Source organism: Schistocerca piceifrons, chromosome 1 (genome assembly GCF_021461385.2).
Source record: "Schistocerca piceifrons isolate TAMUIC-IGC-003096 chromosome 1, iqSchPice1.1, whole genome shotgun sequence".
In the NCBI taxonomy this organism is placed as follows: Eukaryota; Metazoa; Arthropoda; class Insecta; order Orthoptera; family Acrididae; genus Schistocerca; species Schistocerca piceifrons.
The window spans coordinates 726,827,058-727,115,415 of NC_060138.1; the positions used below are offsets into that span (position 1 = coordinate 726,827,058).

At 40.5% G+C, this 288,358-nt stretch overlaps 1 protein-coding gene across 2 annotated transcripts; it reads left to right on the plus strand.

Moving 5' to 3' along the window:
• The first annotated feature begins 16,364 nt into the window (after positions 1–16,364).
• LOC124711208 (serine/threonine-protein kinase Warts-like) lies at positions 16,365–226,515 on the plus strand. Of its 2 annotated transcripts, none has more exons than XM_047241157.1 (8): positions 16,365–16,687; positions 17,590–18,193; positions 140,815–140,932; positions 152,450–152,976; positions 165,705–167,434; positions 201,460–201,638; positions 218,049–218,332; positions 224,044–226,515. In XM_047241157.1, exons 2-8 carry the CDS (start codon positions 17,882–17,884, stop codon positions 224,470–224,472), a joined length of 3,579 nt encoding a protein of 1,192 aa, XP_047097113.1. In that variant the 5' UTR covers positions 16,365–16,687; positions 17,590–17,881; the 3' UTR covers positions 224,473–226,515. The 2 variants fall into 2 exon arrangements, with proteins under 2 accessions (XP_047097113.1, XP_047097122.1); XM_047241166.1 differs by lacking the exon at positions 16,365–16,687 and adding an exon at positions 16,886–17,056.
• The last annotated feature ends 61,843 nt before the right edge of the window (positions 226,516–288,358 follow it).

Sequence of the window (288,358 nt, forward strand, 5' to 3'; positions counted from 1 at the left end):
GCGTGAAGAGTTTGACAGAGCACTGAAAGACCTGAGTCGAAACAAGGCCCCCGGAGTAGACAATATTCCATTGGAACTACTGACGGCCGTGGGAGAGCCAGTCCTGACAAAACTCTACCATCTGGTGAGCAAGATGTATGAAACAGGCGAAATACCCTCAGACTTCAAGAAGAATATAATAATTCCAATCCCAAAGAAAGCAGGTGTTGACAGATGTGAAAATTACCGAACTATCAGCTTAATAAGTCACAGCTGCAAAATACTAACACGAATTCTTTACAGACGAATGGAAAAACTAGTAGAAGCCAACCTCGGGGAAGATCAGTTTGGATTCCGTAGAAACACTGGAACACGTGAGGCAATACTGACCTTACGACTTATCTTAGAAGAAAGATTAAGGAAAGGCAAACCTACGTTTCTAGCATTTGTAGACTTAGAGAAAGCTTTTGACAATGTTGACTGGAATACTCTCTTTCAAATTCTAAAGGTGGCAGGGGTAAAATACAGGGTGCGAAAGGCTATTTACAATTTGTACAGAAACCAGATGGCAGTTATAAGAGTCGAGGGACATGAAAGGGAAGCAGTGGTTGGGAAGGGAGTAAGACAGGGTTGTAGCCTGTCCCCGATGTTGTTCAATCTGTATATTGAGCAAGCAGTAAAGGAAACAAAAGAAAAATTCGGAGTGGGTATTAAAATTCAAGGAGAAGAAATAAAAACTTTGAGGTTCGCCGATGACATTGTAATTCTGTCAGAGACAGCAAAGGACTTGGAAGAGCAGTTGAATGGAATGGACAGTGTCTTGAAAGGAGGATATAAGATGAACATCAACAAAAGCAAAACAAGGATAATGGAATGTAGTCTAATTAAGTCGGGTGATGCTGAGGGAATTAGATTAGGAAATGAGGCACTTAAAGTAGTAAAGGAGTTTTGCTAGTTGGGGAGCAAAATAACTGATGATGGTCGAAGTAGAGAGGATATAAAATGTAGGCTGGCAATGGCGAGGAAAGCGTTTCTGAAGAAGAGAAATTTGTTAACATCCAGTATTGATTTAAGTGTGAGGAAGTCATTTCTGAAAGTATTCATATGGAGTGTAGCCATGTATGGAAGTGAAACATGGACGATAAATAGTTTGGACAAGAAGAGAATAGAAGCTTTCGAAATGTGGTGCTACAGAAGAATGCTGAAGATTAGATGGGTAGATCACATAACTAATGAGGAAATATTGAATAGGATTGGGGAGAAGAGAAGTTTGTGGCACAACTTGACCAGAAGAAGGGATCGGTTGGTAGGACATGTTCTGAGGCATCAAGGGATCACCAATTTAGTATTGGAGGGCAGCGTGGAGGGTAAAAATCGTAGGGGGAGACCAAGAGATGAATACACTAAGCAGATTCAGAAGGATGTAGGTTGCAGTAAGTACTGGGAGATGAAAAAGCTTGCACAGGATAGAGTAGCATGGAGAGCTGCATCAAACCAGTCTCAGGACTGAAGACCACAACAACAACAACAGCACGATGCCTCTCTACCTGCTGTCCAGCGAAGACCTCATGGCCGAGCGACTCACCATCACAGGCGCAGATAAAGGGTTGTCAGTGTTATATTGACGTCACAGGTCTATGTAACTAAGAGCCAAGTCCCCGCCCCCCCCCCCCCCCCACCCTCTGAACACGCAATACAAATATATTGCAATGCTTCCCAGAATAGCACAGGGTGCATTGTTCCTAGCAATCCTAATGTTACATGCAAGAAAATGGTTCAAATGGCTCTGAGCACTATGGGACTTATCATCTATCGTCATCAGTCCCCTAGAACTACTTAAACCTATCTAACCTAAGGACAGCACACAATACCCAGTCATCACGAAATGTTACATGCAAGACATGTCTAGCCATGCATGTGTTTACTGTGGCTGACGCATAGCTGCATGTCCAGCAGTGGTCTAATTGTCAAGCGAGAGATGCCTGCATAGCGGTTCACCCTCGCAGGTGCAGCTAAAAGGTTCTCAATGTTATATTGACGTCACATGGCTATCTCTCGGAAATAGTAAAGTGCCACAGAAACAGTTAACAGTCGCTTTTGTAGGAGCTTTCGGTATTTCCCAGCTTATCTGCGTGGAAATTCTTGTCCTAACATGACCTGTTTACGAAAATAGCCCAGAATAGCGACGAATGTATTCCTCCTGAAGGTCCTAACGTGGCACCCTGTCCATCACGTGTTACCCTTCCTGGAAATCGTTAAGCCCTGTTTTCAACAAACATCGCCGAAATGCCAACATTCTCACCACTATGTAGAGTCTCCTATATCCCAGCACAAAGGATGCCTTGCGAATGAATGGAGCATTCTGATCAGCTCTTACTGAATTTACCAACAAATTTCTCATGCTGCCGGTGTGGAAGCACTGTCCACCTTTTTCTTTATGCAGATGATACTTGCCGTGGCAAAGCTATTTTGTACAGATCGCCATATTACACTGACATTTAAACCCTGCAAAAGTGCCCTACAGATCTTCAAATATGTAAAGTCTTGCTCAGTTACACTGCTCTGCCACTGATGACAGAAACTTGAGTATTTCAGCATGAAACCGATCTCCACATGCCATACCGATGTAATAAACATGCAATTCATATTCTGCGCCATACAAAACCGCCCCTTTTGCATCGACTGCCAGACACTCGTACATATACCACGAAGACAGACAGCATAAGGACATGTACCGTATATACTCCTAGCAGCACTTGATATTTCCCATGGGGTTGGGTGGTCATCCACCACAGCCGATGGTCACAAGTCATCCCCTCCCTATGCTTGAACATAGCGCCCTCAGCGGACTGAAGTCACTCTCTAAACTGTTGTACAAAGGCATGCTCGTTTCCCCTTGGCACAAAGGCGTTACTGTTTCTGCTTGCTTGCTTGCTTTGTACACCCTGCAGACACAAGCCCATACACATACATACAGAAAACAGAGCAAACATACTGCAAATGTGGAATATGTGGGTGGAGGTGACTGGATGCAATCAAGTATAGTGTTATACTATGCCTCCCAATCAGAAAAACAGTGCATTTTTGCTAGTTGTTGACAGCCGTACTACATTTACAAGCGATTTTACAACACGAAACGAGAGGTTATCTCTTGCTTGGGTATAATCGACATAAAATCGACAGAACTGTGAAAAAGACGGAAAATATATATAAATTGAGAGAATATACACTGAAACGTGGGCAAATTGAGACAGTACTTGCATGTCTTCTGGTTGGTGCAGAACTATTTGTACATTGGAACAAGTATGCGACAGCAAGAGGAGTCCAAGAAAGCGTCGACATGGAAGCGAAGGGAACCAGGGAAGCAGTCACTTTTTTCTGTGAAGGCAGTATTCTATTCCACATCTATTGAGGTAACAGTGATACACGCAAGGAAAACAGAGAACCATCAGCCTCTAAATTAAATGCATCTGCGTTAAAGGATAACAGAGAGTGGATGGAATGATCGATTGAGATGTAGCTGCAAAGAGATAGGATTTAATGGCAGACTGATGATGCATTCTAGAGAGTGAGGGAGATTTTGCTGCAGGTGATTTTACCATTTTTCCGCTGTTTTGTCAGGATGCATCCGTCACATGACAAAGACTGTGTTCGACTCGTATACAACCACGTGTTCTGTATTTGACTTTGAGCACTGTCTACTTGTGATCGTTAACAGCAAACCTCTCGGTCATCAGAGGACTATCACCTCATGTGAGATGAAACGTGACCATCCTGTTTGGACACATTCCTCTAAACGAAGGAAGATTTATGCGATGTACTCCATTCCCTTGTCACATCTTGGATATAAAACCGAGACTTCAGCTTCATAACCAAGATGATTTTAAGTTAGCGATAGGTGTGTGTGAAGCACTGCAATCCCCATGTATACATATGCCTGACAGAAGTGCTGTTTACTGAGTTAGTGGCGGCACGACGTGTAATTTCACATGTCGGATGCCACTGCTATGTGTTTATCTGTTTCCTTGTAAGAGGTATTCTCCATTACTAACGATCATTTTATGTAGGACTGATTTGGGCATAGTATAATTTCTGAACCATGATCGGATGTGAGCAGTGGACGCTATATAACTATGGAAAGCTATAATGCGTATGTATCACACAGAGCCGCTGTTTTAAGGAAGTAGTTTTTTCATTTTACTGTTTGTTATCGTAGTTTATCTTAGAGAAACCTGCAAGAAGGATGTAAGTCATGTGCTAGAAATATATTTCTTACAGTGAGATATTAACAGCACTGCATTCCACACGACTGATAGGTCGGAAACTGAAGTGATCTAACATTATCGCCTGTTTTAAGTGCAGAACCGTGTAGCCTTAGCAGTGCGTGTGTTTATGTTCTCTCTTAACACTACGCTGCTGGTACTGATCCCACACACTAGAACAATACTTTAAAATTGATAGTGTAATTGATTTACATAAAATACTTCGAATTCCATCCATCTGGAGCTCCATCATGCATAAAAACGACCCGTTTCTTGTTCTTTTTATCTGTCTGCTAATACTTCACAACACTTTCAGATCTACTACTATACACCGATAAGGGGTGCTAACCTCCTCGACGTGGGCACATCTGGAGAAATCTTGTGCACTTGGTTGGGCAAGGACTTGGCAAGCTCCATTCATTCATGAGACTCATAATGTAGTGGTCTACTTCTGCTCAGCTGCAGATTAAATTGGTAATGGTGCTGCAGGGCGAGTTGGTCAAAGACAGTGTGAGGGGGACTTTCAGTCTCTAATTTTATACTGAGACTGCGAGAATGCCCTGTAACTCCCATCCACATAGAGATAGATCATAAATTATGCACTATGCTCGAGGTGCTAGAAATATGTAGAGTGCTATCTAGTATACATTGATGATGTATATGCTCAAGAATTAACAATGAATGGAGGTACTGCACGGTCATCTATATATATTCGCAATGATACTCGCAAAGCAGAGAGGGGGCGGTTTAGCGATGATACTGAAACTGGGAAACATGCTGTCACATCATTGATCAGTGTTGAAATTACTGTAAAATTGCTAAAATTGTTCGCACTATCAACTGCAATGCTTATTGCAGTACATCGACAGTGTGTTTTCCATCCCATCCGTCACTGGCACGCTGTTGGTTACCACATAATGATTGACTGACATCGCTTGTTTGAGTTGGAGAAAGAGTTTTGGTGGAGGGGCAGTTCCTTCTGGGGATGGCTAGCACCGAAACAGTGATCGCGTAAACGACTGCATATGAGGAATCAGTCGAAATGGAATGCAAAGCCAAAAGCTATTCAGTCACTGTGACAGATGAGTTTAAATGTAGAGGTCGCCAATCACCAGCAGTTTGGAAACGCACCACAATGCCGCCAAACTTTTCCAGTACCCTTTGTTGTAACTGTCTTTTATTTAAAATCATCCAGTGTGTTGGTGTGTTATGGTAGCAGCAGTAACAACATGATTTACATCATGTAATGTCTAGCTTTCTCTGAGAAGCAATGGGAAAAAAAGTATGGCAGTGAACAAAAGGTGTTACAGCAGAAAAAAAATGTTTCATGCAATGACTCAGTGTCACAGGGAGCGTCTCTCGCGACTTATCGTATAGTTTGTGGGATACGGTTATCCTCCTACAGTACAGGCAACGCAACTTCACACTGGTCGGTGCAATGGATCAATACCTGTATATTTAATAGGATCGCCACATGTGCTCGATGCCTGCATGCGGACAGTATTTGTTTTCGATATATGGGAGGAGAAAGTTACAGTAAAACTCTTATCGAGTTCTCTATCGAATGAAGTTAGTGGAGCCTTAATAGTTCGTAATTTTTCTCTGCTGGTTGGTACAGAGTAACGATGATAGCATGTTGGGGTGATAGACGTGAATGGGTCCTGAGGGATACGGATCTGCTTCGGACTGTTGCAGGAGCAGGCTTCGTTTGGTGCTGACCTTACACATCGTACATAGTTGGCGGAACTACGACAACATGCCCCCATTTCCACCAAATGGTCAAAACATGGTCCTGTCACAATAACTCATGTCTCTCTGTTCATACACGGCTTGCAGGAGGTGGTATCTATAGTTCTCTCCGACTTCTGCTCAGTTCTGGCTTACATTGGAACGATTACATGCGCAAAGCTAGAGAAACGGGAGCAGTTGCAAGAGGCATAGGAACTATCTAAAATTTTACTGTAGCAGATATGTTCGAAAAAGGTGACTCGTTTCGAAATATGAGAGTTCTAGAAATATGTCTCACTAGTAACTCTAATCATTAAAGGACTTCTCCATAGGATCCAACTCAGGCATGTGATTGAATGGGAAGACTTGATTCCAAATTTCAAACAGCATTTCTACTGGAGAGCATAGCACTAGAGATCTGAAAAATTAGTGTACTTTTCTTACAACCTCAGTCAGCACACCATCTAGTGTTTGTGATCCTTCTCAATCAACCTTCGCCTATAACCCATTGACTATATCACAGTACCTTTGACTTGGCATCGAGACAGAATATGTTACAAATACTGGTGAAATATCTAGCAGTGGCATGAGGGAGTTGCAAATATCATCTTCGTACTACGTTCCTTAGCCGAATCACTTCCTAAATTCGGTTATTCTATCACGAGGTTGCATCGTCGGCGCCGTGTAACAGCACTGTTGTTCTCATAATAAACACTCCGGCATTCACTGTCTATATTCAGTGTCGCGGTATTGGTCTGGAAAAAGCACTTCATTTCGAGGTAATGCAATACCTCGATTATAAACCCAGTATAGCTTTTAACATGGCAATTTGTGTGTATCTGTAGAACCAGGACCGATTGTGATAGTAATATGTGTTGTGGATTGGCAAGACAGCCAACCCACTATGAGAGGAAGCCGAAAGGCACGCGTTTTAGCTCACGCAAGCTGGCGTGAGGTCTGGATCAGGTCAAGGAAACGAGACTAGCAAAAAAAGGACGTAGCTGTGGAATACTTAACTTTAATCCATAAATGGTGAACATCGCTCTTGACGGTACATGTTTTACAGCATCAATAGTAACTGGTAATGGCGCCTTGCTAGGTCGTAGCAAATGACGTAGCTGAAGGCTATGCTAACTATCGTCTCGGCAAATGAGAGCGTATTTTGTCAGTGAACCATCGCTAGCAAAGTCGGCTGTACAACTGGGACGAGTGCTAGGAAGTCTCTCTAGACCTGCCGTGTGGCGGCGCTCGGTCTGCAATCACTGATAGTGGCGACACGCGGGTCCGACGTATACTAACGGACCGCGGCCGATTTAAAGGATACCACCTAGCAAGTGTGGTGTCTGGCGGTGACACCACAATATGATCGTGTTTTTAACATCTGGCGGTTTTCAAGACGATTAGGCATCTCCTTCTAAGGCACAGTGGTACCACTCGCAAGAAAAACTTATGAGATACGTCCACCCATCGCTGATTTTCGCTCAGTATTATTTCGTATCGCTGGCAATCAGTTATTGGCGGTATATGTACGAGTGTCTGGCGGTGTACAGCTATATGCATGGTGCAAAACGGGCGCCTTTCTATGGCGCAGGATATGAATTGTATGTTTACTACATCGATATGGTATGTGGAGATAGATTTCACGCTAAAATATTCAAGTTTCCGTCCTCTGTGGAAGAGCAGTGTAATTAAGCAAGACCCTTCCCGTATTTGACGATCTGTAGACCACTTCTGCAGGGTTTAACTGTCAGTGTAATATGGTGATCTGTACAAAATAGTTTTACCACTGCAGAAAGAAAAAGGCGAATAGTGCTTCCACACTGGCAGCGTAAGTAATTTGGCGGGTAAATTCAGTAAGAGCTGATCAGAATGCTCCATTCATTCGCAAGGCCTCCTTTGTGCTGGGATATAGGAGACTCTAAATAACGGTGAGAACGTTTGCATTTCAGAGATGTTTGTTGAAAGGAGGGTAACATGTAATGGACAGGGTGCCACGTTAGGACTATCAGGAGGAATACATTCGACGTTCTTCTGGGCTATTTTCGTAAACAGGTCCTGTTAGGACAAGAATTTCCATGCAGATAAGCTGAGAAATAACGAAAGCTCCTACAAAAGCGACTGTTAACTGTTTCTGTGGCACTTTACTATTTCCGAGAGGTAGCCATGTGACGAAGTGTAACATTGAGAACTTTTTAGCTGCACCTGCGAGGGTGAGCCGCTATGCTGACATCTCTCACTTGGCTATTAGGCCTCTGCTGGACTTGTAGCTACGCATCAGCCACTGTAAACACGTGCGTGGCTAGACATACTTCACACGTCCTGTTAGGATCGCTAGGAACAATGCACTCTGTCCTATTCTGGGAAGTGTTGCAATACATTTCTATAGTGCATTCAGAGGGGGGACCTGGCTCTTAGCGACGTCAGTATAACACTGACAACCTTGCATCTGTTATACAATAGCGAGTCGCTCGGCCATTAGATCTTCGCTGGACAGCAGGTAGAGAGGCATCGCGCCAGCAACGGTAAACACGTGCGCATGGCCCAGACGTGTCTCGCTTGTGGGACTAGCATGGGCGCGCCGCCCAATGTGTGTGCCTTGGTGCTCTATTGGGAGGAGTTCGTTGATATGTTGCAGTTGACGATATTTCGACAGCGTTTTTTCCGTGCAATGAGAGTTTGTGCATTACATTATTTTCGGCTGCTTAAGCGTTATGAGCTTTATTGCATAGCGATACACATACATTATTTTTTGACAATTTGTGAGTAGTGGATGGTTGTGAACAAATGTGCAGGCTGTGCAATGAATAATTTCGACAGTTGACGATGAGCAAGCGTGTTTGCAGAGCTTTTTACATGCATTATTTTTACAATTTACGAGTTGTTTGCGTGTAGGTACGTCGGTGTACTGCATTATTTCGGTGATTTACGAGTAGTTTGCAGGTCTGTAGACTATTTACTATGGCCCCAAACACGCCAGGGTAAGTGCTTTGTATCAGTGTAATAAATAAACTACCTGAAATCCGTCCCTAAATAAACTGTATGCATTATTTCGACAGTTTGTAATTAGTGAGCATGTCTGGAGAGCATTTTAGATGTATTATTTTGACAATTTACGAGTTGTTTGCCTTTCTGCACATCAGTGAACTGCATCATTTTGGTGATTTACGAGTAGTTTGCAGTTCTGTTCAAATGGTACTAAGCACTATGGGACTTAACATCTGAGTCCCCTAGACTTAGAACTATTTGAACCTAACTAACCTAAGGACATCACACACATACATACCTGAGGCAGGATTTGATCCTGTGACCATAGCAGCAATGTGGTTCCAGACTGAAGCGCCTCGAACTGCTCGGCTACAGCGGCTGGCTCGCAGGTCTCTAGGCTATGTAATTGACTCCAAGCTCGCCAGGATGAGTATTATATCAGTGTAATAAATAAACTATGTGAAATCTGTCCCTAAATAAAGTGTTCCAAAATAAAAAGTACACTCCTTCCTCTCTCCAACAGCCCAGAACAGGCTGAGTCCTTTTCCAGCCATTTTCCTCCGAACTGCCGTCTTGGATTATGTCACAGAAGTGATGACAGCGCCCTCTGGTGGCAGTTCTGTGTACTAGGTCAGTTGGACTCTGGACCTCATGGTGTACACACTGGATGGAGGTCCTGTCTCAAATTGTTTAAATAAACACTGCATGCAAAATAAAGACTTATGTCCAACCTATCGAGGAGCCCAACGCGGGATGAGACCTTTGGTTGCCAGTTCCACGGAAGAAGTGTCGGTTGGATAATGTAGGATTGTAGAGGTGGTCCAAGTGACGTTTTTACCGCCAGTTTCTCAGGTTAGTGGAGGAAGCCGATTTTATCTTTTTTCCACCAAAATTTGAACTTCCCGCCATGTCGTCATTGCGATGTTGCCATCTTGCCATCTAGGATCCACCATCTTGAATAAATTTGACAACAATGCAGAGTGGCGCTATGTGCAGGTTGTTGTTCTACTCCCCACCTGTTCTACCAGCAGATGGTGGCTGCGAGGTGAGGTCCTTCATCAACTTGGCGCATGTATGTATCTCATTTCAGGCCCAGATAGTTTTCAGCGCCAACATCACAATCAAATCCGCCAGTGTCAGGCACACAGTGATCCTTCTGTATCTTTTCTCTCAGATGGATCCTGAGTACAGCGCTGCTCCAGCAGCCGCCAGAGGGTGTCACCACAACACCACAGGACAACCCCACGGGGGCAGGGTTTCCTGATGAATCTGGCCTCACCCACATGCCTGCATCTGAGGCCTTCTACATCTTGGTATGGGCCTCAGGAGGTGGACACATACCCATTGGACGTTTTCTGGGGGACATTTCCACCAGAACAAAGGCTGGATGTTTGGGTATGACTGGAAGTCTGACATCTGCTGCAGCCACTGCTTCCGATCCACCAGCACATCCACGCTCCACCCTTCCCCTCACCTTGCCCCTGTTGTCATGCTCCATATACAATGACAATCCATCTCTTTTGTGGGGGGCAGAGGAATGTTATGCCGTAAAGTCAGCACCGACTCGCCAGTTGGGAACGACAGAGAAAAGAAGGCTGTGGCAAGAGGTCAGCCAACCGCATGATGACCGACCTTCCTCCAGGACAACAGCGCGACAGCAATGACCCCTAAATGAAGGCGACATAAGCGCCAAGCCTGACAGTTGGCACCCACTTTGACAGCAGCTTCAATATTAGACACTTTGTTAGCCGATTCATTAGTAATCTCTACATAGCCCACTTAAAGATCGGCAGTCACTGCATTTTTAGTTGACAGACTTTTGTTAGAAGCGGTCACTAGGACCAGAAATGTTACTTGTGTTTGTCTATTCTGAAGACGAATGATTTTTTGTATGTCGCCCTTTGCTTGCGACACATCTGTGTAATTACACTTGGTGGATTGTCATATGTAAAGGACTTCAAGAATTCTCAGATCAGAGTTAAGTATTTGTAGTTGTGTTGTTGTAATCAAACTCTTTAATATGAGTTGTTTGACTGTCTGTCTGGCAAACCAAGTACACAGGATTCCTAGACACAACGTGTACCATATAGATTGCCCTTCACTACAGTTGCATAATGTGGGAATATTACCAGCCCACGTTAGTGGACTACTTTGGAGGGCAGGCTGTACATCAGAAGTAAGAAGTGTATATCCAGACTCTTGACAGGTAGGCTGCCCTGCAAGACATGTGTGTTGTGGGATTGGCATCACTTTGCTTTATCGACATGTTTTCTAGGGGCTACACGTGCAGATGGTCATGGTTGGAGGGAGGTTGAGGAGATGGATAGAGAAGGGGATGGTCAGAGTGAGGGTGCAGGAGAAGATGGGTGGAAAGTGGGGGAAGAGGAGATGAACAGACAGAGTTGGGAGGAGGAGATGGATGCGTGTGAAATAATGAGTTGGACAGAGAGATGGGAGAAAAAAAAGGTGAATGCAGAGAGGAGGGAGGAGGAGATGTGTGCAGTATATGTGGAAAGTGTATGCCAGCGATTCCATGAGGAAAAGGTTAGTAGCCAATACAATTGGAAAGGAGTCCAGTGCACATAGCTTAGTACGCTTCCCTCAAAGTATTAAATAGGGAAGCAGGCCATTCTATCCTGAAATGACGTGCAGGTTTGTTAAAGATCAGAAATTCCATGATGTTGTGGAAAATGGAATGCTCAGGAGTGATCGCCCAATGTCGACTAACGCTAAAACGCTATTGTGAAGGTTAGCTGCAATACTGGAAGATAGATGCTCACAATAAGAAGTTCTCAGAAAAGCGAAAAAATCTTACCAATATTAATTACTGTCAAAAGATAATTACAAACATCAAGATGTCTGTTGTGAGGAATATATTAAGAAAACTCAGAAACCAAAAACAAGAACTCATACCAGAACGAAATGATTGACAGCTTGATAACTTGCTTTTCCTTGTGCCTACAGTCCCACTATTGATACAGAAGGTATAGCATGTGTAGTATCGCACCATTTCCTGTGCTTTCCATTTCAACTTAAAGTTGAGATAGTGCTGAAGTCATTGATGAACTCTGCCTCTGGAATGGATTATGTTTACTATCCTATTCTCCACAGCCTTCCAGATTACTCATTGATGACACTTCTATGAACCCTGAACAACCTCTGGATGAAAGTGCCTCTAGTTCATGTCTGGACAATTCAAATAATTTTTCCAGTTCCCAGACCTAAACAACACCTGGAAGTCCAACATCATATAAGACCACTGTGTCGTTCATGTGCACTGGAAAAATATTTGAAAAGCTTATTAAGGCTCGTTTAGACTGATGGCTGAAATTTTATAATTTACATTCATAAGACCAGTTCAGTTTTCGACAGGGTAAAGGAATCCTAGGCAGTCGGTCTCTTCTGCTCTCTGAAATTCTTCAGCTTTCAACAACAGGCAACATCTTACAGCAGTATTTATTGGCGTTAAGACTGGGTATGATAATAGTCAGATTCCAATTCTAATAAAAAAATTAAGCTGTATGTGCATTACAAAAGATTTAGTATTTCGCTCTGAAACGTTCCTACCCTACAGAATTATATAGTACGAGTCCATAATTTACTCAGTCCTCATATAATTTCAATAGGACTGCCTGAAACTCACTTCTCAGCCCTGTTCTATTTTTAATATACTTATGAGATATGGATAACATAATTTCACAAGGCCTTAAAACTCTGCAGTATGCAAATGATTTATGCCATTTTTCTACACATCATCAGGATTTTGAATTTCTTTGTCTGACATCAGATGCTTATGCATTAATCCTCTGCTTGGTGGTGTTAATGGCCTAACAGTTCTACCTAAGAAATCTTCTGTAGTTCACCTGCAGAATGTATGATCGACCTGCTCAGTCATCTCCTTCCTGCAGGTGAATAAAGCAATTTTTTGCGTATGGTTTTTAATATGTGTTTCGCGTGGGCTGGTCATGTAGCTCATATAAACAAGAAAGTGGAAAACAGCATTAACAAAATTGGTGGGACAGAGAGCCTTACATTCACTTGACCATGTGCAAAGGGCTAAGATGCTCAGTCACCGATTAAGGATGCTTTTAATATCACAAGGCTCTGAAAAGTGGACTTGATAAACTAGACCTGGCACAATTCTGATGCCTTGGAGTAGTCCAATCAAGTCCAACAAATGCCTTAACAGTACAAACTGCTCAACCTCTATTGTGTGTGCGGCATGTGTCCTTGTTGAGAAAATTTGTTTACCACAGGAGTCAGCAGCCCAATAGTAGGTTAATTATTCTCCTAACAGGAATTGTAGTTAATCTTCCGCTCTTAAGGTATACACTAGAAATAAAGAACCTTGTCCTCTTATGGTGGCAGCATTAGACTCGGTGCATATTGTTGACACAGATTCACACATAATCCTACTTAGTAGACCATTCAGATATTAGTTGGAAAATGCAATATTCAGTAGATCTTATTATAGTTTAACAAAAAATTGATTTGGCACAATCAGCTCAAACTTATACGCTTAATCATTATTGGTCACACTGTGGTCATGTGTATACTGATGGCTCTCGACATGAAAAGACCACACCTGAAATATTCCAAGCAATTTCGGTTTTTACTGCATAAGTATAGCGATTCCGAAGACACTCAAATGTGGTCATCAAGTGGGGCTCCTGTACCTGCTGACAGTATCAGACTCAAAAATTCTTTTGCGGTCTATTGAAAACGCAGTGTGGAACAGTAAAATTAATATTCAAATACTGGAAATCACAGAAGAATCACTGCTAAATAAAAGAAGAAGTGTGAGAATTTCCCTTCTGTGGATCCCAGCGCTTGTAAAATTTGTCTACATTGTCGAGGTAAACAAAAAGAAAAAAGGATGTTATATATTTGAGGGAAATTTTGTTGAATAAGGAGTGGGAGAGAGGAGTACAGGAATTTTAACAAGTGTTAAAAATTATGAAACATGAAAATGGAACATCGTAGAGAAGTCAAGTACATGATACAACATGTCATATACACAAACATAAAAGTAATACTATGATTAACACATTTTCATAGGAATGAATCAGTACTACTATTCCTGTGTAAATGCCCAAGAGTGGGATTTTAACGAATAACATAAATTATGACACACGAAAGTAAAATGTTGCACGACTATCAAGTGCAGAGGAGCACATTGTGGAACTATTTTTATGTGGCAACGAATGTAAGCAATGACAGCAAATTGATATCTTATGTCAAATGTAAGATGCACCAAGTGGTTTGTCACATTATTACACAGGTGCTTAATTCAAAGGAATTTCATTACCGGTCTATTCAGTGTAAACAGTAAGGCATAGTGAGATGTTTGATTTGACAAACAGTACTTCTGATGAGCTATTTTGATAGATTTGTTCATGGTGTCTTTATATCTAGAAGTAGTTACTATAATAAATATTTCAAAAATTAGGAAAACAGGAGAAAATGCTCAATGTGAACAGAACTTCACTTTAATGAACAGATTTAACGTTTCTTCCTCTCTCTTCAATTTTCTGTCACTTGATCTTTCCCAAAGTCTGTTTAAGTTAGTTTGGTTAAACAATATGGTAGATCGAGGAAAATTCTTGGAATCATACCTTCACAAAATTTTGATTTATTTCATGAGTACTCCTGTTCATTTCTTTCAATTGCCCTTAATGTTCTCTTCTTCAAAATGCTTCTCGTAGACACTGAATCTCTTGGAAATTATCCAGCTTCTCTTCTGAACAGCACTGTGTGTATGTGTGTGTTGAGAACCAAAAGACTATGGTGCTGCTTGTATCAGCATTGTAACAATAACTGTTTGCAAATTCTAGGACTCAATGTTTGTCTGTCATCTGAAAAATGTTACTTAATTAATAATAGTAGACATTTGCTATAAATAACACAACAATTCTTGCTAACGTATGTCCTGCAGTTTCTTATGTGGCTTCACTTTCTTGCCCTACGTTTCAGTTTCGTATCTATAACACCAAATCAGTAGTAAAATTTGCCTTTACAGACCAATCAGCAGTTCTTTAAAGTCTAGGGAAACAGTTTACTATACATTGCACATCTCACAACAATCGAAACCCATACATTCACAATTTGTGGTAGCTGGCTGACCTGTCTAGTCAGTCACACGTCTTAACAAGAATATTTCCAGGATAATAAGGTACGCCGGCTCTGGGTCAGATTCGTCTGGCAGATTAACGACGGTGGCTTGGTGTGCCAGCCAACCTAGATGTGGTTTTTAGAAGGTTTTCCACATCTTCTAGATGAATACCAGGCTGGTTCCCATGTTTCACTTAAGATATACACTACACACACACATCTTTACCACTTTCTCACACTTAGTCACAAACTTTACTCTATATGCAGACAGACTGTGTACACTAATTCTGTCCTGGAGAAGAAGGGAGGTGAATAGGAGACTGATTACCTTTGCTGTTTGGTCTCCTTAAAACACTCAATCAGAATCAGTAGCTGCTCTTCACTGTATGGCCACTTATAACAGAGGCTATGGCCTTCTTCGACTTTGTAGGATCCAGTGCTCCAGCTTGTGCACTATGGCCCTGCTGCCTGACAGCACAAGTGTCAGCTATTTTCCCACCTGTGCCTGTGGGCTCGCTCTGGAACAGCCTGGTGTGGAGTTTAGTCCATAGCTTCTCACAAGATTATCATCTATCACTAATTACTTCTTTAACATTTGGAACTATAGGTTAAAGAAAAAATGACGAGCAGCACTGTGGTTAGAATCCATGTTAAACTTTAGATCTCCCTGCAACTTGGTGGGTAAATCAGTGAAAGAAAGGATAAAGGTAAAGACAGTAAGGATTATGTCTAGTAAAGCACTGTTGTGTTAGGACCAACCATCGGACTCGCATTCGGGAGGATGACAGTTCAAACTCGCCTCCGGCCATCCTGATTTAGGTTTTCCGTGATTTCCCTAAACCACTTCAGGCAAACGCCGGGATGGTTCCTTTGAAAGGGCAAGGTCGACTTCCTTTCTATCCTTCCCTAGTCCTATGGAACCGATGACCTCGCTGTTTGGTCGCCTCCCCTCAAATCAACCAACCAACCACCAGATTTACGACAAGCTTCACATTCCTAATGTAGATTATTTTTGTGTTCCAGCTGCAATTTTCATACAGGAAACAATCATTAACTGAAACGAAACTTCAGTATTTTGTTCAGTGGATGTCCATCACGTCCTCTGCTCGATCGAAAAAATTGATCGATTACATATTCACGAATTCATCAAACCTTTGCGTCGTTTTTATGTTTATGGTCGACTGAGGAATGTATTATTTTTCGCATTTGCACAGTTGAGTTTTGCTTTGCTACATGTCACGATCTGACATTAATGCAGCAAAAGAACTTCAAGATTAAATAAACTGGAGCTTTAATTCTGTTCCATAACCTTACGTACCTTCTATTTTGATTTACTCCTTGATATGGCTCTAAGACGCATAATACCGAATTTAGCAGCGGAGCCCAGTTATTTCGCTACCTTATTTATCAAATATCATATCAGCTGTTTGATATTAAGCATGAAATTGACAAGCTTAGAAACAGCATACCGAAAAAAGTATTTTGTGTATAGTGTATTTTCGAACGTAATCGTAATTTGACTTCAGTCATGTCATCTTGTTACTGCGGAATGTGGCACAAGATGGCTGCCAGTGGCTTGCCAACTTATATTTTCAGCATTCTTTCCTTTGTTACATTTTATTGTGAGTCGTAACAGTTTTTTAATTTATTCGTGTCTTTGGTTTGCTGCAATTGAAATCATTGTACTGTTTCTTTCTATGGTATGATGAGAAAATGGAACGACATGACAGCGGACCTACGAGTGTATATACAACGGGCTGTGTAAATGTTGTCTCCCAACAATTTTTTCTTGTTAACACACCTCGGTGTATTGTGAAACTCACTAAATTTTGCATTTAGTAAAAAACTACAAATTGTCGTTGGCGTAAGTAGAAGCGGTGGTTTGTTCCCCACAGTTACTGTGAAGGAAAAAAAAAATGTTAAGTTGGAGTGATGTCTGTAGCTCTGTCAAGCTCAGGTGTTTATTGTGACAGCACACATCCCTTCGTTTAGTACGTATTCTGTTAAGGGATGTAACATATATGAAATATCATAGAAATAAATTCGCTAACTTAGTTTGAAGTGTAATATTAGCGATTTTATTTCTCTTTTTATTTAACATATCGTATGTTAAACGTGGGGTCGACTGTGTATACCACTTCCCAATGTGTTGACTGTGTTTACCACTTCCCAATAGTATTATATGCGAAGACAGTTTTTTCTGTACAGGCAACATATTTGCAATACACGAATAACAATCCTAGAATGTTAAACAAACCAACCTGTTTTTAAAGGAATGTTGTGATTTACCCATTAGTGACCTCTCCCATCTTGCAGTTATTTTCTGTAGTGTGCAAAATGTTTGATGTTGACATCACTCTTTTTTGTTAAATTATTGTCCTGGTGTTTTGTTAGTCTTGATCTTTTTGATAAATAATATTAAGTAATGTTTTATTTGGTATTGTGTTTGATGTATATTACTACCTGAAGTCTTGCTAAACCTGTTGTCTTAATGATAAATGAAATGTGTATTTATTTGTTTCAGAGACAGCCTGCAAAGATGTTTCATCACGTGTTACCGTCCCATGAATATCCACTGCAAATGATGATTATATTTAGCAGGCTGTTTTTTAACTCATCAGACTGCAGCTAACACTTGTATCACTGTGTTTAGTACAAAGTGGTGTGTTGAAGGCGTGTGCTTTTCATGTGTTGTGCTACTTTTAAATATCCGGTGAATTATAGTGTTGTTAAGTGTCAACAAGTGTAGTAGTGGATGAAGGAGGAGCAACAGTGGCCCGCGGGCACGTGACTGTTGCCTGCCCGCGTGGCCTAGTATGGGCCAACAGTCCATCGTCACTATGAACCCTGCCACGTCGGGCAAGTCGTCCACCCGCTCTTCGGGATACCATCAAAAGGCTCTTCAGGAGATCCGTAATTCATTGCTGCCATTTGCAAACATTGGAGGAATTGGTGAAACTGTAGGATCAAGTGCAGCAAGTACCATCTCCACTCTCTCAACAACTAGTGGTGTTAGTTCAGCATCAGGACTTAGTGGACTGAGTGCAGCTTCTGGCAACAATAGTGAAAAAGACCTATCTGTTCTTCGCCAGGCAGTTTCGCAGCTTGTCACCATGGGATATACAGAGGTAAGTTTTAGGAGTAAATTACTATTAACAGAACACTGCAGTAAAGCTGTCACAGGTTACTTTGATACTAATTTTGTAGCTTACACCATGTAATTACTTGTGCATTACATCCATATGTTGTTCTGCTTAATTACTTCTTGGTGGTCACAGAAAGTGATATTAATGAGCTGGTCAGCTTATTGCATAATTGGATGACATGAAGTTATAGTTACCAAATATGTTTTCTTCTGCATAGGTATGAGATTCTTTTACTATTAAAATGAGAGAATGAAAGTTAACTGGTATCTGCCTGTTTCACCAAATTTCTTTCCATGGATCCCTCATTGTCTTTCACCTGTGTAGCCTAATTCTCTTTACCAGAGAAACACTCTAGTTTCGCCTAGGCCGCTTCCTGATATTTAAAATTAAGATTTATAATTTTTAATTATTTTTGTATTCATGGGTGTTTTGTTTATTACCACAACTGTCCAGTATGAACACACAATATTGTTACATGTTTGCAGAGAGCACTTGAGATTTTTATTTCAAATATTTATTTGGTCATATAATTTCAAATTGGGGGGGCCTGTGTTCAGAGTCATTGGTAGTTGCTTGTGCCATACTGCTTGACAGCGGCCTCTCCCACCTGTTTATTATGTAGGTGTGTTGTCCTGAATTTTTATTGGTATCTGCTGCTGCTGCTGCTGTTGATTGCCTCGAAAAGAAGATATTCTGCATATGCCATATTCTATTTGGAGCATACCACCTACATGAATGAGGCCATTTGCTTATGTGTGTAGTTTGGTTTTTTACCACAGTTCACCACATTGACAACATTACAGGTGTAGGATAAACCAGTTTACACTCCCATTTCACATGCTAGGCTTAGGACCAAGTAATGACAGAGATTTTATCAGTTACAATTTTGCAAAATAAGACTTTCATCGTAGCTGTTTATATATTAGATTTGTTGTTGTCAATGGGTCTAATTGAGAGGATATATTCTATACCTCTGACAAAGGGAATTGATTTGGCACAGTATATGAGAATGCCAAGTAAGCTTAATGTAGTTGATGTAATGAGCCATTGAAAAAGAATAATGAACCAGAGGCATTAGTTTTTTTTCCATAGAAGAGAAACTTTGAAAATGGCAATAATTCTAGTTTCATTTATCGGTATTCATGTACATATTCCTCATCTTAAAATGGAACAAATGTGTATTATGTTGTAGTCTTTCACGCACACATGTGACAGTGATCAGTCATAGTATAAAACACATCATGCTTGAGACAATATTGAATTTTTAATGGCAGGCTTGTGCCAACACCATTGTGTTATAAATTGAAACATATTAATTTGAGATGTAGAAAGGCTAACCTGAGTGACCAGTGCTCACTAAAGGCAGGAGTATGTTTTGCCTTCTAACACTACATGTGGTTTTATGTGTCATAAACATACAACACAGCACACACTTTTGCTATAAATAAAACATTTCAGTCCTATGTGGTAAATGTTAACTTGCTGAAATAGACACTAGCTTCCTTTTAAAGTGCTCTACATTTTTTTTAGTAAAATTATATAGCTTGCTTTTACTAACACATTTTTGATCATCAGGATATAGTTTGCAAGGCTCATCATGTGACAACGGAATGCTTATTGATCTTAAGTGCTTCCACTGGTAAAAAAATTAATGTACTGAACCAAGCTGACTGACATTTGTGTATCCAGAATGGGGAGCTGCAGTCTCTCTCTGTTCTTGCTTTAAATCATCTCCAACCTGTCAGATAATAATGTTCAGAATTTTTCTCTGACCGATGACCTCAGCAGTTAAGTCCCATAGTGCTCAGAGCCATTTGAGATGATTTTTCTCTGTTTAGAGAAATGGTAATAGACCACAGAATTTCTGCTTATTTTGTAACTTATCTTGTGCTGTAGGGGTCGACAGAAGCGTCCGATCCAACGCGTCGTCTTTGACCCGTGACGTAAGGGTGTTGTCGTGTGTGACGTCATGAGGGCGCGGAGTTTGGTTTGAGTGTGGCTGTCTCCAGTTCCGTTTTATCTTATTTTATTTATTTTTCTGATCTGTTCGTTCTATCTCGTGAGATTTTTTTAAAATTTAAAAACACTTATTACTTATTTTAATTATCTGTTTCCTCGAATTTCTGTTTTAGTTGATTATATTTATCTTTCTGATCTGTTCGTTCTATCCCGTGAGATTTTTTTTTTTAAAAGACAAAAAACACTAATCAGCTACTTAAGCATCTTTATCTTCTATGGGTTGCAGGGGTTACTACCCCTGGGGAGGTGGGTGGGTATTCATGCATGGCTGTCTTCACTTATACGCTGTAGCTACGCAAGGCGTCTAAATTTGTTTATATTTAGTTTGGCCCCCACCCAAAACACCCCATTTCCCGCGCTTGTCCCGTTAGTGTCATTAGGCTTCTTGTGGAAAGTATGTGTGTTTTTTTTTTTTTGTTTCCGCCATATTTGTGAAGTCATGGGTCAAAGCAGACGGGTGGGATCGGACGCTTCCGTATTTCCGTGCTGTAGTTTTTATTTCATGTGAAACTTTAAATAATTAAGGATCTACTTACTTCATTTCTTTCAAATTATGAATTCACTGTAAGGCATACTGCTACATTCACATTTGCCATCCACGAGTCTTCTGTCCAATGGTCAATACTCAAGTCATATATATTAATTGCCTCTCTCTTTTTTTTGTGTGGTTCATTGCATTGATTTGTCAGATAATGCCCAAAAATACCATTTCTTCTTGAACAAACACTAAGTGCATTTAGCTACCTGAATACTCAACTTTGTTTTTCACTCATAGTCTCATGCATTAATATTTGCGAGTATGAATCAAATATTAGCAATGTCAGCACCTATCAAAAGTGCTTATTGAAACAAATGGTCTACAAAGTTGACGTTTTACACCACATGTCAGCTGATATTAAAATTATTGTTGACATCGAGGTCATAAGTTGGTAACTTTGTTCCATTTTGTAAACATTCTGTTGATGTCCATCAAAGCACAGCTGATGTTTACTGTGTCCTTTCCCAAACATTGCTGAACCTATTTCTTGAAACTAGATCACATGCCATGTGAAGCATGAGTGTGTTTGCCATTTCAAAAACTTCTAACTTTAATTATTATTTATGTAAGTTAGTTAATGTCTGTCTTCAATATTACAGGGTTGCAGTGACAGGAAATATTTGGTAGTACACAAATTTTTGTTAACATGCTGACAATATAGAAAAGTTATCATCTTGTCCTCCAGATTCCATTTTTTGAAATTATATGAGTTCCAAAATGAGTTCTCTCAAAAAGTGTCAGCGATCTCTTCCCCCTCTTTCCACAGTGGAATTAATACTTCTCCTTAAGTCAGAGAGACAAAACTAAAAATCTTTTCTTTCTATTTGCAGTGCTGATCTTTTTCTTCATTGTGGCTGTACATAAGACATATTTATGAATCAGCATACATTTCCACAGTTAAGTGAACGTATGAACATTGGAGATTAGGCTCTTTTCTGGGATGTCAATATGAAATTATAATTTTACTCCAGCATGGGTAGAATTACCATGTAACTGTGGGAGTAACTCTGCTGTCAGTTTTCCAGAATGAAGTGTTAAAGGCTGCTTGGACGCAAAAGATGACTAAAAAGTGGCAACATTGTGGTGTTGCCGTAGAAACATAAGCAAAATAACATTGAGACTTTTTGTGGTAAGCATGCAGATCATCTGTGCAATGTCCACTTTAGTTCTCGGGAACGTCTTGTCATGTGGACTGTAGCTGTAGTGCAACGTAAGAGAAGCATTGGTATTAAGATGTAGCCGAGACACAGTTTACTTGATTTAATGAAACCAAGCGCAATATTGCAATGGTTAAGGCTTTCCATTCGGAAGGAGTGGTGCTCAGTTCCCATATATACTACCATTCAGCTTTCAGTTTGTCTTAGTTTATTAGGGCAAATAGCGAGATGGTTACTTTTTAAAAAGACAGTGCTGATTTTTGTACCTATTTCTGACCCGTCCGAGAAGTTAAACCCCATCTGTAATACCGTTGTCACGAATGGAACATCCACTTACCTACTTTTCTTGTTAGTAGTAGTAGTAATTTCCGGATCACTTTAAAAAGGAAATTTCACATGTATTATCACAACATAAGAAAATTATGCTGTTAATATATACAGGCCTTTGCACGCATACAGGTCTAATTTGATAAGGATGGACGACATTTGATAGTACCTCAGGAAGGGGAGAGGGATAGGTTGGGGAAGGTAGAGGGTAATGGCAATTCAGTTTAGGTTTTTGCAATTGCACTAAACTATTTTAGTTATGAGTTCTACAGATGAAATAAATTTTTGTGAATGTCAATATTCCTCTGCAGTGGATGCTGTAACCTGGATTGGAATATTCATTTTTGTTGTCTCTTTCACTGCTGCATAGTTTCAGCTGTGAGCCATTTTCAAGTGTGTGGTGTAACTTGTCAAATGGACATATTTGGTTGTCACTGAAAACTTAAGTTGGTCATACTTTGTTAACATTCAGTTAGATAGCTGGAATAGCTGTGATGGAGCCTACCAAATAGAAATAATATGCATTTTCTTTGTAAACCTACGGTGACAGGTGTAATTATTTAAAACTTTTCACGTCATCCCATGATTCATAAAACACCTATTCAGGCCATCGCACTGTTCAATTTTGTCATATCTGTTTTTCTTTTTGCATTAGGGATGACGTCATTATTTCTTACATTGGCAGCTAAATATTTCTACTCCTGTAGCTTAGTATTTATCACATCATTGTGGTCTCTGTATAATAACTATTCTGATGAGCCTATTTTTAAAGTACTGTTTCCACGATAAATAGTTTTCTGTGTCTGGGTTGATATTTTCTGTTGCATCAAAATTTTGTTATGTGCTGATATTTATAAAAAAATAGAATTACTCAACTCATTGCTATCACTTTCTAAATGCTGTTTGTGTAGCAATGCAGTGCTTAAACTTGTCAGTTATGATACATTGTAAGTAAAGGAAAGAAAAAAAAAAGTATCCTCTGTGCTGGCATGGTAGATGTTGGAATTTTTACTTTTGCGCCAAGTATCATGATAGTTCCTGCCATTGCATGTATTCTGTTTTCTTCGGAAGTAGCATATGTTTTGAAGCAAGGAATTTTTTACTTGGGAGGGGGGGGGGGGGGGTGCAGGAAGAAAGATGAGAATTTATGCCAACAGCAGATGAAGTGGCTGGCCAAAGATTGTGATACCACACATTGGCTTTGACCCGTGATGTCATCAAATTGGCGGACACACCTATCTCAATAGTAAACAACATGGCGACCATGATGCCAGTCACTACAGTAATGAAAAGACATAAGTAATATGCAAAATATTTAACTACATCAATACAGTGAAATTAACACGACAACCATGGAAATTAGGGGTTTTTGGGCAGGGACACACCAAAAAATACGACACTTCTAATAATAAAGACACACTAAAACCAGTATGAATGCAGTCCACAAAACCAAAATAAACAGAACGCAACACATAAACAAATTGATATCTGAAATTTCACTTTATCTGTGTTACTCAAACGAAGCCCATGTTACCTCAGACCTGTACACATCTCCAAAACCATCTACTGCAAATTTCAAATGAAGTCCGCAATACCATGAACCCACACCCAACTCCAAAACTCAGTACTGCAAAATGTAACACATACTATTGTATTGTATTGTACAGAACTGGGGACCTAGAAACAATGGAGAGGCTTTGTCCCCGCCGCAGCCCGCAGTGGTACACAACCCCACAACAGGCTACAGCAGTCCATGCACCCCACCGCCGCCTCGCACTGAAACCAGGATTATTGTATAGTCAGCCCCTAGTGGACAAACCCCCTCCACCCCCCCCCCCCCCCCCTCCCTCATCCTCACGGGAACATCTCAACCAGATGAGTGTAACCCCAATGTTTGCATGGTAGAGTAATAATGGTGTACGCATACATGGAGAAAGTGTTTGCACAGCAATCGCCGACGTAGTGTAACTGAGGCAGAATAAGGGGAACCGGCCCGCATTCGCCGAGGCAGATGGAAAACTGCCTTAAAAACCATCTACAGACTGGCTGGCACACTGGACCTCATTACTAAACCGTCGGGCAGATTCCCGCCCGGAAAGCAGTGCATTAGACTGCATTGCTAACTGGGCGGGCATACATACCGTAATAAAAATCAAATAAAACCATCAAAAAGGAACTTACTAACCAAGGTTGCTATCACATAAATCTAGCTGGCTAACTACACATACACCCCTCGCACACACAACCTAATAAACCTAATAAAATCCATGTATATTACCACTTGTATCTCTCAAACCTTCATCCCCTACAAACCCCATCAGCAATACTTGTACCCCATGCACCCCCAAAAAACTTCAAGTAACAACCCTAGGCATATCCATTTTCCCAATAGCCCTCAGTAAATACTGAAATGGGAAACATTTTCAAGCACACTCTTCCTCCAACAGTACTCATCTAATTGTGACTGGAAGGTGAAGGAGCACCTCTTTTCCCTCCCTATCAGAGATTTAATATCCTCCGCCCCCACTCCCTATGTTGTATTTGTACAAGCCACAGTACAGTTGTCTTTAAACTCTGTATTACGACTGACAACGAAATCGTCAAACAGCATGTCCCCGAAATCCCTATAAGAAGAAAATGCATCCAAAATTATTGTGGGACGCTCTTCAATAAACTCCGCAATCAAAGCCATTAATACCTGTTTTGTCTGTCCTCTCCACTACCCGATTACTAACGACTGAACACCCAGCTCTTGAATCAAGAGCCTGCACACCCATAGGCTAACCCTTGAATTATCCCTAACCGCATGTACTTTTCCAAATCAAGAAAATCTGTTTCCTCCAAAACTTCTGGCCCACCCAACATCTCTCTCTACTTAGTACTTTGTGAAAATGCTTACGTAAAAAATGAAAACCAATCCAAAACATGTTTACTAACACCCGCCTTGCGAGCACAAAACTCAGTGGATGACTGATGGCAAATATAGTAAGTCATTAAAACCATCTCATGAACAGCCAGTGTAGAATTCTCAAACCAGAAACTTCCTGAATAGACCAACATACATAATTCTGGTGAGAACGAGACATACATTGGTCCCTGGTCTGAGATACATCAACATTGGTCAACTTCTTTTCACCTCTACAAATATAGATCCCTCACATACTTGATAGTTAGTGCCTGTAACCGAAGGAACCTGATTGTAGTGAGCATGTCATCCCCCATAGCCAGATGAAGGGATCTAGTTGTGAACTTGTTTATGCTACCCATAACTAACTAAAAACAAAACAAGAAATTAAATCTCCATCAATGAACTAGACATGGCACTACTAATTCCAAACACAAGTGTGTGTACATTAGCCATAACTCCCAACATAAAAGTAACTCACAAGCAATCCAGCACAGACGCTTGCACTATCAATTACACTTACAAAATTCCCAAATATCAGATGACTCAGTTGCATACCTATCAAACAATTTCAAAGCATAACACGCAACACTGGGGGCCATCTGCAAACATGCTTTGATTCAAGTACTATTGCACCGTGATGTCACCCAACACAACATAGCTGTGTCACAGGTCAAAGTAAGATTTGTGGAACCATAAATTTTGATTGACCTGATGAAATTGTTAGAGAGAGAGAGAGAGAGAGAGAGAGAGAGAGCCTTAATCTCTTAAGGAACCATGAAATACCCAAATCAGGAGTGCTGTGCAGGTATTTTAATCCTGCTCATCAAATTCCCTGTTGGCCGCCGTGGCTGAGAGGTTCTAGGCGCTCAGTCCGGAACTGCACGACTGCTACGGTTGCAGGTTCGAATCCTGCCTTGGGCATGGATGTGTTTGATGTCCTTAGGTTAATTAGGTTTAAGCAGTTCTAAGTTCTCGGGGACTGATGACCACAGATATTAAGTCCCATAGTGCTCAGAGCCATTTCAAATTCCCAGGTGTGAATCCAGTATGTTAACCTTTGCACCAGTTGCTTGGTTTCATCTTTTGGGGACACAGGAAACATAAAACAAGATAATTTGGAACGAAATTGGTACTCAGGCACATGATGAAAGGCATTGACTCTCCAGTGGCCTTCATATATTGTTGTTTGTGAAGAAAGAGTCGGTTGATGAAGAACAGTGTATAAGGACAGTCATGTAACTAAATAAACCAATGTATAAGAGAATAGTGGGACAACTTGGTACTATTTTACTCTTAATTTGTCACATTTGCAGTTTTGGTTTCAAGAAAAGTGTGTTGTTGTTGTTGTTGTGTTCAGTCCAAAGACTGATTTGATACAGCATTCCACACTAGTTTATGCTGCACAAGACACTTCCTTTCTGAATAACTATTGAAGTTTGTTATATTGTGGGTGAGGCTCTAGCAGGGTTGAGAACTGTACATGGTTTCTTTTAATTAACAAAAGCATTTGTTTTTATGAACTGTACAATAATTTGCATAAGTTGTGAAGTTATAGGATCAGGGAAAAACTTAAGAATAGCTCATTTGCTATGTGAAAAGTAGGAAGCAGAAGGTTGTCCTCTGATGTCAGTAAATAGAGCAGAGATTTGTATCTGACTGGAGTCACGTAAAGTGGGGGCTGCCACAAGTTTCTGTTATGGGTCTGTTACTTCGTGTGATGTATGAATCATCTACTATTAAACATAACAAATAAATTCAGAAAGAGGCTCTTTGTGGCTGACACACATCCGTCATTGTGAAAGATGTGTGTTGTAATGTAAATAATCTAACTAACATGGTAGTCACTAAAGTCATCTTGTGGTTCCCAGAAAACATAATAACCATTAACTGCAACAAAGCGTAATGCGTACAGTTTATGACAAGAAACTCGGGTAACAGTGAAATTTTATTGTCTCAAGATGGTCAAACAAAAGGTGAATTCAACCATTTTAAATGCATGTGACTAAAGGTGGGTGACAAATGTACATGGTATTTTGCATCAGATTCAAGATATTGTGCAGAAACTGGATGTTATCTTTACATAAGGGTAATGTTGACTGTCTCTGACAAAGAAATGTGAAGGCATGTTTATCTTGCTTACTTTCGTCCTATTATCTCATATTATGTTGTATTTTGGAGCAATTGTGTGTTAGAATATTCTTAGTTCAGAAAAGCATTATGTCTGATCTATGGTGTCAGTTTGGGAACTTCATGTGCAGTGTTGTTCGGGTGTCTGGGAATTCTAATGTTGTCATTTTTGTGCATAAAACACCGTCAAGAGATTTTAACCAAATCTGATTCCATCAGAACAGTTGTGCGCAGTGACTGTAGTGTATTTTTGAAAAAAGGAGAAGGAATGTAGCACATTGGCATATCAGATCTGTACTTGTTTGCTGATCTAGATTTGAGCTATTTAGTAGCAGTGAAGGTAGCTGTTCAGTAGTTGAAATCAAAATCTTCAGTAAAAATACAGCTCTGAAGATAGCTATTCTGTACCCAGAATCTAGATCTGAAATAAAAATACAGATTGGTTAATTGTAACTGATTGCTGATTTCGTTTTCCTCTTTCGATCAAGGGATGTGTTGTCACAATATTGACTTATTCAGAGGTAATTGCAACATTCACTCAGCAAATGCTACATGGAAAAAACATTTTGCAGTTGGACCACATTTTTAGGAAAGCATTTCACTGAAGTCTTTAAATGTGAATGAAAATGTTTCCTTGTGGTACACTCTGTCTATTCTGCACAGTCTTTTCTTGTAGTAATTGAGTCCTTTTCTCTGTAATGTGTTATTTATTTGTGTATTGTCTCACATTTTTTTTTGCATTTTGTTAATTGTTTGGTTCTGTTGCTTATAAATTTTCTAATCAGCATTCTGTAAACTGATTTGTTCTGTACTGACTCATTCCATGTTCAAATGACTTTTCCTTGCATGGTCCCATAAATCCAAGATCAATGAGACACAGTGCAGGAAGGATATTGTAAGTAATAGTATATTACACTAAGAAGGCTAATCTAAATGGAGAATGCTAGTAATAATGTACTAAAAACATCAGGAGAACTTAACTTACCGGTAAAGTTACCATATGTTTTGTGTGTCGTTGGCTTGTCTTTGTGTCGTCGTCCCCCCCCCCCCCCCCCCCTCCTCCGGATGTAGTATTGTGGCATGTGCCAGTGCACATACACTGACCAGAAGACTGACAATATTTTTGTTGTATCTATATAATATTTATTGTAATACAGGTTGTGGCAACAGTTATTTGTCATATAACCTGAGGTACAGGTAAGACTGAAAAGCAGCAATTGGGTTGTGAGTTTGTGAAACCAACAAATGGAAATATGAAATCTTAGTTGTGGTGGTGTACTGTTTTGTAGTGTATGTCAAGTATTAGGTGAGATTGAAAAATGACAGTTCCATTATGAATTGGATCAGCAGTATCAGATGTTTTAGTCCAGTGATGAGCTTAAAGCTTCTAAGATATCCCAGTGTAGCTTAAAGCGTCTAAGAAATCTCATTATGCGCATTGGAATGAAAGACAAAGACATAAAAGACGGCAACAGCAGAGTGAATGAGCTGTAATTGACTGCTTGAAAAAATTTAAAAAATGTGCAAAGGGAAATAATGAATGAAGAATCTGACTGCATAATTAATTGGTTTCTGAATTTATAAACTCCTTCTTTGATGGTGCTTTAATTTTTTCTGATTATCTAATATTCTGGCATTAATATCATCTCAGTATTCACAAATCCTAGTTTAGTAGCCTATGTAAGTACTGTCATACCTACTGTTTGTGCTATGTGTAGCACTATATCTGTCAATAAAATGTTAGTGTATGTCTATAACACTATTTCCAGATACCTCTTATATCCAGTTAAAGAACTTACAGTGTTTGCATTGTGACCTCTGTGTGTATTTTAAAGGCTCATTAGCCAACTGATGTATTTTTATACTGAACGGAATATTGTATGAACAGTATAGAGTGCCCAGAATGAGATTTTCACTCTGCAGCAGAGTGTGTGCTGATATGAAACTTCCTGGCAGATTAAAACTGTGTGCCTGACCAAGACTCGAACTCGGGACCTTTGCCTTTCACAGGCAAGTAAGTGCTCTACCATCTGAGCTACCGAAGCACGACTCACGCCCGATCCTCACAGCTTTACTTCTGCCGGTATCTCGTCTCCTACCTTCCAAACTTTACAGAAGCTCTCCTGCAAACCTTGCAGAACCAGGAAGTTTCATATCAGCGCACACTCCGCTGCAGGGTGAAAATCTCATTCTGGAAACATCCCCCAGGCTGTGGCTAAGCCATGTCTTCGCAGTATCCTTTCTTTCAGGAGTGCTAGTTCTGCAAGGTCCCGAGTTCGAGTCTCGGTCGGGCACACAGTTTTAATCTGCCAGGAAGTTTCAGTATAGAGTGGATTAAAAAAACAGATTGCACACTTTTCCTCCCTCTTCCCCAACTCTCCCTCCCCTTCTCCACTCCCCTCTCCCTAATCATCTCTCTTTTTAATTTTTTAAAAACATTTATGCTGCTCTTATTCTGTGAGAGTGCACTAGCATAATGTGGGCTGCCCTTCATTTAATTTTTATCCCAACGTGCTACCACAACAGTAGACCTACATTTTTGATAGCAAAGTTTCTCTCATGTACATTTGCTTGAAGATCTTGAAAAGTACTCATAAATACAGCATTTTGCCTAAGAAATCAAATTAACATTAGTTTTATTTTTGTATAATTTTTTTTTACTATTGCTTGGGAATGACCAAACTTTTTTTTTCTTTTTGAAAATCTACATCTTTTGTGCTGCATATCTTCTGAAGTGAATTGGGAAATTTAACTCCAAGTGATACCAACTGAATGTAGCTTGCTCCTTGTGAAAAACTTTTTGTAGTTTTTACTTCTCAAATGTAGGTATGTATGCTGACACAGTGATCAGTTGAACTAAATGATTGTACCAGTCTCTGCTTGACTGTTAGGACTACCTCTCTTCATTAACAGTATATGAACATTCAGCATTGACTTGTAACTGACTTGAAAAAAACTCATCATGAACCTGAAAAAAATAAGACTATTGTTCCACATAAGGTGTGCCAAAAGGTGAACACAGAATGACACATGCAGTGCGAAAAGACAGGACATTCTCATTAAATGTTAAAATAGGTTCAGAAAGTTGCTAAAGTATACAGAAATTGATAGAATACTCAGTAAAAATATAGTCTGCTGAATAATAGTACATACATTGTTGTAGGATAAAAGTGAAACTAAACATTCTCTCTCTTTTTTTGTTCATCATATTCACATGATGTGGCTGATTATACATATCTTTTCGCACATTGATGCAGAAAGAGTGATATAATGATGCGTGGTTGCTCAGAAACATCTTATCAAGTAGGGGCTTCTGTACTACCTTGATGAAATGTAACATGTTCACAAAGGAAGGTATACTGATGCAGTGTTTGCATTTGAATCAGTTGTTGATCATAAGGATTTTTAATGATATCTAGTGGACCATTCCATGCTATGTGCTCTCATTAAAAAAAAAAAAAAAAAAAAAAGGTTGTTGTATGATCATCACAGATTTGAAATTTCATGTGCACATTTGCATGTGTTCCCAGTGAACACTGATAGTTTTACTTTCAACAATTTGATACTTGCAGGGTTGAAACCATTTGTTTGACGGATAGCGCAGCTTTCAACAGTGCATTCCTGTATTTTCAGCGAGACATAAATTCTCAAACAATATTTTATTGAAAGAAGCAGAACTAGACTATCTTGTTTAACTTTTTGAATTCTCTTAATTGAAATAATGACAAAAAAAGATGTCATGAGCAATTTTCATGTAGATAATATGATGTGAAGTCAGCCAAAAAATATACCCTTGAAAAAATGTGAAGTTAAGCTTTTTATATCTCCAGAAGTAAGTGTGCAATAAACCTGAAACTTTTCATGTGACAACTTGCCAATGCAGGGTCTTCGATTATACAATCATATTTCCCACTGTTTGTCAATAGTTGCAAATTGAGGGCAAAATTGACATTTATTGTAAAAATGCCAAAATCACTATTTTCACTTTTACAAAAAAAGAAAACAAAGTTGCAAACACTTTTCATTGGAAAAACCACATTCTAATCACCTACAAAAACTAGATTTAGTTTGGGAGTGCCAGCCTATAAGACCCAAAAATAATGGCAAACGCTGCAATGAAATTGCACTCATATTCCACTGGTACTCATATCAAATCTGACATTTTTATTAATTTTTACAGTTGCATAATAGTTTCTGGGGAAAGCAGTATTACAAATCCTGACAAGAAGAAGTGAACTTGAATCAGAAAACTGCAAAAAAATAGTTATGTGTGTTTTTAAAAATTTGTAAAAAGCATTTAGCTCTATAAAATTCTTTTTATAAAAAAAAATTAAAGGGCATGAAAAGTCATTAATAAGGATAGTGTTCTTTCTTTTTGTGTTTCTTATAGTTTGAGAGAATCATCTGAGCTCACTGTGGCAGTTTGCAGTCTGCAATTTCAAGAATGCATGCTACATTGCTGTGAAAGATGTGCTGGACCAGAAACTATAACATTTGCAGTTGCTAGCTATTTCATACAGCATGATCCACAGGAAACTATTGTATACAAACACTGGATTCATACCAAACTGGACACATTGAACAAAAAGCAGATGGCAGTGGATGAATTTGTTGAAGAGTCTTTTCTTGGTGTCATCATATAATCAAATATCGAAGTTTGCCTATCAAAGCCCTTAAATTTGATTTACAGGAGAATGAGCTTATTATTCTAATGGATTTTTCTGAAAACTATTCATTTATCATTCAGGATGCAGTGCAAGGTTTCCATGGGAAAAATAGTCAAGCATCATTCCGTCCTTTTATCAACAACTTCCCCAAAATCAGAACTTGTACCCTGTATATGAGTTTTTGTGTTGTCAGTGACTGTTACATGGCAGAGTTACTGTTCACATTTTTATAAAGGAGCTGGTCAAAGATGTAAATACACAGTTTGTTCAGATTTCCCACATCCGTTATTTCAGTGATGGCTCCAGCGCTCAATAACAAAAGCCAAAAATTTTCTCAGTGTGTGCTGTCATAAAAGAGATATTGGAATGATGACAGAGTGAATAACTTTTTTACTTGTCTTGGAAAGTAATACTATGATGGGATTGTAGGTACAACAAAGTGATTTGCAGCAAGAGCAAAATTGCAAGGGCCAGGTAATAGGCAGATTCCCATGCCTATAAACCCGTTTCTCTTCTGCACTGAAAGCAATAAGGGAATTAAATTGGCTTTCATCAGCAAAGAAGAAATTGAAGAAAATAAAGCATCACTAGAAGAGCACAAACATGAGCATACTCTGGTAGAAACTAGAGAAAATAATCATTTTTTGCCAACTGATGAAACAACTATTTGGATCATCAGATATTGAAGTGATACATCCTCTTTTGAGGCCGAAAATAGTGACAGTGATGTCAGTATACCAACATCAGACCTCCTGTCAGAACAATATGCTGCACGCATTTATGGAAGAAGAGTGGTGGATTGGAAACTTCTGAGAGACTTCCACTGAGCAGGATGACAGTTCAGTCAGCTTCATGCCCCCATGTGGCTCAGCGAATTCATTTTTCTTACGATCAATGAGTGAAAAGTGTTGGCTTCCAGGACAGCATGTTACTGCAATTATTCCAGCTCCAATAGTGACAGCGCCTGGTGGGTAGTGTAATTTTCCTTGTGATATTCAACAATAAATAATTAAACCTCTAAAAAATTCAAGTAGCCTGGAGTAAACATAAGCTTAAGATCGTGAAACAAACCTCCTCTGGCTATGGTCTGGAACACTTTAAAACACAAGTATCATCAGGCTCAAATCAATGGAAACAAATCATTGAGTCTTGGGGTCGTGTGGTGAAGAAACCCACCAATGGTTGCTGTTGCACAGCTTCGGGTGTTGGCACCATGGGGATGAAGATGCTGGTTTTCTCACTTTAAGTGAAACCAACAATTGGTAAGCCACCATGGACCATAGCAACACATGTATGCAATATTTTTTTATTAGTACACTTCTGTTCTACATAAATCACAGCTGTGGAAACGGGAAATGTACTATACTTTAGACCAGAATTGAGGTAGCACATCAATAGCATCTCAGAATAAAAAGACTCATTCAAAATTCTCAATAACAGGAACCTTTTTAAAAAAAAAATAAAAAAAATGGCAGGGAGACTGCTATTTACGCATTGAACAAAACTTGAAAGCACTTGGTAGAATTTTGTTGCAGCTATTATGCAACAGTTTTACTACTGTGATCTTCAGTGCCTTGGTAATGCACATTTAAATTTTGAAGTGCATAACTAGTTTGATTCTGTAGTTATTACAGCAGAATAACTGTTTGAAATGTGCCATAATGAGTTGCAACAAAAGACACTTTCTTCTCTGTACTTTTTCAAGTTCTTCTGATTTTAGCCCACTTCCTACTCATCAGAATTTTTAATATTAGCTTTCACAGAAGTGTTAAACAACTGTAAAAAAATCCAATTTAATTTGAGTATCATTGGAATATGATTGAATTTTCACTGCACCTTTCCCTGTCATTAATTTTAGGGCCTTATAATTGTGCATTGCATAACCAAATCTATTTTTTTGAATGGTTTAGAATATGGTCTTTCTAAGGAAAAAGTGTTGGAAGAGTTTGCAGAAAATATTTTTAAATTGGTTTAAAGATAGGGATTTTTGTGTTTTTACAGAAATTGTCAACTTAGTCCTCAATTTCAAAACTGGTAGGGTAACAAAGGTTTATATTTGGTGACCTAGCGTTGATAAGTTATTACCTGAAAAGTTTTAGGTTTATTGTGCACTTTCTTCTGTAATTATAAAAAGCTAACCTTAACATTTTTTCAAACTTCTAGGTTTTTGGCTGACTTTGCCTCAAATTATCTACATGAAAATTGCCCATGAAATATTTTTATGTCATTTCTCTTAAGAGAATGCAAAAATTTGTACAAGATGGTGTAGTTTTGTTTGTTTCAAGAAAATATCACCCAAGATATCTCAAAGTTGTTGAAAACTCAGAGGTACACTTTTGAAGTTGCACTGTGGGGCCAAGCAAATGACTATATTTCTGCAAATATTAAATTAGTCATCAGGAAACTTTACCAATGCTCATTGAGAACACGTGCAAATGTTCACACAAAATTTTATCAAAATATATGATGGTCGTGTGGGACACTCTAGATCAATTTGGTTTGTAACGACCCTTGTTTCAGTTAATTGTATTCATTTTCAGATCAGTCTTTGTTAATAAAATTGTAAGAAAATGTAAAACTTTCAACTAAGATGATAGAGAGAGAGGGGGGAGGGAGGCTGATTTAGTTGATGCTGGAGCCAACATTACAATGCAGTATGCTAACATTGCCCCAACTGCGTGGCTCAGATATAATGCTACAGGCAGTGAAGCAAAAGTATTGCCTAGCACCACATTTCGAAAGCTTCTTTTCTCTTCTTGTCTACACTGTTTATCATCCATCTTTCACTTTCATACATAGCTACATACAAATACTTTCAGAAAATACTTCCTAACACTCAAATCTATACTTGATGTTAACAAATTTCTCTTCTTCAGATACACTTTCCTTGCCATGGTGATTCTACATTTTATATTGTCCCAAATTCCATCCTCATCAGTTATTTTGCTCCCCAAATAGCAAAACTCATTTACTACTTAAACTGTCTCATTTCCCAATCTAATTCTGTCAGCATCACCTGATTTAATTTGACTACATTCCATTATCCTCATTTTGCTTTTGTTGATGTTCATCTTATATCCTCCTTAAAAGACTCTGTCAATTCCGTTCAGCTGCTCTTCCATGTCCTTTGCTGTCTCTGACAGAATTACAATGTCATCGGCAGACCTCAAAGTTTTTATTTCTTCTCCATGGATTTTAATTCTAACTCCAAATTTTTCTTTTGTTTCCTTTACTGCTTGCTCAGGGTACATATTGAATAACATCGGGTATAGGCTACAACCTTGTCTCACTCCCTTCTCAACCACTGCTTCCCTTTCATGCCCCTTGACTCTTATAACCACCATCTGTACAAATTGTAAGTAGCCTTTCACTCCCTGCATTTCACACCTGCCGCCTTCAGAATTTGAAAGAGAGTATTCCAGTCAACATTGTCAAAAGCTTTCTCTAAGTCTACAAATGCTAGAAATACAGGTTTGCCTTTCCTTAACCTATCTTCTAAGATAAATCATAGTGTCAGAATTGCCTCGTGTATTCCAACATTTTTACAGAATCCAAACTGATCTTACCCATGATCTGCTTCTACTAGTTTTTCCATTTGTTTGTAAAGAATAGTATTAGTATTTTGCAGTCATGACTTATTAAACTGATAGTTGGATAATTTTCACACCTGCCAACACCTGCTTTCTTAGGGATTTGAATTGTTATATTCTTCTAGAGTTTGGAAGGTATTTCACCATCCCATATATCCTGCTCATCAGATGGAAGAGTTTTGTCATGGCTGGCCCTCCCAAGGCTATCAGTAGCTCCGAGGGAATGTTCTCTACTTGCTTAAGTTTTTCGGTGTTCTGTCAAATTCTTCATGCAGTATCATATCTCCCATCTCATCTTCATCTACGTCCTCCTACATTTCCATAATATTGCCCTAAGTACATCTCTCTTGTATAGGTCTTTTATATACTCCTACCACTTTTATGCTTTCCTTCTTTTCTTAGGACTGGTTTTCCATATGAGCTCATAGTATTCATACAGGTGGTTCTCTTTTCTCCAAAAGTCTCTCTAATTTTCCCCCTTGTGATGCATGTTCCTACATGCTTACATTTGTCTTCTAGCCATTCATGCTTAGCAGTTTTGCATTTCATATTAATGTCATTTTTAGATGTTTGTATTCCCTTTCACTTGCTTCTTTTACTGCATTTTTATATTTTCTCTTTTCATCAATTAAATTCAATATCTCGAGTGTTACCCAAGTATTTCTACTATCCCTCATCTTTTTACCTACTTGATCGTCTGCTGCCTTCACTATTTCATCTCTCAAAGCTACCTATTCTTCTTCTACTGCACTTCTTTCCTCTGTTATTGTCAAATGTTCCCTAATTCTCTACTGAAACTCTCCACGATCTTCGGCTCTTTCAGTTTATCCAGGTGCCATCTCCTTAAGTTCCTACCTTTTTGCAGTTTCTTCAGTTTTAATCTACAGTTCATAACTAATAAATTGTGACCAGAGCCCACATCTGCCCCTGGAAATGTCTTACAATTTAAAACCTGGTCCCTGAATCTCTGTCTTACCATTATATAATATATCTGAAACCTTCCAGTGTCTCCAGCCCTCTTCCACATATACAACCTTCTTTCATGATTGTTAAACCAAGTGTTAGCTGTGATCAAGTTATGATCTGTGCAAAATTCTACCAGGTGGCTTCCTCTTTCATTCCGTACCCCCAATCCATATTCACCTACTACTTTTCCTTCTCTTCGTTGTCCTACTTTCAAATTCCAGTCCGCCTTGACTATAAATTTTCGTCTCCCTGAACTATCTGAATAATTTTTTTTATCGCATCATACATTTCTTCAATCTCTTCATCATCTGCGGAGCTAGCTGACATATAAACTTGTACTACAGTGGTAGGTGTGGGCTTTGTGTCTATCTTGGCTACAGTAACGCATTCGTTATGCTGTTCATAGTTGCTTATCCGTGTTCCTATATTTTTATTCATTATTAAACCTACTCTTGCATTAGCATTATTTGACTTTGTATTTATAACCCTGTGTTCACCTGATCAGAAGTCTTGTTTTTCCTGCCACCAAACTTCACTAATTTCTGCTATATTTAACTTTAACCTATCCATGGACATCATAATAATATAAAAATAAACATTTTAGTATAAACTACTATTTTCCTGCTACATGTCACATTTGAAAGTCCACTTTGTTACTTACATTCAGAAATACCCTCAAAACACCCTGTATTTCATATTATTGCCTTTCATTTCATTTTCGGGAGTCGGGTCGTCGTGGTCTAGCAGTGAATCCTGGTGGGACCTCAGGTTTTTCAGTTTGCATTTTAACTAGGCTTGATCTGTCAGTGATGTGAGGATTTACCAGAAATGTCATGTGGTTCAGATTCCATATTAAACTATAGGTCCTCCTCATTCATTGGTTGGATAACTCTGCTATGTTAGGGATATGCGAGTCGCCGAAGTGGTGTCCAGTTGAATGACTTGCACCAGGCCAGCGAGCCACACAAAATTATTATTATTATTATTATTATTATAATTATTGGGAAATAACTGTATGCAATTTTTCTACATCTGTTTTCCATTCACTTTTTTCCTGTTTCTGTTGTTCTTTCACTTTTTTCCTTTTTCTGTTTCTCATTCTTTCTTTCCTGGTTAGGGTTTTCATTTTCTGGAAAGTGTAAAACATCATTCATATGAGTTGCAGTTTCACAGTCCTTACTACTAAGACCTTCAGAGAGTCTGTCGTCAGAAGGTACTGCAATTATCTTCCATGAATGAGCTGTTGCTGTTGTCATCATGCTCTCCCAAAACTTATAAATACTGTGTGGTGGATAGAGCATGTTAAGGGAGTTCCTGAAACTAAGGATTTCTGAAATGTGTGCATGTTACAAGGCTAGAATCCCAACATTTTCTAAGAGATGAAATGAGAAACAGCAGAAAAGTATTTCGAGCAGGTCTCAAGGTGGGCTTGGGGCTCATCCCAGTGGTGAAACATGAGTCATTTGCATAATGGCATACACTAAACAAATATATTCGTTCTAATTATGACAGAATACCTAAGGCTTGGTTGTTGCAAATGACCCCCCCCCCCCTGCCCCAAACAAGGAAAAAACAGTGGGGGTGAGCTATTCATAGGTAACCCACAAGCAACCAACCAGATAATCCTCGTCCAGATAATTGTGAGTTTGCGGTAATAATTGTAACAGTGCTAGTGCTAAAGCTAAATGTGTGTTCTCTATATTGTACCCACCCATGAACAAAATGGGCCAAGAAGGTCCCACCAAAAATATCACACACCATTCCCACCTACTCTTACCCTGTGGGGAGTTTAATGCATGTCATCACATGCTATTAGGCTCCATACCACCTGCCCTTGAGTCTGTGTTGTTGAGGGTGTCTTCGTTATCAGAAGATTTGTGTGTTCAGAATATTGACACAGCACTCAGTACAGCACTGCTGTGGTGCATTTTTGCCACCACTCATAAATAGTAGTCTTCTGCCCTTGCACAAGCTCAGTGACACTGATTGGCAGCTGTTATTTGATTGAAAACTTTAAGTTTTTTATTACTTCACAGAAAAGAAAAACGGCTACACTAAAATATTCCCATAGCGTTATTAACCAAATTAAAAACGCTTATCTTTCTACCTCACATTGAAATCAGTACCACTTCCTTGTACTCACTGGGCACGGAAAATAATTGTTCAAGCAATATGAAGGACAGGCCCACAAGGATGTGACATGTTATATAAAGCAGTCAATGTTTTTCAGCAAGAGGTATATAAGTCGTACATTATATTACACTCAGTTTGTGCTAGCATTAGGTATCAGATCAGTTAAGAACTGTCAAGAAATTTAGAAGAATAATACACTGCTTCAGATTATTTCTTACACAACACTATTCTCTGGTTGGCAGTGCCACATTTACATCCAACAGTCATTTTGCTGTGGATTAATAGTAATTGTTGTGATTAAAAATACATTACCAATGTTTGAGATAAAAGAGGAGTGTATTCTTACTAATAACACAGGAATGTCTAGTCCAGGGACGATTGACACAAATTAAAAAATAATAAAGTTTCTTTGTTAGATTAAGATTATGAAATAGTAACAAAGTGTGAGGTGTCACAAGATTAATAGATAGTCAGAAGTAAGACTATTCTAGAGCACATAGCATATCAGAGTTTCATAATTTGAATTACGCTTAAAATTATGAGACTATGTTTCAGAAAAGTCTTTCCTTACCAAAAACTCTTGCCTCTGTAGCTAATTTCACTTTCACCATTTAGTTCACCATTTTGATGATGAATTAGGAAGTGGGGTGCTCTACTGTCCCCGATCACCAACATACTGCAATGAATTAAACCATTAAATCTTTCCAGTGTCTGTCCCACTGAGTGCATGAGACACTATTGATGATAGTTTCTCCATTAGATGGGAATGTTACACTTGGTGGTTCCTTTCATATTATTTGGCAAGATGTCATCCTCATCCATCTTTTCGTTACATGCTAATGTAATAACAAGAAAGCAACACATTAGTGCAGTGGACATTCATGCATCCCTGTCATCCACCTGTTCAACCACATTCTTGACACTTCATAATGTGTCTGAAGAACGAAATAGAAAGTATGTTCCTTAGGAATGAGTTAAGTTTCAATTTAAAAACAAAGAATCCTCCCTATGATCTTGTGGAGAACATCGTGGTTGGGTGACCATTTTGCTCACATGCCCACTTGTAGTAAGTAAAGGGTTTACTGTCATTGTAAGAAATCCAAACAAGATTATAAAATTTAGAATCATTTTCATGGAACTGAAGTGCTACAATAGATCTTTAGTAGAAATTGGTTTGAGATGGTGTGTTCTAACTGTCTGTGCCAGTGGTGGTTGACCTCTTTTTTTTTTTTTTATGGCGGGAGGGGGGATGACCACAGTTACTAAACGAGACAGTTCCAGTTATAGCTTTTCTGTGTGTTTAATAATCCTAGAAAAACATTAAGAGATTAAACCTTGGAGGGAGGTGAGTTATAAAAGAATTAACCAAACAATATTTTTAAAACTGAATCTCACTGTCCTGATTTCTTATCAGCAGTTTCCTGAAGCTGTTCCCTATGAGACAGTGCATTGTTAGGCCAGTCTTTTCTTCCAACACCGACACAGTATTCCGTTTATGACATATAGTTAACAGTAAGAAATTTGTGCTATTAAATGATGAAAATTAAGAAATGTGAAGTTTTGCTGAGTGCTCTTTACAGAGAAGGGGGCAATTGCATAAAACAGGTGATGAAACCTACTTCCTTGGTATGACATGTATCAGGTGTGAATAGCTCCTTTCATAATATATTCTGCTGTTGCACATTTGTTATCTTACATAATGATACTTAACTCTCGACAGCTTTGCATCCCATTTGGAAGTAGGCTACTTTATCAAAAGTCAGTATCTTTTCATTAATGGTTTGTCACACAGTGTCGCAGATATTGATTGCCAACCTCACAGTCTGTAATGTCCTCCTCGTCCTCTCCACCTTCTGAACCAACTTTTCCCACCGTTACATTTCTCTCTTCTCTCCTCATCCCTTCTGACATCCACTCTTCTATTAGTTCTCTACGTCCCTGTACCATCTCCAGATCAATATTCCCACGCCCTATCCTTTCACCCTATCTCTGATGTAATGCCACTATCTATCAGAAATATTACATCCTTGCCACATCTTCCTATTTGCTGTTCCTTCTTTCCTAACCATTTATTACATACTTCCTCCCAATTTGTTCCTCCCTCTTCTCTTCCTACATCCACCAATATACTACACAGGGTGTCCCATTTATCTTGACAACCCTAAATAACTGTTTGTCCAGATGCAAATTACAAAATGTTTCAGGCAAATGTTCTTTAGCCGTCAGGGGGGACATCAATCAGCATGATTGCCTTCATTGCAGCTTTGTTTTTTTTTTTTACAAAGATATGAACAGTGGACTTTTTTAAATGTCACCCAGTATTTTTTATTCAGTAATTGATCTCCTCTCCTAAAGACCTTTTCAAAAATGTATCACAGTGTACCATTCACTGAAACTCAACATTATTAATTACATAACACAACATTGACATTGACACTCCCAGCACTTAGGGCAGGTACTCGGGGTAATGGAACACATCCATGTGCTGTAGACAGAGGACAAATGTAAACATAAGTAGAATGCACACCCGTCATTGTGTCAACCATTGTTAGTAGTTGTGTGAGTAGAATGTACACCAACGAAGGGAAGGTAGAAATGCTACTCATTTATGGGGAATGTAAGTTAGCAGAACAGTAATTGCAATACTGTTTTCTTCTGTACTGGTAATTTAGTCCTTTTAAATACTGTTTTGTAGAGTAGGCATACAGCAAAGGCTGTCCTTCCTACAAATTACATCGAGATAACGTTTCTGTTGTTGTTGAAGGTAGGCGAAATACTACGCAGGCAGCGGAACTGTACAGAGAGCAATATCCTGACAAGAACCCACCTTCCCGACGCTTCAGGAAATGGGAAATTTCAACCCACGACGACGCAATCGTCATAGCACTTGCACAGACAAAGCTGCCAAAGTTACTGTTCTCACTTCCATTGCTATGAATCCACATGTGAGCACACGACAGCTTGAACACGAGATTGGCATTCCTAAAACCAGTGTACATTGTATTCTTACACGTCACTGGTTCCATCCTTACCATGTACACCTAAATCAAGAATTGCATGGGAATGATTTCCAGAATCTTGTACAGTTCTGTCAGTGGACACAGCGGCAAATCCTCGCCAACTCGAACTTCCTCTCCAATGTTCTGTTTACCGATGAACGTTTCTTCTCAAACAAAGGATAGGTAAATACAAGGAACGTGTGTTATTGGTCCAGTGACAACCCACAATGGCTTAGACAGGTTGAACATCAGCATCAGTGGAGAGTTCATGTGTGATGTGGGATGCTTGATACTACAATTATTGGTCCTTATTTCATCAATGGTAGTCTAAACGGCAGAGCGTATGCCAACTTCCTCAGACGAATTCTTCCTCCTCTTCTGGATGAAGTGCTGCTAAGAACCAGAATGCTTATGTGGTATCAACACGATGGTGTCCAGCACGTAATGCCTTGCATGTACGTTGTGTCCTGAATAGAAGGTATCGTGCCAGATGGATTGGCCGAGGAGGAACAGGTACTTGGTCTTCTAGGTCTCCTGATTTAAATCCTCTGGACTTTTTTCTTTGGGGATACATTAAAGGCATTGTGTATCACGATATTCCAACAACTCCAGAGGACATGCAAGAATGTATCGTGCTTGTTTGTAATTCTCTTGAGCAGGTAACACTGGAAGCAGCAAACAATTCTTTCATTCAATGAGTGCACCAGTGTATCGCTGTCCAGGGTCACCGCTTCGAGCACTTTTGAATGTTCTACTCCTAGGCAATGGTACAGGAGAGTCAAAGTCAATTTTGTGTTATGTTTTTACTTGATTTTCATTTGTTTTCTGACAACTCCAGCAAGTGGACGAGTTTGTGTGTTATGTAATTAATAACATTGTGTTTCAGTGAATGGTACACTGTGATACATTTTTGAAAAGGTCTTTAGGAGAGGAAATCAATTACCAAACAAAAAAAAAAAAAAAAATACAGGGTGCATTTAAAAAAGTCATACCGCTGTTCATATCTTTGTAAAAAAACAAAGCTACAACGAAGGCAATCATGCTGATTAATATCCCCCTGACGGCTAAAACAATCAATTTTACCTCTTTTCTCCTGTCCCCTCTCCCTTTCCATCTTCTCTTATTATTAGCCTTATCTTTCCTAACCTTAATCTCCCAACTTTTCTCACTACTGTAGTCTCATTCTATTATTCCTCCCATCTCTCATTCCCTCTCCCTCTGCCACATTCCCACACCTCCCTTCACCCCATATCCAGTCCCTCCCACCCTCCCCTCATCCACAAGTTTGATTAGTGCTGCAGATATGCCAAAGAAATAGTAATGGGAGATATTAAAAGATTACAAAATTCCAAGAGCTCAATTTCAGAAAGAGTCACAAAACATACTAATTCCTCCAACATATAAATTGTGTAATGACGATTGCAAGGGAGTGGGTTTGTACAATCAGCCACACAGGATGGCTTGCAGGATATAGGTTTTGATGTAGATATAGAAACAGTAGAATTTTGAAATGTAGTTATATTGATGAGAGACGTTTGGGGATTATTTAGGTATTGCATTGTATAGTTGCCATTTTTTAGATTTTTGTATGAATTGTCTGCTGTGGCCAGTTAAAAATAGTGAGTATAAAAACTTGCCATACTGTAGCACAATGGAACCATGCATAAAAATTTTGGTACAAATTGTGCAGAATGATGACGTTGATGCATTCAATTCTGTTAGATAAAGTGTAGGGAACAGAATCTGTGGGTAAAATGTGTGTACCGAAATATACAAATGCTTTTGGGTTGTAATATGATAATCCAAAAGAAGGTTTCATGGACTTTTCTATCGCTTTATAAAAGTAGTATGTATGTTGGGATTGCAGTGAAGTTTGCTTTGAAGGCGAATGAAGATAACTTGTTTGCGTCTTCCCAAAACAAGCCATCCGGTCGACCATTTTGGTTTAATTTCAATTTTTTTGTGGCGTGAAAGAAAACCAATAGTGATGTTAGGTGTGCAGTTCCACAATTTAACTTCGTATTCAAGACAATTTTCAAAAAATCCGTTACTTCAGAAAGAGTATTTGAGAAATTTTGTAAGTGAAGTGTTTGATGAGAAAAAAAATTAGTGGACGACGTCATTTAATTTCCTTTAGAATTATTTTTCATGGAGTTTTGCCGCTTGTGGACGGGGGTTTAATTTATGTCTCAAGTCACACTTCTCGCATGAGAAATCGCGACGAAGCGTTTCATGATGTTTCATAAATTTAATGCTGGAAAATATCTTTCCTGCCAAAGAGCGACCCCGAAGCATTATCCTGATTGACGAAAACATTCTTTAGATAAAGATTATCAGAGCGTAGTTTATCAAGTAGCGTAAGCATATTGGAATGCCTTGTGTAAGACGCTGTTGCTTGACGTGATTCTAAATTTGGGTATATTTTTTTCGTGTAGTAACATAAGTGTAGAGACTGTTTTAATTCTCATGTGAATGGGCATGGCTATGAAACGTGTGTAAACTCAGTTTTAACATATCGGCGGCCCTACAATCCCATGTTGTTAACGTATCGTTGGGCTTGCGTGAGGCGGGGCAATTGAGTAAGTGAAACGGTGATAGACAACATTTAGCTTACGTTACCATTTAGTATGATTAATTTAGATGCAATTTTGAGGATGATATGTAAGAAAGATCTTGGTTATTGTTGTTAAGTTTCATATAATTCAATAGTTTGCGAAAAAATACAATTCTGAGTACAATTACGAGTGCGAGGAAAATTAAGACCTTAATAAGATCACAGTAGGTTTGAATTTATAACAGTTTATTTTGTTCGCGGAAATAGATTAACAATCTCTTTAAGAATTTGGAAGTGCAGCTGTTTGCGGGTGACCCTTTGTAAGTCTCAGTTTCTGCCGCGAACTGTAAGCATAGGCGAGAATATTTGAGTGGAAATAAATAATGTGATGTTCAGAGTGTTCATTCGGCATTGCAGACTATTAATAAGTGTAGGCATACGACATGGAACCGTTTTACGATGCATGGGTTTGGGTGTATCCTAAAGTATAAATATTACATGTAAATGTTGTTGTTGGACTTGAAAATTGGTTTGATGCAGCTCTCCACTTTAGTCGATCCTGTGCAAGTTTCTTCACCTTTGCGTAACTACTGCAACCTGCGCCTGTTTCAACCTGATTACTGTTTTCAAGCCTTGCACCTCCACCGTCACACACAGAATTTCTCTCCGTTATCGAATTAATAATTCCTTTGTGTCTTAAGATGTGTCCTGTCAGCCGACATCTGTCTTTTAGTCAATATGTATCATAATATTTTTTTCCGCGGTTCGAGTCAGTACCTCCTTATTCATTATGCGCTTTACATAATTAATCTTCAGCATAGTTGGTAGCACAACATTTCAAAAGCTTCTATTCTCCTCTTGTCTGAACTGTTCTTCGTCCCTGCTTCCCTTGCGTACAAGGCTACACTCCAGACAAATGACTTAAGAAAAGACTTCATAACACTTAAATAAATTAAAACATTTTTGAAAAAAAAACCACTGAAGATCGAATATAAAAATGTATGTAATATATATGACTTCAAGTACGCAGCTTCAATTGACTTTCTATGTTGCAATAGACCTATTTGGCTACAATTGCCATTCCCAAGCTATCTGAGAATAGTACATAGAATAGTATCATTATTTGCTTTAATAGTTTGTATTTACATCATATGGGTATGTAGTGAGCGTATACGTTGGCACTTACGTCCAGTTATTCTTGACATCCATCAGGGGGATACACGCCAACGGCCATGTACGATGGAGCATAAACGTGATTCATCTGAAAAGCCCACTTGTCGCCACTCGGTGGACTTAAAAGTTTGCGGTATTGGCCTGCAAATCCCATACTTACGGCCTCGGCGAATAGATGTCAACATGGCTGCATGAACCAGGCTCCTGATGCGGAGGTCCGTACGCAGCAACGTTCGCTGAAAGATCGAGGAGACATTGTTTGTAGCTCCTTGGTTCATTTTGGCGGTCACTTGTTCAACTTTTACACATCTATCCGCCCGTACATTTTGCCGCAGGCGTGTTTCACCCAGATCATCTACGGACCATGGTGCACCACAGTTTCCTCGGCGACGGGTTTGAATAGGACCATTTTGCCGTGCACGGTTTCCTTTAACCACGTCGGCACGCGAACAGTTTACGAACTTGGCCGTTTCAGAAATGCTTCCACACTTGGCCCGAAAGCCTTCGATCCCCTTTTGGATGTCAGATACATCGCTCCGTTTCGGAAGTACGACAAAGGCTGCACCATTTTCCGCGTCCCTCCAACCCGCTTTATATATCCTCTACTGCTAATACTGCCACCTGCTGCCTTATGAGTGGTAATTGCGCGTTGACGTCGAACATAGCTGGTGGTTATGTTAATGTGACTGGGCCGCGTTTTTAAGAAGAAAGAATATATATGGGAGAAAAATTTTGTGTAATGGTTTAAATACCCTGCTGTGTTATTAAAACTTGACTACGGCAAAGAAAATGAAACCGCACATTTTCACAGCACAGCATTTTTCCCACAGTCGATTTGAACATAAAATTTGGACATTGTTGTTTAAAAAATATATTACCCAAGCCCATCGGAATGTTTAATAGAGTATCGTTAAAAATCTAAAGAAGTAAAGAACTTTCAGAGAGTTTTGGTAACGAAGTCAAACAAATAGCAAAACGTGTGTACTCATTTTTACGCCTCATTCTGTTACTATCAGAGACATACACTGAGGTGCAAAAGTCACGAGATAGTGATATGCATATGTACAGATATCGGAATTGTCGCGTACGTAAGGTATCGTATAAAAGGATAGTGCATTAGCGTAGCCTCATAGATTACCGTTGAGAGAGGCAGTCGCAGCCGACCCTCCAGTGAAGAAACATCGCCTTCATCCCAAATGAAAGAAGAGCGACACATCCAACAACAGTCGTCGCCGGCATAAGAGATGCTATGGTGTCGGTACTAGATGCAGCCTGCCTCAGACTGTAGCCCACCATCTTCCTGAGAGATGGAATGAAAGATTTTTTTAAAAAAAGGGGGAATGTGTGTGTGTGTGTGTGTGTGTGTGTGTGTGTGTGTGTGTGTGTGAGAGAGAGAGAGAGAGAGAGAGGGGGGGGGGGGGGTCGGAGCGACGCATTTGCGGAGCGTGTCGTCGCCTTCGTAACGTCGCCTTAGGGCCTCCCTTTGGATATTGATTATCAAAACTGTCTTGCTTCGGGATACGTGGAGCAAAACTGCCGTGGCTCACCTGACAGAGGCGCAGCGTTACCGTTTGTCGGTGTACTGACGAGAGCGGAGGCTGCGGCCGAGATTTGCGTAACTGGGGAGCTGTTTATCGGTGTCGCCTTTGCCGCGCCTCTTTCCTTTCTTGACCGCCACGGGTCGTCCTCCCTGCTCCTCCATAGGGTGTTAGGGAAATGGCAAGCCAGTGCCTGCTGCACTGCACAAATAACCGCTTAGTAACTGGCTCCGATGTGGATACTTGTCATTTAGTTATGGAAATGGAAACTAAGGATCAACCAGAGCTCCATGGTGGCACTACCAAAAATCTGACTGGCATTGCTTCGACAAATATATCGCGAGAATCATCGTCAACCCATTACGGCACTCGCAAGAGTACCCGCTGGAAGAGTAGAATCGCACAAACAACAGATCTCACTGGCAGGGCTAGATTGTCATTGGTGCAGGAGGACAGTTATGATGAGGAAAGGCTTGTCACTGATGAGTACGCGGAGGAGACGGAGAATGGGGAGGAGTTAAAAGTCCAGCATGTTATTGCTGAGGTGCAAACTGTGAACTCGTTTTCTTCCTTGAAAAACCAAGACGCAGAAGACGAGATGCAGTCAGGTGGAAAAAGTAGCGGGTATTGCAGACCATAGCCTACCTTACCTAGGGCAATTCAGCAGTACTCAAAAAACTACAGGGAGGGCTAAAAGGGAAACTGACGGCAGAGTACCACCCCACGACAAAGATTAAGGTGGAACTTAAGAACGAAAATGAGTTCCACAAATAGTCAGTAGATCCAAAACAGACACTGAGAGTCGTTATGGAATATTTTCCTCCAGACGCAGCGGAGGGAGATGTAAAGGAGCTGTTAGTTGCGGAAGGTTTTGTGGTGTCCTCTATGCACCTATGCTATAAATCGGCTCAGCCAGGTGAGATAGAACGAGGCTCCTCAAATGGTGCCTATAAAGTGATGCATGTACACCTGATTATCTATACAGCGGAATTAAAAGGGAGACTGTGTATTAAGGCATACAGATGTTTAAGCTCATATTGATGCGGATTTCCGAAGCGTTATGCAAAAATAACAAAATCCAAAATTCGACAAGCAGACTAATAGATATATTTTGGATATGCTGAAGGCCATAACAGATGTAAGGAAACGTGACATAGACGTCCACTTGCTATGGATAAAAGGACATCAAGGAATTTTACATAACAAAATAGTCGACCGCCTAGCAAAGGGGAGCATTACCGTAGGCGAATTACGTCAAAAGCCAATCGCTTATACTGACCTCAAGCCTATGTTCAAGAAAGCTGCTTACCGGGAATGGCAGCCTGAATGTCATGAATTTCAGCAATGTTAGGGCAGACACCAGCAGCCGTACATCCGGACACATCTCATCGACCATGGTTGAACCATGTGATTCTTAATAGACATCATGTGATCTCCACCATTCGAATGAGGCTGGGACACGAACATTACCATGCACATTTACATTGATTAAAAATTCTTGTTTCTGGACAGCGTTGATAGCGAAATAAATAAAATTAGCTGATGTACAGACTTGAACTATAAGTTGATGTGCCTCAAACAGCCCGTTTAGAAAAATGCGTTGTGTTTTATTCATGCGTATGTGTTTTATTAAGAACTTTTGTTTGTACATAAAACCTCAACTTATTGCCCCATTGTGAAATTTGGAATTTTTGTTAATTTTTTAAAGATGTAACTACTACTGGTTGCCTGGACAGTGTTACCTGAAGCCTAAATAAATATACTGTTAACATGTATAATAACTAATCGCTTTCTAATTTCATTAAACTTAGGCATTACAGTACTGTAATCAAACCTGAATATCTTTATGGAGCAGCAACTTTAATTTTAAATAGAAAGAGGGATATGGAAGACATTCAAAAGAAAGAAAAAAAGAAAGATTATTTGGAAAACATTAGGCCCCGAAATTACTGATGGAGAAACTTATAGGCTGAGAAGTAATAAGGAAATAAAATTCACAGACGCACATGGTGACATGAGAAAACGAAGACTCAAATTTTTTGGGGACATTAAAAGAATGGCATGCACTAGGTTGACTAAACAAATAGTAGCATTCTACGAAAACAGAAATGAGGCCAAAATGGATCGCTGCGATTAAGGAGGATCTTAAAGTAGTCGGATAACTCAGACAGACGTTACAGATAGAAAAACAGTCAGGCAGAAGGCATTTGCTTGGAAAGTTGGTCAGAGGGAAATTAGAAAACGGACTGGAACACCATGGTCTGAAGAAAGAAAGAGACTTCATTCTAAAAGGATGAAACAAATTTGGGCGCAAAGGAAGGCCAACCATCAAAAGTGCCATTGATGGAGTGTACCTGGCGTTGTCCTATTGGGCCTATACGTGATTAATAACAGTAATTAACAATCTTTGAGATAATGTAGTTCCTCTAGCATTAGGTCATGCACAGTTTCCCTGCGAATTGATAGCTCAAAAACAGTTTTATGTGTAGTGAGCCGTCATTTCTGACACTTGAGATAATACATTGTTAGAGTGAGAGCAGATTTCGAGGCATTGTGCGTGTCCCTAGTTATGTACGGTTTCACATCCCACTGACAGAACTGCAACATATTAGACACTTATTTACATCCAACACTCGCCTCCTACGATCAGGTTTGAATCTTGCTTGCTTTCAATGCAAAGAAACAGTATTAATGCTCTTTGCTCGGGTCTAGATGAGTTCATCATAATTCGGCCGCGCGGAACGACTTTCCAGAAATGATTCTGGATGTGTTTAACACACACGCCTCCTCCCCTCCCCCCCCCTCCACACACACACACACACACACACACACACACACACACACACACACTCGCTGCAGAAGTTCATCTGTGAAAAAACAGACGAATTTAACTCGTATCTTCCCTCAGAGCAGTTCAAGTAACAGTACTGTTTGTGATTTCCCATTGCAACCAATTACCTGTACAACACTTCTTGTGCATCTTTACATGTAGTGCATACTAGTGCGACATAATTCAACTTTGCCACGTCAGAATGATCCTCATCGCAATGTCCAGAAACAAGAATTTTTAATCGGTGTAAATGTGCATGGCAATATTCGTGTCCCAACCTCATTCGAAGGGTGGACATTACATGATGTCTGTTAAGAATCGTATGGTTCAACCATGGTCGATGAGATGTGTCCGGATGTACGGCTGCTGGTGTCTGCCCTAACGTTGTTGAGATACATGACATTCAGGCTTCCATTCCCGGTAAGCAGCTTTCTTAAACATAGGCTTGAGGTCAATATAAGCGATTGGTTAATTCGCCTACGGTAATGCTCCCCTTTGCTTCAGTTATGTTGAAGGAAAACGTACTGTCAACCATTTAAGCATGGAGTTTTTGCTAGTTCGGAATTACTGGAAATAATCTCGAATAGGGGTCCATTAGAAAAGTAATAACAATAATAATTACTATTATAATAACACTAAAACATTCAAGTAACCTTCTTAATCCAGTATCGCTGTTCGGTTGTGTGTTACAGCAACCCCTATTTAACTTTACAATGTTTTCTTAATCTTGAAACTGGATTTTACTCAAAACATACATTTATTATGTTGCCGTATTTGGTTGTTGCGTCCGCCCACCTCCTGATATATCAAGTTCTTGACATAATCTGACAAACAAAAAGTAGTTAGCTATTTCAAAAAAGGGCACTGATCACGGGAAGTTTAACCTGTTTTCCTTTCATCAGATGCTTCATTTTCTCCTGTATTTTTTACCTAAACATTGTCAAGTGGTGATCAGTATGGATAAATCATTGTAATAGCTATTTCATTTACACTTCTTTGCACAAATTATCAAACCTTTCACAATATGTGTATCAGCCATATGTTCATAATATCAAAGCTGTCATGTTTTTGAGTGCTGTCTTTTAGGCAGTATATTAGAAACTGAAGATCTTAGAAAGTTATCAACTCTGAGTTTCACATTGTTGCTCGAATGGTAGTTTGCTGTGGTAGCGTTAGTAGAATACTACGAAATTACGGTTCGATCACATCCTAACGTTGTGAAGATCTTTTGTGATTTGTACAGGTGTACTTGAAAATGAAATTTGAGATTCCGAAATTGGTCGTGCTATGAAATAGCAACAGATTTTACGAAGAAAGTAAATTTTCTGTGTTCAAAACTTTGTACCTGAGGCTCAACTTTCCACCTTCAGCGAAAGGAAGAAAATGTAGCATTTTTCAAATGAGTACCTCAATCCTTGTAACAATGTCTTACAACTTCCTTCACATTTTCGCGAAGAAATTACGCAGTTGTGGAATTGAAGGATCCAGATATTTATGTAATAAAATCCACTGGAACCTTACTTTTACTGGTGAAACATTAAAAAAATTGAAACTGATAAAAACGCCAAAGCGAAGGAGATTGGGACAGTGAGATTACTGTATTTGAGACAGCTAAAATTGCTGAAATGGAACAAAACTCCAGGGCCCAGTGGAATCTCCTTCAGATTCTACACAGAATTTGCTGGTGAGTTAGCCCCTCTTTTAACCATAATATACCGTAGATCCCTGGAATGAAAAGCAGTGCTCAGTACTTCGAGAAGGCACAGATCACACCCGTCTACTAGAAGCGAACCACAAAATTACTATCCAATATCCTTGACAACCATGTGTTGTAAAATCTTAGAACATACTCTGAGCTCAAACGTAATAAGGTATCTCGAACAGAATGAACTGAATGTCAGCCAGCAAGAATTCCGAAAACATCGGTCGTGTAAAGTCTAACTCGCATTTTTCTCACATAGCGCCGTGAAAGCTACCCATAGATGAAGGTGGTCATGTAAATGCAGTATTATGTAACGTTTGGAAAGCACTTCGACTCAGTACCACACAAATACTTACAGAAAAAAGTTCCATCATACGTATAATGAAACAAATTTTTAACTGGACCGAGACGATTAATATAGAAGTAACTGCAGGTGTGTCCCAGGGGAGTGCATTGCGCCAATTTGTGTCCTTGTTGTATAATGTGACCAAACAGATAATACGGGGTGAGTCGAAAAGGGCTATACAACTTTGGAATTATTTATAAATTTATTGAGATGACTTACGGAATCGGTAGATGTGTCATTTTGTAGCAGACAACCTCAAGTTTCACATAAAAGTATCAAGTGTTAATTTTCGTTCGATGTGATTTACCAGTTGCCATCCGGCAAGCATTCCTCCGGTAATCAGTTCCGACCCACACTCGTTGCAGCAAATTGGGCTTAAGAAACTTTCTGGCAGATTAAAACGGTGTGTCGGACCGAGATTTGAACTCGGAACCGTTACCTTTCGCGGGCAAGTGCTCTCCCGACTGAGCTACCCAAGCACGACCCACAGACCCGTTCTCACAGCTTTGCTTCCGCCAGTACCGCATTTCCTACTTTCCAAACTTGGCAGAAGTTCTCCTACGAAGCTTACAAGTCTGATTCTGGAAATCAAACGTAGCCTGTGCAGCGGCAGCGTAGATTAGATTTTTCAGGTTGGCTCAATTGGTAGGCAGGAACGTTCTCACGGACTTTAATCAAACCCCAGAGAGAGAAATTCAATGGTATAAAGTCTGGGGGACGAGATGACCATGTGATTAGGCTTTCATGGCCAATCCACCGACTTTGGGAGCGATTACTAAGGAAACCTCTAACTTCGGTGAGGAAATGAGGTGGTCCACCGTCTTGCTGGTAGTAAACCATCCCATCTCGGTCATCTTCATCGAACTGTGGAATTAAAAGTTTTCAGGCATATCCAGATACACAACACCAGTGACACTTTGCTCCATGAAGAAGGAAGGTCCATAGACTTTAAATTCCTGAGGGCACAAAACGCATTAACTTTGCGGCCGTCACTAAGTGTTCCCGAGTTGCATATGGATTTTCGCTGCCCCATATTCTGCGGTTGAGGGTGTTCACCATGCCACTGATATGAAATGGTCACTCATCGCTGAAGATCATTGTATTCAAGAATGCCTCGTCATCTTCTATCCGATGCAACATTCCTCCACAGAATTCCCCGTGAACAACCTTACCTGCATCATTAATGTGCTATGCCATTGTGAATTTGTATGGTTTCAAGTGTAAAACGTCCTTGCAGTTTTCGCCAAACGGTCTTTTGTGTAATGCCAGTCTCGCGAGACGCACGTCTCGTTGATTTTTGTGGACTGCGGGCAAAGCTCTCCCAAGCCTCTTCAACTTAGTCGACAAGCTGGCGACCTGGTGATTTATCATGTCGCAGTGAACAAACCATCTCAACCAACTTCTTGTGCCAAGAGTAAACTGTAGGCCTGTTTGGAGGTTCTTTAGCGTATTCGGTGTGAAATTTACGCCAAACATTTGCTGCAGAATTCGTTTCCTTAAACCAAAACACACAGCGAGCAGTGAAAGTAGCCGTTTTAACTGTGCGCTAGGCTGGCGCTCCTGGTGGCTGAATGCACTAGGTAAAACGAATTTGCTACAAAATACCACATCTACCGAGTGTGTAAGTTACCTCAAGAAATTTCTATATCATTCCAACGTCCTAAAGCCCTTTTTGACTCACGCTGTATTAATAATGACTTCATACTTTTTTTGCAAATGATGATGATGTTATGTGTAATAAAGTATTAACTGAAAAGTAGCTGCACCAATATTCAGTAAGTTTTCGATAAGATTTGAAAGTGTTGCAAAGATTGGCAAGTTGAAGTTCTGAAATTGTAAAGCTATGGATTTCACTAAACGTAGAAATGTAGGAGGAACCTATGAATGCAATGTTAGTAACTGACAATTGTGATCAGTCAACTCATATAAAAACACTCATGTAACAATGCATGTGAGTATGAAATGGGATGATCACTTTGATGCACTTGTCAGACCTCGATTCATTGATAGGATACTTGGAAAATCCAGCCAGTCGACAAACGAGGTTGCATACGAAACACACCTGGGACCAATCCATTAATTTAAAAAATGGCATCACAAACAAATCAAAAGCTGCTGTAATGTACATTTATTTATTGACAACCAATTTCGCCCTAGCGACAATCTTGAAATCACGAATACCATTACATTAGGTACAAGTACATAATTCAGTTGCAGCATCTGCCACTCATTCTTGAGGTCATCATCTTACACAGTTTTTTGTTAATCACTAAATGCAGAAATTGACAGAGCATTGCATTGTTCAGCGTACTGTCTCACCAAAGGCATATAAGAAAATCAGGTCATTTCATTAGTTTACGATTTGATTTTGATGAGACAGTACGCGGAACAGTTCAGTGGACTGTCAGTTTTTGCACTTAGTGACCAATAGAAAAATGTTCAGGACATTGACGCAAGCGTAAGTAATATGCCGCGTTGTTTGAGGCGCCATGTCACGGATTGCGCGGCCCCTCCCGCCGGAGGTTCCAGTCCTCCCTCGGGCATGGGTGTATATGCTGTTCTTAGCAGGTAGTTTAAGTTAGTTCAAGTAGTGCGTAAATCTAGCGACCGATGACATCATCAGTTTGGTCCCTTAGGAATTCAGACACATTTGAACATCAGTTACATATATCGTAACTGATAATAGTTATTTGAAGCCAAGGAACCCCACTTTAACCTGATCCATGACTTGAAGAGGTTCGCTTGGCCAAAACAGATTATCGATGTATAAATCCACATTATAGCAGCTTCGTGATGCCGTTTTTAGGATTCCGTGTCTCAGTTGGTGAAATCGGTATCCTTATAGGATCACTTTATTGTCCGCCTATCTGTCCGACTGTTAAGACCTCTTTTTCTCAGGATTAGATAGAGGTATCAAATTGAAGTATATGGGTCTGTGGTCCCTTGGTGGTGTGAAAAATTTAAAAGTCAGCGCAGTCAAAAGATACGGCCCTTTGTGTCGCATATTTGATACTTGAAAAATCACTCATCAAAACCTATAAATGAACTATTTGCATACACAATTATGTTTGGACGGAACCCTTAGGGCACTAGTCCGACTCCCGCACTAGTCTGTTTATTATTATATACTAGGAAGCTGTGCAGCACTGTTTGCAGAAAGCCATCGTGGAATATTTCTCAAGTATGTGGTACCCATACCAAATATAACTGATAGTGGTGTTAAAGTATACAAAGAAGGGCAGCACGAATATTGACAGGATTCCTTACTCACGGAAGTCAAAGAGATGCTGAAAAATCTGAACTTACAAACGATAGAAGGTAGACGCAAACTATCCAACGAAAACTGACTTATTAAGTTTATTAAGTATTTAGTGATGAATCCGTGAAAGTACTGAAATTTCCTATCTGCTCCTGTAGGAGGCACGGATCTAGAGCTGCTTAATTATGGCAGTCATTCTTCCCATGCTCCACGAGAATGGAACGACAAAAAGCCCGAATAAGAGTCACAATGGTAGTGCGTTTCACGATTACAGGTGTAACGTCGTCATCCCGATGAAGTAGATCTGCCTACAGGGGATGTGTCTAGTTAACTTTGGTTCATAAAACAATTCAGGAGAAGCGCGTCCTGTCTCAGCCCGAGCATGTACATTAAAATTTTCCGCAGTTGCCCTACATCATTCTAGGGAAATGTTTGACTGGTTCCTGTAAATATTCAAACAGACTCAGATCTTGTTCCCAAACTATTAGTAATCCGTTTATAATGACTGTGCTGTCGGCGGGACGTTAAACTCTTTAATCGTCCTTACAGCGCTGTTGCGTGCTACGGCCTTCTAACGCTAATGATTGCTAATACTGCGTAGTGGTAAACTGGTTCCTTGCAATCTGTAAATGTAATGACCAGCACGAGTATTCCCCACGGTACAACTTTCACCTTTCCAGGTGTTCAGCATTGTATACTCTGCATTCGTTTGTTTTCTTCTGTCGTGATAAAGCAATCTTGAGTCATCACAGATGATTACAGTTTTCACGGCAACATCTGTGCCTCAGCAAACAATTATCGACATGTCGTCATTCACTCTTTCTCATGCTTGATCAGTACGAATACGAATGATCTGGCCCAGTCTTGGACCAGTAAAGTCGCATCATTGACATAAACTATAATGCCTAAAAACAAGTGATGCATGACCCATCCATACTAATTTAGATAGCCCTTCTTGTTTATTCGTTAGGCAACAGACTTCGACTACGCTGTAGAATTTTCACTGAGAAGCTGTTACACATCCCCCATTGAGTCCCGATCTCTCCCCATGCAGTTTCCATATCCTTGAAGTCCTGAAGACATTCGTGGCTGTCCCTTTGCTTCGGACGAAGATGTGTACCTCTGTGTACAATCGTGGTTCCTAAGGCAACCACAAACATGTTTCCATGCAGGCTGCTGTGTTTCGCTGTGGAATGAAGGCGAAACAAATCAGTTAATAGGTCGGAGTAAGGGCAGTAGAACCAAAGCATCAGGCTGTATACATTTTTCCTTCTGCCGTCTGTATGCTCGTTGATCAGTTGGAAAATTTAGAGTACTATGGGAAGTTTTTCCGAGAACCAGAAGTCACTGATTATGAAAGACGTGTGTAATGAACACCTGTATAGTTGGTAATAAGTGCACATACTGTCAATTATATAATAATATGCTTTGCCGATTCCAAACGAGTAGCAAAAAGTAATGCTTCCCTTTATAAAATGTTCGCTGATTAGTCTGACCTCCTTTAAAGTGGTCGCCGTGCAAAGCTGCGCACTAAAGGAGACTCTGCTACGCGTATTGTAACTGTTGTAACTGTGCTTAAGCTCTTTTCAGTTTACTTCTTTACTCTTTCTGAATATATCGAAGTTATCCACGACTTCTTAGTCTTAGAAAAAAGTCTGTGTTGTAGAGCGCCGTGGGACTTCACGATATCTTTGAGCACCTTTTAGGATGGTGCAGCTTTTGAGTTTGAGAGTTAATCGTTTGAAAACCGTCGAGAAACGAAGTCCCACAGATTTAATGATCATTAACGGTTATTCCTAGGAATTTTTTTTTTGTAAGAGCTGCACTCAGGATATCTTTGTTCCAGTTTGGGGTGTATTTGTTTTCCTTTTCGACGACTTGGTATCTTTCGCTCTTTAGCATATCCAGCAACTGCTACCTCTTCTTACTTTTGACTCATCTAAGGAATTTGTAATTAGCAACTACGTTATTCATGTATATTATTTGGCTATTCCTGCCTCTTAATTAGTTCGATTCCGAACATTGTTACCCATTTTAAGGTTTTTAGTGTGATGTTTTAAATACGGAGGTGGTATCACTGTTCTTCTAGCAGCGCAATTTTACATCGTATGAACGATGAGCACTTGTGCAGTGTAGTATAGCGTTGTGTTTGTGCAATCATTGATTCTGAAAATGCGCCACTTAGTTCGTTTCTCTCAACACCTAGAAGTCCCCCGAGGTAACGTTCTCGTTCGAGAAACAGATCATCATCAGCTGTCACGCGTCGTCATTCCAAGAGGCATACAGTGAGATGATTTGGGGTTCAATCGATGAGCTTGAACCATGTCGACTGAATACAGGTAAGAAAATTTTTTTCCGGAGCTGGGATTCGAAATGATCAGTCTAAGGCGGGCTTCTACTACTCTGGTTGGCGTCAATGACCTTGCCTCCGGAAATTGGTTAATAGCAAAGATACGCCGCAGTTGGTTGCCGTATATATTTATAAAGCAGTTACCCACCAGAAGGTTGGTTTGAGCAGTGTAGCCCCTTAGAGGCATGATCATATTAAATATGGTCTGCGCTTGCCGTCCTTTGACCTTAGAACCAGTGAGTTGTAGGGGCACACACGCCTTAAGGCCAGATTCTCATTCAAATGAGCAAAAAATAATAAAAAATTTGGAATTTTTTTGGGACAATGTAAAGAAATACAAAGGGAATTATGATTTATTATACTTTGAACTTTTTTAAATTTTCAATACAAAAAATGAAAACAAAATGGCGTCGGTAGTTATGGTTTGCTCAAGGGCCTGCGAATTTGAAGTACGCCAACTGCGTGCAGTGTAGCCCCCTCAGGAGTTATCAGAAATCAAAAATGGATAACGTCAGTCGGTACTACATTAAATTTATGGGAGCTTATACCTGATCACAATGAAATAACCATAAATTTAACGATATGGTGCTAGCTCGATCTTCGAGTTCGATTTTTGGGGGGTTTGTTAACGATTTATCGCTTTACATAAAGTATTTAACATTAACAAACTTCATATATTATAGGTATAAGCTCCCAAGAAAAGTGTTTACTTTTCGGTGGTCAAAGTTAGAAGTTAGCAGGTTGAACCGGTTTTATTTTATGCTACACGCAGTTTTGACAAATCATTTCTCGAGAAAAACCTGTGTAAAGCTTAGGGAAAACTTTTGTATCTTTTGTATGCATTATTTGTTCAATTTGCTTAAAAAGTAGCCGCGCGGTCTGAGGCATCGTGTCACAGTCTGCCCGGCTGCCCCCGTCGGAGGTTCGAGTCCACCTTCGGGCGTAGGTGTGTGTGTGTTGTCCTTAGCGTTACTTAGGTTAAGTAGTAGTGTGTAAGCCTAGGGACAGATGACCTCAGCAGTTTAGTCGAATAGGTCCTTACTACAAATTTTCAAAATTTTTTCTCAAAAAGTACATATTGTTATATATTATTGATGTCACTGAACCCAAATCTGAAGTCAAATTTTCAAAATTCAAAATGGCTAATCCAATATCGCGGACCAAAAATTGTTTTGAGCAAAATTTGACAAAAAAAGGTGTTTTCGTTACTTACAAACCGTCTGTAATTCCAGGATCGTGTATCAACCCTTCCGGGCTGGCTGAGTTGGATATGCTGCATTTGGCAGCCTGCGCACGTTTTTCATCAGCTTTTTTGGCAAATACATTTGCGTTCATACTGCAATATAAATTATTTTGTGAACGTGTATCACGGTAGAACAAGCTTTCTACCTTAGCTGGGCGCCTCCGGCTGAGACCGTCTCATGGCGACCGTGACACTGCTTCGAACAATAGGCTGTAGAAACTTTCGTAACGCACAGATTATTTAATCTTTTCGGCTCCGCATTCTAGACTCGCATAACTTTCAAAAAATGGAATAAAATAGAATTTTCGACCATTTTGAATGAGAACATGGCCTTAACGAAAGATACGAACTACAGAGCAGCTACACGGAGAGGTCCCCAGTGACGGGATCCACTTTTTGAAACCATCTATCTGATGTAGGGTAAGATCGCAGACCACACGCTGCAGCCACTCGCGCTGGTAGGCCCTCGTTTGCGAGTTATTGACGAAAAAAATTTCTGAGTTTTAGTGATGCTCTGTATGCTTAAAAAAAGTATCACCATTGAGTCTGTTTGCATGGTGTAACGGATAGGTTAAGTCCTTCATGCGCAGAAGGACGTAATTTCGAATTTTGTAAGTACTTTAATTTTTTTAATCTTTAAATCTTTATCGAAATAACGTTGATCATTATCTTTGCTCAGTTAATTGGTTTAAATGTAAGCTTTCATTTCTATTCCTTTGTCACGTCATTTTGATCATCATCATGAATTTTTTCATTTGTTCTCATTTTTTTTCTTACATCATTCTTTTTCCGTTCGTAACTTTTATGAATATGAATTTAATTATATTTACCTATTACAGTATTTAAATATTTGAAAGTGCTGATCTAACGATTAAAAAACAAAAGACGAGATAATCCATTTTTTATTGACTGTGCAGTGGTGTCAAAAATTTACTTTTCGATATAAGATGTTCATTTTTTGTATAGTAATCATCATACAAACATTTAAAACGTAAATTCCTATTGCACTATGTACAAAATAACGCAGATGAAGATTTAAATGAAAGAAGGGATTATAAGAAAATCGAAATTCTCGTAAATTGAAGAATAGAAGTAATGAATGCATTAACATGGACAAAAAAAGATGATAAAACGAAAGAAATTGAATCGAAATAAATACGTAAAATAAATTAAAATCACATGAACAAAGATTTCAAGAGGAAAAAGCGTGATAGGTAGAAAATTGTGAGCAAGTGAAGTAGTTGATGTCATTAACATGATGTGACAAAGGAAGAGAAATAAAAAAAAAATTGCATTTAAACCACTTAATTGAAGAACGATAATGATCAAACCTATTTCAATAAAAATTAAAAAAATTGAAGTGTCTGACGAGATTAGAATCCACAGCCTTGTGGTCTTACGCAATCAATCTATCAATCTATATACTACTACTTTTTTAAAGCTATTAAGTATTACGCGAAATTCCTTTTTTTCGTCGATTACTCGCAAACGAGGGCCCATCAGGGTGAGTGGCTGTAGTGTGATACCTTGGATCTTAACCTACGTCACTGTATAGATGGTTTCAGAAAACCGATTCCACCACTGGGGACCTCACCATGTAAGAACATTCTGCAAGTGATGTGTCGGGAGAACTCTTGGGACCGCACGAGAATGAAACAGTGAATCTTTGGACTTCTAATTCGACATACGCCTGGTTCTTTACTTACTGTGTTTGTGAGACTTACACGGTCTGATAACATAGTTTGTGTGCAGGATACAATATCCCGTCTCTATGCCCATGGGTATGTCGGTGAACACTGCTACCCGCTGCACGTGTGAGCTGTTTGATGCAGTGCGGTTATTTGCTGGCCACTTGCAGCGTCGCCGAGCGCAGCGCATACTTATTGCGGACGTGCCCCTAGCATCTTTCCAGCAGGCCGCACGGGAATACCTGGATCCGTTCCACGCCGTAAACGGCACTTGCAGGGGCGCTCGTGTCTGGTTGCGGGAAACATGTAGCGACTAACAGTTGATAGGCACCGATGAAGTGCCACATTACGAAAAAATTATTTTAAAATATTGGGGTCTGTGATTTGTTTGATGAGGTATATCACAGACATACACAAATGTGCTCGAAGTCTCAGAGACACCCCCCCCCCCCCCCCCTCTTTTCCTGAACTGATCTCAATAATCCGAGCGCACACTTCCTCCTGCTTCCCATCCCAAACGAGATGTGGATCATCAATAAGGGAGGCTTCTATCATCAGACGGTTCTTCACTCAACGATTGTCATATCATCATCATGATCATTGTTTATTGATTACATATTATTTTAGTCTTGTAATGTAGCCATGTATGGAAATGAAACATAGACGATAAATAGTTTAGACAAGAAGAGAATAAAGCTTTGGAAATGTGGTGCTACAGAAGAATGCTGAAGATTAGATGGGTGGATCACATAACTAATGAGGAGATATTGAATCGAATTGGGGAGGAGTTTGTGGCACAACTTGACTAGAAGAAGGGATCAGTTGGTAGGACATGTTCTGAGTCATCAAGGGATCACCAATTTAGTACTGGAGGGCAGCGTGGAGGGTAAAAATCGTAGAGGGAGACCAAGAGATGAGTACACTAAGCAGATTCAGAAGGATGTAGGCTGCAGTAGGTACTGGGAGATGAAGAAGCTTGCACAGGATAGAGTAGCATGGAGAGCTGCAGCAAACCAGTCTCAGGACTGAAGACCACAACAACAACAATGCGTTACCAGATCAAAATTACCCAGCCACCTATTAGTGCACATTGATATGGAGTGTGTCCACCCTTCGTCTTTATGACAGCTCGAACTCTGCTGGAGACACTTTCAGTGAAGCCTCTGAAAGTCTTGGAGGAATGGCAGCCCGGTCTTCCTTAAGAACTGAAACCAGAGAAGGTAGTGATGTTAGACGCTGGGTTCTAGAGTGAAGTCGACGTCCAACTCATCCTAAAGGAATTCCATTGGGGTCACATCTGGGCGGAGGACGACAGTTCAATCCCGCGTCCGGCCATCCTGATTTAGGTTTTCCGTGATTTCCCTAAATCGCTCCAGGCAAATGCCGGGATGGTACCTTTCAAAGGGCATGGCCGATTTCCTTCCCCGTCCTTCCCTAATCTGATGAGACCGATGACCTCGCTGTCTGGTCTCCTTCCCCAAAACAACCAACCAACCATCACATCTGGGCTGTGGGGAGGCCAGTCCATTTCAGGGACGTTTTGTTTACAAACCATTTCATCACAGATTCTGTTTTATGATCGGGTGCATTGTCAGTTAATACACCCAATCATTGTCCCCCAACTGTTCCTCTGCTACACGCAGTACACAACGCTGTAAATTGTGTTAATATAATTCCGCATTTAGCGTTTTCTTAAGTGCAGAAAGGGGACCCACCTAGCCTCGAGAAACTACCACGTACCTTGTCACTAGTAGGTAACGTTCCCCAGGCATTTGCCAAACCAAAATCCTTACATTGTATGGCAGCTGGATACAGTGTAAATGATCACGCCAAATCACTTGTTTTCAGTCATCCACTGGCCAACGGCATCACTTCAGTGGCGTCACTCTTTGCATCACCTCAAATGTCTCTTAGCATTGCAATAGAAATGTGTGGCTTTATGCGCACAGTCATTGTAGGAGCTGGGCTGCTGCTAGCACTTTGGAACTTGCAAGTGATTCCTTCTACTGATTCCATACAATTTTTTACAACCACTCTCTGCAGTGCTCGACGGTCCCTTTTCGTCAGTACATGAGGTCTGCCTGGTCTTGGTTTAGTTGTAGTTGTTACTTTGCGTTTCACTTTACAGTCATATCACTGACAGTGGACTTGGGCAGCTTTAGAAGGGCAGAAATGTCTGTCATGGATGGATTTGTTGCTGAGGTGGCATCCACTGACGTCCACATTCAAAGTCACTGAGCTCTCCTGAACAAGCCATTCTGCTGTTACTGCTTTTCTAGTGACAACACGATATCCCCCCCCCCTCCCCCCTTTTATAATGGAGGGTCCGCCTCTCATGGCATCTAGTCCTCAGTTCCTCATTAAATAGTGGTGTCCGGATACTTTGGTAATATAGTGTAATTGATTTTAGCTCCTTTCAAACATGCTCTGTTATGTTCTGTCATTTATTGATTTAGATTTATCTGCACTGGAAACAAATAGTGTGGTGCCGAAAATGATTGTAATGTCCCATTAACACGTGTTCCTTCATTGCTTTCCCGGCTTAAGGTATGCTAAAATCCTCTACGTCTGCTGAAAATTGGTGTTGCGGAATCAACTTGTGCTCTTTCAGTCTTGAAATTCTCTGCTATTGTGATGAAAACTAATGGCAGATATTGATGTATTCAAAGTGTGAGTTATAAGATAAACCATGAACAACCAAAATCTCGATAACAGGGCGGTGATTAGAACTGCTGTCCTCCCGAATGCAAGTCCAGGGCCTTGACAACTGTGCCATATCGCTTGATGTGGCTAGTTCTCCATTTCAACAGTTAATATTGTCTGTGTTCTTGGTAAATGTACGCTGTGTTCGAGTTCTTTAGTGAGTTGGTTAGTGACAAAAGAGGAAATGTAAAAGTTCTCCATTTTCATGATTTTGCACCTGTGGTCCCTGCGTCCTAGATAGAAAAAATGTAACAATTTCTCAAAAATGAGTCCCTTTCTCTTTGTAACGTCTTACAATGTTCATGACATTTTCATGGAGAAATTGTGGAGCTGTGGAAATTGAAGATCCTAAAGATTTATCAAATCAAACAAGTCCCATGGAAACTTACTTTTACTCGTAGAGCAAAAGATTCTCATAGGGACAGAGATTTGGACAATGAAAATGCTGTATTTTTGTCACATCACATTTTTTGTGTGGCTTAAAATATTAGTGTCATCGGCATTGAGATATAGCTGAAATCGCTAAAAGTGGGGGGGGGGGGGGGGGGAACGCAAAGCCTGATCGACTCTCCTTCATATTATGTACAGAAGTGGAGACTAAGTTAAACCCTCTTGCAACAACAACATACTTTAGATCTCTCGAACAAAAAGCTGCACGCTGTATTTGGAATCTAGATTAGATTGACCTATTTCATGACAATGAGCATGGATTCAGAAAACATAGGGCATGCAATGTGCTTTTCGCATGTGGCTTGCTGAATGCAGATGTGGTGTTCTTGACTTAGAAAAGCATTTAACTCAGTGCCACATACACGCTTATTTTCAAGAGTGCTGTCATTGGGGTATGAAGTACAATTTGTGTTTGGATTGAAGATTTCTTGATTGGAATGATGCAGTAAATTATGGATGCACTGTCATTGGCAGAATGTGTCGGACCCTTTCTGTTGTCGTTGTGTAAGAGTTAGTCAAATGAAAACTGGACAGATAGAAAAATACCATGTAAACTGTTTATTATTTCAAATGCAATCATAGTAACTGTTAATACGTTTATCCCACTGTGAGAAAGTATGTTAAGTGCCGTCATGGAAAAGTGTTTGCAGTTGCTTGCAGTGCTGTTGGTTTTACCCGGGAGTGCACCTCCTCGTCCAAAACAAATCGAAGGCCACGAATGACTTTTCTTCTTCCGTGTTCCAAAATTATGGAAAACACATGGGTAGAAATTGAAACTCTGTGCAGAGTGTGTAAGGCCTTCCCAGCAAAACACGTGCAGCGTAATCGAAATAACCTTGGCAACATGCCAATGAGCAATGGCCCCTTGGAGTGGCTTTCCTGGAGCAGATGTGCACGGCTTTGGGGGTAAATCAATGTGCTTCCATTGTTGACTCTGACACTTCCTCTCTGGCTCAAAATGATGACACCGTTTTTCATCTCCCACGGAGGGGGGAAAAAGTGGCAGGAAACGATGTTCTTCGTTGTGATAATGTTCCAGATGCTACAGTGATGTCGACATTCTGTTCAGCTTCTGCTCCTCTCAGATGCTCTGTTATGATGGTGTGAGCAATACCGTGACTGATGGTCAACATGACCCGTATGTGGTCTACCACTGCCGTCGGTCATTTCTGACGGCAGCATTCACTGTAGTAATGACATAAGGGGGCGATGACACTGTTGGCCTGTCCTGGCCAACTGCTGTCTCACAATGACACCTGATCTTCTTGAAATTGTTTATTCCCTGCAAGCACATGCGCACATGGCCTACTATGTTCGCTGTACACAGCTGGCATTCAGACATGAATTTATCTTTCTGATAATTTTTCCACAGCCAGAAACAAGATAAAAGTCACTGTTATTCCTTTCCTAACCTCCATAGTGAATCAGATGCACACACAACTTGCTGCTCTCATGTCGAGCACATTTTAACAGACAAATGGCACAGCAGTAAACGTTCACATTGTTTTTTTGTGATTCCCAAATGTGGGCACTTCCATCAAACTCCTGTGTGTGTTACCAACGTTCGCACCGTGCTTGTTATATAGGCTGTCTCGTTTTCATTATATTACCAATTTCTGCGCCATGCTCGTTATATAGACTGTCTCGTTTTTCCTTTGACTCCCCTTATATATTAATGACTTTGCAGACTATATTGGCAGTAACCTCAGACTTAACTTGGGTCTAATGCCCAGGAGCATGTAATGGATATACACCACTGTAATGAGACCTATGGTTATTTCTCGGGAAACAATACAGTGAAATAAAGTAAAAGAAAATGGCTTCTAAGAACGTGGCTAGATGCAGAGATCAGCCTGCTACTTCTTCGTAACAGTCAAAATTAGCAGACCCTGCTGGACGTGAGTAGTGGCTCAGTTAGGCTCCGAGCCCATTGTCATCCAATTTGCCTGTGTGGGGGGGCAGCTGAGACAGAGGGGCCAGTCCTCCAAGATCTCAGTGTCCTCTGTTGAGAGACAGTTGTGTGATTTATTTCCAAGGTCAGTGTCCTCCCCTGCCTCCTTATCATTTTTATTAATGACATGTCATGTTACTGCTATAATTTAAGGACATTGTACATTATGATTATTTATTATCTGATTATGATGTTTTATTACACCAAAAGTGATTTTCTTCCACCAGTCCATTGGTCTGACTATCAGAGTGTCTTCTCACATGTGATTTGTCTGCATTTGTGACATGTGCCTCAACCTTTTACGCTTTTTTTTTTTTTTTTTTTTTCTGAGTGTTGTGCTCAATAGCATTTCTTCAAGCATGCAGATATATAACCATCTTTTTCCATTGCTGTGCTTTTTGAGACTGTAAATATGAGACTTCAAGTATTTAAACAATTACTTGAGTGCATTATTTAAGAAAATTACACTGGTGTCCTAATTTAAACAATTAACTGGCTACTGTGGTCTTGAAATTAATACTTAATATCCATTAGATGTGTACTAACCTCGTGCTTAGGTGTGTTAAAAAGAATGGCCTACAGACTATGACATGACTGTCAGGTCACTTAAGAGGAGTCTGACACCACAAAATTACTGTGGACCTGCAAATAAAAAAGAGAATTAGAAAGTTTCCTACAGCCATGTCACACATACTGCATGCCACAAACACAATAAGTTGCTAAATTCTGTGCTGTTGCTACTAGGATAGGAATGGAGGAGGGGATAAGCATTTTATTTAAAAATGAAAAAAAAATTCTTCTATGACCCACACCATAAGTGCACGCAACCGGGCTACCGCTAGAGCCCAGTCACAGTTGCTGCACACAGCTGACCCCCAAGTCAGCTGGAGTTGAAACAACCGGAGGTGCAGACTAGCTGCTGCCTGGCTGCAGTGGAACAGGGGGGGGGGGGGGAGTATGGGAGACTAAGATAGGTGATTCCTATTAGTGATGACCACCACCAGTCTAACTATGAAACTTATTATTCAAGTGAATTTGCTACATTCCTAGTATATATATATATATATATATATATATATATATATATATATATATATATATATATATATATATAGTATGATAAATGATATGTGGACACCTACTAGTAATAGTAATGCTATTATAGTGATCTGAGGTACAGGCTCTCCCATGTGACAGTTGTCAGGTGCATTATCTCAGATGTTTTAGTAGATGTTTGCAATTTGTAGCTGCAGTCAGCATAAACAAATACTGCCCATTATGGCTTTGTGATGGAAAGTGTCAGCTCGTTTCCCACCGCAGTAACACAAAATAGAGGGCACTTAAAAGGAGCAGAGGAAACAGTTGACTAGACTAAAACAGACTAAAGTGGTTGATGGATCAGGTAAAAGGTCAACCACTCAACCACAAACGAAGAACCTGCAGCTGAAAAGCGTTGATAAAGGTACCAACACAACTAGTTACCATAAAAGACACTTTTTTGGTATCCAAGTCACAATTAAAAGTCGCTGGAGTGGGTGTAGGCTGAGAACTTTTAACGAGGAATGGTGGTTGGAACTAGATGCAAGGGGCATGCCACTTCGGAAATCGTTGGGAAATTCAGTATCTCGGGATACACAGGTCCCAAGTGAGCCGAGTATACCAAATTTCAGGCATTACCAACAGCCTTCACGTAACGACCGATAGCAGTAGTGTTTGTGTAGAGCTGTCCGTGGTCACGGACAAGCAACACTGCCTCAAATACCAGCAGCAATCAGTGTGGGGCATACGACGAACGTAACCGTCAGGGCAGTGCGGCGAAATTTAGCGTTAATAGTCTGTGGCAGCACACGACCGACGCGAGTGCCTTTGCTAACCTGCAGCGCCTCTCATGGGCCCGTGACCATATCGGTTGGACCCTAGACGACTGGAAAAATTGGAGCCTGGTCAAATAAGACAGGATTACAATTGGTAAGAGCAGTTTGCTTCAAAGGGTCCCATACATAGGTTCGCCAAAGTATTACAACCCCTGTGAATAGTGTTCCGAAGGTGCGGTTTTGAATTTGATTGCAACGCCCGCTAAATTTGTCGCCCCTGAATACCCATTCATTGCAGTCAGAGTTAACATCGCCTGAGAAGAAGATTGAGACCGAGAAAGAAGGCCTATCTGCCTTATGCTGGCGCAGTCTCCGACAAATACAGCGGGCTGTGCAATCAAAATCAACACCACACCTTCGGAGTAGTATTCACAAGCGTTGTAATACTTTGGCGAACCTATATATGGGATACTCTGAAGCAAACACACTATAAACGGTCAATTTAATTAGTAATATCGGTAGACTCTTAGGGATACGTGGCATCCAGTGTAAATCACTCCCGTCAACAAAGATAATGTCTTTTTTGTAATATTACAGATTATTTAGGTCTCCGAAGACCATGTGTATCGCATTCCATGCGAATGTGGCATTTCTTATATGGGACAGACTATTACAAAAGTCTTGTAGTGATAAAAGTAAGGTCAGCGGAACACCCAATTAAAACAACCAAAAAAGTCAGCTGTCACTGATCACTGCCTCGAATACGAGTGTGAAGTCATATATGATGAGACTGTTCTCATGATACAAACGCCAAATTTCTGGGACAGCGTAGTAAGGTATCTATCGAAATAAAGATGTCGGGACACCTAATAAATCGGGACATACGTTTCAGTGTAAGCAATTGAAGATCCAGCATTCAGTTTATAAACATCTCGCAGCCTAACTCATTCATCAGAGCTGTATAATGAATGGTGAGAGTGTGTGCGATTCACAGGATAAGAGTGCGTGTTCCAAAGAAACAAATGAGCATCAAACGGCGTAGCGGATGCCGTGAATGATTTCGGTAATAAATAATGGTGTTACACAAATACTACAATAAATCAAAATAGTAGACAAGTTGGCATCGTCAGTAATAATCCAGAATTCACCTTACCAAGATCCGCCACAGCCCTACGTTGAAGAACTAAAATTCCAGAAAGATCATTACCGCATATTACGACAGGGGACCGCAACCCATGACACCAGACAGATGCCTACAACGGGAACTTAGGAACCGTTTCAGGGAAAGAACAAATAGAGCAATGAGATGGCAAAATGGCCAGTTTCTGTTACGAACGAAAGACGAATGGTGACTGGTGAAGAAAGGATGTGAGTAGAATAACCAGAATACTCCCCGCGCACTCCACTAGGCCCTTCTGCGGACTCGCTAAGCACAACAGAGACCTTTGCTACCATGTTTGAGGAACAAACATCACTTATATAAGCCGGACGGTGTGGCCGAGCGGTTCTAGGTGCTTCAGTCTGGAACCGTGCGACCACTACGGTTGCAGGTTCGAATCCTGCCTCGGGCATGGATGTGTATGATGTCCTTAGGTTAGTTAGGTTTAAGTAGTTCTAAGTTCTAGGGGACTGATGACCTCAGATGTTAAGTTCCATAGTGCTCAGAGCCATCACTCATATAAGAACCGGTCAATGTCATAGATAGGGTATATGAACTCGCCACCACCAAATTTGTACCGAGGTATCATTGTGCCACCAAGATTCTTACCATCCGAAGTGAGCCATTTTCAGGAAGCTTAGTAACACCAAGGCGACGGGCCCAGATAAAATTTCAAACATGCAAGTGAAGAACCTCTCTCGAAAACAATTGGTGTTAGTAACCCTGATTTACAATGCCTGCTTACTAATTCAGTACTTTTCGGTTGAATGGAAGGAGGCTGAAAGTGACTCTAATACCAGAGAAGACAAGATACATCACAAACGCAGCTAATCACGGCCCAGTAAGTCTTCTAAGCGGCGTTAGTCGAACGTATCGTAAAAAAGAAGACTGAAGAACCTCTCACCTTAGATGAAGCAACACTACCAGAACAGTTCGGATTCCGGCCAGAAGTCTCCGCAGAACTGTAACTGTTACGCCTGACTGAGCACATCACAAGCAATTTTAAACAAGTTGACAGCCGCCATATTCCTGATCATTGAGCGTGCTCACGTCAAAGGGTGGAAGGAGAGCCGAGTAGAAAAATCTAGAAATCCACGAGTGTACTAGTCAGTGATAGCCGTCTAATCCCCAACTTTCTTCACTTTTCTTCAAAATTGATGGTTCGCAGTCCATATTGAAAGACAAGACCCAGGAGTGAAAATTTCTACCGCCAGCCTAACATAAGGATCGGTACTACCTCCTTTCCTGTTTAAAAAGCATGTCAATGATACACTCATAGCGACACAGATGCAGATCACCATGTTTGGGGACAATACGGCGTTCTACTCGCCGGCAGAATCGAAGCGACCAGAATCCACAGACTCCAAACAACTCAATTTGACTAGCGAATGCTGTCGAAAACACAAAGTGAAATTAAACACAGAGAAGATGACTGTTGTCTACTTCGGTAAGACCTACATTAGGAGACACGTTACAATATCAAAATAGGAACATACCATGGAGTCCTACTGTCCTGTATCTGGAGATAATTGTGGTCCATCACTTGTTCTTCCATGAGGATGTTAAGCACCTGACATCTACGTCACTGGCAATGGGGAAGAAGCTCATGCCCCTCTCCCTGTGTGACGAATTGAGAGTGGCAACCAAAGTTAGAGCACGGTGCTATCGAAAATACCATGTGGCAGTTTCGTTTGGTGCTATGAGATGCAAGTTGCCCAGAACAAGGTCTTACGATGGATTTTGGAAGGAAACCGGTGTTCGAGAATAGCAGACTTACATCATGACTCGCACATGGAAGCGCTGGACTTAGCAATGCAGAAACGGTCAACAACTCAAGACAAGATAGGTCACGTCCTTGGGACCGTCAGACAACTAGAACAAACTGTAACAGCAAATCCACGCCCCTGGCATAAATGCAGAGCTCCAAACACGGTAGCTCAGATGGTGTAAAACGAATCTTCTAGAACAATGCAGTTGATGGTAAGCTTACGAACCCTTCCTCCAGAGTGTAATAACTAATAAATAAAGTGCAATCTAGCCCTCATCTTACACGCAAACACGGAGTGGGACTTCGACATCACACGAAAAAAAAGGTACTATAGTCTGGTTAGAGTCCAGACAACGGGTACACGCAATACAGCTCGCAGCACCTGAAGAAGACTAGGGTGGTTGTCCAAATACTGGCGCAGAAAATGGAATGAATATCACGGCTGAACACCCGAAAGCACAGCATCGTTCATGCTAAGGGAACCTAAGGGATACCTGTAAATATCATGTCGGAGCTCCTTTTGCCCGGCGCAGTGTAGCAACCCGACGTTTCATGGACTCAAGCCAGTGGAGTCCCCTGCAGGTATATTGAGCCATAGCCGTCCATAATTGCGAAAATGTTGCCAGTGCAGGATTTTGTGCTCGAACAGACCTCCCGATTATGTCTCATAAATGTTCGTTGGGATTCTTGTCGGGTGATCTCCGGGCCAAATCATTCTCTCGAATTGTCCAGAATGTTCTTCAAACCAGTCGTGAACAGTTGTGGCCCAATGACATGGCGTATTGTTATCCATAAAATTTCATCGTTGAATGGCTGCAGATAGTCACCAAGTAGTCGAACATAACCATTTCCTGTAAATAATCGGTTCAGTTAGACCTGAGGACCCAGTCCATTCCATATAACCAAAGCCCACATCATTATAGAGTCACCTCCAGCTTTCACAATGCTCTGTTGAAAAATTGAGTCCATGACTTCGTGTGATCTTCACCACACTCGAAGCGTACCATCTGCTCTTACCAATTGTAATCCTGTCTTATTTGACCAGGCTCCAATTTTTCCAGTCGTCTAGGGTCCAACCGATATGGTCACGGGCCCATGAGAGGCGCTGCAGGTTAGCAAAGGCACTCGCGTCGGTCGTGTGCTGCCACAGACTATTAACGCTAAATTTCGCCGCACTGCCCTGACGGTTACGTTCGTCGTGTGCCCCACACTGATTGCTGCTGGTATTTGAGGCAGTGTTGCTTGTCCGTGACCACGGACAGCTCTACACAAACACTACTGCTATCGGTCGTTACGTGAAGGCTGTTGGTAATGCCTGAAATTTGGTATTCTCGGCTCACTCGGGACCTGTGTATCCCGAGATACTGAATTTCCCAACGATTTCCGAAGTGGCATGCCCCTTGCATCTAGTTCCAACCACCATTCCTCGTTAAAAGTTCTCAGGCTACACCCACTCCAGCGACTTTTAATTGTGACATGGATACCAAAAAAGTGTCTTTTATGGTAACTAGTTGTGTTGGTACCTTTATCAACGCTTTTCAGCTGCAGGTTCTTCGTTTGTGGTTGAGTGGTTGACCTTTTACCTGATCCATCAACCACTTTAGTCTGTTTTAGTCTAGTCAACTGTTTCCTCTGCTCCTTTTAAGTGCCCTCTATTTTGTGTTACTGCGGTGTTCATTTTCGCTCTGTACCCCTTGGTGTTCCTTCCCTCTGGGTGCAGAGGTTACGCTTTTACTGTATAGTCCTTTTACAAGTAAGTCTGTTTGGAACTGGGGACTGATGACCTCGAAGTTTAGCCCCCCCTCAAACCTCAAAACCAACCAATCAAACCTCGTTAAAAGTCTGTTAATTCCCGTCGTGCGGCCATAATCACGTCGGAAAGCGTTTCATGTGAATCACCTGAGTACAAGTGACAGCCCCGCCAACGCGCTGCTCTTGTATACATTGTGTACGCGATTCTAGCGCCAGCTAAATATGTGCATGTCGGTGTCCCATGACTTTGTCATCTCAGTATATTTAATACAGTTACGTACGCGATATGATGTGATAAACATTAGCGGTTTTAGCTTTAACAAAAGATGCTCGAAAATGTGGTAAGCAATATGTGATTATTGTGGTCCTCATTGTTTGCACTTTATTGGATTATGTAATTTAGTATCATTTCATGCCTCGTCGTGTACTCGTGTAATCTGTGAACACTGATATTAGGGACGAGGCGTTTTTGAAGTGCGTGCTGTATCGTTTGGAGCGGCGCCTGCCGAAGCCGCAAAGCGAAGCTGGAGACGCGGGCGGCGGGCAGGGTCCGGGGCGGCAGATGGTGCAGCGCGCCGCTGCCCGAGGAATGCGCCGCCCGCCGCATTCTTTGTGGGCGCGGACGCACGCACACCAGCTGCGTGGCTGGCCGCACCAGCCGGCGCACTTCCCCCACAAAGGCCACCACACCAATGTAGCTCACAACAAATTCCGGACAAGAAAATACCATCCAGTAGACACGACAATTTTATAGCTAGTTTTCGAAATTAAGCCTGAAATTGTCTTGTATTTGTACATGTATGGGAGTTCCCTGAATTACCAGTAAGTCCGTCAACTTTGCGTTGATATGTACGCCATTCAGGGTGGTTAAAAAAGAAAGAATAGATGTCAGTTTTTTTTTTTATTACAGATAAACTGTGAAAGAAGGATGCACATTGTCCATGTCACCGATAGAGGAAAGTTAGAAGTTCTACGCTCGGACGAACGCTATACCATACACTCAACGTGAGCACCATGCGTCGCTCGAGAAACGTCGAAACGGTAGTCCTGTTTCATGCCACAGACGAATCCGTGTAGCTTCTGTTAAGGTCGACGGGACGCAGTTGCTGCAGTAACTACAACTTGTAAGGGTTCGTATGCAGGCGTCGTCTCAGAACACTCCACACCAGTGTTCGAGGACGTTGAAGTTCCTGGCCTGCCCGTCTTGCGAGCTTCCGAAGGCTCCGTGTGAACGCATCTCGGATACGTTCGACATTTTCATCAGAGGTGCGTGGTCGACAAATACTCTTCCCTTTGCATATGCAACCAACTACCAAGCATTTTGTATGCCAGTCATAAATCTGCTTGTGCAGTATCGACGGCAGAATGCACGTTGCCCGTGAGCAATGGATTGACTTCGCGCAAATTCCAACACACACAATGATTTCTCTTGTGGTGTAGTGCTATGTTGCGACAAACAGACAGCGCAGCTGTATCAAAAAAATGGCTCTAAGCACTATGGGACTTAACTTCTAAGGTCATCAGTCCCCTAGAATTTAGAACTACTTAAACCTAACTAACCTAAGGACATCACACACATCCATGCCCGAAGCAGGATTCGAACCTGCGGCCGTAGCGGTCACGCGGTTCCAGACTGTAGCGCCTTTAACCGCTTGGCCATCCCGGCCGGCAGCTGTATCAAAACTCTGAAACTTCCTCAATTGGATCCCGTGACATGCACACTGATTTTTATCTTTTATAGTTTGTAATAAACAACTGAAATCTGTCCTTTTTGAATCATCCGTTATAAACAAAAGAACAGTATAGGCTGCCTGCGGGGGGAATTTCTGGCCTACTTTGGTGAATCAGTAACGTCAGTTGTAAACTACCAGGAGTGATGTATCTATTGCAGAATTATTGTATGTGTTGCTTGACTACAAACTGAGTTCATGTAATAAGATCGTCTAATAGCCGCAATAGTAGAAGAAAAACTAAACCAACCGATAGATACGCAACACAGTAAGTAGACTACTACTCTGAAGAAGGAATTAATGTGCATCTAGACTCTATAGTACACTTTTGTCATCGAAAACAATCCTATCGGAACTGCATAAAGAAAACATCGAAGGTGGAACTGCTGTTGCTGAACCTTTTGTTAATCCATGTCAAAACAAATGAGAGTCTTTAGTGGTACATGAGTTACTAACGGTAATATACATTCCTCACTGCCGTATCCTTCCTTCAGTCGGTTTGTTGTCTTAAGGGCTGGTTTAGTAAGTGACTTCTGACATCTCCACAAAAATGAAGATAAAGTCTCTAATTTACCTAACTCAGTTCTAGTAATCTATGTGCTTACCGTTGGCATTGATGACAGCTTGTAGACGTTTTGGTATGGAGTGAACCAAATTGCGACTAATATGTGGTGAGATGTTCGACCATTCCTTTAACAACACCGTCTGACACTGCCGCTTCCGTGTAGAACAACATTGTCGAACTTTTGTTATCAAAGTGTGCTCAAAGACACTGTATCGGGCTGAGATCATTGCTCAGTGGTATGATAACCACGCCTGAGTTCTCAGAGCCGTATATTTAGGATCGTTGTCTTGTTGAAAGTAAGAGACACCATCAGGACCCAGTTTCTGAGCACTACTTCGTAAATGGGCTCACAACACATCGATATATTTATTGTGATACATGACACATTCAATAATTGCCAAGTCACCAAAACCAGAACGTGCTGTACTTCCCCAAATCATTATGCTTCCTCCCCCATGTTTCACTGTAGGTAGGATATGTTGTGCTTGGGCCTCTGTTTTCGATTCACGCCACACGTTTCCCTTTCCGTCTAATGCGAGCAAGTTAAACTTGCTCAAACATGGTAATTGGATGTCTCTATAGGCCCCCTGGCTCTGCAGCTGTTGTGGCAGAGCACCTGAAGAAAAATTTGGAAAATATTTCGAGTAGATTTCCCCACCATGTTATTTTTCTGGGTGGAGATTTTAATTTGCCGGATATAGACTGGGAGACTCAAACGTTCATAACGGGTGGCAGGGACAAAGAATCCAGTGAAATTTTTTTAAGTGTCTTATCTGAAAACTACCTTGAGCAGTTAAACAGAGAACCGACTCGGAGCGATAACATATTAGACCTTCTGGTGACAAACAGACCCGAACTATTTGAAACAGTTAACGCAGAACAGGGAATCAGCGATCATAAAGCGTTTACTGGATCGATGATTTCAGCTGTAAATAGAAATATTAAAAAGGGTAGGAAGATTTTTCTGTTTAGCAAAATTGACAAAAAGCAGATTTCAGAGTACTTGACGGCTCAACACAAAAGTTTTGTCTCAAGTACAGATAGTGTTGAGAATCAGTGGACAAAGTTCAAAACCATCGTACAATATGCATTAGATGAGTATCTTCCAAGCAAGATCGTAAGAGATGGAAAAGAGCCACCGTGGTACAACAACCGAGTTAGAAAACTGCTGCGGAAGCAAAGGGAACTTCACAGCAAACATAAATATAGCCAAAGCCTTGCAGACAAACAAAAATTACGCGAAACGAAATGTAGTGTGAGGAGGGCTATGCGAGAGGCGTTCAATGAATTCGAAAGTAAAGTTCTGTGTACTGCCTTGGCAGAAAATCAAATAGTTTAAATGGCTCTGAGCACTATGGGACTTAACATCTATGGTCATCGGCCCCCTAGAACTTACGAACTACTTAAACCTAACTAACCTAAGGACGTCACACAACACCCAGTCATCACGAGGCAGAAAATCCTAAGAAATTTTGGTCTTATGTCAAAGCGATAGGTGGATCAAAACAAAATGTCCAGACACTCTGTGACCAAAATGGTACTGAAACAGAGGATGACAGACTAAAGGCCGAAATACTAAATGTCTTTTTCCAAAGCTGTTTCACAGAGGAAGACTGCACTGTAGTTCCTTCTCTAGATTGTCTCACAGATGACAAAATGGTAAATATCGAAATAGATGACAGAGGGATAGAGAAACAATTAAAATCGCTCAAAAGAGGAATGGCCGCTGGACCTTATGGGATACCAGTTCGATTTTACACATAGTACGCGAAAAAACTTGCCCCCCTTCTTGCAGCGGTGTACCGTAGGTCCCTAGAAGAGCGTAGCGTTCCAAATGATAGGGAAAGGGCACAGGTCATCCCCGTTTTCAAGAAGGGACATCGAACAGACGTGCAGAACTATAGACCTCTATCTCTAACGTCGATCAGTTGTAGAATTTTGGAACACGTATTATGTTCGAGTATAATGACATTTCTGGAGACTAGAAATCTACTCTGTAGGAATCAGCACGGGTTTCGAAAAAGACGATCGTGTGAAACCCAGCTCGCGCTATTCGTCCACGAGACTCAGAGGGCCATAGACACGGGTTCCCAGATAGATGCCGTGTTTCTTGACTTCCGCAAGGTGTTCGATACAGTTCCCCACAGTCGTTTAATGAACAAAGTAAGAGCATATGGACTATCAGACCAATTGTGTGATTGGATTGAAGAGTTCCTAGATAACAGAACGCAGCATGTCATTCTCAATGGAGAGAAGTCTTCCGAAGTGTGATTTCAGGTGTGCCGCAGGGGAGTGTCGTAGGACCGTTGCTATTCACAATATGCATAAATGATCTTGTGGATAACATCGGAAGTTCACTGAGCCTTTTTGCGGATGATGCTGTGGTATATCGAGAAGTTGTAACAATAGAAAATTATACTGAAATGCAGGAGGATCTGCAGCGAATTGACGCATGGTGCAGGGAATGGAAATTGAATTTCAATGTAGACTAGTGTAATGTGCTGCGAATACATAGAAAGAAAGATCCCTTATCATTTAGCTACAATATAGCAGGTCAGCAACTGGAAGCAGTTGATTCCATAAAGTATCTGGGAGTACGCATTAGGAGTGATTTAAAATGGAATGGTCATATAAAGCTGATCGGCGGTAAAGCAAATGCCAGACTGAGATTCGTTGGAAGAATCCTAAGGAAATGCAATCAGAAAACAAAGGAAGTAGGTTACAGTACATTTGTTCGCCAACTGCTTGAATACTGCTCACCAGTGTGGGATCCGTACCAGATAGAGTTGATAGACGAGATAGAAAAGATCCAACGGAGAGCAGCGCGCTTCGTTACAGGATCATTTAGTAATCGCGAAAGCGTTGCGGAGATAGATAAACTCCAGTGGAAGACTCTGCAGGAGAGACGCTCAGTAGCTCGGTACGGGCTTTTGTTGAAGTTTCGAGAACATACCTTCACCGAGGAGTCAAGCAATATATTGTTCCCTCCTACGTATATCTCGCGAAGAGACCATGAGGATAAAATCAGAGAGATTAGAGCCCACACAGAGGCATACCGACAATCCTTCTTTCCACGAACTATACAAGACTGGAATAGAAGGGAGAACCGATAGAGGTACTCAGTATACCCTCCGCCACACACCGTCAGGTGGATTGCGGAGTATGGATGTAGATGTAGATTCGTCAGAGAGTAACACAGTATTCCCAGATTCAGTCGATTTATTGACACAATATTTTGCGAACAGCTAGTGTGTTCTTCGGTTAACTTCCAAAATAAGTGGCTTCCTTTTGGGAGATCTGCCATGAGTATCACCTGCGTTCAGAACATTCCTAATGGTTTGAACAACGAACTGTTTGTTGTACGTTGACTAGATGCCCGATAGAAAAGACCCTGCACATTAAAAATTTTTTTTTTGTTGAGAAAGTCAAACCATCCTTCGATGCTACCTACATGTAAGACCTCTTGAACGTCCGGATCTGCATCTATTGTCTGTTGTACAAGTCTTTTGAAACCTCTTTGTGAGTGCCCGTACTGTTGTACGGTTAACAGGAAGTTATTTTTAGTATCACGGTATCTTTTACCGTGCGAAAGCGATAAAACCGCCTTGTTGCGGAACGATGTAGGATGCTCCTGGTCCTTCGGACTAATTGTGACATATGAATATCCCATGCACTGGCCGTCAGGCAAGCGACAGAACCGTTTGTCAACTCCGATTAGACAAAGCTGGCACGCGAGCCGCAGTGTGTCATGCACATATAACAAACGACGTACAGTATGCCGATACTTCTTTGAGCAGGAGAAAAACCCTCACTTAATTGATCACATGTGTTTCTGTTGTGCTGGAAAAATTATTTCCTTTATTGAGTTACAGTTAATGTTATACATATAATGTTGGTGATGTTTATACACTTTGTATTAAATTCGAAAAGGTGTCAATGTCAAGACGTTTTGGTGGCACTGAACCTCTTCAAGGAGCTTATAGGCATTTTAACTGCGCTCTCACAATACATACATTCGCTAGTGATATTCGTCATAAACAACCCATCACAATTTGAGAAGAACGGAGATGCCCATGTCCGCAACTATACAGGAAAAATGTCCCTTACCACCCAATATTAAAGCTGTCAGTGGCTCAGAAAAGAGTTCAATATGTAACTGCGGTGCATCGTAGCTATTATTTATCCGTGACTCGCTACGAAGCTAATTGGTGGCAGTATCTTAGATTACGCTGAAATGAACCTAAACGAATTGGTGGCAGTATCTTAGATTACGCTGAGAGCAACGTGAATTGTGATCACTGAAGCCCATGTTGGCAAAATAAATAAATAAATAAATAAATAAATAAATAAATAAAATGGTGATATACAATGACAAGCCACAAAATTACATGTATTCCATGTATTTAATATTGCTTTTTCACCACATGCAGCACTAAAAAATATTCTGTTTCACTTGAAAAAAGTATCTTAATGTATACAATACCTTGTAATGCAATAAACATACCTTTTATGTCCATCACTTGAATTATGAAATGTTTTGAGCCTTCATGTGTATCTCCTGTAAAATTTACTTAATGTGGCTTACGATTCTTTAGTCCAAGCCCCTCATTTATCCTTCGCCCTTATGCGTTTTTGTATTAGTTTGACAGAAATGAGGCGCAAAACGATATGTAAAATTCAAACTTGACGATTTCGATCAATAGCTTTCCTTTCTAACCCCTAAAATCAGAGACGTCATATAGTTGCAGAAATTGTTTGGATAGAATTGGACCAAGTGCTTTGGTTTTGTGATTCAATCTGTAGCTCTTATCAGGATCCGCATTTGTGTTGTTGAAAGAAGGAAGATAAGAAAGGAAGGAAGGAAGGATAAAGTTTAAAACGCGTTGAAATCGAGGCCGTTAACAGACCGCAACAGCTGGGAATGGACAAGGCGCGAGGGGGATTCAGTTTTTCTTGTAAACAAGAAAATTGAAACGTACAATCAAAGAGAGAAAAACTTGTTTTCAAAACGAACGAAACAATCCATGGACGTAATTCTACAAAGCTACGTTGTCACTTTCTGGTGAGATATGAGGCGTCTGTGAAGAGTTACAGAAACTGATATGTAACAGTAATTCTCACTGTATCACGGTAATAGAAGATTTTAGTACAAATACAAAAGAACTATTCCTCATCTGAAAACTATTGTTTGTGATATGAGAAATAACATTTGTAATCTATTATTAGATTGTCGAGAGTAACATATTACACGTTATGTTCTGCCGTTGACGCATTCTATATGAAAAAAAAATAGTAAGCGGACTGTAAATGAAGCTGATAATATTCGATCAGACAAAAGACAAGTTGTGCAGTTGTATGTAACGGCAAAAGAAAGCATTATCGGGCAGGAAGTAAAAACTGTAGATTGTGAAAAGAACTTTCGCAAAATATCGGATTAAATTAAGTGACGGCCATCATATTAGAAAGTTAGACATAGACGAAAGAGGGCAATTACTTAAGAAAGTACCGAAGCCAGCAGCATAAGGTGTAACAGGTACGAAAGAACGGAAAGAAAAATAAATCTCAAATGGTACAAGGCGGCTATTAAATGTAAGGCAAGACTTTCAATCAGTCAAATGGCGGTAGGAAAATGACAGAATATTGTGAATCCTTATGTTCTTCATCGAAACTTATGCTGTAAGCCCCATAAGTACAAAGACTCTTCCCCGTAGAATATATGTGGTCTGTTTAAAAAAATCCGGAACATTCATAGTTTCACACCATTAATGTGCTGGAGCGAAATGGGGTTAACATCGATGCACACGTCTGTTTTTCATGTGTAACTGCCAGAATTTCATTGTTGTATGTCTGTTAAGTATTGTTTACTGCTGTATTGAATAGAACGTCGTGTCGCAAAGTTTGCGAATTTCGAGATGCTACAGTTGGAGGAGCAAAGCGTAAACCGTATGCATTAAATTTTGCCTGAAATTCAAGAAAACCGTTACAGAGACACCAAATGATGCAGGAAGTCTTCGTGATGATGAGTGCTGAAGCTGTACTTAGTGTTACCAATGGTTAACACTTTAAAAATGGCCGGACTTAAGTTAAAAATGATCTTCGTTCAGGACGCCCTGCGACGTGGACCGACGACGCTTATGTCAGGAACATCAGTGAAATTGTGCGTGCCAATCGAAGACTGATTGTTCGAGAGATTGCAGAAAAATGTAACATTTCAGTTGAATCATGTCATGAAATCGTGACAGCATCTTTGAATGCATAGTGTTGTCGCCAAGTTCTTCCCACGGGTTATGAATCAAGACCAGAAAGACCTTCGCCCCGCAAACTGTGAAGAGCATTTGGATCGCGCAAATGAGAACAAGATGTTCCCTAAGGGAATCATAACTGGTGATGAGACGTGGATCTACGGTTATGATGTTAAGACCAAGGTTGTCTTCACATTCGAGTGGGAAAGGTTCTCAGAGATCAGAAAAAAGCTCAACAGGTCAGGTCAAATGTCAAAGACATGCTGATAGTTTTCTTTGACTTCGATGAATCAGTTCCTCATTAATTCTTGCCTCAGGGAGAAACCGTTAATCGATGGTACTATCGGGACATGTTGTGAGGCCGGCGAGAAAATGTGAGAAGGAAACGGCCTGAAATGTGGCGAGAAAATTCATAGCTCTTGCATCACGATAACGCACCCGCAAGTTCATCCCTGTTGGTGCATTACTATTGCACAAAAAATGAAATCACTGTGCTGCCTCATGCTCCATATTCTTCAGATCTGGCCCGTACGGACTTTTTGTTTATTTCCAAAGTTGAAAACCCCGTTGAAAAGACGAAGATTTGCAACGGTAGATGAGATAAAAGAAAATTCACAGACGACGCTTCGCGCGATCCAGCAAGAGGCGTACCAAAACTGCTTCCGGAAGTGGAAACGGCGTTGGGAGCGGTGTGTCAGTTGTGAAGAAGAGTGCTTAGGATACCATGCGCAATAAGTAAAAGGTAAGTGTAGAAAAATTTTGTGGAAAGAGTTCTAGAATTATTTAAACAGACCTCGTAATACATCTGTGCTACAGTTTCCGTTGGAACACGTCAGGATTGTGGGAAATTTGGAATTAAAAGCGTACTCACGAAGATTTCGTATCACCAAAACTACTTTTAGCAAGCATATAGGCAAAGTATCAAATCCACAGACTGTATTACACCAGTGAATGGAACATGTCTGGAGCACCTTCTTGCTATTGATGTCAGCTCAGATGAACATTAGAAACTGATGACGAAACTTAATAGACCGAGCTTGAAAGCAGCACTGAAAACCAATTATAATAAGAGTACAATGGTTAAATATCACTGCATGAAAAGGAAATAGAACCATGTTGTTTCTTCATATTCAAAGGTGGGTTAGACTACATAAGAAAACGAGGAGTGACATGGATGTGAGTAGCTGAAGACAGCCATGTATGAAAAAGTCTAGATGAGCCATCTGTCCAGCACTGAGTGTCAGATGACTGATGATGATCAATAAAACTGTAATTTTACTGGAATATCCATTTTATGAATTGAAACACATTGTCCTTGTTGTGGTGTACATTTATTTACGTTCCAGACCCGTTTCGTCTGATTACATAAGGCGTGTCCAATGGATTTAATCTGGAATACCACTGTTTTTTAATATGCGATACTTATAGCTCATAATAAGTTTTCATTAGTAAATTACTTTTATAATTATTCTTTTTTTCCTCCGAAATCTGCGTTTCCTTTCATCTGGGCAGATAAGTGTTCGCATTGTCACTTATAAAAGTCGACTCATTTCCACATCACGATCATTGTAGTTCTGATTTGACGTCAGCTAATTGCAGTGGATCACCACTAATGGTTTGGCGCAAGCTGCAGATTTTTCGTACGCGAACTGTTATTTCTGTTGTAATTGTGTTCATTTAGTTTCTTCGCTCTTATTTGTTTACGTAAATGTTGCCAACTTAACGGAGTAAATGATCCAAATCTGACGACTGTTCATGGCCAGGTGAGTGGAAATACAGATTTCGGCGGGAAAATGAATAACTGTAAGTAATAACTTATTAATTAAAAACTGTGTTGCGAACAATTTTCTAATCTTTAAGTATCGCATATGAAAAAAACTGTATTATTACAGATCAAATCCACTGAAGATGTTATACTGTAAAAGGTGAAACGCGTTTGGATCGTAAATAAATACAGATTGCAGCAAAGAAAAGGTATTTCAATATATAAAACGAATATTTATATACTTTCTTCGGATATTGCTCACACCAACATACTTGTTTTGCTGGTATTGTACACTTTCAAGTGAAAAATATGTACTATATGTAATCTGTGTCAAATATAGCTTCATAACAGCGTTATATATGTGTCATTTGTATTGAATTTACCTTGCTTATTCAACGACGTTCAGTTCCAGTAATTTCATTACGTACATGTGTTGTTATTTTATGATTCACTTCTCTTTCCTGAAGCATCTTTCTAGCTGGATAGCGAGATCAAAGTGATTGTAGCTATACGTTCATAAGATTGCAAACAGACCTGTAATTGGTGCAAGTGTACGTGACGATACGAAAATGTACTTTAAACACCCTACTCTGCTAACCGTAAAGAGAAACTTACTTAGGCGAAACTACAGTTTATTATTCACTCGTCAGTTCCCATCTAAAAGGATGATGCACAGAAATTAGTGTAAGTCTAAAAATTAATAACAGCACTTATGAAGTAATGTCGTGCTGTTGGTGGAAAAGAGACTTTCGAATTTTTGAGAGCTGCATATACTTGCGACATATTTGTTTACATAATTATTTCGATTATAGATGGAACTGTTAGCGCTACATCGCCGATTTTGTTTCTATCTGATGAATGAGGTGGACAGAATTCCTCCAGCAATTTTGTGAAAGTATTCAAAACAGTAATCCACGAATGCGGGTTGTCCTTGAATAAGTGGGCTACAACCGCACACGTGGGAGAGGTGGAGTAGTCGGCAATACGTTCGTCATAGGAAAAACAGAAATCTAGAAATACTGTGCAATCCGGCAATAGCTAACATACGAATATGTAGCTCGTGTCCACACTTCATATTGTGTTACCTCTTGGTAAAATCACAACTTGGCCCTAAATATGTGTTGTTTGGTTTAATGACCGTCCCATTGGTTCCATTCACATGGAAAGGTAAAAGGAGGAAGTTTGTTTAATGATGTCGCATAGTACATTTTGTAACATTGACGTCTTGCGCTGTATTTTATGTTGACTGTGGGGAATCAATGGGTCACATGCGTTTGAGCGTGAGTTGTATTACTTACACACAGTCGATAAATTTTGTGTAGGAAAGAACAGTTGCACACGTCAGTTTCGTGCGTAAGTATTTATTTATCTAACGCTCTGTCACTGTAACCATCAGTATCGTTAGATGCATGCTAATCTTCAGAGATAATTATTTGTTCAGTAGATATGTGCCGTTTCAACGAAAAATGTTTATCAAGTGAACACATTTTTTAAAGTTATTTTGGGGAAGAACGCCAGAAGAAAGGCATTGTGCTTCTCAGTGCTGTTCCTTTCATAGAAGCCATGGGATGCTTTCCAGCGTAGTACAAAATGTCGTTTTCGTTTCTGCACGAGGCTGCCGCCGCAGATAGTGGTGTAGTGTAATTGCACTGGAGACGCACTACCAGACATCTCTCGCCACTGGCATACCGAGCCAGCTCTTCTCTTACTGCCTGCTTCTTGCGCCGCAGATCAAAGGAAGCCGTCGACGCATGCCTTCTGCCGTCATTCATCACTCTGCCCTGGGAACTCACTAACAGAAAACCAGCCACATTAGATACCTTGCATTTTTCTCCTCACAACTGCGTTATAATCCCACATTTTGCTGCATGTGTTTATCCTTTTCTCTGCTTGCAGTTTTAATTAAGGACAGTGATTTGAATTTTGTGCAATATACATGTGAACCTTGTTGGCCGACAAGAAGAAGGAAGAGAATGCGTGCTGCCATGCAGTGCATATAGAAAAGCATTTTTTTAACAGCTTTCTTCGTCACAGAAACTGTAGTGGCAAGCGTTATCAGACGACTGTGATAATGCCCTTCGAATTACATAGGACATATTTTCTTCAGATTACACCTAGTGACCCTACGTGACGACTCTTACTCGCGACACAACGAGAATATAATGACTTCCCATTATTACTTGCATATACAGTACCGGAAAAAAGTGCAACACGCTGAAGGACTGTTCCCAGTGGCACCAGGGTATAATATATGCATACTGAGGGGTTGTGGGTTAGTGACTCGTTTGTCACAGTCATCGGCGATTAGCTGGCGCTCAGGTGGCACCCTGTGTTTTGACTGTGCAGGCAGTAACTGTGCTGAGTTTAGACGCGAACAGTGGTTGCAGTATTCATTCCAGGGTACAGTCATACCCTTTCGATGAGTACGTATCCCTGTTGATATGCTTCAGACATTTGAACGTGGTCGCATTGTAGGCCCTCTGGAAGCTGGATGGAGTTATCGGCGGATTGGTGCATGTGTTGAGCACAGTCTGTAGGGGTGTGCTGATGCGTTCAACAGTGGTCTGTGCAACATTCCTTCATCTGTAGACCAACTGCTGTACGTCCGCATGGTGCAGACTCACGTGAAAATCGACGCATTATTTGGGCAGCAGTGACAGACCAAACATCACCAAGGGAAGAAATCTGGGCCCATGTTGGGTCTGATGTGTCACCAAGGACCACCGGGAACGTCTGCTTGCAGTAGCACAAACAAGGAGAGCTCCCCAGCGGCGGGATCAACGTTTTGAAACAATCCATACAGTGATGTAGGTTAAAATCCCAGGTATTACACACGGCAGCTATTGACCTTGGTGGAGCCTCGTTCCCGGTTAATTGACGGAAAAACTTCGGATACAGTATGGTTGCGTTGTATAATTGATAGGATAACAGCGTCACGCGCAGGAGGTCGAGGGTTCGAATCTCGTCAGGTGTACATTTATTTTAGTTTCAAAACTTTATCGAAATTAATTCGATCATTATTTTTATTCGATTAATCTATTTCAATGTAATTTTTTATTTCTATTCCTGTCACACATCATTTTAATCGCCTTATGAACTTTTTCATTTGTTCCATTTTTCCTTTATATCATTCTTTTTCCAGTTGGAATTTTTGTGAATGTGAATTTAATTATATTTATGTATTATAATATTCAGTTATATGAAAATTCCGATCTATCAGTTAAAAAAACAAAAGATCAAATACTCTATATCTGTGCATTTTTTTTTTTTGTTTCTTTTGGCATGGTAACCGGCATACAAACATTTAAAATGTAACATAAATACCTATTGCACTATTTACAGAAAATTCAGATAAATTTAAATGAAAGACAGGTTTAGAAGTAAAACGAAATTTAAGCAAAATGAGAAAAGCAAACGAGGGCCCACCAGGGTGAATGGCTGCAGTGTGTGGTACATGGAATCGTAATTACATCACCGTGTAGATAGTTTTAAGTCGATCGCACCGTTGGGGCCTTCTTCTAAGATCACGTATGCATGTGTCCAGCTTACCACAGACACCACGAAACCGTTAAGCACTGTTTCTCTGGTGTCGTGAAAGAGTCAACTGGGGAGTGGAATCGCATCTGTTGTGTAATTCGCCCGCGACACGCAGGCTTTTCATACTGGCTTTATAGTAGGGGCCGGGGGGGGGGGGGGGGGGGCACCAGTTACGATTCGCAGTGGAATTTTGTGTATTGGTGCGACTGGACAGCCTTTACTGTGACGTGTGTTTAATTTGCTCTGAATTTGTTATCATATCCTCCTACAATGATAAATTACCTGTCACCTCACTTGTCAGTAAAATGAACTTGTCTATGATCGTTATGTATTTATTCCGGTAGTGTTCATTGCTGATTTCTCATGTTATTAACGTTACATAAGCAATTTTTAGGATGCTGATGTATTATCTCGGGATATTTGTGCGAATTATGTACTACGGAGTAATGATTCTTTCATCTTACAATGAAATAATGACCTTGTTTAGTTTTTGAGACAATGCTCGCTAAGCGTTGCCAGCATGTCTGAGGAAAACTAAACCTGATTATACCACGTGTTTTATAATAAAAACAACATCATTCAACCGGCGTACTGTCAAGTATGAATAGGCTGGATCTAGAAAGGTAATGAAGTATCAAATCGAAGACTTGATGCCACAGGGCAACGTGACCACTGTAGTTGTAATGAAGAAATACACAATGTTGGTTACTTGGTGTGTTTTATTTGGATAACTGGTTTGGATCCTTCATACAGGTCATCCACAGATCCATACAGCTCATTACTGCAAAGCGCACCGAGCGGGGTGGCGCAGTGGTTAGCACACTGGACTCGCATTCACGACGGTTCAAACCCGTCTCTGGCCATCCTGATTTAGGTTTTCCGTGATTTCCCTAAATCGTTTCAGCGCCGCCATTTGGTTGCAGTGTTTTTTGACCTTCGCAAGGCCTATGACACGGCCTGGCGCCATCATATCTTACTTACCCTTCATCAGTGGGGTCTTCGGGGCCCACTCCCGATTTTTATCCGCCAGTTCCTGATCCATAGGTCATTCAGAGTCCGAGTTGGTACTGCTTTTAGTTCTCCATGGACCCAGGAGACGGGCATCCCACAGGGTTCTGTCTTGAGTGTCTTTCTTTTCCTCATTGCTATCGATGGACTTGTGGTCTCTGTCGGTCCCTTGGTCACCCCTGCCCTGTATGTGGATGATTTCTGCATTTGGGTTAGTTCCTCCTCGATGGCATCTGCAGAACGGCGGCTCCAGGTAGCTATACGGCGTGCCTCTGCATGGACCCCCTCAGACGGGTTTCAATTCTCTCCTTTAAAATCGCGAGTGGTCCACTTCTGTCGCCGTATACGATCCACCCTGATCCAGAGCTCTATCTCGCTGCACAAAGATTGCCTGTGGTCCCACAGTTTCGTTTTTTGGGTCTTCTTTTCGACAACAAGCTCACTTGGCTGCCCCATATCAGACTCCTGAAGGTAGGATGTTTCCGTAAACTCAATGTCCTTCGCTTCCTTGCCCACTCCTCTTGGGGTGCGGACCGTTCCCTCCTCCTCCGTCTTTATCGTGCTCTAGTTCTGTCTCGCTTGGACTATGGTTGTCAAGTTTATGGTTCAGCTGCTCCTTCCACACTGCACGTGCTGGATCCAGTCCACCATCGTGGTATTCGTTTGGCCACCGGTGCCTTCCCTACTAGCTCTGTTGATAGTCTTCTGGTTGAAGCTGGGATCCCCCCCCCCCCCCCCCTTTCTGTTCGGCGGTCCCAGCTTCTGGTGTCTTATGCCCTCACTATCCGTTCTTCTCCCACACATGCTTCCTATTCTATCCTGTTCCCAAACCATGGACGTCGCCCACCCGACTCCCGCCCTCGGGCGGGTTTACCGGTTGGGCTGCGCCTTTCGTCTCTTTGCCGTGATTTTCAGCTTCCTTCTTTGTCCTGTCTTCCTCGCTCCCTCCCCTCCACCACTCCTTGGTTAGTTCCTCGGCCTCGAATTCGGATGGATCTCCGCCGAGGTCCGAAAGATTCCATCCCCCCGGTGGTGTTCCGTTTCTTTTTCCGCCAAATTTTATGGGAATTTCGGGATGCTGTTGTTTTTTACACTGATGGCTCTAAATCTGCTGATCATGTTGGGTATGCCTTCACGTCCTCTGTTGGAACGGAAAGTCATCTGCTGCCACCTACATGTGGGGTGTTTACTGCGGAATTGATGGCAATTTCCCAGGCCCTTACCTTTATTAAACAATCCCAACACAACCGCGTTTTGTTATGTACGGACTCGATGAGTGGCCTTCTTGCTATTGACCGGTGTTTTTCGCGCCATCCCTTGGTCTCTGCCATCCATGACCATCTCGCTGATATTCACCGTGCTGCTTGTTCCATTGACTTCCTTTGGGTCCCTGGCCATGTGGGTATTCCGGGTAATGAGCTCGCTGATCGTTTGGCTGGGGGAGCAGTCACTTACCCCCCGTTTTCTGTAACCCCTCCTGCAGCAGATTTACGGCTTCACATCAAATCCCACTTCGCACAGTCATTGGACAATTCTTGGGAGGCTACTCCCCTGTCTAATAAACTTCGTGCGATTAAGGTGACACCAGGCCCTTGGCGTTCTTCCTTTCGCCTCTCCCGAAAGGACTCGACCACACTGTGTCGTCTCCGCATTGGCCATACCAGGCTGACCCATGGTTTTCTTTTGCGTGATAAGCCACCCCCACTATGTGGCTGTGGAGCCTTCCAGTCAGTAGCCCACATTTTGGTTGAATGCCCCCTTCTTTTGGCTCTGCGTGCTAAGTACAGACTCCCCCCACTTTACCTTTGATGTTGGCTGACGATTCCCGGATGGTCTCTCTGGTTCTCGGTTTCCTCCGGGAGAGTGGTTTTTATTCTCAGTTTTAAGGTTTTTAATCTCTCTCTGGTGTCGGGGCAGGGCGGTGAGTGTTTGGGTGTCTCCCACTGTAGGCAGTGTTCGGAGATTCCCGATTCACCTCCCTGACCGAAATCCTCTTTTCTTCCCCTTTTACTCTGTTTTTACCCTTTTTTTAAAGGCTTGGTTAGTCTCCTTTTCCCATACGTACTTTCTACATTCTTGCGGTTGTACCTTTTAAGTCACAGGTGGTCTTGCCTATGCTGCTTCAGCATAGCGTTGGGTTCGTTCTCTTGCCGACTTCCCTCATTTTGTTTTTTTGCCAATGACAACGTGACTGCCCTTTTACGTTTTTCCCTTTTTCCGTTTTATTGTTCTGACTTTACTGAAATGTCCCATTCGGGGAATGGAGCCTATTTGGAACAAGGGACTGATGACCTTGCTGTTTGGTCCCTTAAACCTCAAACAACCAACCTACCAACCAAATCGTTTCAGTCAAATGCCGGGATGCTTCCTTTGAGAGGGCACGGCCGAATTCCTTCCCAATCCTTCCCTAATCCGAGCTTATGCTCCATCTCTAATGACCTTGTTGTCGACGGGATGTTAAACACTAATCTCCTCCTCCTGCGAAGCGCGCAGCTTGCCAGCAGGGCGAGAATTTCACATGAAACGTATCAAGTTACCCATATGGTGTCTTTCTTCATCCTAATGAAGGAAAATGAGACGAGCTGCAATTTTATTGCCGAGTCGCAATTTCTGTGAGGACTTTGTTATATTTGTCACTTTCAAACTGAATATTTCACTCTTTAATTGGAATATTTCTGCGATGTAAATTTTTTACCTAGTTGAAACTGTGCTGGAATCCAATTAGAATGGAATCCAATTAGAACCCACTCAGCTGCCCCTGCACTTACGAAAAATAAGTTTTGGGGTTAGAACCCCTGACCGGTTTATATAATACTTTAATGTATCAAGTGATTATTTGCTATTCTTTGACGAATTATGCCCTTTACATTTTTTACTTTTAATTATGCAGGACCATATCTTACTCCCCTTGCTTCGAGCCCCGTCATCAGAATGCTAATTAGTGTCATCGTAAGATTTCAGCTGTTTACTTCTTTTTGCAGTGTTTTCTGTTCATTTATCATAAGGGCGTTTCTCCAACTCTGGCCACAGTGGCATTTTGTACAAGCATTTGTGGAATTGATTATTTCATTTATTGAAATTTCCGTTGTTATTTCTGCAGTTGTTTTGCTCTGTGAGCTATAAATTAGTGTATCTGTATGGTTGTAATTACTTACAGATATATTCATCGATGTAATGACACAGATGTGCCTGACCCTCTGACTCCCAGAGTTCCAACTCTCGCACGATGCATTGCAGTCTTTATTCCAGTGATAGTGAATACAGTGTGGAGGCTCACTTGTTCACGGCCTCATTGTCGTAAAAGTAATGAAAACGAAATTCTCCAAGTTTTGAAGCGTGCTCACGTAATCACCGAAAGAACTTTGGCCCCTGCCAGTTGCGAATCGTGTTCTGTAGGACCAAGTTTGCTAGGGAAAGAAAAAATTTCTCGATCTCGCGCAGAGGTGTTGTTGATACCAATCATATTTTGTTCTGTTATTTTGTACAGATTGCGCAATAACGTGCCAACTTGATCTGCGGAAAAAAATTGTTCATTCGAATTTTTAGCTTAATTGCATTGTATTTGTGTGTTTCAGACTCAAAGATATTGTAATACAGTAAAATTATGTGTTTTAGATGGCATCTCACCAACGGATTTTCTTCGAAAGAAGGTGAAAGATTGTAAGGGGTCAAGTCTTTCATTTTCTATAGTAAAGAAGTGGATGAGAATATGGCCTGCGTACATTTCTCTTGATAACGATCTTCCATACGAAGAATGTCTCAAAACTGAGACCATAAATGAAAACATGTGGAATGTACACAGAAATGCTATCGGTCTTTCGGCAGTTATAGACCGATGAAACTGTAGGCGCCATGTAAAAGTCTGAAGAAAGAGTAAAATTGATTTTACCCGAAGAATTAAATACGGCAACACATGCAAAACGAGAGCAGCATTTCGATGGTAGGCAATGAAAACTTCGTAACTCCAGCTGTCTGTGAAAACACGTAATTCCAATAACCAGTAACTTCATAATCCAGAGAGATTTGAAAATGCGGGGATTTCTCTACACTGTCAATAACTAGGCTTCTATTACACAGCTACGAATGTAGGATATTTCTGTGTCACATTATTTTATATTTGAAGAAACCGGTTTTAATTCCCGTGCAAAATTTAACAAAAATGGAGTTACGAGGTTTTCATTGCCTACCGTCGATTTGGTGAATGCTAAGACCATAGTTTCCAACTATGTTTGGATAAAATACCGATTTGATATTCTCCGTAAGACGTGAGTCACCACTTCAACCCCGAAAATAGAGAATAATCAGAGCATTAATTGGAAACCGGTGATCATGGATCAAGAATGCCAAAATCGATTTCATGTACCAGAAGGCTACGAATAATGTTTTTCAAGGTGCAAAATAAATCCTCCTCATTGATAATCATGTAAATTGTAGAAATGATACATCCAGTTAGAAGAAAAATAAGAGGAAAATCTTCTGAATCGTTACAGGAAAAAATCATCCTTAATCAGCCAGTGTCCACTCTCCAGATTCAGCACCAACTATATTTGACCTCTTCCCATGTCTTAAGAATTTTGTGCTTGGGAAACGTTTTTAATCCAGAAAAGTGGCTTATTGCAGAGGTTATTTGAGGATCTAGTAGAATAAAATTTCGAGGATGGAATCGACTCACTGAAAGCATTTTGGACAGATACGTGAATTAAAAAAAACTACGTCGAAAACTGTGGTCATGTTTGATTTAAAAAGTTCTTTTTTTCCTGCTAGGCAGAATTATGTTGTGAACAGTAGTGGTTCTGTGCCACGTCTCCAGGGATGCGATGACTCACGCACACATGTTTGCATCGTGTAGCTTCGAAGATCCGCACTGATGTTGAGCATTGTTTTCGACGTGCTGGATAGCGGAGAGCAGGCGTGAGGCGTGGAGCCCCGTGCTCCGGGTTCGAGGTGTGGCCGCGCTGCCAGGCTTGGGGCTGGTTCTATTTCGGGCTAGGCGCGGGCCAGGAATACCGGTGCCACGGCTCCAGCGGCGCGCGCTCGAAACTCGATCTGCCCGCGGCTCTTCACCACGCTCGCGCTTCCTTTTTGTACGCCCTCGGAAGTTGCTACCTCATGAGGCACGTCTTTGGTTGTCAACTTCCTTTTGATGTTGTTACCGTCTACTGCTTTTCTCCTCCTCCCCCTCCCTGGATACTTGTCAGGGCGAACATATTGACTAAATCTGTGTTAGATGTCGATCCTGACCTTATTCTGCCGTTCTTGTTCTCCACTGTTGCATCTGAAAATTAATTACCCTCTGAGCTGTTAGTTCAATTTGCAACAATATGTTTCCTCTTTTAGAAAGATGTTTCCTCAGACTTAATCCTAGTCTTTGCGCATTTTACCTAACATTATGCTTTTTTAAGATTATGCTGTAATAGTTTTCAAATTGTTTTTCAGCATTCTCATCTTAAATGTTTCTACTGGCCTGTTTGTCTCCTGTTTCACACATTATCCGGACGCTAAATGATTAGGCACAGAAAGGTAAACTGTTGTCAACCTGAAGGTTGGTTGAAAAACCATAGCTTTTTATTAGACATAGCCCTGTCGGAGGTCCTCCGACAGTCTCACTCACTTAGGCAACTATAGAATTAATAATTCCAATCCCAAAGAAAGCAGGTGTTGACAGATGTGAGAATTACCGAACAATCAGTTTAATAAGCCACAGCTGCAAAATACTAACACGAATTCTTTACAGACGAATGGAAAAACTAGTAGAAGCCGACCTCGGGGAAGATCAGTTTCGATTCCGTAGAAATACTGGAACACGTGAGGCAATACTGACCTTACGACTTATCTTAGAAGAAAGATTAAGGAAAGGCAAACCTACGTTTCTAGCATTTGTAGACTTAGAGAAAGCTTTTGACAATGTTGACTGGAATACTCTCTTTCAAATTCTAAAGGTGGCAGGGGTAAAATACAGGGAGCGAAAGGCTATTTACAATTTGTACAGAAACCAGATGGCAGTTATAAGATTCGAGGGGCACGAAAGGGAAGCAGTGGTTGGGAAGGGAGTGAGACAGGGTTGTAGCCTCTCCCCGATGTTATTCAATCTGTATGTTGAGCAAGCAGTAAAGGAAACAAAAGAAAAATTCGGAGTAGGTATTAAAATCCATGGAGAAGAAATAAAAACTTTGAGGTTCGCCGATGACATTGTGATTCTGTCAGAGACAGCAAAGGACTTGGAAGAGCAGTTGAACGGAATGGACAGTGTCTTGAAGGGAGGATATAAGATGAACATCAACAAAAGCAAAAGGAGGATAATGGAATGTAGTCGAATTAAGTCGGGTGATGTTGAGGGTATTAGATTAGGAAATAAGACACTTAAAGTAGTAAAGGAGTTTTGCTATTTGGGGAGCAAAATAACTGATGATGGTCGAAGTAGAGAGGATATAAAATGTAGACTGGCAATGGCAAGGAAAGCGTTTCTGAAGAAGAGAAATTTGTCAACATCGAGTATTGATTTAAGTGTCAGGAAGTCATTTCTGAAAGTATTTGTATGGAGTGTAGCCATGTATGGAAGTGAAACATGGACGGTAAATAGTCTGGACAAGAAGAGAATAGAAGCTTTCGAAATGTGGTGCTACAGAAGAATGCTGAAGATTAGATGGGTAGATCACATAACTAATGATGAGGTACTGAATAGGATTGGGGAGAAGAGGAGTTTGTGGCACAACTTGACCAGAAGAAGGGATCGGTTGGTAGGACATGTTCTGAGGCATCAAGTGATCACCAATTTAGTATTGGAGGGCAGCGTGGAGGGTAAAAATCGTAGGGGGAGACCAAGAGATGAATACACTAAGCAGATTCAGAAGGATGTAGGTTGCAGTAGGTACTGGGAGATGAAGAGGCTTGCACAGGATAGAGTAGCATGGAGAGCTGCATCAAACCAGTCTCAGGACTGAAGACCACAACAACAACAGAATACAGTTTAACGTGGGCCTCCGAGTCGTGGCTTTAATTGGCATTTCTGACATGAAAAAACATTGCCTAAGTAAAAAGACTACACAAATGCTAAGACTGACAAGGGACTGAACCTAAGACCTTTCGGTCCGTAACCTGGCACTTTACCAGTGAAATCAGTATTTGACCACAGCATTTTAGGTTTTTTGAAGAAATTTACCTTACAGCGATGATGTTTTTAACTGTTGATTGCGAACTGGAGAAAAATTCTTCTCTTGTAATTTATCTTTCTCCGTTTTGTTATTTAGTATGGAGTTTTTCCCAAGTTTACTAGTAGACCTTATACATCCTCCCTCCCCTGCCCCCCTTAATTTGTATGTGACTATGGTCAATTTTTGATTTCAAGAATCTGTTTCATCATTGTTGAAATGGAAGGAAATGATTCTATAAACCTTCACCTACATTGGAATTAAATTCTGTTGCCTATAAGTCGTCCAAAAAAAAGAATGTTTATTTATCAGCCACAATCGCTGTTTGTATTAGCGCTGCCACTGTTGGTTTCGACAGTTACTGCATCATCAGATGGCCTTTCCTCTACCACAGTTATTCAATGACCTCTCCAAAGACGTCTGCACACATAACAGCTGCTAGGCATAACTGGCGGTAGCAGCAGCAGTGGTTCTAGTAGTACCTTTAATTTTAGTTTTAAAGGTACGTTACGTATACTTGATCCAATAAACACTTTTTCAAAATAATTATGCTTCATTTTCATCTGTTACTAATAACACTTACTTCACGAATTAGCATAAATTGTAAATACGGCACGCTCTATGTTCGTTTGCTAAGCGACCATATGGTGCAGTTGTGTTCCTGCTGTGAACGATTTCTTTCTAAAACGTTCTGTGATTGTAAAACTGAAGGACCTCCACATTCATTCATTCAGACACCGTGTTCCGTAAATCCCATACATCAGTTGGTGGAGGAACTAGTCAGAATTGCTGTTAACCTACTCGCATTGATAATCATGGTAATTACTTCTAGATTATTCATAAATATCCGTCTTGATCAAATATATTATACAACTCCGGTTTCAACTTACTGCCATCATCAGATCACTAAAAGTATTCAGATACAAATACCAACGTCGAATAATATGTAGAAAAATGGCACATGAAAAGGGCAGTATCATCGTCGAATAATCTGCACGTATGTGCTCAGCACTGTTTATGTACCTAAGGGGAAAAATCATTGGACGATTATATTTGTATCTGGACACTTTCGATGATCTGATGATGGCAATGATTCGAAACCCGTATATCGTAAATGATAAAGACGGACATTTATAAATAAAGTGCCAAACATGATCGTGGACTCGTTTACAGACTTCATGTCTCCAGTGGATAAAATTCTTGATTACTTCGTATGTGTACAATTACATCATATGGAAACTGCCACCTTGAACGCTTTCGTTACTCTTCATGTATTTCACGTAATTCTACATAATTAGCTATATGTGTACTGGCAAAGTCAGGAGTTGAGCTCAGTCCACACCACCGAGCGCAGATATTCTGATAAATCGTAGATGGCTAATAAGGTTTTCGGAGATAGAATATATCCGCGCGGAAAAATGCTGCCATGGATCTTCAAAAATTCGAGATAACTTTGCCGATGCGTTGCGAATCCAGTATGCAAATGGATATTATTTTTCGTTCCGCTTGACGTGTCGGATGGAGAATCAACGAAGTTATACCAAATGTACTTATCGCCCACTTTAAGGTGGCCATTTTACAGCGAATACTCGGAGCAAAAACTTTCAGTCCGCTTGTAGCACAATGCCTGCTGGGCAAAGCCACCACTACTTAGAGAGGTGGTGGTGGAGAAGCCCTCCCCCATCTCCCAGGGCAGTCAGATTATAGTTTATAAAAGAAACGAAGTTGTAATGAATGGGTGGGAGCATCACAGAAGTGACACGAAAGTCGATGGTGACCCGCTAGAAGAACCAGGTGCAGCGTCTTCGCCTATTTTTCTCGATAATAATAGCAACCACAAAGCACAACATTCCACTTGAATCGACACTATTTTCACACAGGCATTTCTGAAAACCCAGAATCTACTCTGTAGGAATCAACATGGATTCCGGAAACAGCGATCGTGTGAGACCCAACTCGCTTTATTTGGTCATGAGACCCAGAAAATATTAGATACAGTCTGCCAGGTAGATGCCATTTTCCTTGACGTCAGGAAGACGTTCGATACAGTTCCGCACTGTCGCCTGATAGCCGGCCGCGGTGGCCGAGCGGTTCTAGGCGCTACAGTCCGGACCCGCGCGACTGCTACGGTCGCAGGTTCGAATCCTGCCTCGGGCATGGATGTGTGTGATGTCCTTAGGTTAGTTAGGTTTAAGTAGTTCTAAGTTCTAGGGGACTGATGACCTCCGATGTTAAGTCCCATGGTGCTCAGAGCCATTTTTTTTGTCGCCTGATAAACAAAGTAAGAGCCTACGGAATATCAGACCAGCTGTGTGGCTGGATTGAAGAGTTCTTAGCGGACAGAACACAGCATGTTTTTCTCAATGGAGAGACGTCTACAGACGTTAAAGTAGCCCCTGGCGTGCCACAGGGGAGTGTTATGGGACAATTACTTTTCACAATATATATAAATGACCTAGTAGACAGTGTCGGAAGTTCCATGCGGCTTTTCGCGGATGATGCTGTAGTATACAGAGAAGTTGCTGCATTAGAAAATTACGGCGAAATGCAGGAAGATGCCGATATTTGGTGCAGGGAGTGGCAACTGACCCTTAACATAGACAAATGTAATGTATTGCGAGTACATAGAAAGAAGGATCCTTTATTGTATGATTATAGCGGAACAAACACTGGTACCAGTTACTTCTGTAAAATGATCATATAAAATTAATTGTTGGTAAGGCGGGTGCCAGGTTGAGATTCATTGGGAGAGTCCTTAGAAAATGTAGTCCATCAACAAAGGAGGTGGCTTACAAAACACCCGTTCGACCTATACTTGAGTATTGCTCATCAGAGTGGGATCCGTACCAGGTCGGGTTGACAGAGGAGATAGAGAAGATCCAAAGAAGAGCGGCGCGTTTCGTAACAGGGTTATTTGGTAAGCGTGGTAGCGTTACGGAGATGTTTAGCAAACTCAAGTGGCAGACTCTGCAAGAGAGGCGCTCTGCATCGCAGTGTAGCTTGCTGTCCAGGTTTCGAGAGGGTGCTTTTCTGGACGAGGTATCGAATATATTGCTTCACCCTACTTACACCTCCCGAGGAGATCACCAATGTAAAATTAGAGAGAGATTTGAGCGCGCATGGAGGCTTTCCGGTAGTCGTTCTTCCCGCGAACCATACGCGACTGTAACAGAAAAGGGAGGTAATGACAGTGGCACGTAAGTGCCCTCCGCCACACACCGTTGGGTAGATTGCGGAATATAAATGTAGATGTAGAAAACTGTAATGTTCGTTGGTGGGCGATACGGACCGGGTTGACTACCACGGTTCTAACATATCGCTATTCTTAAAGGCATCCCCAATGTAAGCAATTCAAAATTGAGAAACAAGTGGTAGGATAATTTTTACATCAGCTGCCCGTTATTCATATCCTATCCGAACTGCAACCATATTGGAGCTGGACTGGAGCTGTTGCTCGACTTTGCAGCCTTGTCAAGATACTCTTGTATACGCTGGGAGTGTTAACTTTTATATTGAATTAAAAGCTTTTATAGATCGACTTCACATATTCCGACACTTGAGCACAGCAAAACCTACCAAAAATGACGTGTTTTGGAGAGATCTTTTATACGGCGTGTCACTGAAACATGGCATTTCCGTAATAAGTAAAGTGATCTGTATTTAACACAACTGCAACGTACCAATTTATGGTGTTCACAGTATTAAATAGGGAGCACTTCCTAATGTTCTGAAATTTATGTGTATTTTGACACAAACCTATTCACGTTCTTAGGTTATCAGTTGACAACTGAGTATTGTAAACACTGATAAAATGACGTGTTACTTACACAGATATTATTTGTACAGATGATAGAAAAGACCATGCAAAAGATATATAAATGACGATATGTAGGGTGTTTTCTTTCTTTTTTATTTAGCATGGTGTTATAATGTTTTGTATAAATAATATATATGTGAGTCGCACGTCATTTTATCTATGTTTGCTGCATTCATTTGTCATTTGGCCATGGTCTAAAAGGGTCATATCATATTTGTCCGGCCGCCGTGTAAAGGACTGCCGAGTAGGCACTTGCCGCTAAATAAGGCTGCCGTGTAATGTTTTAGGTTTTCTATTAGAAAAAGCTTTTGGCACCATTCCTCACAAGAGTCTTCTAATCAAATCGCGTGCCTATGTAGTATCGCTTCAGCTGTGCGACTAAGTCCGAGATTTCCTGGCAGAAATGCCACACAGTAAGTAGTAATCGACGTAAAATCATCAAGTAATACAGAAGCGATAGCCAGTGTTCCCCAAGAAAGTGTTATAGGCTCTCTGCTGTTCCTAATCTACATAAACTATTTAGGAGATAATCTGAACAGCTCTCTTAGATTGTTTGCAGATGATGCTGTGATCAAACGTCTTGTAAAGATCAAAACCAATTGCAAAATGACCTACACACGATATCTGAATAAGGTGAAAAGTGGCATTTATATTGTCAGGTAGAATAAGGTGTAATTAGATGAACGACGAACACTAACTTCACTTAACGAAGGTTTATTCAGCACTTGCACATACAAGAGTGCGGAGCGAACTGCTTCCGGCTAGAACACATACAGTATATAATACGGCTACAGAACATTCCAGTACAATGATTTTTGACATTTGTGGATACTTCTAGAATGTACTCGAACCGAATATATAAATTAAAATTGTACTGTCCAGGTGAGTTTTGAACTCACGGCTCTCCATGCTACAGTTCAGTATCATAACCACTACACCACGGCGTTACTCAGCTTCTTCTGCGACTTTCTCCTTAAGAGAACAGCGTCTCGGTGTTATATCCTCTTAGTCGGGGAATGAGTCATCAGTCCTGCATACTCCGACTCCTGGTGACTGATTCTCGCCCTGGCGGTGATCTTCTTAGAACTTCTTTTGCCGCTACGGTCTTCGTCACCTTTCCGCTTGTTGCCTGTCGCTGGAACTTCGAATTAACCCTGGGTTAGAGGATCTTTATAGGGCTTCATTCGAAGGACGTGGACCGTGTTACTAATCTTTTGTCGTCTTGTGTCGGGGTCGAAATCTTCAACTTCATAAGTAACATCAGACAATTGTCTTACAACTTATTAAGGTCCAAAGAAGCACCTGAGGAGCTTTTCAGAGAGACCAAACTTTCGAAGTGGAGTGAAGATACAGACGAGGTCACCAGGCTGGTAGACAACAGGTCAGTGGCTCGCGTCATACCTTCGTAGATAATTTTCTTGAGCCTGCAGCATGCGGAGTCAAGCTAACTGCCGAGCTTCCTCAACTCTGGTAACACCTGGCCGATGTAGTTGTCGTCCACGTCATCAGGATGTAACGGAAACATAGTGTCCATCGTTGTAGTCGTCTCACGCCCTTGCACCAGGAAACTGGCGTAAATCCTGTGGTGTCTTGTTTGGCGGTGTTGTAGGCAAACACCACGAAAGGTAGCACCTCATCTCATTTGCTGTGCTCGACATTGACGAACAATGATAGCATGTCGGCCAAGGTCTTATCAAGGCGTTCAGTAAGCCCGTTAGTTTGCGGATGGTAGGCAGTCGTCGCGTGATGAGTAATGTTGCAATGATGGTTTATCACTGTTACAAGATTCCATTGAAAAACTTTCCGTCGATACATAATTAACGACCTTGGGGCACCGTGTTTTAATACAATGTCTTCCACGATTAATTTGGCTATCTCCAATGCTGTTTTCACGGCTTTTGTAATGGCGTAGCGTGTCAGATAATCAGTGCAAACAATAATCCATCTATTGCCACTAGCAGACGTTGGAAATCGTCTGAGGAGGTCAATCTCAACACACTGGAAAGGCGTTTCGGCTGGTGGAATTGGTATGAGTCGGCCAGGTGGTTTCTGACAAGGGAACCTCTCCATTGCACCCCCCGCAGATTTAGTTATAAGTTGGCACAGTGGATAGGCCTTGAAAAACTGAACACAGATCAATCGAGAAAACAGGAAGAAGTTGTGTGGAACTATGAAAAAATAAGCAAAATGTACAAACTGAGTAGTCCATGCGGAAGATATGCAACATCAAGGATAGTGTGAGCTCTGGAGCGCCGTGATCCCGTGGTTAGCGTGAGCAGCTGCGGAACGAGAGGTCCTTGGTTCAAGTCTTCCCTGGAGTGAAAAGTTTACTTACTTTTTTTTTTGCAAAGTTATGATCTGTCCGTTCGTTCATTGACGTTTCTGTTCACTGTAATAAGTTTAGTGTCTGTGTTTTGCGACCGCACCGCAAAACGGTGCGATTAGTAGACGAAAGGACGTGCCTCTCCAATGGGAACCGAAAACATTTGATCGCAAGGTCATAGGTCAACCGATTCCTCCACAGGAAAACACGTCTGATATATTCTATACGACACTAGTGACGGCATGTGCGTCACATTACAGGAATATGTTGTCGACCCACCTATTTGTACACTTGGCGAATGGGTGAAAAGATTCTTCTACCTTGCCCGATTTAGGTTTTCTTGTGGATGTGATAATCACTCACAAAAAAGTGATGAAAACATGAGAGTTTGTCTCACAAACTGCAACAAATGAATGCAATTTTCACAGTAGCATAGTTTTCCCTGTGTTCTGTCAAAACATGTTTTTAACGTTTTCAAATTTTTCCATGTGTAGACCGTCAAATCCTGCATATGTGCAGCCAAATCTGAACATGTGATGAAAATAAAAAATTAAATTTTTCACCCGAGGGAAGACTTGAACCACGCTAACCACGGGACCACGGCGCTCCTGAGTTCTCATTGTCCTTGATGTTGCCTATCTTGCACATGGACTACTCAGTTTGTATATTTTGCTTATTTTTTCATAGTTCTACACAATTTCTTCCTGTTTTCTTGATTGATCTGTGGTCAGTTTTTCAAGGCCTATTCACTGTGCCAACTTATAACTAAATCTGAGGGGGGTGCGATGGGGAGGTTCCCTTGTGAGGAACCGCCTTTTTCCTCTGACACTCTCGACCGTGCGACACATAGTGACGGACACACCTAAATAAACCTGGCCAGAAAAATCTCTTGCGGATATGTCTACTACTACTACTACTACTACTACTACTACTACTCGGCTCTACAGCCCTTGGAGGGCCTTGGCCTGCATCACAATATCCTGCCATTCTATCCGATCCATGGCTTTCCGTCTCCATCCTCTGACAACCAGCTTTTTCATGTCTTCTTCAACTACATCCACCCATCTCTTTCTGTCTTTTTTGTCATCAGTCTACTGACTGGTTTGATGCGGCCCGCCACGAATTCCTTTCCTGTGCTAACCTCTTCATCTCAGAGTAGCACTTGCAACATACGTCCTCAATTATTTGCTTGACGTATTCTAATCTCTGTCTTCCTCTACAGTTTTTGCCCTCTACAGCTCCCTCTAGTACCATGGAAGTCATTCCCTCATGTCTTAGCAGATGTCCTATCATCCTGTCCCTTCTCCTTATCAGTGTTTTCCACATATTCCTTTCCTCTCCGATTCTGCGTAGAACCTCCTCGTTCCTTACCTTATCAGTCCACCTAATTTTCAACATTCGTCTATAGCACCGCATCTCAAATGCTTCGATTCTCTTCTGTTGCGGTTTTCCCACAGTCCATGTTTCACTACCATACAACGCTGTACTCCAGACGTACATCCTCAGAAATTTCTTCCTCAAATTAAGGCCGGTATTTGATATTAGTAGACTTCTCTTGGCCAGAAATGCCTTTTTTGCCATAGCGAGTCTGCTTTTGATGTCCTCCTTGCTCCGTCCGTCATTGGTTATTTTACTGCCTAGGTAGTAGAATTCCTTAACTTCATTGACTTCGTGACCATCAATCCTGATGTTAAGTTTCTCGCTGTTCTCATTTCTACTACTTCTCATTACCTTCGTCTTTCTCCGATTTACTCTCAAACCATACTGTGTACTCACTAGACTGTTCATTCCGTTCAGCAGATCATTTAATTCTTCTTCACTTTCACTCAGGATAGCAATGTCATCAGCGAATCGTATCATTGATATCCTTTCACATTGTATTTTTATTCCACTCCTGAACCTTTCTTTTATTTCCATCATTGCTTCCTCGATGTACAGATTGAAGAGTAGGGGCGAAAGGCTACAGCCTTGTCTTACACCCTTCTTAATACGAGCACTTCGTTCTTGATCGTCCACTCTTATTATTCCCTCTTGGTTGTTGTACATATTGTATATGACCCGTCTCTCCCTATAGCTTACCCCTACTTTTTTCAGAATCTCGAACAGCTTGCACCATTTTATATTGTCGAACGCTTTTTCCAGGTCGACAAATCCTATGAAAGTGTCTTGATTTTTCTTTAGCCTTGCTTCCATTATTAGCCGTAACGTCAGAATTGCCTCTCTCGTCCCTTTACTTTTCCTAAAGCCAAACTGATCGTCACCTAGCGCATTCTCAATTTTCTTTTCCATTCTTCTGTATATTATTCTTGTAAGCAGCTTAGATGCATGAGCTGTTAAGCTGATTGTGCGATAATTCTCGCACTTGTCAGCTCTTGCCGTCTTCGGAATTGTGTGGATGATGCTTTTCCGAAAGTCAGATGGTATATCGCCAGACTCCTATATTCTACACACCAACGTGAATAGTCGTTTTGTTGCCACTTCCCCCAATGATTTTAGAAATTCTGATGGAATGTTATCTATCCCTTCTGCCCTATTTGACCGTAAGTCCTCCAAAGCTCTTTTAAATTCCGATTCTAATACTGGATCCCCTATCTCTTCTAAATCGACTCCTGTTTCTTCTTCTATCACATCAGACAAAGCTTTACCCTCATAGAGGCTTTCAATGTATTCTTTCCACCTATCTGCTCTCTCCTCTGCATTTAACAGTGGAATTCCTGTTGCACTCTTAATGTTACCACCGTTGCTTTTAATGTCACCAAAGGTTGTTTTGACTTTCCTGTATGCTGAGTCTGTCCTTCCGACAATCATATCTTTTTCGATGTCTTCACATTTTTCCTGCAGCCATTTCGTCTTAGCTTCCCTGCACTTCCTATTTATTTCATTCCTCAGCGACTTGTATTTGTGTATTCCTGATTTTACCGGAACATGTTTGTACTTCCTCCTTTCATCAATCAACTGAAGTATTTCTTCTGTTACCCATGGTTTCTTCGCAGCTACCTTGTTTGTACCTATGTTTTCCTTCCCAACCTCTGTGATGGCCCTTTTTAGAGATGTCCATTCCTCTTCAACTGTACTGCCTACTGCGCTATTCCTTATTGGTGTATCTATAGCGTTAGAGAACTTCAAACGTATCTCGTCATTCCTTAGTACTTCCGTATCCCACTTCTTTGCGTATTGATTCTTCCTGACTAATGTCTTGAACTTCAGCTTACTCTTCATCACTACTATATTCTGATCTGAGTCTATATCTGCTCCTGGGTACGCCGTACAATCCAGTATCTGATTTCGGAATCTCTGTCTGACCATGATGTAATCTAATTGAAATCTTCCTGTATCTCCCGGCCTTTTCCAAGTATACCTCCTCCTATTGTGATTCTTGAACAGGGTATTCGCTATTACTAGCTGAAACTTGTTACAGAACTCAATTAGTCTTTCTCCTCTTTCATTCCTTGTCCCAAGCCCATATTCTCCTGTAACCTTTTCTTCTACTCCTTCCCCTACAACTGCATTCCAGTCGCCCATGACTATTAGATTTTCGTCCCCCTTTTACATACTGCATTACCCTTTCAATATCCTCATACATTTTCTCTATCTGTTCATCTTCAGCTTGCGACGTCGGCATGTATACCTGAACTATCGTTGTCGGTGTTGGTCTGCTGTCGATTCTGATTAGAACAACCCGGTCACTGAACTGTTCACAGTAACACACCCTCTGCCCTACCTTCCTATTCATAACGAATCCTACACCTGTTATACCATTTTCTGCTGCTGTTGATATTACCCGATACTCAGCTGACCAGAAATCCTTGTCTTCCTTCCACTTCACTGACCCCTACTATATCTATTTTTGAGCCTTTGCATTTCCCTTTTCAGATTTTCTAGTTTCCCTACCACGTTCAAGCTTCTGACATTCCACGCCCCGACTCTTAGAACGTTATCCTTTCGTTGATTATTCAATCTTTTTCTTATGGTAACCTCCACCTTGGCAGTCCCCTCCCGGAGATCCGAATGGGGGACTATTCCGGAATCTTTTGCCAATGGAGAGATCAACATGACACTTCTTCAATTACAGGCCACATGTCCTGTGGATACACGTTACGTGTCTTTAATGCAGTGGTTTCCATTGCCTTCTGCATCCTCATGTCGTTGATCATTGCTGATTCTTCCGTCTTTAGGGGCAATTTACCACCCCTAGGACAAGAGAGTGCCCTGAACCTCTATCCGCTCGATTCTTCCGCCTTTAGGGGCAATTTCCCACCCCTAGGACAAGAGAGTGCCCTGAACCTCTATCCGCTCCTCCGCCCTCTTTGACAAGGCCGTTAGCAGAATGAGGCTGACTTCTTATGCCGGAAGTCTTCGGCCGCCAATGCTGATTATTTATCAAAATTTAGGCAGTGGCGGGGATCGAACCCGGGACCGAAGACATTTTGATTATGAATCAAAGACGCTACCCCTAGACCGCGGGTACTGTCTTAATAAATCCTAAATCCTTAATAAATCCTCAGCTGTTTCATAGAATTTCTGTAGAACATCTAAGCGTATGTGTTTAGGAATCACTGGTAGCCACCTCTTTCCAGACGGATCGAAGTTCTTCTTGCAAAGTAACCCATTAACTACCTTAAATTGTCCTTTCACGTCCGACCGATTTAAGGCAAACATAATTTCAGTTACCGTGGCGTCCTTCTGCTCAGCAGAGAGATCCTGGAGTGCAGCGAGACAGTCAGTATCTTCATCAAAGTCTTCATGGTCTTGCACAGGGTTTCTTAAGAGACATTCGGCATCTTGGTGCTTTCTTCCACCTTTGTGCACCATGGTAATGTCATATTCTGGTTCCGGCGGAGGTTCGAGTCCTCCCTCGGGCATGGGTGTGTGTGTTCGTCCTTAGGATGATTTAGGTTAAGTAATGTGTAATCTTAGGAACTGATGACCTTAGCAGTTAAGTCCCATAAGATTTCACACACATTTGAACATTTTTTTGTCATACTCTTGATGACGTAGTGCCCACCTGACGAGTCGCCCTGTTGGATCCTTAACCTGTCAACCAGCAAAGTGAATGGTGGTCTGTAACACTGTGAATGGTCTTCCATAGAGATGATGTCGAAATTTGCACATGACCCAGATCACAGCAAGTCATTCTTTTTCTGTAGTTGAATAGTTTCTCTCGGCTTTTGTAAATGTTCTAGAAGCATAGGCTATAACCTTCTCTTTTCCATTCGAAATTTGCACCAGAACAGCACTTGTCACATACCCGCTGGCATCTGTGTTTAGTTCTGTAGGTGCTCTCTCATCTTACAGATCAAGTACAGGGTCAGTCGTCATAGCTTTTCGCAGCACATCGCAAGAATCTTGTTGAGCACCATACCAGATAAATTTAGCATCAGCTTTTAACAACTCTTGGAGTGGCCTGGTTTTGATGCAAAAGTCTTTGATAAAACGATGGTAATAAGAACATAATCCCAGGAGGCTTCTCACTTTTAGGAATAGGAAATTCAGTTATAGATCTCACCTTTTCTGGGTCTGGCCATACACCTTCGTTTGACTCAAGGTGTCCAAGTATTTTGATTTCTTTTGCTCCAAAGAGACACTTTCTTGGATTAACTTCCAGTCCGCCTTGTTGGAGACATTTAAGAACGGCCCTCGATCTTTTTATATGTTCGTCAAATGTCTCTGAGAACACTATAATGCCATCTAAATAACAAAGATGCATCGTCCAATTCAGGTGCCCTAGAAATTATCCATCATCCGTTCAAAAGTTGCTGATGCATTACACAAGCCAAACGGCATTACCTTAAACTCATACAGGCCCTCAAGGGTGATGAATGCTGTTTTCTCACGATCAGCCTCATCTACTTCGATACACCAGTGTCCCGAGTACGTGTCCATTGTTGAGAAAAACTTAGCCCCCTTCAGACAATCCAGGGTATTGTCAATTCGTGGAAGAGGGTAAACGTCCTTTCTAGTTATTAAGCTTCCTGTAATCAACACACAAGCGCCAGCTGCCTTCCTTGTTCTTGATGAGAACCGCTGGTGATGACCATGGGCTCTGCAAAGGCTGAATGATGTCATTCATCATCATTTTCTCTAGCTCGTCGCGAATTAGTCTACGTTTCGTTGCTGACACTCGGTATGCTCTCTGGCTTATTGGTTGATGGTCTCCAGTGCTAATCGCTCGCTCCACCGTCGATTTGTCTAATTTACTCTTCACCTGTGGATTGAAATATTCAGAGAACTCTTGGAGAATGGCAAGTAGCTCCTTCTGTTCTTCCTCAGTGAGATCTGGTGATAGTCGAGCTAGAAGATCTTGTCTCGTAGTGATAGTGCTAATTTCGTTACTATGGCGCTCAGCTTTTGCTACGCACATGTGTCTTGGATGGATCTGCGGTTCTCGGCGACAGTTAACTATCACAATTCGCCGAATCCGTTGATAAATGAGACGGCAGAGGTTGGGCTGACCAAGTTATTCTACAGTGGTATGCTTCTCCTACATTCCACTACAAAATCCATGGGTTGATACATGCCTTGATAAGTGACAGTTACCTTTCTAGCGCTGACTGCAGGAATGATCACTTCATCCAGCACACACATTTTCCACACACTCGGATGCGCATCTTCATGTCCACAGTATCTCATCTCATCTGGCATAATCTTCGAGTGACCACAATCTATAATTGCCTGAGATGCTTTCAAAAAGTCCCATCCGAGAATGACGTCATGACTACACTCTTGTAAGACAATGAATTCTAAGGGCTGTGTAATGCCACTTATACCCACACGAATATTTCCCATTAGCCACCTTCAGCAGAGATGTTTTGTTGTCGACGATAGTACTTCTCCGAAATGTCTGAATATGATGCTGCAGGGTCCACAAGAGCTTGGGTTGGCCGGCTGTCCATGAGGAAAGCGGCGTAGTTTCCTATCGTTTTTGTAGTAATCGACGGCGGAGGATTTTTCTATTCGGCGGTCTTACCTCCAAGGAAGGTCGCACCCTTTAGTTATCCACATTGCGGCGGCTAGGTGATAGGCTGGAGCTTCCAAACGGCGATGGAGACCTTGATCGGCGTGTTGGGGAGCATCCTCTCCAGGGGCAAGCTTGCGGCGATGATGACCTACGTCGTCATGCACCCATATCTTCTTGTTCATCTTCGTCGTCCCGGAGTTGGCGGTGGCTAAGACCAGTCTGCTGTCTTCTGGCGCTGGCGTCATCAAATATCCGCCGGTCTTCCACAGTGGAAACATACTGGTTGGTTATCCTGGGTCCTCCAGCCGTCAGTCTTTTTTAGTGCCCAAATAGGTTCCTCATGCGGCATTGTAGGAACGCAACTTCGCCTGGGTCTCGACTTTTTCACCGTTTTAAAGAGAAATGAAGGACGAGAGATTGGGTTCAAAGTCTGTTCCACTTCCTCCCTTATGACCTCTTGAAACGTCTCGGTTTTTTGCTCGCCGTGCAATCCAAGTGCCTTCTGAACTTCCTCTCTCATTATATGATGGACACTTGTGAAATCAGTTGCTCTCTCCATCACAGACATCGATACGACGTTTGGAAGCATTCAAACTTCTTGCTGGTAATTCTTTTTTGATGCATGCCTCGATATATTGGCACCATTTTATGAAGTCGTCTGCTGTCGAAACCTCCTTCAAGAGTAGGGCTTGATACATGTCCTCAGCAACTCCCTTCATGAGATGTGCAACCATATCTTCCTCCTTCATTCTAGGTTCCACTGTTTTAGACAGCTCCAAGACGTCTTGAAAGTAGGATGCTGTAGTTTCTCCTGGACGCTGTGCCGTGCACTGTAATTTATCTTCAGCCTTGCACTTCTGTCATTGTGTGTCGCCGAAATAACTTGCTCAGTTCCGCCTGGAATACTTTCCAGCTTGTGAACTTCTCCTCATTGTTCTCACACCTTTGCTTGGCAGTGCCCTCTAAGTAGAAAAATACGATAGCCAAACACACGGTGTCATCCCATTTGTTAAATTTGGCTATACGCTCATATACCTTCAGCCACTTGTTTGGTGGCACATAGTTGCTGTCTTCTTCTTCTGTCTCCGATAAATTGCGATCTGTCGAATACGGCTCGAACTCGGCTTTCTCGCCACGTAAACGGCGGCTGTATCGTGGCCTGATGGGAGCCAGTGTGTCGTCGATAATGTGCGCTATCACAAGTTCCAATACCCAGTGTCTCCACCAGAATAATGTCATGTAGAAGAAGGTGTAAGTAGGTGAATGATGAATACTAACTTCACTTAACGAAGGTTTATTCAGCACTTGCCCCTACAAGAGCGCGGAGCGAACTGCCTCCAGCCAGAACATATACAGTATATATACGCCTACAGAACATTCCAGTACAACGATTCTTGACATTTGTGGATACTTCTAAAATGTACTCGAACCGAATATAGAAATTAAAATTGTACAGTCCAGGTGAGTTTTGAACTCACGACGCCCCATGCAACAGTTTCGTATCATAACCACTACACCACGGGGCTACTCAGCTTCTTCTGCGGAAGTATCTCGACGAGGAAAAGTGTGAGTACAAAAAGAAATGCGTTAAATTTCGATTACACTATAACATACATCAATTTAAAAAACTGTCAAATGTTCGACTGCATACCTAGGAGAATAGCAGCTCGTTTTGTATTGACGCGAAATAGGGGAGAGTCCCACGAAGATGAGCGGGTTGGGATGACAATCATTAAAACAACGGAATTTTTTGTTGCGGCTAATCTTTTCACGAAATTTCAAACACAACTTTCTTCCGTGAATATGAAAATCTTCTATAGTCGTCATCTTACATAGGGAGAAAATTATCATCATAATAAAATACGAGAAATCAGAGCTCGTACGAAAAGATTTCTCCCACTCATTTCTCTCACGCGCTGTCAGAGAGTGGAACCATGGAGAAATAGTCCGAAGGTGGTTCGAAAAAACCTTATACCAGGCACTTAAGTATGCATTGCAGATGTAGATGTGCATGTACGTGTGTATTTGAATTTATGAATGAGTATTACAATATTATATTTTAATTAATACGTCTTTTGTTCTTAAATATCTTCCAGGTACATAATACTTTATTACATTTTGAAGTTCTTTGGACAGGAATATAAAATTTTAAATGTTTCATTTTTCCTGATTGTGACTGCCTCCATGTGCATACCTAGGAGAAAAGCAGCTCGTTTTGTATTGACGCGAAATAGGGGAGAGTCCCACGAAGATGAGCGGGTTGGGATGACAATCATTAAAACAAAGGAATTTTTTGTTGCGGCTAATCTTTTCATGAAATTTCAAACACAACTTTCTTCCGTGAATATGAAAATCTTCTATAGTCGTCATCTTACATAGGGAGAAAATTATCATCATAATAAAATATGAGGAATAAGAGCTCGTACGAAAAGATTTCTCCCACTCATTTCTCCCACGCGTTGTTAGAGAGTGGAACCATGGAGAAATAGTCCGAAGGTGGTTCGAAAAAACCTTGGACGTACTCTCTGAAGAATGTGTTGCAGGTTTGCACTGAATCCTTTATTCTTAGATACAGATTGTCAAAAGTTTGGATTCTCATCCTAAAGTAGTTGAAAGATTTATCACTATCATTCCTCGAGTCCTCAAAAAGTATAAAAAAATGCCCCAACATCGTATCTTCTCAAGTTGACTGGTTGAAGCCATAGCATCCCATTTCTTACTTTCTTCTGACGTCTGTAAAAGAACGTCCATGCAACCAATTTATTGCTATAAATTTGTTGAGCTCCATGTCAGGCTTTAGGAACGTCTGAAGTTCTCTTGTCGCTACAGCCTGTCAGGTACCGTCGGCATAGGCTACCGTGGTTGTAAACCTTTACAGCAGTATATCTGTAGATGAAACAGTTGAGATAATAAGAATGAACCTATTGAGAAACAAGACAATGAGCAAACCAGCAATCATAGAACTTACAGATGTACTTAATTTAGTACTCTCACATAATTACTTCTCCTTTAACAATAAAATTTACACTCAGGACCTAGAAATAGCAATAGGAAGCCCTCTTAGTGACTTAGTGGCTGAAATATTTATCAACCATATAGAAAACAAAATACTGACGCTAAACGATAACATAACAAGCAAAGTTAAATTCTGTAAGAGATATGTAGATGACCCCCTCATTCTATTTGATGGCACAGAGGATGAAGTGAAGTGACAAACCTTTACAACAAATTCAATACCCTACATAAAAATATTCAATTCACCCTTGAACAGGAAGAGAACACCACCGTACCTTTTCTTGACATAAAATATCAAAACAGAACCAAAATGTAGCTTACAATGTTTACAGAAAACCTTTTGGCACTGATACGACTATACCTAAGCCCTCTACACATCCCTCCTCCCACAAAAAAGCTGCTTATAGATCAATGCTGTACAGAGCACACAGATTTCCACTTCAACAAGAAATAGAAATCATAACATATACTGCAATACACAATGGGTATAATCCTTCTCTGATTAATACCATGTCACAACAGATAAAAAATAAACTGAACAAACAACATCAAACTACACTCACAACTGACAGTGCCCCAGCAGTCAAATATGTAAAATTTATCTTGGAATAGTATCCGACAAATTAGCAAAACTATTGAAAAACAGAGAAGTAAAAATCAGTTCAGCACCACCAACAACCTAAGTAGGAAGCTTATTCACAATATAAAACCACCAGATACAAGTCTTGATCCATCTGGCATTTACAAAATTACCTGCAGCCAATGTAATAAATATTATATCGGCCAAACAGGCAGAAATTTCAGAACTCGATTCGAAGAACATATAGCCTGCTACAGAATTGTTAAACGTAACAAATCAGCAGTAGCAACTCACAGTAAAGACACCCTTTGAAAATCGAAATTTTACACAAAATAGGAAAAAGTAAAAGAATGGATCATGGAATAAATGGAAATTTTCATACATAGTACAAAGATATATAGTTAACATTCTTAAGTAGATAACCGAATTCAAAAACTCAAAATTCTTCAACAGTCTTAAGCCAGTTCTAACCCAATAGATTCGCTATGTGTCAGTGTAACAGACCAAAAACAGGAAAAGTTAACGTAATATTGGTAAACTGCAGGAGTATCCAGGGCAAGGTTCCTGAATTAGTATCTCTTATTGAAGGAAATAGTGCGCATATAGTATTAGGAACGGAAAGTTGGTTAAAACCGGAAGTGAACAGTAACGAAATCCTAGACACAGAATGGAATATATACCGCAAGGATAGGATAAACGCCAATGGTGGAGGAGTATTTATAGCAGTAAAGAATTCAATAATATCCAGTGAAGTTATTAGCGAATGCGAATGTGAAATAATCTGGGTTAAGTTAAGTATCAAAGGTGGGTCAGATATGATAGTCGGATGCTTCTATAGACCACCTGCATCAGCAACCGTAGTAGTTGAGCGCCTCAGAGAGAACCTGCAGAACGTCGTGAAGAAGTTTCGTGATCATACTATTGTAATAGGGGGAGACTTCAATCTACCAGGTATAGAATGGGATAATCACACAATCAGAACTGGAGCCAGGGACAGAGACTCTTGTGACATTATCCTGACTGCCTTGTCCGAGAATTACTTCGAGCAGATAGTTAGAGAACCAACTCGTGAAGCTAACGTTTTAGACCTCATAGCAACAAATAGACCGGAACTTTTCGACTCTGTGAATGTAGAAGAGGGTATCAGTGATCATAAGTCAGTGGTTGCATCAATGACTACAAGTGTAATAAGAAATGCCAAGAAAGGAAGGAAAATATATTTGCTTAACAAGAGTGATAGGGCACAAATCACAGAATATCTGAGTGACCACCATCAAACGTTCATTTCTGAGGAAGAGGATGTGGAACAAAAATGGAAAAAATTCAGAAACATCGTCCAGTACGCCTTAGATAAGTTCGTACCGACTAAGGTCCAAAGCGAGGGGAAAGATCCACCGTGGTATAACAATCATGTACGAAAGGTACTACGGAAACAAAGAAAGCTTCATCATAGGTTTAAGAGTAGTCGAATCATAGCTGATAAGGAAAAGCTGAACGAAGCGAAAAAGAGCGTAAAGAGAGCAATGAGAGAAGCATTCAACGAATTCGAACATAAAACATTGGCAAACAATCTAAACAAGAACCCTAAAAAGTTTTGGTCATATGTAAAATCGGTAAGCGGATCTAAATCCCCTATTCAGTCACTCGTTGACCACGATGGCACCGAAACAGAGGACGACCGAAGAAAGGCAGAAATACTGAATTCAGTGTTCCGAAACTGTTTCACTGCGGAAAATCGTAACACGGTCCCTGACTTCAGCCGTCGCACGTACGCGAAAATGGAAAATATTGAAATAAACGATATCCGAATTGAAAAACAACTGCTATCACTTAGTAGCGGAAAAGCATCCGGACCAGACGAGATACCCTTAAGATTCTACAGTGATTATGCTAAAGAACTTGCCCCCTTTCTATCAGCAATTTATCGTAGATCGCTGGAAGAACGTAAAGTACCTAGCGACTGGAAGAAAGCGCAGGTCGTTCCCATTTTCAAGAAGGGTCATAAATCAGATGCGAATAATTATAGGCCTATTTCGCTTACGTCAATCTGTTGTAGAATAATGGAACATGTTTTGTGTTCTCGTATTATGACGTTCTTAGATAATACAAATCTCCTTCATCATAACCAACATGGATTCCGCAAACAGAGATCACGTGAAACTCTCAGCTCGCCCTATTTGCCCAAGAAATTCACAGTGCCGTAGACACTGGCGAGCAGATTGATGCCGTATTCCTGGACTTCAGGAAGGCATTTGATACGGTTCCGCACTTACGTTTAGTGAAAAAAATACGAGCTTACGGAATATCGGACCAGGTTTGTGATTGGATTCAGGATTTCCTAGAAGAAAGAACACAACATGTCATTCTTAACGGTTCAAAATCTGCAGATGTAGAGGTAATTTCGGGAGTACCGCAAGGAAGCGTGATAGGACCTTTATTGTTTACAATATACATAAATGACTTAGTTGACAACATCGGTAGCTCCGTGAGGCTATTTGCAGATGACACGGTTGTCTACAAGAAAGTAGCAACATCAGAAGACTCGTACGTACTCCAGGAAGACCTGCAGAGGATTAATGCATGGTGCGACAGCTGGCAGCTTTCCCTAAACGTAGATAAATGTAATATAATGCGCATACATAGGGGCAGAAATCCATTCCAGTACGATTATGCCATAGGTGGTAAATCATTGGAAGCGGTAACGACCGTAAAATACTTAGGAGTTACTATCCGGAGCGATCTGAAGTGGAATGATCACATAAAACAAATAGTGGGAAAAGCAGGCGCCAGGTTGAGATTCATAGGAAGAATTCTAAGAAAATGTGACTCATCGACGAAAGAAGTAGCTTACAAAACGCTTGTTCGTCCGATTCTTGAGTATTGCTCATCAGTATGGGACCCTTACCAGGTTGGATTAATAGAAGAGATAGACATGATCCAGCGAAAAGCAGCGCGATTCGTCATGGGGACATTTAGTCAGCGCGAGAGCGTTACGGAGATGCTGAACAAGCTCCAGTGGCGGACACTTCAAGAAAGGCGTTACGCAATACGGAGAGGTTTATTATCGAAATTACGAGAGAGCACATTCCGGGAAGAGATGGGCAACATATTACTACCGCCCACATATATCTCGCGTAATGATCACAACGAAAAGATCCGAGAAATTAGAGCAAATACGGAGACTTACAAGCAGTCGTTCTTCCCACGCACAATTCGTGAATGGAACAGGGAAGGGGGGATCAGATAGTGGTACAATAAGTACCCTCCGCCACACACCGTAGGGTGGCTCGCGGAGTATAGATGTAGATGTAGATGTAAATAAATGACTGCAAAACTGCCAGTACCAAGAATATCGATACAAAACCTTGATAATCGGTACTGACTCATATGCTACAAGTCTGCCATCTTGTGTTGCGTGCATAATGTTTACATGTATGTGAAAGCAATTTTTGCAGTGAAATAGTGCAATGTTACTCAACGGCTCGGCCATTACATCAGTGATGCAAGTGAAGCTGCAAGGTGATGAAAAAATTATCTGCATCCTAGACAGGCTGTGATATCATATACAGTCAACCAAAAGGAAATCAACCAGCAGAAGACATCACTGACATCGATTTCTGGCCAACCACGCCCCCCCCCCCCCCCATCCCCCAAATTGCAACACTAGCCGCTACAGTAACAAACAATAGGCAAAGAGTTCTAGGTTAATCTAGTTTAAGATCGTTTATTTTTAAGTAACATTAGTTTGCATGTATGTATTAACGCCTGAAGATGAACAGAACATATTCGAAACGAAAATAAGGAAGTGGCTGGTAGCAGAAATTACAAATAAATAATAATCTTCATAATCTATGTTGATAGAAACTACCGAAAACAAATCTAGCAGACCGCTTATGAATTGCTTCGATGTCTTCTTTAATGCTAACTGGTGGTGATCCCAGACATTCTAGCGGTACTCGAGAATGGGTCGCACTAGTGTTCTGTACACGGTCTCCTATACATATGAACCACACTTTCCTAAATCTCTCCCACTGCAATCCTTACATGCTCGTTTCATTTCATATTGCTTTACAATGTTGCGCCTAAATTTAGAATCCATCTGATTGTGTCAAGTAGCACACTACTAATGCTGAATTTTAACATTATAGGACTGTTTTTCCTATGCGTTTGCGTTAACTTACATTTTTCTGCATTTAGAGATAGCTACCATTCATAGCAACTAGAAATTTTGTCTACGTCATCTTGTATCGCCCCGTAGTCACGCAACTTCAACATCTTCCCATATGTCTTTCTTCGCATCGCCAAAGATGTAAAAATCACATGGTGAAAGATACGGGCTGTACGGAGGATGTTGCAGTGTTTCCCAACCAAATCACAGATGCAAGCCCTTGTCCGACTGGCATTGTGTGGGGGCGTGCATTAACGTTCAACAGATGATTCTGTTCGATAGCATTTCTGGGCGTTTTGACTTTATGGCGCGTCGCAGTTTCTGCAGTGGGCCTTCATAGCGCGGCACTCTGATTGTGGTTCCACGTTTGAGGAACTCTATGAACAGATAGCGTTGCTGCCTCTGGATCACGGGGTCCCGGGTTCGATTTCCGGCCGGTTTGGGGATTTTCTCTCCCGGGAACTGGGTGTCTGTGTTGTCCTCATCATTTCATCATCATCATTATCATCATTAGTTTCAGTTGCTAGATTGGATTGAGTTTAACATTGGACTGTGTAAAAATTGAGACCTTGTATGGGCGCTGATGACCGCGCAGTTGAGCGCAAACCAATCATGATCATCATAGAGGAAGCATCCTGTTGATAGATAACGCTCGCCCCACACTGCCTGTCGGACTAAGGCTACACTTCGGTGAATTGGTTGGAAAACACATCATCATCTTCCGTACAGCCTGGATCTTACTCAGTGTGATTTTCACATTTTTGGCAACATGAAAAAAGAAACGCGTCGACGTCGATTTCAATCGGACGACGAAGTGCAAGTGGTGGTGCGGTCGTGGATCCCTCAGCGGCTGGCCACATTCTACGAAACAAAAGTTGATTGTCTCTCAGTGGGATAAATGCTTAACGCCTGTAGTGATTACTTTTGAACGGAACCATTCCGTGGTCCCATTGTGGCGGGTGTTCGGTTTTCATTTGACTGCCCCTTACATATACAGCATAACAACGATGCAGTCACACTTTCCTGGGAAACTCCTTACGAAACCGTTCTCTCTCATGATTATACACCGCCGAGGACAACGTTCTGGGTTCTATTGCTTCAGAAGTCTTCGAGCCACTTTCGTATCTGGGAACCTATTCCATATGTTTGTACCATCGTTAACAGTCTGCAATAGGCCACCGTGTCAAACGTCATTCGTAAATCTAGGAATATGGAATCTACGTTTTTTTTTCATCCGTAGTTCACATATACCATGGGAGAAAAGGGCAAGCTGAGTTTCGGACGAGTGATGCTTCTAAAATCATGCTGATCTGTGGACAGAAGCTTTCCCGTCTCAGCAAACTTGTATTCGAGCCGAGAATATGTTCAAAGATTTTGCAGAAATCGATGTTAGGGATATTGTTCTGTTATTTTGCGGGTCCGTTCGTTTACCATTTTTATGTATAGGAGTCACCTTGGGACTTTGCGCTGGGCGAGAGATTCGCAATTAATGCAAGGGGCCAATGCCGTAAAGTACTCTTCGTGAAACAGAATTGGATTTCTACCCGGACCTGCTAACTAAGTTGTTTTCGACTCTTCCAGTTGTTTGTCTACGCCAAGGATGCATATTATATAATATCCATGTCATTAACATCGATTTGCAGCAAGGTTTTGGAACATATATTGTGTTCGAACATTATGAATTACCTCGAAGAGAACGGTCTATTGTCACACAGTCAACACGGATTTAGAAAACATCGTGCTTGTGAAACACAACTAGCTCTTTACTAACATGAAGTGTTGAGTGCTATTGACAAGGGATTTCAAATTGATTCCGTATTGCTATATTTCTAGAAGGCTTTTGACACTGTACCACACAAGCGGCGTGTAGTGAAATTGCGTGCTTATGGAATATCATCTCAGTTATGTGACTGGATTCGTGATTTCCTGTCAGAGAGGTCACAGTTCGTAGTAATTGACGGGAAGTCATCGAGTGAACAGATGTAATTTCTGGCGTTCCCCAAGGTAGAGTTATAGGCCCTTTGCTGTTCCCTATCTATATAAACGATTTAGGAGACAATCTGAGCAGCCGTCTTAGGTTATTTGCGGACGATGCTGTGGTTTATCGACTACTAAAGTCATCAGAAGATCAAAACAAATTGCAAAAGATTTAGAGAATGTATCCGTATTGTGCGAAAAGTGGTAGTACCCTAAATAATGAAAGGTGTTAGGTCATCCACATGAGTGCTGAAAGGAATTAGTTAAACTTGGGTCACACTATAAATCAATCAAATGTAAATGCCGCAAGTTCAATTAAATACCTAGAAATTACAATTGCGAACAACTTAAATTGGAAGGAACACACAGAAAATGTTGTGGTGCAGGCTAACCAAAGACTGCATTTTATTGGGAGGACACTTCGAAAATGTAACAGATCTACTAAAGAGACTGCCTACACTACGCTTGTCCGTTCTCTTTCAGAATACTGTTGCGCGGTGTGGGGTCCTTACCAGATACGATTGACGGAGTACATCAGGAAAGTTCAAAGAAGGGCCGCACGTTTCGTATTGTCGCGAAATAAGGGAGAGAGTCTCACTGAAATGATACAGGATTTGGGCTGGACTTCATTAAAACAAATGCGTTTTTCGTTGCGGTAGAATCTTCTCACGAAATTTCTGTCACCAGTTTTCTCCTCCGAATGCGAAAACATTTTGTTGACGTCGATCTACACAGGGACAAACTATCATCGTAATAAAATAAGGGAAATCAGAGCGCGCACTGAAAGATACAGGTGCTCGTTTTTTTCCGCGCGCTGTACGAGACTGGAATAATAGAGAATTATTGTGTAGGTGGTTTGATGAACCCTCTGCCGGACACTTAAATGTGATTTGCGGAGTATCCATGTCTATGTAGATGTAGAGCCTCCATACGGCAGTCTGTTCGATATTCAAACAACGGTATGTTTGTACGCTCCTCCTCCAGCAACGGTTTCATAAATGGAAAATTAAAACTTCAGCTTTCCTTTTGCTATCTTCTATTGCTACAGCAGATTGGTTAACGACTGCCTGGATAAAAAGCCTTAGACCTGCTTCTCGTTTTTGCTTGGTGCCATGATTTTCTCGGGTTCTCGGCTACATCCGTTGCTAATATATGACGGTAACAGTTGTTGCATGCTTCGCGCATCGATCATTTATAGACGCACGAATCTCTATTGTCATGTGCTCGTTCTTTTATGAACCGAGAGTGCTTCCTCAGAATTATTGCGAATTTTGTTATTATTAAACCAAGGTGGGTCTTTCTATCCTTAATCCATGTCCTCGGTACATGGTTCTCCAAAGCACGATTTACAATCCTTTTAAATTTTGCCCATAATTCCTCGACGTTCGTGATACACGAACTAAATGATGTCACTTCATTGTCTAAGTGGGCTGCTAGCAACTGATTGTCTGCTGGAGCATTTCACGCTCACGGTTGGGACATATGCACTCATTTTATTGGTACTTTTTTTCCTTACTCTGCCTTTAAAGGTAGGATATAACAACTAGATAATGTGCCACTGAAAGTTGTCTAGAAAGAACTCTTTTATTTGCAGGAATTGATTTTTGCAATGTATGTGGGTACCTGAAATACTGAAGGAAATTCAACTGTCACATGCGAGACTTCGTCATTGTACATGGAAATTTTGTTTTCTCATTTGTATGCAAAAACTTTGTGAACATAAGAACGTTTTATTATAATAGAATTTTTTGTTAAAACTACGTAATATTAGCTATATATTTAATATATAATATTAATTTTAAAGATTGAACAAACTGGGAAAGTAAATGGTTGGCCACTGTAACGTGTGCGACACTGTTCTCACGTATGGGACATCATGTGAATTCTCATCCTTTTCTGCCGACCGTAGTGGCCTTGCGGTTCTAGGCGCTACAGTCTGGAGCCGAGCGACCGCTATGGTTGCAGGTTCGAATCCTGCCTCGGGCTTGGATGTGTGTGATGTCCTTAGGTTAGTTAGGTGTAATTAGTTCTAAGTTCTAGGCGACTGATGACCTCAGAAGTTAAGTCGCATAGTGCTCAGAGCCATTTGAACCATTTTCATCCTTTTCTCGTTTTCCCAAAGAAAAAAAGGTAATAATAACTTATTTGTTAAAGTTACATTATTGTAACAAAACAATCCTGTGTTGTTAGCAACTACTGGTCCAGGAATTATCTTCACAATTTTATCATGGTTGTGAGTTATCTCATCCCTTTCTTTTGACTATCTGGAGAAACAGGGAATCTCTGACCCATGTACGATATTAACTCTTATGGTCTCACGATAAACTTCCGTTATTTCTCCTTTGCAGCGATCACCATGGTAACTGACTATCACCCACTAGTTGATATCTGGATCCAACAAGTCCATGTACTAGTTTCAGCTCCGAAAATAACATAATGGAGAAAGAGCATTTGTTTTACACTGTGTTGCCTGTCCTTTTGATGTCAGTATGTGAAATGATGAAACTCTAGTAATTGGTAGGATATCCATCCTAGAAGTTTCAGTTTTTTTGTTGATCAATTGATCATCAACGTAGAAGACTCTTGTATTAGTTACCATCTTTGCGGCAATATCAGCAAAGTCTGGGACATTTTCTCTTGGTTCATAATTTTCTCCCAAACAAGTCGTTTGACGTTCACCCTCAATCCATCAACAGTCCACTTTCTGTGAGATGTTGCGAAATACTTCCATGAAAAATTTCTGCCATATTTCTGGGAGAGCCATGTATCTGTTTTTCAACTCAGAAGCAGGACCATCGCTCCACATTACTTCTTCATAAGCTTCTTCCCTGTTTGGTGGTTCTGTATCGAAAATATTACAGAGTAAGAAGTCAGTGAAAATAAACACTATATTTCTGTCCTTATTCGTAGTGGGGGAACAAATAACGAATGTTTCACATTTTCCTTTAAAGAATAAGGCTGCTGTGAATAACAGAACATTTTCTCATTCTGGTATTCACTTGAGGAAGAAATGGCAAAATCTATCAGCAAAATGCAGGTACTACTGGTGTCTAGTGTATCGTTCTCGAACGCTGCAGACTGTATACGTTTGAGATTTACTTGGGCTTTAGAGCTTGGCAGGTCTTGTAGTGTGGCTTCAAATAGCCATTCTTTAGTAGAAAGTTTTAATCCTTGATCTTCCTAGCATTTCCAAATAACTTCATCATCGCAGTTCTCCGGCACCAGCAAAAGTTTGCCGTTACAACAAGCTTCGCGCCTGTTTTGCCAGCAAGAAGAATTAAGCTCCGTACATACAGTATTTTCTCCAAGAAAGAGTTTGAATAGCTCTATTTTAAGACTTTAAGTCTGAAAATAAAGTTCTCGTGTACTCTGCACTGATCGGATGGAATACTTTTCAGAAGTAAAACATTCTTTGGTCACAAGCTACAACATTTGGAGATACTAATAATGAGGTTTTCTTCTTTAAAAATTGAGAACGCTTCTTTCAAGAATACTGTCAAGTAGTGTTTTTGCAACTTTTGCTTGATTCCATTGCCCCTAATAGTGATAAGGTCCTTAATTCCTGGGCATGTCTGCACAGTATATGGCCTGAAGTAGAACTCTCTCCACTTTGAGTGATCGACTGTGGATTTTGCGTGAAAATGATTCGCTTCTGTGGTTGATGGTGACAAACCAGCATGTTCTGCTAAGCAAATTAGAACTGTCATTTTCTTCCTTGCTGATTTGGGCAATGTTCGTACTGTTCTCCATACTGCCTTTCCCAGTGACAGCGCACATTGATAAGGACCTACCCAGAGCTTTGTGAGGAGGTAGAGGGAGATTGCTGCTTAAGCTTATCACCCCTTTTTTTTTTTACCTCTACAGTCTCTTCCGATCTCTCTCATACTTACGAAGTTCGTTCAGCTCATTTTCAATCATGTCTTGCTTCTTCATCTTCCTTAATTGTGAGATCCGCTTGTTTTCCTGTTTTTGAAAATCTGGATTATCATGTTTTAGGCGTTCTCGAACCGTTTGCATCCGACTTGTACCCGTACTAGCTGTCTTTGACATTGTGTACCCTTAGTAGGGAGAAAATATTGTAGCCTTAATTGATAACACAGTAGATGTTCCATATGTTGTTTTTCAAGAAAGTGTGAGGTTGTCAGCTAGACAAAAAATGCAGTTGTCACGTATGGAACACACTTTAATACCTAACATAAGCTATAATAGAAATGTGGTAAAAAATCATAAAACACTATTGGAGTTTTAGAACATTCAACTAGCTTATAAAATAAATAAAAGAAGAAAAAAATGCTTTCTTTTCCGTCACATTTGGGACAAAGAGATGCTTAACTACCTATGGCATGATTACTGTTCATAAAAATCATTGAATTGAATGCTGCAAATGTGTTGTCAAGTACTAGCTTTCCACTAAGTATGCGGTACAAATTTCTAAAGAGCCTTGCTGCCTGCTGACAAAGCCTCAAAATAAATCTACAGTTAGCCATCTTGATTCAGTACTTCCAACTCATAACAGCAGCTTTCAACAAAATTTTGTTCAATATGTTAACTTTAAAGTTTAAAGGTACAGTATTAGCTCTTTAGGTTTCTTTTTAGAGAAATGTAATGTTTTCTGTAGAATCCTCGTGCTCTTTTAACGAAAAAACTCTCCTACGCTTCTTGATTTATTTCTTAACTGTAGTAATCCCTTGCTCAATAGTGACACCGTCGATAAGGACAGGACTGTTTGTAGCTACAAGGTCTAAAATAATTCCGTTGCATGTGGGCTGTCGAGCTAGCTGCTCAAATGAGTACTTCGCAAGACTGCCTGTCCATACGCATGCAGTGAATCCATAGATGTCCCAGTCTGTACGCGATAGGTTATAGTCGTCTCCAACTAATATTGCAGGATCTGGATGTTCCTGCACTACTTTCTTTGAAAAACTCTAGAACTGTCACGGCGGAATCGAGTGGCCGGTAAAAACATCCAACAATTAAGTTGGTTCCACCTAGACCTGTTACACACGTCCAGGTAACTTCAGAGTCACACTCAAAATCGACCTCGTTAGGGACAATACAGGGTGTTTCAAAAAGAATATACGTATTACAAAGTATTATTTTGTCCAAACTATAGATCGCTGCGCCTCGGCTCGGCTATGGGACAAACGAATGCATAGTCTAGTTTATATTAATAGCCTCTAGGTGTCAGTTGTCTTCTGCTTGATAACCGTAATATGTTTAAAATGGCTGTTACTCCGCAGCAGAAATCATTTTGTGTTGTCGAGTTTGCTAAGTGCAATTCCGTGATTACAGTGCAAAGACGTTTCAGGTTGAGGCACTAAATTTGACCTCCGAATTGGTGGAACATTCGCAGATGGTATCGACAGTTTCTAGATACAGAATGTGTATGTAAAGGAAAGAGTCCTGACCGCCCTCGTGTTCCTGAAGAAAATGTTGCCCGAATTCAAACTGCTTTCCAACGTAGTCCTTCAAAATCAAGTCGTCGTGTCAGTCGTGAGTCACAGCTGCCTACAACAACAATTTGGCGTGTTTTGAGACGTCGGTTGGTTATGAAGCCGTACAAGTTACAGCTGTTACAAGCTCTGCGTCCTGATGACAAACGCAAACGTGTGTTACTTTGTAACGAGATTCTTGATGCCATTGACAATGATAACACTTTCGCACAACGCATCATGTTCCGTGATGGAGCGACTTTCACTGTTAGTGGTCAGGTAAACAAACGCAATGTTCGAATTTAGGGCCTACAGAACCCGCATACAGCCATTGAACATGTACGAGATTCGCCCAAAGTCAGTGTGTTTTGTGTGATATCCCGATTATCTGTTTACAGCCCATTCTTCTTTGATGGAAACACGGTTAACGGTCAGCAGTATCTCACTATGTTACAAAGCTGGTTGTTTTCGAGGCTGCACGAAGACAACTTCATTGTTCAACAAGACGGGGCACCCTCTCACTGGAGTCGCCAAATGCGATATGTGAATGAAACTCTACCGAACCCTTGGATTGGTCGTCAAGGAGCTGGCAACTTAGCATGTCTCAGCTGGGCTCCACGGTCGCTTCTTCCTGTGGGGTTTCGTTAAAGACAACGTTTATGTACCACCACTCCTTCAGAACCTGGAAGAGTTGAAGAACCGGATCCGTACTGCCGTAACATCAGTGACGAAGGACATGCATGCCCGAGTACGGGAGAAATTTGAGTATCGATGTGATATTGTTCGTGTCGCTGATGGAGGACATAGTTTCGTAAATATGTGTGTAAAGTTTCATATTCTTATGTCTTGAAGTTTAATAAATATAAGCATTCGAAATACGTATATTCTTTTTGAAACACCCTGTATTTTGGTCGACTGCAGTGAACACTCCCCCTCCTATGGCGTCTAATCTGTCTTTCCGATACACGTTCCAAGACTCGATAAATATTTAACAGCTTTCTGTTTGCGGTTTCCGCCAGCTCTTGGTCCTAAGAATAAACTGAGCGCGACAAATTTCCTAGAGTGCAGTAAATTTGTTACCAATACGAGTACTTTGACGATTTCCTGATAAAATATTGATAGTTCTACTCTGAACACGGTCTGATTTCGTTACCTGCGTGTCGATTGGCGAATGAGCATCAGAGTACCTCAAACTACCGCTTAGCCTAGAAAAGACCTCATGTGCACTCCATAAGTACTCTGATAACCGAGTAGCTGCTTCCTTTGTGTAATGCACCCCTGACCTATCAAGGGAACCCTACAAATCCCCACCTGATTAAACAGTTCTAAAAATCTGCAGCCAAGACCGTCACAGATTTGACTTGACACCATACCAAAAGACCCCGATCACCTCTGGGAACAGTGATGCAAATTGCGAGCTTTGCTGGCACTGAACTGAGAATAGCCTCAGAACCCAATCGACAGGCGTCATTGGCGCCGACGTTAACTACAACTTGCAGACGACTGCACCCTTCAAGCTCGTTGCCGCAGGCAAGTCCTCCTCCACTTACGAGGGTAAGTCAAATGAAAACCTTAATTTTTTTAAAAATATTATTTATCGTGCAGAAGTGGCACAAAGCTGTATCACTTTTCAATATAATCTCACTCACGCTCAATTCAAGTCCTCCAGCGCTTACAAAGTGCATAAATTCCTTTAGAAAAAAATTCTTTTGGTAGTCTGCGCAACCACTCATGCACCGCATGGTGTACCTCTTCATCAGAACGGAACTTCTTTCTTCCCATTGCGTCTTTGACTGGTCCAAACTAGAGATGGGGGATCCGCTCCTGAACAAATTCATAGAGTTGAATCTTTCAAAGGAGTGAACAATCAGTGATTCAGAAAAAAAGAACGGTAGCTCCAAACGTTTCCCACCGCAGAGAGAGAGAGAGAGAGAGAGAGAGAGAGAGAGCGCGAGCAGACCAGTGGGGCCTCTGCTGGTCAGAGCACACTGCATGCCATACAACACAGCCAGCGCCGGCCTCTGCCCTGCTTCTGCCTTGGCTGCCTGCATTGTGCAGTGCCCCATTGGATTTTGTGTTTCACACATGCCGTGCCGTCTCTGTGCTTCCTCTGCGGCGTGCAGTGTCTGGCGCACCTGAACTCCGTCAGCGATCTTTCAGTCGCACGTCCTGCCCTCTGGGCAGTTGATGCGAGCAACAGGACAGAGAGCCTCCTAGCGGAGAACATAAGAACTACTTGCAACAACCTGCTCGCAAGAGAGCGGACGATTTGTCTCCGAGCGGGTGAGTGGTGGCCGTTCACCGCTCCCCCCACCCTCGGAACTCGCCCGCTCAACGCTCACCCCACCGTTCTCGACTCTACCAGAGCGTTGAGCAAAGCAACTCAGGTGTCACTCTGGTCTCTGGGGTCTTAGCTCGCGCAGTAATACAGCTCGCGGCTCGACCTGCTTGACTCAGCGCCTCTGCATCGGAGTTCGTCTCTACTGGATAGTGTTCTTCGTAGTAATACCGTTATGTATATTACATAATTATGTTATGTATACATCATTTGTTTTTATTTTATTTTTATTTGTTTAAACTTATCAGATTAGGTTCCTGATGGCTCCTCTTACTATAGGATTTTTTATTATGGTCACTCGAATTTACACTTTAATTACGAGCGAACCGATAAACGTATAGCAAAAGTGATACACCAATTTTTCCTTGTTTTATTCTGCGGAAGGCTATATGCAGCACTTTGGTCTTACAGTCAAATTTATATATTTTTTTCTTATTGTAGTACGGATTTTGCGATTTTAGGCGTCTTTGGAAGGAAATGTTCACTTTAAAAATATATGGCTTGCGATGTATTTGTACGAGGTTAATGAAATTTTAATACATTATAGCCAAATATATTGTTAATGTAAATCTCAAGTTACAACATTTTCCGATCACCCAAAAAACCACGATAGTGCAAAATAAATCAATAATCAAAAACTTTGTCCTATCGTGGAAATTTCAATAAACAATACAAAATTCTTACTCATTATCTGTGTTACTTCAAAATAGGATCAAATAAGATCAAAATACAGGTATAGTCCAGGAATAAACCAAGTTTAAAGGGCAATGTGCCTTCCATTTATTTTCTGTTGTGAATGAGTGGTGAGTCATGAAAAAGAGCTAATTCATTTCAGGGAGTGAACAGTTCTGATCCGATCTCTGAAAAGAACAGTTTTGCCCATCTCTAGTCCAAACATATGGAAATCACTTGGGGCAAGGTCTGATGAGTATGGTGGATGAGGAAGACACACAAAATGCAGGTCTGTGATTGTTGCAACTGTTGTACGGGCAGTGTGGGGCCTTGCATTGTAATGTTGCAAAAGGACACCTGCTGACAGCAATCCACGTCACTTTGATTTGATTGCAGGCCGCAGATGATATTTTAGAAGATCTGTTTATGATGCACTAGTGACCGTAGTCCCTCTAGGCATGTAATGCTCCAAAATGACGCCTTTTTCGTCCCAAAAGAGAGTCGGCATAACCTTCTCTGCTGATGGTTCTGTTCGAAACTTCTTTGGCTTTGGTGATGAGGAATGGTGCCATTCCTTGCTTGCTCTCCTCGTTTCCGGTTGGTGGAAGTGAACCCAGGTTTCGTCCCCAGTAACGATTATTGCAAGGAAGCCATCACCTTCTCGTTCAAAGCCGAAGAAGTTCTTCACAAGCATCAACACGCCGTTCTCTCATTTCAGGAGTCAGCTGCCGTGACACCCATCTTGCAGACACTTTGTGAAACTGGAGCACATCATGCTCAATGTGGTGTGCTGACCATGACTAATCTGTAAACATGCTGCAGCGTCATTCAGTGTCACTCGGCGGTTTTGCTTCAGTATGGCTTCAACTGCTGCGATATTCTGTTGAGTCACAACTCTTTGTGCCTGACCTGGACGAGGAGCATCTTCACTGAATTCACACCATTTGCGAACTTCCTACTCCAGTCGTAGACTTGCTGCTGTGACAAACACGCGTCACCGTACTGAACCTTCATTCGTCGATGAATTTCAATAGGTTTCACACCTTCACTACGCAAAAACCGAATAACAGAACAGTGTTCTTCCCTGGTGCAAGTCGCAAGTGGGGAGGCCATCTTTATACTGATACTGCGACCTGCGACGGTATGTGTGCATCTGCACTATGCTGCCACCTACAGGCCATTCTGCACGCTGTTTGTAGCACGCTTACCAACTTACAGGATAACGGCGCGAAATTTCGATTTGTTATTAAATACATAAGGTTTTCATTTGACTCAACACAAGTCAACTCAGTATTTTTGTTACCTGTTCTGAATTGCATTTCATCACATTACCTGAGAAGAAAATCCGCAATCTCCAGTAGCTGCCAATTCATGAGGGCGTAACTCCCATCGGAATCAACATAAACTGTTCCAGACGTCCCTACTCAGAACAGCAGGCAACCTGATGGTCATCACCGCGAAGCATGGACGTAGAAATGACATAACAACGGTCCACCAGAGGTTCATAGCTCGCTCCAAGTCAACAGCAAAACGTGGGGACTTGATCTGGCTATCTAAGGCACACTGACAGACATGTGTTGAAAAGTGTCCTCGAAATTAGAACCCTGGAACCACGACAGGTCGTCTCTCTTCTTAGAGCATCACGAAGAGACGTGTCTCATTCATGTGCTTCCTCCTTCAGCTCAGTGACAACCTGACCGTGGTGACAAACTGAAGTATTTCAGCTTCACAATTCTTCCAAAGAACCAAAATGTAGAAATTAATAAAATAAAAATCTTCCTTTTCCAAAACCAGCAAGTCTTTAAAAGTCCAGTGTTGAGCTAAGGACTCTTCGTTTGATAACCCAATTGTGGATAGAGGTTTTCTTTGTAACCCAACGAGTACGACGTCGTCTTCTCCAACAAAAGTGTCCGGCCAAACGTTAGCGTAAAGAATGTTTGCTTTTTTTCTTTTTATTTTCTAGCTACCTAGGAGACATTGCTGTATAAACTTCAACGAAATAAATATGACTGCTGGGCTCTGCGTCGACCTCACACGAGTAAACACTATTTAAATCTGGTACCCTGCGGTTAGAAAATAGTGTACCACATTCGCTAAAAGCAACAGTAGCGTTTCTATTACTAAACCCATACACAAATATCATATCGAAATAATCAGCATTTGTGAATACATGCGGGATGCATAGCTGATACGGCGGCGGCGGTGTTGTTGTTGCATTAAGCGTTTGCTCGTCAATCATATAGTACTTGACGAGCAGCCAAAAATGGTCGGATTACGACACAACACCCTTGTCGTACAAACTTTTATTTATTGTTGATGGTTTTGTTGGAACGTGTAATTATATCAGGTTTCGTCGCATTTACGGACGCTTTTCACACAGTTTAATGTGCTTCGCGATTTTGTTTGCGAGACACGACGAAGCGTTAGTTTCTTTTTCAGTAGCATGTTACCTACAAAGATTTAACGTCCTCACTTTAAAGTGGTTTGGGAGAACGGTGTAAACTCCACGTGTAATGCTTGTAAGACTCTCAATCTTTCTCCGTAATTTCTCTTCAGTGACCGATGAATCACGTCGACTCTAGTGAGGAACGCCCTCGAGGCTACAATTAGTTTGCTAAAATCGTCTGAACAACCTGAACTTGAGCCGGCCGAAGTGGCCGTGCGGACAGGCACTGAAGTCTGGAACCGCAAGACCGCTACGGTCGCAGGTTCGAATCCTGCCTCGGGCATGGATGTTTGTGATGTCCTTAGGTTAGTTAGGTTTAACTAGTTCTATGTTCTAGGGGACTAATGACCTCAGCAGTTGAGTCCCATAGTGCTCAGAGCCATTTTTTGAACCTGAACTTGATAAACATATGTGAAAAGCCTTGTTAAACTTGGCAGACATTTCTACAACACATGGGTACAGTATCATTCCTAGAGAAAAATGTTAAAAAATCGTTCCGCAGTAACGGTTACCACGTTTCTTTCTTCCATTGCAACAGCTTTTGACGCTGGCTGAAGAATGGATAGATATAAGCAAGTTGAAGCAAGCGAATGTGTCGACACATATTTCTTACGACTTCGCACAAAAAAGGCAGCATGTCATCACTCATATCTTCGTTGCATGGCAGGTTATGTCTTCCATGCAGTGATACAAAACATATTAAGGATTCTGAATGTTGAACTTGGTCGTGTTTGGTAATTTGCGTGAAGACGTGTTATTGCACGAAATACAAGGTATAGTGGATGCATGGAAAACTTGACAGTTGCTTTCCGCTTCAGGAAGCATTGTTTGCTGATATGTGTGCTCAAGTACTTGGATTTCTCGAGCGAGACAAGCACCATTCCCAAATTTGTAATACCAGATGCCACTTAGGGTACTGACAGCCGTAGATTTTCTCAAGATGCATGTTATAATTGTAATCTGTCTCAAATCTTTAGCTGAATCAGACAATGGTTGGCAAGATTTTGTTCCTGAAGTACTTTATTACAGAAATGCCATAGCAGTCCTTGGTAAAACCTCTGATATTATCGAACTACTTAGCTAGGACACTAGCAAAATATAAGTAACTTGATCCAGATTGCTTGCCAGGTTTTTTTTCTGATAACTTTGTTGTTGGTGCCAGGTAAGACAAAATCCGGTACACTACTCCCTGTACAGCCTACTCATATTGCTTTTTGAAATGTTAAAATTTATAGATGATTTCGAAATTTGATGTAATTTATGTTTTTAGAAGCATGTTGTTGGGAAAAAGAAAAGAAAAATAAAGCTCAAACAATTAGTCTGAAGATTTTGAACGTGTCCCTTTTGTGAAATAAAATCCAGTAATCAAATACAGAAAAGGAAAACTATAGTCATTGGACACACATACGGCATAACGTGTGCATAAAGAACTTCTTGAAGGAAGATATCCTGGAATTGAAACAAAGATGAAACCTTTAAGGCCGGCCGTTGTGACCGAGCGGTTCTAGGCGCTTCAGTCCGGAACCGCGCTGCTGCTACGTCGCAGGTTCGAATCCTGCCTCGAGCGTGGATGTGTGTGATGTCCTTAGGTTAGTTAGGTTTAAGTAGTTCTAAGTCTAGGGGACTGATGACATCAGATGTTAAGTCGTATAATGCTTAGAACCATTTTTTTGAAACCTTTAAAAATCCACGATGCAAAGTGTGATCCGTAAAATAAACTGCAGCAGGGACAACTAAATGCTGCAGATGACGACATGAAGAGGGTCAGTAAACAGTTGCTAGGAATTTGCTTTTGTCGTATTACATCGATGACTTTAGTGAGCTAGTATGAAGCGACATTTCATCGTGGTGTTGATGAAAGTGATCGGATGTACTGATACAGCAATGTTAAGATGACGTCAGTGGGTGGAAACTTGAGCAAGCATCATAAGGGAATTCAGTGACGCCGTCTTATCCATGTGGTGGCCCCACTTTCTCTGAGCGTCCATTTGAATTGATATTGAAGAAAAGCTCTTTACCACAGCCTCTGCAGATGTGCCCTCAAAACTTTTTATTCCTTATAGTTTATGGAGTCTCAAGTTTCGCATTCCAAACGCGAACCATTTAGAGTGCATTAGCAACTACGTACAGACGCTGAGGAACCCTTGAGCGGTCAGGATGAAGAAATAGTTTCTGCTCACATTTTTTTTTTTTTTATTTATCGTTTCGCATACATCGCTAACCTTATACACTTTATTCACAGTTTAATTACAAATTGACATCCATACATTGAATATAATCGATAGCCTCCTCTGCCGCAGCTAGGAAGTCGATGAAGATTCCCTAATAAGTCGAACTGGGCATTCTTCCACTGTGCTGGATTATTTGTTTTTCAGCACCGCAGTCGCAATTTGGAATAAGTATCGTTCCCCATTAGTAGGGCACATCGCGGTGGCCAGTGCGAATGCGGTTTAAAGCTGTCCACACTTTGCGTGACTGAGTGAAGCCGGGCGGCTTCGCATTTATCATGAAGCTTTGGTATTTTTGTGCGCAGTGTGTTCGCCAGTATTCTTTCCCGAGATTGTGGATGTCAAAGTTGGAGGTCGTCATCTCTTTAGCAGTGAGCCAGTGGTGGTCTTCTCCACTTAAGTCTTCTGTGCACCATGGCAGCTATATCGTTATGTATGGGCAGCTGAGAATTGTTAATTACCATGTTCTATTCTCTAAAGAGAGCATTTTCTTTTTTTGCTGACAAATACAGACTTCAAGACAAGCACGCGAAATGCAAACTACAATCATGTCAGCGGCTCTACTACAACTCGATAAAGTTGGAGAAAATCAAACACCTTGATAACATATTGAAATTCAGGTATAATAATAATAATAATAATAGTCTTTCAATTGAACGCCACTTTGGCGACTAGCGTATCCCCAACCTACCCCAGGGACCTAGCACGACAAAAATTTAGCTGTTACTGATAGTTTGATGTCTGCACCAGTAAAACACATAGAAGGTACTATGAAGTGAATGGTGTATTTGGAATACTTCGGCAGCTTAAGTCTTTAACAACACAAGAGATCTTCAAAGTAACCCCAATTGTCATCATTGCTTGCCCAGAAGATTTGGAATACTAGGTGACAAACAGGTGCAGTTTGCTCAGCTACTGCTACTGACAACAGAAAGCACGAGCCTCTGAAACTGCAGTTTTGTAAACTTTTAATGGAAGAATGGCAGTCGTACCCGAGTGGGGCTTCCCGACCAACAATGCCATAAGATCATTTCATTTTTCAGTGGAAAATTCATTAGAATCGTCTTTCCCAAATGTAGAAATGGTCTTACGCATTTACTTGCCTTTAATGATCACCAACTGCAGGGGAAAACGTTCTTTTTTTAACATTAAACCGCCCTGAAAATGAGATAGGAACACCAAAGGACACGAACGTCTGAACGAGCTCTCCTTAATAAACACAGAATGTGATTTGTATACAGACATTGATTTGACTAGTGTTGTCTCTGAATTTGCCCAAATTAAACCGAGAAACACCTCTTTGTCAAGTGCTGTTTTATTCTACATCCCAAACTTTCTAAGGCCTGAAACAAACCAAGGGCTTTTGCTATGGGCCTGCGCTGGGTTATTCCGAGACTGCAACTCACTATCCAGCGCCGACAGATCATCAACGTCCCCCACCATCAGCTTCTATTTCCTAAGATTAGGGTATCCATTTCATTTTTGTTAAAAAATGGGACCATCAAAAATTAGAATACCACTTGGCACAACTAAGGAAAAAAAGGGACACACTGACAAAATTTAATGGGCGTAGAAGTTCTGCTGCACTCTCACCATAATTTCCACTCTTATTTGTTTTTGTAGACTTGCATTTTCGTTTGAACACACGTGCAATATTTCTTCGTCTTTACATGATTCACAATGTCAGACCTTCCAGCATGCCCAACAGCAAAAATTGGTATACACAAAGTACATTCTACAATTTCTCCACTGTGAGTAATAAAAGTAAACTCACTCTTTATATTGATGTTAAAATTGCAGTTTCGTTTTGGCATGAAAAACAGTGAACATGAATCGGTACCTCCAACAATGCGAAACGTTAACAGGGAGTAAACAAAGATTGTAGAGGAGCTTGAACGCCTCCTGTCTTATATACTTGCGCAATGCGCAGTATATTGCAAATCAGATATCCGATACGAAAAATACTTTAGCCAAGCGGAATAAAAAAAAGCGGGACTTTTGTAGTCCCCAAAAAAACTTTCGGGACAGTGGGACATTTTGGAGAAAGCGGGACTTCCAGGGAAGAACGCGACGAATGTACACCCTATTGAAGATATCAAACTCACGTGATCTTCTTACGGCTCTTATGAATAAGTAAGGAAAATAACCACGATATTTTTTGAATATGGAAGTGAAATTGATGTTAGTCATGTATATAACCTAGATACGATGGAGTCAGATACAGTAAATGTAGGGTTACAAAAGTAGCAGATGCCAGTAGGTTATACTGTTATAGTCTTGAGGACTTACATCCCACGATGTGTACTTATTATTTAAAATTGATTAACCAATCTGAGTTCTTTTGTGGTAAATACAGACTGAAATGTGGTATGGGACAGATAATGTACCGAAAGTAGTGAAGAAGGAAATGTTAGCCAAATCAAGCAGCCTTTCCGGCACGCTACTGAACGAACTTGGGGATACTACCAAAAACCCCATAATAGAACAGATGTGGAGTTACAGCACAATTTCTTGCATTGAAATTTAAACAGAAATGTCTCGTAGTTCGCTAGGAGGAAGATTAAGAAAAAGAGAAATACTCTTAACACTAACATTTGGCCGGACGGCTAGCGAACGTTGGGGATCAAAGAAAACCCTTACCCAAAATTTGACTATCAAACGAGAGCCCGTTGCTCCACACTGGGCTAAGTATGCTGATTTTGGAAAAGGAAGATTTTATATTCTGGTTCATTGGGAGAATTGTGAAGCTGAAACATTTCAGTCTACCCCTGCGGTCAGGTTGTCATTGAGCCTAGGGAGGAGGCGGCGGCACATGAACGTGACGTCTCTTCCGTGATGCTCTAAGAAGGGTGACGGCCGGCCGCGGTCGTCGAAGGCCTTGGAAGGCCGGTGGGCTGGGGACAGGACCGCCAAGGTCTGCCCCAAAATGTTGGCCGCCTCGTGAGGCACGCGTCATACTCAGGGAATGCGCCGCCGCCGCGTTGCCAGGTCGACTTTCTTGTACTATGAAGCACCACAATCGATATCTCGAACTGCGCAGTGTCTCATCAAAATAATTTCGTTTCAGGATTGACTTGTAAATTGTATAATGGAAACAAAAGGACAACAATGTTTGAGCTCAGGAAAAGAATGTAACATAGACCCTCATTGCAGTTATTCACCAAGAACAGTTAACCGATATCTCAAATTTCTTTTAGTTGGGGCCACTATTTTTATAAATCCTTATTGTTTGTCATCATTGTCACTGACTCGTACATGTACACAGATGGTGTGAGACTCAGTCTCTTCGTAAATCGATTGTGAACAGCGTGTTTTCTTGAAAACTATAAAGTCAGTTTGGAACGGTTATTGAGTTGAATAATAATTGTAATAAATAATAACGATAATTAGTTATAAAGAATAAAGTTCTCTTCTTGATTCGTACATGCATTATAATCTTAGCGGCGTACATACTCTGTGCTCCTGCATGCTAACCGTCCTTAGATGATCATCGAGGTGTGTCGTGAAATCCAGCCAAGATGTACCTTGGCCCATCTTTCATCCTTTCTTCTTTATGCCTCACTCTTAGCCACTATGAAGTCACGATCCACATCATGATGACCTTCCCGCACAAAAAAGGAAAATCTCTGTACTAACCACTGGTGTAAACAAATTATTGTGATTATATTGAAACATTTTATATATACCTTCCCTGACAACAGAAGTGAAGCTTCCAGAAAATGAAGATGAAATTAAATGAAAGTTAATGGATTGAGAGGGTACATGATGTTATTTTAGTGATTAAAAAATTTAGTCAAATTTACAAAGAACTTGGTAGTGTGTGCCCACTTCTCAGTACAATGTTGGACATTCTCTGGCCAACATAGATACACTGACTCATATGGGAAGAGTGCCATAACGCTGTTGGATTCTCTCCTAAGGCAAGCTGGCCCACAGTTGTTCTAACTGGTCCTTCATATTCTAGAGAGTGGCTCTGGGACAGAGTTCATCCCGTAGCAGGCTCTTATGTTTAATTTGGCACAGATCTGGGAATCTTGGTGCCCTAGGAACACCTCATAAAAAGTTCATAGAGACATGTTCCATTTGTGGACAACTAGTGGCTTGTTGTTTTTCAACATCACGATACTGTCACATGCGAGGAAACTCACGAGGATGCAGAATACCCATGACATACCATTGTGCCGGCCAAGTTTCCTCAATCATAGCCAGCCATGACTTGAACTCATATCCACTGGCTCTCTGCACCATGCTGGCAGGATTGACATTCTTGTGCCACTCCAAAACATTAAAAGAACTGGATCTATCCCCAAGCCACTGTCATACTGATGGTCATCCAAGGTAAGGCAGAACCACGATTCATCACTGAACACAATGCAGTGCTCTTCATTAGCACTCTATGCTTCCTAATTACAGCACCATTCCAAATGCAGCCATTTCTTTGCGGAGTTCATGGCAGCCTATATGTGGGACAGTAATTCTCTAGTCCAGCTGGTACTAGTCTCTGATCACAGGTGCGAGATGACGTAGAATGTTGCAGGATGTCCATTACTTGTTTTTTGATGGCAGGTTGCAGATGTGAAGTAATTGTGATGTGCTTGATGCACAGTGTGATGATCCTCACTTAAGTTGGTTAGACATAATCGACTGGAACCTTGATGGCAAGTATTCCTCTGCACACGTTCCCATGCAGTCCAATGTTGGGTCGCTTGACATCCGAGTGCCCCACAAATCTGGATATTGCATGATTTGGCCAGGCAGCCAAATGGAGACTTAACAATAAGGTCCCATTTAAGCTCTGTCAAGTGTTCATAATGCTGCCTCACATGAGTATGTTGCATCTTCATGTCTTTCACAGTGATCACTCAACATCTGATGCTGTTCACACCCCATGTATACCCAACCAGGCCTGTTAACAACAATAAACACAAACAACATTAATGCACTGTGATGGCTGTTCTATCAAAGAGAACTGTAACTGTAATCACTTACATACTGGCCGGTAGTATGAATGTGTATGAAGTTACATTACATCCAACAATGTTTTCTGGGTGCTTCACTTTCTCTTTTTCAGGCTTTGTATTGTTATTATTATTATTAGTATTATTATTATCATTATCATAGGTATCTGTTACATATTGAATGTGGAGGTAATGGCAAATTGTACAGCTTGTCCGACAAAGGGGTTTACATTGCGTGAAATTTAATAAATTGAACAAAAATAACAAAAACTGTGAATTAATAAGTCACATAGATGGTCATGACATTACTGATGATGTTTTACATTGAAGATATTGAAACTGCTCTCCATTGGCAGCAATAGAGCGTCTGCAATGCTACGGATCAGATTGACACACGTCGTGGTTGCCAATGGAATAGCCACAGAAAGAACTCTAAAGGTGCTTCAATGAGAGATCTGGCTGGATACTCAACACTTCCCTGCTGGCCTATCCACCTCTCAACAAATGCAATTGCCACACATCATGGTGGTAATGTGATTGTGCACTGTCTTGCTGAAAAGATCAGTGTTCGTCTCAGTACAGGTAGTGAACAGCTGGTACAATTAATTCATTCGTTTGTACTTTACACCTGTCACCTTCATACTTAACACCTGTCACTTTTTCTTAAAAAAAGGGGGGGGGGAATAAGTCATCTGACTGACATATCACAACACACTGATAAACTAAGAAGATGAACAACTTATTCTTCTGGAACATGAGGACTATGTCTTGCACAGTACACAAAGTTCTGGCGATTGGCTGTTCCATTCTATTTACATGTTATCTCATCAGTCCAAACAGTGATGTCAATCATCAGTTCATTATTGCAAATCAGTTCACAAAATTCAAGGCACTTATCCAGATCATCCTCGTTTATTGTGTGAAGCAACCTGGGAATGAAGGATCTCCACTTTGTTTGCCTTAAAATATGGTGAACATCTGATTCATGCACAGGTTGCCGTATGGACTTCTTTGGGGGTCTTGTGAAAGTTTGCAGCACTGTGCTGCAGATTTCTTCCTGCATACCACCCCTTCTTCAGATCATGCACACTTCCTTCCTTCCTTCTTGCATTTGTCACTTAATTTTGTTATTGTTACACGTGACAGTAGCATGGCATGAAACTCTGCCTGCCATCATCTGTGCACTTTCACGTCAATAACACCTCAAATCTACTTTCTTTGCTCCAAGGACAAGTTTCCAGCCATGTTGCTATTTGCATACAGTTACTGGCAACTGAAAATAAACAAAAGAAAAGCAAATGAATGGCTACACACACTAGTCATGAGAGCACCATATAATCATAATTGGAACTGGCTATCAAACAATATTGAAGTTCAAACAATGTCAACCCCTTTGTAGGACAGCCTGTATAGGGGGGGGGGGGGGGGGGGGGGGGGGGGGGGAGTGAAAATCTGTGACACATACCTTCATCCTCGATCTGCGTCCATGCTGCGCCCCCTCTCCCCCTCCTGCCCATCCACTCCTCAGTTCTTGAATGGTTTTTACATTAAAATTACATTTTTCATTTCCATAAGTCAAATCTGATTATACACACTGATTGCCATGTGTTCATTGTACAAAAGCTTGTTTGCTGGTTCTGTAATTTCATTTTTTTCTTTTTAAAGTTTCAATTAAAATCTGTTTCACTATTATTATTTAAACTGAGTTTCAACCATTCTTTGATACGTAGTCTATCAAGTTTTTCCATTCATCATTATAGTTTACTTTCATCATAAGCAAAGAGGACAATGTTATAAATAAAACATTGATTCACACATATTCCATCTTCTGTTTTCTTGGCCGCTGCGGATAGTTTTGGTGGTATGGAATCACTTTGACTGACTCATTGCATTTACAAATTTCCCTTGGTTCTTATGGGGTATAACAGAAGTTGTATCATTGCTGTATATGTTCTTCAGTTTAGAAACGTAGGTTGAATCTGTGTTTTTCAAGAGCTGTAAATACCTATTTTGTTGAAATCATGTCACATTCTTCTCAGTAACTATAAGTCCCAGACAAAGTGATAATTCATATTCTTGGTTCTGGCCCAAAATTTAATTTTGGAGTTGCAGATTGCCAGTTGCCTAAGTAATATCCAGTATTTTTTTCTGTGCATATTTGTGATAATTTTATTGTGTGATGTATATATTAATGAGAAGAGGCTCGTAGGTCTATAGTTTTCTGACTCCTTTTCTCCAAAGTAGAACAGTTACATCATTGTTCCATTGTCAATGATGTTGCAACCTTTTAATTACTTTAACTACCGGCTTTTATGACTTCAGTTAAAACACAATTTTCTTCAAATGTCTTTCCTTTCTTCATTCCTCAGACGGCCATTACTTCTAGAATGTCATTATTTTCATTACTATCTATCTGTACTTCTAATTTATCTGGTGAACTATATAACCATGTAAAAAAAATCTAGGATGTCTTTACAGTGTTTTCTTTGTTGTTAATTACTGTACCCTCAACCAAATATAGTTACCCACTTTCATACACTTTTGTTTTCAGTTGCTTCCTTATAAAACTATTTGTTACATTGCCTCACACTTTTTTTTTACATTCTCTCGAAACTGTATGCAAGTAGTCTTTCTTAATTCAACATGTTCTATTATGCCCTTATCATTGTTTCCTTGAAGCCCCATTTTTCTCCATCCGAGTTCTGCTTTTATGCTACCTTCTTCACACTTAATTTCCTTTTGTTTTATTACCTTCATTAAGTAATAGCCCCATTTCTGCTTACTTGTATAATACTCGTTTTTGAAGACGCTTTACTTGTTGCTTAGTTGAATCTGGTGTCTATGAGAATTTTGCCTGAGGAGTCTCTCTCTCTTTCTAGTTTTGTATCTGTGCCAACTTAGAATCTGTGTAAATTCTCTTTTGTGTGACAAAGTGTAGTCAGCTTAACCTTTTTTCCATTTGATCATTACCAAGTCTTTTAGTGTTTCAGTTTTGAATGTGACTATCTTTCAGCGACTATATATGAGCCAGTTGCAAATAATTATTTAATACATTTACCTAGCTAGGTTTTGACACCTCTAAGGATGACTTCATAGTAATGAAAATTTAGAAGCCTTAAGGTTACATTGTGAGAAGGCAACAGTCAAAGTTTAGAGCAGACATGCTTAAGTCAAAAATTAAAAATGTTCCAGCCTTTGGTTTTTGTGTGCGTCGCTCGTGCGCCCAGGACTCATAGAGTTTAGTGAGAAATGACTAGGTGACTAGGGCTACATTTCAGTAGATCTGTGCTTCCAGTGGTTTCATCCCAGACATGAGTGAATTTACAGCAACCAAAACAGATTTGCATGCTGGTAGTGGCAGATGTTAGTGAGCAGCCTGTCTGCATTCGTTCTGTACTAAGCAGTCAAGATAGTTTCTTTATCGGACAAAAAACTACATGGGTTGAACACCTGTGTTGGCCACTAGGATTCTATCTGGTAAGTTCCTTTAATACTCATTAAGATGTAAATGTTCAAGAAGTGGCCATTAAGAACCCAGTAGACAATCCTTAATAGGAATATATACACACACTGGTTGCCAGCTATTCATAGTAGTTTTGATGAAGTACTATTTTAGTGTTATTTATATTTATACTTATCACAATTGTCCTTGACAACAGAGGTGCTACCTGTCATTCACTTCATTGAACAACAACCCTGTTTCAATATTAAATCATATTATGCATAGAGGTAGTCAAAGTTTCACTTCTTTTTTAATTGTTGTGCCTTCATGCTTCACCTTTAAGACACATTTTGTACTCAGGTCATCCATTCCAGCAAAGTCAAACTGTAAAAAGTATGACGTTAAAATGCTTCTTATTAGGCTCTGTTAAGATAGCGCAAATGATTGAGCAAAAGTACAAGTATGTGCTGTGCTGTCAAAGTTATAATTTACAACACGATAAATCTGAAAAGAAGTTGCATATTTAGTTTTATTTTGCAGGCAACATTTGTTAAATGATATTAGCTTCCTTTTGGGTTGTGCTTATACTTTACGGCATTTCTTGAGGTACCTCTGTTTTTCTCATTTTCTCTTCGCACTACCCATGTGTAAATGATATCTTACTCAGTTGAGTGGGGGCCATAGAATTTCCCCTGAATGTGTCATTATTTTCACATCTAGCAGTGCTTTTTGTGTGCATAAAACGCCAAATTCTGTGTAGACTCAGATTTAAGATTAAACTGTAGCTCAACTGTTAATTTTATTAGTAACTCTTTTGGCAGATCAGAAGGAGGTTAGTGCATGCCTCCAATTGCACTATGCCAAGCGAACAATTATTTAGAACCATGCCTAACAAACCATTATTGAAACTTAACACTGAGCAACATGGGGCAGCAGTTGAGACACTTGACTTGGGTTCAGAAGAGCAAAGTTAAGCTTCATCCCACTATCCAGACTTGAAGTCTGTGGTTACGGTAAATTGATTAAGATGAATGCTAGAATTATTATTAGTTGTTTTCATTTCTGCATCCTAGTTGAACTCCAAGTTTTGCTCTGTTTCTACTGACTTGATTATTGTATTGCTTCCTCTTTTCTTTTCTTAGTATAATTTTGTATTTCTTTTCTTTTCTGTTTTTCATTCATTACCAATAGATAGTGAACTAATGGTTTACTGTAACCATTTTTTGGATTTCTTGCAGTCTGTGATTATTGAGAAATATTTTTGTGGTAGTTTTTGTGGCCCTTGACCCTTTTTGTTACAGCACACTCTGATATTTTTCTATGTATCTGCATTTCACTGGCATTACTGACAATGAGTGTACTCCCCAACGTGTCAGAAATTATTCTCTCATGTGGTTTTTTTGTATCTAGCTGATAAAAAACACCTTTCTGTGTTTTGTATTCTCTAATTTTTCTTTCCTTTTTAACTGCCATGCAGAAAACATCAAAGAATGTTACCATCATTTCATTTCTTTTTTAAATGTGTATGATAGTAGTGAGAATAAGATATTAAAACAATGGTGATCTTTCTTTATTTTGTACAGTTGTGTCTCTTTTTCCCTTATTCTGCCTAATTATTTGAACAAGCTTGTGTTCCAGATTTATTGATATATATATTCCACTGACTCTGTTACTAAAGCTACATTTATATTCTTGTGATACCTGTGATACATTTTCCTTTCAATCTCTCAAGATCCTGGTGAAAACATACGTGTTAGGTAGCAAAAATGGGCTCCAATAACAACATCTAAACATTGTGTTCATTGAATAAAAATGGTAACCCATGTATAAAATATATCAAATGAATGCATTTTACCTACATCATGGATACTATTTATTTTCTCTGACGTAAGTCTCATAAAAATTTCTTATTCTTGGAAACAATACCTGACAGTGTGTACCAGCTACTTGTTATATTTCAGTATCTTGTATGATGTGATCCGTTCACAGTATTTGGCATGCTCCAATAATGCAACACAAAAATACAACTCTTCTGGAGCAGTGATTTGTTTGTGTTGTTTTCCTTCACAATAAGTCAGCAAAATGTACCAGGTGAATTACCAATTAGTATTTTATCTATAATGCCAATGCAAATTAATAGAAATGGCATAATGTGGTGCTTAGGCAGTAGATGATAAACAATTGGACAATGTTTGCCTTTGCTGAGATACTACACTGCTGCGTTATTAGCTAAAAAGTGGATCTGTTGTGAGTTAATGTGTTCTTGCCCACTCTTGCTCAAAAGTCAATTTTGTCACCACGTGTTTGATTTTGTGTTGTATAATTTTGGGAAATTATTCCAAATGTATACCGTACAGGTTTCAGCTTCTGAAGCATAAGATGCATTCTCTATCCTTTTTTATACAAGCGAGATAAATAGCATTTCTGTTACTTGTCTCATCGTGATAAGTATTTATTTCTGCAATTGGCAGTACTCCATATACATTTCTATATATTTTATTTAATATACGGTACTGAAGGCTATTAATTGTTCTTTGCTGTAGGAAGCATCCCTGCGGGCATTGAAACTGTCAGGGGGGAGATTAGAAGCAGCCCATGACCTGTTGTCAAAGCAGCAGCATGCAGAGCCTCTCAATGGAATTACCAAAGGACCCTCTCCAGGTAAGACCAACCCTTCCATTTTATATTTAATAGATTTATAATGTCCTGTCATTTAATCACTTGATGGCAGTTTTCTTTCCATTTAAAATAAATGTGTGTGTGTGTGTGTGTGTGTGTGTGTGTGTGTGTGTGTGTGTAGGGTAGGGTGAATTCAGAAGTAGTGCAGATAGAGACAGCAGGGCAGTAAAAATGAGATAAATGAACAGAAATAACTATAATTTGTACAGTTACCCACAATGGCACGGTATACATTGGAAGGTAAGGGGAGGGGGAACAAGGCGGAGAGTGATAAACAAGAAGGCAATATGAGGATGATAATACGAGGTGAGCATAGACTGGATTAGATAAGAGATTGAGAGGAGTGTGAAGCTAGCAGAGAAGTTGGGAACCGGAAATAGTTGGAGAACAAGTCAGGGAGAAGGGGTTGGAAATGGGGCAAGTGTATGTAGGTGATCTTAACAGACATTGAGGCAGTGAAATTTATGAGACTTTGAAGGGTTTGCCATAGTTACAGTACCAACCATACAATTGAGAGGAACTTGTTTCACTGGAGATGGGGTTAAGGGAGGATTCGGAGGACACTTTTTATGAAGTAGCTGTTACATTTGACCATACTACATTGAGCTACACACCCTCTTATAAAATTATGGCAGTAATTATATTGGAGGACAATTGATAATTGGTCACGTTCTCATTGTAAACTATGCCATGATTGTAACAGATTTGGTAATGACATGGGAGCTTACATATGTGGCCCTGTCTATTAGGATAGTATGTTGTGCCGACAACTGAAAGCAATCTGCTGTCCAAATCCATCAAACAGGCCTTGCACCTGTGTCTTTTAGAGTGCAAGAGTGCCCATGCAGCAAGGGGCAGCGAGCAGGAGTAACATTGTTATGAATAGCCTGGCAATGGAATACCAGTTTGGGAGGTGTGGGAATAATTTTGTGAGGTAACCGTAACACTTATATAGATTATGCTGGAATCAGTTTAGCATAAAACGGATACTAATTCTAACATGATTTAACATCTACTTAATCATGGGTAGGTTGTTATACAAAATAGAGTTGTTGATGTTATTAGAGATAAACATGATGTGTTTTCCATGAGATGAAAGTGCCTTTGGAAATATTGGATATTTGCAATTTTTACATGAATGGCTCATGCTCTTTTTTGATAAAATTGAAGACAATCAGTAGAATCAACTGAAAATATGTGGATGACACTATACTTTGTAATGGCATGGTTCGTATTACTGTGGTAAGACCAAAATAAAAGTCAGCAGAAGATGGAATAGGTAGTTGAAGTGTCTGGTTCATATGAAGTTTTGGCTAGTGATGCTTGAGTAAAAGGCACAGATAAAAGATGTGGTGTTGAATCATACAAGGTGTGTTCCGTAAGTAATGCGACCAAATTCATAAAAAAATCATTTATTGAATATATTCGTACAAATAATCAAAAATTTTCAAAAAAGCACCCTTCTGCATTGATACACTGCTGGAGGCGCTGTTTCTGTGCCTGGAAGGCATCCTGAAATGCCTTTTCCGGAATGTCCTTTAGAGTTGATGTAACATGCACCTGGATGCTTTCAATCGTGTCCTAATGTTTTCCGTTCATGACTCCTTTTAACTGAGGAAACAAACAAAAAAAAAAAAAAAGAAAAAAAACTCAGTGGGAGCCAGGTCAGGACTATAAGGAGGCTGGGGAACCAATGGGGTCTTGGTCCTGGCCAGGAAGTCGTTCACAGTGAAGGCACTGTTACATGGCACATTGTTGTGATGGACTTTCCACGTGTCCTTGATGTCGCTTCGGCACCACGAGACCCTCCTTTCCAGTCTTTTGAGCACTTCCAAGTAGAAAGCTGAGTTACTCTAGTCCCGGTAGGTACGAATTCGTGGTGGACAATGGCTCTGACGTCAAATAAGACAGTGAGCATGGTTTTGATCCTGGACTTGCTCACGTGTGCCTTCTTGGGATGGGGCGACGATGGGGTGTGCCACTCTGAACTCTGCCCTTTTGTCTCAGGGTCGTACTCAAAAATCCATGACTCATCACCAGTGATAACTGAGTTTAAAAAATGAGGATCATTTTCACACATTTCCAACATTTCTTGGCACTGAAGCACTCGCATGTGCTTGTGTTTGTCGGTCAACACTTTTGGGACGAGTTTGGCACTCACCTTCCTCATGTTCAAATATTCGGTCACAATGTGGAAAACGGTTGTTTTTGACATGTTTAGAGTTTTTGCTATCAATTGAAGGCTCAGCTGTGTGTCAGAGTTCAAACAATTGCGTCACATTTTTGTCGACTTGTGTGGTTGATGTCCGTCCCCTGTGAGGTTCGTCGGTGATCTCCTCTCGGCCCTCCATGAACGACTTGTGCCATCAGAAAACTTGTCATTTGGGCAAGCAATTGGTCCGAAAGGCATGGTGGAGTAATGGAAACATTTCGGTGGTGGGCTTCCCAAGTTTAACGCAAAATTTGATAGTGTATCATTGCTCTACAGAATGATCCATTGTGCCGTGTTACATAAACTCAAAAAGGGGTTGACAGAAACGCACGTCCAGACTCTCCGGCAGCTTGCAGCTGAATGAGACAAAGAGCGTTTTGAAGCTAACACCCCCCTCCATTTTGCCCAGCCGGTTACAACACGCTGTGGTGTACCATTGCATCAGAAAGAAATTGGTCGCATTACTTATGGAACACACTCTGTATTCTTCCCAAACCAGAGTTAAATTAATCAATGGCTAGTGTTGAATCGAGAGGAAGTGTAGATTTACGGTGCTTGTGAAGAGAACTATAACTCTGCATTGGAGTGGGAAAATTTAAATGGTAAGTGAGATGAAAATACTGAGAGTCAAAACTAAACAGTTAAAAATACTTTACAACAGAATGTCAGTCAGTTGGGAAAAGAACATGAGACAGTGCTCTTGCACCGAATGTCGCATACCAATGGCATTCCTTTATTCTTTATCCCCTCCGTTACTGCACATGCAGTTTTTATTATGTTCTTGTTAAACTCAATTATACACTAAAAATTCTTTCTCATACTTCGTACCTCCTACAAAAACACTGTATCTGTAAATTACTACCTTTTTCATCCATATCAGCAGAAATTCAACAGATGTTCAGATGCGCGATCAGTAAAGTCACATACGCTAAATATTAGTTTATATGCACAGTGTGTGTATGTGATGGGAGAGGTGATGCACAATCAATACACCACTTGTGACTTAAGTGGCAGAAGATATATTCTAGGTACACAAAACATCAATACCTCATAAATAAAAATTTGGATTCTTGCATCTCTGCATTACTGATGCAAGTAATTCTGCAAGTAATTGTCCAGGCACTTTTCTGCTCTTTTTCAAGTGTGTGTGTCTCAACCTTCCTCATCATTTTTGCAATTTGTTTTTGTTGTACATTTGCCACCCAGTAAGAATTCTTACATGCAAGTGAGGAGTTATAGGAAAGCTTCATGGATATTTCCACACAAGAGAAGAAGTAATAGAACTTAAGTTGCTTCGGTGGCCGTTTCGATGCTGCTAACATTACCTTAATGATAAGTAAACTCTGCTGATGTTGATAAAAAATTATATTCAGTTGTACATTGCGTGTTTGTGAGCATTAATTGTGAAGAAACAACCTCTGAAGAGGATTTGTATCTAATATATTTAAAATGTATGAGAGTTTGTCAAAATTTTGATGATGTGTGATACAACAAGATAGCACTGTTTATATTTAAAACACTACTTTAAAAAATTATAAAATGATTGTAGTTGTTAGAATGGCATTAATTTGACACAAAGCACTTAGTTTCGTATTTGAAGTAACATGCCTATAAGGATTTTACAGACTTATTGTCACTGGAGCTGAGATATGGTTTCACAGCCTCACCTGTTGGTGAGACTGTGAAACTATTGTTTTGATCTATTCCAAGTGTGACAGTATGAAGCATAATACAATAAGAAGGTCTTTATCAGAGAGCTACCAGTATAACACATTTACAGCTGTGCCTTTGTGGACATGGATAATGAGAAAGTATTATATTATGAAATCATTAAACTGAAAGTTATACATGTAAATGCGATGCATTGATCACAGTTGCTGTGGAGATCCTATCAATAAAGAGAAGCTTCAGGGATGTCGAACGAGTGAAGATGTACATAAACAGATGAAGAGTATAGCCTGTAAACTTTATCTGTGAACTGTGTTAACAATAAACTGTCACTATACTGCTTAATGATACTCTTGCTAACTTTAACCACGTAAATTTGGAGACAACCGCTGCTTCCTCAGATATGTTAAATAGCTGCTGTTTGTCTTCTATTGGTAATTTAATAATTACTTGATCATGTTAGTATTTTTCAGTAGCAATAGTCACCAATATCTATAAACAAAGATGTCTGTTTACAGAACATTACTATGTGCCATGCAACTTTACATTGCTATTTGCCAAGTAGCTTATGAAACTTGTCAATCCTTGAATCTAAATATTCATATAATAATAATAATAATAATAATAATAATAAGAATAATAAGAATGATGAATACAAATTATACTGGAACAGAACCATTATAACAGATAAAACAACACCACATAACAAACCTGACATCATACTCACCAATAAAAAGAAGAAATTAACACAACTAATCGAAATATCCATACCCTATACAACAAATATACAAAAGAAAACAGGAGAAAAAATTGAAAAATACATCCAACTGGCTGAGGAGTGAAGGACATGTGGCATCAGGATAAAGTTGACATTATACCAATTATACTATCAACTACAGGAGTCATACCACACAATATCCACTAGTACATCAATGCAATACAGCTACATCCTAACTTATATATACAACTACAGAAATCCGTAATTATTGATACATGTTCAATTACCCGAAAGTTCCTAAATGCAATATAACATATACCGTACAGTTAAAAGGAAGTCACGCTTGATCAAGGTCCGCGTCACTTTCCATTTTTGACCAGACATAACGTCTGAGAAAAGAAAGAAATAATAATAATAATAATAATAATTTTTTAACCCGTGGAGGCCCATGAAAAGAATAGGCCTCCGGTATGTTCTGCCAGTCATAAAAGGCGACGAAAAGAACAAACCACTAATAGGGCTAACCCCCCTTTTAGTGTGATTAGTTGGTTTAGGACAGAACTAATGAAGCCTCGGATAAGCGCTGTCATGGTCGGGGACGACGCTTGAACCCTATGCCCGTCCACAATGGTAACGACACTGCTAGCAACACGGAAAATGATTTAAATCCAAATAGAGGTGTTTTGCAGGATATGCTTCCTCCAACCACTCTAGAAGGAAAACAAAGACAGAGGATGAGATGGTCAGATGAAGTTAACAGACACCTCATGTTCTGTTATTACCAAGCACCAAACTTAGGAACCAACACAACTGGATACAGATACACAAGTATACACAACATTTATTACCAGATACCCAGAATTAAAATTTTTAATAGAAAAACGACTAGCTGATCAGATCCGTGTAATAATCAAAAATAGCAGGATACCCCAGTCAGAATTAGGAAACATCAAACAACTAGTACAACAAATACTAGAACAAAATAATGTGCAATCAGAAGAAGAAGAAAATACAGTAATGGACTCAAACATCCCAGAGAAAACAAACAAAGAACAACACGCATCAATTAAACAATCAGAGGAAAACGAAATCTTAAGACAGCCATGAGAACAAGCACAAAAAGAACACGAAGTGACACACATGTTAGATATAGAAGAAAAATTTCAGCTGACACATATAGAATACAAAGACACAAATACAGACATTACACCATTCTTGCATAGACCCCCAAATAATCCACAAGTTGAAACAACAATAACAACTATCAACACAATCATACACAACAAAATAGATGAAAATACAACTAGGAAGAGCCACAACTACTGGTTTATATAGGAGCACTCACTATACTAAATATACACACTAGGCAGAGATCAGAACCAACCAACACACAGAAGAAACCCAGAAAACCACCATGGCAACACAGGCTACAGATCAGAATAGAAAAACTGAGGAAAGACATCGGACAACTAACACAATTTCTAAGAAATGAAATGTCAGGCAAAAAACGAAAAAGGTTAGGTAAAATCTCACAACAAGAAGCGATAGAGCAATTAGATGAAAAGAAGCAGAAATTACAAGCATTGGCCAAACGACTTACAAGATACAAAAAAAGTGAAAATAGAAGGAAACAAAACCAAACATTCAACACAAACCAAAAGACATTTTACAATAGATTACACACACATTAAAATAGACAATCCACCAAACATAACAGACATGGAACACTTCTGGAGCAACATATGGTCATATCCGGTACAGCATAACAGGCATGCACGGTGGATACAAGCAGAAACAGATGCATACAAGATGATACCACAAATGCCTGAAGTGATAATTTTGCAACATGAAGTCACCCAAGCAATTAATTCTACTCACAATTGGAAAGCCCCTGGAAAAGATAAAATAGCAAATTTCTGGCTAAAGAAACTCACCTCAACACATTCACATCTAACTAAATTATTTAACAGTTACATTGCAGACCCATACACATTCCCTGATACACTTACAGATGGAATAACTTATCTGAAACCTAAAGATCAAGCAGACACAGCAAACCCAGCTAAATATTGCCCCATAACATGCCTACCAACAATATACAAAATATTACCTTCAGTCATTACACAGAAATTAATGACACATACAACACAGAACAAAATTATAAATGAAGAACAAAAAGGCTGTTGCAAAGGAGCACGAGGATGTAAAGAGCAACTGATAATAGATGCAGAGGTGACATATCAAGCTACAACTAAACAAAGGTCGCTACACTATGCATACATTGATTACCAAAAAGCTTTTGATAGTGTTCCCCACTCATGGTTACTACAAATATTGGAAATATACAAAGTAGATCCTAAATTGATACAGTTCCTAAACATAGTAATGAAAAATTGGAAAACCACACTTAATATCCAAACAAATTCAAATAATATCACATCACAGCCAATACAGATTAAGCGTGGAATATACCAAGGAGACTCATTAAGTCCTTTCTGGTTCTGCCTTGCTCTGAACCCACTACCCACTATCCAACATGCTAAATAATACAAATTATGGATACAATACAGGGTGATTCAAAAAGAATACCACAACTTTAAAAATGTGTATTTAATGAAAGAAACATAATATAACCTTCTGTTATACATCATTACAAAGAGTATTTAAAAAAGTTTTTTTTTCGCTCAAAAACAAGTTCAGAGATGTTCAATATGGCCCCCTCCAGACACACGAGCAATATCAACCCGATACTCCAACTCGTTCCACACTCTCTGTAGCATATCAGGCGTAACAGTTTGGATAGCTGCTGTTATTTCTCGTTTCAAATCATCAATGGTGGCTGGGAGAGGTGGCCGAAACACCATATCCTTAACATACCCCCATAAGAAAAAATCGCAGGGGGTAAGATCAGGGCTTCTTGGAGGCCAGTGATGACGTGCTCTGTCACGGGCTGCCTGGCGGCCGATCCATCGCCTCGGGTAGTTGACGTTCAGGTAGTTACGGACAGATAAGTGCCAATGTGGTGGCGCTCCATCCTGCTGAAATATGAATTGTTGTGCTTCTTGTTCGAGGTGAGGGAACAGCCAATTCTCTAACATCTCCAGATACTGTAGTCCAGTTACAGTAGCACCTTAGAAGAAAAAGGGACCAAAAACTTTATTGGCTGAAACGGCGAACAAATGTACAACTAAATGAAACTTTATAGCTCCCTTAATTCGCCGACAGATAGTGCTTAGCTCTGCCTTTTGTCGTTGCAGAGTTTTAAATTCCTAAAGTTGTGGTATTCTTTTTGAATCACCCTGTATTACTGGAACATACCCACACAAAATCACACATCTGCTATACATGGATGATCTAAAACTACTGGCAGCAACAAATCAACAACTCAACCAATTACTAAAGATAACAGAAGTATTCAGCAATGATATAAATATGGCTTTTGGAACAGACAAATGTAAGAAAAATAGCATAGTCAAGGGAAAACACACTAAACAAGAAGATTAGATATTGGATAACCACAGCGACTGCATAGAAGCGATGGAAAAAACAGATGCCTATAAATATCTAGGATACAGACAAAAAATAGGAATAGATAATACAAATATTAAAGAAGAACTAAAAGAAAAATATAGACAAAGACTAACAAAAATACTGAAAACAGAATTGACAGCAAGAAACAAGACAAAAGCTGTAAATACTTATGCTATACCAATATTGACCTACTCATTTGGAGTAGTGAAATGGAGTAACACAGACCTAGAAGCACTCAATACACTTACACGATCACAATGCCACAAATGTAGAATGCATCACATACATTCAGCAACTGAAAGATTCACATTAAGCAGAAAGGAAGGAGGAAGGGGATTTATCAACATAAAAAACCTACATTATGGACAAATTAATGATATGGTTATAATAGAGGGAAACATTCCTGTCGACCTGCCAGCACTTTCATTTGGTAAGTCACATCATCTTTGTTTTTAGATATATTTTTCCTACATTATGGACAGGTAGACAATTTAAGAAAATTCTTTATAGAACGAGCAGAGACTAGCAAAATACACAAAGCAATCACTCATATAAATACATCGGCTACACCACTGCAATTTCATAACCACTTCTACAACCGTTTAGATCACATAACAGCAACAGATACGAAGAAAGTAAATTGGAAAAAGAAAACACTACATGGCAAGCACCCATATCATCTAACACAGCCACACATTGATCAAGACGCATCCAACACATGGCTAAGAAAAGGCAATATATACAGTGAGACGGAAGGATTCATGTTTGCAATACAGGATCAAACAATAAACACCAGATATTACAGCAAGCACATTATTAAAGATCCCAATACCACAACAGATAAATGCAGACTTTGCAAACAACAAATAGAAACAGTAGATCACATCACAAGCGGATGCACAATACTAGCAAATACAGAATACCCCAGAAGACATGACAATGTAGCAAAAATAATACATCAACAGCTTGCCTTACAACATAAACTTATAAAACAACATATTCCCACATACAAAATGTACTGGAGAATGATGAATACAAATTATACTGGAACAGAACCATTATAACAGATAAAACAACACCACATAACAAACCTGACATCATACTCACCAATAAAAAGAAGAAATTAACACAACTAATCGAAATATCCATACCCAATACAACAAATATACAGAAGAAAACAGGAGAAAAAATTGAAAAATACATCCAACTGGCTGAGGAAGTGAAGGACATGTGGCATCAGGATAAAGTTGACTTTATACCAATTATACTATCAACTACAGGAGTCATACCACACAACATCCACCAGTACATCAATGCAATACAGCTACATCCAAACTTATATATACAACTACAGAAATCTGTAATTATTGATACTTGTTCAATTACCCGAAAGTTCCTAAATGCAATGTAACATATATCGTACAGTTAAAAGGAAGTCACGCTTGATCAAGGTCTGCGTCACCTTCCATTTTTAACCAGACATAACATCTGAGTCAAGAAAGAAATAACAATAATATCCAGTGTGATGTAGGAGGTAATTAGTGAGCCATTTGATTCATGTGTGTACAGATTCCTTTTATTTCTATGATTGCCTGTCTGACTTCGGAGAAACATGATTTTTATATGTAGCGAGATTCTGTAGATCACACTGTATGCTATGATCATGCCATTTCCAAATTTATTGAGCTGTATTAGGCCACTGATGCTGAGGCAATGGTCTTAAATATGCATCATGCAGAGTTACTAGGTAGCAAATAAATAACAACACCGCAAAAGAATCATCACATACAATTAATGGCAGCACAAATAAATGAATAATGTTCCAGATAAATACAAGCAGATTAATGCCAAAACACTTCTTTTTCAACCACATTTGAAATTATAGTGTTTGGTACGTCAAAAAATCAAACCACAGAAATATTTCAACGCAAATATGGGATAAAGCTCTAGTAACCTGTAGAGGGCAGTGACAGTGTGTCATTGGCACCCAGTGCTTTTTTCCTACATATAATCACTGATGTGCGTGGCCAGCAGGCATACAACAAAAAAGCAATACATGCTGTAATGTGAAAAAGGCAGATTTAGCTTCTACAATTTCTAGAAACACTCATTTTTATAATAATGTAGATTGAAGATTACTCCTGAGGTGCATTACACTATCACTCATCCAAAATAAATTGAGAAATGTAATGTTTGCTTAATGCACTTGGGGATTCAATTTTAAAGAACTTCCAAGTGAATTTCTATGAATTATCTATCACAGTGTTGACTGATTCTGTCAACAGTAAAGGATCAGATTTCTAGTAAGTGTCTGGAGTTTTGTATCAGATTCACTTCTAGTACAATACTGAAGAGCACAATGGGTCAGAATTGTGTCCTTCGTGGCAACAGATTCTAGGAACAATGCAATCACATTTAGGAGCAGTGAGGCCAGATTTAGGTGTCCATGGCTTCCCTAAATCAACTAGGAAGAGTGCTGAGATGATACCTGATTTCCTTCAGCATTCAATCCAGTCTAAGCGTGTGATCTGTTGGTAATAACTTCATTACTGACATGACATTAAATCATAATTTTTCTTTCCTTTATTAGTAAATAAGTTGTTAACATCAGTGTTAAATCTTTATGTGAGCACACTCCTGATACCATATTCAAACAGGGAAGTTCCCAATGGAATGGTGCCCACAATTTATAAGTTGTCTTTACTGAACAGTAGAATATACTTTAATGTTGATCATATTTTTTGGGTACTGTATTTGATTTTCTGTCATACAAAAGACATTATAATTTCACACTATGTTGATTACATGGTAGTGTCAAAATTAGATCGATGAGAATCTTGAGTTGTTTTTAATAATACTCTTAGTCGTTAGGCACAAGTACCATCAGCTGAGGCTCTTGTGATGATCCCATCACTATAAAGCATCATTTTTCTCGTGGAGTGTTTAGGAGGTATCTAAATAATCTTGTGTATTCCACCATTAATGTTGCACAGCTTGACTATGTTCCAGTGATCTCATTGCTCAGTTTTGTTTCCTTATGTTCTTAATGAGTGGGAGACAAATATTGTTAGGTAATAAACAGCTAACTGTCATTTATAATTTTTGCTCTGCATCAGTGTTTGATTTACTTTTTCAAATTTCTAGCTGAGCTGATGAGTCCATTTTAAACAAAACATTTCATCAACATATTGTGTGAGAAAAATGGAGCTGTCAGCTAACTAAAGCTATACCATCAATTAGCTCTTCATTTATAATTTCTGAGACTTTTATCAGAAATGTTGATTTTTTTCATTTTGCCAGTATGTAAATTTACATTTCTTTATTATTAGAGATGAGTCAGTAAAGGAATTACTTGATTATTGGTGCATAGGTCTTTCTGCGCTGAGCACGAAGTTGATCCGCAAGCCAAGCCTAGAACGTGAACTGGCTGGGCCTCACCGTGGATCACCAGCATTGGACAGTGGAGCAGGCTCTTCACGCTCTGATAGCCCAGGCCAAGGTCACCCTCACCCTCAGCTCAGCCGGCAGTACTCACCAAGTGCCTTTGCTGCTGCGGCAGCCGCAGCAGCAGCTGCAGCCGCCACTGAACCACCCCCACCAACGCCACCTATTGCAGCTGTTTCTTCAGTTCCTCCCCCTGTGCCACCTCCTCGATGCAGTTCAACCCCACCCCCTGTACCTCCACCCCCTCCTCACCATGTGCAGCAGCTCTTGAAGCGCATGTCACCAGCTCCTGTGCCTGTTGTACCATCACGCCCACCTCCACAGCCACCTTGTCAGGTGTCAGTGTCTGTGCCTGTTGTCACACCTACTGCACCATCAGCTACGAGGGGTACGAGTCCTACTTTAGTAACACCTTCAAGGCAGCAGCCAATGGTTGTTCAAAATGGTCCACAGGTAAATTTGTAATCTGCATAGTTTTTATATTTATTTACCACACCATTTGATGTTCTTGAATAAGAATATCATAATCTTACCTATTACATTTCTAACAATTTATATTTTATCTGTTTTACATTGAAAACAATTTTAAAATGTTGTGTATGATTTAAGAAATGCCTCTGAAACAACCAATAAACATATTTTTGCTAATGTCATCCATTATACCTCCTCTTACATTCACTGGCTAAATGTGGCACTCAGATTCAGTTCTCATCAAAAACACAAATTTTTTTTGACTGGGTGGCAGAAAGTTTTTAGTCAGTAAAGATTTGAAGTTTAAAGCCTGACAGTACACCGTAACTTCATTTCGTCGGAAACAATATCACACTGCAATGTGAACCACTCTCCTTTTTTGCATCAACAGCCAGTGTCTTAATCATGTCACGCAAAGTTTATGCTTTTAATGTCTTTATTCTGAATCCTTCTGTAGAGTAACTCATTACTGCTCTTGAGGCTTATGTTCTTAATCTTTGCTTGTCATTATGGTGAGTGTTGTGACTTGTTGGTGTAGTAAACTTGATATACTGTTTGTAATACATTTTTAGTACTGTAGAGGTTAGAGGTGCATGACCTCAGTGGTGGGTGGGGGAGCTGGGCTGCTACTGGCCAGGAAGGTGTTCTACTCTCCTCCTTAGGTGTGTTAGCAGCAGTGTGGTGTAGGTACCTCGTAATTTGTCTGACATCCAGTGATAAAAACAGCATTTTCTAGATTCATTTATTTGGTGTCGGAATACATCATACGAGGTTGTACTAGGTTGCATCAGCACAGCCCAAGGCACAGGCTGGTCTCAATTGGTGAAGCACATTGAGACCAGCGAGTAATCAGCAGGCTTCGTTGCCCCTGTGCGACAGGCAGCAGCTAAGACGAGGATACATGGTCATCACTCCAGTGGAGTGGCACTGAGTCAGGTCTTGAGGCAGGGTGGTATGTGACGGTCAGAGAATACAACCATCCCTACTGATACTGATACACAGCTTGTGTTGTTGCAGGATATTGCAGTGTGTGCAGAGCCAAACTGTGGGCACCTTGTGGACAGTGGCGGCTCACAGAGGTGGTGTGTGCCCACATGTGATTGTGGGTGGGCTTCAAAGTGACCCATGCACGAACCACAGAACCTTGGGCTCTGTGGTGCCCAAGGTTGACAGCCTACAGTGGATGAAAGTTATCCAGCATGTGACACACAGGCTGGAAGGCGCCAAATCAGTAGCATTCACACTTAGGCAGAGACAGCAAGCTCGCAGCTATTGAAGGCAGCATCTGTGATTTGAGGTCTGACCAGCATAAACTACACCTCATAGCAGGCTGCATGTGGTGATTGATATTGTTTGTGTAAAATGGGCAGTATTTATGTGAACTCGGTCTGCCACCATTTCTGTAATGGCAGTACCATCCCACCAACAGAACTGCTGCTTGAGACATACTCATTGGGCAATCATGACATCACTTCCTTGGTGACCCAATCCTTCAACTTTGTTAACTGTACTGCAGCTTGTCTTAAGTAGACTCAGTCTGCACAAAGAAGGATCAAGACTATACTGACACCTGAAACCAAGACACATTACCACAACTCTGTTGTGCTGGCTACTACAGTACTGCTGCACATGCAGGATCATCTGCTCTGCTATAATGCATCCTCTCTGAGTTTGTATTAGCCCACTGATCTTTCCTTACCTTTTGGCCATGGATATTACTACATTGAACCACCACATGACATATATAGAGAGCAAACTAAAAGTAATATTGAAAACTCTTTCCTATTAACAAACTCTGTAACAATTCAACTTAAACAGGAAATGGTCCTGTGTAATTGATCTCTCAAGCTTGGCACTTCTTTCTGTTTATCCAGTGGTTTTTTAACTTACTGTTTGGTGCATCCATTGGTATCTTGACTTTATAACAAAAGTTTACCTTACATTTTTCCAGGAAATGTATCCCTAAATGTATAGTGACATGCAACTTGCATATGGCACTACTGGTACCCACTACAGTAGTCTCATTGATTTCCCTTACTTTAATGCTAATTACAGGTAGACTTTCTTGCAGTGCTGTGTTCTGTTGTACCGTGCACTGCTGTATCATGTGCTTTAAGTTGTTCGCCCGCGGTTTAGTTGGTTTATCCTCTGCGGAGGATGATCTTGTGACAGTATGTCATTGGCAACAGCTTCTCCCAGTTGGAACAATGCTCCACTGATTTCCACTGTGCACTGCCAAAGATCACTTTTGACGTTACACTTTCTCTTAAGCTCAGTAAACAAAATATTGCAAGTGTCGTCAATTTTATCAACCTCCCCATCTGCAGGTGACCACTTACGGAGGGATTCAGTGTGGTCAGCCCAGTCACTAGTACATCTATATCACATCTGTATACATACTATGCTAGCCATTGTACGCTACATGGCAGAAGGTACGCTGTACCACTTCTAGTCATTTCTTGTCCTGTTCCATTTGCAAATAGGGTGAGGGATAAACAATCATCTTTATTCCTCAGTATGAACCCTAATTTCTAGTACCTTGTCTTTGTGGACCATATGTGAAATATGTGTTGGTGGAAGTAGAATCTTTCTGCAATCAGCTTCAAATACTGGTTCTCTAAATTTTCTCAGTAGTATTCCTTGGAAAGAACATAGTTTCACATCCAGGGATTCCCATTTAGTTCCCAAAGTATCTCAATAACAGTTGGATATTGTTCGATCCTACTGGTAACAAATCTAACTGCCCACCTTTGAATTGTTTCAAAGTCTTCTTATAATCTGAACTGGTACAGATCCCAAACACTTGAGCAGCGTTCAAGAATAGGTCGTACTAGTGTCCTATATGTAGTCTGCTTTACAGATAGAAACCACACTTGCCCAAAATTCTTCCAGTAAAACGTAGTTGACCATTCACCTTCCCTACCCCAATACTCACATCTTCGTTTGATTTCATATCTCTCTGGGCACCCAGATATTTAAACCACATGATTGTGTCAAGCAGAACACTGCTAACGCTGTGTCTGAACATTATGGGTTTCTCTTTCCTATTTATTTGCATTAACTTACATTTTTCTAGATTTACAACTAGCTGCCATTTGTCACACCAAGTAGAAAGTTTGTTGAAGTCATCTGGTATGCTCCTACAGTCACAGAACTTCGATGCCTTACCATAGGCCACAGTGTCATCAGCAAAAAACTGCAGATTGCTGCCCAACCTGTCCGCCAGATCATTTATGTAGGAAATAATAGTAGTCCTATCATATTTCCATGGGGCACTTCTCCATTGAGGACAACATACTGGGTCCTATTTCTTAAGAAGGCTTTGAGCCACTCACTTATCTGGAAACCTATTCTGTATGCTCGTACTGTCTGTGGTGAGGCACTGTGTCAAATGCTTTCCGGAAATCTAGAAATATGGTGTATGCCTGTTACCTTTCATCTCTAATTCACAGTACATCATGTAAGAAAAGGACAAGCTGAACTTCACATGAACAAGTCACTTGGGACTTTGCATTGAATGAGAGTTGTAAACGCAAGCCAAATAAGGGGCCTATGCCGTAGTGTACTCCTAGTAAAACCAAATTGGGATTCCATCTGGACCTGGTGAATTATTTGTTTTGAACTCTTTCAGTTGTTTCTCCATGCCAGGTGTGCTAACTACTATGTCGTCCACATGGGAGTCTGTTCAGTTGTCAAATGGATGGTATATTGTCCTGTGTGAACAATTTCTTAAATGTGAAATTTAAAACTTTGACTTTTGTTTTACTATTGTCAACTACTGTACCAGACTGCTCAACAAATGACTGGATGGAAGCCTTAGATCCACTTATCGTTTTCATATAGGACCAGAATTTGTTTCGGTTTTTTAGCCAGATTGTTTTCTGAGGTATGACAGTGGTAATTGTTGTATGCTTTGCACATAGATCTTTTCACAGATCCGTGAATCTTTACTTATCTTTGCCTGTTATCATTTGCACATTCTCTTCTGAACCAAGAGTGCAACAGGCTTTACTTCCTCAGAATTTTCTTGTTAAATCATGGTGGATCTTTTCCACCCTTAATCCACTTACTAGGCACACACTTCTCCAGACCACAATTTACAGTCTGTTTAAACTTTGCCCTAATTCCTCTATGTCCATCTTACTGGAACTAAGTGATGTCATTTCATTACCGAAGTGGGATCTAACAACTGTTTAGCTGCTCTTACTGACAGAAAGCGTCTCCTAGCCTTCTTTATTAGTTTATTAACTTTCATTATCATAGTTGCTGTAATGACGTCACGATCACTAATCCTCATCTCTATATCGCTGCTGTTGATAAAGTCTGGTCTCTTTGTAGCTACAGGGTGTAAGATGTTTCCATTTTGTATGGGCTGCTGAACTAGCTGCTCAAGTCAGTCGTCAGAAAATGCAAAAGTACTTTACAAGACTGACTGTAGTTCCCTCACTGCAGTGAATCTGTTTATGTCCCAGCAGTTCATGCTTGGTAGGTTAAAGTTGCCTTCAACTAGTATCACATGGTCTTGGTACTTAGGTGGTGCTGACTGTAGACCTTCTTTGAATAACTCTAGAAGTTTCACAGTGCAATTGGGTGGCCGGTAAAAAAATCCAAGAATTAACTTGGTTCCACCTAGACCTGTTACACACAACCAAATTACTTCAGTCACACACAATTTAGACCTCAATAGAGGAAATATTTTTGTCAGCTGCGATGAACACTCCCTCTCCTATGGCATCTAATCTGTCTTTCTGATACATATTCTATGATTCTCTAAATATCTCAGAGCTTTCTGCTTCAGGTTTCAGCCAGCTCTAGGTCTCAAGAATAATTTGAGTAAAGAACTTTCCTGGAGGAAAGTAAACTCATGGAACATTGTTACGAATACTTCAACAATTTGCCGATAAAATTTTGACAGTTCAAGTGTCTGTACTGTGTATCAACTGACGATTGTTCATCAGAATATCTCAAACTACTGCCTAGCCTATAAAAAGCCCATGTGCACCCCACAAATACTCTGCTACCTGAGTAGGTGCTTCCTGTGTGTAGTGCACCCCTGACCTATCAAGGGGAATCCTACAGATCCCCACCTGATAATGCGGGGCTAGATATCTGCAGCCAAGACAGTCATAGAGTCAACGAAGCCTTCGCTTCAGACCCTCTATTCGGATCCAAGCCACAGGACCCTGCTCGACTTTGGGAAAAATGCTGCAAATTACGAGCTCTGTTTGCAGCCCACGCGTGGGGGCAGCAGCTTTCACCACTTCCACCAGCTGTATGTGTGAACTGGCCTCAGAACCCATGCAACTGGCGTCTTTAGTGCCGACATGAGTGACAACTTGTAGATGACTGCACTCTGCATGCTCAACCGTGGCAGCAAGGCTGTGTCCACATCTCGGATGAGGCCCCCTGGCAGACATACTGAGTGCACATTGGCTTTCTTTCCAGCCCTGAATGCTATCTTCCTAGTGGCTCCATAATGTGCCTAACATGGAGCTCCTGATTACTGTAGTTGGAATCACAAATGATGGCGGTCGAGTTTAGGCTTGTTCTGCGCGTCTATGACATGCGTTTTCCGACACCCAGTGAGCATTCAGTAGTGTTCTCTGCAGTCTGCTGTGAATGTCATATTCAGTGTGAGTATTAAACATGACTGTAGTGAGTTATTTAGTGAATTTTTATTCCATTAGCTGTGAGTTGTCACTGCTGATGGTGGTGATAAGCAAAAAATTCCGCACAAGCAAACGAGAGACATAATTTGCTATATACATGCTTTTTTCAAGTGCAAAGAACATGTACGCGCTTAACGCTATTGTCACGTGCAACAGGCAACAATGCAATCTCTGCCCATGTTTCAAACTGCCCCAACTGCCATCGTTTGTGGATTGGACTATAGCAAATCCCTGCCCACAAGTGCTTGCTTGTACCCTGCTGAAGATATGACCACACATTCATTCAGAATGCAATTAGGTGTGGCCAGATGGCCAGCTTCCACATTGGCCCTCTGTCTGAAGCAATTCCAATGTGTTACCACCTGCCACTCACCCTGCTGTGAAGTTGATGTCTGACATCCTGTCATAAAACCGGTAGTCTCATGTATTCTTTATTTTGTGTCAGAATCAGTGTATGTCAGTCAAGGTGGTGCTAGGTTATGGTCTATGGTCCAAGGCGGAAGTAGGTCTTGATCAGTAAAGCGTACTTAGATCAACAAGTGACCTCCTCTCATGGCCAGTGTTCAGTGTTGTCACTGTGCAGCAGGCAGCAGGTGAGGAAAGACTACATGGTCAGCACTTCAACCATGTAGCACTAGTCAGATCTTGATGTAGGGTGGTATGCGGCAAGCAGAGAAGTCAGCCGTGCTAACTAGTACTGATGTGCAGTTTATTGAAGGGTGAACCATACCATGCAGAGCCAAATTGTGCACCCCAGTGTGGACAGCTGTGGCTCTCAGCTGTGAAGTGTGCCCTTATGGGGCAATGGCAAGTAGTAGCAAAGTCTGCAAATACAGGCAATGGCAGCTAAAGCCCCTATCACACGGTGCACCTAAACTGTATGCCTAGGTACCAGCGTACCAAGCATGCATATCTGTAACTACAGACTGGTTCACATCGACGTTTTACACCATCCACACAGGATTACCTGGTGCGCATGCACATTAGACGGTAATAATGCGCAAAATGCAAATAGAACTGTCTGATCTCTTGTAAAGTTGTTCATTCTACCACACGAAACTCGAGGGAGACGGTGCGATTTACTGGAATGTCATTCGTTTAAATTATTTCTGTGAGCTCAAGTTCCTGATTAGTAAGAAATTATTGTAATTATTTTTATCATTATTTATGTTGTAATTTTTATTCTTTTATGATGGTTACTTCTGTTCTGAATTACAGACTCAACGGTTAGTTTTATATTATGACACTTGGTTACAAAGGCGCTATAGACACACACACACACGCACACACACACACACACACACACACACACACACACACACTTGCACATGGAGGACCCACTCTTTTTTGGAGCTATTCCCCTGACAATGACAGTAAACCTTTGGATTAGAGCAGAATGATGACAAAAACGAAAAGCCAGTGCCTGGGCCACTAAGAGTTTTACAGTCTTTGTCTGTTGCACTGGTTAAAACTGTATGGACTTTCTCGCCTATCATTGCCAGTTTCTCTTTCTTGGTATGCTGAAATAAAGCAAGAGATTCAATAAAAACAAAGATGAACTTTTGTAAGCTAAGGCATTAAAATACAAATCGAAAATCACTGTGTAATGTTATATGTATATTACTCAGAAATAAACAATTGCAACTGCCAATGTACCTTATTATGACACAGCGTGTCAAGTGGGTCATGCCTTTCCTTGCTGTATTCCTGAATTAAGACACTTAAAGCCTCTCTGCTCCACTCCATTTCTACAATACGAAGCAATCAGTAGCAAAAATGCTTTCACAAACAGCTAATATAATAGGAAATCGACTGGCAGAAAGGTATTACTTTTTTTTTACTGCATTTATGAAAACCAATTTACTGTAAAAAAATGCGGAAAACCCCCACCATGAAAATCTGAAATTAGCCACTCGCCACCTAACAACAAGCAAAAGGTACTACGGTACTTCCTTCTGTGCAAGTGCAAGTTATCACTGTCTAGTGCCCATGTGCGGATTGACGGCAGTTTAGAACTGCTACCTATTCTGGCACGTGGATAAAGTGTCTGCTAATTTTCATAGTTTCACGCATTCTACTGCTAGATGGCTACCGCCCTAGGCCAGTACTGTTTGAGGTGGATCATCGTGTAATACCCTCTTAAGTGGCCCATGCACGAACGTAGGTGGCTTGCAATGGATGTAAGTTAGTCAGCAGGTGCCCCGCTGGCTGGAAGGCACCAGGTCAGCAGTAAATGGACTTACGACGTGGATAACTGACTTGCAGCTAGTGCAGACAGTTGGCCAATTATGACATCATTGACTTGCTGACCCAATCCTTCTGCTGTGTCAACAGTACTGTAGTGCTGGTGTGCTGTGATGATGTCGCAACTTATGTTTTCAGGAGATCTGGGTGATGACTTCCACAATTTAAGCATAGTCTGATTATGGATTCTTTCACAAGAACACCCACCACTGACATTTCTAGTGCCACTATGCCGTGACATTTGTCTGCTGATGTGGTCACGGGTCTCTTCCACTAGGCTAAGAAATGCTGTGGTGCAACAGTACCTATACAAAACTTGAACTTAATTTTTTCGGCTTCATTACCATTGTTGACTGCTAACAAAACTCACTTATATTTTGAGTTAGGGATTTAAATAGCACATTCAGGACAGAGCTGCTGTTGTTGATTCTTGCTTGTTCACTGACTTCTGTTCCTCTGAGGGTAACAGATCTCTTGGATCAGCATACAAAGAGTCAGTACAGGAGTTGCCTGCCATTGGTTGCATGAGACATTATGTCTCTAGGCATCAGAAGTTGCCATAGATCCACTTTAAAGTTTGAACAGCAGCAGCCCCAGCTGTCTTAAATATATTTTGTTTCATCAAGAAACTGCAGCACATATGCAGTACAAAACTGCAATGGTGTATGGGAGAATCAGTACAAAAAGAATTCACAAATTTGTACCCACACAAAATGTGGTATCAGTACTGGATGACAAATACAGGTGTAGCCACATTTGATTGTAAGTCTTCATCTCAAATGTTGGCCAAACATAGAACCTTTGCACCGACCTTCTGCTGATATCTTCCATGGCAATAGCTTGCTTATACACTGACAGGAAAAAAATCACAACAACAAAAGATAATTAATGTAGAGTAATGAAATTTCAGGAATACATTTGTCTAGGTAACATATTTAAGTGATTGACATTGAAAGATCACAGGTTAATGTAAGTGCGAGATAAGTCATAGCAAATGTGAAATTCTGGTACATTAATAAGTGGTGTAACCACCAGAATATTGATTGCAAGCATGCAAATGTGCATGCATTGTGTTTTAGGGCCAGTTTGTGGGTTGGAGTTACATGCCTGTTGTACTTTGTCAGTTAATACAGGGATGGTTAATGCTGTTTGCGGATGACTCTTGATCTCTCATATTTGCTTGATTGGAGACAGATCTGGTGATCAAGCAGGCCAAGGCAACACTTTGACGCTTTGTGGAGCATGTTTGGATTATAATAGTGGTATGTGCGTGAGCATTATCCTGATGGGAAACACCCCCTAGAATGCTGTTCATGAAAGGCAGCACAACATGTTGAATCACCAAATTGACGGACAAATTTGCAGCCAAGGTACACAGGATAACCACAAGAGTGTTCTTGCTGTCATGAAATTGCACCCCGGACCATAACTCCAGGTGTAGGTCCAGTGTGTCTAGCATGCAGGCAACTTGGTTACAAGCTCTCAACTAGCCTCCTCCTAACCCACACACAGCCATCACTGGCACCAAGGCAGACCTACGCACTAGTCGTCCAATGAGCTCTCGCTTCACACCACTGAAATTGCAAATGGCAGTGGTTTGGGTTTAGTGGAATGCACACTATGGGGCATCTGTCGTGGGGCTGTCTTGAAAAAACCGATTTCTAACAGTTTGTTGTGTCACTGTGGTGCCAACTGCTGCTCAGATTGCTGCTGCAGATGTTGCACGATGCCTCCGAGTCTCATACCAAACACAATGGCCACTCATCTCGGTAGTGTCATGTGACCATCTGGGACCTGATATTCTTGCAACCCACGGTGTGTTCAAAAAGTAAGGTGACTTTATATTTTTATGAAAAAATATTTATTTGCTCATCAATATTCATGCTGTCCCCTTCAAAGTAATCCGCCTCAGATACAATACACTTGTGCCAACACTTCTTCCAGTCCTCAAAGCACTTCTCATAAGCACCTTTTGGCACAGCCTTGAGTACTTCCAGTGATGCAGTTTTTATTTCCTCAGTCGTTGAAAATCTTCATCCTTTCATAGGTCACCAAATCCGGTGAATATGGCAGCTGAGGCATGATTGTGGTGTTGTTTTTAGCCAAGAAATCTCTCACAAGCAACGACGAATGAGCAGGTACATTGTCGTGATGAAAAGCCATGAATTGTTTTTCTACAATTCCAGAGTTTTTTGTGTGTTGCTTGTTGCAAGCAGCGCATAACATCAAGGTAATACTCCTTATTGACCATACAACCTTGAGGCAAAAATTCATGATTCACTATGTCACGGTAATTTAACAGCTTCGATGTTATCATCTGTTATTGATGTGCTGGGGCGTCCAGAGTGAGGTTAGTCATTGACATCTTCTTGGCCATCTTGGAAGAGCTTGTACCACTTGTAAATTTTTTTTTTTTTTTTTTTACACTTAGAGCAGACTCATCGTATGCCATTGTCAACATTTCAAGTGTTTTAGAGCACTTGATTCCATTTTTCACACAAAATTTGTTAAAAAATCTTTGCTTCATTTTTTATAAAAATAGAAAATTGCCGAGCACACTAAAACACGTCTGACCTTTCTATGTGTCAAAAACAAATGAAGTATGCTGTAAACTTGAAGCTTTGAACATATTTTTGGGACATGTGTACCAACATAACAAAAAAAATAATAATCGATAGTCGAATGTACATTGCCGTGCAATTTGAAAAGTCACCTTACTTTTTGAACAACCCTTGTATGTTCCTGTGACTGCTGCCATCAGTCATACGCAGTGACTACAGTCCTGCCAAGTCTTTCTGCAGTATCTCAGAAAGAACATTGAGCTTCTTGTAGCTTTATTAAATGACCTCATTTAAACTCAGCGAGGCGTCTTTGTTGCCTTAAATGTATTTTTGACTAACATCAATGCACCATACCCAATCTCAAAGGTGACTAATGCTCACAGCCATAACAGTCTTTATTTAATGCAAACCTGATTTGCATCCTCATAGTGGTACTACTAACACCATTCTAATGCAGCTGGTGCGAAATTTGAATAGACATCATATTTCAGATGCGGAAACACACCTGCCAACTTTCATTTGTGTTGCACAACTCCTCCTTGGTGTTGCGATTTTTTTTTTCTTCCGTCAGTATATGTAGCCCTTTACGTAGGCTACCCTTCACACTAAATCAAACACACCCTCAATTACAGTACTCACAGTGGCATTCTGATTGGCAACAGGTGGACTTTTTAGGATGACCTTAATTGTCATTATGCTGTTGGATCATAATCAAGAGTGCATTATCCAATGTCATATTGGACAAACTGTTTAAATGATATGCTTTGTATTATGAATGATCATGGCTGTTCTGATTTGTGGAGATCTTCATAGCAACCACTTAAAACACTGACTTTATGCATTTACGTTTAATGTTCAGTAATTGTGCTGTACTTTTTTGTGTTACTATAAATATTGATCAGTTTTTATTAATGTGCGATGATTCCAACACTGAATTACAGCTTTCTTGTAGAGTATTATATTTTTAGTTTAACTCTCCTTGATTAAAACTCTAGAAAGTAGGGACCTTGGTGTAAAAATTTATACACTAGAGTAACTTGTCAGTCATTCCCATCTGTGATGATGACCCAGTAAGGCAGTGGAATGTATTAAGAAAACATTGGATGGAGATGAAGCTTCAGAATTAAACATTAATTGTTTTAAAAATTGAGAGTGTAGCATTTGCTTTGAAAATATATCCTTTGGAGAAAATCACACTCTCTTTTGGGTGAATGCAGGTGTCACATGACCTTCTACACACAGTTTTTCCACACCCTTTCAATTTAGATTTGAATACAACAGTTAACTATTAATGGAGCTGCCATTTTATGATTTGAACCCATATTTGTATTTCATTTACTTTTGTGTGTGTGTGGTTTTTTTTAACTCAGGGGCATGTACATTTTTTAGTGAAGTTCTCTCTGTTGCACTGGGTAAAACTGTATGGACCATGTACAAGTGTTCCTCTTATTTCTCCAACCTCTGGTGTTCATTTGTTTTTAAAATCTAAAATCTAGCACTTACTCATCTCAAGTTAATAGCATCATCTGTGTATTTATTTTTCTTGGAAGTTTTTCTGTCTTTAATTAACACCCAGAACAAAATTTAATACAGTATTTTATAAGTTCTTTGGCCAAAGGCTGACATCAAGACATAGACGTAATTTTCATGTTTTTGTCTTAGAACAGATACCAAAGTGTAATGAAATGTAATCATCATGGTATTTCCTAAGGCTCTTCTCTGTATCACAGTTTAAAATAAGTCTTCGGAGGCCATACTGTCCTCTGATTTGATGTTTTCTTCTGACACAACCATCACCTGCTTCAGGTGGCATGTTGCTGTTCCACTGTCCACAATCTTTTAAAAAAAATCAAGCTCGTAAATATCAAACTATGTATTTCTGAATATACATATAGATGTATTTGGATGAATATATGGCTGTACCACCTTCTGTAAGGCCATGTAGAGTTGCCTAAGCAAAGCCTTAGTGTATAAAGAATGCCATGTGTTATTAGTAATTGTTTATTAATATTGTATTCAGTTACTAACTGAAATATGTTTCACATTATTGTACATTATTCTTTGAGGGCGAAGACAGATTTTATGCTCGTGTTTTGGAGAGAGAACAATGTAATGAATGTTTCCATAAAAATAGTAAGCTTCAGTTACAGTATCGTACAGTCTGCTACAGTCATATTACTTACTTGCTTAAATTGTAAATTTCATTTTAAACAGCATTTATTTACATAATTTACAGGTGCAGCAGCAGCTGTCTCAGCAGATGCAGGCATTGAACCTGTATCCATCCAGTTCTGCTGGAAGCGGTGGTGGACCAAGTGTTTCTGCTGCAGGCGGCAGTAGTGGTGGTAGTGGCTCCCTTTCTTCTGAACCACCACCCCCTTACCCTTTAGTACCTCCATCACCTACTGTACCCCCACCTCCACCATCATATACTGTATCAATTCAAAGTCGACAAAGCCCCACACAGTCCCAGCAGGAATACAGGAAGAGCCCATCATCAGGAATCTACTCAGGTCCAGGATCAGCTGGCTCACCTAGCCCTGTTACAGTCTCTGTTGCCAGTCCTCCACCCTCAGCTTCATCTGTCGCTCGGCCGACACCTCTGTTAGCCTGGAGTGCACGTCAAGCGAAGACGCAGCCTCCTATCATCATGCAATCCGTGAAGAGCACACAGGTTCAAAAACCAGTTCTACAGACAGCCATTGCCCCAACTGCACCCCCACCTACCGCACAGCCTCCAACTCAATCACAGCCTCCACCTCCTTCATATGCGTTGTCTTTGCAACAGAAGCAACAGCATGCAGTGGCTGCTGCTCAAAAACAAACTCCACCTCCTGTACCTGTACAACAGTCTTCTGTTGGTTCAGTCACCCCAAGCCAGGTCTCTGTACCCACAACAGATCCTCCTAGCTATGCCATCACTATGCAAGCACTTGCCGCATCAAGAGGACATCATCACCATCCGTTGCCACCTCCACCGTATGGTCCACCACCGGGTGCTGATGACGGAGTTGTAGCAAGTGGTGCTCAGGTTTCCACTGTGGAAAGTGCAGCTACGCCACGTCCTTCACCAGCAGTCCAGCAAGCTGCGGGCCATAGTCATCACCCGCCATTGCAACGCAAGTTTTCACCAGCTGTTCCTGAAGGTGTGGTTCGTGCTGACAGTCCAGGATCGGTGCAGATTAATGACTGCAGACCATCACCTCAGCCTCCACTGCCTGCCTATCCTTCTGAGAACCCCCAGCAGACACCACCACTTCCACCCACCACCTCGTCTTCTGTAGCCAATAAGAACAAGGGTTCACAAGCAAATTCACAGAATGGAGGTGAACGAAGATCTGGACCAGCACCCCCACCATATAAGATTGACCATCAGTCGCCCATACCAGAGCGTAAACATATTAGCAAAGAGAAAGAAGAAGAGCGCAGAGACTGCAAAGTGCGCAACTATTCCCCTCAAGCTTTCAAGTTCTTCATGGAACAACATGTAGAGAATGTGCTGAAATCGCACAAACAGAGGTTAGTCCGCCGTATGCAATTGGAGACAGAAATGTCCAAAATAGGTTTGAGTGCAGAAGCACAGTGCCAGATGCGTAAAATGCTCTCACAAAAGGAATCAAACTATATTCGCTTAAAACGTGCCAAGATGGACAAGTCAATGTTCACAAAAATAAAACCAATTGGTGTTGGAGCATTTGGTGAAGTGGCTTTAGTGCGTAAAATTGATACCCATCACTTGTATGCCATGAAAACTTTACGAAAAGCAGATGTTCTCAAGAGGAACCAAGTGGCTCATGTTAAAGCGGAAAGAGATATTCTTGCTGAAGCTGATAATGAGTGGGTTGTGAAACTGTATTATTCCTTCCAGGATAAGGACAATTTATATTTTGTTATGGACTACATTCCTGGAGGAGACCTAATGTCATTACTAATTAAATTGGGCATCTTTGAAGAACCTTTAGCCAGGTATGTCTTTTTTTCCTTTCTTTCTTTTTTTCCATTTGATTTTCGTTTACAGTTATTACGGGGCACTAATTCAAAAGCAGGAATTTTTGCTTGTTTAGTTTGGGCATAATTTAAGGTGTGTGTTGGTTTCTTGTATTATGGATTTTTTTGTTATCTGTCACATATAGCCCATGTGGTTATTTTTGTGCTCCCTGCCGCAGTTGGATAAGCAGCTGCAGCAGCAAGTCGTATACTCCTAGCTCACTCATTTGTTTCATAGTTTAGTTCTTAATTTCTTTGCGTGTTTTTGGTACTTGCATTGTTTAATTCATAAATTTCGGGAGTATTATAGTATTTGAGAGTTGTAGCATCGCGTTTTAGTACCTGAATAGTGTAAATTCGCGTAGTCGTTTGTCTTCTGTTTTTGTTTTGAACGGCCAGTGTCGGTTGGTCACAGTCAGTGTGCTCCCTGCCGCCGTTGGATAAGCAGCTGCAGCAGCAAGTCGTATACTCCTAGCTCACTCATTTGTTACATAGTTTAATTCTTAATTTCTTTGCGTGTTTTTGGTACTTGCATTGTTTAATTCATAAATTTCGGGCGTATTATAGTATTTGAGAGTTGTAGCATCGCGTTTTAGTACCTGAATAGTGTAAAATCGCGTAGTCTCCTTCCGCCGCCGAGCAATGTCAGCAGTGCGCAAGTAGCAGCATTACTGCATTTACTAGGCAATCTTGTATTTTAATAACCGTTTAAATTTTGTCGATTTGTTTGCGCTCTCTGTAGATTAGTTCAGACGTTCTTTGCAAAACAGTTTTTAGCATGGATAGGGACTGCAACTGCTGTGTTCGGATGCAGGCTGAGTTGGCATCCCTTCGCTCCCAGCTTCAGGCAGTGTTGGCTTCGGTCACACAGCTTGAGGCTGTTGCCAATGGGCATCACTTTGGGGGTCCGGATGGGGGTTTGTCGGGGACGGCCAGCTCGTCCCACGCATCCCCCGATCGGACTACGACTGTGGTTGCCCGGGATACTGCCCGCATTGAGGCTGATCCCTCACCTGTGGTAGAGTGGGAGGTCGTCTCAAGGTGCGGCAGGGGGCGAAAGACATTCCGCAGGGCTGAACGGAAGGCCTCTCCAGTTTGTCTGACGAACCGGTTTCAGGCTCTGTCTCAGGCTGATACTGATCTTCGGCCTGACATGGCTGCTTGTTCTGTTCCAGAGGTTGCCCCTCGGTCTGCAAGATCCAGGCGGTCGCAGAGGGTGGGCTTACTGGTAGTTGGGAGCTCCAACGTCAGGCGCGTAATGGGGCCCCTTAGGGAAATGGCAGCAAGAGAGGGGAAGAAAACCAATGTGCACTCCGTGTGCATACCGGGGGGAGTCATTCCAGATGTGGAAAGGGTCCTTCCGGATGCCATGAAGGGTACAGGGTGCACCCATCTGCAGGTGGTTGCTCATGTCGGCACCAATGATGTGTGTCGCTATGGATCGGAGGAAATCCTCTCTGGCTTCCGGCGGCTATCTGATTTGGTGAAGACTGACAGTCTCACTAGCGGGATGAAAGCAGAGCTCACCATCTGCAGCATCGTCGACAGGACTGACTGCGGACCTTTGGTACAGAGCCGAGTGGAGGGTCTGAATCAGAGGCTGAGACGGTTCTGCGACCGTGTGGGCTGCAGATTCCTCGACTTGCGCCATAGGGTGGTGGGGTTTCGGGTTCCGCTGGATAGGTCTGGAGTCCACTACACGCAACAAGCGGCTACACGGGTAGCAGGGGTTGTGTGGCGTGGGCTGGGCGGTTTTTTAGGTTAGTACAGAAAGGGCAACAGCCTCAACGGGTGCGGGGCAAAGTCAGGACATGCGGGGACCAAGCAGCAATCGGTATTGTAATTGTCAACTGTCGAAGCTGCGTTGGTAAAGTATCAGAACTTCAAGCGCTGATAGAAAGCACCGAAGCTGAAATCGTTATAGGTACAGAAAGCTGGCTTAAGCCAGAGATAAATTCTGTCGAAATTTTTACAAAGGTACAGACGGTGTTTAGAAAGGATAGATTGCATGCAACCGGTGGTGGAGTGTTCGTCGCTGTTAGTAGTAGTTTATCCTGTAGTGAAGTAGAAATGGATAGTTCCTGTGAATTATTATGGGTGGAGGTTACATTCAACAACCGAGCTAGGTTAATAATTGGCTCCTTTTACCGACCTCCCGACTCAGCAGCATTAGTGGCAGAACAACTGAGAGAAAATTTGGAATACATTTCACATAAATTTTGTCAGAATGTTATAGTCTTAGGTGGAGATTTCAATTTACCAGATATAGACTGGGACACTCAGATGTTTAGGACGGTTGGTAGGGACAGAGCATCGAGTGACATTATACTGAGTGCACTATCCGAAAATTACCTCGAGCAATTAAACAGGGAACCGACTCGTGGAGATAACATCTTGGACCTGCTGATAACAAACAGACCCGAACTTTTCAACTCTTTAAGTGCAGAACAGGGATTCAGTGATCATAAGGCCGTTGCAGCATCCCTGAATATGGAAGTTAATAGGAATATAAAAAAAGGGAGGAAGGTTTATCTGTTTAGCAAGAGTAATAGAAGGCAGATTTCAGACTACCTAACAGATCAAAATGAAAATTTCAGTTCCGACACTGACAATGTTGAGTGTTTATGGAAAAAGTTCAAGGCAATCGTAAAATGCGTTTTAGACAGGTACGTGCCGAGTAAAACTGTGAGGGACGGGAAAAACCCACCGTGGTACAACAACAAAGTTAGGAAACTACTGCGAAAGCAAAGAGAGCTTCACTCCAAGTTTAAACGCATCCAAAACCTCCCAGACAAACAGAAGCTAAACGATGTCAAAGTTAGCGTAAGGAGGGCTATGCGTGAAGCGTTCAGTGAATTCGTAAGTAAAATTCTGTGTACCGACTTGACAGAAAATCCTAGGAAGTTCTGGTCTTACGTTAAATCCGTAAGTGGCTCGAAACAGCATATCCAGACACTCCGGGATGATGATGGCATTGAAACAGAGGATGACACGCGTAATGCTGAAATACTAAACACCTTTTTCCAAAGCTGTTTCACAGAGGAAGACCGCACTGCAGTTCCTTCTCTAAATCCTCGCACAAACGAAAAAATGGCTGACATCGAAATAAGTGTCCAAGGAATAGAAAAGCAACTGGAATCACTCAATAGAGGAAAGTCCACTGGACCTGACGGGATACCAATTCGATTCTACACAGAGTACGCGAAAGAATTTGCCCCCCTTCTAACAGCCGTGTACCGCAAGTCTCTAGAGGAACGGAGGGTTCCAAATGATTGGAAAAGAGCACAGGTAGTCCCAGTCTTCAAGAAGGGTCGTCGAGCAGATGCGCAAAACTATAGACCTATATCTCTGACGTCGATCTGTTGTAGAATTTTAGAACATGTTTTTTGCTCGAGTATCATGTCATTTTTGGAAACCCAGAATCTGCTATGTAGGAATCAACATGGATTCCGGAAACAGCGATCGTGTGAGACCCAACTCGCTTTATTTGTTCATGAGACCCAGAAAATATTAGATACAGGCTCCCAGGTAGATGCTATTTTTCTTGACTTCCGGAAGGCGTTCGATACAGTTCCGCACTGTCGCCTGATAAACAAAGTAAGAGCCTATGGAATATCAGACCAGCTGTGTGGCTGGATTGAAGAGTTTTTAGCAAACAGAACACAGCATGTTGTTATCAATGGAGAGACGTCTACAGACGTTAAAGTAACCTCTGGCGTGCCACAGGGGAGTGTTATGGGACCATTGCTTTTCACAATGTATATAAATGACCTAGTAGATAGTGTCGGAAGTTCCATGCGGCTTTTCGCGGATGATGCTGTAGTTTACAGAGAAGTTGCAGCATTAGAAAATTGCAGCGAAATGCAGGAAGATCTGCAGCGGATAGGCACTTGGTGCAGGGAGTGGCAACTGTCCCTTAACATAGACAAATGTAATGTATTGCACATACATAGAAAGAAGGATCCTTTATTGTATGATTATATGATAGCGGAACAAACACTGGTAGCAGTTACTTCTGTAAAATATCTGGGAGTATGCGTGCGGAACGATTTGAAGTGGAATGATCATATAAAATTAATTGTTGGTAAGGCGGGTACCAGATTGAGATTCATTGGGAGAGTGCTTAGAAAATATAGTCCATCAACAAAGGAGGTGGCTTACAAACCACTCGTTCGACCTATACTTGAGTATTGCTCATCAGTGTGGGATCCATACCAGATCGGTTTGACGGAGGAGATAGAGAAGATCCAAAGAAGAGCGGCGCGTTTCGTCACAGGGTTATTTGGTAACCGTGATAGTGTTACGGAGATGTTTAATAAACTTAAGTGGCAGACTCTGCAAGAGAGGTGCTCTGCATCGCGGTGTAGCTTGCTCGCCAGGTTTCGAGAGGGTGCGTTTCTGGATGAGGTATTGAATATATTGCTTCCCCCTACTTATACCTCCCGAGGAGATCACGAATATAAAATTAGAGAGATTAGAGCGCGCACGGAGGCTTTCAGACAGTCGTTCTTCCCACGAACCATACGCGACTGGAACAGGAAAGGGAGGTAATGACAGTGGCACGTAAAGTGCCCTCCGCCACACACTGTTGGGTGGCTTGCGGAGTATCAATGTAGATGTAGATGTAGAAAGGATGGACAATTTCTTACAAAGGATTGCCTGTTTAACTTACCCTCATTTTGTCAAAGTGTTGCATGTTAATTGTATTAATGAAAGAAATATGGTGAGTCACATCAACAACTCTTACAAGGGAACCTCCCCATCGCACCCCCCTCAGATTTAGTTATAATTTGGCACAGTGGATAGGCCTCGAAAAACTGAACACAGATCAATCGAGAAAACAGGAAGAAGTAGTGTGCAACTATGAAAAAATAAGCAAAATATACAAACTGATTAGTCCATGGGCAACATAGGCAACATCAAGGATGATCTGAGCACAGGAACCCCGTGGTTAGCGTGAGCAGCTGCGGAGCGAGAGGTCCTTGGTTCAAGTCTTCCCTTGAGCGAAAAGTTTACTTACTTTTTTTTTGCAAAGTTATGATCTGTCCGTTCGTTCATTGATGTCTCCGTTCACTGTAATAAGTTTAGTGTCTGTGTTTTGCGACCGCAACGCAAAACCGTGCGATTAGTAGATGAAACGACGTGCCTCTCCAATGGGAACCGAAAACATTTGATCCAGGAAAACACGTCTGATATATTCTATACGACACTGGTGATGGCATGTGCATCACATGACAGGAATATGTTGTCGACCCACCTAACTTGTACACTTGGCGAATAGGTAAAAATATTCTTCTACCTTGCCCTATTTAGGTTTTCTTGTGGATGTGATAATCACTCCCAAAAAAGTGGTGAAAACATAAGAGTGTGTCACATAAACTGCAACAAATGAATGCAACAGTTTCACAGTCACACAGTTTTCTCTGTGCTCTGTCAAAACATATGTTTTTAACGTTTTCAAATTTTTCCGTGTGTAGACCGTCAAATCCTGCATATGTCCAAGAAAATCTGAAACATGTCCTGGAATTTTGGAGAGCGAAGTTGATTATGTGTGAGTGCCTGAACTCTGATAATTGTCTGAAAATAAAAAATTAAACTTTTCACTCGAGGGAAGACTTGAACCAATGACCTTTCGTTCCGCATCTGCTCACGCTAACCACGGGACCACGGTGCTCCTGAGCTCACATAATCCTAAATGTTGCCTATCTTGCACATGGACTACTCAGGTTGTATATTTTGCTTATTTTTTCATAGTTCCACATGACTTCTTCCTGTTTTCTCGATTGATCTGTGTTCGGTTTTTCAAGGTCTATCCAGTGTGCCAACTTATAACTAAATCTGAGGAGGGTGCAATGGGGAGGTTCCCTTGTTAGTAAGTATGTGAAGTTGATGATTAATGAATTGATACTGGTTGACATTGCTAAAACATGCCTAATATTACAAGTGGGTGCTGGTAAATCCATAGCTCTATAAAGAAAAAATGCTATCATGGATTTGAAATTATTCAACATATTCCTCCTTGAGCTCAACACATTATGGCATCTTCGTTCTGGCTTCTTTAACCCATCCTTAAGAGAAAAAAAAGTATTGTGCAGCAAACCACTCATGTCCAACCTTTTTGGCTTCCTCAGTTTTCAGCAATTGTCTTCCTTTGAGATGTTTCTTGAAGTTTGGGAACAGATATTAGCATAAGGAGGCCAAGTCACATTAATAGAGTGGGTGTTTGAAGATTGCAAAGTGAAGGCCTGCCAATTTTTGCTGTGTGATGGCTGCCTTTGTGGTGAGGAGCATTGTCTTTTTTTTTCCAAAATTTGACGATGAATTGTTGCATCAGTTTGTCAAAAAGTTCAACATATTACTTTGCCATGATGGTTTTACTGTGTTGTAAGTAGTCGACAAGTAGGGTTCTATCTGTATCCCAAAAAATGGATCTGAGCAACTTGTTTGCCGACCTTTATATTTTGAACTTATTTGGACATGAGAACCACTGTGTGTCTATTCTTTGGACTGTTTTTGGATCATAATGTATATCTATGTCTCATCCATGGTGATGAGACAGTCCAAAAATCACACAGGATCCTAGTGAAACTGGACCAAAATAGACTGCGAAGCAACCATGCATTCATCCTTTCAGTTTGCGTTGGGACATTTGGGAACCACTCCTGCTGAGAGCTTTCTCATGTCCAAAATCTCATGAATAACATGACCCACACATCCTTGGTAGATGCCAAGTGTCTCTGCAATCTTTTTAGCAGCTGTCTTCTGATCATCCAGGATCATAAAATGAACAGCATCCATGGTTTTGCCTTCCAGGATGCTCTTCATGTTCAGTGCTGAAATGCCCTGTTTTAAATGCAGCAACACAGTAGTTGATAGCAGAGTAGGAAGGGCAGTTACCACCCAGTGTGCCAGACATTTCACCATGAATTTTTTGGGTGCGTTTCCTTTTTTTAAAAATGATGCGTAATCATAATGTGATTTTCTTTCACTATGAATTCTCTATTGTGTTGCACCATGCTCTCTTCAAAACTGCACAGAAAAATAAAAACCTATGTTACTACTACACATTTATTATCATATATAATGTAAAGAACAAGGTTTAAAGCCAGAATGTCAGAACCCGTCCATCGTTAAGTAGGAAAAGTGAGGGACTTATCAGCACTCTGCTCATACATTTGCAGCCTCTAATTAAAGCTATATGTAACTCCAGTCATCACTCTATGTTATGTGGAACATTACTGAAAATTGCACATGTTTGGTTTTTGAAATATTAGTTGTAATTTCAGTAGTCAGTTCCTGACCTAAATATCAGAGAAGCTCCTATGAATGCATGGTTTCAGTTGCATTACTATTATTTATATTACCAGTTGCCTGTAACAGCATTGTCACTATTGCTGTTGGTTAATACATAACTCCTACTCTAGATTAACTTCTGTTGTGGTTTCTGTGAAGACCAATAAAAGTTCTCCACTGTTCACTTGAAGCAGAAGTACAGTTTAGATTCATTTTGTGATAAATAAATGAAACTGACCAATAAGGCAGACAAATGTTCCATGGTAGGATGCAGCATCCATAAAATTGTTGTGGTAACATCTTATCAACTTGTATGTATTAGGATGTTGTTTCATTGAAAGCAAGCAAGTACACACATCAGATGCATGTGCCAGGCATGAAAGTACATTTTTAATAATGCATTGAATAGAAATCCAATGCAAGCTTACCCAAAGGGCATAGCAGCTTAGTGCCCAATGAGTGTAGTTTTATTGGTGGCCTTGTTGTCATAGCTGTGGCTAAAGTAATGTGACAGTGTTGACTAGATGATGTTGAGGGGTAGATTCAACCACCTAACTGTGAAGGTTTCCTTTCGTTATGTGGATTGACACCTTTCTTCAGAAAATGTGTGTGTGTGTGTGTGTGTGTGTGTGTGTGTGTGTGTGTGTTTCGTATCTTAATTGTTTCATGTTTTGGTGATGATGTTATTGTTCAATGATGGTGATAGTGGTGGTCGTGGTGATGATGGTGGTGATGATGATGATGATGATGATGATGATGATGATAGAAGGGACCTTGTAGAACCCAGTGCTGGCATACACCGAAGGTGGTGTCAAACTTGGACACTTACATGCCCTGTCTTCATATGCCACTGAACAAAAGTTTGAAATTTTGCCCAGCAACGTAACACAAAGTCTAAGGAGCAGAGTCTTTGCACCAACACCTGTCCTCTCATTGTTGGCAAATAATGGTGGGGAACGTTTCTTCCACAATCAAGTTTCGAATCAGCTTTCTCTTTGTTGAGTGTCCCTACACATAGTGTATCTATTGGTCATGGTTTGTTGAATGAGATGCTCTTGCAGGCAACAAATTTGTATGTCAAGCACAGCTAAATTCTTGAATATCTTGTTACAGAGTAAGCATATTTGTCCTCATACATTGTTGAAAATGCACACCTTCAAATTTGACAAAACTTATTCATCTCATGAAAGTTTCTTTTTGTAATTCCTGAGCAATGTGAGGCAAATAGTATGGTTTAGACATTTGGCTGTTGCTGTACATCTCATATGTTAACCTCTTCTGCAGCCATTACGTGTATTAAGGTGCTTTCTGAGTGGAGCATGTCGTCTTTAAACATTTTTTCTGAATCAGTTTTGTTACAAATGTGGTGTACAGTACTCACCCCCCTCCCCCTCCCCCCCATCCCCCCTTCCTGCCTGCCCCTCACTCCCCAGCCCTCCGCTACGGATAAGAAATTTGTTGAAGAAACTGAAGAAGTGGATTATTGGTGTGTCTAATTAAGGACTTTTTTTTGTTTTTAGAAACTGCTGAACTTTTCATGTTGTGTTTTGTTGGCAGCATGTGTGCTGCTGAACACGACATCATATTAGATTTTCATATTATACAATAGTTTCACACCCATCTGTACACAGCTTAGTAAGCAGGCATTTTACTTAACAGGCATGCAGTCTTTAAAAATGTTCTTCAGCAATAATCGAGAGAGGTGCAGGGCTCAGAAGAAGCAAACTCTGTCCAGTACACAGATTGTTAGGGGGAGAGCTATGCAGAGCGAACAGTCTGCCCCCCCCCCCTCCCCCCCCCCCCCCCACACACACACATAGACATTGCAACCACTATAACTATGCCTTGCACTTTGTTCTTATGACCTGCTCTCAATGCGAGTGATGAACATTATTTTCAGCCATGTGAGGATGTGCAGCGGTTAGCACACTGGAATAGCACTTGGGAGGATGATGGTTCAAATGCCTGTACAGTCATCCTAATTTAGGTTTTCCATGATTTCCCAAAATTTCTTAAGGCATTCTGGGATGGTGTCAGAAGGGCACAACGGATTTCCTTCCCCATCCTTCCCACATCTGCATGTGTGATTTCCTGTTTCTTTTTCCAGAAAGGAGTTGTATGAATCACCACTGATAGACAGAGCACAAAAAACCTCATAATTCAGTTATAGCTTTTGTAGTGCTACTGCAAACACTATTGTTTTTTTGACAAGGTTGCTAATAGTTAGCAACAAAATTCTAGTGGCCCCAGTGTTCTGACTTCCACTGATCCGTAACTAGGGAGCTTACTGAATACCCTTAGGTTTCCAGTACACTGATTATATGATGACTAAAACTGTTTCACTTCACTTTTATAACTGCAGAAAGTACAAAAGACAAACATGTAACTGACTTGCATGCATCCAAATAAAAATAAAAATGAGCCCTCAAACTGTAATTCTTGTTTTGGGTGTAGACACCATTTACACAAGCTGGCACACAGAGTATCTGGAAAACACTGAAACTGTATGCACATGGACCCCAGTGTTTACTTAAATGAAGTATTTTAAAGTTCTCTATGACGTATTTACTGTGATCTTATGGCAAGAATGTGTAATCACAGTTGTTATAAACAGATCTAGAGGTGCACTTTAAATTATGATGATGAGTTATTTCCAATTTATATTTGGTGTGACATGTGTCAGGTTTGCACTCATCTTGTATCAAAGATTCACATCCCCTCTCCCCCTCCCCTCCTTACTGAGTCGGCCATCAGCAAAGGAGGGGGAATCTTTGGCAGCACCTGCCACTCGTGCTAGTGAACCATCAGGAAAACCCCTAAGTGTAACCCAAAAATACATAGATATTCATCAGCAGGCAACATCACAAGAAGTGGCGTGAAAGCCTCAACAATTTTATTTGTCTTGCGGCAAAATAAAGAGAGTGCTATTTGTTTTCCGACCACTAGAAACCACGCATTTTATCATGACTACCTTGCGAAACTTTGATAAAATGCAGCATGCTATGTGTAATGGAAGTTATTGTCTTAAAATATATTACATATAACATCTTGAAATGGATATTAATGTTGTGAAACCTCACTACTTAGGACTAATTGGGGTTAATCCCAGTTTGAATTATAAACCGTCCGACTTAGAGAAACATTTTCTAAAGTAGTTATCTGAAGCTATAATTAGGAATATAACACACAATTTATGTTGTGGTTAAATAAAAACTAGATTAACTGTAATAGTATTTGAAATACTGCTCACTATATTTAAGTGAAACTAATGTAATGATACCACAAGAATGAAACACTGTACATACTCAAAGGTTGCATGAAGCTTTCTCAATGTGTAGACTACTGCACATGTACACTACTGTATGTATTCCAAAGTGAAAGTCCGCTCTAGACTGGAAATTTATGTGCTACATTTACTATACGTACTTGGTCAGTTATGTGCTGCTGACATCTGGATTTACAATGGTAGGTCCACAGCTACCAAAAGAGAAGCTACTACCTTACGTTGATACTATGGCAATATTTTCATCCAAAATGTACATTGATATGGCGTGAAGAATGAATATATTTTTGGTTGAGACTCTATTGTGCACTGTTCTGTTATCACTTACTGTTGCATCTCTTTTAGTGTAAGGTAATACTTTAGGTAATGTGAATTAAAGTCAGTAAAGTTGATAAGTGTGTCTAAATTTTCCCTTGGATGTGACAGTTTAAGCATTGGTCTGTAACCTGTTCATTCACTGACATCATTTACTTACTCTTTTTCACTGGATACTCTTTGGGCCTGGTCTATTATTCAGTCTTCAATGAGCATTTGTTTGCCTTTATGCAGGGAGTTACAAACATCCCCCATTGTTGTAGATTGTTCAATCATTTTGAAGGGTTGTGGTTTTGACTTCTCTCCAACTGCTGATAATGGCACTCTTGGTATTATAAACTTTCAGTTTCATTAGACTCTATTACTTTATATTGCCTTCAGCATTGAAGAACACAATGCATTTATCAAGTTTCTTGTGTCTATAAAGGCACTTACAAATACGGATCACTCCTTGATCTACGGGCTAGATCAGTGATATAGTGTTTGAATGGAGGAAAAAATCACTTAATCAGTTGAAATTTTAGCTTTTTAAATTGGAATTTTCAGGCGTCAGCGATGAAGTGGTTCTTGAATCAGTGAGAAAATAGCTGTGTGGTAACCCTAGCCTTTTTGTTAGCTTTAGAGATGACTGGGAAATGCTGTGTAATAGTTTTGATTGTGCTAGGTTTTACAGATTTCCTGATTATGGCTGGTGTGAATGATCAGCATTTGCATATGAAAGACCAGTGATTCACTCCTTACTTGCTTTATGTCTGTCTGGTGAATTTCTTTGTCTTCTTTGATGGCCCATATATTGCCATGCTTTGATGGACTTCCATAATTAATGTGTGTTGCAGATCTGTGGCAAAGACATATCTTCCTCTTCTAAAACAATTTTTAATCCTTCACAAAATCATTTAGCGGTTGTAATATCTGTATTTAAACTTTCCTCGTACACTTGTCTGTTAGTCAACTCCTCTTACTGGAGCTCTTGACAGACTGTTATTGTTTGTACTAAGTGTGCACACCATCATCAGTGGTGATCAGTTTCAGTCCAGATGTGAGTTTTTATTTACTGTCTGGTTCATCTTGTTTTAGAACAGAGTCAGTAGTTTCATTGCGATTTTTCAAAATGACATAAATAGTTGACGTAGCAATAGCAAATTGCAGCATAGCAGTGTGGACAGAAACATGGGCTTGGATTTTAATAAACACTGTCACCTCCTAAACTTAACAATCTCTATTTACTAATAACTTCATCAAGTATACTGTATTGTACAATGCAACATTTTAATACTCATTTCAGTGATCATGGGGATGGAATTTAACATGACTTGGCATGTAGACTTCAGCAGCAAAACTGAGCAGGCTTTGACTTTTTTGTGTGCTTGTGACCAGCAATGATACATACGCTAATTGTTATTGGCCACAAATAAAGTGATAGGAAGGGCAGGGACACTTTCAACATTTTACAATAAATGAGCGAGGCAAGTAAAGCAGTATTTCACTTTGCAATAAAACACCAGTCCAAACTATAACAAATTTCAAATTAATGAAGCCCAAATTTGTACTGTACACAACTTTCTCAGTTTCTTTAGTCAACTGTGCAGAAAAGTTACACAAAAAGGATCCATAAGTAGCTTCTGTGCATAAGTGACATCAGGTTATCAGGAAATGGTGTATTGTCACGTAGAAGAAGGTGTAATTAGATGAATGATGATCACTAACTTCACTTAATGAAGGTTTATTCAGCACTTGCATGTACAAGAGTGCGGAGTGAACTGCCTCCTGCTAGAACACATACAGTATATAGAGTTACAGAACATTCCAGTACAATGATTCTTGACATTTGTGGATACTTCTATAATGTACTTGAACCGAATATAGGAATTAAAATTTTACAGTTAAGGTTAGTTTTGAACTCCCGACCCTCGATGCAACAGTCTAGAATCATAACCCCTACACTACAGTGGCTGTGCTAGTCAGCTTCTTCTGCGACATTGCTCCCTCCTTAAGAGAACTGCATCTCGGTGTTATGTCCTCCCAGTCTGGGAACGAGTCATCGGTCCTGCATACTCCAACTCCTGGTGACTGATTCTCGCACTTGCGGTGATCATTTTAGAACTTCTTTTGCTGCTACGGTCGTCACCTTTCTGCTTGTTGCCTGTCACTGGAACTTCAAATTTACCCTGGGTTGCAGGACCCATATAGGGATTCATTCGAAGGACGTGGACCGTGTCACTGATCTTTCGTCGTCTTGTGTCGGGATTGAAATCTTCAACTTCATAAGTAACATCAGCCAACTGTTTCACAACCTTATAAGATCCAAAGTAGCGCCTGAGGAGCTTCTCAGAGAGACCAACCTTTCAAAGGGGAGTGAAGATTCAGACGAGGTCACCAGGCTGGTAGACAACAGGTCAGTGGCTCGCGTCATACCTTTGTAGATCATTTTCTTGAGCCTGCAGCCTGCGGATTCAAGCTAACTGCCGAGCTTCCTCAGCTCTGATTAACACCTGGCCGATGTAGTTGTCATCCACGTCATCAGGATGTAACGGAAATACAGTGTCCATCGTCATAGTCGCCTCACACCCATGCACCAGGAAAAATGGCGTAAATCCTGTGGTGTCTTGTTTGGCGGTGTTGTAGGCAAACACCACAAAAAGTAGCACCTCATCCCAGTTGCTCTGCTGAACATTGACAAACATTGATAGCATGTCAGCCAGGTCTTATTAAGGTGTTCAGTAAGCCCATTAGTTTGTGAATGGTAGGCAGTCGTCGGGTGATGAGTAATGTTGCACCGACGGTTTATCTCTGTCACAAGATTTGATTGAAAAACTTTCCCTCAATCCATAATTAACGACCTTGGGACACTGTGTTTTAGTACAATGTCTTCCACGATGAATTTGGCTACCTCGAAGGCTTCGACTGTTTTCACAGCTTTTGTAATGGCATAGTGTGTAAGATAATCAGTGCAAACAATAATCCATCTATCACCACTAGCAGACGTTGGAAATCATCTGAGGAGGTCAATGTCAACACACTGGAAAGGTGTTTCGGCTGGTGGAATTGATATCAGTCGGCCAGGTGGTTTCTGAGGAACTTTTTTCATCTGGCACTCTCGACAGTGCAACACATAGTGACGGACACTCCTAAATAAACCTGGCCAGAAAAATCTCTTGCGGATCCTATCGTATGTCTTAATAAACCCAAAATGTCTGGCCTCAGGTGTGTGTCATGGAATTTCTGTAGAACATCTAAGTGCATGTGTTTAGGAATCACTGGTAGCCACCCCTCTCCAAATGGATCAAAGTTTTTCTTGCAAAGTAACCCATTAACTACCTTAAATTGTCCTTTCACTTCTGACTAATTTAAGGCAAGCATAATTTCAGGTATGGTGGCGTCCTTCTTCTGCTCAGCAGAGAGATCCAGGAGTGCAGCAAGGTAGTCACTATCTTCATCAAAGTCTTGATAGTCTTCTTGAGAGACAGTCGGCATCTTGGAGTTTTCTTCCACTTTTGTACATTATGGTAATGTCATACTCTTTAAGACCTGCGAGTGCCCACGTGGCGAGTCGTCCTATTGGATCCTTAAAACCTGTCAACCAACAAAGTGAATGATGGTCTGTAACAACTGTGAATGGCCTTCCATAGAGATACAGTAGAAATTTGTACATGGGTCAGATCACAGCAAGACATTCTCTTTCTGTAGTTGAGGAGTTTCTCTTGGCTTTTGTAAGTGTCCTGGAAGCATAGGCTATAACCTTCTCTTTTCTGTCCAAAATTTGCACCAGAACAGTACCAATCCCATACCCACTGGCATCTGTTTGTAGTTAGGTGCTCTCTCATCATACAGACCAAGTACAGGGTCAGTCGTCAGAGCTTTTCGCAGCACATCGAAAGAATCTTGTTGAGCACCACCCCAGATAAATTTAGCATTGGCTTTTAACAACTCTTCAAGCCTGGCTTTGATACAAAAGTCTTTGTTAAAATGATAGAATAGAACATAATCCGAGGCAGCTTCTCACATAACTAATACTTTTAATACTTTTAGGAATAGGAAATTCCACTATAGATCTCACCTTTTCTGGGTCTGGCCACACATCTTTGTTTGACACATGTTGTCCAAGTATTTTAATTTCTTTTGCTCCAAAGAGACACTTTTTTGGATTAAGTTTCAGTGCGCCTTGTTGGAGACGCTTAAGAACGGCCCTCCGTCTTTTTACGTTTTCATCAAATGTCTCTGAGAACACTATAATGTCATCTAAATAACAAAGACACATCGTCCACTTCAGGTGCCTTAGAAGATTATCCATCATCCGTTCAAAAGTTGCTGGTGCATGACACAAACCAAACGGCATTACCTTAAACTCTACAGGCCATCAGGGTGATGAATGCAGTTTTATCATGATCAGCCTCATTTACTTCGATTTACCAGTATCCAGAGTACATTTCCATGTGTTCAGACAATCTAGTTTATCGTCGGTTTGTGGAAGGGGGTAAACATCCTTTTTAGTTATCATATCAAGCCTCTTGCAATCAACACAAAAGTGCCAGCTGCTATGCTTGTTCCTGACGAGTACCACTGGTCATTCTTCATCATTTTCTCTACCTCGTTGTGAATTATTCAATGTTCCATTGCTGACACACGGTATGCTCTCTGGCTTATTGGTTGATGGTCTCTAGTGCAAATTCGGTGCTTCACCGTCGATTTGTCTAATTTACTCTTCACCTGTGAATTGAAGCATTCAGAGAACTCTTGGAGAATGGGAATAGCTTCCTCTGTTATTCCTTAGTGAGATCTGGTGATAATCGGGGTGGAAGATCTTGTCTCGTAGTGGTAGCGCCAATTTCGCCCACAGACTTGGCACGGTAGGTTTATATGACGCTCAGCTATTCAGCAGTTACCGGCTCAGCGTTTGCTACGCGCATGCAAGTTGGAAGGATCTGCGGGGAACTATCCACAATTCATCAAATCCGTTCTTAAACGAGATGACAGAGGCCGAGATGACAAAGTTATTCTTCAGTGGTACTCTTCTCTTACATTCCACTACAAGATCAATGGGTTGATGCATGGCATGACACATGACAGCTACCTTTCTAGCGCTGACTGCAGGAATGATTAATTCATCCAGCACACAGTCTCCACACATTTGGATGTGCATGTTCCTGTCCACAGTATCTCATCTTGTCTAGTATAATCTTTGAGCGAACACAATCTATAACTTCCTGAGAAGCTTTCAGAAAGTCTCATCTTAGTATGACATCATGACTACACTCTTGTAAGATGATGAATTCTAAGGGCATTGTTGGCCACTTATACCCACATGAATGACACATCTTCCTGTTGGTTTTACATATTTTCTGTTAACCACGTTCAGCAGAGATGTTTTGTTGTCGACGAATTCAGTTTTTCTGCAACTGGCGATGGTACTTCTCCGAAATGACTGAATATGACGCTCCTGAGTCCACAAGAGCTTGTGCTGGTTGGCCATCCATGAGGATATCGATGTAGTTTTCTATCATTTTTGTAGTGATCAACAACGGAGGATTTTTCTCTTCGGTGACGTCACCTCCAAGGGAGGTCGCACCCTTTTGTTTTCCAGGTTGCACCAGCTAGGTGATCAGCTGGAGCTTCTAAATAGCGATGGAGACCTTGATCGGCGTGTTGGGGAGCATCCTCTCCAGGGGCAAGCTTGCGGCAATGGTGACCTACCCCGTCATGCACCCATTTTGTCTTGTTCATCTTCGTCGTCCCGGAGTTGGTGTTGGCTAAGATCGGTCTCCTGTCTTCTGGCATGGGCATCATCAAATATCCGCAGCCTTTCTCGACAATAGTGCACTGCATGTCCCGGTCGTACGTAGTGGAAACATATTGGTTGGTTACCGTGGGTCCTCCAGACGTCAGTCTTCCTTGGTGCCCAAACGGGTTCCTCATGCGACATTGTAGGAACGTAACTTCGCCTGGGTCTTGACCTTTTCACCGTTTTAAAGGGAAATGAAGGATGAGAGATTGGGTTCAATGTCTGTTCCACTTCCTCCCGTATGACCTCTTGAAGCGTCTCAGTTTTTTGCTCGCTGTGCAATCCAAGTGCCTTCTGAACTTCCTGCCTCACTATCTGACGAAGAACACTTGTGAAATCAGTTGCGTCCTCCATCACAGACATAGATATGACGTTTGGAAGCATTCAAACTTCTTGTGGGTAATTCTTTTTTGATGCATTGTCTTGATATACTGCCGCCATTTTATGAAGTCATCTGCAGTAGAAACCTCCTTCAGGAGGAGGGCTTGATACATGTCCTCAGCAACACCCTTCATGAGATATGAAACCTTATCTTCCTCCTTCATTCTAGGATCCACTATTTTACAGCTCCAACATGTCTTTAATGTAGGACGCTGTAGTTTCTACTGGACACTGTGCCGTGCACTTTAATTTATCTTCAGCCTTGCACTTCTGTCATTGTGTGTCGCCGAAATACTTGCACAGTTCTGCCTGGATACTTCCCAGCTTGTGAACTGCTCCTTGTTGTTCTCATGCCATTACTTGGCAGTGCCCTCCAATTAAAAAAATACGTTAGCCAAACACACGGTGTCATCCCACTTGTTAAATTTGGCTGTACGCTCATATACCTACAGCCACATGTTTTGATCTTGGCCATCATCACCAGAGAACCCGGAAGGCTGTACGCTGTATGCTCATATACCTACAGCCACATGTTTTGATCTTGGCCATCATCACCAGAGAACCCGTAAGGCTCATGTGGTGGCACACAGTTGCTGTCATCGTAACGTCCTCTTCTTCTTCTGTCTCTGATAGATTGCGATCTGTTGAATATGGCTCGAACTCGGGTTTCTCGTCACGTAAACGGCGCCTCTGTCATGCCCTGATGGGAGCACCGTGTCATCGATAATGTGACATTTGATGATGATTCTTGACATTTGTGGATACTTCTAGAATGTACTTGAACCAAATATAGAAATTAAAATTTTACAGCTCAGGTGAGTTTTCAACTCACAACCCTCCATGCAACAGCCTAAAATCATAACCACTACACCACAGTGACTGTGCTACCCAGCTTCTTCTGCAACAATATTGCGAAATAACTATGCTGAGAGTCAGTGAATGAAACATTATTGACAGGCTGTAAAGCTCCCTTATGGTCTTTTATATTAGTTTTTACCACTGCCAGACTTTGAGTATGGAATCTTTACAGAGAAAACATGCTTTGTTACTATATGAAACTGGCCATATTACCTAACACAAACACATCTTCTTTTCTTCACAAATATCAAAATTTCTCAATTAAAAATGGAAAAATTTCACTTTGAGATAGTAATAATACAGAACATATTACTTGGTTTTATTGTTCTTTAAGCACGCTAAGTTACTCCCTAACAATGCCTCCATTCATCCAAACGTGTATTAACAATTGAATTTATTCCACTATCATTCTGAAGTAGCCATTGCAATGTTGCATTTCCTCATTAATTTGTCAGACTATCACAGTCTATGGAAGCCTTTTCAGTTATGTTCAGATAGAAATATGTTCCACAAATGGAAGTTATTGATCAACGACCACGATGCCGTATCATCCTCCAATTTAAAAAATAGTTCCTTGCACCTTTCCACAAATAAACTGAATCAAAAATTGCTTTTACCTTATGAACTGATGTAATACTTTCACACTCATATCAGCACTTTAGCACATTCTTTAGAGAATTTGTGTGTGACATGGGTGCAAATTGGCACTTCTTATGGAACCTGAGGAACATCTGTCTTACTTGTATGCGTGCTTGTGCCAGTAGTGCTTCTGCTTTCTTGGCATTAATAAGATGTATATGCCCTGGCAGGGGAAAAAAAACCACCATGCTCAGCTTTGAAAGCTCTAGAAACCAGCAATGTGTGAGGAGTATGATTTACTACGTCATAACTCCAATGATGGCGTACTTCTTAAGTGCCCCCCAGTAGGAGTTTTGAAATTGGGGGGGGGGGGGGGGGGGGGAGAGAGGTGGATGGGGATAAGAAAGGTTGCTTGACAGCCCAAAAAGAAACTTGTCAAGCCCATGAAAATTTTGACCCAACAACAAGATTTACAGAGAAACAAACAAACCACATACTAATGAACAGTCAGCAACGTCATCATCCTCCTGAGTCATCATACTGTAACACAATAAAATATCAGACACATTTCACATTCTCTCATCCCTACAATGAAAATTGCAATTTGTTTACAGTTTGTCTATGTATGTGGTAAGTAGACGTACAGTATATGTGGAAATTAATTTGGTCGTATATCTAGACTAAACAGCAATAAAAATATCAAAATTTGCTATACGGATGTACTCAGGCAGTATCCTTGAAAATAGTGTCAAAAGTTACGTGAGATAGTCCAATTAAATCTCTTTCCCACACTGGTCATCCTGATCATTTACTTTTTCTATAAGTAAGATATTATTTTACTACTGTAAGGGCATAGTCTTATAAACATAGAGATGTTATGGGTACAAGCTGTGCAAAAAGGGACAGTGTCATTACAAAATCAACCGTTCTTAAATGATGAAAAACATTGCACCGGTTTCCTGTTATCCAGCTCAACATCACTAAAAATTCTTTCTAATACTGCAATCATGAATGACTTCTAACTCCTTCAAACAAATATCCAAAAGCTCAGCAGTTATTGTACTTCAGATACCCACCATACATAAACATTGGTCTGGCTATGCGAAATGTATCTACACTTTCATGTCAATTATACATATAACTGTATCTTACTACATTGAAGCGATCAAAGGAAAAGTATATACTCATTAAACTGGAAGCTAAACAGTCATCAACTGTTTACCTAGCATGGTAAAGCAAGCATAAATATTACACATAAAATAGGGGCATCACTTCACAAGTGAAAATCAAATCAGTTTACTCTGGTTATACCAACAAGATAAACTAGAAAAACAAAACACAAGAATATTTACCATCCGTCTGAGAACTTTCAGTCAAAAAGAAGAAAAGTTTTACTATATGTTTCCACATCTACAAGCACATGAGCAAAATTGTGTGTGTGTGTGTGTGTGTGTGTGTGTGTGTGTTATGGTGTGATTACAGTTCAGGAAAGAAAGAGAGAAAAACAGTACTGGGATTTAAAGATGCCAAGGACTGATGCACCCTTCTTTTCAGTGGAAACATTGTAGCGGATTGCAAAGTGAAACCCCATGTGATTTTATATTCTCAAGATTGTAGGGCACTAAGGGGTTGTGACAGGAGAAGAGAAGAAGACTGGCAATTTGTTGGAGATGGAATAAAAAATGTTGGATGATTTCTGTTATCATCAGTGCCAATTTGTTAATGAACTAAATAGAGAATTGTAGGTATACTGTGAAAAAGAGAAAGATCCCTTTCAAAATTCTTCTCTTCTTTGATAATGTTCCCAACTACCCACTTTCTTTTTTTGGATTCAAATTAAAACACTGAAGTTCCATTTCTGCTACTGAACACTATATCTTTCCAGCAATGCATGGACCACACAGTTATTTCTACATTCAAGACATACTACATGCATAAAATTTTCTCCAACATCAGAGAAAAATGTGATTCGAATGATGAACTTACTATTAAGCAATGCAAAATCCAGGATGGAATGTAACAATATTAGAGAAGGAAAGGTGCTACTCACCATATAGCGGAGATGCTGACGATATGAACAACAAAAAGATTCACACAATTATAGTGTGATTTAGTTGCCTGAGACTGCAGACGTGTGTGCAAGTTGTGTGTGTGTGTGTGTGTGTGTGTGTGTGTGTGTGACTATTGTTGACAAAGGCCTTAATGGCCGAAAGCTATAATTGTGTGAATCTTTTTAGTGTTCCTATCGCGACTCAGCGTATCTGCTGTATGGTGAGTAGAAACTTTCCTTCTCTATTATTGGAACTTACTATTAAGATTTTCAAGTGACAGTTCAGTACAAAGATGGCAATTAGTGTTATTAGAGATTTGTGGACTTACATCAATCTAAAATATATGAGTGGTGTATGGAGGAAAGTGTGCCCTGGTGCTATGCCAATGCTAGAAGGTGACGTGATCACTTATGCAATGAGAGAAATTGCGGACATGACACAGGAGATCGGGTTCACTAATATTGAAGCTGTGCTCTTTTTCTGAAAGGTCAAGAAATGAGCAGTTGGTAAGGGGTACAAGTTACTATGACATAACACCACTGAAAGTAGTACTCCTTTCAGATACTGCATAATCACAGCACATACTGCTGCTTTCTTTCATTGTTTTTCCCCCTTCAGGAAATATTTCATGTTGTTTGTGCCAGTTTCATGCACTGTGGAAGCTGAGCAGTATGCACGATTTGATTAATATCAGAACATATTGGAAAAATTTAATGTTTATTCTTCGGAATGGCCTGTTGTATTTCAATTACTGACCAAATAAAAATTTACCAACATCATCCACTCTCCCCCCTCCTTATACCATTCTGTGCATCCCCCTGTCCCCCCTCCCTGGTTTAGGAAATGTGCTCAGATTGTTCATCGGTTATGCCTGTTTACTGAAGATTTGTGTTCATCTCCAGTCTGACACATAGTTTTAACTTGTTATGCACACTCAAAAGTTACTGAGATGCTATCTGTCAGAACAAAACATTCATACAAGTAACAAATGTGATGAAAGACATTACACTATTCAAGAAATAATCCAGAAAATTGCTCGGGACCCTGGCTTAATTAGGAAACAGCATGCAAGGATGGTAACAAACAGGCTTGAGAAATTAGCATGACAGATGGAAGCATCATTATATCACTGGTGGACAGAGTGCAATTAGAACCATATGGAACAGTCAGAGGTAAAAATGTAAAGAAGCAACAAGCTGGGTAGAAGAAGCTTCTAAAGAGAATAATTCAGGACCCATAAAATATAATATGGATACAAAGAGCCAAAATAAATAAAATGTATTTCAGAGGGAAATTAATATTCATAAAAAAAGCTGTAAAACAAGGCTGCTGAGAACAGAAGCAAATACAATAAGTTAAGGTCAATGGCATGGGGAACCATGCATATACTGTAAAGCAAGTTCCCATCTGGGAAGTTCAGAGATATTGATCTTGGACTGAACTGACAAAAACTGGAGATAATAGGTACTGTTTGCCCTTAATGCCATTCAAAGACCGTAGTGGTGACATCCATCACATTCAGTCATTAGTGGAGGGATAGATGAATATAAATAATGGAAAAAAAAATGTAGAACTCAAAAATGTGCTATGTGCATGCACTGACAAGTTGAATTAAACGTAGCTGTCATGTAAAAAAGAATGATTCTGTCACTTCAGTAAACTGGATTCATATATTACACTACCGCTCATTAATTTCAATACGCCCTGGTATTTCAGATTTACAACACAAATCAAACGTTATTTCTCACAAAATAAATTATATTAACTTCCGCATATATAATACATCACAATCATTATATTTCACTTTCATCAAAGTATCCTCCTTTGGATTTAATGACTGCCTCACAAACTCAAGGCATGCGGTCAATCAGTTTTGTAGGTATTTTAAATCTATATGATTCCACACAACCTTAACAATATTCCAGAGATGTTCTTTGCTGGATGTACTGACTTCCCTGATACATTTGTCCACTTCATTCCAGACCATTTCAATGGGATTGCAATCGGGGCTTTGGGACGGTCATACCATGTCATTCAGTACTTTGTTTTTCCTTTGATGCAATGTAGTTCATACAGTATGCCGACTGATGTTTTTGGGATATTGTCCTGTTGTAAGGTGAACCCTTTCCCTATTAAGTGCAATCCACTCCATGTGGCATGATACTGAAGTATGCAGTGGTACTGCTTATGATCCATATATCCTTACATTTTCACAATGTCGCCAACTCTATCTCCCGCAAAACATCCCCAAACCATAATAGAACTTCCACCGTGTTTAACTGTGGGTAGAACGCACTGCTGGGCTACACTTTCCCGTACAAATTGGCGAACAAATATTCTCCTTCTGGTTCCAAAAATCTTGAACTTTGATTCATCGGTGAATAATACCTTCATCCACTCTTCGAATGTCCAATTACAATGTTTTCTAGCCCATCCAAGTCTCTTCTGTTTATTTATGGGGTTTTCTTGCTGTGACACATTCTTTCAAGCCAGCTTCAGTTTACTGTTGCAACAGATATTGTTGTTGTGTTCGTTTCTACCAATTCTGCATGAATTGGGGGTGCTGTTTTGAATCTATTTCTCTTACTGGTAATTCTGATATATTTATCGTCACTTGTAGTTGTTCTACGAAGTCACCCTGGTTGTGGTACGTTTTTATTGCTACCTGTTGTCTTCTGGCGGTGAAGGACGTATTGCACTCCCCCTATAGACACACTACACTGTTTCACAATTTGATGAATAGATAAACCTGTTATAAACTACAATTGCAGCACATTTTTCTGTGGATATCTTCGTTCGTGGAGCCATACTAGCGTTGTGCACACTTCAGTGTCACGAAGGAACTGACATGCAGGAATCACATGTTATGTATCGCAAAATGCTTGCTGTTTGCTGCGGACATCACATCACTACAGGGAACAACACAGGTGCACCAAATGCGGTGTCTGTTGGCAAATAGGTAAACAAACATATCAAAAAGGTACATAACGTTTATGTAAAAAACATTGTTGGATACTATTGTGTCTCGATGACCACAAACAAAAATCATGACGTGTACAACTGTTGTACTATTCCTTTGCTTCCTGAACTGTATCCATGGTAATAGACCTTATCTACAGTGAGCTAGATGTCATTTATTGGGTGTATTGAAATTAATGAGCGGTAGTGTATGTTACAGTGATAATGTCATGTCTTATACTGACAATGTAATTGACGGTTGTACACTGGCTGTACAAGAAACAAGATTAAGACATGGTTGATGGTGTCTTGAATCTTGGTGCTACACTGTTATACACTATATCTGAAAATGCTGTGCAAGAGGTTGTGTGCATATATCAGTTAGGGCTATGTTGCTAATGAATGCCATGGCCATCTGTATGTAGATGCCAAGAGTAACTGAGAAATATAAATTAAGAAAAATATAAGATGAATAAGGCTGAATATTATTGTTTTCTGTATATGAATTCACTTGTTTATTGTGACTTTCTTTCATGTAGTTTCTAACACATTACATTTTTTCTGTTCCTCATGATCACACTACATATGACTGCTTTCTTTCATTGCTTTTTCCCCTTTCAGGAAATATTTCATGTTGGGTGTGTCAGTTTCGTACACTGTGGAAACATGTTTGTTCTTGGGAATGCCCTATTGTATTTCAATTATGTGAAAATGTTACTGCTCTAAATTTGTATTTGTACCAGTTAGTCAATCAAATGGTGTGTGTGGTGAACGCTACATAATTTGTTAGTATCAGTGATGGGAAAAAAAAAAAAGTGGTGCTCTGAGTGACCTATTGCCAACTCTGATGTTTACAAATTATTACTGTAAGAAAATATACCATACAGTTGACATTATTTATAGAAATAGGCCCACATGTGAGTGGCACATTTCCAGCACACACAGTTTCATTTCAACTCTTTTTCCTTACTTTCATCACACCTGCCATTTTTCATCACCAGTCTCAACAAATTATTTTTTTAAATTTATTAGGGATGAGAAATACTGCATAATCTTGCTATTCATTTTGTGTCCAAAATTCTATTAGAATTCCACACTTTGCCTTAATATCTTTCAACATTGAATACAGAACTGAACAAGCAATATCACATCACTGCATAACAATGAAAGCAATGCATTCTCAAAATGTATTTTAAATCTGACCACATAAGACTATTATGTAACTCCTATTTAAATTTTGAGCAATTTGTCAATTACTCCAACCACCTTCTTTGAGCCTAAGTACACATCCTCTGTCAAATGCTGACATCTGCATATATTGTTCACGTGCCTATCCGTGAGGCATAGTTACTTTCCAACTGAGCACATGTAATGAAATTCACAAAGACTTTATGCACTGGTATCAATATTCCCCTGTTTACCATCCATTGCACCTGCACAGTGTAAATATGCTGCAGCGTGTGTGATTTTTCTGCCTTTAATATAAATATAGTTTCATTTTTTTCCAAAATAGTTAAATGGGATGCATCCCCGGAAACACAGCTTTGGTCAATAGTATTCTGCCACTTCCAATTTCAGCTGCACATGGTGTTGGGGAAAAACAACTATCAGTACACCTTGATAGAAGGGAATTTCTCTCTTATGCAAGGAAGTAACATGGATTTTGAGTCGTCATGAAACATGCACTATTGAAATGAAGTTTTCATTATGCTCATAACCTATCATGTTTAGTAACTGCCACTGGAATTAATTGTGTACTCATTTCTGTGATATTTTTGTGCGCACTAAACAAACTTGTGATGAACTGCAAAGTCCACCTTTGGTAATTCTGTATTCTGTGGATTCAGCTGCGTGACAGACACATAAAATTCATATCAGGAGTCTCGTACTCCTTTTTACTATTCAGAAGCTTGTGCAATATCGGATTGGAATGATTTAGTCTGTTGAGTATAATGAGCATCATTCTTGTTAAATTTTGGCATGTCTCTGAGATCATTCAGTGTCTGCTGTTGGCCTTCTTGATGAGAAATTAAATACCGACATTACCATTTATCGACATGTAAGAAAAAGCATGAAAATAATGTTTATCTTTAATATAAATAAGAGCGTCATCAGTGAACAGATACTACATCCAACCACTTTAAAGTCAGCGGCTACATGCAATATAAGATGTATCAGTGGTCTCTGAACAGCCAGTCATACCATGTAAGCATGTGCAGTGAGGACTTTTGCCACACCCAGACTGCTTCACAGCAACTGCGCATGCAGTGTACAGATAGCTGGGCGCACTGCACCCACTATGGATGAGCATCTCTCGACAGTCTGCCATAAACTGCTTGGACAATCACATCTAGTTCACAACATGCACAAGAGGTAGTGCTTTAATTTCAGGCAATAGTCCCCCAGGCAGTCCTTTTGCCAATAAGCTATTTATAAACCTCAAAATTGTGAACAAAGATGACTGTTTGCAGGTGGACACAGGAACTACAGTTTCTTGAATAAGCCTGTACTCATGTAGTTTCTCTAACATTAGCTCTAACCTCCCATATGCTGGTAAGCATAAGGTGATGGTTCAGTTCCCCTCAGGGTTAATTCACAATTGCCACATCCTGCAAGAGCACATGGCTGACAACGCTGCTTATTGTCAATAGTCACTCAACCAGAAACGTTTTCAGTCTGGATGCTTTCTTGTTTGGATTTTTCATCAGTGACCTGTATTCGAACCTGTCCTGTTATGCACCACAGATTCCCAGATTCATACCTCCTTTTGACGAGACATGGTGCCCGATTCCAGAGTCCTTAGGGAAAACTTGATCGATTCCACAAGCACCTTGACTATGTGCCAGGTAGTAGTCAAGAAACCCAGTGGCTCCCTCTGGCAGTGTGGCAATTTTAAATCAACAATCAATGGTCAGGCACAAGTAGCAACCTACCCTATACCACTTCCAGAGGATCTCCTCACAAAACTTTTCGCAGGAGAATATTTTTCTAAAATCGACATTGTCAATGCATATTTGCAAATATCACTGTATGAGAAGTTGCAAAACGTAGTTATCAAAACTCCCTTAGGATTGTACGGATACAGGTGCTTGCCTTTTGGGATCTCTTCTACTCCTGCAACCTTCCAGTGATACCTGGAACAGTTAACCATACCCATACCTATATCCTCTTACACCTAACTATTTAGACAACTTAATTGTCATGGGTGCTATACATTGAGAATTCCTGCAAAACCTTTACATATTATTTACTACATGATGTGATGCAATGCCACTTAGAGAAATTCAAGTTTGGAGGGGCAAATGGAGTGCCTTGGGCACTTGGCTAAACAAAGAAGGGATCCAGCACACTGATTGCTAGGCAAGAGCTGTTGACTATATATTCCATCATATAAAACTTACAAAAGCTGCAAGCTCTTTTGAGAAAGGTGAACTGTTGTTCCGGGTTCTTCCCAGAAGTGGCTCACATATGAAAGTTCCGTGTTTAGCTACTCGTTACTAACTTTACTTTCATGAACTACAAACTGCTGATAGTACTATTTGGACCATGCTACAGCCTTCCAGAATATACAGCATAATGTCTCCAATGCTGGACCCTTTTTCTGTGCTCTTACATTTATGCAGTTGCGTATAAGCCAATGCCACAATATGCAAATGTGGACATTCTATCTTTCCTTCCCATGAGACCTTGCCTTTGACAAGAGGGAAATATTGTGTTTCCACATAGACGCAAAAAGGAGACAGACCTTGGAAGGATTTTCTACAGTGGCTGCACTAATTACTGCTGACACTCACTGCGACCTGATCTTACAGCTTACATGCTCTATGTGCTCCATGGGTGGACCACGTACATTTCAGGGAATAAAAATTAAGAAGCCAACATCTGATCCCCCATCTACCACTGTCGGTCAGTCATCAACAATGCTCTCCTAAAAGATGCTTATATAGATACATAGTCATCCATCATTCTAGCTGCCCTGCAGCCACAGGTTTTACAACTACTTCATCATGGGCACTGGGGAATATCAGCGATAAAAGTCCAGGAAGACAGCACATATACTGACCAGGCTTAAATAGGGGAGTGGAAACCATGGTGCATGACTGTTTAACATGTGATTGACATCAGGCAGCTTGACTCCCAATCTTTCGCTGCTTGTCCCATCCTTTCAACATTGGGATCATGTTCATTTGAACTCTGTGTGGCTAATAGTTGTGAACAGTTATTCTAAATAACCATTTGTAGTAAGCATGGTGTCCAACACAATAAAAGCTACAACAAATGTACTAGATCAGATTTGAGCCATGGAAGGGTTTCTACAAGCTATGCTATTCGACAGTGGGGCCGCAATTCAGGGTAATGGGTTTTGGACAATTCTATCCATCACCTTGTTAGTCCACTATCTCACCCAATTGTGAAGTTGAGCATATTATGCTGACATTTAAGTAGCAAATTTTGAAAGCATGGGGAACCGCAACCATCACAGCAGCGGTGCCTATGCTGTTCTTGAGCACATACGGGATCACTTGCATCCAAGACCATAGCCCAAAGCTTCAGCATGAGTGAACACAGCCAATGTTTCTCCATCTTCTGATCTTAAAGCCTCAAGAGCCCTGGACCCAGCTGTTGTTGTTGTTGTTGTTGTGGTCTTCAGTCCTGAGACTGGTTTGATGCAGCTCTCCATGCTACTCTATCCTGTGCAAGTTTCTTCATCTCCCAGTACTTACTGCAACCTACATCCTTCTGAATCTGCTTAGTGTATTCATCTCTTGGTCTCCCTTTACGATTTTTACCCTCCACGCTGCCCTCCAATGCTAAATTTGTGATCCCTTGATGCCTCAGAACATGTCCTACCAACCGGTCCCTTCTTCTTGTCAAGTTGTGCCACAAACTCCTCTTCTCCCCAATCCTATCCAATACCTCCTCATTAGTTATGTGATCTACCCATCTAATCTTCACCATTCTTCTGTAGCACCACATTTCGAAAGTTTCTATTCCCTTCTTGTCTAAACTATTTATCGTCCATGTTTCACTTCCATACATGGCTACACTCCATACAAATACTTTCAGAAAGGACTTTCTGACACTTAAATCTATATTTGATGTTAACAAATTTCTCTTCTTCAGAAACACTTTCCTTGCCATTGCCAGTCTACATTTTATATCCTCTCTACTTCGACCATCATCAGTTATTTTGCTCCCAAATAGCAAAACTCCTTTACTACTTTATTAAGTGTCTCATTTCCTAATCTAATTCCCTCAGCATCACCCGACTTAATTCGACTACATTCCATTATCCTAATTTTGCTTTTGTTGATGTTCATCTCATATCCTCCTTTCGAGACACTGTCCATTCCGTTCAACTGCTCTTCCAAATCCTTTGCTGTCTCTGACAGAATTACAATGTCATCGGCAAACCTCAAAGTTTTTATTTCTTCTCCATGGATTTTAATACCAGCACTCAGGGTAATAATTGCCATGCACAGCATTGTGGTCATGCTCATACAGAGGAAAATACGTGGACATCAGCAATAATGGTTAACACCCATAGGTTGGCACATCATGTCACTCAACACACTGAAGATCTCGTGCAGCCTCCACAACCAAAATCAACAACACCCACATCACCAATCGCACCTCTGGTTCACCTTCTGAAACATCATCCAGGATGCTTCCAGCCATACAAGGGGCAGGTGTCTGATATCCTGTCCCAGCAACTTTAAAACACACTGGAGAGCATAGAATTGGGTCTTGGCCACTAGGCAGAGCTGCTACAGCCTATAGTGCTCGCAAGGTTTGGCTGCTGCATCACACATAGTTCTGGTGGTCATTTGGAGCTCACAGCTGCCTTATAAGTTCTGCTACACAGTGACATGGGGTCAGTGGTGTATTCACTTCACTATTGTCTCGTCATCTTAATGCACCATTGGTTTTCGGACTCTGCTTTCACTGTATCTCACGTTTTCTTTCTTTGTATTACTTGTTGGACTTTGTTTAACTGTAATGCTGTCTCCACTTTCAGCTTTTCCACTGTTTATGTAGCTGGTGTGCATTTGATGGCCACAGACCAGTTGGCCCAGCCTTGTTGAGATTCTTTTGAGTCGTTCTATTTGGTCGAATCTCAGTCATCCTACTGCTGACACTATCTAATAATTTTTTTATTTATATTGTGAATGTTTGCAGTTGTGTTGTACTCTGTTGGGGCATAACTGATGTTACTTTGGTTTCAGTTGGTCTTTTACCAACAACAATCTTCAAGTTAATGCACATATTTGTGTATATGCTCTGTACCATCATATCTTCGTCAAAAGTTTATTTAAATTTAACCATTACTGGTTTCAGATTTGTTACAAATCCATCTTCAGATGGCTCTTACAAATTTTCTTGCTTTCTTCTCATATGGAAATCGTTATTGGCTTTGTGTAGTGTTAAATATTTCTGTGCTATGAATTTATCATGTATTTGTGTTATACTTTTTGAAATTTCCACATTTTGGCACTTGTCCTATGTGAGTGTTGTTAAATTCCCAAGAAACTGACAAACACAGACTGTCATACATTTTATGGCAGCACACATTCTCAATTTCTTACACTTTTCAGAAATCTAGGAATTTACCTGTTTGCCTGTAATTTGTATCTACTAGATATCATGTGTGAAAAAGGCAAGTTTCATATGAGTGAGTGTCCCTGATCTTGTGCTGTTTCTTTGAGAGAAGTTTCTTTCCTCCAGGCTTGTCATAATGATTGCAAGCTAAGAATGTGCCCTAGGATCTGGCAACAGAACAACATTATGGATTTTGGTGTATTATCCTGTGTATTTATTCTTTTACCTTTTTTAAAGACAGGAGTGACACACATTCTTTTCCAACCATTTGCAGTTCTGATCCAAAAAAGGGTCTTTCACACTGAGTGTTTTCCAAGAAAGTGGCACAATGGTAAGACACTAGACTCAAGGGGACTGATGACCTCAAATGTTAAGTCCCATAGTGCTCAGAGTAATTTGAACCATTTGAATACTAAACTCACATTTGACGGACAACAGATCAAATCCACATGCAGCCATCTGGGTTTAATATTTTGATGGTTTTCATAAAAATTGCTTCACCCAAATGCCGAGATAATGCTTTTCAAAAGGAGAGGGCCAATTTCCTACCCTTTCCTTAACTAATGACCTCATTGTTGATGGTATGTTAAACACTAATCCTTCTTTCCATTTACTCAGTGTATTCAGTGTGAAGTCTTACAAGAATTTCATCAGAGATTGGTCCGTTACATGTTTTAAGAAGATGCAGGTGGTTATTCATACAATGTGTGTGTGCAAGTTATTCATAAGGACTTACAGAGTTTCAGAATATCACTGTGCAGAAACTACAAAACATACCAAAATGTGACATACATCAGTGGATAGAGCGTTCCTCCAAATTTCAATTCATTAGTACGCCTTGGTGCAATTGCATTAGGGGTTAGGCATGTCACAACAGGTAGGCACATCATCCACTTTGCATTGTTGGATTGAATTAATTCACACCTTAAACAGACAACATAATTAACAGATTTCCAGACCAAAGAACTGTAGCATTTTCCCAGCCACTTCAATGAATTGCATGTGTTTATTAATGTTTACTGCATCACAAACAGTGCCTGTATTGATCATCTGTAAAATGAGTTAAAAACTTTTGAGAGATGCTCTATCCACTGATATGTGTATCTTTTCTGTATGTCTTGTAGTTTTTGTGCAGTCATCTTGTAAAACTGTGAAGGTGCTTACGAATAATCGTGTATTCCAATATCACTTATTTTGAGGTGTGTGTGGTGGTCAAACATTTGGTTGGTAGTATAGGAGAGGATAAGGGGAGGCAGGTACTACATTATAGGCAAGAAGCTATCCCAGCATTAACGTTAATCAATTTAGGGAAACAAAACTTGAATCAGGATGAGCAGTTAGGGATTTTAACTGCACTCGAAGTGAATGTGTGTCCATTGTCCATGCTAATAACTGCCTTGCTATTTTGCTTCATAGACTATACGACCATATTAGAAGTGCTGAGTTCGTGATTGGAACCCACAAGTATTTCTATTAGCACCTGATAGCAGTAGGTTCCCACCAACATCAGACCAGAGGTTTATTATGGAATGTTGAACTGCCACAGTACAAGGCGTCGTTAAGGCTAGGATTACCATCACCAATTTCAATGACAACACAGCCATATCAGACATCTGTGAGACACGATACCAAAACAAATCTCATCATGTCATTGTTCTGGATGAGATATAACATCTTTTTAATTGCCTAATTACAAAATGTAAAGAGTCGTGTAGTAAATGCTTGCAATCATACTAGTGCCAGGAGAAGTTGCAGCAGCTTATAGGGATGTCAGCTGGCATTGGCACTACAGCCTAAATTACTGTGGTGTACAGACGGTAGCAGAGCCAGGATGGGGAAGGTGTAGACACATTGATTTGGTCCAAGCCTTGTTGACACAAATTTGTTATTTAACTATAATTGGTTATACATCCAAGTTAATACAATTAACATTTTAAAAGGAAATTTTAGCAATAATTTTTTTTTTATAAAAACATTCTCTAGAAGAACATGCAGCCCCACTCTGAAACATTACATAAAGGTACTGTTAGTAAAAGGTATATTATATCGTACAATAGTGCAACATGTACAAATATTAGCAATTACACCAGAAAAATATTGAACTTGTGATTTGTACTACATGTAAATCAAACCTTAAAAAAATCCATTTTGGCAAGAGTGCAACAAATTCCGTACTGCCTGCTTACGTAAACCGTACACAAATGTCAATGCCATATGACATCAGTTCACCTTTCGGGACAAATACACAAAATTTCTAAACTATTTTATATCAGTTAAGTAAGCTACAAGACAGAAATAACATTAATGACTGGTGACATGTGTAAACACTGTCAAGTTTTCAATTTCACGACAGTTGTGTTATCTAGCAAATTTTCATTTAAATACTCCCCCCACATGTTCCAGAATCAATTCAGCCAGTCTTGAGAAGAAACACAACTTAATACACAAATATGACAATATCAAGAAATAGATGGGTTTATCCCAAGCAATACTAGTAGAATTAGGAAATTTGCAATTTAAACACACCAATTTTAACAAAGTCTAATGTAATAATAATTTGGACAGAACTTTCATAAAATGATCGATGATAGTGGATACCGTGCCATACACTATGAAACAAATTAAGAATTATTCACAGTAGACACCTGGCATATGATGATATTCTCTGAAGTATTTCAAATCACAAAATGTTGGCTACAAGTACCAACCCCATAATAAAGTAATGATCATGAAATATAATAAAAGTATATGAAAATTTTGGCCTTAGCCAGGTGACGAGAACCACACCAATGCAGTTTCCTGTTACACTCGAGTGCTAGGCCCAACAAACAACAGCTGGTCATGGAGAACCACGCTAAGCAAGCGAGCATTCCGTCCTCCCCACATGCTCGCAAACAGCCACACTCATTGCAATCCTGAATCGGCAGGCAACAGTTGACTTCCCACCGCTTCCGTCCTGTCGCCATATACCGACCGAGTCGTCCTCCAAAAACTGTTGCTTCACCCACCAGCGCCAACAGCGATCAGCGATCACGCCCCCTATTGCTGCGGGGAAAACAAGTGAAATAATCTCGTGGGTAAATAAAAAATGCTGAGCCGTGACACTGCTCAATTACAAACAGTAACAAATTCACCATATTAACAATGAGACAGCTGATGTTTGCTGGAAGGACTTCGCTACTTGTGCTGTGCATGAGCTCTTAGCTCACTGTATCCCTTGCCCTTCTGACAGCAGACATCTTCTGACATGACCATTATAATGTCTCATATTGTAATGGGTAACTGGCATTGCCTGTATGTCTAGTTTCCTAACATGTCAAGAATTGTTTCAAGGCACATAGAATTTTGCTATTTGTGTGTGTGAGTCTTGTATGAAGTGCATTTTGAGACATTAGCCTTACCTCCTTGTATTTGAATGAATGAGTAAATTAAAATATGTATTTCTGTTCAGAAATGCACTTCCTTTTCCTGATTTATAGGTGTTTGAATTATATCTCAGAAATGTTACTTACAAATTTTGAATTATGCCTGTAATTTTTAAAATATGAGATCATTAATAGAAGCAATATTTCAGTAAAAATCGTGTAATTTTTGATTGTTTTAAGGTATAAGCATCACATTAGTCAGTTTGTAGTTTGACATCATATAAAATACTTTTATCCAGTTAATCCTAGTTAGGAAAATGCTACATTTTGTGAAATCTACATCTTATCCAACTATTTATTTACATCCTTGTTTCAGAACATCATAATGTGCAGCAGATTAGAAGCATAATTATGTTAACAACCATTCACAATGCTTCAAACATGCATGATACAATATGTACAGAACTGAGTCGTTGAATGTTTTAATTTGTATGATTTTGAGATGATCAGAATATGTGATAAGTATTGCTTTCTTTTATTAGGTTCTATATTGCTGAACTGACATGTGCAGTGGAAAGTGTACATAAAATGGGGTTTATTCATCGCGATATAAAACCAGACAACATACTCATTGATAGGGATGGCCACATAAAATTAACAGACTTTGGTCTTTGCACGGGTTTCCGGTGGACTCACAACTCCAAGTATTACCAAAGGAATGGTAAGAAATGTTATAATAAAACACTGTTAGTGTCTATTTGTACGTTGTTCCTGTAGTTATATTCATTTTACATTGAGGCTGTATACGGACGACATCCAAATTCAATTCCCCACCCCCATCCCCACACTTCCCTCCTATGGTAGATTTACAAATTCTTGCTAGCTTTCATTTCCATAGAATAGTTTTTCCGTCAGTCCCATACTTAATATAAGGAGCAGTCCAAATGAAAAAGAGACTGGTGGAAAAAAGTAAGTAAACTGTTTATTATTTCAAAAGTAATTGCCATAACTGTTAATACATTTATAACACTGTGAGACAAGATGGTCAGTGCCATCATGGAAAAATATTTGTATTTGGCTATGGAAACATGATTTTGCCCGGGGTTGCACCTCTTTTTTCAAAAACAAATTGACAACTGTGAATGTCTTTCTTGAGAGGCTCCAAAACTACGGAAATCGCATGGGGAAAGATATGGACTGTATGGAATGTTCAAGGGCTTCCCAGCAAAACTTTTTAAGCATAGTTGAATCAACCTTGGCAACATGTGGACCTACCTATGTGCATACCTGACTACAATTATTGTTCTGCACACAACTGCAAACATTTTTCCATGAAGGCACTGATCATCTTGTCTCACCGTGGTCTAAATGTTTTAACAGTTATAGCAATTGCTTTTGAAATAATAAACAGTTTACTTATTTTTTTCCTAATCTGTCTCATTTTCTCTGACTGTCTGTTTTACATTCACTTTCCTGTGTTGATCAAAGAAGCAATACTATTCAAGGAAACTAATCACAAAAAATAGTGTGTTGTGCAAGAGGAAGACAGGCGTTCATGCACTTCAGTCATGTTCCACTGTCATTTAACAGGATTGTTACATTAATATTGTTTCTAGAGTGCTGTTTCAGTTTTGGAATTGTATTGCTATGAAGTTAAAGGAGATAAATAAGAAATATATAAACTATTGGGTATTAGGAGCAAATAGTAAAAGAATGAGCAAGGGAAAGGCTATCTCATGGTTTCATTTTAAAAGAAATTTGAGACAAACATCAGAGCAATACCTTATTGCCTAAGGACTTGCTGAAACTGTCATCAGCTGAAAGTATATTAGAGAGATTGAGCTGTTGAAGACTAGTGAATTAGAAGCCAATAATAATTTATGAGATAAAATGGTTATTGGTTTTGATAGAAAGTGCCACAGTTACACAAAGAAACCCATCTAAGAATGAACTAAACTCACACTTCAGCACAGTTACTCAAAAAGAGTGCAATAATACAAATGATGGGAAAGCCAGGGCTAAGAAATGGTGAGAAGTTTAAGAGGAATACACTTGGCAAAATGTGAATGCAAAGACAGATTATGAGGATGAAGATAACCAATGGCTTAATCAGAAAATGAAGGCCTGAATAGATTGGATGAGAGTTCACTTACAAAACAGCTCTTATGGAGGCAGTACATGTGCAGGCTAGGAATGCAGGAAGGAGGAGTGGTAGGTGCATGGGCTAATGATGACGATGATGATGGTGAAGTGAAGTGGAGTGGAGTGGACGTGTGTATTGAGAGGGGGTGATAGAACAGAGGAAGGGGACATTGTTGGGTAGTGTGTTTGGGGACAGTGGGCTAGTGGAGATGAAGGCCAGGAGGATAATGAGATCAAGGGTGTGTTTTAAGGATAATTGCCATCTGGAGGGAAAGATCCTGATGGCATGAGTTGTGATGCAACCACTGAACTCAAGCATGTCATACTCAGCAGCATCTTGTGCCACTGGGTGGTCAACTTTGGTTCTTGACCTCAGTTTGGCAGTGGCCATTCATTCTGGTGGACATCTGCCCACAGAAAATGTTGTACATTGATTGCATCAGAGCTGGTGTATGGCAGGGATGCTTTCACAGGTAACCCTGCCGCTGATGGGATAGGATAAATGTGTGAGAGGACACTGGAGTAGGATGAGCTGGGTAGGTGAATCAGGCAGGTCTTGCACCTGGGTCGTTCACAGCAAAATGACCACTGTGGCAAGAGGTTGGAAGTTAGAGTGCAGTAGGGATGGACTAGGATGTTTTGTTGGCTGGAAGGGGGGGGGGGGGGGGGGTTGACAGAACACCACTTTAGGAAGGGTGGGAAGGATCTAGGGTGATATGGTGGCAGGGATAAAATATAAAGTGAAAGGATTCAAAAAATTTTAGCCATAGTTTTTGCACAAATAGTCATTTTTGTCTTTACTAATAGCCCCACTCTGCTCGCGGGGCCACATTGCACCTCCTGAGCACTTGACCTCAGCCTCAGTGTTGACACCTTTTCCAGAAACCAGCAAACCACCCTTTTCTGGCCATTCTGCTCTCCTTATTGAAACTGTGAGGAATATTGTTCCTCTTGGCCAGTTCAAATGCTGTTCATTGCAGACCCTTAACTGTTGTGCTGAAAAATCTGTTCTCCAACAGCAGGAGATGTGTAAAAAATTTCCTTTTCTTGTTTTGAGGTTAAAAGTAGATTGGAACCCTCCAAATACCTTCTTGTTGCCAGTATCATGTAGATTTTTCTTGAAAACTCTACACTTCAATGTATTCCTTCGAACTTGATAGGTGGCTACAATAGTTTCGCTAACCATGCTGTCCTTCACTGGCTGTATTGCTCTTTACGTGTGACTCAGGTGCCTTCATTGATTTTCTACTTTGTGGTTATGCATGTGAAATTTAAAGATGTGGAAAAAATAAAATAATTTTATAATTTAATAATAATAATAATAATAATATTGTCATTGAATAATTGTTGTATTTATTAAGATTCAGTATTTATAAAGTTACATTCAAATTTTTTCACATAAGAAATAGTAAAAATGGAAGAAAAAATATTAGTTGAAGGTGAGTATACTGGCCACAGGATGCTAACTGGGCCTATCTAGATGCCAGTATGCAAAAGTTATTTTTAGTTTGCGAGGACCTCCGATGAAAAATTTGTCAACGTGGTAATTTTTCAGTAACCACTTTTTCAATGCAGCTGTGGCAGAAAAATCTAATTTGTGGTGTAAATTTGTCAACGTGGTAATTTTTCAGTAACCACTTTTTCAATGCAGCTGTGGCAGAAAAATCTAATTTGTGGTGTAAATTTATATTAACTTCACAAACTAAAAACTTCCCTCAAATCAGAAATTTTCAAAACCGCATGAAACAAGAATGCAAACAATGTGATATCTTGGATCCTCCAGACGACTGTGTGTAACTGAGGGGGTTTCGAGAGGCACCTTTATGCAGCTGCTGTGTGAGTGTAGTACTGCATGGAGTCACAAATTCAGATCATAATTATTCCCACACTGGCCATTATACTTGCTGTTACCCTATTAAGTAAAAGAAAAGAAACATAACTCATTGAGAGAGAGAGAGAGAGAGAGAGAGAGAGAGAGAGAGAGAGAGAGAGAGAGAGAGAGAGGAGGTCGTGTTTGCACCCCCTCCCGCCCCCTGGCAGTGTATAATATTAGATGGTAGTAATATAGATTAATTTGAATAATATATTTTATATACTGTATACAATTTATATTGGTTAGTGAGATGCAGGTTGTGACAAAGATATGGGGCTTATTTTTCAATTGGCGTTTTTGTTACGAACTTCAAGTTGTGATATTGTGCTTGAGTCTACATAATTGAATTTTTCTGTTGTATTCTACACTACAGTAGAATACTGAAGATTAAATAGGTAGAAAGAATGACTAATAAGGAGGTACTGAATCATATTGGAGGAAAAAAGAAATTTATGTCGCAGTTCAAATTTAAAAGGGATCGGCTGACATAGAATGAGACATCAAGGAATTGTTAGTTTGGTAATGAAGAGAGGCATGAGGGGGTAGGCGGTTTGCAGTTGTTAAGGGAGACCTTGGCATGAATACAGTAAGCAGGTTAAAATCGATGTAGGTTCGGTAGTTGTTCAGAAATAAAGAGAATTGCTCATGATTGATTAGGATGGGGAGCTTTGTCAAACCAGTATTTGGACTGAAGACCACAATAACAGTTATATTATGAGGACTTGCTGAAAAGTAAAATTTTTTATGTGAAATACCTTGAAGCTTTTAAACAAAGTGTCTCTATTATTCTTCATGTCTATATATTTATTTCTCAACATGGTCAACCTGCTGACAAACACATATCTTCCAACAAGTGTCCACATTGTTGATGGCATAATTTTAGAGTGTTTGTGTTTGTTTCTCGAACCATAGCCTCACTTGTACTTTCACTACTTCAGCACTGTCAAAGTGAAGTCCTAGAAGGTGTCCTTGAGTTCTCGAAACGGATGAAAATCAGATTGAGCCAGATTGGGACTGTATGGAGAATGATCGATGACAGTGAACCCAAGGCATTGGGTTGTTGCAGACATTGCAGCGCTCATTTTGGTCTGGCATTGTCATGCTTAAGGAGCTCCATGTGTAGTAACTCTTTGAATTTGAAACTCAATTACAGCACGCTGTTTCTCAAGCAACGACATAGTTAATTTACACACCATCATGTTACACGCTACGATTCAGAGTCCTCTAGTGGCAGAGTGATGCAAATATGCAGAAATGAAGGATAAAGATGTAGAATGTTAATAATATACGTTTTATTTAAAAAAGCTTTAAGTGTTTTCACATAAAAAATTCAGAGGAATTACTTTTCAATGCGTCCATGCGTTTAACATTTTGGAGACTAGTCAGTCAGAAGATTATTGGGCATATGAAACCAGCCATTTATGCCATTATTTAAAGTGTTACTGGCACATATATGATTGATGTATATTCAAGAGTAATAGATACTAAATAAGGACCAAGCTTCAAGATTTATTTTTCTTATTTGCTTTAGTTCTTTGATAGATTACAAATTTTAAAATAGTAATGACATAAAGTATAATTATCCTTCCAGAAAAAAGTGGGAGGTGAGTTATTGAGCAATTTATTACTCTTGAACTTCCAAAATTTCTTGCTCGTGCAACAAATGTGAGACATTTGTACCAGAATTACAGCAATCTGCAAAACCTAATGAGTACATTCATGAAATTACTTCAGTACAATCATATTAAATCATCCACTCATGACAGCGGCTGTTAAGTTTGCTAATCTTATTTTTTTCTCTCCAAATAAGTCTATAAATTGACAATAGAAGGTAGTGCCAGTTCAAGAGACAGATAGTGAGACATCCGTACAAAGTTACCATATGAAGAGAGTCCAGTTTTCAGGCAACACGTGGCTAGTGCATTGAGAAAGTAACAGCCTGACCTATACTTGGGTGCGGTCTTTTAACACAGAGTTGTGACCCTAACTATGCTCAGGCTTGATTTCCAAAGTGTTAAGGAAGCCACAGGTATTTATGAATGCTGAGTGTGACGATATGATATTTTTGTATGGGTTTTGTAAGGAAAATTAACTGCAGACTACTAGGTTAAGAAAGCTGTTTTTTGTTGAGACTGGTGCAGTGCCCAGCAGTCTTATCTCTTGTGAACTTCCAAATGAGCTGTGTTGATGAAGTAGAAGACACTGAGTACGTGGAACATAATCCTTCATTAAGTACAAGCAGAATTTCTACGTATATTGGTGGCCCTATATACAAGAATATGGTGGGCACTATGAATGCATGGCCTCTATCCTCACCGTTTACCCCCCTGCGGGTTCGGGGGTTAGAATAGGCCCGCGGTATTCCTGCCTGTCGTAAGAGGCGACTAAAAGGAGTCTCAAACGTTTCGGCCTTATGTGATGGTCCCCTCTCGGGTTTGACCTCCATCTATCTAAATTATTCCGAAGAGCGAGCCAATTGGGGAAGGGCACCTTACATGGTGCACTGTATCCTTCGTGCATTTCGACCTATAGCCGTCTTTCTCGTCGTTGCAATGGTGTCCCGCTCGTTTTCGATCTCTTGGGCGATTACCACGCTGCACTCTGCAGTGTTTCTTTTAACTGTGACGACGACCTTGGCCATTTTTGCACCTAAGATCCAGCACGGTAGCCAGTCCGTTGTGGTGGGGTCGCCATGTACCCTCTTGGTTGTAGCCCCCTGACAACACAGGGATCGCTCTACTGATGCCTGCGCCGTTCACTCCCCACGTATGCCAAGGAGTAGATGCCCATCTCCCTGGGGCATCAGGACTCCCGGCAATGGCCATCCTGACAGGTGGCCTTTGCTGTGGCTGGGTGGCGCCCGTGGGGAGGGCCCTTGGTCGGAGTAGGTGGCATCAGGGCGGATGACCCGCAATGAAGCGTGGTACATCATCTGTCGCTGGCGGCCAGCCGTCAGCAGTCTCTAAGCGTTCGAGAGCCCATTTTAAAGGTAACGTTTATGACCCCAAATCGTTCCCCTCCCTCGCCACACCATGGGAGGAACGACAGGCATTGCGTGACACTGAGACGTATTCGCCCAGATATCTTGTCTGTACCAGAGCTGATGGGGAATCTTTTCTATCCGTGAAGCCGCAGTTCTTTGTAGAGCATTTAGAGGACAAGTTCGGGGAGGTGGAGGGCTTGTCCAAGATGCGGTCTGGATCGGTGTTGATAAAAGCGGCATCCTCTGCCCAGTCACGGAGGTTGCTCAATTGTGACAAGTTGGGGGATGTTTCCGTTAGCATCACGCCGCATAAGAGTCTGAACATGGTCCAGGGTATTATATTCCACCGGGATCTTCTTCTGCAGTCCGACGATGAATTACGCGCCAACCTCGAACGACGAGGTGTTCACTTCGTCCGGCGCGTCCATCGGGGTCCGAGGGATAATCAGGTCGCCACCGGTGCCTTCATCTTGGCCTTTGAGGGTGATGTCTTACCCGAAAAGGTTAAGGTGATGGTTTATCGTTGTGATGTGAAACCATATATCCCTCCTCCGATGCGGTGTTTTAAATGCTGGAAGTTCGGGCACATGTCATCTCGCTGTACTTCCAGCATGACGTGTCGGGATTGCGGACGTCCTTCGCATCCCGATACTCCATGTGCCCCACCTCCTATCTGTGTTAACTGCGGAGAACACCATTCCCCCTGCTCGCCGGACTGTAGGATATTGCAGAAAGAACGGAAGATAATGGAATATAAGACCTTGGACCGGCTGACCTACCCCGAGGCTAGACGGAAATATGAGAGGCTCCATCCTGTGGCAATGCCGTCGACCTACGCCGCTGCTGCAACGACGGTTCTCCCATCATCACGAATCGGCTCTAAGATCGGTCAGCATCCACCGGCCCCCTTGCTTGTGGGGGGCACTTCACACCCTGTTGCTCCTGCTCCATCTTCTTCAGGAGCAACACCCTCCCAACCTTCGGGGACATCAGCTCCCCCTTCCCAGCCGGAGAAGCGTAAGACTTCTTCGGCTGCTCTCGCCAGGAAGGGATCCCTTGGGGACCTCCCTTCGCAAGTTCCGACCAGTGGCAAAGCGGACGCCCGCAAGTGGTTGAAACAACCGCCAGTCCCTGGTCGTCGGGCCTCGCGGTCGTCGTCTGTCCCTGAGACTGACCCAGTGAAGCCCATGCAGCCTGAAGAGCCGAAGGCACAGCGTGATAAGCAGAAAAGGAAGAAAGTCCCCAAGACCAACGGTAATGCGGTGGCACCGATCCCGCCGCTCCCTACAAGCTCTGCCTCTGAGGACGAGGTGGAGATCCTGGCGTCCGCTGAGGACCTCGCTCTTGCCGGTCCCGCGGACGCAATGGATGGCATTTGCACGGATGCTCCATCGGAGGCAGCAGGTGCCCCAGTGGCGTAATCTGCCTTCCCAGTCCCGTCACGCCTTTCCCAGCCATGGACAACACCATCCTCCAGTGGAACTGCAGCGGTTTCTTCCACCATCTAGCTGAGCTCCGCCACCTTATCAGCCTTCACCCTTTCTTCTGCATTGCTCTCCAGGAAACTTGGTTTCCAGCAATGCGAACCCCCGCCCTCCGTGGCTATCGGGGTTATTATAAGAACCGAGCAGCTTATGAAAGGGTGTCTGGTGGCGTCTGCATATATGTCCTTCACACTCTGCACAGCGAGTCTGTTCCTCTCCAGACGCCTTTAGAGGCTGTCGCTGTACGCGTGTGGACGCCACAGGCTGTTACCGTCTGCAGTCTTTACATTCCACCGGATGGTGATGTCTCGCAGCATGTCCTGGCTGCACTGGTCGCCCAATTGCCGCCACCTTTCTTGCTATTGGGCGACTTCAACGCTCATAACCCTCTGTGGGGTGGGTCAGTGGCAACAGGTCGAGGCGCCATCGTTGAGCATTTATTGTCGCAGCTCGATCTCTCGCTGTTAAATGATGGTGCCTTCACACACTTCAGTGTGGCGCATGGCACCTACTCCGCCATTGACCTTTCCATCTGTAGCCATAGCCTCTTACCGTCTGTCCAATGGAGTGTGCATGACGACCTGTGTGGTAGTGACCATTTTCCGATCTTTTTGTCACTACCACAGCGCCACTCTTCTGGGCGCCCTAGCAGATGGGCTATGAATAAGGCTGACTGGGACTTGTTCTCCTCCACTGCCGCTTTTGAGCCTCTCTCTACCGATGACATTGATGCGGTGGTTCAATCGGTCACCACCGGCATTGTTACTGCCGCCGAATCTGCCATTCCCCATTCCTGTGGGTCCCCTCGGCGGAAGGCTGTGCCTTGGTGGTCGCCTGAGATCGCTGAAGCGATTAAAGATCGCCGGCGGGCGCTCCAGCGTCACAAGCGACATCCCTCCCTCGACCACCTTATCGCCTTCAAACGGCTGCGTGCGCGGGCCCGCCTCCTTATCCGCCAAGGCAAGAAGGAGTGCTGGGAGCGGTATGTGTCCACCATTGGCCTCCATGTCACTCCATCGCAGGTCTGGGCCAAGATTCGACGCGTCTACGGCTATCGGCCACCTGTCAGCGTCCCTGCGCTCTCACTGAATGGAGCAGTTTGTACTGACTCCGACGTCATTGCAAATCGCTTAGCAGAGCATTTTGCTACGAGTTCCGCTTCTGCGAATTACCCCCAGGCCTTCCGCTCCATTAAAGAGCGGATGGAACGTCGGAGCCTTTCGTTTCGCACCACCCACCCAGAATTTTACAATGCTCCATTTAGTGAGTGGGAATTTCGCAGTGCCCTCGCTGCTTGCCCTGATACCGCTCCTGGGCCAGATGGCATCCACTGTCAGATGCTGAAACACCTTTCAGTGGACTGCCAGCGGCGCCTTCTCGATCTTTACAACCGTCTTTGGGTCGAGGGGGAGTTTCCGTCGCAATGGCGGGAAGGCATTGTCATCCCCGTTTTGAAGCCTGGAAAGAACCCTCTGGAGGTGGACAGCTACCGTCCCATTAGCCTCACCAACTTTCTTTGCAAGTTGCTTGAACGGATGGTGAGCCGGCGCTTGAATTGGGTACTGGAGTCTCGGGGCCTTCTGGCTCCATCTCAGGGTGGGTTCCGTAAAGGCCGCTCCGCCGCCGACAATCTGGTGAGCCTGGAGTCGGCCATCCGTACTGCCTTTTCCCGCCGTCAGCACCTGGTCGCTGTCTTTTTCGACATGCGGAAGGCGTACGATACGACGTGGCGTCATCACATTCTTTCTACGCTCCATGGATGGGGTCTTTGGGGTCCTCTTCCGATTTTTATCCGCAATTTTCTGTCGTGTCGTACCTTTCGCGTGCAAGTCGCGGCCTCGTATAGTTCCTCCCACGTCCAGGAGAACGGTGTGCCACAGGGTTCCGTTTTAAGTGTCTGTCTGTTTTTAATAGCCATTAACGGTCTTGCTGCGGCCGTGGGAAACTCTGTCTCCGCTTCCCTGTATGCTGACGACTTCTGCCTTTATTACAGCTCTCCCACCATTGCAGCTGTTGAACGTCAGCTACAGGGCGCTATCCGTAAGGCGCAGTCTTGGGCTGTAGCCCATGGGTTTCAGTTTTCGGCAGCCAAGACCCGCGTTATGCATTTCTGCCGGCGCCGAACAGTCCATCCTGAGCCGCGGCTTTATCTTGCCGACGAACTCCTTGCTGTGGTGGAGACCCACAGGTTTTTGGGGGTGGTTTTCGATGCCCGGTTGACTTGGCTGCCTCATATCCGGCAGCTTAAACAGACGTGTTGGCGGCATCTAAACGCTCTGAGATGCTTGGGCAACACCCGCTGGGGCGCCGACCGCTCTACACTGTTGCGGCTCTACCAGGCGTTAATCCAGTCCCGTCTGGATTATGGGAGCCTGGCTTATGGCTCAGCATCCCCATCTGCGTTACGGGTGCTGGACCCAATTCTCCACAGCGGGATACGCCTTGCCACTGGTGCTTTCCGCACCAGCCCCGTGGACAGCGTACTAGTGGAGGCAGGTGTACCTCCCCTGCGGTTCCGACGCCAACGTTTGCTGGCCGCTTATGCTGCCCATGTTCTAAGCTCGCCCGGGCATCCAAATTATCGTCTCCTGTTCCCGCGATCGGTCGTCCATCTGCCAGATCGTCGGCCCCGGTCTGGTTGTACAATAGCGGTCCGTGTCAAAGAGCTTCTCTCTGGGCTTCAGGTTTTCACTGTTCCACCTACTTTCCGGGCTACTTTGCATACACCCCCATGGTGTGTTCGTCGCCCTTGCCTTCGGCTGGACCTGGCACAGGGCCCGAAGGACTCAGTCCCTCCAGAGGCCTTCCGCCGCCGCTTTTATTCTCTCCTGGCCACGTATCAGGGCTCTGGTATTGTCTACACTGACGGTTCGATGGTTGCTGGTCGTGTCGGGTATGCGCTCACTCTAGGGGACCGTTCCGAACAACGTTCCTTGCAGGATGGCTGCAGCGTTTACACTGCTGAATTGGTCGCCATCCTTCGTGCCCTAGAGTATATCCGCTCCTGCTCAGGTGAGTCCTTCGTTATCTGTAGCGATTCCCTGAGCGGTTTACGAGCTCTCGACCAGTGTTTCCCTCGTTCTCGTTTGGTGATGGCTATCCACGAGTCTCTGCATACTCTTGCCTGTTGCGGCCGCTCTGTGGTCTTTGTGTGGACCCCCGGTCATGTCGGTATCCCGGGTAACGAACATGTTGACCGCCTGGCGAAAGAGGCCACCAGCAAGCCATCTCTGGACCTTGGCCTCGCAGAGACTGATTTGCGGGCAGTCTTCCGCCGCAAAATCTTGGCGCTATGGGACGATGAATGGCGCGAACTGACAATGTCCAATAAACTCCGTGCTGTCAAGGAGACGACGGCTGTGTGGCGGTCATCCCTGCGAGCCACTCGCAGGGACTCGGTAGTTCTTTGCCGGCTCCGCATTGGCCACTCCTGGCTGACACACAGTTATTTACTGCGCCGGGAGGACCCTCCTGTATGTCGCTGCGGGGCGGCTTTGACAGTGGCCCACATTCTGTTGGCCTGCCCCCTTTTAGCTGTGGTCAGGCAGACATTTGCGCTGCCTGATACGCTCCCTGCCCTTTTAACAGACGACTCCGCTATGGCTGACTTAGTTTTACATTTTATTCGGGCAGGGGGATTTTATCATTTAATCTGAGTGTTTCTGTTTTATTTTATTGTTTTGTGTTGATTCTGGCCTTTGGCCTATGATTTTACACTGATTTTTTAATGTGTTTCTAAGTGGTTGGCTTTTCCTTTTTTATTTCTATGGTCGGCCAACCACCGTCATTCTCTATGTGGTTTTCGTTCGTTTTGTCTTGTCTTTGTCTCAGTCTCTCCTGTTCTGTATCGTCTGTGATCTCTTCTGTTCCTTGTTTTTATTTTCTGTGGGTGTTCTTTGTCTTTGGAAAAAGGGACCGATGACCATAGTAGTCTGGTCCCTTTAATCCCCCAACCAACCAACCAACTCACCGTTTACAGTGAATTCAACATTTTCAAGAAGAAGATGAAGGTAGATGATTGGAATTTTTATTGTTGGCTAATTGCAAATCACTGACTAATTCCATTAATACTGTTTACTCATGAAGCCATTTTCACTTGTGACTATACCAGTAACTCTTGGAATTCACATCAATTGTCTGAGAAAAACTCACATGCCTGTGTGGAAAAAAACCAGTTTCAAGAATGCTTTTGTGTAAATGGGTGGTGTGGTATGGTTGACAATCAATTAATGGACCTGTTGTGTTGCTGCACAGTCGTACAGGGCCCTGCTATCTCAACTACCTCAATAATGAGCTTCCAGCGTTATTGGAACAGGTTCCTTTGGCTACGAGGATGGTATTTTTTTTGAACATGATAAGACCATTGCACATCTGCTCATTATGTGAGACACCATTTATACCTGACGTTCCCTGGAAGATGGATCAGCCAAAATAGACATGTCTCATGGCCACCAAAGTCCCAGACCTTACCCTTCAGTTGTTTGCCTATGGGAATGGTTGATAACAGAAGTGTAAAAGAAAAAGTAAACTCAAGAGACAAATTTATCATTTGACGTAGAATTTCTGAAAAATCAATGTTTACCTTAATCATTTGCCTTTGCTTTACGTCGTCTGTGAGTATTTGTTTGGTATTTTATCCATCCTCAGCAAATGTAGTTGTATATAATGAAATAATAAGCAACCAGTTGCATAAAGGAAATTGAATTCCTTTTATGCAACTGTTGCTTATTCTTGTGTTACATATTTGTTTGGGTCACATTCTAACTGCTGTATCTCTGTAGCCAACAAAAATTGAACACATTTTATTGAATATTTTATTACAATTAGTCTATAGTGCTACCCCCTAAAATATTTGTATACAGGGTCAATCACCTAAAACTTGCACCTCAAATATTGCGGAAATTGCTATTGATGAGTGATTTTCACAGAATGTATTGGTAGTCACGGCCTTGTATTGTTAGCAACCAGTATACAGATTGTAATAATACTGAGATAGTGTATTATTTCTGCAAACATACATTTTTTTTCAAATGGAACAATGCCTATTGACATCAACAGACTCAAAGTAGGGAAAATTAGAATGTCAGTGGTGTTTGTTGCAGGATTCAAGTGTGAATCATTTATGAGATATATTATTTTAGATAGTTGCCACACTGACACTTGTGTAATATCTGTGGTAGCACACACTAAAGAACAACACAGTTGCATACACTAGTTAATGTGGATTCTGACCAGTAACAAGACAACTGACCATAACGGGTTGTATTCAAAATGATCACTGGCAGTAGCAATACACACTTCCAGTCTGATATGGAACGATTGCTGCACATGTGCTAGCATTGCAGCAGAGATGTCTGAGCAGGCTGCAGTCATTGCATGCCATCGGGTGTAGTTGGTGTGTCCTTGCGGACAGCGTCTTTCAGCTTTCTAAGCAGAAAAATGCCTGCAGGCACAAAACACAAATGGGCCAGTCAAAGCGTAGGTCCTCTGTGTTCAGTTCAACAATTCGGAAACAATTCGTGAAGACATACTGTAGAACTTCATGCACTATGGAATGGATAGCCATGTTGGACCACAGGTTCCTCGTAGTCTGAAGTGCGTTCAGTGTTCCATCTATGCTAAACGAGCCTATGAGCTGACAGTTCACTATCCCACACCACACACTTACACTCCATGGACATTGATGTTCCACCTGATGAAGCTATCGGATTTGTCAAGAGACCAATAATGCATGTTTCGGCTGTTTACCTGGCCATAATTAAAAGTGTCTTCATCACTAAACAGGATACATGATATATCTGGAGTATCCTGTCTTAATGCCTATGTACAGAAGTTAGCACGATTCTCACAATCATTTCCAAGCAGCTCTTGATGGAGAGAGATATGATAGGGATAGAACCCACGTCGATGGAGAAGATGTAGGACACTTGCCTGACTCGTACCACTTCTCCATGCGACTGCGCAGGAGCTGAAGTGCGTATCAACTGCCACAGCAGAAAGAACATTAATTTCCCCTCATCAGTCATCATTTGTTTCCTTCTGTTATGTTGCCTGGGCATTACACTACCATTTTCATGTAACCGGTTGAAGAGGATGATAAATAATTGCTGAGAGGTTGACATGTATTGCGATATCTTGTTGCATACAGCATACAAAAACGAACTGCATTCTTTCTACACATTCCATTCACCATGAGCATGTCATTTTTTTCTGTATTGGTAAATCTGATTGTCCATTCACGACCTACTGCCTAGACTGTCACAACCTGACTGACTAGCAAGTCACAGTGCACTTAAGGAACACACAAAGACCCTTTAAGCAAACATAAGAACATTGTACCTGGCAACTTTACAGGTTGAATGGCACAAAAAAATGTTGTTGTGGAAACTTTGTACAATATGGTATCTTGTAAACGACTCACAGTAGACTCCTTCAACAAACACTAATGACATTCTGTTGTACCCTACTTTTAGTTTGTTAATGTGAATAGGAAGAAGTATATAGAGGGTCTGTACAAGGGCGATGTACTTGAGGACAATATTATGGAAATGGAAGAGCATGTAGATGAAGATGAAATGGAAGATATGATACTGCGCGAAGAGTTTGACAGAGCACTGAAAGACCTGAGTTGAAACAAGGCCCCGGGAGTAAACAGTCCATTAGAACTACTGACGGCCTTGGGAGAGCCAGTCCTGACAAAACTCTACCAAGAGCAAGATGTATGAGACAGGCGAAATACCCTCAGACTTCAAGAAGAATATAATAATTCCAATCCCAAAGAAAGCAGGTGTTGACAGATGTGAAAATTACCGAACTATCAGTTTTAATAAGTCACAGCTGCAAAATGGTAACACGAATTCTTTACAGACAAATGGAAAAACTGGTAGAAGCCGACCTCGGGGAAGATCAGTTTGGATTCCGTAGAAATGGTGGAACACGTGAGGCAATACTGACCTCACGACTTATCTTGGAAGAAAGATTAAGGAAAGGCGAACCTACGTTTCTAGCATTTGTAGACTTAGAGAAAGCTTTTAACAATGTCGACTGGAATACTCTCTTTCAAATTCTATAGGTGACAGGAGTAAAATACAGGGTGCGAAAGGCTCTTTACAATTTGTACAGAAACCAGATGGCAGTTGTAAGAGTCGAGGGACATGAAAGGGAAGCAGTGGTTGGGAAGGGAGTAAGACAGGGTTGTAGCCTCTCCCCGATGTTGTTCAATCTGTATATTGAGCAAGCAGTAAAGGAAACAAAAGAAAAATTCGGAGTAGGTATTAAAATCCATGGAGAAGAAATAAAAACTTTGAGGTTCGCCGATGACATTGTAATTCTGTCAGAGACAGCAAAGGGCCTGGAAGAGCAGCTGAACGGAATGGACAGTGTCTTGAAAGGAGGATATAACAACAAAAGCAAAATTAGGATAATGGAATGTAATCGAATTAAATCGGGTGATGCTGAGGGAATTAGATTAGGAAATGAGACACTTAAAGTAGTAAAGGAGTTTTGCTATTTGGGAGCAAAATAACTGATGATGGTCGAAGTAGAGAGGATATAAAATGTAGACTGGCAATGGCAAGGAAAGTGTTTCTGAAGAAGAGAAATTTGTTAACATCGAGTATAGATTTAAGTGTCAGGAAGTCCTTTCTAAAAGTATTTGTGTGGAGTGTAGCCATGTATGGAAGTGAAACATGGACGATAAATAGTTTGGAAAAGAAGAGAATAGAAGATTTCGAAATGTGGTGCTACAGAAGAATGGTGAAGATTAGATGGGTAGATCACATAACTAATGAGGTGTTGAATAGAACTAGGGAGAAGAGGAGTTTGTGGCACAACTTGACAAGAAGAAGGGACCGGTTGGTAGGACATGTTCTGAGGCATCAGGGCTCACAAATTTAGCATTGGAGGGCAGCGTGGAGGGTAAAAATCATAGAGGGAGGCCAAGAGGTGAATACACTAAGCAGATTCAGAAGGATGTAGGTTGCAGTAAGTACTGGGAGATGAAGAAGCTTGCACAGGATAGAGTAGCATGGAGAGCTGCATCAAACCAGTCTCAGGACTGAGGACCACAACAACAACTACAACAATGTGAATAGATGTTGTTCCATTTAAAAAAGTGTGTGTTTGCACAAAAAATACACTTTCTAAATATTACTACAATCTGTTTATTGGCTAATAATACAAGCCCTTGACTACCAATCCATTCTGTGAAAACCAGCTGGGGTGGCCGAGTGGTTCTCGGCGCTACAGTCTGGAACCGCGTGACCGTTACGGTCGCAGGTTCAAATCCTGCCTTGGGCATGGATGTGTGTGATGTCCTTAGGTTAGTTAGGTTTAATTAGTTCTAAGTTCTAGGGGACTGATGACCTTAGATGTTTAAGTCCCATAGTGCTCAGAGCCATTTGAACCATTCTGTGAAAACCAAACATCAATAGCACTTTCCATTTCTGCAATATTTGCAGTGTAAGCTTTAGGTGATTCACCATGTATGTGTGTGTGTGTGTGTGTGTGTGTGTGTGTGTGTGTGTGTGTGCGTGCGTGCGTGCGTGTGTGTGTGTGTGAGAGAGAGAGAGAGAGAGAGAGAGAGAGAGAGAGAGAGAGAGTGTGTGTGTGTGTTTGAGAACTGATTAATATGTGGATGGTGTCTTTCAGGTGAACATGGTCGGCAAGATTCCATGGATCCAGCAGAAGACTGGAATAACAGTGAATGCCGATGTCATCAACTGAAACCATTGGAAAGACGAAGACGGCGCGAACATCAGCGCTGCCTAGCTCATTCTCTTGTGGGGACTCCTAATTACATTGCTCCAGAAGTTTTGCTGCGAACAGGTTACACACAATTGTGTGACTGGTGGAGTGTAGGTGTTATACTTTATGAAATGCTTGTTGGTTCACCTCCATTTCTTGCTGGAACTCCTGCAGAAACACAATACAAGGTTAGTATTTTCAGTTCTTTTTATACTTCGGTATGACTAATGATAGCAAAATTTTAGGTTCTTTTATGTTGAATGTTATGTTTCTAGTCCAAGGAAGTTTGCATAAGCATAATTTCTTTTTACTAGTAATGTTGAATTTTCGTGCAGTTAAGTAGAATTTGATCATTAACTTTATGTTTTCATTAAAAAAATTGCTCCTTTGAAATATATACTTAATTTCCTTGGTATTATAATAAAAGTTCCATGGAGTTTCACAATGCGGTTTGGGGTTGCTGGCTGTCCTTTCTATGCATCTGATCCAGAATATTAAGTCTTCATAAATTTTGTAAGCTTTTTCACTCTTTCTTCAAAAGATTGTGAGTGTTATCGCCTTTCTCTGAAGGCTCTGTTTTTAGTATAGGACTTGAACTTTGCTGGACTGAAAAAAAAGTAATTTTTCATTCAGCACCATGACAGTTGCTGATTTGGTATTGCTGAATTGATCACATATATCTGACATTTTGCCGATGTTTGCCAGTATGTGCCATTAATTAGCTTGTGAAAAATTAATTTTTGATACATATTTTATATTGTACGTTTCTCCATTTTCTGAGTCTGTGTCACCTGGCCACCAAGAGCTGTTGCAGGACGATTTGATTCACGGGTCCAGTTATACGGCTCCTTCCATGTATAGCAATTTTACGACTATGACGAGTGGGGCCTGAAGATGGCTTCAGTGTAATGCCGAACCTGGTAGCACATAGAAGTTAATTTGTACAATACATATGGCTGTTGGTAAATTATTGCATCAAGAAGTTCATGCCAGCCATCGTCCCATGATCCATAATGGATCAACGAAGACAATCAACATCTGTCTTCCCAAGTTCTGGGAACTGGGGTGATGCAAAACATTTTTTGATGTGTGTATTTAAATGAACTAGATGAGTGTCTATTTACAAGGAACTAGTTATTAGTTCACTGAAAAACATTTTTAGCAGTTCCTCCTGTTGCTGTCTCTCTAACAGGATTAATTACAACATTTCTGACATATGCAAAAAGTACCAGCTCAGCTTTATCTACATTATATGGAAAGTTATTCTCATATTTCAGGCATAATAGTGGTTACAAATAGGATCTGTTGGGACTTGATTTTATTTGTGATTTTTGTCCTTTCAACGTGGTTTTAAACACCCAGTGCTATTTTTTCATTCTTTTTGTCAAGTATGATTAAGACCACTTGTTTGTAAAACCATTAATTCCACAAAACCTGAGCTGTCCTTGAGAGAGTATAATGCCCAGACAGGTTCTAAAAGGTACCAAATACCATGTATCATTCTTACTGACCAAACTATGCCAGCATCCCCTTGAGCTGCACATTGTATTATAACCACAATAAAACACATTAGAATTACAGTATTTGTTTTTTTTTTTGTTATTTATTATTTGCGTAGAGGCTTACAATGTGTAAAATAAGACTTAAAATGCATCATTGGCACAAGATTAAAATTACACTTTTCACTGTATTTTATCCCAAAACACTTTTACTATTGCTGATACAGGCTTTTAGGGAGTATAAGATGCTGCAGACTGTAAGATGCACCTTAATTTTATGCAGTTTTTTTAAAAAATATTTTTTACCATTTTTATTATTAGATTTAAAAGCCAGACAAAAAAAGTTTTTAGTTCATAAAACTGAACTGACCTTTAAAATTCCTAAAAATTGTCATCTGAACTTTCTTCTTCTTCTCCTTCTTCGCCACTTCATATATAAGGTGGTCTTCACTGCCATTGTGAGCATTACTTGCACCGCATTTCTTGAAAGATTTAACGATAAAGTCTTCCCTCATTCTAGACCATAACTACCTTATACAGTGACACACTGACTAGAATAATGTAATTGCATAGATAAAAAATCTACTCTCCAAGTTGTGGGAGGAGAACACACACACGAATAAAAAGGTTTTACAAAAAGGAGCCACTGGCTTTGAAAGTTACCATAAGTAAAACCTTTTTTTATGTATGTGTTCTCCTGCTGCTGTTTGATGAGTAGATTTAATATCTATCCAATTATATTATATTGTCAAAAACGGATTGATTGTAGATCGATTGAAAGCTCCCTTTGGTGTGAATTCATGTCGGGTTTTGTCCATCATCCATTTGTTCCATTTCTCCCTCATGTACGCTTGAAATGGTTTATTTACCAAGCCATCAAAAGGTTGCAATTGTGAAGTGAGCCTTCCCAGAATAACAGCAAGGTTCGCATTTCCCTGTCTCAATTTCTCTTGCTCAGAATTTTTCAATTGACTGCTAACTGATTTAGCACAAGAAGAGAAATCTTCTTTCATAAAGCACATTTCCTTCTCTCCCACACTCTGTTAATCCATAATTTCATACCAGCCTTGTCCATCCAACCCTAGACATGTACGTGATTGTTAACACCTGGCGGTGTTTCAGAGAATTTGGCATTGTTTTGCACTTGAAAATTATCATTGGATTAAGTTTAGTACCGTCAGCACAGCATGAAAGGACAACAGTGTAGTGCATTTTTTTGTATCTACTTGTTTTTATAGTTACAGTTTTAGCACCTTTCACGGCAATAGTTCTGTTACTCAGTTCACCAAATGTCAGAGGACTTTTGTCTGTATTCAGTATTTGGCTTAGTTCCACATTGTTTTCCTTTCAATGTTGAATAATAAGGCAACGGAAAGATAATATTTTCTCTTCGTACTGTCATGGAATTTTCTGAGGTATTTTGGTTTTTGTTCGCATGCCAAGTCCGTGACGATTCATAAATCTGTTGCACTAACTGCACCCTTAAAGTCTGTTAAGTTCCAGTGCTATCTTATGAGAGTGTATTTGAATCATTTTTGTATTAATTCCAATACCATTTTGACGGTGGCTTTGAGTCCATTTTAATATGTTACCTTCTTGTTTTGGCCATTTTGCATTCAGTCTTCCTCATTTTTTTCAGTTCTTCTTTACTAATCTGCCAGTTGTGAATGGTTTCTTTCTGTAGGCGGATGGCCGAAATGCCGCTCATATGCTCTGTTTCTACACTGAAGTGCCAAAGAAACTGATACAGGCATACAAATTCAAATATAGTGATATGTATAAACAGGCAGAATACGATGCTGCAGTCGGCAATGGCTATAATGAGACAACAAGGGTTTGGTGCAATTGTTTGATCGGTTACTGTTGCTACAATGGAAGGTTATCAAGATTTAAGTGAGCTTGTATGTGGTGTTCTAGTTGGCACACAAGCGATGGGACACAGCATCTCTGAGGTAGCGATGAAGTGGGGATTTTCCTGTACGACAATTTCATGAGTCTTCTGTGAATATCAGGAATCCGATAAAACATCATGTCTCTGACATCGCTGTGGCTGGAAAAAGATCCTGCAAGAATGGGACCAACAATGGTTGAAGAGAAGCGTTCAATGTGACAGAAGTGCAACCCTTCTGCAAATTACTGCATATTTCAATGCTGGACCATCAACAAGTGTCAACATGCAAACTATCAACGAAACATCATCACTTTGGGCTTTTGGAGCTGAAGGACCACTCATGTATGGTTGATGACTACATGACAGAAAGCTTTATGCCTTGCCTGGACCCATCAACATCGACATTGAACTGTTGATCCCTGGAAACATGTTGCCTGGTTGGACGAGTCTTGTTTCAAATTGTATCGAGTGAATAGATGTGTACGGGTATGGAGACAACCTCATGAATCCATGGATGCTGCATGTCAGCAATGGATTATGCTAGCTGGTGGAGGCTTTGTAATGGTGTGGGTGTGTGCATTTAGAGTGATAATGGGACCCCTGATTTGTCTAGATATGACTCTTTAACAGGTGACACATACGTAAGCATCCTGCCTTGTCACCTGCATCCATTGATGTCCATTGTGCATTCTGACAGACCTGGGAAATTCCAGGAAGACAATGTAACACCCCACAGCTCCAGAATTGCTACATAGTGGCTCAGGAACACTCTTCTGAGCTTAAACGCTTCTGCTGGCCACCAAACTCCCCAAACATGAACATTATTGAGCATATCTGGGATGCCTTGCAACGTGCTGTTCAGAAGAGATTTCCACCCCCTCGTACTCTTATGGATTTATGGACAGCCTTGCAGGATTCATGGTGTCCGCTTCCTCCAGCACTACTTCAGACATTAGTCGAGTCCATGCCACGTCATGTTGCAGCACTTCTGTGTGCTCACAGGGGCGTTACACGATATTAGCCAAAGAGGTTTTTTGGTTCTTCAGTGTTTGTTCTTCTGCATGTGCTATTACTTTCAATTTATAGCCCACATCATATGAATACCTTTTATTTTTTCCATTGCAAAAAAAGCTATTAACAAAAATTTTGTGCTGTTACCTATAACACAAATCACTAAATTCAGGTTCACTGGCACTGTAGATTGCAGTGACACATCATTGGCTGGACAGTGTTCAGGGTTTGTGATGATGGGACAGGAGAAGACACTGTTAGCAAGCTTGTGGATCCCTGCAACTCATGTTCATCGCATTGGTGCACTGCTGCTGCCAGTTGAATACAGTGTGACAAGGTTGAGATAGGTTTCCCGTGGCATCAAATATATGTCCATTTTTAAGACTGATGAGAATTTTAAATCAAACACTGGACATTTTTATATTAATGTAGAGTATAAGATGCACCTGAAATTTGGAGGCAGTTTTTCAAAGAAAAAAGTGTGTCTTATAGCGCACAAAATATGGTATCCGTATTCATAACTGTAAATAACAATTAAAAGTAAACCCTTAAAATATGACTATTTCAACATTACATTAAGACAAAATTCAAAGTAATCTCATTGCTCATTTGGATTTCCAAGAGTTTCTTGGGAGATGTTCCCTATTGATTCACATTGAACTTTTTTTCAGCACCTGTTCAGGGTACTACGTAGTGTCAGAAATTTCCTTAACCATTGTTTTATCCTCCTCTTGCAGTGAGTTACCTACAGATATATAGATTGACCTTATTTTGCAACGCCAAAATGTATTTAAACCAAGTAAGCTGTACTTTAGTTTGAATTGATACCATCTTTGAATAAGCTGACAGCAGCATACTAGCAAGAATGAAGAAGAAACAAAAAAGTTTTTGTAGTGTTTATTGCTGTCAAAGATATATTTAAAAAAAAATCTGAGAGAACACACAAGTGTTTGTGGGTAATGACAAGCCTCAGTAATTGATTTCCATTAATGACATTCATCTGAATATTTATTATTATGGCTTTTATTACCCTTGTCCTACACCACAATTAAAAAAAAAGGGGGGGGGGTGTACTTTACCTCATATGACGTGAGTTTATTTTATTGTTTTTTAATTAACATTATATTAAACTCTCATTTTTTTGCTCGTACATGTTTAGTTTGATAACATAAAGACAGCTATTCTTTAAATATGTACAAAATTTGTCGTGCACCCATTTGTGTTATGAAAAACGGTGTGCTTGCTGGAGGGTAAAGTATACATGACTTTAAGTGATCTATTTGAAAAGAATAGTTATCTGATCACTGATTAGCACATATTTAACAGCATTTATGTAAAAATATGCTTAACATTTGACCAAATATGTTGAAGCTTTGTGTATTGCATAAGGAAGTTCATAATTAGTAGAACAAAAATATAATTCTTTTGATTTTAATGCAAGTAGACAGTGTTATTTAACACAAAGGAGTGGAAACTCACACATTTATTTCTGATTCAGGTAATACATTGGGAGACAACACTACATATTCCAAAGGCAGCTAATTTGTCTCCTGAGAGCAAGGATTTGATTCTGAAACTGTGTACATCTGCAGACCGTAGACTGGGAAGAAGTGCCAGTGACATAAAGTCTCATCCATTCTTCACTGGCATTGATTTTGAGAAAGGTCTTCGTCGACATGTGCCACCTCACATCCCAAAAATTCATTACCCAACTGATACATCTAATTTTGATCCTGTTGATCCAGAAAGATTGAGAAACTCTGGTTCTTCAGGATCTGACAAATCGGAAGATTATTCTGACAGTGGACGGCCTTTTCACGGTTTCTTTGAATTTACTTTTCGAAGATTTTTTGATGATGGGGGAGGTCCTTCATATTCTAGGATTAGTCTTGATGAAAATGACAATCAAGGCCCTGTGTATGTATGACATAAGTTGGTGAAGGACTACACTGGTAACGTAGATGGTAGTGCTGCAGTACTGTGGCAAGCAATGCTAACCTGTGATACACTATGGCGCTCTCCTGTTTTTGAGGGTTGCTATTAGTGAAAAATATTTTATTATAAAGTAGTGAAGTGGCCCAGCCTTGAGGCATAATTTTAAAAGCAGTTTAGGTTAAAGTATTCACAACTTTTGTTGTACAAGATGATGATTCAAAAATTGAATCATGTAGTATTTGTGTATAATTTTTAAATACTGTGAATCTTTAAACCTTAATTTTGTAAATGCAGCTGTTTAAAAAATGGAAGCATTTTCCCCATCACCATCAGTCCATGAATTATTGGTGCTCTGTTATGTGAAGGACTGCAATTCACATTGCCATTCTGCCGTATTCTTAATTCTCTTCCATGTCTTGTAGCTTTAAATGTGTGTTATTTGCTGTGTCCTATGTTATTATCAGTTTTCGTAAGAGTGATAAGATTTATTGTGATGTGTGTAATACTTCCCAATCCCCACATTTTTTGACAAGTATCCATTTTAACTGTCTTTTTTTTTTCAAAAAAAGAGGAAAGATTGGGAAGGTTTTGATAAGTGTTTTGTGTTCTAATGTGCACCAGTGCCTGTTAACTGAAGCCAGTATTCTGTCCACTGCTGTGCCTTAAAGTCATTTAGATATCGAGTAAATAATATGCATATAGTGTATAGTTGTTGTTGAATTGTTGTGAAATTCTAAAGTGTCTTGACTTTTCATTGTTAATAACATTTGTGCATACGATTTATAACATGTTCCGTTATAATAATAGTGCTCGATTACTCGTCACACTATTCTCTCTGCCGTGTGTGTGTGTGTGTGTGTGTGTGTGTGTGTGTGTGTGTGTGTGTGTGTGTGTGCAGTTTCTTGTCTTGGAGGGAGACAGAGAGAGCAAACTCGGTGAATTATCTGTAAGCAAGTTTGTTTTATTTAACTTCATAAAGTTTTTAAGAGTTACTACTTTAGATGCAGCAGTATTATACACAAGTAAACAGATTGGAGTTGTTATTTAAATTTAAATTCTAACCATTCTGGAACATAAATGCCTTACAATGGAATTTTTATCTGGAATTGTAATATACTTGTTAGATTTAAGTTTGCCATTGAACTATTTAAATCTTTTTTATTATTATTATTTAATAAATTTACAAACCCGCTATAAGCTGGAAGAATCTATAGGGAAGTTAAGACAATATTGGTTGAAATTTGTGGACCACTGTTGTAATTTTCCTTTTTTTCTTTCCTGTGCTTATTTTGAGAAGAGATTACATTGATGGAAAGTAAGTTGTCTTGTAACCATTATGTTATGGTTTTCCCCAATTAGATTACAACAGTCTGACACATATTTCCACCAAAATATGCTACTTCTCTGCATCACTGATGTTCTCAGTACTCGCTGTGAATCACTGCTATTATAGTTTGACAAACAGGCAACTTGAGTGTTCATACTGCACAATTCTGTGATCATCAGCTTTGATTTTCACTACATTGTCAAGTAGTGCCAGTCCAGATGTCTTTGTGCAGATGCAAACCTATGATGCCATTAAACATTTTACACAGTAAATTTGTTGATGTTACTAATATTATACATGTAAGTGTAATGCTTTTTTCCTTCCTTCCAATTTATATTTCTTTCCTTTTTTATGTAGACTGAAAGATTTAGATCAAAGTATTTTAGTGTTTTGAAAGCCACCACATGTAATGTGTTGCTATTCCGGTGATATAACTTAAGAAATCGAAGTATGTTCAGCTGAATATGTCAGATAGTGTGAGCAACTCAATAAAAATGTAAGGTTGAAAATCCTTTTGAGGGGTGACAAACTGTCATTGTGGACTGAAATCACACAGATGTGTTCCATTTGTTATGTAATTTGTGTTAATGCTGTTGCTGTCATTGTTATTGCTTCAGATGATGTAAAGACAGGTGTATTCCATGACCTTCACTGAGTCTTTTCATCCATGTGGCAGTCTTGTACATAAAATACACTATTTTCATGAGATATAGCTTAGTGCTCTCTTCCACCTCTTAACCGTTCCTTTCTAGATTGCCATTGCTCTTGTATATTCATGGCTGCTAAACATTTAAGGAAAATGGGCCTGGTCTGCAGAACTTCACAGTACGTTACACAACTTTATTTTTTGGATTAAGTATTCTTTGTATTTTATTGTGTTTCAGTTTTTCAGTATCCATATAAAAAAATCACACATGCACATATCCATTCAAGGGATAGCTTGTCAATTTGTAAATGTACGGAATGACACAGGAAAACAAGTAGTTTTGAAATGCCCAGTAAAAATAGAAAAATCAAACAAAATAATTTTATTGACAACAGCTGAACCCCTACAACTTGTCTGGAATCCAAATTATCAGTGTTTCAAAATTATGTCCTGCAGATGGTGTCCTCCTGTACAATGCATTCTTCCAATTTGATCTTGAGGCCCATTGAGTGTTCCACCATTTCAACTGGGATACCACAAATTTCATCTTGAATTCTTTGTTTCAGTTCATTCAATGTTCTTGGCTGAGTCATGTAGGCCTGACTCTTTAAGATATCCCCCAAGAAAAAAAATCACAAAAGGACAAATCCAGTGATCTTGTTGGGAGTCAGGAGATGTCACTGAAAAGTGAGGTGACATGGTTACTAAACAATTTTTGCTCAGCCGCCGTATAGAGCCTTGCAGTGTGTGATATCACACCATCCTGTTGAAACCAGAAGTCATGGAATATTGTGCAATGCAGCTGCAACAAAAGATAGCAACATCTCAACATCCGATCTGAAAGGGCATTCACTGTGATCCACTGTTCGTTTCCAGAAAAGTAAGGTCTGATGAAGTCCATGTGACAGAACTGCACACCATACTGTCACCTTGCTGACATGTAAAGGGCATTCATAAACTTCATTAGGTTTGGTATCTGCACTGTAAAGATAGTTCTGCTTATTCACACAACCTGCAGGATGAAAGTAGCCCCATCTGACATCCACAGGTTGTCCAGAAATCCATTATCCTTGTTTATTTTTGCCATAATTGGCTGACTGAATTCTAATCTCAACTGGTAATCATTCTCCTTCAGTTGATGCAGAATTTGCTGCTTATACAAATGAAATTTTAAATTGAAATGGAGAATTCGGCAAGCACTATCTCAAAACATCCTGCCCGCAGCTGCTTGCTTACAAACTGAATGTCATGAGCTCCGTAATACTGAACACGTACAGCTTCAGGATTTGGTGAAGTACAATCATCTCTCAGTTGTCCTGTTGGTTTCTTTTTTAGAGCAGATCCAGTGACTTCAGAAATTTTTATTCAACTTTTTATTGTGTGTTTCAAAGGGAATCTGCCCATAATACCCTAAGTTGAAAAAAACATGGGAACTCCTTCTGCACACTTTCCAAACTATCATTGTTTCTGGAAAACATTTTTATGCCAGAAGCATGCTGTTGGCCATTGCGTTCATCCAAAATTAGCCTACTAAATGTCAAGATTGTTTCCAGTCAGGGTCCCTGTTCTGTAGTGCTGCCAACTGTATATGGCTATCACTACATATTTCAAAAGTCCTCATTTTTCTGTGTACATTGTACGTTAAATTAAAACAATTGATTTCTGCACTCTATTTGAACATAATTTTGAGTTGTTCCTGTAGATGAAAGAAAGTTTTTTGTCTACCTTACATCCATGTGACCATTCTGAGGAAAATACATGCTTTCTCACCCATCTAAAGATAGGTAGCAGCAATTTATGTGTAAATGTAAGTCTTCCTCCGGCTTGCTTTTTTCTGATTTGTTCATTAATTGCATTACTGGCCTGTGAAAGTATGGCTGGATTGTGCTCTTCGAGGCTTCATTGTGATTTTTTGTGAGTACATGGGAAAGGTTGTCTCTGGTATGATGGCGTTAAGGAATCTTCACATTTTATCCTATCTGGAGGATACTTTCAGAAAAAGTATGTTAATGCTTTTTGAAAAAAATACGAGAAGAAGACTGCTTAAGTAAGTCACTAAATATATCAGGATTTCTGGGTAAGCTAGTACAACACATAGCTATTTGACCACAAAGAAACTCAGTGGCTTTTTATATTTCTTTTCTGTTGAGATTTACCAACATGAAGTTGAAACTTTGATGAATCCATGTGCATTCATGTATGGTAATAGCACTTCTTACTGGAGAGAGGTGAAGGGATGCAGTATCATCTCATCAGAATTTTTTTTCTGTGGTTTCCTTGTCAAAAAAGGATTGGGCTAGGAGAAATGTATTCCTCATTAATTATGTGCGCCTTTAAAAAATAGTCTTAAACATTCCTTATAAGAAATGTAGTCACCTCAGCTTTGTATTGTGGAATCACTAAACGAAGTGTGAGCTGTGTTCTCTTCAGTGAACCAGTGAAACAGTTCATTCACTTCCAAAATCACTAGAACCAGATGCCAGGACCACTCTTAAAACAATGCCAAGTAAATATCTTACCTATCCTACTCTTTCTGAACCTCCTTCTGTTATGCAGAAAACAATGTTCTGTCAGAAACTGCACAGTAACATGTGAGAAGTTATGCAATGCGAATCAGTATTCAGCATAATGATGATCACAAGAAAGAGTGTCCAGTTGTTTTTCATAAGGTGTGTGTTAACACTTACTAAGTGACTCGTATCTGAAAAAGAATGGGCTGCTCCCATGACAGTTCAGTTCATTCATGATAATAGGTTGCACCCTTTATTTAACAAAATTGTGTGCCCCCAAAACATATTGTTTGGCCTATAGAATTTCTTGATAGCATTGAAATGTTAAAGATGTGGTTATTGAACAGTGGTTCTAGGATTTAGGAAATTTTATCAGAAGACTCAATGGATATGAAAGCACAACAGACAGACTGTTGGATACTATAGAATTTAAACAATGATATAAAATGAATAATTTGTACTGTTAGTGCATGTAAATGAGTTATAAGAAAGTTGTATCACCAGTCTTAACTATATGCAATTTCTGTTTCCTTACAACACTTAAGAGAAAAATGTTGGAGAATAATTATCTGCTGCTGATGAACTGCAGTCTTGGAGCCCTGGTAATTACATGTGCTTGTTTCTTGATTACCAAGCAGGAGCTGATTTATTTTCATACTGCTGTGTAAGTCATACTGCTGTGTAAGTCATCTTTTTACTGTGTGAAGAAAGATGTTTCGAATAATCTTAACTATTTCTATATATAGGTTTCAGTAGCATCCACAGGCAGTTAAAAGCTTTGAGAAGAAATATTTCTGAAGCAGGGGCCCATTATTATATTCAATATTTTTAGAGGTCTGTTCTGCCTGTAAAAGGAAAACGTTTGATGTCTTATGCAATTAAAGAAGAAATTTCAAGGACTTGGGGGGAGAGTGCAGGCTGTTTATTAGGATCAACAATCTGAACGACCTATAATTGTGAATACTGTTATTGCCTACTTATTTGCAGTATCAAAAATTTGTACAAGACCAAACAACTCCATCAAGACTGTGCATTGGGGGTAAAGCACTCATAGTATTAAAAGAGAGAAATCGGTTGTATTACAGACAAAACATTGAAAAAGTAAGGTGAGCTCTCCTTTCATAGGACTGCGGGGAATTAAATGCCATATAAAATTTACATTTGGGCAAATATGTAATTAAACATACGCATTTTCACAGATACAAATAAAATGTAAAATTGCCATCTTCAGTAGCCAGGGAGCTTGCAGATTGAGAAGATTTGGAATAAATGAAACTACCAGGGATTGCTTGGAAAACTATCCAGAACCCCCATATGGGTAAACACAGCAGTGTCCTCTCATCATGTTGTGCTTCCTATAATCCCACTGTAGTCCCATGTACTCCAAACCTTTCTGGCCTTTTGCTGAAGAAGCCCTCATTCTGAACACAATTGTTTTTGCCTTGTTTTGTTTGATGAAATTGACAGATGATGTGAATCGATTATATTAGTGCTGATGGAAGTACAAGTGTTTTACTCGTATTTCCATAGGTTATAAATTCTGTCTCTGCTACCAAATAAAACACTACTGTTGTAGCTAAACTTGTTCAGCTTCTCTCAATTTAGAAACATGTTATTTTGACATTGTCATATTGAAACACACAATTTATGAATTGCTTTTAAGTGAATATGATGGACACTGAATTATTATTTCACATATTAGACGACGCCGACTCATGACAGTCAAAACAAGTAACCTGCCATCCACCAAATGTGATCAAGACAATACAAAGCATTTATTGTTTAAGGTTATGTATGCTGCAACTTGGTAATTACATATGTTTTTGTAGCATTTATCCAACTGTTGTTTCGTTTTGAAGTTTGTGACCTTATGGACTCTTTATTACAAAGCATCATGACAAAAAAAGGTAAATCTGTTCTCTACATGAAGGGTGATTTGAATCTCACACTGGTTTATTAAATATGATCATGTTGGAGTTGGGATGCCCATGTCTTCCTCTAACGTGTGAAGTGACTGACCCAGCTGGTCCTTTTTTTGGAGGGGGCTGTAGTTTAAAAATAAATGTAAGCCAGGCTGCAATTTGGCCTTTTTCACTTCAACAAATCATTGCCAGTCATTGCCAGAAATGAGGGAAGTGATAAATGACGGGGACTCACTGAAATTGAACTATGAGCTTTGAGTTTGTATTCTGAGATTTAGTCACTGATCCATCTTTTTTACATTAAGTAGGCAATCAGCTGTGGAAATTTCCAGATTTGGGAAGCAAGTTATATCATTAGCATTATTTAGTAAGTTACCAGCCTTGGGGACAGAAGGAAACATGATGTGCAGTAAATAGAAATAAATTGGAGCTAGCGGTAGGTGAATGTGCAATCCTGAGCTTGACTGAGAACTAAGTAGAACATGATAAGAGTACAGAGAGTCAAGAAGAGAGAATCAAGATTAGTGTCAATTTTATTAATGAAAGACAGACAATATGAAGTGTTTGACAGAGAAAAAAGTATTTACAGGATTTGACAGTTTTGCCCCCAGGGCCAAGTTTGTAGTGATTTTTCACACTGAAGGAAATGTTCATACATTCATGATCATGTAGAAGACAGTTCAGAATATGCTACCTTTGACATCGCAATCATGGTTAAGATAAGCCTGTAATAAAATCTGTGGACTATGCAACACAAATATTGTATTTTAGGTGTTGTCATGAGGATGGGCCACCAAACAGTGGAGTTGGTTCAGGAGGTTTTCATAACAGGTTCAAAATTATATGTTGGGTTAGCACACTGGACTCACATTCTGGAGGATGGTAGTTCAAACCCACATCCAACCATCCTGATTTAGGTTTCCCGTAATTTCCCTAAACCACTTTGGGCAAATGCTGGGATGGTTCCTTAGAAAGGACACAGCTGACTTTCCTTCCCTAATCCAATGGGACGGATGACGTCACTGTTTGGTCTCATCCCCCAAAGCAACCAACGTACCAAACTTGTATATTGTATCTGATTTGTTGTTAAGTGCTGACTAAACACAGAGTGATTTTACTTTGTTTTCACTATAAAAGTTATGAAAAGCTAACAACCATAGGGAAATATGTTACAGCTAATGCATCGTTTATATTAAAATTATTCTTTGAAATTGATAAAGAATAGAGATGCTGCAGTCAACACAGCTGTGCATCATTTCAGATCTGCTTAAAATAAGGATAGACCCTTCTTTTTAGTTAGTTGGTAATGGGTTCACAGAGTTACCATTACAGGTGGAAGAGTTTCAACTTTTTAACAGAGATGACAGGGGACTCAGATTTGGCCTTGTTTGAAGAATTGTTTATAATCATCTGTGGGAAGGAATTTAAGAATTCATGAAAAGCATGGTCAGTACAGCTAAAGTAGAATCTCATTGTTAACTTTCACATACATGACAGTTATTTAATACACCAGTGTCTTAGTGGTAAGATGAATACCATACACTGTGTTCAATAAAAATTTAGATAGTGATATTACCAATAGAAGGTTTGGTGTTACTTCCATTCACATTGCACGCACATGCTATGACCAAGTGTTGTTTTGGAGTCGTGTAGAGAAAGCAGGAGCTTTGTAAGTGCAATATTGGATAATCACTTGGCATTTTATAAAATTTGGCAGAAATATGAACTTTGGTCTGAAATTACTTCTGTCTCTCTTTTTTCCGTAGCCTGCCAAACCAAATACAAGCTTGACAATGAGGAAAACACCTTGTTCTGTGATGAACTTCAAAGGGAAACATTTACATGTAATGGAATTTTCAGTGCCATGTGTAACTATTCCGTGCTGAGAAAAAACACAAAGAATAATCTCAAAGATGCTGTAGGTGTATTAAACCCCAAAAAATCCTAAATGTATGTTGGCCTTTCCAGGTGTACATGTTGCTTGAATCATTTGTATACAGTAGGATTGACATTAGGGCCATAGCCACCAAATCTGTAAGTTTTGACAGATACAAGAACAGCATAATAATAGACACAAAATGCAGATGATTTTTAAGAGTCATGCGTTAATTTATACCTACGACACAGGACCAAATATAAAGCAACATTATAAGTGATGTAGTTGAAACTCTTATTACCAGGAAAAATATATTGTTTTTAAGGTATTTGGCTTAGTAATTATAAGGCACCAGAGAAGGCAATGTATTAACCAGAGACAGTGACTGAGTGAGGAAGTAATGCAATTGAGAAATTTTATGAAGTAGTGACAAAAGAAAACCTACAACCACAGTACAGAGGAAATGATGATGTGATATTTTAACTACATGTTTGTGCTACCAACATGTCAATAGTAATAAACATGGAAAGAGGGGTAATGGGAGGGAGGGGGGGGGGGGGGGGCAAAGGTGCATGGGTCCACTACTGAACAAAGTGTTTTACATGCAGCTAGAATTTATTTATGATGAATATGAAGTGTTCAACTTCAAGAATGCTCATTCAAGGTAATAATTAAAGAAATAGGTCTGTGTTATTGGGAATAATGAGTAATGCAGGCACTATATTTCTTGAAGATCTTATTTAAATTTAGTAAAGTAGTGGTGTGCAGAACTGGCATGCAGATGAATCAAGTGCCTTCTCAAAATTCATAAAAGTATGTGAATATACAAAATTTGTGTTGCTGGTTCAGCATATTATTAAATCTGAAGCAGTCATTTACATGTGACAGTTACATGATAAAGTGTATATAGTGTGATTTGTAGTAAACATTACAAGATGATAACCATGCAGTGTACGAATATGCAAGACGTCATTTTTTTTTTAATTGAATGACGATGTGTCCACATCTGTTACTACAGATGCAGTAGAGGATGGGCAATGCTTGAAACCAGTAGTCCAAATAAAATACTTTAAACACAGCTGGTGGAATAATGTCCTCCTTCAAATTTATTGGGGCTGTGGGGCCCACCAAGAGCAAAATGATTGAAATGTTATCTGTCTGACACCTATAAACATATTTTGTGTTAAAAAGTTGCAGTTTAGATGCCCTATGTAAAACTGTCATATGCTGATTGATGCTACAACTGGAATGTTTATATGAGGGTTGGAACTTTAATAGTGGCAACTATTTATTTACAGCTTTTACAAAATAGACAAGTGTTTCAAAGTTTTACTGATCTTCAAAGTAGTTACCAGTGTTGTGTATAACCCGTTGCCAGTGATGTGGAAGTCGTAGTCGTGCCAGTTGTGTTGACAGTTTGAGCGGTGCGGTGTATTGCCCAATGAATTTGTAGCAGTTCTGAAGTGAATGCCGTAAAGTGTTTCCTTCAGTTTAGAAATGGAGTTGAACTCACGAGGGCTTAAGTCAGGGGAGTGCAGTAGGTGGTACAACATTTAGCAGCCCCATCAGTCTAACAAATCAGTAACAGGTTGCACTGTATGTGCTTGAGCATTGTCCTGCAAAATGGTCAAGTCCTGCAGAAAGTGTCATCACATCTGTCTCTAAGCTGGTCGTAGGTTGTGTTCCAAAAATGAACAGCATAGAGACAGAAATGATGACACTTTCTGCAGAACCTGACCATCATTTAGCAGGACAGTGCTCAAGCTGTTACTGGTTTGTTAGACTGACGGGGCTGCTAAATGCTGTACCACCTACTGCGATCCCCTGACTTAAGCCCTTGTAAGTTCAACTCCATTTCTAAACCGAGGGATGCACTTTACGGCATTCGCTTCAGAACTGCTACAAATTCGTCGGGCAATACACCGCGCCGCTCAAACTGTCAACACAACTGGCACTGCTGAGAGTATCCTACGACTTCCACATCACTGGCAACGAGTTATACACAACACTGGTGACTACTTTGAAGGTCAGTAAAACTTTGAAACACCTATCTATTTTATAAAAGCTGTAAGTAAATAGTTGCCACTATTAAAGTTCCAACCCTCGAATCTCTGTAAGCGCGTGCAAAAAGCAGTTTTGTTGCTTCTTATTTGAATACACTCTTGAAGGTGTCTCTTAAAGCTTTTAAATGTGCACTTAGATTTAATTCTTCTTTGGATGGAACAAATGAAATTGAGTGGTTATTTTCATGTTGTACAAGTATTAGCAATTTCTTTGATTTGATTAGTGTTACCGTTTAACTGCCTGGCTGTGCCTTCAACATGTCTATAGCAATAAACATTTTTTCTGGTAATTTCTTGTAAATGTCTTTTTTTAATTGTTTTGGTTTCGTGTTGTTATGAATGAGTGTTTTTAGTGTCAAACTTTATTGATTCATGTAAAACGTGTTTCTTGTTACATGTGCAGGCCTACTGTTAACTCAAATGCTTGTCCCTTCATTGTCCTCCTCCTCCCCGTCCTCTTCTCCTGTACTCTCCATTTTCCATGCAGAGAGTTGAAATCTGTTTTGGTAACCTTGCTGATCACTTTTCCATATGACAATCTAAAAATGACGTATCCATTTGCAATGATGATTGTGACATGTTACACTATAACTGGCGAATCAAATTAAAAGAGCTAATACACACACAAAACAATTGTATATATCTAGTGATACCTTGGCACCTTCTTCAGTTGGCACCTTCTTCATATGCTTTGTTTTTTGTAGATTGGAAGTTGCTCTCCAACAGCTGAAACTGCTTATTGCTTTGCACTTCTGACTGATAATGTGTAATGAGTTTTTATCTAATGACATCACTGTTAATGTGACTTAGTATAGTAAATCTGCCTTCACTCTCTTCTTACTTTACACACACACACACACACACACACACACACACACGCGCGCGCACTCGCGCACACACACACACACACACACACACACACACACACACACACACACACACACACTTTTGCATACATAATGTCATAATCTTCATTTTCTATCCATTACACTGGTTTGTTGTCTTATTACTGTTTGCCTCATATTTTCTTAAAAGTTATGTCACTGATTTTCATTTCCATCTGCTATGTACTGTTCTGTTCCCCTTTATACAGCCATGTTTCTGTCTTGACCTTTGTCCTGTGGCAGCTAATTACTTTGTCCCTTTGATAAAACATTTACCTTTCAGTAAGTGAATCTTCTCTACTTTGCTTTATTTTATCCTGTTTTCGTTTCCTCATATGCTTTATTGCATTATTAGTGTAGTTTGACTGATTCATGTATTCACTCATACATTTTGTGGTTTTGTTATTGTTATTTCATTTTCAAATCCACGTAATTGTTGGTAATGGTGTTGAAAGTATGTATTATACCCTACTTTCCAGAAATAAAACACATAAAGTACTTTACATATACATCATAGGTAGAAATCTGAGCAGATAAGAGAAATGCCATATGCGTCTTCAAGTGTTTTACATCAACTCTGCACACATATTTCACAAGCTGCCATACAGTGCATGACCATTGCTAGCCATCTCCTTTCCTGCTCCACTCACAAACAGAGCGAGGGAAAAAGACTATACACCACCATATGGACCCTCATTTCTCTCATGTTGTCCTCGTGGTATTTACGTGAAATGCGCATTGGCGGCAGTAGAACCATTTTGCAGTCAATGGTGAATGCCAATTCTCTAAATTACCTGAGTAGTGTTTTATGAAAAGAATGTTGTCTTCCATTCTATAGTTTTCATTTGAGTTCATGGAATATTTCCATGATACTCACATCTTTATCAGAGCTACCTATAACAAATCTAGCACTGGCCGGTGTGGCCGAGCGGTTAGGCACTTCAGTCTGGAACCGCGCGACTGCTACGGTCGCAGGTTCGACTCCTGCCTCGGGCATGGATGTGTGTGATGTCGTTAGGTTATTTAGGTTTAAGTAGTTCTAAGTTCTAGGGGACTGATGACCTCAGATGTTAAGTGCCATAGTTCTCAGAGCCAACAAATCTAGCAGCAAACCTCTGGAATTGCTTCGATTCCTTCCCTTAATCCAACCTGGTAGAGATTCCAAACACTCTAGCAATACCCGAGAATGGGTTGCACTAGTGTTCTATATGTGGTCTGCTTTATAGATGAGCTACACTTCTGTAGAATTCACGTAATAAATGAAAGTAGGACCATTCATCTTCCCTACTACTGAACTTGACATGCTCGTTTCACTTCGTATCACTTTACAAAGTTACACCTAGATATTTAATCAATATTACTGTGAAAAGCAGTGCATCACTAGTACAGTATTCAAATGTTACCGCATTCAGCTATGTTTTTCCTATCATCTTTGATAGCTTACATTTTTCTGCATTTTAGAGGAAGCTGCCATGAATCTCACCAAATATAAATTTTGTCTATTCCTGTCAACAGATGCTAAAAATTTGTGTCACTTTAACTCCAACATATTCTTTGTACTTTCCACAAGTTACAACCTTCTCCCAAAGTTACTTAATTGGAGTTTCTGAAATTATCTCGGAACATTTCCCTAGCACTGGAAGTCATATGAAGTCATGTCAAAAGTTTAAAAGTTGTCGTGATGTCTTGTATAGTGTCAAATGTTACTGATGTAGTTCACTTGTGAAATATATATTAATTCACCGTAATGTAACATCAGTTTAATGTACTTCACTTCTCGATGTAATAAGTGTTGCACTGTGTACTTGTAAACATATTTAAAAGAAACATTGACAATTTCAGTAACTTTATATCAAATATTATTTATGTTAATGTAGGAAAAATAGGAGAAAATCATAATATTGAGTCTGTCCTTTAACATTTAACCACAAAGTAAACATTACTGTCGATATCTGCATCCACACATACCTCTAATTGTAGGAATCTTCCATTAAATTTAGTTTGGTTAATAATGGCACAACTTGACTAGAATAAGGGATCAGTTCGTAGGACATGTTCTGAGGCATCAATGGATCACCAATTTAGTATTGGATGGCAACGTGGAGGGTAAAAATCGTAGGAGACCAAGGGATGAATACACTAAGCAGATTCAGAAGGAAGTAGGTTGCAGTAGGTACTGGGAGGTGAAGAAGCTTGCACAGGATATGGTAGAATGGAGAGCTGCATCAAACCAGTCTCTGGACTGAAGACCACAACAACAAAAATGATGGATTTTAGTACTGCCATATTTTTTCAGGTTTTATGAAAGTTGGTTTCAGCAGTAAATACAAATCAGCCATTACCAGCAAGTAGGGAGGGAATGGAGCAACTAATTTCATTATTATCCTGGCACCTTGCAGATAATTTAAAAAAAAAAAAATCAATTTTTTGAAGTGAACAGTTTGATAGTTGTCTTGGTAAAGCAGTTACGTTTTCTATTGTTGACCCCTCAACAGGTTGTCTGTGTCACAGTAAAGATGTATGTGATGACCAATCAGTAATCAGATGGCCAGGACAGAATTTTCTGTATTTTTATTAATTTGATCTTGTGTTTTAAAAACATATTGGCACATCTGAATCTTAAATTGTTGTCGTACTTTTCTGTATTCAGTATTTTGCATACAAAATGTCATAATCATAATCTTCATTTCCTATCCACTATGTTGTTCTGTTTTCTTATTACTGTTTGGTACATGTTTTCTCTTTTACGTAAATTTTATGTTATTAATTCCAGCTAAGTCATTGAATTACTCACACATAATCATGCAGCACCATTGAATGCAATGTGAAAAATTCTGCAATTTCATAAGACCATTTGTTTAGCATGTTGTCGTTGTTGGTGTTGCGGCCTTCTGTCTTCTTGACTTAACTGCTTATTGTTAATGTTTCATTTCTGTATAACGTTACACTCAAGACAAATATCTTCAGAAAAGAGTTCCTGATAGTGAAGTCAATATTCGATGTTAATAAGTTCCTCTTTTTCAGAACTACATTTCCAGTCTGCATGTTATATCCTCTATACTGTGACCATTGTCAGTTATTTTCATGCCCAAATAGCAAAATTCATCTGCTTCTTGTAATATTTCATTTTCTAATCCAATTACTTATGTTTTGCTCATTTTAAACGGACTTCATTCAATTACCCTAGTTTCCTTTTGTTTATATTCATCATGTACCCACTTTTCAAGACACTATCCATACCATTCAAATGATCTTCCAAGTCCTTTTCATAGAAATACAATGTCGCTGACCAACCACAAAGATTCTGTTTCTCCTTCCTGAACTTTAATCCCTCCAAATTTTTCTTTGTTTTCTTTTACTGCTTGTTCAGTGTAAAGATTGAATAATGTCAGGATAGACTATGACTTGCTACCTGCTCAGTTATTGTCTGTCTTCCATGTCCTTCGACTCTTATAATTGCTATCAGGTTTCTGTCCAAATTGCTGGAGGTTCCTTCTCTAATTCTAAAAATGCTGTAAAAGGACGTTTGCCTTTCTTGGGTCTACAGTGTAAGATAAGTCTTTTAAAGTCTTCGTTGTCTCGTGTGTTCCCACATTTCCCTGTAACCCAAACCGATCTTCCCTAATACTGGCTTCCACCAGTCTTTCTATTCCTCTGTAAATAATTCATATGTGTAAGTACTTCATATCCATTATTTATCCAATTGATGGTTCTGTAATATTCATCCTTGTCAGCATGTGTCTTAAATGGAATTTGAACTATTAGTCTTCTTAAAGTGAGAGACTATTTTTCCTGTTGCATATTATCTTGTGTATCAAGTGTCATGATATATTATCCCAAGGATCTCAATAGCTCTGAGGGAATGTCTTCTACTCCAAGTGCCATGTTTTTACTTAGGTCTTTCTGTACTATGTGAAAGACTTCTTGCAATATCTTCCATCTACTTCCTCTTCCCCTTTCATAGTATGATCTTAAAGTATGTTCCCTTTGTTTTCTTTCTGTTGTATTCTTTCCAACTTCCAGCCTTCCTTTGTTTGCTTAATACTAATTTGCCATCTGCACTCTTAATGTTCATACAGCTAACTTCTCCTTTTTTCCAAAGAGCTTTTTAATTTTGCTCTAGGCAACACCTATTTTTCTCCCAGTCGTCCATGCTTCTACAGCTTTGCAATTTCCCTCTGTGCATTCTTGTTTTGCCATTTTGCATTGTATTAAATTTATTCTTTTTAATGCTAGATTCATTATTGTGTGCTTCATTTACTGTATGTTTATAATGTCCCCCTTTTGCCAGTAAAAGTCAATGTTGTGTGTGTTATCCAAGGATTTCTGCTGGGACTTGTCTTCTTTCCTCTTTGATCCTGTGCTGCCTTCACTGTTTCATCTCTCAAAGTTACCTATTCATCTTCTAATGTGTTTGTTTTACCTTTTTCTGTCAATCATTGCCTAATGCTTCCTTTGAAACAGTCCTTAACCTTTGGTTTTCAATTTATCCAGGTCCCATCCACTTAATTTCCTACCTTTTCACAATTACTTTACATCTTAACCAATGCTGCATTTCTGCAAATCATAACCAATAAATTATGCTCAAGATCCACAGCTGCCGCTGGCATTGTCTTTCAGTTTAAAATAGGGTTTCAGAATCCTTGTTACCATTATATATCTCGAACCTTCCCATGTTTCCAGGTCTTTTCCACATATACAACCTTCTTTCATGATTCTCAAATGAAATAACTGTGATGATAAAATTGCATTCCATGTAAAATTCATGCAGGGAGCTTCTTCATACATTCCTGTCCTCCAGTCTATGTCGTCCTACTATTTTGCCTTCTCTTCCTTCTCCCACTATCAAATTCCACTCCCCTGTCCCAATTAAATTTTTTTCTCCTGGAATGATACATTCTTTCAGTCTCTCAACTCAGCAGAGCACATAAAAAGCATAAATATTCTTATAGAAAGATGTAACCGACATTTGACTGTATTGATGTGCTTTATTACACAATCTAGGTTCTTGCCTTAGGCTATGTTCAAGTGTTACAGATGTCAAAACTCATCATTAATGTGTGTGTCTTCAGTTATAGAAACCTGGTGTTTCATAATTAAAAGTGACAGCATTTTTGTGATATGTTAGTTGGCTGGTGATCTGCATAACTTATAACAGGATAAGGCTGTGAGATCCAACAGATGACTAAATCAGGTTATACATTTTGTTTCATAGTGAAACAAAGTGTAAATCTGTGATCTGGTCATACATTTTATTTCACAGCATTATCCTGTTAATAAATTAAGCAAGTCGCCAACAAATTAACATGTCATAAAAATATATTCTCACTGATATGTATGAAACATCAGGTTTATATAACTGAAGATATATATTTTAACAATGTCTATTCCATAAAAGTCAAGTGAGTTTTGACATTTGTAACACTTGAAAATGGCCTTTGGTTGAAATCTGGATCGTGTAATAAAGCTTATCATGTAGTCATATGGCAGTTATATCTTTCTTCAAGTTTTAGGCCTACATGACTGTGGCTTGGTATGAAGAAAAAATGTAGAAATATTCTATTTGTGTTGCAGAGAAGCCAGCTTTGTACCTTGAAAGGCCCATTCTTTCAATGGTAATATGTGTCATTATTCCTCGGTGGAAACTATTTTATAAATCCAAAATAATCTCAGATAAAAAGGAGAGAGAAGGCATATTCATGAAATTCAAAGTGTGTGTTTATGTACATTTTCAGTCACATACAGATAATTAATAATGTCAACTGGAACACTGGAGGTGTGCAGTCTTGTTTATGTGGCAGACCGGGTAGAGTTAATCTAAAACCTGTTGATGATAAACTCTTCAAGCAATTTCTTTTTTGGTGTATGTACAGAACCATTCTGAGTATCCACATATTAATCAGATAATGTAGGAACACTAGTACTGCATTACTGTTGTTCTCTCAGAGACTTACATAGTCATGTGGTGAATCAAAATTTGTAATTTTATGTGCCTGAAGTTGTATTAAAATGTAAAACTGGTAATGCCAAGGGTTGCAATTAAAATGAGTCTGCTTCAATAAATTTGAAATTTTTTTATGCTTTTTGTGCCAAATTGCAGGCAAATAGATCTGTAGGCAAATTCTGAGCTGACTCATTTCTATTGTTTTCCTTATCTTGCAAGTCCTCTGGTTTGAGTAATTTAGTTGTGATCAAGTTGTGGGCAAAAAAGAAACACTGTTTCATCAAATTTCTTATTGACTTTTGTGTTTCCTAACTTTGCAGCAAAGTCACTGCATTGCTTTTTGCTACCATTCACTTATTGCTTTTACTATCATTCACTGCATACCACTGGCATTAAAGCATTCATACTTTGTATTGAGTTAAATATTATTATGTTATGATCAATGGAAAATTCACCTCTGGGTACTGTAATTTGCATATTATATGGTTTTTCTAAATCACTAGGTAAATGCTCACATTGTTCCTTGAATGAGACAGTCTCCACCTGAGGTGGTGTATCATCTCTAATTACTTTGTTGTTGTGGTCTTCAGTACAAAGACTACTGTATGCTCAAAATGACTGGTCCTTCTTGCTGGAGATGCAATAAGCAAAAGCATGCTACTGCCACCAAGTGTGTGGTCTGCTATGGAGGAAGAGGGTGTATGGGAATACGGGTAACAGGTCCCAACTACTCTCACATGGCTTGCAGGATAATGGAATCAACAATGTGTTCAAAAAACCTACCACAGTGCTTTATTATTATGGTGTGCTGTATTGTTTCATAGCTAAGGTTGGCAACAGGGTGAAACGATCTAACCTGCTGGAAGCCATATGGCATCCGTTGATTATTCTGCTCCCAGAAAAAGTGCCAAGTTATAAGGGCATTCAGATGAAACCTGGTGTCTAATGTAAAGTAACGATAATGATTTTACTAACTTAAAAATGTAGTTATACACAGTACACATACCGAAAAATAGTCGCCAAAACTGTTGGCATTTTATCTCATTGCAACACTAGCTGTCGATTCCATCCTTGAAGAAGCTAGTACGCTGCTGTCAGATCCAGGCCTGTTCCCAGTCACACACTTCGTCTTCCGTTGCAAATTGATGTCCACGAATAGCTTTTTTTTTAGAGGTCCAAACATGTGAATGTCACATGGTGAAAGGTTGGGACTGTACAGTGGACACTCCAGCGTTTCCCACTGAAATTACAGCAAACAATGAGCCTTTTCAGGACAAGCATAGTCTTCCAGTGATTTGCTCCCCTCAAAGAATTGTTGCTCCATTCCATTACACTTGAACGACTCAGACTGTACTCCCCATGCATGGCCTTCATCCATTGATACATTTCATGGCCTCCAACTTGCTCCGCTGCCAAAAATCGAATCACTCCTCTCTGTTCCTGCTTACTCATCTGCATGTTCGGTAGTGGACGATAACTTGTGAGACCACCTTCTCTTCGACACGAAACGTCCCTGGTGCTATGCAACATCAAACAGTGCATACGCATCAGTCTCTCCACCAATAGATGGCACCACAATACGTGGTGCCACCTTACATGTAAGGAAAGGGTAGACACACTGATCAGGTTTCATTTGTGTATATAGTAATTTGATGCAGCTTTCCGCACTAGTCCATCTTATGCAGGTCTCATCATCTCAGCATAATTACTGCACCTTACATCCCATGAAGCCGCTTTTGTAGTCAAGGGTTTGTCTCCTCCTACAAGTTGTACCCCCTTTATTTACCTCCATTGATGATGTGACCTGTCAATCTCTGCCTTCTCTTAGTCACATTGTACCATGTGTTAAACTTTTATATTATTTTATGTATTGGAAAATAACACAAATAACTTCAGCCCCCCCCCCCCCCCCCCCCCCCGAAAATACTGACCTGAGTAATCTTTCAAACAATTTAAGGAAATATCTGAATAAAGCATAACAACACATAGGATATGAAATTGAGGTTTATATAAATTCCCATGAGATTGTCTTGAATGATTACATACCAAGGTACCAGAGTATGCAAAAACTCATCACATTTGAATTCTAACATTAAGAAAGTGCTGAAGATAGTGTAAGTTGCTTCAAGTTAGATTTAAAAAAGTAGATCCTATAGGAGGAGCCTTGCATTTAATGTTGATTGGGTTCTGCAACAGCACATTAGCAAAATAACATTTGTAAAATGCCAAGGAATTCTTATTCCATATGCTATATCAACCAGTGAACTTAGTATTTGGTTCAACTCTCAAAGTCTCAAATTTTAAATTCTGTTTTCTGCTATTCTTTTAGAGTACTGGTTGTATAATTTTTGTAGCTCAGTGATAAAAGTGCAAGACAGCAGACCCAAAGATCTGATGTTACTGAATTTTTGTGTATCACTTCTTCTTTTGCCTCTGGCAGTGCTTGTTAGTGTAAAACAAATGTCAAGTTGGACTGTTGCTCAAGTCCACATTAAACTGTACCTCCCTCTTATAATTGCCTGTGCGAGTTACTTCAAAGATCGGAGGAAGGTAACGGCGTGCCACCTCTAATAGGACTGTGCCTAGTAAGATACTGTAGTGGTAGAACCAACCTTTAGGTTGATGGTAGCCCTGCTTTATTTTTTTGCTATAATTTTAGAAGTTTCAGAAAACAAAACTGATGACTGGAGAGGCAAATGTTGCTGGAATTGACAGAATTCCTGCTTTGTTCTTAGTTGAGGTTACTGAAAAAGTACTTATATGTCAGCTGATAGTCATTTTAAGTGTGTCACAGGAAGCTAAATTTATTATTGGTACTTTGATATTCCACTGATATAAAATCATTAAAAATGGAATACTGACTCAGTGTCAATAAGGTAGTGAGCAGATACTGTTTTGAAATTAGTGAGGGGAATCTCTGGATACACCTGAAGTGATTTGGAGAAGCCAAATCCAGTGCTTTAGTTCTGTGTCATCTCTCTCATTAACAGTGACATTAGATGACTGGGAGACGATGAAATATGCTTCAGTCAGTGAGAAGGGAATGGAACAATTCACAGATATAAAACTAATGTTGAAACATCTGTCTGCTGAGGAGTACTGTGTGCATTGGAAGTGTGTTGATCATTATTACTGGGTATTCTATGCAGGAAAGGGCCATTGGAATTAAGAGCTTCACTGAAAGTTAAAAAATGGTAATAATTTCCATTGTAATTGCTATCCATGTACAAACAATGGAAGACTATTCAGTCTTTAATTTCCTCTATGAGGGGTATTGGAAGTTAATGAACCCCATCCTATGTCACAGTATGGTGTATTTCTCCACACCTAAGTTATTGGCAACAGTGTTCAATTGGAAAAGAACTTGCTTCTTGTAGAAGTGAACTGAATGGAAGAGGCACTGTTATATTTTTCTATGTAGGTATATTTGTCCCCTTCAAATACAGTTAAGTAGTTGGACAACTAACTACTGAGGGTCTTTTTTAAACTACTGTGATAGGTCATAAGAATTTAAGAAAACTAAAGCATATCTTAGCTATGAGTCAAACAGTTCCCAATGTGTGCGTTATGTTTTCAGTAATAGTCTTGCATACTACTGTTGTCTTCTGTACTTAACCAGAGAACATGAAAAGAAGGAAGAAGCTGAGGAACTGATGAATGACACATCGTACTCCCTAAGAAGTAAACAGTACAATAAAGTAAAAGAGCATGTTATTTGAACTCGTCCATGAGAAGCAACAACCATAGTTGACAACATTTGGACCCTCAGCTAGGTATTCCCCAAGACTTCTTCATACAAGATTGCGTAATGAATTTGATTCTCCTTTCAGTCTGACAAACCACACATATCACTTGCTTCTTGTCCACATCTGACATACCTTCATTCAACTTCTTTAACTGATTTGATTTACTTGCTATCGGTTACTTACTAGCTGCATAAAAAGTAGTATATTTTTGACATTCAATTTCTATGAGACTTCCATTTATGGCTTATTTGTTTGTACTGTACAGCATCTGTTTCCATTTCACACATTGTACAGTGGACTCCAGTTCTTTTGCTTAAAACCTTTGTGGTACTTCAGACAGATGATGTTACTGGAGATTTTATTGGTGGTAAAGACCAGGAAGTCAGCTGTAAATGTCGTCTACAACTTCTTGGGCACTGATATAGTATTCTTAGTAATCAGCTGATCACATGTAATGACTAAAATTACTGTCATTGCATACAGATTAATAATTGCTCTTCGCTATTAACTTCTTTCTAGTGACACTATACCTGAGTATAACTTCAGAATTTTTCACATTGCGGTGGAATTGACTGGACCTGTTTTCGACAAGCAGCTATCGAAATTTATTTATTTGCATACCATTTTGAAGTGAAGTGTTACGGCAATGAAACAGTTCTTTAGTCTCTGCATTGAAAATTGAGCTATAAAACTCTAAAATCAATATGCAAGTAGATACATTTTGGTAGCTGCATGATGGGAAAATCTTGTACATGTAAGTTAAAGTTTTCTGTTAGTTTGTTGCAGTTTCAGCACAGACAGTTTCTCACTTGATCAAAAATGGCAGTCAGTATGCATGAAAGGCTTTATAAATGTTTTCCATGTTCAAGAATAAAAAGTAGTGCAGGTACAGAGAATGTAGAAAACTATAACTATTTCATCCATTAATATGAGTACACCCTATTACTGTAATTAATGTTGTGCTGATCACAGGTATATACATCCACAAAAGCTTATCAAACCTTTTCCTCTTTCTCCTCCTGGTGCACATTCATACAGACAAACATATCTCATCTTCAATAAACTGTTCAGGGCCTTAACTTTTGCTTAAAGTTATAAATTGTACTAATTTACTGAGTTTTTTAAGGTATTCATCACAGAAAATTAGTAGAAAATATTTTGTAAAATGAGCAAGTTTTACTGTTTTAATGTTACAGCAACTGGATAAATTGTGACTTCTTGTTACGTTATCAGCCAGTTACTGGGTGCAACTTTGATACAACATCAGAAATGCTATTTTCTAATAAATTTTCTTAAAATAAGGAAAATGTTAACATGTCTGAAAGTACCTTGAATACTATGAACTGACTGATCTATCTTTAGAGACTGGAAAATAAGTATCAAACACTGTAGTGGTGCTGATTCACATTTTTTCCTTGTAATTTTCATCCACCTCGTTATTGGGTTATGTTAGTATCTTGTTGCTCAAGCCAAATGTGTGTTTGTGTTACCTTACGTGTTTCCTTTGATTTGTGTATGTATTTATTGGTCTACATCTATCTGCAAAGATCCATGCTTTCGCCATTATGATGTTGAAAATGATAAAGAAAAAATAATGCGAGACTTTTAAGATAGGAAGATTAGTTTGAATGCTGTAAATATTACATATTTTGTGCTTGTGTGATGTTGCTTGAACTGTCATTTAATTCTGAAAAAAAAAAATCTGATGTAATATTATTTTCTATGTAAATACATATCGAGGATGAACTAAGAGCCTGCGAGTCACTAAATAGTGTTATAATTGTTAATTATTTTTTCATTATCAGAACATACAATAAGCACCCTATCCCACATATCCTTGAAACCAACTATGCAGTAATTAATTTTCTAGTTCATTTCACAAAACTTTGTACACAACAAAATGGAAGATTTGAAGAGCATTACATTAACCAACAGTTGGTTCTTTTTCTCTTTTTTGTTTTAAAAAATTGTACCTACAACAAAGAAGCAGCATGCGTGTAACACTCAGTCCCCTGGATAATTATGCTGTAAAATAAGATTATAAGGAAAAGTAGTTCATTTATTAAGTAAGAGAAATCAAGAGATAGATAGTCTAGAATTGGGGCATTGTCATAGGACTAACTTGCCAAGTAATACATACATTGGAGAAAAAAAAAAGGAACAAAGTTTGCACATCGACATAGAAGCAACAAAAAAGGGTCACACATTCAAAATAATTATGGTTATGAAGGCCTGATGTCTGTAGATTGCCAAATATGTAACAGTGGTGAGTTGGTGTGATTGATGTTCATCATTACAGTTTTAATATTTGAAAACAAAATACCATAATTATTTGCATTTATGTGTTTGTGTTTAGATTAGGGCTAAAAAATGTCCATGGAAGAAAACAGTAGATCATCATATTTCCTTCAAGTTTTTATCGGTTGAGTACATCAGAAAACTGGCGACAGTAAAAACGTCACTTGAGTACATCAGAAAACTGGCGAAAGTAAGAACGCCACTTATCTCTTTTTCCCCTTTTTCTTCTTTTTCTGAGCGTCGGGCCACGGGAATCCACGACACAGCAGAACGTCTTGTATGTTATGGCAGGTGAAGTACGCATTTTCCATTGCTACGTCGTTGAAAATGTCAACTTGACAGCGTGTTTTTGACCGACCTTCTGTCTTGGTCGTCACTTGCGTTGCACCCTCGGAGTTTTCATTATCTGTCTTTTTGTTAGCACCTTTTTTCTTTTTCCCACCCATATCGTAAGCCAGGTACGATTATAAACGTGAACTAGTGACGTATGTATTCGTCGACTCAGTCTCTTGGTAACAGCTGTCACCATAGCAGCCAATGTTTGGTGGTAGTACACATTTTTTTCCATGGTTATCAAGCAGTGCTTGGTTATAGACCGCGCTGCAGAAGGGTGACTAACATAGCAGACTTCCGACAGATGTTTGTATGTTAACGTATAATTTAAAAATGTGCAAATAATTTTATGTATTTGTTTTTCTTTTCCCTACGAATTAATGTAATTTCGCCCATTCCTGTATACTGTTTTCAATTAAATATGAGGCGCTTAGCGTAAGAAATGCCGTGTTACAGAGGTATTCAAACTGCTAGCAGCCTCAATATTCCAGGAGAGTTTACGTTTCGAAAGTGATGATGATAGAACGCATTTGGAGTCAAGAGAACGCCTGTAGAGAACAGTCACACTGAATTGCACGGCGTGTTTATCATTGTCTGACGGTGCGCGTTTCCATTCCCTTTTGGTGCCGTTAGGCGAGCCATAGAAAATGCATATAGCCAACAATATTGGCTGGTTTATTGCTTGCGACACGAATTGCATTCGGCAACGTAGTCGGCCACAATTGCCCGGTGACGTTTGCGGCATAACAGCTGTGTTACAGGGCCAGAGTATTCCCACGAAATTGGATGAAAGCAAACTAGTAAATATGGACCCCAATTTTATGGTTCCTGCTTCTTGGAAAGTAGGTCGTTTTTTCAATCCTAAAAAAGACGTCGTACAGCTGGGAAGACATTAGCTGTACTTTGCTGTAAGACCACCAAAGAACAGATTTACTTAGGCAGCAATATCAATCGGCCAAGTAGTAGTAGTAGTAGTAGTAGTAGTAGTAGTAGTAATAATAATAATAATAATAATTATTGTTATTTTAAAAACACTGAGCATTACATCGTAATATAAAGGAGAAAACATTTTTTGAATTTGTTTCATTTTGGCCCTAAAAAAATTTACTTTAAATTTCCAAACACAGTTTACCTTTTCACAGTTCAATAAATTAATTCTTTCATGGTATACGCAAGATTAATTTTCGCAGCCCTGTCTTGCTGAACTGAAACAAAGAATAGCTGAGTTAGTCTTCACTGTGTCGTCATTGATTTAGTCTGTGGATGGCACTGAGTGACCTCTCAGACGACGCTGACTGAAGTGGGGCTGTCATAATCAGAATTCGGTTAAAGTCCGCCGTCTGTACAAGCAGTTCTTTCAAACGTCGCGTAAACTGAGGATATGTTTGAGAGGATGTAGTAAATATAGTCGCTTTAGACTATCTACATCTACATTAATAGTCTGCAGATCACTGTGAAGTGCATGGGAAAGGGTCTTCCTACTTTACCAGTTATTAGTGCTACTTCCCATTCCATTCACGCATATGTAATGAGTCTGCTTTATCTTCGCAATTCCTCCGGGAGCAATACGGAAGGAGTCGTTATACAGTATATTCCTAGACCCATCACATGAGGTTCTAAGTTGGCTTTCAGGAGACAGTTCGCGTCTGTCTTTCAAGCTTTTGTCAGTTCAGTTTGCAGTACTCCGTGACACTCTCCTCTGGGTGAAACAAACCTGTGACTATTCGTGCTGCCCTTCCCCCCTGTTGGTTATGAGTCCCACACAATTGAGCAGTCTTGTACGGTGGGTCTTATGTGTGATTTGTAAGCATTGTCTTGTGTAGGCTTAAGGAATTTTGCTAGTATTCTCTCAGTGAACCCAAGTCAGCCACCTGCTTTACCCACCTGGGTCTATGTGATCATTCCATTTCATTTTGAATGAGTTGACCGATACCAACTGCGACTTTTTTATGTTTTAGTCGTTGTGTACTACGTTTTTTGTTTTGTGAAGCACATTATTTACATTTCTGAACATTTAAAGCAAGTTGCTAATTTTCGCGCTACTGTGAAATCTTATCAAGATCTGACTAAACATTTGCGGAGCCTTTTTTCGGACAGTTCTTCATTACAGATAACTGCATCATCTGCTTAAAATTTGGAGTTGCTTTTAATATTGTCCGCAAGTTCATTAATATTCAACATTAACAGTGAGGGCCTCAGCATACTCGCATCCTCTTGGATGAAACTTCAGTCAATCTCATGCAAAAAGAGATCAAGAATTTCAGACACATCTTTCTCAAGTCTTCGTTCAAGAGACAATTCTTCAGGAGCCGATAAAGCTTCTGTGTGTTTCAAACTTGCTGGGGATTTTTTTTTCTTTTTCCCCAGTGGGATTTTCGGGTGTTTCATGTTCTTAGGGTAATTCTTGGTTTCTCTCTTAGCATATTAAATGCTTCCACCGTCTACAGAACGTTTCACTCCGGCAGCACTAATATTTGGATTTCTGGACAGTCTTCGCTTAATCCAACATCTTCAATAGCGACTGTCATATAAAATAATATTCCCAAACTTTTCGAGCCACTTCGCATGGCCCCACAGGGCTGACTGTCTTTCGTCTTTAATCGAACTCTTGTGTGTCCAATGCTTCGGTTACTGTTTTGTGGACTCGGAATAATTCCCCCTAAACGTTAAAAGATGGTATTCGGACATGTTGGTATCAACCAATGAACATTCGTATTCGTCTCGTCGACACTTGGCGATAGCACATCATCTGCGCTCATGTTTCCCCTGTTTTCGGTGTCCAGAATTATATTTGAGACGTCTTTCATGGTTCTCATGACATCGCACAATGGGCACAGTTTCCTGAAAATGATCCAAACAACGTTTACTGCAGTGGATGTAACAGCAGTACTTGAAGGGTTTCCTTTACACCATAGATATTTTTGCCGCACCATTGAAACAGTGGGTGTGTAGGAAGTCCGTTCCTAATGGAGTCTTAGAAAGACACTTTCAGAGGCTGTTGTCAACATTTGTGCCCTGCACCCCAGCGGCCTTTATTAACCCAGAAAAGTTCATTTTCTTCGAACATCACACGCTAGACACAACGTATACAAAAACTGAACTGAACTGCTTCTATACAGTAACGTAGTGTCTCTCTCACTGGATGATGTGAACTATCATTTCCAATATTTCGTTTTGTATCACTGGTGCCAACCAGGCATCGCGGTTCTCCAGGCACATCTTCAGTTCTGGTTTCTTTCTCTCATTGAGAACTGTCATGAGGCTGCCAGTGATCGTTTCGTGAGTTTTCTGTTCGGCACGGGGACCAAAGTGATCTGATAATTGATAGTAAACTGGTTCTAGCTTTCTCCTGAGTGGCTAACAGGTATCGCACGACATGGCCGATTACAGGTGTGCTGATTCCATTTTGCTGAATAATTGCAGCAGACTGTCGATGAGTAAGTCTCTTCTCGCTTATTCAGAACTTTTGTGTAGTTTTTTCCAGTCACAGAAACATTCTTTAAGGAAAGCTGTTTCATTTTGTGGTCTTCCATTGCTCAGTATGAGGATGGACCTAAAGCAGTCATATCAGTCTTTTTCTCCGTAACGTAGCCACGGATAAGACACAAAACATTCCAGTTTACAAGATGTTCCATTTTTTCGCGGGGAACATGAAGTTCATACCTGTCTGTTCTCCAGATTTAGGCGGGAGACTGCCGGTTTTCCGCTTTTTTTCCCACCTTGTGATTATTCAGTTATTTCTCCCGATTTTTAGCCAATTATGGTCAAACCTAAGACGTTTCAGTTTTTTGGCCAACTGTCGGAGGTCCGTCGCTCGTCAGGCATTTTTGATCGATATATGTATCGGAGTTTATAGTACTCAGGAAGTCGCAGGCGACCTGTTATGTCCATTGTTATTTTTCGTCTTTCCTGCGCATTTTGTAGAATGTATACTCGTATCGCACAGTGTCATGTTCTGGTTGGACTTTTGTTTGCATTCTTTCATTGTGCATAAGTGGAGGCGCTTATTATTTATCATCTGTATAAGAGATATAAATTTTTAGAGTGGATGGCTATGAGTGTTATTTTGTTACCTGAGTCCTTCTGAGGCTTTATTTTTTTGTGTAATCGGTTAGTTCACGAGTATCTCATTTTTCATATGTGTAACATTTTGATTCAGCGTTTCGTTTTTAATCGTTAAAAAAGCATAAACTCGGTTTTGAAGTCTGTAATTATGTTCTGCAGAGAATAAAAGGGCGATAAAAGCTGTTGAGTCATATAACAAGTAGCTTTTTGTATTAGAACCAAAAAGTGACAGTGACCACGACTTTAAAGGAAACAAAAGATTTTTTTATAATGTCAAAGAAGACAGGAGTGCACAGAATGAAGGTAAGAGCTCACATTACGAATATTAAAAACAACGCCGTCAACAATACTCAAAACAACATGCTAAATTTTGTCAGAACTCCCACTCTTGTTTTATTGAGCCTGTTTTTGAGATCATTGATAGAGCTTTTCTATTTGATATGAATTTGTCTCAAGTTAAATGTGTGGTTACAGATCTGCCAAACTCCTACCACAAAAAACCTAACAAACTTCAGTCTCATTGTTTTCAACATGTTGATCTACATAAAAGTTTTTAATGTCTGTGTGTTTGGCACGTTTGTGATGTTGTGTGTTTTTAATCAAGCGAACAGCACTTTGTCCACGCAAAGTTTGATGCGTTTTTGTAACTGGGAAGCAATTTCTTTAAAAAGTCATGCAACCAAACAACCTCCTAAACAGCAACATCTGGCACTTCTGGGTACTCGGCCTCCGTTGTTGAGCTGGTTATTCATTTCTGTCGACGTGAACACTATGACATTGGCCCAGCTGCTAATAAGCTTACATAACTTGTTGCCCGACGAGTATTACAGGTACCAGCAATGTACCAGAGCAATGCATCAGAGTAGACCATCAGCCCAGGACAGTCGCTTTGTACGCTATGATCAGGTCCTAGACGATTGATGTTCCCTTGCTGACCTATATAGATTTCTTTTGCAGAATGGTTGTGTTCAATTTTCAATCCACAGAAGTATTTTCCATTGCCTACAGTAATTTCAAACGTTGATCCCAATGTTGTAAAAAGTTTTCCCAATATTTTGAAGACTACAGATGACCTAGCTGTCCTCCTCATTAAGTGCCAGGTAGACCACAATATCATCTGTTAAAAGCATGAGAAACGCATTTATTTGCACTTAGTTGTTGAAATTCTGCCATTGTACTGCGGCGTATAGGGACTTGTTTTCTCATCTGTTATTCCGTTTTGTTTGAAATAATCTTCAATTTGTCCCCTCATCTTGACATACTGACGTGATTTGCAATGAAGATCTTCATCTTTTTTTCATTTTTAAACCAACAATTAAATGTATATCAGCCATATTTTTCAGACCTTCGAAATGAATGTTACTAAGTCTCTCATGCCAGATCATTGTAGATTTCAAGGAAGCAGGATTCACCTGTAGTCTATCTAGATCTTTTAATTTTCTTCTTAAAGTTAAAACATTAAAATTTCCTCTTTCACATTTACGTACATTTTATGATCAGTAAGTATAAATATGAAACTGCATTACACAAAGGAGAAAAGAGATAGATAGATAGATAGATAGATAGATAGATAGAGAGAGAGAGAGAGAGAGAGAGAGAGAGAGAGGGAGGGGGGGGGGGGGGGGAATAAAAAGGGTCCGCCTGCACATGCTAGGGCCGTGCAACGATGCATATGATGGTTTTGTATTGGGGTGAACTTTTGGTAACCTCTAGCCTCACTACCAGACACAGTGGCTGAGAGAACTCAACGGCTGGCAATAAGAAATTAGGCAGCTGGCTACAAAAAATACAGCATCATAGGAAAAGTCCATTGGATGTTTAAATAACATGCGATAACACTAATTGTCCATCTTAATTCCTGCTGCAACTAGACGTGAATTGCGAACTTCCGTTCTCGTGTAAAAAAATAACTTTCATTCCTCTTACTGTGAATATTCTTACTGAAAATAATTTTTTGTCTGGCTTACGAATGAACATACGTCAAAGAGAGTTTTGCGTCACCCCAATTCCCAGAACTCCTGAAGATAGACGTTGACTGTGGATATATTGTATCACAGACAACAGTCCCTTTGATTGTTCAGAGATGTCATTAAACCCGGCCAAAGATGTAAACGACCATGCATTAGCAGCGCCTATTAGAGGGGGGGGGGGTCTTACAGCCGATCAGTTCTAATCATTCCACCAGGAAGGAGGTAAGGAGGTACATGGCGTGTTGTCTGTAATTCAACCATGCCTAGACGGTCAATACTGCGGCTCGATCGCTTCCGCATTGTTACTTTGTGCCAGGAAGGGCTATCAACAAGGGAAGTGTCCAGGCGTCTCGGAGTGAACCAAAGCGATGTTGTTCGGACGTGGAGAAGATACAGAGAGACAGGAACTGTCAACGACATGTGTATCTTGAAGTTTTCCCGGCGTATTGATTGGTCCATCATATTTCGGGCTTGCAGCCGGATCACGTTGACATCTTGGCACGATATTTCGGCTAACAAACATGCAGCCATCTTCAGGTGAGTACGAGACTGAAGATTACTGGTGCGTGTCGTTCTATATATACCGAAAATTGGCGCGGCGGCGCCTGCGCAGTGGAGAAGGCTAAGGCTGCGTTCACACTGCCGGCCGGGCCGAGCCGAGCCTGGCCGGGCCGCCGCCCGCTTTGATATCAAACACATGGTTTTGAATTGCGGTGTTCACACTGGCGGCCGGGCCGCGCCGACACGGCGTACGCCTCCCGGAGCCGAGCCGGCGACATCTCGAATGTTTAATATTACCGGCGCGAGCCGACCGCAGGCGCGAGCCTGTGGCGCAGCACTACTGCTCCTGCAGTATACGCATCACACGTCTCCCTTCTGCTTTCATCACAAGTGTGACTGCACACGTCTTTTATTTTAAGATGTTACCTCACATTTCACAATCAGTGAGGAAAAATTACGTTTATTATAATGATACATGAGAAATTACTTTTATTTCATTTATTTAATCTACCGTATTTACATTCAAATTTGTGTTCTGTTTCGAAATTTTGTCTTGAATGTTCTGCAGCACATACTAAAATGTATTATGATTCATTCTGTAATATGAATAAAATTTTTCAGGATAGTTTTTAAGTTCTTCATGTAAAGAAAAAAACTCTCCTAAATGTCTGTCGCTATTTATGGGATGAATCCATAACCTCCTAGTTCTTCTGTACTTCAAAACTCGACGAGTTACAGCAGATTCAAAACAATACAAATAAAAGAGTGAAGACATTGTTCTACACGACAGCACAGACTAGCTAAAGGCGAGCAGCCGTTGGCTGCAGCTGCGTTTTCTACTGACTTGCTTGTCAGCTGTCGAAGGGTGGGGATTTTTTAAAATTTATTTATTAGGTCTCCGGCAGCTGACATCCATTTAGCCAAAGAGTGGGGATTACCTTGACAGTGCAGCGCAGCCCGCCAAGGAAGAAAAAAAAAACAATGAAGAACAATGAAACGCACATCTATGTCGATGTACAGTAGTTTCATTAACTCTCCATTATTTTTTCTGTCAAAGTAGACAACGAGACTACAGAACTGCGCTTCAGTTTCTGCAGTAAACGTATCACAAATCTCCAGTTTGTTTTTGTGATTAGTTTTACACCACTGATCACTGGTAATTAGTTTTTTTCTGTCCTGCATTATATGACTACATTAAACCAAGCTGTAACCGCTCGAACTCCGTGGCTTGCGAACGCGGCACTGACGCCACTGAATATCTCTCATTACTTGTGACCAGAGACAGATATCAGTGTCATTATCATTTCAAAAACTTTTTGGTACTTTTAGCTACATTTCATTCGCAACAATGTATGGTCTAAAACGGATCTAACAGTAAGCTACCCGCTACATAACTTTTTCACTACAAGATTTGTAAATCATGTGCACAACGTTGACAAATAGCATCATTTCACAATGACTGTTAAGAAATATGAAAAGATAAATCATTCAATACGAAGCTAAGATGTTACACTAGCACGTGTACAAAAATCAGATTTTTTAGCCGCATACTTTCTTCAAAATCGGTTGCGAAGCGTTACGAAACTAAGAAATCACGCGAAACGAAAAGTAGACTTTTTCTTTTTTCACGACGTAAGTAACGCTTTTAAGGAAAAAATGAGTTCATAAAACGATGTGGCGCAGTCTTATATACCGCTAAGAATTTTTAGAACATGAAAATCGGAGAAGTGGATTTCCCCCCATTTCGCCGTCCCGGCTCGGCGCGGCGCGCAGTGTGAATGCACTACTCGTCGGCCTGAGCTGGCTAGGCACGAGCCGAGCCAGTACGCGTCAGCCCGGCCCGGCCCGGCCGGCAGTGTGAACACTGCCTAATACCGCGCCCCCTATCTAATTTGGCGCGCTCTGCAGCAGAAGCGGGCCGCGCATGCGTAGTGGTGTACCTACATTTGCGCTATCTGTCGTAAAGCGCCTTCGCGCAGCTGAGGCGCGGTAGTCGAAAGTATAAAATCAATTTTCGTCAGCCGTCGCATTAGATGCAGACCCATATCTCTGTGAAGCGATTGAAGAAATTACAGGATCCCATGCTTTATCCATCTGAAAGCCGCCGTCTCGATTAATAAGATCTTTTGCCAATCGTATCTCCACGGACTCCTTGATAATGGATTCCCAAAAAAGATCTAGTTGTCGCTAAAATTTTTGTTCCACAATAATCCATGGAGTGTCCGTCGAAATACAGTGTTCTGCTATGGCTGATTTGTTGGGCTGTAGTAGACGTGTGTGGCGCTCATGCTCCACTCATCTTTCCCGTACTGTGCGAGTAGTTTGGCCAATGTAGGATTTGCCACATTGACAAGGGATCTTATAAATACCCGCCTTCCTCAGACCCAGATCGTCCTTTGCAGAGCCAAGCAAAGCCGATATTTTCGTAGGTGGTCGGAAGATCACTTTAACACAATGCTTCTTTAAAATTCTTCCTATTTTAGAGGAGAGGTTACCCACATACGGAAGAAACGCCCTGGACCTGACCACCTCTTTGTCTTCTTCTTCTTGTTTCTCTTTACATTTCTTCTTTGTTACAGCTGTGCGGATTTGGCGTGTAGAATATCCATTCTCCCTGAAGACGGATTGCAAATGTTCTAATTCTTTAGGAAGGCTGTCCTTATCAGATACCACATGTGCCCGTTGCACCAGAGTACGCAGCAAACCCATGGTTTGTGCAGGGTGGTGGCAGCTTGTCGCCTGCAAATACAGATATGTGTGTGTGGGCTTCCGGTAGACGGAGTGCCCCAAAGATCCATCGGTTCTACGATTGACAAGGACATCCAGAAACGGCAGACATCTATCTTTTTCGACCTCCATGGTAAACTGAATATTCTTGTGAATGGAATTCAGATGTTTTAAGAATCCTGCCAATTTTTCTTCTCCATGGGGCCAAACTACAAATGGTCATCCACGTAACGCCAGAAGACTTTCGGTTTAAATTCAGCCGACTCGAGTGCCTTCTCCTCAAAGTCATGGAGGCGGTTGACTTTTCATCACCTTATAAAAATTTCTGTTCCTCTTTCAATTACCGTGAAGCCAAATTAGCGAATGTTTGTTGATCTTCAGCACATGAGGCCCATGCAGACAAAAAAGATTCAAATTTTGTTGGCAGCCTTCCAAAACTTAGCCATTTTGTCGACTTCTGTAACAGGTTTACTAACGTCAGCAAATACTTTTACCAAGTACTCAACTTGACTGATGTGTCGTGCGATTGTTTCTGTTGGCGACACTGTATAATCAAGAAAATTCTGCTTCAAGGCCATTTTACCAACTGCAGGTCGCCCTTCAAGAAAAATCTTCAGTCTGGCCCACATTGCATCTGCATTTGCACACATCATAAAAAACTGCAGTTGGTCAAATTCCATTGCAATATGTATTATGAGCATCGCTTTAGTGTTTATGCCGTCACAAACTATAAGACTGTCACCTTCTTCATGCGGCCTCGTTTCACCTCGATCATACCAAGAAATTTTTCAACACAAACAGAATGGAAAATTCTTACCGTCAAATTTCTGGAGACTGTAAATTTTCGGTTTATCTGTCTTCGTGTTAAGTTTGAATGTAAACTAGATCTATAGTATGTACTCATCATTTGGGTTTGCTGATCTTGTATTGGTCGTGTTTGCAGATAAAATTGTTGGAAATAAGGTCTGCCGGTTAGGTAAAACATGTTCCAGCTTGTGCTATCGTCAGTGGGTGTGATTTTTAGCTGTTTGTGTCTTCTTGTTTAATGTATTAAATTGTTTGCAGTGTAGTGTAGTCATTTATAATCTGTTTTCCTTTTGCTAATGCCTTCTGTATGTGGAAGTAGAACATTTGCTGACTACCTAACAGCTCACAAGCATCATCCAAGTAAAACAAGACATATTTAAAAACACTAAAATCCAGACACAGCCTTATATCATAAATTTACAATAGAAGGAAACTTCTACATATAGTCGGCATTATCAGAATGGAAACAGATTATAAATGATTGCACTACACAATGCAAAGGCACATTATTATTATTAACACATTAAAGGAACTTTACATAAAAGACGACACAAAGAGTTAAAAAGTGTAAAAAGCGCCCTCTCTCTCTCTCTCTCTCTAAAACACACACACACACACACACACACACACACACACACACACACACAGAGAGAGAGAGAGAGAGAAAGAGAGAGAGAGAGAGAGAGAGAGAGAGAGAGAGATGAACCAAATAAATTTGGTGCCAAGTTCAGTGTGAACAAGTGAACGCCAACTGAGACTGGACAGACAATAACAATGTTTACACTACATTTTGACAAGTGAAAATTGTTGTTTACAAATGAAGTCCTGAAAAATGTATGTACTAAAATCCAGCCACACCCTTATATCATAAACTTACAATAGAAGAAAACTTCCACATAAAGTCAAGTCTGCATTAGTAGTCTCTCTCATGAGAAAGCAGATGAAAAAGGATCTGTTAAAACTAAAAGTAAGAAAGAGTCGGCAGTCCTGCGCCAGGTGAGACGCCCTAGTTTTTCCACTCTCGTAAAGATGAATTATTTTGATTGTAATTACAGTTAGTTTAGTACAAATTACCTGTTAAATGTACCACTTTTCTTTACGTATTATTCAGGAAAACGCTAAAAGGTAGTAAGGTCGTGTTGTCGTATTTTTGTTTTATGTTTGGTGTGATTAACTTAGAGAATCGCACTTAATTGTTCTGCTTTTCTTTCCAGCAATTTAAGTAGAGTGTGTCCATTCACTATTAATGTCATGTTTCTAGAAAGAACATAAATCTTAAGTTGTTTGCTTTAGAAACTTTCGAACTCGTAGGTTATTTACATACAGTTTGTGTACATTAAAGTTATGGTACATTAAAAATTTTACATTATTATGATTAAGTTAATTAACTGGTACTGCAGTTAAGGGAGTATTAAGTTCTTGTTGTAAGGGGAAGTAAATAACTTTTTAAGTTCTAAGAGACTGGATATACCGAAAAAAACCAGAGGTTGTAGAGGGTTTCAGAGGAAGCATTAGGGAACGACTGACAAGAACAGGGGAAAGGAATACAGTAAAAGAAGAATGGATAGCTTTGAAAGTTGACATAGTGAAGGCAACTGAGGATCAAGTAGGTAAAAAGACGAGAGCTAGTAGAAATCTTTGGGTAACGTAAGATATATTGAATGTAATCGATGAAAGGAGAAAATGTAAAAATACAATAAATGAAGCAGGCAAAAGGGAACGCAAACGAATGAGAAAGGAAATGACAGGAAGTGCAAAATACCTAAGCAGGAATGGCTAGAGGACAAAATACGTAAGGATGTAGCGGCATATATCACTAAGGGTAAGATAAATACTGTCCACAGGAAAATTAAAGAGTCCTTTGGAGAAAAGAGCAACACCTGTATGATTATCAAGAACTCAGATGGGAAACCAGTCTCAGCAAAGAAGGAAAGCAGAAAAGTGGAAGGAATATATAGAGGGCCTATAGGAGGGTGATGTACTTGAGGGCAATAGTATGGAAATGGAAGAGGGCGTAAGTGAAGATGAAATAGGAGATATGATACTGTGTGAAGAGTTTGACAGAGCACTGAAAGACCTGAGTCGAAATAAGGCCCCGGGAGTAGACAACATTCCATTAGAACTACTGACGGCCTTGGGAGAGCCAGTCCTGACAAAACTCTACCATCTGGTGAGCAAGATGTATGAGACAGGCGAAATACCCTCAGACTTCAAGAAGAATATAATAATTCCAATACCAAAGAAAGCAGGTGTTGACAGATGTGAAAATTACCGAACTATCAGTTTAATAAGTCACAGCTGCAAAATGGTAACACGAATTCTTTACAGACAAATGGAAAAACTGGTAGAAGCCGACCTCGGGGAAGATCAGTTTGGATTCCGTAGAAATGTTGGAACACGTGAGGCAATACTGACCTCACGACTTATCTTGGAAGAAAGATTAAGGAAAGGCGAACCTACGTTTCTAGCATTTGTAGACTTAGAGAAAGCTTTTAACAATGTTGACTGGAATACTCTCTTTCAAATTCTATAGGTGACAGGAGTAAAATACAGGGAGCGAAAGGCTCTTTACAATTTGTACAGAAACCAGATGGCAGTTATAAGATTCGAGGGGCACGAAAGGGAAGCAGTCGTTGGGAAGGGAGTGAGACAGGGTTGTAGCCTCTCCCTGATGTTATTCAATCTGTATATTGAGCAAGCAGTAAAGGAAACAAAATAAAAATTCGGAGTAGGTATTAAAATCCATGGAGAAGAAATAAAAACTTTGAGGTTTGCCGATGACATTGTAATTCTGTCAGAGACAGCAAAGGACCTGGAAGAGCAGCTGAACGGAATGGACAGTGTCTTGAAAGGAGGATATAACAACAAAAGCAAAATTAGGATAATGGAATGTAATCGAATTAAGTCGGGTGATGCTGAGGGAATTAGATTAGGAAATGAGACACTTAAAGTAGTAAAGGAGTTTTGCTATTTGGGAGCAAAATAACTGATGATGGTCGAAGTAGAGAGGATATAAAATGTAAACTGGCAATGGCAAGGAAAGTGTTTCTGAAGAAGAGAAATTTGTCAACATCGAGTATAGATTTAAGTGTCAGGAAGTCCTTTCTAAAAGTATTTGTATGGAGTGTAGCCATGTATGGAAGTGAAACATGGACGATAAATAGTTTGGACAAGAAGAGAATAGAAGATTTCGAAATGTGGTGCTACAGAAGAATGGTGAAGATTAGATGGGTAGATCACATAACTAATGAGGTGTTGAATAGAACTGGGGAGAAGAGGAGTTTGTGGCACAACTTGACAAGAAGAAGGGACCGGTTGGTAGGACATGTTCTGAGGCATCAAGGGATCACAAATTTAGCATTGGAGGGCAGCGTGGAGGATAAAAATCGTAGAGGGAGACCAAGAGATGAATAAACTAAGCAGATTCAGAAGGCTGTAGGTTGCAGTAAGTACTGGGAGATGAAGAAGCTTGTACAGGATAGAGTAGCATGGAGAGCTGCATCAAACCAGTCTCAGGACTGAAGACAACAACAACAACATGATGAACATCAACAAAAGCAAAATGAGGATAATGGAATGTAGTTGAATGAAATTGGGTGATGCTGAGGGAATAAGATTAGGAAATGAGACACTTGCAATAGTTTTGTTATTTGGGAAGCAAAGTAACTGATGATGGTCGAAGTAGTGAGGATATGAAATGGAGAAATTTGTTGACATCAAGTATTGATTTTAGTGGCTGGAAGTCCTTTATGAAAGTATTTGTATGGAGTGTAGCCATGTGTGGAAGTGGAACATGGTCAATAAACCGTTTAGACAAGAAGAGAATTGAAGGTTTTGATATGTGGAGCTACAGAAGAATGCTGAAGATTAGGTTGGTAGATCACATAACTGATGAGGAGGTACTGAATAGAGTCCGCAGCTCGTGGTCGTGCGGTAGCGTTCTCGCTTCCCGCGCCCGGGCTCCCGGGTTCGATTCCCTGCGGGGTCAGAGATTTTCTCTGCCTCATAATGACTGGGTGTTGTGTGATGTCCTTAGGTTCGTTAGATTTTAGTAGTTCTAAGTTCTAGGGGACCATAGATGTTAAGTCCCATAGTGCTCAGAGCCATTTGAACCATTTTACTGAAGAGAATTGGGGAGAAGACAAATATGTCGCACAACCTGACTAAAGGAAGGAATCGGTTGGTGGGACACATTCTGAGGCATCAAGGGATGACCAACTTAGTACTGGAGGGAAGCGTGGTGGTTCAAAATCGTAGAGGGAGACCAAGAGATGAATGAATACAGTAAGCAGGTTCAAACAGCTCTAGGTTGCAGTATTTACACGGAGATGAAGAGGCTTGCACAGGATAGAGCTGCATGGAGAGCTGTATCAAACCAGTCTTTGGACTGAAGCCCACAACAGCACATTATACGAGGGTTGTTTTTTAAGTAAGGGCCGTTTTTATTTTTTAAAAAAGATACAAATACTTTTGTAAAAAACTTTTATTTTCTGATTCTACACACTTTTACCTATTTTTTCTATATAGTTGCCTTGTTTATTTAAGCACTTGTCATACCGTACAACTAAGTTTTTAATTCCCTCTTCAAAGAATTCGGCCGCCTGCTCCGACAGCCAAGAGTTCACGGCCGCTTTCACTTCATCGTCGTCATTGGAGCGCTGCCCGCCAAGATGGCGTTTCAGGTACCGGAAAAGGTGAAAATCACTAGGAGCAAGGTCGGGGCTGTATGGTGCATGGTCCAAAACTTCCCAGCCAAAAGAATCAATCAAATCCCGAGTCTTTTGAAAGGTGTGAGGCCTAGCGTTATCGTGCAGGAGCAAAACTTCTTTTGTCAGCATGCTGCGCCTTTTGTTTTGAATTGCTCTGCGGAGCTTCTTTAGAGTTGCACAGTAGGCATCTGAGCTGATTGTCGTTCCTCGTGGCATAAAGTCCACTAGCAAAACACCGCGCCGGTCCCAGAACACAGCTGCCATAATCTTGCGCTTTGACAGCGTCTGTTTGGCTTTGACCTTGACGGGTGAGGTTGTGTGTCGCCATTCCATCGACTGTCGCTTGCTTTCGGGAGAGATATGGGATACCCATGTTTCATCTCCAGTGACAATTTGACTCAACATGTCATCCCCCTCTTCCTCGTAACGAATCAAAAAGTCCAATGATGTGGCAAATTTCTTCCTTTTGTGGTCCTCTGTGAGGAGTCTGGGTACCCACCGAGAACACAGTTTCTTAAAGTTTAGGTTTTCAGACACAATTTTGTACAAAACCGCTGTTGAAACTTGTGGAAATTCCAAAGAAAGAGTGGAAATTGTGAATCTTCTGTCCTCACGAATCTTTGTTTCGACTGCAGCCACCAAATCATCAGTGATCACAGAGGGCCGGCCTGAGCGTTCTTCGTCATGGACGTTTTGACGGCCATTTTTAAACTCTCTAACCCATTGACGCACTTTACCTTCACTCATTGCATTCAAGCCATAAACTTCTGTTAACTGACGATGAATTTCAGCAGCTGATAGGCTTCTCGCGGTCAAAAAACGTATCACTGACCGTATCTCACACGCGGCGGGCGATTCAATAATCGTAAACATTATAAAGTAGCACAGCGATGCGTACACGTCAGCTACAGAGCTGCAAGTGTGTTAAGTAATTTAATTATATTTTTAAGCGTGTAATCTGTGTTGCAATATATGAGGATGTTGCTGTAAGATAGTCAAAGAGGGAGAGATATGTGTAAACAGAGTTGAAATTCCACTTAGCTGGCTGTAGTGAGGAACTGAATGGGGAACTCCAGTGAGGCTCATCTAAGGAACTGTAGGCTCTGGAGAAAAGACAAGAAAATCACTGAACAGGAGATGAAGATTTGCGCACTTAAGGCTCAATTAGAACAAGCGAAATTTAACCTAAATAGGTTGAAGGGGAATAAAGATCGTGGGAACTGGCCAAAAGTAAGAAGTAATGGGTGCAAGAGGAACAAGTTTTCAACTTCATCTACATTTGAGCTTAGACTATTGAATAAATTGAAGTAGTGAAAGAAGAGCCTCATCCAGCTGTAGGTCTTAGTAGGGTACAGTAAATTTCAAGCAAACAAACTCACTGTAGGTCAGTACCAAAAGAGAATAGCAAGAAAAGAGGCATGCCGTTAAGTAGTAGCTATGGGAGGGGTATAGGTCAGATGGTATAGGACAAATTAGGAACAAGATACCACGTCGCAGGTATTGTGAAGCCAAGTGGAGCCTTAGCCAGGTGAAAGAGGACACAGGGAATTTATGCAAAGATTATGACAAAGAGGATCAGGTTACTGCATCAGGGAACAGTATGGCTAAGGACAGTAATTGCAGAATTAGGGTTGACCTATGTGAAATAGGAGTAACAAATACACACAGTCCTGCAGTGGCAACACCTGCCCTAGGTTAACACTGCTGTGAGCCATGTGAATACTTAGTTGAGCAGGCTGCTGTTGACTGAAATGAAATTTCCTATGAATCTAGTGTCCGTCTTTACAATTGGGAGATGGAGATATACTAAACACGGCCTACACCTAAATAGGAGAGGGAAAGATAGGTTGGCTGAGCTTCTTGCAGATGATATTTGGGGACCACTATCGCATAAAGGAAGATCCCTGTGGTTAGTGACGTCAGAGAGGTCTCTTTTTTAAGTTGGAATCAGGATTCAGGCACCTTGTTTTGAAAGAAGACAAAACAACAGAAGACACCCTCAAAATGCTTAAGAATGCACAGAAAAATAAGAGGATTCAGGCACCTTGTTTTGAAAGAAGACAAATCAACGGAAGACACCCTCAAAATGCTTAAGAATGCACAGGAAAATAAGGTTAGCATATTTCATCAAAATTTAGAAGACTGAGTAATAATGCAGAAGAAATTCATGCCTGTTTGGAAAATTTAGACAGCTCTGAAAGTAGACATCCTGTTCTCATTTGAACACCACATAACCACATGGTTGGATAAGTTACTTACTGGTGCAGAACTAATATGGGAAAAGAAATATATGTATAGTATAGTAAGGAATCCAGATTCCTGATAAACATTACACTATTTCCCAGTGGCTATCTATATATAGTTACCATTAAAAGTGAACTATTTTTCAGGATTAATTCATGAGTACAAACTTCCATGTGCTGACCACTATAAGATATATATACATATTGAGACAAGTAGATCTTGTAGTGTAATGTTTATCAGGAATCTGGATTCCTTACCATACTATCTGTCAGACAGCAGCATGCAATTGATAGTCTGTGGTGACTTCAGTATAGAGTTTCTAAAGGATTCTGATAGGAAAAATGATCTGGAAACCTTTCCTGAATCCTACAATTTGAGCTCAGTGATTAACTTTCCTACATGGGTGGATAAAGACAATAGGACAATCACTGATAATGATTTCCTTGTTGAAGGTCAAAGAAAGAAAATAACTGTTCACCTGGGAACAAATGCTCTTTCTGATCATGGTGCACAGTTAGTCTAAATAAGATTGTGCTCCTTAGAAGAATCCAAATAGAATAATTGATGTTTCCAGAATAAATGTTTTTAAGAATGATTTAGAAGAGAGAAACTGGGATGAAATTTATAATGAACTAAATGCTACCATAAAATTTTTATCTGTTCGATGATAAATTCGTATCATTATTCGAAGATAGCTTCCCATATCAGCTAATCAGAATGGACATTAAACAGCCACGTGAAAAGCCATGGATCACTAGATGGATTAAAATATCATGTGAAAGGAAAAGGATAACACCACAATTTCACAGGAGACAAATACATTTAATGATCATTTCTTAAATATAGTAGAAAGGAAGGTGGCAAACAGTTCAAGAGAAAAATTAACAGTGTGTTGAAAAAATAACTGTCAATAAAATTCACTCATATGAATGTGTAACCAACTCCTCGTTCTGCAATTAAGAAAATTATAATTTCTGTCAAGAACAAAAGCTCACCTTGTTTTAATGGTGTTTCCAGTAGAGTACTAAAGATTTGTTCCCATACAGGAAGCCATCTTATTTGAAATATGTAATGCATAACTAACTCAAGGAATTTTTCCAGAGAAACTGAAATTATGCTGTAATCCAAACCATATTTAAGAAAGGTGATAGGAGAGTTATTGGTAACTACTGTCTGGTTTCACTGCTAACATCATTTTCCAAAATTTTTAAGCAGGTGATGGATTTTAGAATGGCATCTCACCTGAGCTGCAATAATATCCTCAGCAAATCACAGATTGGATTTCAAAAGAGTTACCCTCCTGAGAACGCCATTTATATGTTCACTCACAAAATTTTAGAAGCATTAAATAATAAAATATTGTCAGTTGGTATTTTCTGTGGCCTATCTAAGGCATTTGACTGCGTTAATTATTCTCCTAGATAAATTGAAGTTTTATGGGATTGATGGTGTTGCTAACCACTGGATGTCATATCTAATCAAAAGAATGAGGACAGTTGTATTTATTAATTCAACCAATATAGTCCACGGATGTTATTCTGACTGGAGATAAGTCGCATATGTGGTACTCCAAGGGTCAATTTAATATTCACTATTGTTTCTCATGTATGTAAATCATCTTCCATCTAATAAATATGAAGCCGAATTAGTTCTTTTTTTGCAGAATGACGCTATATTGTAATAAATACAAGCATACATACAGAAACAGAAGAAATGAAAGCAATGTTCTCAGAAGTATGACTAACAGATTTTCTGCGAATGGCTCAGTCTGAATTGACACAAAGTTCAACATATTCATTTTGCACATCTAGGGGTACTACAAAAATGATAAGTGTAACATATGGTGAGGAAATAATAAATAGCATGGTACCTTAAAAATTTTTAGGTGTGTATATTGAGAATTTAAACTGGGAAAAGCATATTCTGAGATTCCTAGAACAACTTAGTTCACTCACACTTGCACTTCGAATCATTGCAAATCTTGGTGAGAGTAAATCAGTAAGTTTACATTTTTCGCAAATTTTCGTTCAATGATGTCATATGTAATAATTTTTCGGGGTAGCTCCTGTTTAGGAAAGAACGTCTTCATAGTTCAGAAATGTGCTATAAGAAAAATATGTGATGCTCACCCACTATCATCTTGTAGACATTTATTTGAGGATTGAGGAATTGGACACTGCTTCACAATAGCCGCGCGGGATTAGCCGAGCGGTCTAGGGCGCTGCAGTCATGGACGGTGCGGCTGATCCGGCGGAGGTTCGAGTCCTCCCTCGGGCATGGGTGTGTGTGTGTGTCCTTACGATAATTTAAGTTAAGTAGTGTGTAAGCTTAGGGACTGATGACCTAAGCAGTTAAGTCCCATAAGATTTCACACACATTTGAACATTTTTTTGCTTCACAGTATTTTTATTCCGGCATGAAGTTTGTTGTAAATAATACATTGCAGTTCAGGAGGAACAATGATGTACACAATTACGATATCAGAAGAAAAAATGACGTACATTACTGCACAGTAAGCTTGTCTTTAGCACAAAAAGGTTGCACAAACTTACAACTAACCTTTTGATCACTTACCCTTGGATATAAGAGTATAAAAAAGTGACTGACAGCAAAATAAACCCTGAAAAGAAACTGAAAATGGTTCTTGTTGACAACTCTTCCTGTCCTGTAGAAAAATTTCTATTATTTTAGGTGATAGGTGGGAATTACTAGCTCACATCTGCATGTTTTTTAAAGAAGCTTGTAAATGTTCAGCATGTAGCCTTACTTAAAAAATAATTGCCATGTGACTGTAATATGACTCATGCCACATCATTACAATTTATCACGCAAAATGATCCACGGAATGGGAAGCTAACCAACTAATTAAGTAACTGCAAATACTCACGTGAAATATTTTCGCACAACAAAATTACGTTTAGATAGAAAGTATTGTGTTAACTCGTTAACTGAATTTGCATTACCATCATTTAGATGCAGATGATAAGCTAACAGTATCTGATAACGTACAAGGAGTCCTGTATAGCCTTTTAATGTAAAATGAAGGTAATGACTACAACAAATAAAAACTGTTTTTAAATCTAATTTTCGTAGATTAGTTATCACCTGAAGCATTTCACAGATTTGAATGAATAAAACACACAGACATGCAATTTTAGATTTGCCTGCTATAGGAAAATCTTGAGTAGTTCTCGGGTATTCAGCAGAGTGGCGTCGTCTAAAAGGTGACGTCGTCAGAACTGAGAACGGCTTGAAATCGGCTTATCATTTAGATGACGCCATCCGGCTGAATACCCGAGAACTATTCGAGAAAACATACTGATGATAGCACAGAGGTGCTTAAACGTGTTTGGGTCTATACGAAAAAACAGCATCCTGCTTAGTAGTCGGACCTTATACAAAGGGTACTTGAAAAGTTTTGCAATACAACGCAACAAAAAGTCGCAGGAGGTCTATTGTTGTTGTATTCTGAGAATACTTCACACTTGCATTGTAACCGCTGTGCCAAGTCTGTGGGCGCAGTCGTTCACTAGCAGGGTTGGTTTGAAGTGCTTGCTATGGCATCGTGGCCACGAAGTGAGATTCGAGTAGTTTTGGGGTACAACTTCGCACGTGGTTTCAACATGGACCAGTGCTTTGAAGAAATGACTCTTGCACTCGGTTCGTGTGTCCAAATAGTGCAACTATATTCAGGTGGTATAGAGAGTTCCAAAGAGGAAATTTCATTCTGGAGGACGCTGAGAGGACGGGAAGAACACGATTATCAGTTATGGGGGAAAACATCGATGCTGCGAGGAAAATGTTACACGGAGAAAGGCGAGTGAGTTATAAGCAAATAGAGGATACCTTAGGGCTAAATGCACCAGTAATTCGTTCGATTCAACATGATCATTTGCAAGTAAAGAAACTATGTAGTCTCTGGGTGCCGCATAGACTGACGGAAGTGTAGGTGACATGACATGTGACTTCGTCCCGGGAGATGTTAAAGAAGTTTTCTAAGGGACAATTTCAGTATGTGAATAACATCGTGACAGGAGACGACACTTGGCTGTGCTATTATGACATGCCGACTAAGACTCAAAACAAAGTTTGGGTCTTTGAAGATGACGACACACTCGTAGTTGTCAGAAAATCCCAATCAGTAAAGAAGAAATTGATAGCTTTTTTCCTCAAATCGAATGGAATTATGGAGCATGTTGTTTTGGACACACACAAGACAATGACAGCTAACTAGCACCCTGATCAGTGCCTGCCCAAAGTCATCTAATCTTTGAAGAACCTGCGACCGAAGTCAAGAATGGTCCCTTGGTTCGTCCGTCACGACAACGCTCCAGCTCACCGCGCCAAAGCATGCACCGAATAGTTGCGGGATAAGGGACTGAAACTTCCTGAGGACCCTCCTTACAGTCCAGACATTGCTCCTTGCGACTTTGCACTATTCCAACATGTGAAAATGAAGCTGAAAGGAGTACAGTTTCCAAGTGATGAGGACATCCTGAGGGCTTGGGACAACGAGTGTGCCTTACTCCCTATAGAACCCTGGGAGAACTGGTTTAGGGATTGGTTTCGGAGGAAGGAGAGGTGTATTCAATGTGGCTGAAGTTACTTCGAAAAAATTAAATAAATAAAGCTGTATTGAAGACTTTCCTAGCACCCTTTATGCTATGTCCTCCACAGGGGAGTCTGTTCGATGTTGAAAGGACAGTACGTTTGTATGATCCTTCTGCATGAATGATTTCCTAAACGCGAATTTAAAATTTTTTCTTTCGTTTTGTTGTCTTCAACTGCCACACCAGACTGAACAATGAGAGAATGGACGAGAGACTTAGATGTACTTAACGGTTTTACATAGGACCAGAACTTTCTTGGTTTCTCGATGTTAGTAATATACTTTGCGCATATATCTTTTCACAAGTGTGTGAATCTCCATTAACCATTGCCTGTCATTTCCATGTCCTCTTTTGAACCGAAAGTGCAACAGCCTTTGCTTCCTCAACATTTTCCAAATTCCATTGTTAAACCACGGTGGATCTCTTCCGTCCTTAACCCAGTTACTTAGTGCAAACTTGTCCAGAGCAGGATTTATAGTCTCTTTAAACTTTACCCGTAATTCCTCTACGTTCACCATACTGGATCTAAATGACTGGACTACATTGTCTACGTGGGAAGCTATCAACTGCTTATCTGCTCTTTGTAGCAGAAATTCCCTCCTAGCCTTCTTGACTGATTTATCAACTTTCGTAAGCACAGTCGCTATGATGACATCACGATCATTAATCCCCATCTTTGTACTGGTGCCATCGATCAGGTCAGGCCTGTTTGTAGCTACAAGGTCTAAAATATTTCTGTTGCCTGTGCGCTGCTGAATTGGCAGCTCAAGACAGTTTTCGACAAACGTGTTCAAAAGTATTTCGCAAGACCGCCCATCTGTATCCCCTGCAATGAATTCATACACGTCCCAGCCTATACACGGTAGGTTAAAGTCACCTCCAACTAGTCTTGCATGACCTGGGTGTCTACGCACTACCGACTGCAGACTTTCTTAGCATGACTGAACTGTCACATTGGAATTGGGTGGCCGGTAAAAACATACAACAATTAACTTGGTTTCACCTTTACTTGTTATACATGACTAGATACCTTCACTGTCACACTACGTTTCAGCCTAAATGGATTCAAAATTTTTGTCAACTGCAATGAACACTGCCACTCCTAGGGCGTCTAATCTGTCCTTTCGATAAAAGTTCCGTGACTCGCTAAATATCTCACAGCTTTCTACTTCAGGATTTAGCCAGTTCTTGGTCCCGAGAATAATTTGAGCATGAGAACTTTCGTCGAGTGCAGTAAATTCGGAAACTTCGTTACAAATACTTCGACAATTTTCTGATGAAGTATTGCTAGTCGAAGTGTCTTTACTCTGAACACGGTCTGATTTCGCTATTTGCGTGTCAAGTGGCAAATGGGCATCAGAGTACCTCAAACTACTACCGCCTAGCCTAAAAAATCCTCATGCGCACTACACAAGTACTTTACTACCCAAGTAGTCGCTTCCTTTGTGTAGTGCTTCCCTTAGATATCAAGGGCAGTCCCATAATTCCCCACCCAATAACACAGGTCTATACATCTGCAGCCAAGACCGCCACAGAGTAGACGAGCCTTTGGTTGAGACGCTCCACTTGGCTCCAAAGCCAAAGGACGCCGATCTACTCTCGGAACAATACTTCAAATTGCAAGCTCTGCTTGCTCCCTGCGTGCGAGGCTAGCAGCCTTCAAAATCTCCGCCAGCCGGCTGTATGAACTGAGGATAGCCTCAGAACTCATGCGATAGGCATCTTTGGTGCTGACGTGAGCCACTACTTGCACACGACTGCACCCCTCACACTCGATAGCTGCAGGCAAGGTCGCTTTCGCATCTATAATCTGTCCTTCCGATAACTGTTCCATGACTCGTTAAATATCTCAGAACTTTCTACTTCCCGTTTTAGCCAGCTCTCGGTCCCAAGACATACCGAGTGCATATTGGCTTTCTTTCTAACCCTGAACACTATCTTTCTAAAGGGCTCCATGATGCGCCTTATGTTGGAGCTCCCGAAAACTAGGAAGCCCCTGCTCACGTGTGCGTGCTCGGATGCTGCTGAAGGAACGGCTGCTGATCCACTCACAATGCATATAGGCAGGGCCAGATGCCCAGCCTCCTACTGAACACTAGCCTCAAGCGACCAGAATGCATTACGTGCCACCACACATCCTGTTGTGGGGTCGGATCCTCGGCGTTGAGTACGCTACAAGCTGGCGAAATAAGCGATATCAGAGGTGTTCCGCGCAGTGCGCCATATAATTCGTTACTGACATACCCTGAGGCAGCAGCCTGGGGCCCTGTTCTGTATCGTTCATACCGATCGGTACAGTAGGTTAGCCTCGGTAGTGACGTCAAATTCTTTTTTTTTTATTTTTTTTTTTTTTTTTTTATCCGAAGCTGCTATTCAGTAAGATTCTGAGACCTGATACCGACCGCTCCTCCTGCCGATTTTTCGACAACTGTACCGAGAGGTTTTGAATTTCTTTATGGCCCTCTCGTTCGGTTCGGTGTGGTTTATTTACACCTAAAATTTGTTATTTTAAGCGTATTTAGCGGTTTTAGCTTCGGATTTAGTGCTTGTGTTACTGAAGAATCACCAGGACACATCTGGGTGGAAAGTGAGTGCATAATAGACTATTTTCCATTGTTAGAAATATGGTATGTCTTGTTGTTACTGTAAATGATTATAACATAAAAAACAGTTTCGGTCAATATTCTTAAAATTATCTGTTATTTTTAAGTAATTAAGAGTTTAAAAAATCATTAAATTTCAAAAGGTTAGCTCTGCTTACGTGTATCACATGAGTGTTAGCTGAAATTACTAGTGACTTCGCGTAATCTTTTCCGCAGATGGTTTACTTGTTAATTATCGAAACGCGTTTAAAACTTTTAAGTAACAATGCAAAGGAATTTTGTGAAGTCTGATACAGGAAACGTTCCAAAATTTAATGCATTTACAGCATCATTCGGCAACGAAGTCAGCCTGCGTCTCTCTCGAATGGAATTATATAAAATATGGCGCCAATAGCATTTGACTTGTAGTAGTAAAGTTGGTTAAGCGACGAACTTCAGTCCGCCTTCGGCGTTGTAGCGGCTCAGACGCGCCTATCTCACCGGCCACGCCCTGTTTAGCGCGAGCTTTGTTCGCATCTGTGAGACTTCGCACAGCTGTGTATTGATTACTACAGATCACGATAACTTTTTCATACTGGAAGGCGATTATCAAGTTCACGCTCGACGCACAGTACACAAGACCAAAAGCAAACGAAATCGAACGTTTCATGTGCGAAGTGGTAAAACTAGATGCCCGGGAGCTGATAGGAATTCACCTATCAATAGTGGCCAGCGTCATATACGTAAAACTCAAAGACGAGGCAGTGTGCGATAGACTTATCCGTCGATCCACAGACAGTTACCGCTTTTGCCTCGCCGACAGGAACGTGGGTGTGGTTTCTGTTGCTCATGCTGGTCTCGGATTGAGAACGGTACGCGTATTCGAAGTACCGTTGGAAGTTCCTGGGGACTTGGTTATCGCAGCACCTCGCCCTTACAGCACGGTCCTTAATCATGATGCGGAGAAATGGACCAGCTTCGAGACGTATCCCGTTGCTCAACGGAGTGCGCCAAATAAGAATTGAACTCCAGAAGCACATACACGTGACAATAGGTGGCTGCTGAGCCATCGTTATATACGATGGTCAACCGAGAACCTGCTCTGACTGCAGACAGGAAGGCCATGTCCGAACTGACTGTCTTCAGCGACGTCTAATACAGCTACCTTGGGACACCCAGCAGCCGCCACAGCAGATGACGTCGCTGACTATTACGAACGTGTAAGCGGTATGGAACGACGTGGACGACGCGCATGACAAGCCGTTGCCCATAGACTCTGTGAGTATCGCTCCCGATCCCACGTCACTGACGGCACAGATGGCATTGTCACACCACTACGCAGATGCGCCACAACAGCAGCGGAGCCATGGTCCTACCACGTCCAGCTGAACCCATCTTCAGATACGGAAACGAATCCGCAAGAGGATCGCACTGAACAGCATCCCTCGGCACACGTGGAAGCTCCACCGCGAAAACAGCGGTCGAAGAAACAAAAGAAGAGACGGCTGTCCACAGAAGACGAGCACCACAACCGAAGTGACGAACAAGACAGTGGGAACGATCAAGATTCGTTTCCACCGCCAGGCCAGGACGACGTCACATCCACAGCGTCGATGCTACAAACTGTGGAGAAGGCGCCACATCAAAGAGATGCGATGGGTACAGATATGCAACAGGATGAGATTCCACCTGCAGATGAACGCCCGTCAACAGCGAGAGTCCTTACGCCTTACAGGAGGTACGAAACGATGCCCCAGTTGAGTTTTACGGTTATGACATCTGTCGTTTATCAGGTTACGACGGCAGCGTTGGCACAGCCATACTGTTACGAGAAGGAATAGTGGGGGAAGATGTGGAATACTTACCATCGACCCCTGGTGTTGCCCTGAGTGTAGGGGATGCACGTTTGTTGTTTATGCACCATCTGGCTCGACCAAGAGACACGAACGCACAACTTAACTTTTTACACAGAGGAAGTGTCACCGCCATTTCGGGGAGGTCAGGAGAATTATATTGTCGCCGGCTACTTCAACTGCGTTCTGCGGCCCGAGGTCGAACGACCATACTTCGTTCCCTGCCCGGCATTACTGGGAAATGACGCACGGCGACAGCCACAGATATACGTACTTTACAAGTCCCTCAGTTAGTCGACTGGACAGGGTGTATGTGTCACATGGGCAACACAAGGCGACGATTGACGCCGAGGTGTGGCCTATGGCCTTTACAGGCCACCAGGCTTAGATCTGCACCATCGCTTTGCCGCGGCAGAAGACAAGGCGCAATAGTGGCCCTTGGAAGCTCAATGTTAGCCACCTGCACGATGAAAACTGTTTACAGGAGGATGAGGTCACATGGCGACAATGTCAACAGCGTCAACGTTCGTGCGATTCAAAGCTTAAAGAGTGGCTCTGCTACGTCAAACCGACTTTACGCAGAACGTTCGCACGATATGGCCAAGATAACTCACATTGGCTACGCGCGACTTCCGAATTTTATTTCACAGCCCTACTTGAGTTGGCGAAACAACCACCGCCTCCCGACCGTCAGCAGGCAGTCCAACATATCAAAGCACATCTGCTGCGTCTTCCGTCAGGGAAGATGGAAGGAGTTAAACTATGTGCGGGGATGCTCGACGGATTACGCAACGAACGGCCGTCATTCCACTATATACTGAGAGAAAGAAGGCAGTGGAAATGGAAATTTGTGGTAAGGTCTTATGGGACCAAACTGCAGAGGTCATCGGTCCCTAAGCCTACACACTACTTAATCTAACTCAAACTAACTTACACTATGGACAACACACACACCCATACCCGAGGGAGGACCTGCACCTCCAATGGGGGGCGCTGCACGGACCATGGCAGGAGGAGAAGGCAGCGGCAATATACACTTATACCGGATGTCGCAATGGGCGATGGATCATGGGCCACATTACAGAAAGATATTGCACATGCTTTTGCTCACCACTACCGCAGTTTCTATTCTGAGGACCAACTGGATAGAGCAGGACTAGCAGACATGCTTCACGAAATGCCAGCGGACAAGCATCCCACTGAAGTGGACGGCCCTACAGCTGAAATCACTGTAGATGATCTGGATGCTGCCCTAAAGTGTGGTGCATTAAACATATCCCCTGGACTGGATGAGCTCCCTGTTGAGTTCTACCGCACCTCTGCTCCTCTGATGGGACCGACGTCGGTACAGATGTACAATGAACTCTCAACACCTGCCTTACATGTCCTTACCGAGTGGTGGTGGTGGTGGTCATAGACCACAAGACTACTGACATTTGACATTATTGAACGGAGACTACAAAATCTTTGCACGTATCATCCGTGCTCGCCTTCAACTGGCGATAAAGGACAAAATACATTTAGATCAAACATGTTTAGGTGGGAAGACAAATATACACATGCAGGTATGTCAAAGCATTGATGTCGGCATGTCGATTATGAGGAGCCCTTGTGGCAGTGGATTTCGATCACACTTTCGACAGAGTGGACCGTGTGTTCCTGCGTATGTGCTCCCATCCGGTCGCGTCAGTAACGGTGGCTAGGTGAACACGTATTTTGACAGGAATTTCTCAGGTAGCAACTATGAAAGGGATGTCGCCGCTTCATGCTTGAGGGCACCTGTGTGTGGTCTGACAGCTGACGGATGCGTCACTTCACGGGGCTGCAGGTAGCCTCCTGTGTGGTCTACTGGACAGGGGGTGGCGGACGGTGCCTGTGCATGTTGATTTCGTGTCTGTTGCATTATTTTGCAAGCAGGTCTGTATGTGCTATTTGGAAAGTTTACGAGTTGAATTTGTGTCTGCGCAACTGTGTACTGCGTTATTTAAGAGGAGTCTGCATGTCTGTACTGAAATTATTTCGATAAATTAGGAGTTGTTTGCGTGTCTGCAGAGCGTTATTTAGGAGTAGTTTACAGATCTGTGGGCTGTGTGGCGTGACCCCAAGCATGTGTTTTGTGTTAGTGTGATAAATATACTCCATCCCTAAATAAATTGTTCCAAAATAAATAAATTACACTCCTTCCTTACTCTCTCCAGCAGCCCAGTGCAGGCTGAGTCATTTTCGCGCCGTTTTGCCCCTCCAGACGACCATCTTAGATTATGTCACAGGAGGGTTGACAGCATCCTCTGGTGGCTTGGCTGTACTGTGTACTAGGTCAGTTGGACTCTAGATCTCATTGTGGAAACACTGTCTGAAAAATAAAGACTTACATCCAGCACAGGCAGAGCCATTTACCCGCCATTTTCCCCCACTCCAGACCTCCATCTTGGGTTACATCACGGAATGGACAACACCGCCCTCTGGTGGTGGTACTGTGTACTAGGTCAGTTGGAGTCCGGACCTCATGGCAAACACACTGGATGGTGGTGCTGCCTCTAATTGTTTAAATAAAGACTGGAGCATGATTTCGACAGTTGACAATTAGCAAGCATGTTTGCAGAGTCTTTTAGATGGATTATTATTTTGACAATTTACTGGTTGCTTGGCTCTCTGGACATAAAGGTATTGCATTATTTATGAGTGGTTTGCAGGTCTGTAGGCTGTGGAATGCGTTATTTTGACAGTTTACAATTAGCAAGTGCATGTACAGAGCAGTATACATGAGTTATTTAGGAATAGTTTGCAGGCCTGTATGCTGTGTGGCATGTCAGAGGCATGTGTTCTGTATCACTGTATTAAATATGCTACATCCCTAAATAATTGTTCCAAAATAAAAAAAAGTACACTCCTTCCTCTCTCCAGCAACCCAGTGCAGGCCGTGTCCTTTTCCCACCAATCCCTAGGAAAAAAATGGTTCAAATGGATCTGAGCACTATGGGACTTAACTGCTGTGGTCATCAGTCCCCTAGAACTTAGAACTACTTAAACCTAACTAACCTAAGAACATCACACACACCCATGGCCGAGGCAGGATTCGAACCTGCGACTATAGCGCCTAGAACCGCTCGGTCACCCTGGCCGGCAATCTGGTAGAATTAAGGATCTGTATTCCTTACCAGGATTTTACAAAATTCCACAAATAATATGTGAGCTGTTAAGGGCTATGTGTACAGGGTCTTTCAAAATGAATGTATGTGTTTTAAGCCTTTGTAACATTTATTACATTCAACTTACAAATAATACATCAAATAAAAGAGCGATTCAAACAGTTTTTTTTTGTATACCTGGCTGAAAAGGGAAGAGGATGGAAAGACCAAGAGTGCCTGAAGAAAATGTTGAACGAGTGAGTCTTTCTAGGGATGTCTGTGTGGAGTCTTTTAAGGAGGCGCTTACAATTATATCCTTATCGTTTACACTTGTTACAAGCCCTAAAGCCTACAGACTACAGTTTAAGTACCAACTTTGCAAACAGAATGTTGCTGTATGACGACGAAGATTTTCTGGATTGTGTCGTCTTCAGTGATGAATCGACATTCCACGTAAGTGGAAATGTGAACACACATAATGTGCGCATCTGCGAGTCAGCAAATCGACACGAGATGATACAGCTGCAACAAGACTGCCAAAAATTTAATGTCTTTTGCTCCATATCCCGGCAGAAAGTTTATGGGTCATTCCATTTCGGTGAAGCAGCTGTAACTGGTGTTCCTTATCTTGGTGCGCTAGAACTATAGCTCTTCCCTCGACTGGAAGAAGCTGAACCACAGAACGTTATTTGGCACCAAGATGGTGCGCCGCTTCACGGGCATAATTCAGTACACGACTGGTTAAATGACGATATACCTGATTTCTGGGTTGGTCATAAGGGACCGGATGATAGAGCTTGTTTTGCATGACCTCTATGTTCACATACGATCTGACGCCACGCGATTTTTACCTTTGGGGATTCATAAATGATCATGTGCATACGCCTCCGCTACCAGCTAATCCACCCGACCTTGGAAACAGGAATGTTGCAACAATTACTCCAGACACACCGATCAAGATTTGGGAAGAACTCGCTTATCGACTCGATGTGTAACGAATGATGCTCACATTGAACATTTGTAAGAAAAGCAGTTTGTGTTGCTCTTTCATTTGATTCATTATTATAATTGTGGTCCGAACGTAATAAATGTTACATAGCCTCGGAACTCGTATATTCATTTTGAAAAACGATTAGTATAGTTGAAATCGTTAATTTTTGTTTATTTTTCTCAGGGAACTAATTTTCCAGTTATACAGATCACATATGTGTACAAAAATGCGTTTGTTTCGCTTATGTTACTGCAAGCTGTAATGTGCTAAGTGGTATGATAATTCCTATGAAGGTATCGCAGTCACAGTTGTGATAGTTGTCATGTATTATACAAGCCTGTTTCACTGATCATATAGTTAGGATGAGTTTCTGAAAGAACGTTAACTGATTCGATGAAATATGCATATACAGACTCTTTCCTATTTTAAACGCTGTGAATGTTTTTTCTATGTTAGTGCGTTGGTAGCCTGCCAGATGCCACTGGCTCTCTGCAGGATGTGTGAATGTGGAGAAAGCCTGGTGTTTTACTTGTGATCCAGATCACGTGTGGATCATATGCATAGATCACTCATCTAGGTGGGGGCAAGAGCAGTTTTAAAGTAACTGGTTCTACGTATATACAGAGGTGCATAATTTTAAGTATAAGTGACTTTATTGTATTCGGAAGTGGTTCCGACTACTCAAGCAATTTCAGTGAGATTAGTGACAAGCAGGTGGTATAGCTACTTAACTCCCAATATTTAGTGGAGCACTATGTGTGAGCAGACGCTTTGTGAAGCGCATTTAGAGAGAGTCTGACTCTCTATACGTTAAAAAATGATTTGTTCGCATCACGGCAGGTGCAGTGTGTGAGAAAATGCCCACACTTTATTAGAAATGCACGAAGGGCAAGCTCTACACTGCAAAATAGAAAACATTTCATAGTACTTTCCAAAATGTACTGTGTGATGTGATGTCTAGGTAAATGTGGTTGTTATAAGTTGTACACTCTCCTGCATTGAGATATCACACAGTCACTGAAACGAACACTGGATACTGCGCGAAAAGTAACAGCGATCTATACTAAGTGTTGGAGTGGCTTGTATTGTCAAAGTTTTGAACTGAATATGATCATGACACCAGCACCATGTTGCGAAGTGGGAGCTACATGCACTAATAATGTGCACTGAGAATAAAAACAAACAATGTGTCATTCCAAGTGCACAACCACGATGCTAGTGCCATGTCGCTGATTGGTTGGTATACAGTCTATGTGGTATTTGTCACCGATGATAGATGGAGTTGTCACAGACCTCGCCACACACCTCTTAACTTCAACTTGCTGAAGATGCATACAGCTAGGAGCGGAGGAAATAATTAAGAGTTTGGAAACATTGTCAACATTCTGCGCCAATGTGACTTGTAGACGAACTAAGTAGAGATACTATCATCAAAAGCCACATTTTCTCATTCGAATGTCATGTGATTTAATTGCACTCATCAGGATGTATGTTTAAGTGTGTGCGAAATGTATTGTTATTTTTCTTCTACACACTTCTAGTTAATAAGACTGTCAACTACCCATGAACTTACTTTCAGGAAGAATACTATATTTTATAGGTCTAATTTTTGTCATGCCACATGCCCCTCCACATCCACATCCAGTGACACCTGTGAGCTGAGGATGAAATGGTGGCTGGTCCGTGCCATTGGACCTTCATGGCCTGTTTGGGAAGAGTTTAGCTTTTTTTAGTTGTTTAGTTCTTGCCACACAATTTGTTTGTTTAACACATTGCTGTACTTTTGCCTGTGATATGGGCCACAATCCGTCCACCACCTAGCTGACCAATGTTCTAGATGATCTTTAGAAGCCTCGTATATTTCCGAAATCTACAGTCACGTCCCAGCACTCTGTAAAGCAAAATAATGTTGTGACAGATTCTAGCATACTGTCCACAGTTTTGGTTGCTTTCCTAGGGAACTCGGGCAAATCTCGTGACATAATCAACCCAGCTCACGTCACCCTAGGCACCCAGCCCACTGCAACAATGAGAAGATAAACATTGTGATATTATGTGGGCTACATTCCTTTATGGTGTGTCAGTACACCACCACTGACTTCATGTTATTGACTGCCTTTCTTATCGCTGAACAGTACTTCACCAAAATGTTGATGTATATGACATGCAATTCCTCATCCAGATTCAAGACAAAAGTTTATCTAGCACAGTCAGATTAGAGGCAGCTTAAAAATGCATCTATGAAAACGAGGATCTGCCAACGCTTTCACATTGTGCAGTGCATTGTAATGTGCAGAGGAATATGTACCACCATGCACTACTGTAACAGATGTTCTAGCTTACTGAGCAGACTGCTAGGACATGAAACCCACACTGACCATGGAGCTATGGTTCAAATGATTGTCAGGTTCCTTTTTTATATGTTAGACGTCCGTTTCCTAGTTCTTGTCGTTTATAAGCAGGACATAATTTTGTCACATGACAATAGCCTATCATATGACAGTGGTTTCCATTGACCTGCATGCATGCACCTACTAACCACACAGTGGACAGCCATAACTGGTTCTGTCAATTTAATTTAGGGCACTTTCTCAACAGAGTTAACAATCAATACGCCAGCATGCTTTTCTGGAGCTGAGTGTATCCAATAACCAAGCTACTGCTGCTGGTCATGCATATGCTGCACAGAACCCTTAAAGGCACCTTCCCGATAAGAATGTTTGCCGGCCGCGGTGGTCTAGCGGTTCTAGGTGCTCAGTCTGGAGCCGCGCGACTGCTACAGTCGGAGGTTCGAATCCTGCCTCGGGCATGGATGTGTGTGATGTCCTTAGGTTAGTTAGGTTTAAGTAGTTCTAAGTTCTAGGGGACTGATGACCACAGATGTTAAGTCCCATAGTGCTCAGAGCCATTTTTAAGAATGTTTATTGTCACCTGGAGCAACGCCTTTGGGAAACTGAATATAGATCATCCAAGGATTAGAAATACTCCACAAACAGAGGACACAATTCTTGAAACGGTTCACTAACCACCTTGGTGAAGTACACTTGATACTGCAAGGCAGTTCCAGATATCTCAAAGACTGTTTGTTGAAGTGTTGCACGATGAAGAACTGCTTCTGTACCATTACATGTTAACTCAACACCTGCAGCCAAAACACCACATTCAACGAGTATGGTTTTGTGAATGGTTTTTGCGCCAACTGTAAGATGAAGAACATTTTATAAATAACCCACACGTCACCTAAGAACATGGCTTTCACATACAGTTGGGCATATACCTGTGGGTGAGAAGAGTTCTTTTGGGCCCTTACCTACTGCTGGAAATGTTGAATGTCCCCCTGTATTGTACGTTTCTTTACAATACTTTGCCTTAGAAAACGTTCCATTTGGTCTTTGGTGGCAGCTATGGTTTCACCATGATGTTGAACCATCACACTTTGGAGTGGATATGTATAATTATTTAAATGAAGGGTTTACAGGTGTAGGGAAGCAGCCTACTCACACCGTAGTAAATTCACATCAGTCTTTCCTTTGTGTGCCAGCCAGTCCGCTGTAACTAGCTCTGACGTCATAAAGATTGCGCAATACTTTAAAAATCAAATAAATAACCTAAAATGTTTCTAGCATGTCAGGAGTAATACTAAATCAACATGTGTTGAATGTCAGTTCAATAACTTTAACCATTTTCGAAATTTGGACGTTTTTCTGTAAAAATCATTGGCGCAACAGAAAAGAGCTACAGATTTAAAAATTTATACTTAGATTCCTTTTCAATAATAATTTAATAGAAACAGTCTTCTGGATCTTACAAATTAAGATTTTAGTTGAAATTTATGATTTTCTGGTTTTTGTCTTAAAACTTAAGGAAGCAAGATAGATTAAGTAGGCTAATAAATAAGGCTAGGATGTTTATATTTAAGTAGAATGGAGATCCGCTATAACCATAAAGAGGTGAGAAGTTTCATTTGAATAACTATAAAACTATAGCGATAGCGTATCTCCAAAGGGCAAGTTCAGAGCTCGTGTACTGCGTGCAGTGTAATTAAATTAATTCTCTCGCCCAAAATAATTGACTTAGCCACGTCAGATTTTTATTATGATTACTTACCTGTGTGCTGATTGCGCATTTAAATTGAGAGCTTCATCTGCCATCAGCAAAGGAAGCAATGATTTATTCAATAACTTAAAGTGGTGCGTTACTAGCCCAGCGGCTAGTCGGGAGAGCCGATTTGATCAGGCGTTCCCTTAGCCGTTCGCACCGCGGCTTTATATATAAGAACGCCCCGTGTGGAAGCAAGGCCCCAGTTCTCTCCAGGCGCTGAATAGCACGCCATCTGTGTCGGGAATCGCGTCGCGTCGGTATCATTGCTATCAACAGCCTTGGATGCCGTATTAAGTTACTCGGGATACGCGTAACCATGAAATCATTTTCGAGAGAAGTGTTAATTCTGGGATGACTTTAATGATATATCTTCAGTTCTCTCCAGACGCTGAATAGCACGCCATCTGTGTCGGGAATCGCATCGCGTCGGTATCATTGCTATCAACAGCCTCGGATGCCGTATTAAGTTACTCGGGATACGCGTAACCATGAAATCATTTTCGAGAGAAGTGTTAATTCTGGGATGACTTTAATGATATATCTTCAGTTTGCGTATGTCGTAATTTCACGTGCCGCCGCGGGACAGACATTCTACCATTATTTAGCGTGGCGTTTGATGAACATTATCATCAAATTATGGCGAGCATTCATTTAAATATTTAATTTGGACAGTTATAGTGGCATCAGCGCATTAGACTCTGAACTGCTCTGTTAGTTAGATTGTGTGGATTCTTTTTTTTTTCATTTGTGACTTTCAGAATATAGAGAATTTTTTTTTTCACGATCGTTTTTGATTATAAATCCCAGACAATCTCCTAATTCCTCAGAGCTATAAGCTGTAGCTATAAGAGTATTTCTCAGATGAAGTGGGCACTAGGAATTCTAATTACAGGCTTCACGTTTTGCTAATCACTTTCTGGTTGCCAATATTGCAGTTAGAGAGCCAGTGTTGAGAACGGCAAACAACAGCATAAATAATAGGAACATTTAACAACAATAATTCCACGCGCCGCCGCACACATGGTTAATCGGCCGGGAAATGAAGTGTTTCAACATTCAAACATTTATACAACAGTAAATTTTCCACCAGCCGCCCCACACAGGGAAACGGATTGGTCATGGGAATCAAATGTTTTGGTCTTCATGTTCCCAAGACGTCAATCCACTAGGTTTTTACTGTGGGGACACTTACAGGAACAAATTTATAGTATTCCACCCAGGGGTGTACACAACCTAGTGGGTGTATGCAGCCTAGTAGCTGCATGCCATTTCAGCAATAGTGAATACAGGTATGTTGTGCAAGGTACAGCAAATTATGATCCAGCGATTGGCGAAGTGTTTGCGAATGCAAAGTTGTCGCTTTGAACATCCCTAAAGTGAACATTATTCGTACATATATAAATTGGCTCTGTGAAGATAAGCCTGGACTTCGGACACACAGAATGGAATTATTGTATGTAGCATAATGTGCACTCTATTGTAGCCTAACTACTGTGTTTTTTGTACCTCAGGCGATACAGACGATGTTTTTGTATCCACTACTATTAGGTGATGGCTTTATCTGTATCATGGACGAAACAAAGTGGCCATTTACATCTGTAAGACGTACATGTTATGTATGAACGCTTAAATAAAGATAACAGTAACAGAAAGAAATACGCAAGATACCACACTGTGGAGATGTAAACTGGATATAATTTGATGCTATAACTGAAAAAATATTCAGCACGAACACTACTTGAACACTGACGAAACTGCAGATCTGTTCCCCATGGTAATGTCTCGTCTCAGTGAGTTAATGGGACAACTTCGGCATAGTGCAGAGGTTATGCTGCCTGTTCTTGGCCACGTTGTTTGCAGATACAGCGTTTCGACAGCGTCGTTTCGTAAATCGCATTTCTGTTAAACCTTCTGGGAGGACTAGGTTTTGCTATGCATGCGACCGCAGCATTGTTTTTCTTCACACTGTATGTCCATATTACAATTATCGTTGAGTATACATTTTATCTATGTACAATATGTGCAAGATGGTATGCATTTATTCTTGTGTTTAGTCATTCAGGCAGGTACACGATAGTTACAAACACTTGCTGCGGTGCTACGTGTTTGTGTAAACTCGTCAATTTTTCTATAGGATACGATGATGTAAATCAGCACTATTACTTTTAGGCGTGTGAGCGGGTGTGATGGTGTTTCTGTCTAGACATTCAGCTAGGCACACCTAAATACGTGCATTTTCTACATTATCATTTATTTGTGTAAATGCATCGATTTGCTTGCAGGGCAAATGGCACTGGCATTGGTATGAGCATAGTATAGCTCTGACTGTTCTCACGAATGACGCATTATACATATGATGAGTTGTGGACAATGCTCATGAACATAGCGTTTCTGTGTAACTGATTTATTGAATTATTGATGTCAAATTAAGATAAATTTACATATGCGCATTTATCATTTATAGCTTTGTAACCTGAAAAGTACCACTTGTTTGAAACTTCCTGGCAGATTAAAACTGTGTGCCCGACCGAGACTCGAACTCGGGACCTTTGCCTTTCGCGGGCAAGTGCTCTACCATCTGAGCTACCGAAGCACGACTCACGCCCGGTCCTCACAGCTTTACTTCTGCCAGTATCTCGTCTCCTACCTTCCAAACTTTACAGAAGCTCTCCTGCGAACCTTGCAGAACTAGCACTCCTGAAAGAAAGGATACTGCGGAGAAATGGCTTAGCCACAGCCTGGGGAATGTTTCCAGAATGAGAGGCTGTGGCTAAGCCACAAGGTCAGTAGTACAAGAGATTTTTCTGAAGAGATTTTCCTGCTGGTCACGATAGTGGGTTACAGGAAATGTGATGTGATTCTACCATGTATGCAGTCTTGCAGAAAATTCTACAAGCCTGCTAGGTTGTAGGATGTTGAAATATCTTCAACTGTAGAGAAATAGTTTCCATAACTGTCCAGTTTAGAGTTACTGATGGTCGTGAGGAGTTTTGTTTTTGAAGGCTACTTTGAAATATTTTGGATGATGCTTACTGCTTTGAGTATTTCATATGTAACAAGTTGCTCCAAAACTATGAACTAGATGACTGACCTTAGTGCAGTCTACAAGGTGAGCAGTCCGAGATATGATCCGGAGGGTACTGCACGGTTTTCAGTGTTGTATTCAAGATACCAATCGAGGATGGTTTGTCTGGGGATACAAGCTTGGACTGCGACGTTGCCGGTTCAAAATAGTTGTTCCAGTTTCTGTGGCGCCGTAGTCGTCAACCCCGAACCAATCACTCATCAGGTAACTCAGCAGTTGTACTCAACACACACAAGTGAAAAGTTGATTACCACGAAGCATCATCAGAGATCCATACAAATATTTCAACCATCCAAGACTCTAATATAACGCCCACACGCTGGCTGAGCTAAGCACACATCAACTTTCTGAATGTAGACTGCTGAAGGCTAGTGTACTACACGACATTTTCATTGTTGTAGATTTTTACTGATTTTGAGTAATCGTTAAAACATTTTGCATGACAGTCCAATTAAGCTGGAGGAAATCGAGCGAAGAAAATAGCAATTATTTGTGTTGAACTCTAGCGTAATTGAAATCATTCATAGTGTGGAAGCATTACTTTCATGTCAATAAATCGCACATTTTCAAAAGATGCCACCTTGTTGCACACATGCCCAGAGGATAACACTACGATGACACGTTTAGTGTCACATGCAGCTTGTATCTGCACAGAATAACACCACTTTCATAGCTGCACTACACTATGCTAGTGGTGCAGATGATGGTGATAGTGGAAACTCAAAATCTGGAAGCAGTTGCCGGCCGGAGTGCCCGAGCGGTTCTAGGCGCTACAGTCTGGAACCGCGCTACCGCTACGATCGCAGGTTCGAATCCTGCCCCGGGCATGGATGTGTGTGAAGTCCTTAGGTTGGTTAGGTTTAAGTAGTTCTAAGTTCTAGGGGACTGATGACCTCAGAAGTTAAGTCCCATTGTGCTCAGAGCCAACCTGGAAGCAATTCTCCACACTGACCTGATTTCTGCCCCAATGGTTCAGGTGCACCATCAATTCTGGTGGCACGTTGACCAGAGCGTCTGTCTGATATACTGCAAACTCAAAGTCGGAAACAGTTAAGTGTCCTGTTCCGATACATCTGGTGTTGCATTGTGGAGTCTGTCTGCTGCTGCTTAGGTGTTTCAGGCACTGCATTGGGTATGTCAGGAAGCTGTTGTGCTGGGGGAGAAATAAATTAAAGCTGTGAAAATACATACACATACACACGACTAACAATAATACAAACTGAGAGAGAGCCATGGGTTATTACTTACAATCGACTGTAGTTTTTTCCATATGGAGATGACAGGTCCTTGATGACGCCGGCTGATACTAAACCTTTTTCTATTGTGTACCGAATAAGTCTGCCATGTTCATTTGACAAGTGGACGCCGAGGATGAGTTGTTTCAGGATAGGTGACCGTCGCGCCACAGAAATAGGAACATCCATTTTTAACTGACAACATCGCGGGTTGCTTTTGTATCCCCAGATCCACCATTATTGATCGCCATCTTGGGTTCTGAGATTTTTTATCGCCATCTTGGAGTGCCACATTGAATGCTAAACTTAGAACCATGCAGACTGCGTCAGTACTCTCAGGATAATCATCTTGGATCGCTCAGCATTGCACTAAGGTCACTCATCTTGTTTAGAGTTTTAAGGGAATTTATTACAGTTTTCAGGTAATTTGTTACAGTGTGGAGGTTGTTTCTGTTATTGATTCCTATGGAATATTCGAAGTCCAAGTTTCGCCTGAAATACCTCAAAGCCGCCTTCATAAATTCAAAATCCTCACAACCTTGAATAACTCTAAGTTTGACGATTGTCAGAACTATTTTACTACAGCTGAACATATTTCAAGAGTCTACAATGTAGCTGGCTTATAAAATTTCCTGTAAGACTCCACGCATGATTGAATCACATCACATCTCCTAACATCCACTATTGTGACCAGCAGAAATATCTGCTACAAAAGTACCTAATTGGAGGAACCATACAGTTACTTATAGGGAAATGATTTAGAAATTCTATGGAAGCATGTAAGCTTGGTAATAGAAGTCCCACACCTCCACCAATCGCCTATGAACATGTTTCACATAACACTCTCATCTTTAGACCCTCATCTGTTACCACTGGAAATGTTAGATATCTTACATACGATGTAAAATACAATCAATGCGAGAAACCACCTAAAAATCACTTACAAACTCAATGCTAGTCTGGACATTCTGACCCCCCACCCTATAATTACTGATTCAAAGTAATTATTAATTTCAGTCTCTTCTGATTTTCAGGACATGCACTTCGTTTTTCATGACAGCACACGGAGTAAACGTGGTGGAAAGTTCAGAAATGCTGATTGATCAAAATAATTGGTACTTAGCTGGTACAATTCTTCTTTGCTGCTTTTCGTGGTTCGTGTTTAGAGATATTCCTTCTCGCTTTCCTGTAGAATATTGACACAATATTTGGATTTGCGGGAGTTCATGGGTTTGATCTTGTTGTATCAGTTCCAATCAAAACAATGATCACTTTTCAGTTTTCACTTTGTTGATATATTCTTGAAATCAGTTCACAAATTTTAAATAACACTTTTTCTTTGTGGTTCACAGTTATAAAAAGATACTTTTGAGCATTGTTATTTAGAGATAATGGGCAACACTGGCCCAATTTCGATAACATGCAGCCATACACAACTTGTCTCCGCAAATTACTACACAGTAACTAACTTATTTTACCCACTGATATTCCACGGATTATTAAATACAAAGATAACGACACATTGGTCAAATATTATTAAATTTCTCCATGCTTACATATCTCTCCGACATTTACATTCATCAAAATAATCATGACAATTTTTTTATAAGAAATACTAACAAAATTGATGACAATTAAAATAGGGTATCGCAAAATCCAAGATAAAACTCTTGTATGGAAAATTAGCCTTCGTACATAGGACGTGAAATAGTCAGACCAGT

What these genes read in the sequence shown, in the direction of transcription:
- LOC124711208 (XM_047241157.1), top strand. Translation starts at nt 17,882, where the DNA reads ATGGGCCAACAGTCCATCGTCACTATGAACCCTGCCACGTCGGGCAAG. An exon ending in TTTGAAGAACCTTTAGCCAG is followed by an intron (nt 167,435 to 201,459) that starts GTATGTCTTTTT and finishes TTCTTTTATTAG; the next exon opens with GTTCTATATTGCTGAACTGA. An exon ending in CAAGTATTACCAAAGGAATG is followed by an intron (nt 201,639 to 218,048) that starts GTAAGAAATGTT and finishes GGTGTCTTTCAG; the next exon opens with GTGAACATGGTCGGCAAGAT.